Source organism: Mustela putorius, unplaced genomic scaffold, assembly GCF_011764305.1.
Source record: "Mustela putorius furo isolate JIRA1106 unplaced genomic scaffold, ASM1176430v1.1 tig00000129_pilon_pilon_pilon, whole genome shotgun sequence".
Lineage (NCBI taxonomy): Eukaryota > Metazoa > Chordata > Mammalia > Carnivora > Mustelidae > Mustela > Mustela putorius.
In genome coordinates, this window is record NW_025421290.1 from 38,594,967 (window position 1) to 38,878,918 (window position 283,952).

General features: G+C 48.4%; 5 protein-coding genes across 13 annotated transcripts; 3 read left to right on the top strand and 2 right to left on the bottom strand.

Moving 5' to 3' along the window:
* Positions 1-12,705: 12,705 nt before the first annotated feature.
* Positions 12,706-27,547, bottom strand: FCF1 (FCF1 rRNA-processing protein). Of its 3 annotated transcripts, XM_013058586.2 has the most exons (9): positions 27,475-27,531; positions 27,272-27,356; positions 27,097-27,164; positions 25,504-25,575; positions 24,760-24,908; positions 19,785-19,857; positions 14,990-15,077; positions 13,726-13,820; positions 12,706-12,975 (listed from the first exon to the last, which is right to left on the bottom strand). In XM_013058586.2, exons 2-9 carry the CDS (start codon positions 27,272-27,274, stop codon positions 12,927-12,929), a joined length of 597 nt encoding a protein of 198 aa, XP_012914040.1. In that variant the 5' UTR covers positions 27,275-27,356; positions 27,475-27,531; the 3' UTR covers positions 12,706-12,926. The 3 variants fall into 3 exon arrangements, with proteins under 3 accessions (XP_012914040.1, XP_004739318.1, XP_044928262.1); XM_004739261.3 differs by lacking the exon at positions 27,272-27,356 and having other exon boundaries at positions 27,475-27,547; XM_045072327.1 differs by having other exon boundaries at positions 27,272-27,488.
* A 10-nt stretch (positions 27,548-27,557) lies between these two features.
* AREL1 (apoptosis resistant E3 ubiquitin protein ligase 1) lies at positions 27,558-73,179 on the top strand. Of its 5 annotated transcripts, none has more exons than XM_004739262.3 (20): positions 27,558-27,729; positions 45,922-46,235; positions 51,761-51,821; positions 52,930-53,156; positions 54,092-54,329; positions 58,364-58,533; positions 58,774-58,954; positions 59,159-59,406; positions 61,491-61,568; positions 62,619-62,760; positions 62,891-63,012; positions 63,977-64,052; positions 64,835-64,944; positions 65,578-65,757; positions 65,943-66,068; positions 67,377-67,506; positions 67,593-67,651; positions 69,803-69,892; positions 70,266-70,441; positions 70,547-73,179. In XM_004739262.3, the coding sequence occupies exons 3-20, from the start codon at positions 51,806-51,808 to the stop codon at positions 70,647-70,649; spliced, it is 2,472 nt and encodes an 823-aa protein (XP_004739319.1). In that variant the 5' UTR covers positions 27,558-27,729; positions 45,922-46,235; positions 51,761-51,805; the 3' UTR covers positions 70,650-73,179. The 5 variants fall into 5 exon arrangements, with proteins under 5 accessions (XP_004739319.1, XP_012914062.1, XP_004739323.1 ...); XM_013058608.2 differs by having other exon boundaries at positions 58,774-58,927; XM_004739266.3 differs by having other exon boundaries at positions 52,930-53,126.
* A 43,715-nt stretch (positions 73,180-116,894) lies between these two features.
* LTBP2 (latent transforming growth factor beta binding protein 2) lies at positions 116,895-217,640 on the top strand. The gene is made up of 36 exons (XM_004739267.3): positions 116,895-117,775; positions 124,381-124,451; positions 138,404-138,653; positions 164,834-165,024; positions 167,061-167,231; positions 167,776-167,982; positions 168,797-169,074; positions 170,123-170,225; positions 181,387-181,461; positions 184,584-184,706; positions 187,983-188,147; positions 188,364-188,579; positions 189,685-189,704; positions 190,795-190,837; positions 191,581-191,694; positions 193,836-193,964; positions 194,622-194,750; positions 199,043-199,162; positions 203,860-203,979; positions 205,302-205,424; positions 205,656-205,781; positions 206,223-206,348; positions 207,075-207,197; positions 207,299-207,424; positions 207,783-207,905; positions 208,648-208,779; positions 209,057-209,182; positions 209,717-209,860; positions 210,698-210,889; positions 211,011-211,094; positions 211,795-211,923; positions 212,241-212,378; positions 212,465-212,632; positions 212,925-213,206; positions 214,160-214,309; positions 214,751-217,640. Exons 1-36 carry the CDS (start codon positions 117,282-117,284, stop codon positions 214,894-214,896), a joined length of 5,457 nt encoding a protein of 1,818 aa, XP_004739324.1. The 5' UTR covers positions 116,895-117,281; the 3' UTR covers positions 214,897-217,640.
* A 2,847-nt stretch (positions 217,641-220,487) lies between these two features.
* On the bottom strand, positions 220,488-222,070 carry ISCA2 (iron-sulfur cluster assembly 2). Of its 2 annotated transcripts, none has more exons than XM_004739270.3 (4): positions 221,944-222,070; positions 221,637-221,742; positions 221,399-221,514; positions 220,488-221,022 (listed from the first exon to the last, which is right to left on the bottom strand). In XM_004739270.3, exons 1-4 carry the CDS (start codon positions 222,012-222,014, stop codon positions 220,848-220,850), a joined length of 468 nt encoding a protein of 155 aa, XP_004739327.1. In that variant the 5' UTR covers positions 222,015-222,070; the 3' UTR covers positions 220,488-220,847. The 2 variants fall into 2 exon arrangements, with proteins under 2 accessions (XP_004739327.1, XP_004739328.1); XM_004739271.3 differs by having other exon boundaries at positions 221,637-221,739; positions 221,944-222,045.
* A 346-nt stretch (positions 222,071-222,416) lies between these two features.
* On the top strand, positions 222,417-230,479 carry NPC2 (NPC intracellular cholesterol transporter 2). 2 transcript variants are annotated; one of them, XM_013058634.2, is made up of 5 exons: positions 222,417-222,561; positions 226,020-226,127; positions 227,231-227,403; positions 229,741-229,841; positions 230,224-230,479. In XM_013058634.2, the coding sequence occupies exons 1-4, from the start codon at positions 222,480-222,482 to the stop codon at positions 229,825-229,827; spliced, it is 450 nt and encodes a 149-aa protein (XP_012914088.1). In that variant the 5' UTR covers positions 222,417-222,479; the 3' UTR covers positions 229,828-229,841; positions 230,224-230,479. The 2 variants fall into 2 exon arrangements, with proteins under 2 accessions (XP_012914088.1, XP_012914086.1); XM_013058632.2 differs by having other exon boundaries at positions 229,741-230,479.
* Positions 230,480-283,952: the final 53,473 nt, after the last annotated feature.

Here is a 283,952-nt window from a genome sequence, read left to right on the forward strand (position 1 = left end):
CCTTTGTCTCTCAACTATTTATGTATGTATATATCTATCTATCCCTCTTTCTTTCTATCTATCTATCCCTCTTCCCCCAAACCATCAGTTACTTGAAGACACTGTAACCCTTCACACATAAACATTCAGCATGTATTTCCTAAAACAAGGGTATTCTTTTTTTTTTTTTAAGATTTTATTTATTTATTTAACAGACAGAGATCACAAGTAGGCAGAGAGGCAGGCAGAGAGAGAGGAGGAAGCAGGCTCCCCACTGAGCAGAGAGCCCAATGCAGGGTTCAATCCCAGGACCCTGTGACCTTGACCTGAGCCGAAGGCAGAGGCTTAACCCACTGAACCACCCAGGCACCCCAAATAAGGGTATTCTTATATGTAATTACAATATAATGTTCATGCTAAGGATATTTAACATAAATACAATTATGCTATCTAGCAATCAGTCCGTATTTAAATTTCCCTAAGCATCCCAATATCCTTTATGACTTCTTGGTTTTTTGTTTGCTTTTGTTTAAAGATTTTATTTATTTGAGAGAATGTGGGGGAGCAAGTTGGGGGGAGGAACAGAGGGAGAAGAAGCAGCAGACTCACTGCTGAGCACAGAGACTGAGGCAGGTCTTGATCCCATGACCCTGAGATCATGACCTGAGCAAAAATCAAGAATTGGACACTCAACCGACTGAGCCACCCAGGCACCCCTGTTTTGTTTTGTTACAGGGCTTGAACTCATGAGCCTGAGATCAAGATCTGAGCTGAAATCAAGAGTCAGATGCTTAAATGACTGAGCCACCCAGCTGTCCCTTTCTTGTTCTTCCTCCTCCTCCCTCCTCCTCCTCCTCCTCCTCCTCCTCCTCCTCCTCTTCTTCTTCTTCTTCTTCTTCTTCTTCTTCTTCTTCTTCTTCTTCTTCTTCTTCTTCTTCGAGTCTTGTCTGAAGGATAATAAAGGATAACGCTTTGCATTTAGTTGTCATGCCTTGTTAGTGTCCTTCAGTTCGCCAGCCTTTTTTTTTTCCCCTCCTCTGTCTCATACTACTGACATTTTTAAAAATCCAAGCCAATTCAGGTCGTGATCTCAGATCATGATCTCAGGGATCAAGCCCTGCACTGGGCTCTGCACTCAACGGGAAGTCCACTTCAGGATTCTCTTTCTCTCTCTAAAATAAATAAATGAATCTTAAAAAATAAAAAGAATCTAAGACAATTTTTGCAGACTGTCCCTCAATTTGGGGTTTGATAGTTTCTTCATAATAAGATTCAGGTGAAAAAAATCTTAATTTGGGGGACAAAAATATTACATGGGTACTGTATTCTTCTATATATCACATACATTATGCCAGTTAAAACCCTTAATAGAAATATCCAGCTTGATCATTTGGTATAGGCAGTGACTGCCAAATTTCTCTATTGCAAAGGTGAATATAACTAATCTGTGTGGTGATACTTTCAGGTTCTGGAACTATCTTGTTCCCCACAGTCTTCCACCCATTGGTGGAAGCATCCACTGATGATTCCTGCCTGAAACAGTATTACAATGGTGATTATAAAACAATGATTTTATATTCCAATCATTCCTTCTACACTTAATAGTTGTCATATTCCTATATATGAAAGCTCTCCTATCCCATTTTATTTGCTTATTCTTAGTATCTTATGGACTCATGGATTCTTTATTTAAAATCAGTATTGGGGGGAGGGGTGCCTGGGTGGCTCAGTGGGTTAGAGCCTCTGCCTTTTTTGTTAAATTTATTTTTTATTTATTTTCAGCATAACAGTATTCATTATTTTTGTCCCACAGCCAGTGCTCCATGCAATCCGTGCCATCTATAATACCCACCACCTGGTTCCCCCAACCTCCCACCCCCCGCCCCTTCAGAACCCTCAGATTGTTTTTCAGAGTCCATAGTCTCTCATGGTTCACCTCCCCTTCCAATTTCCCCCAACTCCCTTCTCCTCTCTATCTCCCCATGTCCTCCATGCTATTTGTTATGCTCCACAAATAAGTGCAACCATATGATAATTGACTCTCTCTGCTTGACTTATTTCACTCAGCATAATCTTTTCCAGTCCCGTCCATGTTGCTACAAAAGTTGGGCATTCATCCTTTCTGATGGAAGCATAATACTCCATAGTGTATGCCTTTGGCTCAGGTCGTGATCCCAGGGTTCTGGGGTTGAGCCCCACATCGGGCTCTCTGCTCAGTGGGGAGCCTGCTCCCCCCCCCCCACCTACCTCTCCGTCTGCTTGTGATCTCTTGTCTGTCAAATAAATAAATAAGTAAAATCTTTTAAAAAATCAGTATGGGGACACCTGAGTGGCTCAGTTCATTAATTATCTGCCTTTGGCTCAGGTCATGATTCCGGGGTCCTGGGATTGAGTCCCACATTGGGCTTTCTGCTCAGCGGGGACCCTGCTTCTCCCTCTGCCTGCCACTCCCCCTGCTTGTGCTCTCATTCTCTCTCTTTCTGACAAATAAATAAATAAAATCTTTAAAAATAAATAGAAAATAAAAATCAGTAATGTATCAACATGTCATAGACCTTAAATTTACACATTGTATGTCAAATATAGTTTAAAAATCAATGTGATAATCCATTCCTGTCATTATTAATTTTGATGATTAAACGGTCTCAAATTTGGCCAGAAGGAGCCTTTCCAAGCTGGCTCATATTTCTTTTCACAAGTCCCCATCCGTTTTTGAGCACTTCTTTGCATTTCTCTATAATTAAAAAATGTCCTTTTATGGAGAAAGACCAACACACTGACATCTGAGGCTCCTGAACTTCACTCTTCCTTTGGACACACGGAATGTACATACAAATTTGCCTCCAAGAGAAATTCAGAAACTGGCTGAGAGACTAGCATACATCAGGCAAATGAGAAATACTCACCCCAAAAAAGGTAGGAAGGACTAAGCCATGCTGTCATCGCGAAGCTCATTCTCAGCATAGCATCAAATACTTGGGAGGGAGCCCCCAACTCCTAGCTTCTTCCTGAGGACTGAAGGGTTTGCACTACGCATCTAGTGCCCCAACTTTTAAGGGCTCCCACACCAGGGATGGGTCCCCAAAACACTGAGATCTGAAACCCAACAGGGCTTAAGTCCACAGGCCTATCACAAACAAAGCAGCAGTTCTTAAAGAGAATGGGACTTCCTTTGATAGTTAAACTTTCATTTCTCACTGTGTATTTCTTTGATCTTATATCTATTTAATTGTATTAAAAACCACATCACATTAAATTTACCATATTTTATCATTTTTAGGTGTACATCTCGTGTTAAGTATATTTACATTGTTGTGCAATAGATCTCTAACTTTTTCATTTTGCAGGACAAACTCTATCCCCTAAACACTAATGTCCCCTACCCACCTCTCTTCTGCACTTGGCAACCATGTTTCTACTCTCTGTCTTGATTTTAGCTTAATTTAGACACTTCATGAGTGGAATTGTATAGTATTTGTCCTTTTGTGACTGGCTTTTTTGCTTAGAATAATGTTTGATATTTATCCATGTTGCAGAATATAACAGGATTTCCACAGCGCCTGGGTGGCTCAATGGTTAAGCCTCTGCCTTCGGCTCAGGTCATGATCTCAGGGTTCTGAGATCAAGCCCTGCATCAGGCTCTCTGCTCAGAAGGGAGCCTGCTCCCCACTCTCTCTCTCTGCCTACTTGTAATCTCTCTCTCTGTCAAATAAATTAATTAAATTAAATAAAAAAGACAGCGCTTAAAAAAAAAGGAATGTAACAGGATTTCCTTCTTTTTAAAATCTGCGTAATAGTCCATTGTGTGTATATAACACATTTTCTTACTTTTTAAACATTTTTAAAATTTTTCATTTTTTATAAACATACATTTTTATCCTCAGGGGTACAGGTCTGTGAATCACCAGGTTTACACACTTCACAGTACTCACCATAGCACATACCCTCCCCAATGTCCATAACCCCACCCCCTTTCTCGCGACCCCCACCTCCCCCCAGCAACCTCAGTTTGTTTTGTGAGATTAAGAGTCACTTATGGTTTGTCTTATACCACATTTTCTTTATCCGTTCATCCATCAGTGGATATCTGGGTTGCTTCCACCTCTCGCTTATTGTGAATAATGCTGTAATGGACATAGGTGTGCAAGTATCTCTTTGAGATCTTGCTTTGAATTCTATTGGATATGTACACGGACGTGGGAGTGCCAGATCACATGACAATTCTATTTTTCAATTTTTTGAGTAACCACTATACTGTTTTCCATAGAGACTATCCCATTTTACATTCCCACCAATAGGGACAGTGTTCCATTTAATCGGATACCAATTGCACCCTTGCCAGCACTTATTGTCTGTTCTTTTGATAGTAGCCATCCTCATGGATGTGAGGTGGTAGCTCACCGCGGTTTTAATTTGCATCTCGCTTATCATTAGTGATGTTGAACATCCTTTCTCTTGCTTGTTCGTTCTTCAGATAATAGTCTATTCAGATCTTTTTGCTCATTTTTAAACTAGGTTATTTGGTTTTTTGTTGTTGAGTTGTACAACTTCCTTGCAATTCCAGATTTTAATCCCTTGTCAGATGTATGATTTCTAAACATTTTCTCCCATTCCAAGGTTTGCCTGTTTACTCTGTTGATCGTTTCCTTTGAAAGAAGGAATTGTTTAAATTTGATGTGGTTCCATTTGTCTCTTTTGGGTTTTGTTGCCTGCGCTTTTGATGTCATATCCAAGAAATCATTGCTGAATCCAATGTCCTCAACTCCCCCCCACCCCCATGTTCTTTTAGTTTTAGCTCTTATATTTCGGTCTTTGATCCACTTTGAGTTAATTTTTAAAAATTAATTATTTTATCATGTAGTAGTCATTTTTCCTTCTTTTGCATGTGGATATCCACTTTTTCCCAGTACCATCGGTTGAAGAGACTTTCCTTTCCCAATTGTGTAGTCTTAGCACCCTTGTCACAAATCGTTTGGCATTATATACCAAGTGTTTATTTTGGGGCCTTTTATTGTGTTCCATTGGCCTATATCTCTGTTTTTATGTCAGTAGGATACTGTCCTAATTGAGATTTGGTTATAGTTTGTTTTGAAACCAGGAATTGTGAAGTCTCCAACTTTGTTCCTCTCTCTCTCTCTCTCTTTTTTTGTGTGTTCTTCTTTTTCAAGATTGTTTTGGCTATTTGCGATCCCTTGGAATTCTATATGAGTTTTAGCATTTTTTCCCTATTTCTGCAAACAAATGTCATTGGGATTTTGATAAAAATTGCACTGAATCTGTAGATCGCTTTGGGTAATATGAACATTTTCATTATACTGATTCTTCCAATCCAAGAACACAGGATGTCTTTTCATTTCTTTGTATCTTTTCTGATTCTTTTAGTAACATTTTGTAATTTCAGTGTACAAATCTTTCCCCTCCTTAGTTACATTTATTCCTAAATATTTTATTCTTTTTGATGCTATAGTATATTGGATTTTCTTAATTTTTTAAATTGATCATTGTTAGTATACTGAGGTGCACCTAATTTTTCCATGTTGATTTTGTGTCCTCAAACTTTGCTGAAAGCATTTTAGTTCTAATAGTTTTAAAAGTGGTTTCTTTGGTACAACTGAAACTAGTATTACACTGCATGTTAGCCAGAATGAAAATAAAAACTTATAAAAAATGGTTTCTTGGAGCACCTGGGTGGTTCAGTGGGTTAAGCCTCTGCCTTCACCTCAGGTCATGGTCTGAGGGTCCTGGGTTCGAGCCCTGCATCAGGCTCTCTGCTCAGCAGGCAGCCTGCTTCCCTCTCTCTCTCTGCCTTACTCTGCCTACTTGTGATCTCTCTCCCTCTGTCAAATAAATAAATAAATAAATAAATAAATAAATCTTTTTTAAAAAAAATGGTTTCTTTAGGATTTTCTACATATAAGATCACATCATCTGTGAAGAGAGAGAACTTTACTTCATTTCCTATTTGGATGCCTTTTATTTTTCTCATCTAATTTTCTGACCCAGACTTTTTAACATGTGCTTTATTAGTTGATACAGGCTAAGTGATGCTACAGTAATAAAAACAAACAAAAAGCCAACCCAAATCTCATAGCTTAAAATAACAAATGCTTATTTATCATTCATTCTACTATTCCCATCATTAGGCTGGGATCCAGGCAAAGCAAGTTTCCACCTTCGTTTTTATGACTGTCAGGAAAAAAAAACAAAGGGGCCAAAGCTAATCATACAACAACTTTGAAAGCGTCCACCTAGGAATGAGTATGTCATCTTCACTCGCGCTGCCACATCTAACTTCAAAGGTGGTGGGGAAGAGGAGTCCTATCCTGGGTCCCTAAAACAGAGTTGGAAATGTTTGCTGAACAGCACAAACCAATGCTACACTCCACCCTTTAAGTTATCAAATGTTGAGCTCGCTTCCTTACTTTCCTTACCAGAGGCCAACCCCCTCCCTGGACAGAGACATCCTCAAAATCTTGTCCAGTCATGACATCATGCTCAAAGTCCAAGATATCCAGGTAAAGCACATGTATATGTAGTAGACCATTATGTATTCTATGTAGTAATATCATTATCAGCAGGTGTAGCTTTTTTTGATCTAAAGATCAATGCACCAAGAGGGCAAATTATCTGCCCTCATATACCAAACACACAATTGTTGGAACAGGAACAGGACAATTGCCATGAACACTCTCATTCAGAAAAAGAAAGAAAAAAAGAGCACATAGAAATACTGGTTTCTAGCAATTCTGTCTACAAGATAAGCCACGCAAGGTCATCTCAGTTTCGGGACAAGGAATTCATAAAAAAAAGCTAAAAATAAAAGGATTACCAAAGGAATATAAGACAAATGCACTACAAAAAAAGAAAGAGAAAGCAGAGATTCTATTCTCAGTATCAGAAAAAATAGAATTCAGGCCCAAATGCATTAAATGAGACAAAATGGATACATTATAATGCTAAAGGTTACAATCCACAAAAAATATATCAGCTATGAGAACCTATGCACAAAACAACATAGTAGCAAATTTCATCAAGTGGAAACTTTAAAAAGTACAAGGAGAAATAAACAAAACATACCAATATTAGGAAACTCTAATACATTCCTCTCAGCTTGAGACAGATAAAAGAGTCAAAATAAGAAGACAGAAGATCTAAACATCAAGTAGATCTTATGGATAAATAGCAAAACTTTTACCCTGATAATATCCTGATAATGGAGAATTATACCTCCTTTCCAAGTGTACATGGAATGTTCATGAAATTGACATTATGCCACTAAAAAGCCCTCTACATTTTCCATATTGCATATTCAAGCAGAGTATTTTTTGCATGTCTTTTTCCATCTTTTAATTTACTTAATTATAATCTATGCACAGCAAAACACACTCATTTTGTGTACATGTCAATGTATTTTGACAAATCAATATATCCAAGTAACCATCACAACAAGAGAAATATAGAACACTTCCATAGGGGTGCCTGGGTGGCATCTGCCTTTGGCTCAGGTCATGATCCTAGGGATCAAGCCCCGCATCAGGCTCCCTGCTTGGTGGGAAGCCTCCTTCTCCCTCTCCCACTCCCCCTGCCTTGTTCCCTCTCTCACTGTGTCTATGTCAAATAAATAAACAAAATTCTTTAAAGAAAAGGAGAGAGAACACTTCCATAACCCCCCAAATTCCTTTGTATCTGTATACAGCCAACCTGCCATCCCCACCTCAGGCAATTAATGATTTACCATCACTACAGATTAGTCTTTTCTAGAATCTCATATAAATGGAATCATATAGTATATATTCTTTTGTGTCTGGCCTCTTTTGCTCAACTTGATTATTTTAACATTCGCCTATGTTGCTGTATCAGCTCATTCCTTTTATGGCTAAATAGTACTCCTTTCTGTGAATGCACCACAGTTTCTCCATCTACATCACAGATACTTGGGTTGCTTCCAGTTTTTATCTTTATGAATAAAGATAACATAAACACTGGTGTACAAGTCTTTGTGTGAATATTGTTTTCATTTGGTTAGATTTCCGAGGAAGTAGAATTACTAGGTTGTGCAGTTAAGTGTAATTTCTTATCATTTCCAACTGTTCTGTGTCATTCTGTTTTAGGCATGTTTTATAATATCACACAGCCGTAAGATTTAAAAAATTTCCAACCTGTGCAGCTGTATTTTTTTTTTTAGGGTTTTATTTATTTATTTATTTTTTAGGGTTTTATTTATTTGAAAGAGGGAGAGAGGGAGAGAGAGAAAGAGAGGGAAAAAAAAAGAGAACACACAAGCAGGGGAAGGGGCAGAGGCAGAGGGAGAAGCCGACTCTCCACTTCACATCCCATCGGATGTGGGATTCGATCCCAGAACTCTGGGATCATGACCTGAGCCAAAGGCAGATGCTTAACCGACTAAACCACCCAGTTACCCTGTGCACTTGTCCTTAAGTAAGAAAACTTATATAGTCACATTCATCATAACTACTGTGCATTTGAAACTTTCTCTACCACCTTACTTTATGTTTTCTATTTACCATTATTTCTTCTTCCCTCCCCTCTTCTGTATTTTTTTCTTCTTCCTTTTTTCGATTTACAGATAGCAAAATATGCAAATCTCCAGTGATGCAGTTCATTGGGTTTTGACAAAATCTGTTTTGTTTTTTTTTTTGAGTTTTTTTTTTTTTTTTAATGATTGAGTTCCCTTTTCCATTTTTCCTCTGTTGGTTGAGGGGACATATATCCTACATTAGTTAAGGTTAAGTTTGACAATGCAATCAAAGTAAAATCTAGGTTGTTTTTTCCAATGTATTGGCAGATATGATCAAAGCTTACATTAGCTAACAGATCTCCAGTAAAAGCGCTGGTTAAGACTATTTGGCTTGAGTTTGATCTCCCAGGTTTGTAGTAATCGCAGTGGCAAAGGATATAAGAATATTCTGACTTGGGGCACCAAGTGGGCTAAAGCCTCTGCCTTTGGCACAGGTCATGATCCTAGAGTCCTGGGATCGGGCCCCGCAGGGAGCCTGCTTCCTCCTTTCTCTCTCTCTGCCTGCCTCTCTGCCTACTTGTGATCTCCGTCTATCAAATAAATAAATAAAATCTTAAAAAAAACCCAAAACCTAAAAAAAAAAAATAAGAATATTCTGACTGGTCTAACCAGGAAGATGAAACATCCATAATACGTGCTGGGATAGCAGTGAGCCACAATCCAATCCTATAACAATGGATTTCTCTAAGAGTAATACTGTTAGCAGAGAAGGGAGACTAGGAAAAGAATTATTTTCAGAACTTTTTCTATCCATGTATGTATATTACCATATTAACAGTTACATAATTTTGTGGTTTAAAAAAAATTGAAACAGGTATCACACCACACCTAATTGTTCTACGAGTTGCTTCTTTTTCTTAACATTAGGTCAAGTAAGCAATGTAGCTCTTATTAATTGTGATAAAATACACATAAAATTTACCATTTTAGCCATTTTTAAGTGTATATAGTTCAATATAGTTAAGTACATTTACAATGTTGTACAACCAGTCTCCACAATTCTTTTTGTCTTGGAAAACTGAAGCTCCATCCCCATTAAAATCCCCACTTCCCACTCCCTCCAGCTCTGGGACCCACCTTTCTACCTTGTCTCTATGAATTCAGTTACCCTAGGTACTTCATGTAAGTGGAATCAGTATTTATCTTTTTTTTTTAAGATTTTATTTATGCTCTTTTATTTATTTATGCTTTATTTATGCTCTGCTCCCTGCTGAGCAGAGAGCCTGATGTGGGGCTGATGTGAGCCTGATGTAGGACACCGGGATCACGACTTGAACCGAAGGCAGAGAGGTTTAACCCACTGAGCCACCGAGGCACCCCTATTGTGTGATGACTTTTTTCACTTAGCATAACGTCCTCAAGAGTCATCCATGTTGGAGGATGTGTCAGAATTTTCTTCCTTCTTAAGGTTGCATAATATTCCATTGTACGTATATACCACATTTTGGTTATTTATCTGTTAATGGACGTTATTCATTCCTCTGTAAATGGACACTTGGATTGCTTCCACCTCTTGGCTACTGTTAGAAGTGCTGCTGTGAACATAGATGCGCAAATATCTCTTTAAAATTCCGAGTTGATTCTTTTGTACATACTCAGGAGTGGAACTGCCGGATCATATGGTAATTCTATTTTTAATTCTTCCAGGAACCGCCATATTGTTTCCTCCAGTGACTGTACCATTTCATATTTCCTACAGTGTACAAAAGTTTCAATTTCTCCTCATCCATGTATATATACTTATTATTTATTTATTCTAAATAGTAGCCATCTGAATAGGTATGTAGTGATACCTCACTGTGATTCTGATTTGCACTTCCTTCCCTAATGATTAGGGCCGTTAAGCATCTTTTATGTGCTTACTGGCCATCTGTATATTTTGTTCTGGAGAACCGTCTATTCAAGTCTTTTGCCCATTTTTAAATCTAATTCATTCTTTTCAAATGCTCATGACATTCCACAGTGTAGCTGACCCTTGAACAAAATTGGTTTGAACTGCATGGGTCCACTTATACGTGGATTTTTTTTTTTTAAAGATTTTATTTATTTATTTGACAGAGATCACAAGTAGGCAGAGAGGCAGGCAGAGAGAGAGAGGAGGAAGCAGGCTCCCTGCAGAGCAGAGAGCCCGATGTGGGGCTGGATCCCAGGACCCTGGAATCATGACCTGAGCCGAAGGCAGAGGCTTTAACCCACTGAGCCACCCAGGTGCCCCTATACGTGGATTTTTTAAGAATACAGTATTAGAAACATATTTGCTCTTCCTTATGATTTTCTTAACCTTTTCTTTTCTCTCACTTTTGTCATTGTAAGAATACAGTGTATAATACATATAACATGCAAAATATGCAATAACTGTTAATGCTACCACTAAGGCTTCCAGTCATGAGTAGGCTATCAGTAGTTAAATTTTGGGGGAGTCAAAAGTTATACTCGGATTTTCAACTGTATGGGGACTCAGCCCCCCAACCCTTGCTTTGTTCAAGGGTTAACTGTAGAGATGTAACATAGTTAAGATTCTTTTGATGGAACTTTACATTCTTCTCAGTTTTTCTCTATTATAAACAGTGGTGCGGTAAGATGCTTCTAGATGCTTCTTTGTATCCACGTGTGAATGTTTCTTTATAATATGCATTTATATTGCATTTATGCACTTATTATCTTATACTTATACTACATAAATATACTATAAAATGCATTTATATTGCATTTATGCACTTATTATCACATTAACCATGTATATTAAAGAAAACCACCTGTATATCTATAAGTGACCCCAAAATATAACTGGGTTCCTTGGATATCTGTAATTTTTATTTTAAGGGTTCCTGCCAAACTGCTACCTAAAACAGTTATATCCATCTGTACTCTTCTCACCACTGTGTGACTACTCATTTCTTCACAACCTTGTTAAATATATTGGAAGATCTTTTGGTCAGCCACTTGTCTTAATTTGGAAGGGCTGCCTTCCACAGAAATATATAGTTTTAACATAGTCACACCTACTAATCCTTTTTTTTTTTTTTATGGCTTTTAAATTCTCCATCTTACTTGAGAATTCTATACAAAGATTATAGGCATTTTTTGTGCTTTTCCTAAGACTTCCACAGCTTAAAAAAAAAAGTTTAGACCTTTGACCCACTTGAAATGTATTCTCATGAAGGATATAAAGTAGGAATACAAGAACTTTTCTCAAATGGATAGCCCACTAGCCATTATGATACTATAATAATCACCGGCATTTACTGAGCAATACCTAAATTGTCATGTACTATTTGATTTCATTCCATCTTATCAGACTTGTTTTGAGGATTAGACAACACATTTTATTTTATTTTTTCTTAGACCACACATTTTAAAGAGGTAGCAAGGAAGGCACCAAATGGTTATACTGTGCCCAATTCATACAGATAGTAAGTGGTGGAATCAGAAGTCTAACCCCACTAAGAATTACTCCACACTATTTGGCATTTCAATAAAATGTCCTTGTTCCAGATTTGAAATACCACCTTGATAATATACCAACTTGTCATAAATATATCAGTTTATGGACTTTCAATTCTACTTCAATGTTTTATTTCTCTATTCTTACACTACCTTGTGATCATTTAAAATATCTAATCTGATCTTATTATTCACCTTACTTAAAATTTTAATAAGTTCCTGTTGACTTCACAATCAAGTCCAAACCCTTTACCATGTCATATAAGCTCCCCTCCCAGTTACCTCCCTCCCCTGGAGTCTCAGATGCAGGATCGATCTCTTTTCCCCATGTTCTAGTTAGAAAAACCGTATGATAGTGTCTGCACAGGCCAAGCAATCATTCCATGGAACATCCAAGTCTCCGTACTTTTGTTCATATGTTTCTTATGCCTCATTTCTTTGTTCATATGCTGGGTGAGCACTTATTCACTTTTAAAGATTAACTCAAATATAACTACCTCTAGCCTTACCTCCCTCCCCATTCCAACCAAGTAGAAAGAAATCATTCTTTTCTCATATACGGGTCTATCCGCTCATACCTTTAACTTGGTGCCATTATATGACTATATTTATTCACATACATGTTTCTCTTTCCTCTATTATAATACGAAAGTTTTCAGGGAAGGACCATATCTTATTAAGTACCAAAGATAACCGTAATAAATATATGTTGAGTAAATTGATATAAAACAACCACCACCAAATTATATGAGCAATCATCTGATTTATAAGAAAATGCAACAATATTTAAAATGATACAAAATATCAATTTCAAAACAATACCAAAAAGTGAGTGTATTTAATTATACTAAGCTCATAACAGGAAAAGGGTAAGAAGAATAATTCATGCTATAGCATGTTGCTAATATGAACCAGCAATAGAAAGAGTTGGTAAAGGAAGGCAGAGAACTCTAACTTTTAAGAATTAGAACCGAGGGGCTCCATAATCATCTGGCATCCGCTCAATGTTGTACCTAATCAGGACAAAAAATTAACACTGGTAAGAAAGATGGGTCCAGAACCCACCTAAAAACCCATCCTTTACTGACTGCAACACTTTCACCTCCCCACTGTGAATCCTTTCTGTCAGTGGGTACATTTTAAAGGGATAACGTAGTGAGTGATTTTTAGCAAAAAGCTGACTTAATTATATTATCTTTATTCTTCAAAATCGAAAGTTAACAAGTAAAGGAGCCAGGCGCTAAGTCCAGGTAAGCCCAGCTCCTCCCAGCCCATATTCTTCCCACAATACTGTGTTCTTCCCAGGTTGAAAAGCGAGACAGTAAGAGACTGAGCACTAATATGGAAACATCCAAGCAAGATAAAGACCAGTTTTTATTTTTTAATAAGCTTTTAATTTCCCAAATGAGGTGCTGATCACATATACTAGGCTTTCAAAAAAAAAAAAGGTATTTCTGGCCAAAAAGATTAGTGTAATTCAAATTACTGCTTTGTATTTAAAGCTACACATCTCCATTTCTTCTGGTAATCTTATTGTAGCAATAGGAATGTCTGCCTCATCCCCAAATCCTAGTTTTATCTTTTGCCCTTGTTCTTATTACTTTGTCTCACTTTTTCAAATGTAACTATGTATGCATTTGATACAACAATTGCTTTCAGATCTTCCTATAACCTGACCTCATTTTTAATTGATATCAGCTATCTATTAAATTGATATCAGCTGTCTATACTTTTAATCGCTTCCCCCAAGCGACAGTTCTCACCTATGGTTAGAAATGTACATGATGGGAACTCCAGGAATCTTCCGGATCCTTCGTTTAAGGTCTCGGTCAACTGTGGCCACAATGTAACACTTGTGCTGTAAAAGACGCCAATGAGTGTTCACACATTGAGTCTACTTGACACTGAATAATGGTATACTGGCTAATCTAGAGAATTACTCATTTTCACAGTAAATAGCAAAGGAAAGGTTACAACAATTTGTTCAGTACCTACTATGATCAAGGAGCTCATATTTACAAAACATTTAACAAGTTGCCCAGGGGAAATGTAGTTCTAAGACTCTTGAGGGGGAGAAGATAGAGAAACTATTTAAAGCAGCAAATTGTTTTTTGTCTCATAAGTGGAAGGTACTTTCATATTTAGGGCAGGCAATTTCTTGATTTGGAGTAATACCCCAAAAGACTCAATGCAAAGGCTGAGTAAATGTCTTAGATCGGAGGGCCCAGCTTTTGCCTTTCCTGCAATCTCTGAGCGTGGGCCTACTCTGAGACCTCCTAGTGGTGGAGGTAGGCCACTTCCTCAGCCAGGACATCATCAGAATGGAACTCTAGGACAAGTCTGAGCCTAGCAGTTGTGAAAGCATTTAGCTGCCAGCTGTATTAGATTTTACTTCCATCATACCCCAATCTCCCAATCAATTCTGAAAAGAGTTGTAGCCTGGTGACAGCTGTGCTGTGGGAAGTTAAGGTAAATGCTGTCTCCACCCATGGGATGGGGTGGCTAAAGGGATGGCAGTGTGGTCACCAGGTGAAGACGGTTATCCCCAGGGGAGGAGGGTCTAGGAAGGGCAACCAATAGCAGAAGTTCTTGTCCTGCTTGACAAGGAGGCCAGAGAAGAAGAATCAAAAACCTAGTTACTCCAGGGTACTTGTAAGACAGCATCCTGGGACACTCAGATGTAACTGAGAAACACTCTTGCTTAGGCATGGTGGAAAGAAACAAAATTCCTGCATGGGGAATAACAGAAATGGATGATTTCTGACTCAGGGAGGTGAAACCTGATATTATATGTACACTCACTCAAAGTATTTTATAGGGATGAGTTGTGGAATAAAGAATCAGTAAGGGCCCCAAATCACATACAAATAAATGCAGGTGCTGAGGCTTGAAACCTGTGTCTCCTCCCCAAGCCTGTGATTTTCCCATTACAGTTACAGTATACATTTCCAATCCACTTCCTCAAGTTAGTGAGGACACCTACGCTTCCTGTGAAGCACAAAGTGAACATTTAAAAACTGGTGATACCTGAGTTACTCTCTGCACTAAGCAGTCATCTGCATAGGTTCCTTTGTGCGTGCATGGTAATCGTTCAAATCTTGGATCCTTGGCAATCCTAAAGGGTTACAAAAGTGGATTAACAATGACAGCCAACCAGGTAACTTTCTGACTCTTGATCTGTAAAATAAGAGTGACTTGGTTTATGTGGGGACTCTAAGACACCCCTTGCCTCCCGCACCCTATCTTCTGATTGGAAAGACAACTGAGGGAGAGGCTGCTGTGCCTTAGGTCATGTAATCTTCAGAGAACTCTGAATTAATTATGTTTCCATTTTACAAATGAGGAAGCAGATGCAGAGAGATTAATTAATTTGTTCAAAGTACACAGGTGGAAAAAGCTGGGATTCAAAACCAAATAATTCTAACCTAGCCATTTCACTTTCAGAAGCTGTCTTACACAAATCTGCAAGAGTATAGGCACAAGGACCCACTACAGAATACTTTATAATAGTGGAAAACTGCAGATCATCTGATTATCCATCAGCAACATAAAAAAAGTTAAATACATTCTGATGCCCCACCCTGTTTAAGAAAAATGAGGTAGGGCTGTCTGTACCAACACAGAAGGCTTGTTGAATAAACTCAAAAAAATTCAAACCGTTGCATAAAGAAAGTCATTGAACAATATACATCTATGATTCAATTAAGAAAATACAAATTTCTGGGGCTCCTGGGTGGCTCAGTGGGTTGAGCCTCTGCCTTTGGCTCAGGTCATGACTTCAGGATCCTGGGATGGAGCCCTGCATCACACTGGGATGTCTGCTCAGCAGGGAGACTGCTCCCCCCGCCCCCGGCCCTGACCCCCTCCCCTCTCTGCCTACTTGTGATCGCTCTGTCAAATAAATAATTTTTTTAAAAAAAGAAAATACAAATTTCTTTCCTTGTCTTTATCTACACTTGCATTTGCTTAGAAAAAAGGTCTAAAAAAGAATACACTAACGCTTCTTAGTTGTCACCATTAGGGTGGAAGAATGGACAAAGTGTGAATATGCAGGGGGACTTTAACTTTTTATCATATGTACATGTTTAACAAATCAAACATGTTATTTTCATGCAATTTTGAAAAAATAAAAACCCCAAGTCTGTGATTCCCAGAACCATGTTCTTCCTACTATGTAATGATGAGTCACAAACTGAATAAAACTACAAGGCAGCACATAGGTACCAAGTGCAAGAAAAATGCTCCACATTGCAGTAGTTCAGAGCTAAGTCACTGTGAATTTGGTACACTTAAAAAAAAATTACATGGATGTTAAATAAAATAAAGATGGAAGAATATTCCATGGGCAGGCACATTCGAAACAGGGCACCAATCATCTATAAATTGGGTCATTGGTGTTCAGGGAAGAGCAAGCACCTCTTCCTGGTCGGGAGAGAGTGTCTGTGCAGAGGAGAGTGAAACAGGGCTGGAAAGACAAAACCTTCTGCAATGATACTGCCAAACTGCTCTCCAAAGTGACTGTCCACTTTACATCCGTATCTGTCAAATATGAGAATTCCCACCGGTCCCCAGTCTCAACTATCCACGGCATTGTTAAGTAGACTTTTCAATTCTTGCCAATCGGCTGCATATGAAATGATATCTCCTTGTGAATTTAAGGATTTTGTCTTTTTCTCATAGATTTGTAGTTTTTTATATATTTTGAAACTAAGCACTTTGTTGATTATATGCATTACTAGTATCTTCTCACTATCTGTGACTTAACTGTTTTGCTTTGTTTATGCTACCTTTTGTTATAAAGTAGTATTCAACTTCTCTTTTTTTTTAAAGATTTTATTTATTTATTTGACGGAGAGTGTGAGAGACCACAAGCAGAGGGAGGGGCAGAGAGAGAGGGAGAAGCAGCCTCCCTGCAAATAAGCAGAGAGCCCGAGGCAGGGCTCGATTCCAGGACCCTAAGACCTGAGCCCAAGGCAGACGCTTAACAGACTGAGCCACCCAGGTGCCCCAGTATTCAACAGCAATATAATCAGATCAGTTAGTTTTCTATTATGGCTTGGACTCCTTCAGAAAGCCCTGCCCACTCCAAAATCATGAAAATATTCTCTGTATTTTCTATAAAAGTCTAGATACTTAATCTACCTGGAAATGATTTTTGTGAAAGAGGGAAATCCAATTTTGTTTCTTTCCATAGTGACTATATATATATATATATATTTAAAGATTTTATTTATTTGACAGAGAGAGAGATCACAAGTAGGCAGAGAGGCAGGCAGACAGAGAGGGAGAAGCAGGTTCCCTGCTGAGCAGAGAGCCCGATGCAGGGCTCAATCCCAGGTCCCCGAGACCATGACATGAGCTGAAGGCAGAGGCCTAACCCACTGAGCCACCCAGGTGCCCCTATATATATATATACTTTTTTTCCATTTTATTTTATTTTATTTCTTTTCAGTGTTCTAGCATTCACTGTTTATGTACCACACTCAGTGCTCCATGCAATACGTGCCCTCCACAATATCCACACCAGGCTCACCCAACCCCCCACCCCTCTCCATTCCAAAAGATAATATTTTAATAATTTATCACTTTCCCTTTCAGCTAAACAGTGCTACCATTCTTATATACTGGGTTTCCATTTTTATTTTTTTCCATTTTTCTTTGCCTTAAAAAAAAAACTAGCTTTATTACATATAAATGAAATATAATAAAATTCACTAACACATGCAAAATTTGATGCGTTTTGACAAATTCAGATATCCATGTCACCTATCTCCACAATTGAGATATAAAACATCTCTGTCACTACAAAAGGTTCCCTGTGTCCCTTTGCAGTTAATCCACTTTTCCCACGCTCAGCTTCAGCTAACTACAGTATTCTATTAGCACAGTTTTGTCTTTTCTGGAATTTCATGTAAACGGAATCACACTTCTAGAAGGTTGGAAATGTTCTATTTCATGACTATGAGGGTGGTTCCATAACTGTACACATTTGCCCAACCCATCAAATTATATCATTAAACTTGGTGAATTTTATAGCATATAATGTACACCTTTAAAAGGTGACACACACAGAGACGCACAAATTCACTGGTACATCTTGGACCTTGATTGAATGTTTTACCCATGCATGATTTTGTAATATTATTCACTGATCATTTGGAAAATGCCAACTCATTGAATTATACAAATTTTCCAAAGTATTAACACATTTCATTACAAAATTACAAAAAAAAAAGAAATCATACTCAGTATCTTCACTGTCTCAACAGAAAGGTCTTTTAGTATTGGGAATGTGATAAGCTTGTGATTTTTCAAAACTCTAATTTTCACTTCAAAACTTGAATTTTATCATTGGCAGCTAATACAGTGAAGATTTTCCCTGAAGTAACAGATGTACTGCATTAATTTTTGAGAAACTATCTATCGGCAAATTTAGTCTGAAAAATCAGTGTTTGTCAGTTACTCTTCGCATAAAAATGACATTCCATGAAAAAGCAGCTGGTCTGGCTCATAACTCAAACAAGCACACAAATGCTTTTCACTGAGGCAACCTTCACTCTTGGGATGTGGCAGAAGTGTTTTAGGTGTATTTTACACTTCATCACAAGGAAAACCGATGTCTACTCTAAGGTTGAGATTTAACAAAGTCAACAAATTTTACTACTTCATCAAGGATATTCTTAAGGGACTCTGAGATTTTTTTGTTGTTTTTGTTTTAAATATTTTATTTTTTTAAGTAATCTCTGAACCCAATTTATGGCTCAAATTTATAATCCCGAGATCAAAAGTTGTATGCTCTACCGACTGAGCCAGCCAGGCACCCCTGTGTTGTTTTTGTTGTTTTTAACTGCTAGTGAGGGGCAGTGAAGAATACAAAGTCTACCAGCATTATTTGGGTCCACTATCTTGACTGGTACTAAGGCACCAGTACTTCTGCCCTCAGTACAAATGTCAGCACAGTGAAGAGACAACGTCTTCATATTATTATGAAAATAGTTTTGTTAGGCTCCCTGCGCAAAGGTGTCTGGGACTTCTAGGGGTCCATGGACCATACTTTGGGAACCCCTAGTTTTAATTCAAGTGAACTTTCTAGAGTAAGCTCAAAACTCAAAATGTGACTCCTTTATAAAAGTATGAGATTCTAAAAGATATCTAGATAGCTAATAAAAAGACACTTTCTAATTGAAAATCCAGAGGAACTTAAAAGGAGGCCTACAAGACCAATAGGACTAACTTCATTCAAAAAACTGCAGCTTAGGGACGCCTAGGTGGCTCAATCAGTTAAGTGTCTGACTTCGGCTCAGGTCCTGATTTGGGGCTCCTGGGATAGACCCCCACAGCGTGACCAGCTTCCTGCTCAAGGGGGAGCCTGTTTCTCTCTCTTCCTCTGCCCACGGCACCCCTGCACCCCAGCTCATGCTCTTTCTCTCTCTCAAATAAAATCTTTAAATTCTTTAACCTTCAAATGTTTGCTTTCTTTCTTTTTAAAAAATATTTTATTTATTTATTTGACACAGAGAGTGAGTGAGAGAGGGAATACAAGCTGGGGGAGTGGGAGAGAGAGAAACAGGCCTCCCACCGAGCAGGGAGTCTGATGTGGCTCGATCCCAGGACCCTGGTATCATGACCTGAGCCGAAGGCAGATGCTTATTGACTGAGGCACCTAGGCGCCCCAAATGTTTGCTTTCTTGATCATGAATAGTTAACTAGTTTTGTATGGTTTTTATTTGAAGTAATTATCCAAGAAATCTTCAGACAGCAAACAGATGAAGGAGGATCACAAGAATCTTGTGTACACCAATCTAGACCAGCTCCTTCCTACCTTAGAGCCACTCGATACTTCTGCCCCAGTTTCTCAATTTCAGCCATTACACAGTCAGTTATACAAGGGATACCTGCCAGGAAAAAAATACATATTGATAACAGAACCTGTAAAGAAACTGGTTTTACTCTCTCTGAATTATATCCCATTCAGAGTCTTTAAAAGACCCATGAGGCTTCTGGAATGACAGCAGAATAACACACTGAAATGAACAGTAAGAACAAGAGGTGAATAAAATCCCTATTGATGAGGAAAGTAGAGAACTGAACCATTCCAGTTCCACACTACAGATTCATAAAGTGTCATGAATGTGCCTGGGGGAAAAAATTAAGCTCGATCCCTGTCATCCTTTCTACATTAAAATAAATTCTAGATGGAAAAATATTTAAATATGAGCCCAAAGAAACAAAACAATTATTCAGAAAATGTAAATTCAATTCCATAAAAATAGAAAACTTCTGTTTGACAGCGATGGAAGTCATATTAAAATAAAAATAAACTAGGAAAAGTACTTCTACACCTTCATCAAAGGGCAAATTTCTTTCATATACAAAGAACTTGTTACGTTATGTGCTTGTTATGTTATGTGCTATTTGCCAGCCACTGGGCCAAGCACTTTAGGAGGATATCTCACTTCTTATTCCGAATAATTCCTATCAGGTAGCGTTGTTATTATTATCATCCCCATTTTACAGATCAGGAACGTAAGGCACAAAGAAGTTAAGTAGAAGCAAAGGGTGAAGCCAAGACTTGAATAGAGACTGTCAGGCTATAGACTGGATTCTTTTTTTTCTTAAGAGCAATACTTAATCCTAGCACATCGCTAGTTACCTCTTTCTCCCTATGTGTTGAGATTTATTTTTTTAATTTTAATTTTCTTAACATATAATGAACTATTTGCCCCAGGGGTCCAGGTCTGTGAATCATCAGTCTTACACAATTCATAGCACTCACCATAGCACTTAACCTCCCCAATGTCCATCACCCAGCCGCCCCATCCTTCCCATCCCCCCTCCCCTCCAGCAACCCTCAGTTTGTTTATAGACTGGATTTTGTTTATAGTTTGTTTATAGCATGGTTAACACCATGCTACATTTCAGTTAATATTCAGGTCATAGAGGAAGACATACAATGGTCAACAAACATAAGGGTGCTCAATCTCACTCCTAAAGAGCTATAAACTGAAACAAGATTTCATTTTCTACCTATTAGAGTGGCAAAGATTAAACAAGGAAAATACCCAATATTGAGGAAACAGGTATTCTCACTCTAAGTTAGTAAGTATAAAAATATGTATTACTATTTTAGGGCAATTTTGCAATATGTTAAAGTAAGAAAATATATGAACCCCTTGAAATTGCAATACAGTTTCCTAGAAATGTATCCTACAGAACTACTCCACCCTAACAGAGACATAATTACACTGATATCCACTACAGCCTTATTTATAGTAAGGTTAAAAACTGCAAGTAATCCAAGTATCAAATAGAATATTAATTTTTAAAAATTATATAAGTACTATGAAAACTTAAAAAAAAGAATAAAATCCACTACATATACTGACACAGCAAAATGTTCAAGATATATTTTGTTCAAGGGGCACCTGGCTGGTTCAGTAGGTTGAGTGTCTGCCTTCCACTCAGGTCATGATCTCAAGGTCCTGGGTCAAGCCCTGCACTGGGTTGGGGGCGGTCCCTGTTCAGCAGGAGCCTGCCTCTCCCTATTCCTCTGCCTTCTCCCCACCACTTGAGCGTGCGCATGCTCTCTCTTTAATAAATAAATACCCCTTAAAAAATTTATTTGTTATTTGCTCAATGTAAAAGTAAGAAAAAAATGGTTGAGTTATCTAGCCATATAATGGAATGTTATTTGGTACTCTAAAGAAATGATGTATTGATACAGGCTTTAACATTTAGTCTTGAAAGCATGCTAAATGTAAGAGGACAAAATATTTTATGATCTCATTTTAATGAAATGTCCAAAATAGGTAAATCTATAGAGACATATGGCAAGTTAGTGGTTGTCTAGGGAGGGAAAGAGGAAAGGCTTGGGGATGATGGTTAGAGGGTTCAGAGTTTCTTTCTGGGTAGTAAAATATTCTAAAATTGATTTTGAATATGCTAAAAGCCATGGAATCATACACTTTAAATGGTATGTGAATTTATGTCTCCAAGTTGCTTAAAAAGGCACAAAGACAAATTGTAATAATCTAGGATCCATTTTCATTAATAAAATAAACAAAATTAACTTATAATTCACAGAGATTTTATATTACGTTTTAGAGGGATATCTAGATGGCTCAGTTGGTAAAGCATCTGACCCTTGATTTCAGCTCAGGCCTTGATCTAAGGGCCATGAGCTCAGGTCCCACACTGGGCTCCACACTGGGTGTGGAGCCTATTAAGGAGAAAACAAAACAAAACAAAACAAAACAAAAAAAGCCTATAAAGTAAAAATAAAAACTGTCCCTCCCTGAGGAAAGGCGTTATAGGGGGCTTTAATGTTTTTATGCTAGATTTTTTTCCACAAGTACAGAAATATTTTTGAATGTGGACAAAGTTAAATTCTAAACTAAAGTACAATATCCAGAAGAAGAAACAGTTGTAAAATGGAGGTACGAAATCAGTAAGATCAAACAGTCATGGAGTCAGAGGGCAATATGCAACTTAAGAGGGTCAATTTCAGAACCACATAGCAGTAAACCAACCAAGGGCTTGCATGTGGAGCAGGAAGGTAGGCCCAGGAAGAGGACTATCAAGGAAGGGAAGGTAGCAGGGAAGAACCCTCATGGGTAGAAAAGAAAGATGATAGAAAGCTAACTATCCTCCCTTGTTGGAATATCAGGGAGGAATGGGACCAGGAGCTGTGAAAAGGCCAAAGGGGCATCTTCAAAGGAAGAGGAAGATAAAGGTCTTCCTTCAGGTATAAAGACAAGTGGGGAAAAAATTAAATAGCTACAGCTTAAAAACAGTCAAGGAATATCCTAGGTAACTGAATTTGTACCGTATTTGAATATTTCTTCAACCTTTCCTTTGAGGTATTATGTTATATAGAAGACTGCAGAAAGTGGTATTTTCCTTAAAAAGTTTTTATTTTATTATTACTGTTATTTTTTTTTAGAGAGGCAGAGACGGGTGGAGAGGCAGAGGAAAAGGGTGAATCTTAAGCAGGTTCCAAGTCCAGCACAGAGCCCAATACTGGGTTCGATCCCACAACCCTGAGATCATGACCTAACCCAAAATCAAGAGTCGGATGCTGAACTGACTGAGCCATCAGTCAGTTTGAGGTATCCCAATAAGTTTGTTTCTAAAAAAGGCACAGTGAGAGCATTCAGCTGTACACATTATAGCTATATTCCCAAGGTATCCATATCCAGAGAAAGCACTCCTCTCAGATGAGAGCTTTCCTAAATGGTCACCATTTAGATAACAGTGATGGACCTATAGAGTCAAGGAAACAATTTGCCTTCAAAGGGCCATGCCTGAACCTCCATCCATTTCATTTATAAGTAGGTCACGGCATTTCTAGATAAGCAGCTAGCACACTTTATTTATAGTTATAAAAAACACCATGGGAATACTAAAGTTTACCACATGTACTGTCTTCCCTCATCCAAGGCCACTCTAGTCCACTCTCACTGGAAGGTAGGGTCCCCATTTCAGGTTATTCTTTATTTTTTTTAATTAATTAATTTTTAAGAATATCTTTTCAGTGTAACAGTATAGTTTTTGCACCTCATCCAATGCTCCATGCAATACGTGCCCTCCTTAATACCCACCACCTGGCTCCCCAACCTCCCCCCCCCCCCACCCCTTCAAAACCCTCAGGTTGTTTTTCTTTATTATTCCAACAAACTTAAACCAATTAAAGTATTACACATCCACAGCTTAAAAAGAAATATGGCAAAGTCTGTGTGAAAAAAATCCTTTCCCACCCCACCAATTCAGATCCTCAGAGACCACTATTTTACTTCATTAGCTGTTTTTCTCATTTAGTGGTTACCTTCATATCTTGATATAATACATTTATGCACTTTTGTATTTATTAATTTTACGGCATTTAAAGAACCTAGATCTCTTACTCATCACATTTCTTACCACATCTTCCCAACTTGTTATTTTCAATCAATCAATAAACAACATTTACATTACTATCACTCTATAAATGTTCATTATATAGCATCCTTTAAAAATTAAAGCACATGCAAATTTTTTCCTTCAATTTATTCTTTATGGCAAAGTATAAGTCTAGTTTTCATTTGTACCTTTAAAAAAAGGTAAAAAAATACAAATGTAAATATATTAAAAAATATAAATGTAAATCCCTCACAAAATGCAAGAACAGATCTCACTATGAGGAAGTGATTTCCTTGTACATGGCCTAGATTTTCTTCTTTTTCTTACTCATGGTAGTGAAGGAAGATTAGTTGAGGGAGGGGACACCCAAACACAAGGGAAAGCTACTAATGGTAAACTCACATCTAGGTACAAATAACCTACTTCTGGTCCTTTGTGGTACAAATAAATACCATACTGAATAAACTTAGGAGTCATGAAACAGCATCACTTCTAGTTCTGTGACCACAAATGGCAAAATATCTTATTTAGCTTTTCCACAAAGGAGCAGAATGGAGAATGTTTCCTCCTTGATGTAAAAGAATTCTGAAAAACTAATAAATTTTCATTTACCCAGAATTTTAAAATCCGAAATTCTAAAACAAAAAATTCCCATTCCATGTTCCAAATTGATGTCCGTAACATCAAAGCAGTCTAAGTATGTTCTGATTGTGACGTTTAATTATTCCCAGTCAAGTTTGCATTATATTTCAACTCACTGTAAATGGTCATTGCTACAGTGAGCAAATTAAATGACCAGAAATCCAAATAACTAAGACCCCACTCCCCTCTTTTCATGTATTTGGATAATTATAATTATTCTTTATAAATGATATGAAATGTAAAATTATGATACTCACACTTGGCATAAAGACAGTCCATCATTGACTGTACTAAGTCAAGTTTGGCTTTAATGGAAAAGTTGATAAAGTTGGTATCAACCAGGATGTGGTAAGGTGGGCCCAGCTGTGTGTTATATTGGAAGAATAAGCAGGAAGGATGTTGGGGGCTGAAGGAAGAAGACACAAAACACAAAGTAATGTCTACATTGATACTTTGATATCAGCAATACAAATGGAGTCTCTGCTTTAAACTGTTTGCTATAAATTAAGCTCCTTTTCCTTATTTATTGGAAATAAATTCTAATAAATCCTGTGACGATATATAAATTACCAATTTAGGGCAAAATGAGATAACAAAGAAAATATGGTGATGTTTCATAAAATTAAGTGTATTTTTTAAAGAAGAATGACCTTGAAATTTTGTCCTTACTACTTTTGATGATACATTCTTTCATCAATGCTGGTGTGTTAAACAATGATAATATTTCTTTTGCAAGATCATGGCAAAGGGAAAAAAATTAGTAATTCTAGATCTAATCCCCAAGATTTTAGGGGAAATTTCACTGCTCCATTAAATCCAAAAACTTCCAACTACTAGAATGGATACACGTTCACCAATATCACTTTCATTTGCATAGTTGTGCCAGACTTTCAGATGGCTTACAGAACAGCTCAGGGAAAGCCTGGGTTTCTAAGATTTCATGGTTCTAAAATGTCAGGTTTCTAGGTTTAAAGGAAAACTTAAAATTTTTGATTACTCACACTTCTCTTTCCTTGAGTGCACTGGGATCTTTCTTTTCTTTTTTTTTAGGTTTTAATCTATCCTTTTCTTTACTAGGAAAAAAGAAAGTAAATTAAATGCAAGAGAGAAGGAAAAACTCACTGTAGTTATAATCTCATTCAACATTTAAAGTTTCTTTCTGTCTTTCTTCTTCTTCTTCTTTTTTGCTTACAAAGGAAATCCTATTTTGTCATTTCTTCATGTTAATACCTACACCCACTTTCTAAGCATACATAATTGTGTGGAACTGTGTGGGAAGTAGGCTGAAAGTAACTAATCAGTTAAACATAATGAAATTTAAAAATCTCTAACCAATAATCCATAAAACTTGTTAAACGGGGGACACCAGGGCTGCTCAGTCAGTTGAGCTTCTGTCTTCCGCTCAGGTCATGGTCTCAGGGTCCTGGGATCAAGTCCCACATCGAGGGCTCCCTGCTTAGGTGGGAGTCTGCTTCTCCCACTGCATGACACTCCCCTGCTTGTGCTCTGTCTCTCTCTGACAAATAAATAAATAAAATCTAAAAAAATTGTTAATGGGTAAATAAATGTTAGTTATACTATCATTTCTTTGTCAGAAGCTCTTCATATCAAAGATCAAAATCCATTTCAATGCAGTGGAGAAACAGGCTAACATTTATCTTCTGAAGACTCCAGTGTTCCAATAGTAGGGAGCAAAAAGGTTCCCCTATATGTCTCTTATAAAAGACAAAAACGTAAAAACACGTACACAAAATTTAACACTTTGCTGGAATAAAACATTATCAAAGAGGCAGATTCCCTAAAAATTACCTAACACATACATACTAAAGGCTGAGAATACAATTTAGGAACTGAAGAGCATTTCTTTGTTCTAAGGTTATTAAACACAATGAAGACCAGTCTTTCTCTTCTCTCTTTCCTTTCCTTCCTTTCTAAAGTAAGCTCTAGGCTCAAGGTGGGGCTTGCACTCACCACCCTAGATCAACAGTCCTGTGATCTACTGAGTCAGCCAGGTGCCCCAAGACCACTTCTTATTTCATAACTTTGTCTATTCTTCACTGAAGCAAGGAAGCTTACAATAGGGAGTATCATTTCACTCTCCCACAGTGGTTTGGATTCTTGTAAGATTTATAAAATAGAGACATCTAGGTGTTTTCCCATTCTTTCTTTTAGAAATATTTAAGTGACAGATGCTGGGAACACAAGGCAAACATGGTCTCTGACCTCACCGTTTTTCAACAGTCTTAACAAATTTTTTCCCCACTGGGGATTATAAGAAAGGTAATGGCAAGAACACAAAGATATTCCAACCTACCAACTTCAAGGGAGCTTAAATGTGATATGATTGATAAAATACATAAAAACGGTGGAAGAGAGCGAACACTTCAGAAATGTTCAATTCCCACCCCCTTCCCCAGTGTAATCGCTCAGCATCTAAGTGGCTGATACACACTTGCCGACTATCCTATGCTATACAAAACCAAGAAACAAAAACTTTAAACGTAAACGTAAACACAAAATAAAGACAAAACTCTTACTACTTCTGTCCTCCTAACTCTTTTATCTTCGGGAATAGATTTATTCCAGATACTCACAGCCTCTGATCTCGGAGACTAAGCATTCGCTTCATAGTCGCATACTTCCTTGCTTTCTTTTGCTTCCCCTTGAAACAGAAATCTTAGAGTTAAAAGAATTAGAAATACATAGTATCTTCTTGAGTTCTTTCTCTTGTTTTGTCCATTCCCTTCTCTTCTTCCCTCAGATACCCACCATCTCTTATTCTCTGTGCCCCAATCTGGTCCTCCGCTCCCCACTCGCTACAGCATAGCAGGCACCTTTAGGAGCCAGTTTAGAACTACAATCAGAATGAAAATAATTAAGAGCAATACAGAGGAAATTTGGCTAACGGCTGACTGGCTCGACTTCTCCCAAAACGTGGTCTAACAAAATAACTTCACCAACCCTCCCCTCACCATGTTCACGTCGTACTCTTGTTTCTTCCGGAATCACCATCGCGCGACACTTTTGCGTCATCCAAATGCTGCTTCCTGCAAAGCCTAGCCCGGAAGCGGAAGCCGCTTTGGAAAACGGAAAAGCTTGGAGCCGGTTCCCAGCCGGAGCCGAGATCCGTGCAGGGGTCTCTGCGGGGAGGATCTTGGGCCAGTCTTGCTGCGGTGCTGCAGCCGCCGCCCCCGACAGCAGAGCTGGGACTCTACCGCGCTGCTCGGGTAACGTTTCTTTCCTTTCCCACTGTAGCTCGGGGCACTGCCCCAGGACCTCCCTGCACCAGAGTTCCAGAGAGGCAGGACAGGGGGGGAACAGACTTTAGGTTTTCCACTAGTTTAGGGAAACACATTTTCCTCATCCCTCAGTGCTGGGGTTCAGGTCTCTAGGGTGCAGGTGGGAGGTTCTATTACCTACTCGGTTCTCCTAGCTGACATGGTGCTTCGTGCAGCTAGGTGGATGAGTCTCACGATTTTCTCAAGTAAATACTATGGTTTCATCTCGGTGCAGAGAGGGATGAATCATCGTTTGAGGGCCTTCTTTAGACCATCTCTAGGAAATTGGGACATAAGCTTTACATATGTTATTAGTTACCAAGCCAGGAAAATGGTGGGGAAATAATTGACATTTATTGGGAAGCCTTGTTGTGTCACCCTTAATGGAAAAGGGACAGTTTTTGAGAATAAGAAGGGAAAGAGAATTTCCATTTTTTTGAGTAACTGCTGTGTACTTTGGTGGTTCTTAACCTTTCAGAGATCCAGATATCCCTTGAAGGTTTGTGGACAGCCGGAGACGATTCTTAAAAGGGGGGGGGGCACATACAACATTTTTCATACAATTGGTAAGACAAAGAGACTCTGAAGCCCTTCTGTGGACACTTGATGTCTGTGAACGTAAGGTTAAGAACCCTTATCTTGTATACTATACATGGCACTTGCATTATCTACTTTGACCTTCACCATAACTTAAGTGCCTGCCTTTTACATACCAGAAGCTGAGGTTTGACTTTGTTCAAGGGTTTGTTCAGGTTTGATTTGATTCCAAGGCTTGTAATCTCTTATTGCACAAAACTATCCTAGTGTTTGAAATCCAAAAATGTTATTAGGTTTAAAAAAAAGAAAAAACTGACCATTTCATAAAACACGGTGCATCGATTAACGTAAACTTTGGAGCCTGACCAATGGAATTAAACTCCTGCTCTTCCTCTTACTAGCTGTATGGCATTGGGTGAATTGATCTATCTGTACTTCAGTTCCTTCATCCATAGAGTGGAGATAATCTTAATAGAACCTGTCTTATAGGAAGGTTATCAGGAGTAAATGAATAAGAATGTGAACTCCCTAGAACAGAGCCCACCACAGATAAAACGCTATTGAAGTGTTTTCTATTATTATTTATTGTGTGTCTTTCAACATGTGGTAGCATTAGAATTTTATGCCAATTGTATTTTAATATAGTTGCTCTATTTTGGAACTTGAATGTGTTAATAGCTCCAAGAACCTTATGAGGTTTACAGTTCTTGAAAAGCTCAATTACAGGGTGGTTTCTCATGTTGACTTGTATATAGACGCACTTTTCTTCCTTCTTCTTTTTGGCTTGTAGGCATTTTGTAGGCATTTTGAGTTTTTTATGTTGAAACAGTTTTATTAGTGAACCATCTACAGATAACGTATGTGCCTTCTGCTTTACCCCATTTGCCGTCACTGGAAGTTCCTAATCTTTCTGAGACAGCTTGTCTGCAAGCTGCATTCATGGCTAGAGCTGAGAGCTACCGCTTTTTGGATGCATTAGAACCTTTCAGTGATTCAGCAATAACCTTTTTAAGTAAATGTGACTAGTTGTTTATTTTAAACATTTGGTTGTTGGCCGGTATTATAGGTAGGGTCAGAGGGAAAATTGCATATAATTTAAATAGTAATTCACATTTAAATTCTGCCATTGACAGAAAGATACTGTCCTGCTAATGTTAGTACCATGAATTTTGGAATCCATGAACAATAGTAAATTTAAAAAAAAAACAATTTAGAATACCTGTTCGGAGAATTATCTTGTTTATTAATACTTGAGAGGGACCTAAATTAGCATAGGAATACCGCAGGGAATAAGAACATACTTAGAAAAATGTTTTCGCCAGATTGTAATTTTATTGCAATCTGACATTCTTATAGTCTAAGATTAAAGTACTGAGATGCTCCATAGCGTGTTTTGATGGTGATGGGAAGGAGGAGATGGCATCGCTTTGTGTTGGGTAGGAGCAGAAAGTAATTGCTTTTGATTACATACTTGTGAGAAAAAGAAATACTTTTAGTCCTTCTCAGCAGTCAAGAGGGTTGTTTTGTATTTTTCTGCAGTCTTGAAGAGAATTTTTTAAGGCATTCAACCCACAGTTTTGAACACATAATTGGGCTTGGACTTCATTCCATCCACTAATTGGTCTTCCTTACCAATTTAAGTTAATAACACATTTTTTATATAAAATTATGGCTAACGAAAGATTCTTTTGAAACTCTTGTATTTCCATATTAGGAAGTTAAAGGTAGATTGACTTTTGTGGTGATCCAGGGAAGAAAACGAATTCACAGGTACTTTCTTCATTTTCAAGTTACAGTTTTTACACTTCTTTTTATGTCTCATGTGATGAGTTTTTTCCCCAACATTAGTTGGTAGTAATTATTTTTCAGTGAGTTTGACTGCCTCCTAAATATGTAAGATGGTATACAGCATGTTCTGCTCCTAAGTGTTGATACCAAGTGGCTTGTAAGGATACCTCGGAGGTATATTACTGCTGCACATTCGCTCATTCGGAAGGTGTGTATTAAGGGCAGTGTGCTTGTTACTCTTTAAGATCTCAGGCCTGTATTGGAGATAGACTTGTGAGCAGATCAATGATGGTAAGGTTGTTCAACAGACGAACGCAAATTGAACTCTTTGATAGGAATTACTCTACCTGTTCATCTCTATGGAAGTGGTCCCGGTTAGAGTACTGTTGTGTAATATATATTTTATGTATATTCCAACATACTATATATCATATTAGACTTAATGAGTTCAAAGGATTCTAGTATATCATTTTACTTTTGAAATGACTTTAGTCATTAAATAGCTTAGTCTTAAATTTCAGTTTCTCCTTCTTTGGTTTCTTTTCCTTTGAAGTCTTCATGAATGTTTAGCCTTCACTAATAATATGCTTTTATATAATAATTTTCAAACTGTTGACGTTGCTTAATCTTGTTGTAGTTTGTGTGTATGTCCATGGGTACATGTGTGCGCGCACACACACACACACACACACACATGCTTGACACCTTAATAGGGTGTTCTATCACCACGATGTTTTCCTTAGGGACTCTTTTTTTTTTTTTTTTAAAGATTTTATTTATTTATTTGACAGAGAGAAATCACAAGTAGATGGAGAGGCAGGCAGAGAGAGAGAGGGAAGCAGGCTCCCTGCTGAGTAGAGAGCCCGACGCGGGCCTCGATCCCAGGACCCTGAGATCATGACCTGAGCCGAAGGCAGCGGCTTAACCCACTGAGCCACCCAGGCACCCTCCTTAGGGACTCTTGAAGCCTCTTCTACAAGTTATGGCTTAATAGAGATGAGTATTCATTTAGTTATCAGAAACCAGACAGTCTTGGTAAAAGTATGTTGCATCATTTAGCCTGTATTGAAGAGTACCATATATATTTTTTTTAACTGGGGGAGGGCAGAGATAGAGGGAGAGAGAATTCAAGAAGGCTCCACACCTCACGTGGACACAGGTCTTGATCTTACAACCCTGAGATCATGACCTGAGCTGAAATCAAAAGTCGGACACTTAACCGACTGAGCTACCAAAGCGCCACACCATGTGATTTTAATATGAATTTTTGTTCAATATGAATTTCTCTTACCCTGAATAGTTGAAGAATTTGCACCACATTTTTCGGAGCTTCTAGCTGCAGCATCATTTCAGTGCAGTTTGTCTTTTGGTGTTGAGATATGGGTAGTCAGCATCTGTTCCTTGTATTTTCTATTCATTATCCTTTTTGGCCAGAGATCAGGTAAAGGTAATCTAATGATATACAACATACATTTTCTGCAGGGTCCCCTTGCTCTTATCTAGAGATCCAGCTCAGATTATTTTAACCCCTCTTTTGTCCACTTGGAGAGGCTCCACTCCCAAGGATACCCCTGGTGTATGTGGTAAAACTATTAGGAAGAAAAAAACCAAAACCTCCTAGGTATAATCTCGTTTCTCATGTCTTGGTGAAGGCGGGAACTCAGCTGGGCAGTGTAAAGGATTTATAGAAAAGATTGAAAAGGAATGGAAAAAAATGTTTTAACCAAGCATTACCTCGGTTGGGTAGGGATTAGGGAGGCATGATCGGAGGAATCCTAGCGGGGGCAAAGAGAATGTAAAGAGAGGAACAAGTTGTAATTTTTAAAAAATCACATTTTATTTTGGATTTGGAGTAGCTTTAGATTTATAGAAAAGTTGCAAAGGTAGTACAGAGAGTTTCTGTATATCTTTTACCTAGTTCTTCCCCTAATGTTAACCATTAGGTTAATCGTGGTGTGTGTGTGTGTATGTGTGTGTATGTGTGTATATATGTATATGTATATAACCATGGTATGTTGTCACATCTAATAAGAAATTAACTTTGGTACAATACCATTAGCTGAACTACAACTTTATTTGGGTTTTACAAGTTTTTCCACTAAAAGCCTTTTTCTGTTCTAAGATCCAAACCAGGATACTGCCTTGTATTTAGACCATGTGCAATTTTGATAGATTGGAGTCTCCAATGAGCTTTCTCTCTGCTGTGTATAGAGTTCAGTAATCCCCTGTGACCGTTGCTGAAGAGAGGAAGTCATTGACCCTGAGAATAGACAATACTATGTAGGTAGTGTTTTGTACCTCCTTAATTCCCCAAACACTGGTAACTCAGTGAGGGAGTCGGCTTTGCTCCCAGGAAGGTGGGCTGAAGTTTCCTGAGATGCTAAGAGCTAATCCTGATTGTGGGGCCCTTCCTGGGATCCACTGACACCAGGTGCTCACTTCATAGACTTCTACTACATGGAACTGTCACCCAGTGGTTTACTTGTGTGTCTTCTATGCTAAACTGTATTCTTCTAAGGGGTCAGGATCATCTTACTCATTTTGGCTCCTCAGGGTCCAACATAAGTTGGGCATCTAATAGATTTTTAATACGCATTCAAAGAAAATCATAGACCTTGTTTGGTAACATTGATTATTAGGTCAAAAAAGGTTTTGTTTTAATACTACATAAGTGTTGAGTTTCTCCTTCAAATCGAGTCATCTCAGTTTGCCCTTTCTGTGGCTAATTGAATTTTTCTTCCTGGAATCTTAAACGAACAACTATAAAATACTCATTTAAGATTGCTGTTTTTTTTCCCCTGATGTGGATAAATGATTTTCTTTAAAAATAATGGTAGAATAGATGACCGTATAGGTAGAAGTTTTGTTAGCTTTTATGCGCATGTGTGATGATTCCAGTTTCATCCCACTGGGCTGTAGATCTGGCTGTTTGCCTGCCACTTCATGCACAGTTAATGAAATAACACCCTCCTAGACTTATTGAGGGAGACGGCTTGTCAGATTCAGGGAATTTGTTTTAAAATTTTCCTGTTATAGCCAAGATTTGGTGGCCCAGGGTCACCTAAGCATAAAAGCTGCCATGGGGTGGGAACACAGGGACCTGTCCTAATTCTGTGGATCAGGCACAACAGATTTCGTTTGGTAAATAGAAAGAAAAAAAAAAAAAAAACCACGTTAGGAGAGAGTTGTAAAGTGAAGCTGCTGTTTTCTTGACGAAGATGAAACACTGCGACTGGCATAGATGGGCCAGTTTTTTAATTTTGTTTTTCTCCAGACGTCCCAGGAAGTTACAAAATGAGCAATGATTAAGTTGACCCTTGTTTCTCTGTTCTGTGCACACTGGCTTTGAATCGCTTTTCCTCTTTACTCTGAACTGTGCGGAGAATGGCAAAGTCTATTCCAGGGGCCAGATGGACCTGAACTGCACTTTCATATGCACTCTTCATTTCAAGTCTGACAAACTCTGGTTTGTTTTATTATTTTTTAAAAAAAGATTTTATTTTTATTTATTTGTCGGAGAGAGAGAGAGAGAGAGCGCGCACAGGCAGGCAGAGTGGCAGGCAGAGTGGCAGGCAGAGGCAGAGGGAGAAGCAGGCTCCCTGCCGAGCAAGGAGTCTGATGTGGGACTCGATCCCAGGACACTGGGATCATGACCTGAACTGAAGGCAGCCGCTTAACTGACTGAGCCACCCAGGCGTCCCTCTTGTTTGTTTTAAAGAGAATGGTGCAACAGAGAGAATCCAGATTGAATTAAGAAATGGAGAATTACTTTTGTCACTGTCAGCTAAACCTTTATAAGCCTAACTTTTCTTTTAACTAGTGAATGATCAGATAATGGTTTCCTGCCTTCTCTTAGGTGAGACTGATCTTATAAAAGCTTCTTCTCAGGGCGCCTGGGTTGGTTGGGTGTCGGCCTCCTGCTTAGGTCATGATCCCAGAGTCCTGGGATGGAGCCCTACAATCAGGCTCCCCGCTCAGTGGGGAGCCCACTTTTTCCTCTTCCTCCTGCTCATGTTCTCTCTCGCTCTCTCTCAAATAAATAAAATCTTTAAAAAAAATAAAATAAAAGCTTTTCTTCAAAAGCAGAAGGGCAAGTAGTTTGTTGTCCTTGGCTTGACCTGCAGGTGCATGCTCTGGAACTTTGTTGTTGTTTTAAGACCCGGCATCATGGGTCCAGAGGGTTTATGTCAATTTGAGGAGAACCGAGGGACTAAAACATTGGCCCCATTTCGAAATGCCATTTATTAGGTTAAAGAGTAGGGGGAAATCTGTTAAAAGATAAAAATCTTTCCAAATTCTGTAACAGACTAACTGAAATACTTCTTAGTAATGTAGGGAGTTGAATTTGAAAGAAACAAAGCAATAGTAAAACTGAGTAATTAATGAGATAAAGGGCATGCAGGAGCCTCAAAAACTCTTGTTAAAAAATTTTGGGGGGAGAGGTGCCTGGGTGGCTCAGTGGGTTAAGCCTCTAACTTCGGCTCAAGTCAGATGCCGGGGTGCTAGGATCAAGCCCCGAATCAGGCTCTCTGCTCAGCAGGGAGCCCGCTTTCCCCTCTCTCTGCCTGCCTCTCTGCCTACTTGTGATCTCTCTCTCTCTCTGAAATAAATAAATAAAATTTTAAAAAGTTTTAATTCAAGTATAGTTGACATACAACATTATCTAGAACATTATCTACGTATTAGATAAAACATCGAGATTGGGCAGTTATACACGTTATGAAATGCCTACTACGATGAGTATAGTAACTATATTTTACCACACAAAATTATTACAGTATTATTGACTATATTCCCTTTGCATATTTTCCATCTCTGCGACGGAATGTATTTTGTAACTAGAAGTCTGTACCTCTTCGTTTCCTTCACCTATTTCATCCATCCTCACAGCCCTCCCCTCCAGCAGCCATCAGCTTTTCTCCGTATTTATGAGTCTATTTCTGTTCGTTTTGTTTTATGGGTTCTATATCAAATCAAATCAAATGGTATTTGTCTTTTTCTGTCTGACTTATTTCACTTAGCATAATACCTCTACAGGTCTGTTCATGTGGCCATGAATGACAAGATTTCATTCTTTTTTATGGCTGAGTGATATTTCATTACATATGTGTGTGTGTGTGTGTGTGTGTGTGTACACATACATACATATACATATATTTGTATGTACACACACACCATATCTTCTTTATCCACTCATCTACTGATAGACATTTGGGTTGCTTCCATGTCTTGGCTATTGTAAATAATGCCACAATAAACCTGAATGTGCATATATCTTTTAAAATTCATTTCCATTTTCTGCAGGTAAATACCCAGAAGAGAATTACTGGGTCACATGGTTTTATTTTTAATTTTTTTAAAATTTATTTTAGAAAGAGAGAGAACATGAGTGGGAGGGGCAGAGGGACAGGGAAAGAGAATCTGAAGCAGACTCCCTGCTGAGCACGGAGCCCTACATGGGACTCGATCTCATGAACCTGAACACAAGCCAAAACTGAGTCGGTTAATCAACTGTGCCACTGAGAGGCCCTTATTTTTAATTTTTTGAGGAACCTCCATACCATTTCCCCCAGTGGCTGCACCAGTTTGCATTCCCGCCAACAGTGCACAAGGATTCCCTTTTCTCCACATCCTCACCAACATTTGTTATTTCTTGTCTTTCTGATATTAGCCATTCTGACCAGTATGAGGTGCTACTGTGGTTTGGATTTGCATTTCTCTGATGATGAGTGATGTTGAGCATCTTTTCATGTTAAACTCTTGTTAAAATTTTTAACAAGAGATTTTCTTTTGTGAAACTTTTAAATGAAATTTCTAGAAGAAAATCTTTGTGTCCTTGAGTTACTCTGTAAAAAACACAAACTATAAAAGAAAAAAGTGATAGGTTGAATATCATCAAAGGAAAAACTTTTTTTAATTTTCATTTTTTAAAGATTTTGTTTATTTAATTGTCAGCGAGAGAGAGGGGGAGAACACAAGCAGGCAGAGCAGCAGGCAGAGGCTGAGAAAGAAGCAGGCTCCCTGCTGAGCAAAGAGCCCAATGTGGGACTTGATCCCAGAGGAACCTGGGATCATGACCTGAGCCGAAGGCAGCGGCTTAACCAGCTGAGCCTCCCAGGCGTCCACAAAGGAAAAACTTTTATTCTTTAAATAACACTGTTAAGTAAATGTTAAAAACAAACCAAAAATATTGGTCAAGCATATCTAGTAAAGGACTTGTTTGAAGAATATATAAAGAATTCTAACAACTAAGTAAGAGGACAAACAGCTTGATGTTTTTTAAAAAAAAGATATTATTTATTTATTTGACAGAGAAAGACACAGTGAGAGAGGGAACACAAGCGGGAGGAGTGTGAGAGGGAGAAGCAGGCTTCCCGCTAAGCAGGGAGCCCGATGTGGGGCTTGATCCCAGAACTGTGGGATCATGACCTGAGCCGAAGGCAGGAGCTTAATGACTAAGCCACCGAGGCGCCCCGCAAACAGCTTGATTTTAAAAATGCAAAAGATTTAGATACCAAAGATGCATCAGAAATAGCCAATAAGCACATGAAAACGTACTCTAAATTGTTAGTCCTTAGGGAAATGCAAATAAAACCACAGTGAGAGACCAGACCTTTTAGAATGGGTAAAATTTAGTAGTGCATTATTTAACTTCCATGTATTCATGCTCTTTCCAGATTTTTTCTTGTGGTCGACTTTTAGTTTTATAGCTCTCTAGTCAGAAAAGGTGCATGGTATGATCTTTTTGAATTTGTTGAGGGACTTGTTTGTTTTTTTTAAAGATTTTATTAATTTATTTTACAGAGAGCTAGCACAGGTAGTCAGAGTGGCAGGCAGAAGGAGAGGGAGAAGCATGTTCCCTGCTGAGCAGGGAGCCAGATGCGGGGTTCTGTCCCAGACTCTGGGATCATGAGCTGAAGGCAGCCACTTAGCCAACTGTGCCACCCAGGCGCCCCTGAGAGACTTGTTTTGTGATCTGTTTTGGAGAATGTTCCACGTGTTCCTTGAAAAGGATATGTGTCCTTGAAAGGACATGGATACTTGAAAGGATATGTATCCTTAAAAAGGATTATGTGTTCTACTGTTTTAGGATGGACTGTTCTAAATATATCTGTTGACTCCATCTGGTCCAGTGTGGCACTCAAAGCCACTGTTCCTTATTGATTTTCTTTTGGATGATCTGTCCACTGATGTTAAGTGGGGTGTTAAAGTCCCCTACTATTATACTGTTACTGATTACGTCCTCTATGTTTGTTATTAACTACTTTAAGTATTTGGGTGCTCCCATGTTGAGTGCATACATATTTACAATTGTTACATCTGGTTGTATTGTTCTAGAATGATAACATTTAAAAGATTGACAATACCCAGTGTTGGCAACTGGAGCTCTCATACACTGTTCACTGGAAAACAGTGTCGCAGTTTCTTACAAGTCAAATATGTGCTTATGATATGATCCAGCAATCTCTCTCTTAGCTTTTTATCCAACAGAAATAAAAACACGTGTCCATGCAAGACTTACGCTTGAATGTTCATGGCAGCTTTATCATAATAGCCCCAAACTGGATAGAACCAAGTGTCCATCAACTGGTGAATGGGTAAAGAAATTATATTATAATGGATTACTGCACAGCAGTAAAGAGGAATGAACTACCGCTACATGTAATGACATGTATGGGTCTAAAGTGTGTTGTGCTAAGTGGAGAAACGCAACACACAAAGGACGACGTTTTGTATATGATACCGTTTGGCATCTGTAACAGGCAAAACCAAAGTGCTAGGAAGCATATCAGTAGTTGCGCAAGGGGATCATGAGGAAACCTTGGGATGACGAAAGTTCTGTATCATGATTGTGTTTTATATCATAACCGTTTACTATTGTCAAAGCTCTAATTGTTTACTTTAAGTTAGTGACTTTTACTGTATCTAAGCTATATGTCAAAAAAGCTGATTTGGGGAAGATTTTATTTATTTATTTATTTATTTATTTATTTTTTGGACTGCGACTTATACGCAATTAGAAACTAGATTCAGATTAATTCAGATCTGAATTTGTTACAGGTACTAAAGTAATTTTGAAATAATCAGATCCCTGAATTGAGTTGCAGTGAGCTTACTAGTTACCAAGTTGGGTCAAGTTTAGGCTAAGACTTTTATTATTAATGAGAACAGGTGGAAATAAGATACACATTTATTTGAAGGTGCTTGATCAGAGAATGAGAGTTCTGAATAATCAAGGAAAAAAACCTGTAGGCTGATTTTGAGCTCCCCCTCTGGCCCGAGTCTTATAACCAATTTACTCATTATAATACTGTGACCACCACCAGTTTCGAGAAATACTACCTTTTGCCTCAAGTAAACAACTTACATGGTTTTTCCCCTCTTCTCTGTTCCTTTTCACTCTTTGCTAGCTCCTTTTTTTGGGGTAGGGGTTACATTTAAGGTTGATCCCTTCAGGGTTCTATAATTGGTCTTTTTCTTGGTCTGCTTGTTTTGCATGGCAGTCCTTTTTCATTTCCTGTCTTTTAACTGTCTTCAGTTACTGGTATCTCCATAGCTTCAGATGCTCATTTCCATTTGTCTTGTCAATATATTTACCTGGATATCTTATAGACACTTCAAACTTAGTTCTGTACTCAGATCTTTTCCCTAAACACTGGCTCTGCCTCCGTAATTCACCACCACCATTCACCCAGGCTCCCAAGCGTACAAAATCCCGATTTGTCCTTGGCTTTTGCTCTCTTTTATCTTTTTGACCTCACAGGTCACTAATCCTTCTAACTGGGAAAGGATGCATACTCTAGCTTCCCCTGCCCTCCCCCCAACGTTGTGGCCACTGCCTCCCTGCTCCTTTGGACCAGCATCCTCTTGTCTCGACTCAGCTGTTGATCTTTTGTCCTCTTCAGAGTCTCTTCTAAAATTTGTGGTCCTCTTGCTCCTTTTATTTTATTTTTTTTTTCTCAGAGATTTTATTTATTTATTTTTATTTATTTTTTTTATTTTTAAATTTTTTTAAATTTTTTTTATTTTTTATAAACATATATTTTTATCCCCAGGGGTACAGGTCTGTGAATCACCAGGTTTACACACTTCACAGCACTCACCAAAGCACATACCCTCCCCAATGTCCATAATCCCACCCCCTTCTCCCAAACCCCCTCCCCCCAGCAACCCTCAGTTTGTTTTGTGAGATTAAGAGTCACTTATGGTTTGTCTCCCTCCCAATCCCATCTTGTTTCATTTATTCTTCTCGTACCCACTTAAGCCCCCATGTTGCATCACAACTTCCTCATATCAGGGAGATCATATGATAGTTAAAATGTGTCATCCTCTTTCTTTCGTAGTTAAAAAAACCATCTCTTGGGTTTTTTGGTTGTGATTGCTTCAACTCTAAAATCCTTTTAAATTTCCAGGGTAAGTATTTGTTAAGCTCTCATTCTTCCTATCCCAAGGATCTTTTTTTCCTTTCTTGGGGTTCTTGACACGTCAGTGTTCCTGGTTCAGAGGGTAGGCTCTGGAATCACGCTGCCTGGCTCCTTCATTTGCTTCATTTGTCAGTTGGGTGATAGTGGATAAGTTATTTTAGCCCTCTGGGTTTCATGTGTCCCAATCCACAAAACATGGATAACAGTATAGGTTCTTATGTGGTTGCTGCGAGTTAAGTGAGATAATACAGGAAGCACTTCAAATGGTGCGGGTACCTAGCGAGCTCTCAGTAAAAGGTAGATTTGTGATATCATCATTCTCGAGAAAAAACCAGATAACTTGGTATTTTGGATTGTTGCTGTGGTTGTTTCCAAATAGGATTTCTTTGGAAAACCAGTTAGTCCCTCAGGTACACCCGGTGCTATCTTCCTGACTTCCTGCAGGTTGAGCTGCAGGTTTGCTGGACACAAACTACCATCATCAGCTGGCAACCGGCAGCCTGGTTTGCACATCCAAGCCGTATCTGCTGAGATGCTCCTGCCTGGTCACCTGGGGCCACTTCCAGCCTCACCCAGTCCTTTCCCTAACATGCCACGCCTTGCTCTCAAGAGCCGCTGAGTTCCTCCCTCTTTTTCCTACACCTCCATTTTATATTTGAACAACAGAAGAGAAGCAGCTTGTCCAAAATTACTCAGTAGTAAGATTCATGCTTCTGAATCCTCCACCGTAGCGTGCTGAGAATCAGTCACCCTGGTTTGGCCCCAGGTGGTCTTTCTAAATGCTTAGCTTTCATAATGCTGACCTTTTTCTTCCCTCTCCCCCGCTTTTTAAAAAAGATTTATTTATTTATTTATTTGACAGACAGATCACAAGTAGGCAGAGCAGAGGGGGGTGGGGAGGAAGCAGGCTCCCTGCTGAGCAGAGAGCCCTATTCGGGGCTCGATCTGAGGACCCTGGGGTCATGACCTGAGCCGAAGGCAGAGGCTTTAACCCACTGAGCCACCCAGGTGCCCCATCATCACTCCTTTTCTTGACTCAACTTTGGCTTGTGCTATTTTTCTCCTTCATGGGGTACTAGTCCTTTTCTTTCTGCCTTGCAAATGCTTGCTCAGTCTTAAGTAATAGCTCTGTTGTCTCTCCTGTCAGAACTTCCTCACTCTCAGGCAAAGCTACCTTTCTCCTTCCTTTGCCCTCCACATGCTGTTTATTCCTGTTCTTGTGCTACTTGCCACACTCCCACTTCGGACTGAGTTCATCAGAGTTAAGAAAAGACCCTGTCTCATTTATTCTTGCCACCTTAGCTTTTGTTCTATTTAGTACATAGTCTGGCAGACAGCAAATGCTCAAGAAATCTGACATGAATGAAGAATGAACCTTACAGAAGAACCTGAGGATGTTGGTGGATTACAGCCGGTGAATTACAGTGAATTTGCTAAAACACTGTTTCAGCAAATGATGTTAGGCAAAGAGAAAATACAGGTATCCAAGGGTTGGGGGAAGGGGACATAGCAGCAAAAAGAATTTTATTTAAAATGTGAGTATATGGGATGGGCGGCAGTGGGGTAATAGACCATAAGTTGAGTGGGGATTGTAGTGCTTTTTAAACTTCAGTTTAAGTGCCTCTGGTGGTAGAGGATGGTGGGCATGTAATCCCTTGGGGGCTGGGATTAGAGCAGAGCAGAGCAGAGCAGAGCCTGAGGGAGCAGAGCCCTGAGCCTCCAAGAATCCGCATATTTTAGGGGCTCCTGGGTGGCTCAGTGGATTAAAGCCTCTGCCTTCTGCTCAGGTCATGATCCCAGGGTCCTGGGATTGAGCCCCGCATCAGGCTCTCTGCTTAGCAGGGAGCCTGCTTCCCCCCCTCTCTCTGCCTGTCTCTCTGCCTACTTGTGATCTCTGTCTGTCAAATAAATAAATAAAATCTTTAAAAAAAAAGAATCTGCGTATTTTGGACATACCCGTATTTTGCCTTTAGAAATGCATGCAAATTTTGCATTCTGTTGTATTGCCTGTGAGAGCTTTAAGGTGAGAATACCTTGTTCTCCCCACCCGAGTCATCCTCTAGTAAAAGGTTGCTTCAGGAACTTGTGCCATTCATCCTCAGGCTTCCAGCACATCGGCCTGCCCCCAGGCCCAAATCTGGAACGGGGTTCCAGTCTAATATGGCAGTGTTCTAGCTTACTGTGATGGGGGGGGGGGGGGGCTTGTCTACGCAGGAGTATTATGTCATGGAACCGAGGAGGGTGAGCTCATCTTTGTTCTAACAAGGCTATTCCTGGAAGGCTGCAGTCAGTTGGAGGCACCTCATTACCAGATCGCTGGGGACCAGCTGGAGAGAGTTCACAGAAGACCCACAGGAATGATTAAGAGACTGGAGGGGCTGACTGATGAGGAAAGAATATAAATGAAAACCGTATAACTTGGCTGAACCGAGATAGCAGGAATACACAACTGCAGAAATATCTCAAGAGAATAAACTTGATGGGGGAGGGGCAGTCTCTTAGGGTGGGATTTGGGGGAGAATAAACCAAGGCTGAAATTAAGCAAAGGAAAACATAATCTAAAGTGTCTGATGGTACACTTTATTTCTGGAACCTCCTTCAATCCCTCTAAACCGTGGGCCTTATGTTAATGGAATGATTTGGTTCTTTTAACTTGATTTTCCTGGACTTGTGGTTGGTGCTTCTATATAGAGAGTCCTAAAGACTCCATCATTCAAAGGCAACATCTTTCTCTCATCTTGTCCTTCTTTGTGGGACTCTTTGGACTGTGGTTGGGTGACTGTGTGCTGCCACTGCCACTTTCTTTCTCCACCAGATTTCCACAGTGAACTTTCACATCCTTTTTTTTTTTTTGATGGCTTTTTATAATAGCATTTTAAAAGTAGATACTGAGTCACTAATAGGTATTGTAATAATTTTAGAAACCTGGATATGGGATTGGTCCCTGAGGTACTGGTTTTAGGAAATTACAGCTTTGATGAAATGCAAGCATAATTGTAGGAAACATGTACTTTGGGAAATGACTGTATAAAATTCCTACTTTGGGGTATGGGAGGCATAAAAATTTTAAACAACAGTTGAAATTAGCAAGGAGAAATATTTGCATAATGTTGCCAGTTTTATAGCTCGTTTCTTAAGAGGGGACAGAAAAACTGGAAGAAAATGATTTTATGCTTTTTTTTTAATTTATAAAAACGAGTTGATTTATATGAAACAGTTATACAAAGTAGCTCTAAGACTGAGACCTCTATGCTAGAGAGGAGTAACCTTTGTCAAGGGTCAGATAGGAAAGCTTTGTAGACCCTAAGTCCTTGTAGCTACTCGGCTTTGCTCTTGTGGTGCAAAAGCAGTCATAGACCATATGTAAACGAATGAACTTGGCTGTGTTCCTCCCTTTAAAAAAAAAAAAAAAAAGCAGGCGACTGTCTGGATTTGGCCTGCAGGCTATGGTTTGCCAACTCCTGCTCCAGACCTTTTCTCCCGAAAGCATGATCTACAGACCAGCAGCATCAACACTTCTGTGAGCCTGTTAGAGATACAGAATATCGGGTCGCTTCTCAGAGGGGCTGCCCTAGAGCCTAGACCAAGCTTCTCAGACTTTAATATGTATAGTAATCTCTTGGGGGCACTTGTCAAAGTATAGACTGAGATAAGCTGAACAACATACTAGCTGCAGGGAGACAAAGATGAGTAAGACCCAGTCAGTGTCCTCAGAGATCCCAGAATTCATTAGGAGAGACTTCTGTATAGATAAATAATTACAATACAGACTCATAAATGCTATAATAGAGGTATTTTCAGAACAGGGGTATCACAGAGGAGCAAGTGATTGGTTCTGCGTGGCATGGGGGCAATTGTCAGAGGGGCCTGAGAATTGGACCAGGAAGGGGAACGGTGCCTGAGTTGAATTTTCAGGCTTACTAGAGACACTGAATGAAGCATTGTCAGGGGCGGGCATGGTAGTTCATGGTGGGGTACGGTAAAAACGATATTAGAACTAGGAGTTATGGGCACCTGGGTGGCTCAGTTGGTTATAAGCATCTTCCGTTGGCTCAGGTCATGATTCCAGGGGCCCGGGATTGTGCCCCATACTGGGCTCTCTGCTCAGCAGGGAGTCTGCTTCTCCCTCTCTCTCTGCCCCGTGCATGCGCTCTCTCTTTCTCTAATAAATAAAATCTTTTTAATAAATCACTATTTTAAAAAAGAACTAGGAATTACTTTATTTAATAACCAAATGGCTGATTACGGGCCTGGAGACCCACTAAGATCATAATGAATAGAAGTAAAATTTCAGTACATTCTTTTATTTTTAGCTAGTTTTTTACACTCTTTCCTTGTTAGAAACAAGGATGACTTGCCTGTTCTGTCCCCAAAAGTTATTTGTTCTCCAGAAATAGAAACTTTGACTATGTTCTTACATCAGTAAGAATTTAGAAGACACGGAAAGGTACAGGTAGGGAACAAAAACTATGTATAATTGCAAACACTAGGAGATGATGACTATTAATATTTTTATGTTTTTGTGTGTATGTACTGTAACATTTTAAAAATTGGTCTCATGCTATGTAAATAATTCCGTGCTTGCCTTTGATTTAGCATTTTATTTGTGAGAAATTTCTTTCATTATTCCTTAAAAGGTGTCATTTTTTAAGGCTGAGATAGCATTCTAATGGAGCTCCTATAGTTTATATATAACTCTTATCTTGTTTATGGATCCTTTAGGCTGGTCCCAGTTGCTAGTCAACCCAGCTTTTGGCTCATGTACTTGGCAATTCTATCACCATATTTTAAAATAAATACATATACTTGTTTATTTTTAATTATAAAAGTTTGCCAACTTGTTTGATCTTCTGGCCTTCCCTCATTCCGTTCTGCCGTTCTTACTAGCATTGTGGCTTTTCTTTCTTGGTTTCCCAGGGTAGGGAGGCCGTAGGGTAGTCATTAAAAAGCATGGATTCTGTGGGCGCCTGGGTGGCTCAGTGGGTTAAAGCCTCTGCCTTCGGCTGGGATCATGGTCTCAGGGTCTTGGGATCGAGCCCCACATCGGGCTCTCTGCTCAGCAGGGAGCCTGCTTCCCCCTCTCTCTCTGCCTGCCTCTCTGCCTACTTGTGATCTCTGTCTGTTGAATAAATAAATAAAATCTTAAAAAGAAAAGTAAAAAGCATGGATTTTGGGTCCAGATTGTCTGGATTTGACTCACCTCTACTACTTACCTTGTATTCTCTTGAGAAAGTATCTCTATTTCCTCATCTGCAAAATAGGGATAATTTTATCTGTGTCCTGGGGTTGTGAGTTAATATATGTGAAGCACTGACCATAGTTCCCATCATGGGGAAAGAGATTCTGGTTTTTGTGTTTTTTTTTGTTTTTTTTTTGTTTGTTTGTTTGTTTTTAGCGATGAGTGGTCTCTCCTCATTTGTTTTATGGTGGCTGTTTGTGTATGCTTTGCCAATACGCCCTTCTGCTACATTTAGTTTATGAATGTCTTTGAGTTACACACTAACTTTACTAGACTCTACTTCGTGACTTTATCTCGAGAATTCAGACTTTTTTCCCCCACTCAGTAAATGTGACTTTAAAAAATGAAATCAATGTTGTTTCATCATGTCTTGGAAACGCAGACATGGGTGCAAAGGGAGCAGCGTACATGGGCAGATGGGTTAGGTTTTAAAGCTTTTTGGTGGTTTTCTCTTTCCAACGGAGCATTACCTTGATTGCTTCTGTGGCATAATAAGGCCCTTTGTAATGTGGCCTCACCTATCCTGTGGTCTCATTTCTCGTCACCCTATTCCCAGACCCTGTGCTCCAGCCCCATTAAACTGGAACTGGGCATGTGGTAGTGATGAGGCTCACCCTTTATTTATTCTTTTTTAAAGATTTTATTTATGTCTTTGAGTGGAAGAGAGCGCGTGCACGTGTGTGCACTCAAGCAGGGGGAGGGGCAGAAGGAGGGAGAATTAGACTCCCCAGGGAGCAGGGAGCTGGACATGGGGCTTGACACTGGGCTCAATGCGGTGCTGGATCCCTGGACCCTGGGAACATGACCTGAGCCAAAGGCAGACAGATGCTTAACCAACTGAGCCACCCAGGCATCCCAAGGCTCACTCTTTAAATCTGTGCCCTCGTTGCTTCTCTTAAAGGCTTAGAATCAGCCAAAGTGCTGGAGCTTCCTTTTGGGGAGTGACACAGTTAAGGCAGTGAGGTTGCCACTTGCCTTTTTTGGTGGCATTTTAGTTGGGAAAGCTCGGTCCAGGTTTACCAGGCCTTGTTTATTTTTCGGGCCCCAGAGTTTTCTCTTCCTGCCCTATCTATCTCCTCTTTGTTGTTTTCTGGGCATTCTCTTTCAGAAATAAACAGCTCTTCCACTGACCCTTTTTTTCTCTGTTGATAGGATCTGAGGACGAGAGAACAGATGCATCCTTTGGTAGTCGACCGTACCCTGCCCTAGAGAGAAGTCCAGGATAATAACTTTTGGGGCTCTATTTCTCCACCCTGGAATTCATCCAGTTCGTTCCAGAAATACTGACCCTCAGCTTCTGTGACACATCCTCAATGAATGTCTGATGGACAGACGCTTTCCGTTGACCTTGCAGCAATTTTCTTTCCCGTGGAGTTTGGAGGACAAGGTGAATGTGCCAAAAGTTGCCTGCTTCGGTGCATAGGAGTGTTCCACTTGGTTCTCAGAACATGGGCCCTCGTTTAAAGGTAAGACCATAGACTAGTTCAGATTCACTTGTTATTAGGATACAGAACATGAACTCAGTGACCAGTTCCTAAGCCTCTCCAACACAAGGGATAGCTGTTGAAGTCGCAGTTAGAATGGATCCCCCCTTCCTTCCACCTCTAGGGTCCCTCTGAGGATGAAGAAATCAATTCTCTGTTTCTGGGAAATGACTTTTTCACAACTGATCTTAATGTCTGGGTTATAATTTATTTAATTTACAAGTTAATTTAAATTATGAACTAATTACAAATCTTTAGACTCCTTAGAAAAGCAGAGAGTTTTAGAATATGTATGTTGGTCAACTTTCTAACATTCCCTTGAGACCGGCACTTTCAAGTGTTCTCCCTACCCCGCCTTTTGTAGGTAATGTGAGCCAAAGCACTGTAGTGTTAAGCAACTTGCCTGGGATCTTTTAGTAAGCAAGTGATATTTCTGCACTAGATAATTGGTACTGCATTCCATTTTCCTTTATCATGCTTTATTTTTATTTCAAAAGATTTCAAAAAGGGTCATAAGCATTTATCTTTCTAATTTTAACCTCCTGGTGGGACTCTTTGCAGTAAGATTAAGTAATGTTTTTCATACTTTTACCTGTTTTTTTCATCTTTCCTCTTCCCAAATACTTCACTATCACTATGACTCCATTCTTTGTCATGATTTAGTGTTGTATGAGAGTTAGAATGTTGGGTTTCAGAGTTAGGCACAGAGTTAGGCTTGAGTCTCAGCTCTGTCACTTAGCCAGCCAGGAGGTGTTCAGCAAGTTAACTTTCCAAGCCTAGCTTTTGTGTGTGTGTTTTTTAATCTGTAAAATGAGAATAGTGGTGTTTATTTTACCATGTTGTTAGGGAAACAATTACTTAGGTTAACATATATAAGCACTTAGCACTTCCCCTATGGTAAGTGGCTCAATAAGGGTAGGGAGTGAGTATTACTTTACTACTACTGCCATTCTGCTAGCTTAGCAAATCACAGTTTGCTCAATTGTATTAGAGCAAGTCACTAGGGGCACCTGGGTGGCTCAGTGGGTTAAGCCTCTGCCTTCAGCTCAGGTCAGGGTCTCAGGGTCCTGGGATCGAGCCCCACATTGGGCTCTCTGCTCGGTGGGGAGCCTGCTTACTTCTTCTCTCCCCACCCTCCCGCCTGCTGCTCTGCCTGCTTGTGATCTCTCTCTGTCAAATAAATAAATAAAATCTTTAAAAAAAAAAAAGAATGCGGGTTCCAGGGCGCCTAGGTGGCTCAGTGGGTTAAAGCCTCTACCTTCGACTTGGGTCATGATCTCAGGGTCCTGGGATGGAGCCGTACATGCCTCTCTGCTCAGCAGGGAGCCTGCTTCCCCCTCTCTCTCTGCCTGCCTCTCTGTCTACTTGTGATCCCTCTCTCTGTCAAATAAATGAATAAAATCTTAAAAAAAAAAAAAAAAAAGAGCAAGTCACTAAAGAGATGAACTTGAAAACAGAATACTCATATAGCTAAATGATGTGAATTAGTATGGCAGAGGCTTACCGTACTGCTTCTTTGTGCTTGAATGAGACTCGGGAAGAGTTCTAGAATAATTTTATGAAGAAGAAGTGAGCAGCAGAAAGTGGAGGGTGCTATAGAAACTGTTATAGAAAAATAAATGCTCAAGATAAGGAAGAGAGAACTATAAAATCAGATACCACACCATGCATGAGAACCAGTTTCTCTGGTTATAGGCATTTGGTACAGACTTACAGAACTGTAATAAACTGGTAACTTGTGGTCTGAAGAGTTCATGACCCCTGGCTCAAGTGAATGTACTGCCATTTAGAGAAGTATTTAAAAACTGTATCAGAAAACAGGTCCCATCTAGAAAATTCCCGATCCTTAGGCATTCTGGATGAAGGAAGGAACAGACATTGGACTCTTATCTGTTCAGATACTTCAGGTTTATTACAATGACTATATGCAGTTATGTTGGGTGCTGTGGGGAATTTTGAAGACTAGTCTTTGCCTAATGTTATTTACCCCTCTGAAATGGAAAATAAAACAAATGTGGAACTAATGAAAGAGAACAAGTTTTATAAGATAAATAATAAAGTTATGTGGGAATTCAGAAGGGGATGGAATTTCTAAATTGAGGCCCAGGGAAGAATTCAGGGAGAGGAGACGGGATTTTCCATAGACTTTCCGGATCGGAGATTTCCCATGGATGGAGATGTGAGTGGGGAGTGGGTAGTCTAGGCAGAGAAAGTGACTTTTTTTTTTTTTAAAGATTTTATTTATTTATTTGACAGAGAGAAATCACAAGTAGATGGAGAGGCAGGCAGAGAGAGAGAGAGGGAAGCAGGCTCCCTGCTGAGCAGAGAGCCCGATGTGGGGCTCGATCCCAGGACCCTGAGATCATGACCTGAGCCGAAGGCAGCGAAGGTGGCTTAACCCACTGAGCCACCCAGGCGCCCCGAGAAAGTGACTTTTTACAAAGCATAGAGATGGGACATTTCGGAGCTTAGATGTGAAGGTGGAAAGGACTTGAATTGGGTAGATCGTAGGATGAACACAGGGTACTGTGGGAGACGAGGTGAAGAAAACCACTGTGGGTGGGGATGGGAGCAGAGACAACAGAGAGAGCCATGCCGGGGTCGGGAAGAGGACGCAAAATGCTAACAGAATGGAAGTGAAATCTGGCATAAAAGTGATCTGAGTGACAAAGATCAGAAGGTTTGTGACAACATTCAAGAGGAACAAGACAGGAGGAAAACAAAAAAGGAAGACAAGTTCAAAATGTGACCAGTGTAGAGATGGTTAGATACTGTTGGGGAGGTTTTTGAGAGCTACTCTAGAGAACTGGGATACTTTGTAAAGGTCCGGTCAGGGGTTAGTAATCGACAGAGCTAACTCCCTGGCCACAAGGACGTTTCCAGGAGAAGAGATGAGAGTTGTTCAGGAAAAAGTAGCAATAGGTATGCTGAGTTTTAATAATAAAGGGAATTGGAGTAGAAATGTAAACTTGACCTACTGGAAGAAGTCTGGGTGTTCTAGATCAGTGGTGACAGTTTGGCTGAGAAGTAAGTGAATGGGGAGCAAATGGACAAAGACTCAGCAAGGTCAAGCTCGTTACTCCACCTTCAGGAGGATTAGGACTGTCCCCCCGGCACCTGGCACGTTAGGTAGGTCCCCAGTATTTGTCGGGCAAATTATTTTAGGATGAATTTGAACTCTCCATCATAAAAATTTTTAGTCATAAAATTAGAATAGTATGAAGAACTCCCATGTAGGCAGAAACTTAAAATGCAGTAAGGGAAGCCATGCCTTTTGTAATTCTGATACATTTCCCATTGAAGAAAGTGTGGGCCAGTAGAGAGGTTCCCAGAGTCTCCTACTGGCTCCGACACAAAGGGGTAGTGGTGCTGCTACCTTTACTGATAATAAGTGTCATAATAACTCACACTGACAGTTCATTGAGTGCCAGGCACTATTCTAGGCTGTTGACATGTGTTAACTCATTTCATCCTCACAGACACCCCTGCGAGGTACCTGCACATGGGCCCCATTTGACAGACAAGTAAACTGGCTGTCCCCAGAGAGATGAAATAACCTATCCATGGTCACACTGAGCGGCAGAGAATGGGTTTGAACCCAGGGAGTCCATGCCCTCATGCTCTGTATTGTCCTCTTTGCTATAACTGATTTTAGAGTCCCGGTGGTTGTGGGGCATTAGATTAAAGGAGACGGCGCCACAGAAACGACTAAACCTCAACTCTTTTTATAGCAAGGAGAATTCTGAAGCTGGACAGGTCACGTACTTGCAGCGTCGGAACTGGTCTGCAGGCCTTTGACTTACAGCTTGTCCACTGCCTCTCCCAGAAAAGGTCATAGTTGTCAGAGATAGGGCATTGGAATTTTCCCGGCCCTCATGAAATGTGCCATAAATCTGGCACCGCCTCCTGTTCTTCCAGGGAGTAAGAGACTTGTGACCCCAAGACCTGTAACATCAGCCACATGCACCTTATTTTCTGCCGAGTGTTAGAACTTTGCTAAGGACCAGATTGCCATGTCCAGAATGGGATTGGATAATGTTCAACTGAGGGAGTACTTCAGGCAGTTAAACTGCCAGCGTGGGTTCTACCAAGTCATCTAGGAAGTCATCTGCATCCTGGAAAGTGCAGACAGATGCTTTTTTAGAAATGAGAGCAGCTTTCAGCATAAGGTCCCAGCAGGCGAGATACTTGTTTGGGAAGGAGACTCAGTATTTGTGATCCCAAATTTGGGGTCTCTATATTGTCCCTTTATAATAGATCTGGGAGCGGCTTATATTGAGTGTGCTAATGTTTCCTCTGTGAATTTCTTTTCTAGAAGGACTTAGATGCCAGTCTAAATAGGGATGTCTATGAAACGTGTCATGGCCATTGTCAAATTAACCAACTGTCTGGATTCCATTAGGTATATTGTTGCTATCAGAGGAATTAAAGGCCATTTTCTGTCTCCCTCTTAAATTTTTCCAGTACAGTTAGATATAAAAGTATATCTTATTTAAGAAAACAAAACAAAACCCCAAAACTTGTTTTGGTCCCTCCCAGCCCTGAGCCTAGAAATTTTCAGCTGTCTTGTCTCTAAGTAATATTCTAGTGCTGATAAAAGGTGCTGGGTTGAGCTAATGTTGATAACCTTTATATACATTGACTTGAAAAACATGAATTCACTGCACTGTAGAATGGAGGGCTTTTATGGCCAACGCTAAGGTCAGAACTCAGTGATAAAATACTATTGTCATTGTACGTTGCATTTTTCCTCGGTAATTCCTTGGTGGTTCAAACAAGTAATGATGATTGAAGTCTTATTCTGGACACAAGGTTAATAACAGTGAAAATTTCCCCTCAAACTCTGGCCCCTGTTTGAGTTGTTCTGACCTTGCCAGGTATCGCTTAGGAAAAATACAGTCTCATCCTTTTATTTCTGTCCTTGGCCTTTCTGCTGCTTCCACAGGATCTGTTAATCTGAGTGGTAACAGCAGAAATGCCTTCTCTTACATTCCCAATGCTTATAATTGGGATGACCTGTGGTTCACTTTAATTATGTAATGCCAACATGATGATGATAATACTTGCTTTTAAAAAATCTACATTTGATATAACTATTTCCACTCAGATGAATTACTTCCAGAAGGCAAATAGAAGGGGAAAGTGATTCCATTACCCTCTTTGCTTGTGTTAATTAGCACTACTTTGCATGGAGGAGGGAAACTGTCTTGGGGCCCTGGATTTAAGAAGATGAAAGTCATGTTATTGCATTTTGTAATTAGCACTAAAGCAAGTGGCTGTTTGTGGTATTCCTAGGGTGGTCATAGATTGGAAGTCTTTAGAAGGAGGGACGCAGTCACTGTTTTGCTGCAATTAGTCATAGGGCACCTGTCAGGCTAGAGAGAGGGAGAGGACTGGGAGAGTAAGGCTCGAGCGAGTCAACTCAAGCCATATGTTCTTTGTCTCTCGCTGAGAGATGGCTGTAAGGAGGAGCTGGAGAAAAAAACTAAACAGGTTTTCTTTTGCAGCTGCAGCTGTGATCCTCGGCTGTCTGTCGGCATTGAAGGGACCTGATGTTTTACGTTATTGGTATGTTATGGAAAGAGCTCTCTCTTATCTTTTTGTTAGGGTTGCTACATCCGTTTTGCCTCCCTGTCTATCCCCTTTCCTCTTGAAAATAGAAATAATTCTCCTCGTGCCAGAATGTACCTTCCTAGAGCTGGCAGTGGAATTCATTCATTTGGGAAATATTTATTGAGTAATTCTGGCCCGTGCCAGATGCTGTTTCCGGTCGAGTCAAAGTCGAATAAGGCAAAAATCTGCCTTCAAGAAGTTCGTAACATGAATGGGGAGATGGTCAAGGGGGAGAAGAGCTATAATAAGTAAATGTGCAGGAGTTTGAGGGAGCCCAGAAGAGGGAACCCCTAATGCAGATGAGGATCGGGGAGGGGTTTTGTCAAGTGGACTAGAGAGGGGGAGACTTTGAAATGGAGGGAATAGAATTCACACCCTTTCTAGGACTCTTGTGAGGGCCTAGCCCATGCACGAAGGTGGGGGGTGGGCATTGTATGTATCCCACAGTATAGAGCCAGGGTTGGCAGACTTCTTCCGTAAAAGGCCAAGGAGTAAGTATTTTGGCTTCCCAGGCCAGACAGACTCTATCTCAACTACTGAATTCTGTCAGTTTAAGGCAAAAGCAGCCTAGACAAAATGTAAGTCAGTAGATGGACCAGTGTTCTAATAGAACTTTATTTACAAAAATAGGCAGTGGATGGGATTTGGCCCATAATTTCCAACCCCTGGTATAGAAGTTCCTCTCTTTGGGGCACCAGGGTGCCTCCGTCACTTAAGCATCTGACTCTTGGTTTCGACTCAGGGTCAGAGGATCAAGCCCTGGGTTGGGCTCTGCGCTCAGTACGGGGTCTGCTTGAGATTCTCTCTCCCTTTCCCTCGCCCCTCCCCCTGCTTGCACACACTCTCTAAATAGATAGATAGACAGATCGATAGATGATAGAGAGATATCCTAGAAGTTCTTGTCTTCACCCTCAGAGGTAGTGACCCAGTACAGTGTTTCTTTGGAAGTCTTGTTCTCTCAGCCTGACTTCTTCTAATTTTTGAGAGGTGACTGGCCTTTTCTACAGTGAGGAGCTATAATGTGTAACTGACAGGTGGTATGTGTGTTCTCTCTTTCACACAGGTGGAATCACAGTGTCTGTGGTTGCATTCTTCTTCACAATTAAGTTCCTCTTTGAGCTTGCCGCACGCGTAGTCAGCTTCCTCCAGAATGAGGACCGTGAGCGCAGAGGGGACCGGACTATTTATGACTACGTGCGGGGAAATTACCTGGATCCCCGGTCTTGCAAAGTCTCCTGGGATTGGAAGGACCCCTATGAGGTGGGCCACAGCATGGCCTTCCGAGTGCATGTAAGGGAATGTTTCTGTCTCCATACCCATCGGGTTTTCTGAATCACTTGCTTTCCAGAGCCCCATTCAGTCTGTTGGTAGTGCTGGCCTGGAATGTTAACATGTTTCCTTGTTTTTCAGCCATTCCCAGGGACTTAGTAGTTGTTTCTATCTGGAAGGGTCATGAATTTCTCAATCATTTTGGTTTAGTAGGTACCAACTTTGAAGATGTATAAAGTTTAATGTTACTTTTTCAAAAGAAGAAAAATGTCACCAGAAAGAATAGGTGTTACAGATTGGGGGTTGGCAGACTATGGCCTGAGGGGCCAAATCAGGCCCACCTCTTGTGTCTGTAAATATGGTTTTATTAGAACATAGCCACACCCATCTCTCTTCCTGTATTGCCTGTGGCTGCTTTTATACTTGAGTAGTTAACCACAGCTGAGTTGAGTGGCTGTGTGTGACCCACAAAGCCAAAATATCTACCCTCTGGCCCTTTATAGAAAAGTTTGCCTGCCTGCTCCACCCCCCCACCAGCCCTGCCTGGTGCTTTAGTCACTCAGTGCCCGTGGTACCCACTGACTTACCTTCACTTCTGGGTGGTCCACAGTGATTAATATAATATAGTATAATATAATATAATATAATATAATATAATATAATATAAGGGGCCGGGTGTAAGAGGGGGCAGCATTTGTGGTTCAGAAATGTCAAGCTAAAATGGATTCAGCAGTGTATTTTATCCCTGTCTCCTGAACAAGTTAAGAATTTGTTCCTGATTTAATGTTTTCTCTGAGGTGTGCTGTTTCTCTCTGCGTCTGTGAGCAGGACTGTAGGAACAGTGGGTGCTGGGATTTGCCAGCTGCCTCCTCCCTGCCCACACTCTCTCAAATCAGGTGGGGAACAGTTGTCTCCACCTGCTCACTAATCGGCGCCCCCTCGTCTCCCCACCACAGTTATTCTACAAGAACGGACAGCCTTTCCCGGCACATCGGCCTGTGGGACTGAGAGTTCACATCTCTCATGTCGAGCTGGCCGTGGAAATTCCAGTCACCCAGGAAGTCCTGCAGGAGCCCAGTTCCAACGTGGTCAAGGTGGCCTTCACTGTGCGCAGGGCGGGGCGTTACGAGATCTCGGTGAAGCTTGGTGGATTAAACGTGGCCTACAGTCCCTACTATAAGATTTTTCAGCCTGGTATGTTCTCTCTTTCCTCCCTTTCTCCATCCCTTCCTTCCTGTATTTTTCTTTCTCGCTTTTTAAAAATACACCTTTATTAAGATTTAGTTCACAGGCCATATCACCCTTCCAATTGAAATATACAGTTAAATGGTTTTTAAAGTTCTGAGTTGGGCGCCTGGGTGGCTCAGTGGATTAAAGCCTCTGCCTTCGTCTCAGGTCATGATCCCAGGGTGCTGGGATCGAGCCCCGCATCGGGCTCTCTGCTCGGCAAGGAACCTGCTTCCTCCTCTCTCTCTGCCTGCCTCTCTGCCTACTTGTGATCTCTGTCTGTCAAATAAATAAATAAAATCTTTAAAAATAATAATAAAATAAAATTCTGAGTTGTGCCACTGGCACTTGGGTCACTTTTAGAGCATTTTCATCAGCCCCAAAAGAAATCTGGTACCCGTTAACAGTCACTCCCCGTTTCCCCCAAACTTCGCCATCTCTAAGTGACCATTTATCCATTCTAGATGTGCCTACTCCAGACATTTTGTATAAGTGTAGTCATAAAATATATGACCTTCTGTGACTGCCACTTTGACTTAGCATAATGCTTTGAAGGTTTATTCAGTGCTATAGCATGAATCAGCATTTCCTTCCTTTTTATTGCTAAAAGACATTTTGTTGTGTGGATAGACCACCTTTTATTTATCCATTCACCAGCTGACGGACATTTGGGTTGTTTTCACTTCTGGCTGCTGTGACTACTTCTGCTGTGAGCATTTGTGCCCAAGTTCTCGTGTGGACATATGGTTTTCTTTCTCTAGGAGTAGAATTGCTGGATCATCAGTCTAGTAAATTCTTAAGGGGTAAGAGTGCCAGAATAGACAAAAGGTAAATTCTTCTGATTTTTGAAATCTTTTCAAGTAAAAAGCCCTTGACCGGAACTCTGCCCTTACTGCCCATATGTGTTTTCCTTCTCATGGCAGAGTGCCTGAGCTGCTGATATATAAGAATTGAGACCTCTATCTTTTTTCCCCCACTCGTATCCTTTATGCCAGATCATAGATGCTCACCAACTTTGAAGCCTAAAGGTGCAATCTCTGACTTCTGACCCCGTCATAGATCGTAGATGCTCACTGACTTTGAAGCCTAAAGGTACAGTCTCTGACTTCTGACCCTGTAGCTGATGTGGTCAGGGTGTTGACCATCCTGTGTGCTCTGTGTGCCCTACCTTGGCTTCATTTAGGGGGTGTCATTAAGTACTGGCCAGCTTGGTATCCACAGAAACGAGAGGCCTTTGGGAGCATTTTGGAGTGAAATGACAAGAAGAGGAACCTTAAGAAGATTTGTGGGTCTTTGCTTGACTGGTCCTTAGTTTTCTTTCTCTTATAACAGTGGAAGGCTGTGGACAAGGTGGCTCCCAAGCCACGCCCCTCCATGCAGCCCCTCCTTTCCCTCAGTGACTCGCCCACAGACTTCTTTCCGCAGGAATTAGCCTCACCCCACCTCCTTGCCACCAGTGGAGAACAGTTCATATCCTCACAGTATGTCTCAGGCTTTTATTTTTAAATTAAATTTAAATTCTTCACTTTGAGATAATTGTAGATTCTCCAGCAGTTTAAAAAAATAACACAGAGGGAGCTGGTATACCCTTGACCCAGTTTCCCCCAGTGGTTGTGAGATCTTGCAAAACTAAAGTACAGTGTCACAGGCAGGCTATTGACATTGAGGCAATCACGGTAGGAAGCATTTCCATCACCACAAGGATCCTTATGCTGCCCCTTTATACACATTTTCCCTCCCCCACCTACCTACTTCTTAACCCGTGGCAGCCCACGATTCTCTTCTCCCTTTCTATAATTTTGTCATTTTAAAAATGTTACATAAATGGAATTATATTGGGTGCCTGGGTGGGTCAGTTTTTTAGGTGTCTGCCTTTGGCTTGGTTTGTGATCCCAGGGTCCCGAGACCTGTGTCGGGCTCCCTGCTCAGCAGGGAGCCTGCTTCTCCCTCTTTTTCTGCAGCCCCCCACCCTGCTTGTGTGTTCTCGCTCTCTCTCAAATAAATAAAATCTTTAATAAATGGAATTATATTTCACTTGGCCTAATTCCCTGGAGATTCAGCCAAGTTGTTGAGTGTACCAGTAGTTGGTTCCTTTTTATTTTTGAGTAGTATTCCATAATGTGAATGTACCCTGGCTTGTTTAACCATCACAGTTGAAGGACATCTGGGTTGTTTTCAGATTGGAGCTGTTGTGAATAAATCTATGAGAATTCATGCACAGGTTTCTGTGTGAATATATGTTGTCAGTCATTTCTTTGGTGTAAATGCCCAGCAGCATAATGGCTGGGTCATATGGTAGTTAAACACTTAGTATTTTTTTTTAAGGGTTTTCTTTATTTATTTGTCAGAGAGGGAGCACAAGCAGGGGCAGCTTCAGGCAGAGGAAGAAGCAGGCTCCCTGCTGAGCAAGGAGCCAGGTGTGGACCCAGGACCCTGGTTTCAAGATCTGAGCCAGAGGCAGATGCTTAACTGACAGAGTCACCCAGCGCCCCGTTCTTTCAATCTTTAGCTTAAATTTTTTTTTTTTTTTTTTTTTTTTTTTTAATTTGACAGAGATCACAGGTAGGCAGAGAGGCAGGCAGAGAGAGAGGAAGGAAAGCAGGCTCCTTGCTGAGCAGAGAGCCCGATGCGAGGTTCGATCCTGGGATCATGACCTGAGCCGAAAGCAGAGGCTTTAACCCACTGAGCCACCCAGGCGCCCCGCAAAAGTTAATTCTGATGAAGACAGTTTATTAATTTTTTCTTCTAAGGATCATGCTTAGGTATCTGAGAACTCTTTGACTAGTTCTAAATCTCAAAGATTTCCTCCTGTTGGTTTTTTTTTTTTTCCTTGAAGTTTTACGTTTCCTATTTAAGGCTTTGATCCATTTTTAGTTCATTTTTGTATAGTGTCAAGGTTTTTTTCTTCTTTTTTTTCTTACAGATGTCTAGTTATTCCAGCACCATTTGTTGAAAAGATCATCTTTCCCCTATTACATTGTCCTTTTTTTGTGCTTTTGTTAAAGATTGGTTAGGCAGGGGCCCCTGGGTGGTTCAGTCATTAAGCATCTACCTTCAGCTCAGGTCATGATCCCAGGGTCCTGGGATTAAGCCCCGCATCGGGCTCCCTGCTCAGCGGGAAGTGTGCTTCAACCTTTCCCACTCCCCCTGCCTGTGTTCCCTCTCTCTCTATCTCTCTGTGTGTCAAATAAATAAAATCTTAAAAAAAAAAAAAAAAAAAAAAGATTGGTTAGGCATATTTGCAGGGGTCTATTTCTGGGTCCTCTGTTCTATTCCATTGATCTCTGGGTCCCTCCATCAATACTACAGAATCTGGATTACTATGGCTATACAGTAAATCCTGAAATTGGGTAAACTTTTTCAGGATTGTTTTTGGCTACTGCAGAATCTTTCTCTTTCCATACAAAAGAGAACACTATTTTCTATATCTACCAACACTCTCCCTGAGATTTCCACAAGAATGGTGTTAAACCTGCATATTATTTGGGGAGGATTGACATCATTACAATGCTGAATCTTCCAGTTCAAAAACATGGTAACCTCTGACTTTATTCAGACCTCTTCATTTCTTTCATTCACATTTTGTAGTTTTCAACATAGGAGTCTTGTACTTTTGTCCTTGGATTTGCACCCAAGTATTTCAGGGGTTTTTGTTTGTTTGTTTGTTTCTTTGTTTTGTGGTTTTTTTAAGCACTTATTTCTGAGGCCTGCCTCACTTGTAGGTTCCCAGTGGGACTGTGGGTACTATGGAACTCTCAGTTTTATTTCCTCTGAGTCCTTTTCTCATTTTGTGTAGCACCGCAGTGGTTGGAAATTTGTGAAAATGAGTCCCCCAGTTCATTTGAGTGTGTTTCTTTTTCTGTCTTTTTCTTGACCTCTTAATGGTGGTGTTTATCCCTAGGAATTAGGTGGGGCCCAGCTCTCTGGGACTCACTGATTGAAAAGATCTTTGTGGTCAGAAAAGTCCCCCTCTAAGGATTAGATTCCGTTGTCTGTTCCAGGAATGGTGGTTCCTTCCAAGACCAAAATAGTGTGCCATTTTTCTACTCTGGTGTTGACCTGCGGACAGCCACACACCCTTCAAATAGTGCCCCGAGATGAGTACGACAACCCTACCAACAATTCCGCATCCTTGAGGGACGAGCACAATTACAGTGTGTCCATTCATGAGGTAAGCAGCTTCCCTTCCTCCTCTTTCTCCTTCCCTGCCATTCTCACTCTTTCTCATTCACTTGCTCTCGTCTCCGCCCTGACTTCTGTGCTCTCCTTCCGTCATCTGACAATGCCCATCTCATGATAATTAAGAGACCTTAGATCGGCTCGCAGACAGGAAAGTTCTTTGTCAAGAGTAAATTGCCGTGCAGTAGGGAAAATTCTCAATGTTCAGTGATGCTCTGTTTCCCTCCTCCAGCTCGGTCCTCAAGAAGAAGAGAGCACTGGTGTCTCCTTTGAGAAGTCAGTGACCTCCAACAGGCAGACCTGCCAGGTGTTCTTGCGACTTACCCTGCATTCTCGTGGCTGCTTCCATGCCTGCATTTCATACCAAAATCAGCCAATCAACAATGGTGAATTTGACATTATTGTCCTGAGTGGTGAGTTGAAAGAAAAGCTGTGATTTAGCCCCGTTCCCAGACCACTTGTTCTTTGTGCGTCTGCATTCTCCTGCCCAGCCTCACACACATTTGCTATTTGAGCCGAACTTGGCTCAGAGTCCTATGGACTAAAGGTCTAGTGATAGGTCATTTCTTTTCTCCCCCGTGTCCTACTTTAAAACCTTATTCCTTGTTATACTTCAGAGAATGAGAAGAATATTGTTGAACGCAATGTGTCCACCTCCGGAGTGAGCATTTACTTTGAGGCTTATCTTTATAATGCTACCAACTGTACCGGCACACCCTGGCACCTTCCGCCCATGCACACGAGCTCCTCCCAGCGCCGGCCTTCCACAGCCGTGGAGGAGGAGGAGGAGGACTCACCCTCTGAGTGCCAGACCCCCGAGAAGGTGAAGAAACCGAAGAAGGTGTACTGCTATGTGTCACCAAAGGTTGGCCCTCCCGTTCTTTTTTTTTTTTTAGTTTATTTATTTGAGAGAGAGCATGAGAGAGAAGGCACAAGAGGGAGGCAGAAGGAGAAGGAGAGGCAGGCTCCCCACTGAACAGGGAGCCTGACGCAGGGCTGGATCCCAGGACCCTGGGATCATGACCCCAGCCGAAGGCAGATACCTAACTGACTGAGCCACCCAGGCAGCCCTGGACCTCCTGTTCTTGTCTCAAAACCCTCCTCCCTGAACCTGCATGTAACTGGCCATTGATTAAAAAAAAAAAAAAAAACAAAAAACCACGAAGCGTTAGTGTGAGAATTAGGGTGAGATCCTTGACTTGTAGGGTTTCTGGGACACTAAGAGAGGCTACTTAAGGTTGAGCAGAAGATTGTGCCCCCCCCCCTTTTTTTTTAAGATTTTATTTATTTATTTTAGAGAGGGAGCGAGAGACGTGAGAGGCAGAAGGAGAAGCAGCTCCCCACTGAGCAGAGAGCCCGATGTGGGGCTTGATCCCAGGACGCTGGGATCATGACCTGAGCTGACTGAGCCCCCCCCCCCCCAGCACCCCTGTGCCCCCTCTTTTGTTGCACCTGTTTGGCTTGGACTAGGTAGAAACTCTGTCCAGAGATTCTGTGTACCTTGGTGCTTTAGAGCACCAGGCGCATTCTTCCCTTTGCTTGCTCCTGGGAAGATTTTTCAAGGCATGGCTCTTAGAATTTTAAAGAAAGCAGCTTTTGACCATTAAAAATTTTTCACTGGTAAAAAAAGTTACTGTTGGCCCCTTATGCTGTTTTGAAACAGCTTGATCTTTCATTCTGTGCTTTGTGAAACCACAGTAAATGCATGTTACTATCAGGCAACAAGATCAGAATAGAGAAATTTTGGCAGAGGCACGGAGGTGAGCTTCCCAAGGCCCCTGAGCTAAGAGGCACTTTGTGTTAGGAATTTTCTTTTTAACATTTGTATTTTGCTTAGTCATTCAGATCTCAGAAAAAAGAGCTCTTGAAACATCCTGTGACAGCTCTTTCCTCTCATAACCAAAACAAGAGTTCTGATTTTGTTCTACTTCAAGTTTTTCTATATGTCCTTTATCATTTAAAAATCTAGCCCTACTCTGGACTAGGGGAATGGGAATGAGGGCCAGGGTGAGGTACAGATGAAGCGAGATTGACCATTGACCGTGAAGCGACATCTGTTAAGGCTGATGATGGGTTCGTTGTACCATTTTCTCTCCTTCAGTATGTGTTGGAAATTTTCTTCATGAAGAGTTGGGTTTTTTTTAAATCAAGAAAAAGTCTGATCTGTACATTTAGAGAACAGTTTTTTTTTTTTAGATTAAAGTTAAAGCTCTCTTTTTCTTTTTTTATAACAGTATAAAGAGACCCTTTATGAAGTTTTTTGTTTTAAAATCACACCACCACCTTCACACGCACCCCTGTTCCCCACCTGCTCCCCATCCCCGGCAGATCCTTGGTTCCATTCTAGTAGGGTGAAGCAGTGGGTATAGGCCACTGGTATCCCCCGTCCATTGAGGAGATCTGAGTAGCACCCAGCTGAACACAGGGAGATTTTGATCATTTCTAGGTGAAAATGATCAAAGGGAAACCCTGATCTCAGACATTTGGACATGGTAGTAAAACTTGAGTATTGAGATTAAGAAGTGTATCTGTATGAAATTGCCTTGTCAGAGTAACATATTTGATTTGCCTATTTTTTTTGAAGATTTTATTTATTTATTTGACAGAGATCACAAGTAGGCAGAGAGGCAGGCAGAGAGAGAGGGAGAAGCAGGCTCCCCACTGAGCAGAGAGCCCGATGTGGGGCTCGATCTGGGGACCCTGGGATCATGACCTGAGCTGAGGGCAGAGGCTTAACCCACTGAGCCACCCAGGCGCCCCTGATTTGCCTATTTTAAGATAGAATTGATGTTACTGATTTGGTGTTAGTACTAAAAAATTATCCTCTTCGTCCGTAGAGGGAAAAGATTATGAGGAATGGAGGTAGGGACTCTGATTTTTTAATTACAATACCCAAATAGACCATTTCTAGTTCTCTTTCACTTCCTTTTCTGTATTTTTGTCCTCCAGCAATTTTCAGTGAAGGAGTTCTACCTGAAAATCATTCCCTGGCGCCTTTATACCTTCCGAGTGTGCCCAGGAACAAAAGTAAGTTGAACCTTACATCTGCTTCATGCTGCGTAGACTTCAACCCTGGAATGTTTCTGCCTTTTCTTTTTTCCTAGAAGGGCTTTTGGTGTTTCTTGAAGTTCTTATCATGCACACAGGATTCATTGCTAAATAAAGAAAGGGTTGTTTTCTCCTCACAACCTGGCATGAAGAATATAGAAGTTCTAGAAGGGCACATGCCTACAGAAATAGGAATTAGTAGCAAGTCAGAATTCTTCAACAGTTATCTTTTGCCACTGAGACTAAGTTAATGGAGATGGTGCTGGCAGTTCTGGCCCAGGCTTGGTTTCCCAGTGTGCTGAAGTTAACTCTTTCAGAATGAGCATTCTCATATATTAAAAAAATTTGTTTTAACTTCTCTGAGCTTTTGGAATCTGAAGGTGAGTTGCTTTTCCTCCAGCCAGTCTGTCCAACCTCATCAGGTAGTCATTTGTATCTTATATATATCTTTTTTTAAAAGATTTTATTTATTTGTAAGAGAGAGCATGGGAGAGAGAAAGAGAAAGAAAGAGAGTACGAGCAAGGGGAGGGGCAGAAGGAGAAGCAGGCTCCCCACTGAGGAGGGAACCCAACATGGGGCTCGATCCCAGGATCCTGGGATCATGACCTGAGCCAAGACAGACATTTAACTGACTGAGCCACTCAGGTGCCCCTTTATCTTACATATCTTTACTACCTTCATCCTCCTTCGGTTTTACGTTAGGAGAGCTGTCCTGTTGCCTATGATTCTCACTAACTCCACTAACTGGAGTTAGTGACTCTACTAGTAGTAACTGTAGTAACGAGTAACTAACTAGTAGTAACTAGTAGTAACCAGTAACTCTGTAACCGAAATAATTTTAAGTATTTCGGATCATAGAGTACTTGACATGAAAAACAAGGTGATATACTCCTAGGAAATACTGGCTTAGAGGAGACATACTTAATTTGTTTATGGGTTGGTACCGAAGGTTAGGGATATGGAAAGTTTTTGCTGGATTTGAGGGTTTTATAGGTTAATGCCTTCTTTTTTTTTTTTTCCTTCATTAGTTTTCGTACCTTGGCCCCGACCCTGTTCATAAGCTGCTCACACTGGTGGTAGATGATGGCATTCAACCACCTGTGGAGCTCAGCTGTAAGGAGAGGAACATTCTAGCAGCCACTTTCATCCGCTCCCTCCATAAGAATATAGGTAAGATTGGACAGGGGTTCTGACAGGAAAGGCAGGAGCCCCAGCCACCTGGGTGTCTGAAGATGTGGGGCGGACTGCACAGATGTCTTGTAATGAGGCTGTCATCATGATGGATCTTTTCGCTCCTCAGGAGGCTCTGAGACCTTTCAGGACAAGGTGAACTTCTTCCAGCGAGAGCTTCGGCAGGTACATATGAAAAGACCACATTCCAAAGTCACCCTGAAGGTCAGCAGACACACCTTGCTGGAATCGGTGGGTAAAGTTTCATTTCCACTGTCAGTGGTCAGGGTTTTGCAACTAGAAATCTCTCCGGTGTTGGGTTATATCCCCCAGGTCATCTTTTATGAACCCCAAATTTCTCTTTAAACGTATCTATTAAAGACTGCTCTTCTCTGTGTCTGATTATACTAAGTTTGGGGTGGGTTTGTTCAAGACATATTACCGAGGAGAGAGACTAGTTGACACATTGGCTTTACAGTCTGTACTAAACTAGTTCCTGCACCGTCTCTTGGAACCTCTCTGTGGGGAAGGGAGAAGCAGTTGTCACAGAGGAGCATTCTTGTTCTTGCATCCCTGGAAGAGAAGAGCTCTTGCTGGGTTAATAGGAAATGATTTCTGTTGTCACCCTGGTCTGATGGAAAAGGAACACCTGATGTCTGTCTGTCTCCACTGCACAGACACTGGCTTGGTTCTTGCATTCCTCAAGAATGAGAAGGCTTGGTCCCTGTCCAGAAAGTGTTTGTGATGTTTGGCTCTGGTAGGTGTGACTGGAAACCCCTTTTCTCAGCCACATTCTCTGTGTGGCATGGCTCCCTGTCTGAACGCAGCCCTGTGAATAGAGAGTTCCAGTGGACGCTGCACTTGACTGAAAACCAGGGCTCCTTGGTTCTCTTGCTGACAGCTTACTTTGACTCCTTTTATTTCTTTATGTAAGAGTTTTTTCATTAATAAAATGAACATTAAAAAAAAAAACCCACTTCAACAACAAAGCAATGGTGTATAGATGAATTAAATTGTTTTTTGAAATCTTAAATTTCTTCTGGAGATATGTGTATTTAAAATATGAATTGATATGATTAAAGTTTATGAATACTGCGTCTCCTCCAAGTACTAATGGTTTAAAGGGACAGTGGCAATGTTCTGGTGTTTTTGTCTTTCACATCCAAGAGATGCCTGCCAGTCTTTTGACACTTCCCTTCCCTTCCCTGCTTTTCAGTCTCTGAAAGCGACTCGGAATTTCTCCATCTCAGATTGGAGCAAGAACTTTGAAGTGGTTTTTCAAGATGAAGAAGGTCAGTTTTAAAAGTTCATGTTGATTTTCTTTAACTCTCTTCCCCACCTCTCCCCTCCTCCTCACCCATTCTCCACAAATCACAAAAATACCCTCCCCTACCCGCACCCCTGCCCCTGCCCCAGCTTATTTTTCCCAAGGAAAAAGAAGTCATGAATTGAAACAGAAAAGTTGGTGTTTTTAGGTATTTGGAGCTTGTAGAGCACAGACACATGGACTGGGACGGCAAGCTCTAAGAGTCTGTACTGGAAGGGAAAGTAACCTTTGTAGAAGAGAAATGTCCATTTTCTGGGACCTGTGTTCTCCTGTGTTTCCATACTGGGGGGGGCATTAACCTAGTGAGTAGAATATCTTGAATCCTGTAATCCTACAGAAAGGGGTGGGATTTTTTTTTAAAAGATTAAAAAAAGGCTCCTTAGTTTAGGTGGCTTGGACTGGGGAGACACGATGTAGTGGAACAGAAGGAAAGTGGAGAGTGTCAAGCGATGAATGAATGAACACAAGCATTAAGAATTGGTAGGTCAGAGTCGCCTTTTTTTTTTTCTTTCTTTAAGATTGATTTATTTAGAGAGAGAGCATGCGTGTGCCAGCCGGGGAAAGGACAGAAAGGAGGGAGAGAAAGAGAGAACGTCCCAAGCAGACTCCCTGCTGAGCTCAGAGCCCAGTTCAAAGCTCGATCTCATGACCCTGAGATCATGACCTGAACTGAAATGAAGAGTTGGACGCTTAACCAACTGAGGCCACCCAAGTACCCCCATGTTTTATTTTTATTATACTTTTCAGCTCTGGACTGGGGAGGGCCTCGCCGGGAATGGTTTGAACTAATCTGCAAAGCACTGTTCGATACCACCAATCAGCTCTTCACCAGATTCAGTGACAACAACCAAGCATTAGTGAGTCCGTGACTTCCCCTGTGGGTGGGCGGAAGATGTTAGTTGTATTGTACTGGAAACTCTCAGAAGGATTTGAGGTCATGAAACTGTCCTGGGAATTTGGAAACCTGTGTCTTGTTCTAAGTGAATCCAAATTAGATCGGCTCCCTCCTTTTTACCTTTTATTATTTCTTCTGTAAAATAAGAGAAAATGCGGATAGGTGAGTATTTGGCTAAAACATAGTGCGATGCCTATCTTCTTAGAATGATTAGGCCACTTTCTCAGACCATACCTCAAGCCATTGAATTCTGTACTAGATCTTTGACTAGGTAGAGGTAGCCGGAGTGGAGAAATAGACTTCGTTTGAAATAAGTTCTGGTTTAGGGGGAAGGCATCACATCATTCGCTGGCTAACTTCCATACTCAGCCAGGGACCGCAAGCTTAATGTAAGATTTTACCCCTTACTCGAAGTCCCTCTGTGCCCTCCATCTTCTAGGCACTCTAAATTACTCATGGTAGCTACCAACTAGCTAATGCCATTTAGATGATTCTTTGATTCTAACACTGAAATTCCTGCTCCCTTGTGAAAAGAGTTGGTGAACTAAGCTTGAAGAAAAATGGCCCAGAGCCTTTTAATCTCTTCCTTTGACAGGTCCACCCCAACCCTAATCGCCCTGCTCATCTACGCTTGAAGATGTATGAGTTTGCAGGGCGGCTGGTAGGCAAGTGTCTCTATGAGTCCTCTCTAGGCGGAGCCTATAAGCAACTGGTCCGAGCTCGCTTCACCCGCTCTTTTTTGGCCCAAATCATAGGACTACGTATGCATTATAAGGTAAAGTCTTAGTATGCATGTTTTGTTTTGTTTTTTTAACCAAGGCCTCTGGCTGTTAATTCTGGAATCCCTCCACTCTGAGCTCATTATTCTTAAGGTTGAAGGGGTAAGTGTTTCTAAACAGTTGCAGATTTCATTTCTGGGAAAGAGTAGTTATGTTCTGTTCTGTCTTTCTGTCTTCTCAGTATTTTGAAACAGATGACCCAGAATTCTACAAATCTAAGGTTTGCTTCATCCTCAACAATGACATGAGTGAGATGGAGCTGGTCTTTGCAGAAGAGAAATATAACAAATCAGGCCAATTGGAGAAGGTGAGAAAGAGAACCAGAGCCCGTGGGTCCCATGGTTCCCAGTCTCCTCTAGAGCAGGCTACCTACTGGAGCTTTCTACAGTGATGGAAATGTTGTCCCTCTGTGTTGCCTTTGAACACCCAAAATGTGCCTGGTTATTTACCAAGTAACTGAAGTTTTCACGTGAGGCTAGTGACAACCATATCAGGACATTGCATCCCACACGTGATGATCTTGGCCTGTATGATGGCACAAAAGACACACCATTTCTACTTTCCAGTATAAAAAGAACTGAGTGAAAATCAGGTGTCACTGCACAAGCAGCTTTGGAGGGGACGGAACTTTGTTTTTCTCAACTTCAATGGTCGTGATATAGTTAACTCCTATTTTAACACTGTGCTTATATATTTTTTGGCTTTTTTACTAGAAAATTACTGGCTGAAAACATTTCTATTTTAATTTAATTTAAACATTTTTTTAAATTAAAAAAATTTGGGGAGGCCCAAAACATGTCTGATGCAAATTTGGTTCTGTTTCTGTTTTGGGGTTATATAGTATCAGATGATTATGATGACTGTAAAGTTGCAGTATTATTACCACTGAAAGTAAAGTAGCAACGACTAAAAAATTGTGAGCACTGATACTATTGGTACTGATAATCACATGGCCTCTGGGAACACATTGGGAAGATGAAAGGAACAGTGATTCCCATCTTAGAATTTCTGAAATCTTTTTTTATAAAGATTTTATTTATTTATTTGAGAGAGAAAGAATGAGAGAGAGTGAGCATGAGAGGGGGAAGGTCAGGGGAGAAGCAGACTCCCTGCTGAGCAGGCAGCCCAGTGCAGGACTCGATCCCAGGACTCCAGAATCAAGACCCGAGCTGAAGGAGATGCTTAACCAACTGAGCCACCCAGGCGCCCAGAGTTCCTGAAATCTAAAAAGACTTCTTCACTACTTACCTGGCCTTATTTATTCTCAGATAAGTTGGTGCAGGGGTCTAAGAGACAAGGTCACAAGGGGCTTAATTCTGGATCATTAGAGCTGTTAGAATGTTGCTGACAAGGAACCATGACATCTTCTGTTGCATCACCACAATTTGACCTGGTCAGAGAAGACTCATTCCAATACCCTGGTAGCCAGTGGACTAGGCCACAGTGGTAAGATGCTGAAGCTTAGTGTCTGTATAAAACCAGATGTGTTGAGAGGGGGAATGTGCTTCAGAAACTCATGAGTGAGGCTGGGTTCACAGGACGTACCGGGCGGGTGTCATCGGATCGTCTCCCATCCACAGCTCCCCCCTCCCTCTGTCCTTTCCTTTTCTTTCAGGTTGTAGAACTCATGACAGGTGGAGCTCAAACCCCAGTCACAAATGCAAATAAAATCTTCTATTTAAATTTATTGGCCCAATATCGACTGGCCAGTCAAGTGAAAGAGGAGGTAGAACACTTCCTAAAAGGTGAGAGCCCGTCTACTCTTGGCCTTGAGAAAAAAACCCTGTATCCGTGGTATGGGTATGGCTTTAACTCAGCCACTTTGTTTCAGGCCTGAATGAGTTGGTCCCTGAAAACCTTTTGGCTATATTTGATGAAAATGAGCTTGAGGTAAGTGGTTCCAATTACAGGACCTCCCCCACCCCCAACCCATTCTTGACAAGGTATGTGAGTGTGCCCGAAGGAACCAGCTCGTTACACCTCCTGTTGTGAGATGCGGTGGGAAGTCCTTCGTGCAGGAGTTGGTTTCTCTTTTGTCACTCTTCCATGCATTGCTCCTTTCTCCAGCTTCCAGAACATTAGAATGTGAGCATTAGAAACCAAATAACTAATTATTTTTGAAGAGTAATAATTAATAGTCATTTATTCATCCAGTATTACTGATACTCATTGAAGAGTAAAGAACATTGGTATTGTGTACAGTCCATGTAAATCCTGTGACATTTAAAGTTGATTTAGGGGAATAATAGAATTTATTTTTTCGGGGTCTATTTATCAAGTATCTCTTATAAGACAGGGACGTTTGAAGCACCAGGGAGCCAGTAATGAATAGGTCAGAGTCCCTGCCCTCATAGAGCTTTGTTCCAGGGAAGGAGACAAACCAAAAGATGTGATATATTTCAAAGTTTCAGGCTACGACACTATACTGTCAATATATTCTTATCGCAGATCCTGTAACAACTACAAAATGGACCTAGGATGGTGAATACCATTCTATGATTATCAAAATAGAAGTTGTGGGCAAAAAATAAAATCAGGAAGTCATTGATCTGTTGCGCACAAATGGTACGAGGCAAGTTATTGGTTCCGACTTGCCACAGCCTTTATGAGAAGTGTGCTTTGCAGACTGGTTCCTCTAAGGAGATTCTTCCTCAAAGAAAATAAAACAGAACAGTCATTTCAGATGGTCTTATACAGTGTTTATTCTTATTAACGGAACAAGCCTCAAGAACAAGAATCAAAGTCCTGTGTGATTTTCTTCACATGTGTACCTTCAGACATGAAATTCAAGCAAAATGAATGTTCCATCTCTTACTCAGCCTCACGTTTCCACTAGACCTGTCACCTAGTGCTGGTGTTTTCCGGGCTGAGGAACAGCTACTGGTGTATTTTGGTTTATTATGAAGCATAACCTTCGTGACGATTTGTTAAAGTGAGGAAGAAGGATGGACACGGTCTCTTAGAATTGTTCCATACCCCACACCCCACTCTTACTCATTAGCTTATGGTTCTTTTTGAAGGAGCCAAAGCTCCTCAGGCTTAAATTTGGACTTTTCTTGTCTCTTGGTGAGGACATATCATTCTTTAGAGCTGTTGAACGAGCATTCGCAGTTGGCTATGTCACATTCTGGATCCAGAACCAAATTAGGACATCAGCAAGAGGTTCAGGCCTCTGATAGCATTCATTTCTCATTTTTTGGTGTACTTTTTAATTCATCTGATCAAGTAGAGGCAGGGCTGAAGGGAAGTTGGTGAAAGTTCAAGCCACAAAAGAAGGATGGATGCTGGGAAACAGGAAGGGCCATCTGACAAATTCAGAAATGGAGCTGGGGATTTTCATCAAAGGGGAGGGGCCTGCCTTTTTTTCCTGGTATTCCCAGGCCGTGTATAGAGCAGACTCAGTAAATACTTGGTTCTCTTTCTGTCTTTTGTTTCAGTTCAAAATAATCTACAGCAGTAGTTCTTTTGTTTGGTTTTTTTTTTTTTTTTTGAAGAATTATTTATTTTAGAGAAAAAGTGTGCATGGGCAAGGGGACGGGGCGGTGGGGGAGAGAGAGAGAGAAGCAGACTTCCCACTGAGCACAGAGCCTGACACGGGGTCTGATCCTAAGACCCTGGGGTCATGACCTGAGCCGAAATCAAGAATTGGACGCTTAACCGACTGAGCCACCCAGGCACCCAATCAAAGCAGTAGCTCTTAGTTAGAGGTACGCACTGGTAACAGGAAACTTTCTCAAAGTACACAAGTTTCTAACCCATTCCTAGAGATTTTGATTCAGTGGGTATGAGGTAAGGGCACGGGCATCTGCATGTTGTTTTTTTTTTTTTGAAGCTGGGCGATTTTTACCACATTGGTTGGAACCATTGGCCTGTTACAATTGATTTTCCTAAAGCAGAGTACTGGCATTATGATCTCGCTTTATGGTGCTTTTCCTGGTGTTTCCTTTATTCCATGTTTTGCATGTTAACATAAGTAGTTTTGACCTTATATTGGGTGTTTGTCCCCCGACTGTCCTAGTAACACCCAACTGTCCTCTCCAGCTGCTGATGTGTGGGACTGGGGACATCAGTGTGTCTGACTTCAAAGCCCATGCAGTGGTTGTTGGCGGCTCATGGCATTTCCGAGAAAAGGTAAGTGGGCTAAACTTCTTTTCCCTGGATTTGTGCCACTTTGCCAGGAAAAACTTTCAGAAGAAAATTGCCAAGGAGTCAGATAGGCAGACACATCATTTGGGGAGAAAATGGTCCACAAGGAAAAGACAGGTGGTTGTCCAAACAGAAGGGAGCCCTGGTCCCTAAGGGCTGCTCCAGCTGCCACAGGAGCGGTACATTAGAAAGGTGAAGAAACAGAACCAACCAGTCAGAGGCCGCCCTGCATTCCTGGAGTTGTCGACTCTCCCCGTGGCTATTTGTGTCCCCCACTTCCGGCTCTCCTCCTCGTCCCCCAGAGTCCAGTGCTAGGCTGCACACTGAGCGTGACCCCACCTTGTGCTCTCCCTGCCAGGTCATGAGGTGGTTCTGGACCGTGGTGTCCAGTCTGACCCAGGAGGAGTTGGCTCGGCTGCTACAGTTCACCACGGGCTCCTCTCAGCTGCCACCCGGAGGTTTTGCCGCCCTCTGTCCCTCGTTCCAGATTATTGCCGCTCCCACCCACAGCACGCTCCCGACTGCACACACGTGGTAGGTCCCACGCCGCCCAGGGCACCCTCTGGAGGGGGAGGCTCAGCCAGCCCTGGCCAGTGTTTCTGGCGCGTGAGTTCATCGCTTCTCCCCTTGCTCTTCCAGTTTCAACCAGCTGTGCCTCCCCACGTATGACTCGTATGAAGAGGTTCACAGGATGCTGCAGCTGGCCATCAGTGAGGGCTGCGAGGGCTTTGGCATGCTCTGACCACTCCCCGGCCACGTGCCCCCGGCCCCCGTGCTTCCTGGAGCACCTGGGTGCGCGTAACACCGTGAGAACCACCGACCCCAACACCTCTCCATCGGCCAGAAGCTGCTGCATGCTACCCGGTGTCTGGAGGACTTGCTCACCTCCCCCCAGCCCCGGGTCGCTCCCTCGCCACCCCCTCTGCATCCCCGCCCCCTCCACTTCGCCACGCCCCGGCCCCCAAGCCACTTCGGCAGGGGCCCATGGAGTCTATGCTGCTCTCTCCTGAGGAGAGGACCATGCTGCTGTCACTTCAGTTGGTTCTCAGAAGATCTCCGGACCGGGAGCTGCTTCAGGAGCCGCGGGAGATTAAACAAAGGGCTCAGCTTTCTTAGAAGGCTGGGGTCCACCTTCCTCAGGCTCCTGTGCCCATGGCCCATACCAGTCCCTCTGCGGCCCTCACTGCTTGCCCTGCGGGGACGTGAGTCCCTCCTGGGCACGGGGCGATCGCCTCTCTCACCAGAAGCCGGGAGGAGTGCAGATGGCAAGTGGCCCACGTGCACAGTCTTCACATTTTTGTCCCTCTGCACCATAGCAGGCTCAGGCCGTGGCACTGGACTACCTCTGAGGGGCGACTGATGGCACAAAAGGATCTTTTTCTGTGATGTCAAAACTGGAAAAGGAACTTTTTCCCTGAAGGCATTTCTGGAAATGATCATTAATCCATAAAGAACTCTCTAAGCTTTTTCTTGAGTTTGAGCCAGTGAGAAAAACAGACCCAAGAATGTGAAAGATAGCTGGGGCATAGCTTCCAGTGCTGAAAATGATTTTCCTTTAGGGCATGTCTAGGCCTATGGCCGGCTTGAAGACTACTGATGTTTGTCCCTGAGTTTGTTCTGTACACAGAGGTGTGGCTGGGCCTGGCCGCTTACCTCGAACTTCTGCAGCCTGCTAAGAGCTAGGGATTCTTTAGCTTTCTATGGAAGAAAATTTTTGTAACAAGGGTTTGGGAGCAGTAAGAATAGCATGCTAACAATCCCTGGCTCTCTTTGCTTGGTATTCTCTGGCAGCACTGAAGCAAGGAAAAAGGAACCAATGGTCAAGTGCTCGGTCACAGGTCCGTGGGGTCAGGGACTGGGAACATGCAGAGAGCAGCTGTGTCCGACGACAAACACCCAGCTTCCCACTAACTTCCTTCTGTGTCTAGTTGCCAGCAGGAGCCCTGGTGGAGGGAGGACGATCTCGTAGATTCACTGTGACATGGTGATTGACGAGAACCCGCAGCAGGCCCTTGCGAAGTCACACCGCCCTTTTTCATGACCATTTGAATGCAGACATTTTCAAGACTCAAAATCTCATCAACTTCCCAAATATCTGTTTTTAAGAAGGCTTTGCTACAAGCTACCGTTCTCAACGGGGCATTCAACTCTGAGAATACTACAAGCCATCTTTACTGCCAAAACCAGCAAGCCTGCAGAGTCCAGAGGTGAGGCGGGACCTATGGCCATGCCTCGGCCTCCTGGAAGCCTGTCTGAGCCCTCCTGTTCCCAGGGATCATGAGGAACCAGCCCTCCTGAGCTGCTCCCATCACGGCCTGACCTCACTCCTTCGCAGTTGTCATTTGTCCTTCTTGGCGTGGGTGCTGACGTCACTCATTCTTCGGGTCCAGGATCCAGCATCAGGGCCTCGACATCCCAGCCAGGGCCCTCCATGCCACACAGTCACTGCTGTCCTCAGGGACCAGGACAAGGTGCTGCTGCTTGCCCCAGTGTTTTCCCATCGGATGAATACAGGCAGGTTTTGTCATCACCCTGGAAACACGATGCTGCCCCTCGAGCCTTGAGAGGGGTTTCCATCTGGGGGCACAGGGGCTGGTTCTGCTGTTTTTGGCAGTTGCCCCTCTTCTGGATTCTGCATTCTCCCCTCCAACAGCCCTCTAGAGACCGATGCTGGAGCTCGAATTGATTTTCTTGTCGAGATCTGTCATTTTCAGCTCTAGTCGTAGCACTTTTCGGAGCATCCTTGGGGCCACTGTGGCCCAGCTGCGGCAGCTCGCAGCCCCGTGGGGGTCCCCAGCCCCAGGGGCTTCACTGAACAAAAACCCTTCGGTACTGTTGTGGTTTTCTATTCTTCCAGTGTACTCTGTCTCCTAAGTCTGTTCGAAAGCATCTTTGCTCAGTTTGGCCTTTTCCTTTACCTTTTCTTCTAAGCCTGCTTCGGTCCCAGCCAGTTTGCGGAAAAGGTACTTGTCAGAGAGAAGGAGGAACACCTGTTACTTCTCGAGCAATTGTGAATCTCACGTTTCTTATTTTGGCCAGTTCTTTTCTTTATGCCCCGGGGGCCCAGGTACTTGGGGGGCCAGGTAAACGCCTGGCCTTGTAGCATCTTGGAAGGAGACCAAGCAAGCACCGAGGGAACACCAAGGAGAGCATCAGCATGTTTTCTAGAGATCACGCGCTGCTACAAATCCGTCAGGCCAGGCAAAGGGGCCAGACTGCTGCATTGACAGTGTAAATATTTTGTACAATAAATAAATCAATATTGGAAAGGACTGAGGAGCAAGTGACTTCTTTAAGTGGTGGTTTAGGGCCCAGACTGGAGGCCGGGAAGGAAAAGAAAGATTTAGAAATGTTTTTGCATTTCCCCAGGTGATGCCTTCAAAAGCCACGAGCTCAGGGTAGAATCTACCTGCAGAGCCCTGGCCCACGCCGGGCTTCTCACACTTTCATCCTTCCTCATTGCTGTCCCTGATGCCAGGCGGGGCCACAGTGCGATGCCAGGCTTATGCTCAGCTCCGGAAGAAGAAAGCAGTTTGGTAAGAGCAGAGGATGTCTGCTCTCCTGAGTCTTTTCAATCTTCTTTTGTTGTTTGACGTAAGAAGCTCAGCATAGAAAATTTGGAAATTAAAAAGAGGCCAAGAGAAATCATTGACCTGCTATCCAGATGTCACCACTGCTAACTGATACATGTAGGCCTCTGGTTTGCATACGATCACATTTATTTCCATACCTCTTCCTCCCAAGCAAGCTAGGCGTGGCAGACAAAATCACTGCTCCTCAGACATTTGTGGGTGACGGGTGGTACCATTTGGTACCCAAAGAATTGGTACCAATTCTCTTCCAGCTGAAGGTAAGCTTGGCAGAGAGAGAAAACCAGACCTCTGATTTGGGGCCTGGAAGGAAGAGTAGCAGGGACCCTGGCTTTGTTGGGAAAGTAGTCAATGGTGTCAGGACACATTAGTTCCCAATCTGGAAAATTAAAAAAAAAAAAAATACCCTTTGGAATTGTTTTTAAAATACTGATTTTTGCCCCATATCCCAGACCTGGTGAATTGGAATCTTTGAACACCACTCTTTTAAAGAGTCCATTCATTCTACTCCCACCTCCTCAAGCTCCTTGGTGATATGAGATGCCCTTAAAAAACCAAAATTCTGTCCTCCTAACTTCATATTTTTAGATTAACAGTCTTACATCTCTTATACTTGCTGCTGTTGTGACCTTGAGTGGCTGTGAACATTCATCATTGATTTCAGCCTATCATAAAGTTATTCCTTTTTTTAAAATGTTATTTGTTTATTTATTTAGAAGAGAGAGCAGAGGCAGGAGCAGAGGGAGAGGGACGGGCAGACTCCATGATGAGCATCGAGCCCGATGCAGGGCTCAGTCCCAGGACCCTGAGATCGTGACCTGAGCCGGAATCAAAAATCGGATGATGCTTTAACAGCCTGAGCCACCCCAGCACCCTCTGTCATAAAGTTATTCTTAAGACTCAAGATGGTGGTAGGATTATTCTTGAATGGACACTGTAGATACTAGAGTCAGACTGGCATGAGTCGTTACCTCTGACCCACGGCAGATAGAGCCATCAGACTCCACCCTGCCACACTTCTCTTGTAGGGGCACAACCAAGATTCTCTTGCAGGGGGCGTGAAGCAGAGGCTTTACTTGTGCTTCACAAAGACCCTCAAGTATAACAGAAGAGCTCCAGGTTTTGCGATACTTACACTTAAAAATGAATGTCCCTTTTCTTTTTATTTTGAGATGTAATGCAGATTTTTTTAAAAAAAGGTCTACAGGCATGTACAACTTAATAATTATAAAGGAAACACATGTATGTGATGGTGGCATTCAAACCAAAAAATAAAACACTACAGCATTGCAAAGCAAGTCTCCCACCCCGCCAGAAGTAATTGTTATCCTGATTTCTATGGTCCTTGTTGCGTCAATTCCCTTTTGGAACAATCTGTCTTAAAACTCACAGTGGGGAAGGGAAAAATAAGAGGCCGTGTGATCTCTTGATAAGATACTTACCAAGGTTAATTTCTCTGTAGTAATTACTACACATCACAATTAGACTAAAGAGAACTTGGAGGTCATTGTTGTGCCAGGAGGCTCTAGTTCTGATTTTTTTTTTTTTAAGATTTTATTTATTTGACAGAGATCACAAGTAGGCAGAGAGGCAGGCAGAGAGAGAGGGAAGTAGGCTCCCTGCTGAGCAGAGAGCCTGATGCGGGATCGTGACCTGAGCCAAAGGCAGAGGCTTAACCCACTGAGCCACCCAGGTGCCCCTCTAGTTCTGATTCTTGATGCTGAAACTGATGAGTCATATTCAAAGACAACAAAGTATTCCCCCAGCTATTCTAACTTGAATACTTTTCTTTTATACCCTGAACAGGTTTTGGGGACTGGTCTAATGTGATTGTGATTCTCTTTGGTGCCCAGCAGCAGATTCTCAAGTATCGTATTAAGTGTCCTATGGAAAAGGAGCCTGTGCGAAATTGTCTCAGAAGTTTGTGAAATGGGCTAGTATTTCTGACTTAGGGTACTGAGTCTGTGCAGCCTCTAATAGAATGCCATTCCAAAGTTACCTGAGAGCTTAGTTGTTTGGATTTGGAGTGCGCAGGGGGTGGATTTTGAAACCCACGGGGAGCTGTGATGATGTGGCTTGTGAGCGACAGAGTGGTGCCACCTAGAGCTAGCTGTACCTTGCTGTGAGTCCTCCGCCCCCCACCCCGAGTTCAGTTAGCCTGAATTCTGCTCCTATAAGAACTCATTGTGGTAGCCAGAGCAGGAACCTGGCTCAGGTGTGATCTTTATAAGATGGTCCCTGAATTCCTGACGATATGTGGAGGACACAGCCTCTCCAGATGGCAGAGGAACGATAGCTGTAGGTTTTGGATACGGCATCGTAAGTAACTTTGGCAAACTTGTCCGAGTTATCAGAGCCTGCCAGCTGCAGCAGCTTCTCCAACACAAGGTAGTACATCTAGGAGCAGGGATCAAACACATCACAGAACCGTGATAGCCATCACCTTCCAAGAACATTATGGGGATCCCCTTCTAGTTTCCTTTATAGCCTTTCTTCAGGGAAACGACGGATGGTTAATGCCTCCAGGATGAAGCCTCTGGGTGCTGCCCGATTAGCAGACCAACATGGTCTGTATAATCTTAAGCGACCATGAATGCCTTTAGAGTAGGGTTAGCTGGCGAACCAGGCAGCTTTCTGAGCAAGCAAGATCTTAGGGCTTCATCTCTTAGGAATGACTCTAGGAAGAAGTAAGTCTGGGACTAGTCAAGGAGCTAGGTGAGGAGATAACATCATTGCGTTTTTGACCAGGTAGCCTGTCCTAACTTGTCTGCTATGTCTCGGACTCCAGAGCCTCTGGGCCTATGGCCTCCCCTGAAGCAGAGGCATCTGTCATTCAGCCCATTCTCAAAAGAAGATGTTGCTTGCATCAAGTGGGCAGAATGGGGCCCTCAAAGGATAAAGAGCCATGGATTGATGAGTCTGAACGTTTCTGTTTTGTTTTTAACTCCGTGGTTCAACTTTGCGCAGGATAGTCTTCTTTCGGTATTAGTTTTGTGACCTGTGAAATGATGTAATTAACTAAATAAGAAAATTGACTAATAGCTTCAAGCTCTTGGAAGGTTTTCCTCTATATAGTATGTGTGTTATCATACTGGCCACAGCTTAGGGCCCTGGCAATATCCATGCCAGGAGGCAACATGGATCTAGGGGCATTGGAGGATGCTAGAGTGGGTCGCGGGTATGGAATGGTGGCTCCTGTCCCTGCTTGCCGTGTTCAAGCAGGCCAGAGAGAATGGGTATTCAAGACATCCAGCCCTTACCTCTGCGAAAAAGGCCCCAGGTCAGAAGAGACCTCCTCTCCTTCCTTCATATGACCTTCTAAAAGCCAAAAGAGGTCTTTGAGGGGACTGTATTTCAAACCTATTTTATGTGGCGTAGGCAACCCTATGATAAACAACCTAATACCCTTGACTTCCTTAGCTCATCTGGTTACCAAATCATGATAGTAGCTGCCATTTTTTTTAGTTCCACCCTTATGCTAGGAGTTTAATAAATACTATCTTTCGGGGCGCCTGGGTGGCTCAGTGGGTTAAAGCCTCTGCCTTCAGCTCGGGTCATGGTCCCAGGGTCCTGGGATCGAGCCCCGAGTCGGGCTCTCTGCTCGGCGGGGAGCCTGCTTCCTCCTCGCTCTCTCTGCCTGCCTCTCTGCCTACTTGTGATTTCTGTCTGTCAAGTGAATGAATAAAATCTTAAAAAAAAAAAAAAATAAATAAATAAATACTATCTTTCTTACACTGACAATGACCCTGCAAGGAAGGTCTTGCTTTCTCCATTCCACAAAATCACAATAAACTCAGAGAGGATACATAACTGCGGAGTTTCCTTAGCAAGTGGCAGAGCTGTACTTGAACATGGGTCTGTTTCATGTCAAGACCCAAACTCTTTTCACATTGCTGGTTTGTCTCGGGCAGATTAGCCTAGACAAAGGAACAGGTGTGTTGGGGCACCAGAGCTCACTGACTCTGCCTTACAATTGTTTGGTGACCCTGTGTGGCCGATGAACACTTTATACCTCTGTCTTATACCTGTCAGTCACTTGAGGATATGAGATTTACAGGGGGAGAAGGTCCTACCCCAAGAAATACAGCTATTGTGGGGGGCACCTGGCTGGCTCAGTTGGTAGAGCATGGGGGACCCCAGTTTAAAAAAGAAATAAAGGAAGAAAAGGAATAAAGGAAAGAGAGAAAAATGAAGGAAGGAAGAAAAAATTAAAAAAAGGAAGGAAGGAAGAGAAAGAAAGGTAACTATTTGGTGTGACTTTAAAATCTTTTGCATCTAGAAAGTTCCACAGAATACCAACTAAGAGTTTGCGTGAAGTGACTTCCAAGTTTAAATGAACCTGCATAAAGAATACAAGAAACTCTTAAGGATATAACCGAGGGGGAGTGGAAATCCTGGAATTTTAATATCCCCACTTTGGTAGAAAAACCATAGGTCTCACGCAAATGAAATCATTAGAATGAGGTCAGACACGCCACACAATACCCTGATGCTTATCTCTGGTAACTAAGTCTGCAGGAAAAAGCTTCATTTAAATAAATCTTTTCTCTCTAAACTTTCCTTACATGAAACACAGCACCGTTTGGTAAAGGCCAAATTCCTGGTGGTTATCTCACTGAGGAAACAGACATTTTCAAGAATGCCAGTTAAAGGGAGACCTACCCCTCACACAAGACTGATTCTGTTGGAATTATCAACACAGCATCTTCCCCAGGGTGGGGGTCCTGTACCTCTCTGGGACGAGGTCACCATTTCTACAACTGCACTTCACCTGCATTATGGATCTTGCACATGAAGGAATCTTTTGGAATCCTCACACCCTCCTACAGACCAGCAATGTTCCCTCTCTCCTCAGAACTCCCACTCAAAGAAATTGCCAGGACATTCCTCTGTTTGCCTATTAGCAGAGTCAGGGATATCAGAGTATTTGCAAGCCAACTAGAAAGCCTTTGATGGCTTTTATGTTCTGTTGAAAACAAAATGTTGTGTTATTGTGTAAGAGGAAGACTGTGTGCGTGTCATCATTTTGTGCTAGATCTCATAAGTTCTGGGTCTCATCCTGCTCCAAACTGTCATTTCATTTCCTATAAATGTATACCCCCTGACACACCACCCCCCAAAAACCAAATGCCAACATCTGACGTTTCTGTTCCATCACTGGGTTTGTGGCCTCCCTTTTCCCTTTTGTTCTTTGCACGTCCACACGTTAGCAGACTTTTCCTGTGAATCAGGCAGGCACTGTGCTATGAGCCAAGGACACGAGACAGAACGAGATCCCTGTCCCTGAGCAGCTCACCATCTTGTCTGGGGAGACAGACCTATAAAAAATCCAGTTTCCTTCATTTCCTTCCCCCAAGACTTGAACACCCAAACCCATCACCACCCATCCCCATAGTTTCTCTCATTCTTGTTTAATTGGGGTGGGGGGAGCATTTCTGTTTATGCATTTGGAGACTTTCCATACTACAGGAATAACAGCTACAGTGAAATTCATCTAGCTCCTAACACATATACAAAGGGAGGGAATTTATGTTCCTTGTTGATTTGCAGAGAAGCAAGGGCCTTTGGAAAGATGGATTCCAAACCAGGAGACCCCCATTGTCCCATAAATAGGCCATCACCTGAGCAGGTCCTAGGAAAATCTGGGAAAAGGAACTTTGCGATCTCAGGATCCAATCTCCCCTTAATCTCCTCTTCCAGACGAAGCAGACCTGAAGTGTTGACTTTGGCAGTGGGAAGACTGGCCAGTAGCCTGCAGCTCAGTGAATGAAATTAATATCTTGAGTGGATGGGGAGAGGGAGGAATCTCCAACACTAGCAGCCATCAGAAGGGTTCATACTGAGGTGGCAGAGGAAAGAAAGTAATTCCATTTCCAATGAATCCAGAGGCATGAAGAGGCAAATCAATTTCATGAACAGCCCTGAAATTGGTTGACTGAGACCATTAGGGGTGGAAACACGGAGCTTCATTCCAATTTCCCTTGATGTTAATTACACCCAGGAAATTGAAGTGCTTCCTCATCTCTTTGTGGTGTGCTGTAGCTGATGCCTAGTACCCTCTGGGGTTTGAATAAGTCCTAGCATTGATCCCCTCAAGCTTCTGAGCTGGATCACAGCTGGATGGCCCTTGGGGTCAGGCCATGGCCTTTAGGAAAACCTTCAGTCTTCTTTTCCCAGAGGGATTTCTCCTCTGATATTTTGTTCATGTCTCCTCAAATACTCAAAGCACCAGAACTAAACTTGGGTGTTCTCCTATAGATCTGGCACTTGCTCTCCTAGTCAGGGGAGACATGTTGTTGGATCCCGACAGACTCCGGAGGTGGGTGGGGAGGTCTGGCGGTGGGTGTGGGTACAGCAGGCGTGCGTGCATTCGTCTCCTTCGCAGCGGTTCTGGTTTCAACTGTTCTGACTTGGGATCCCTTGAGATCATACACCTTGAGAACTGTATTGTTTTGGCATCCAACTCATGGCTTCCAGACAGCCTCTCATACCTGGAAGCAGCGCTTTAAAACTCTTTTTCTCAGGCCATATCTGAAGTTTTGGCTCCAAAAATGCCATTGTGCTTTAGCTATACGGGGATTAAAAAAAGCACAGCTCCAGTCCTGCTTTTAGGGCGCAGGCTGGGCTCAGGGGCTTGGCGCGGTGGGAAAAAGGGGCCAAGATAGTGGTTGGCACAAGGATATGGAGAACTCTGGAAGCAGAGCCAAAGACTCTGAGGACTGAGGCCCAGGAAAGTTTGGCACGAATAAAAGCTGGGTATTTAACCAGGAACAGTCCCTCTATTTTTCTCAGCCTTGGCAGCGGGTCAGAGCAACAAGCAGTTCTAGCAAGGTCCACATCCTTCCTATTGTCTCCACCCCAACCTCACTCATCGTCCCAAACATCTGCTTCAGATTTGGGCCCTTGCCTTCTCCCCAATTCCTGTACCAAACAGTGGTGGCGAGGGTGAGGGCAAGGGGCAGGTGTGGGATGGGGCAGAAGTAGAGGTGGAAGGCTCTGGGAAAAGTCTTTTAAAGGTTTTATTTCAGGTGCCGCTGAAGGATGAAGAGTCTGATCTATTTTTTATTTTTTAAAAGATTTTATTTATTTATTTGGCAGACAGAGATCACAAGGAGGCAAAGAGGTAGACAGAGAGAGAGGAAAGGAAGCAGGCTCCCAGCCGAGCAGAGAGCCCAACGTGGGGCTCGATCCCAGGACTCTGGGATCATGACCTGAGCCGAAGGCAAAGGCTTAACCCACTGAGCCACCCAGACACCCCTATTTTTTTTTTAATGTACATATATGTCACCAAAATCTAACCAGTAAGTTGTTTCACTTTTTGGATAAAGGGATAGGGGAGGGAGGGAACTGGGACCAGCTGGGACGTCTTCAGGCCATCACATGCCTGCTTTTCAAAAGGCAGCTCAGAGTCACCCCGGAGGGAGTAACCAAAGTGATTAATACCTGCAATGAATAGTCGGGAAGTACTAATGAGGTAGTAAACATTCTTCTCCAGCTGAGGCTAGCCATGGCACTGAAGGTAACAGGCAAGGAAACAAGCCAGAGACAGCAGTCATAGCATCCTCAAACTTCTCACCTTGACAATGCTTGCCCCGAAATGCCAGTCCATTTGACTTTTTTAAAAAGATTTATTTATTTGAGAGAGAGAGAGAGAGAGAACGTGAGCAAGCATGGGGGAGGGGCAGAGGGAGAGAGAATCCTAAGCAGACTCTGTGCTGAGTGGGGAGCCTGACCAGGGGCTCAGCCTCAAGGACCCTGAGATCCTGACCTAAGCCAAAACCAAGAGTCAGACCCTTAACCAACTGTACCACCCAGGCACCCCTGTCGGTCCATTTTCAAGTGATAGAAACTCCCCAAGGGAAAATACTGGGGAGCCTTAGGGAGTAACCTCAGAACTGTTAGAATAATAACAGCCAGCGTCTAAACCTGTTGTGCCCTCCCTGTTCAAAGAACTGCCTGTGATGACTCATTTAATCTTCACACAGATCTACAAGATAAAAACAGGTACTACTCCCACGTTCCAGATGAGGAAACTGAGGCAGAGAAGTAACTTGCCCAAGGTTGCCCACCCAGGGACGCACCTAGGTGTCAAGCTGGCCCTCACTTTATCTCCCACAAGCTTGAAGGCGGTGGAGTTTGGGGGCAGGAGAGTCAAATCCAGAGAACACTGGGAAGACAGCGGCTAGTGTGCTGCTTGTCTTCCAACCCCGAGATGGACTGTGTGGTCCTCAGACTCCGGAGCCAGGGGGAGCCATCTGGTCCCACTTCTCCATCCGGTCCCACTGTTCTGTGCCTCTTGACTTCTGCTGCCCTCCCTGGGCAGAGCTCACACTTTCCACCTGCCTCTCGGACCAGCTGGGGGAGGCTCTCTAGAGACTTGCTGGGGGCTCCAGGCCCTGGGGTGGGGGTGGGGGGGTGGTGAGAAGAGGCGTTGAAGGGCAGCTCCTGCTGGCCAAGGCCCTGTGGGCTGTCAGGAGCACCGTTAAACTTCAAAGCTGCGGGGTGGGAACCAAACCCATCGCTTGGCTGGGGATTTGGGAGCCCCAGTGACAGATCTCACCCTGGCAGGCCTCTGTCTGCAGAGAGGCCACCATATGGGGAACGACAGGCTGAAGGCCACCTGAGCTTCCCAGCACCCCCTTCATGTCCTCTTTCCATAGGACAGAAGAGTGTTCTGGTGAGAGGTGACAGGGCCCTCACCTGACTGGGCCAGAACCCTGCGGACAGTGGGTCACAGGCATGAAATGAACAAACCCAGGTCAGCCCACCTTTGAGCTTTTGCTTATGGTGGGCACTCCAGGAGGACGGCTGCCCAGCTCGGTCCCTCCCACCGCCTTGCCCGTCAGGCCCAGCTCAGATCAGAGCAGGTGAGGATTAAATAGAATTTATGAAAAAGTGAAACCTTAAAAAAATGGCTATCATATATTTTTTTAAGATTTGTATTTTTTAAAGATTGTATTTCTTTTTTTGACACAGAGATAGACAGCAAGAGAGGGAACACAAACACGGTAAGTGGGAGAGGGAGAAGTAGGCCTCCCATCAAGCAGGGAGCCTGATGTGGGGCTCGATCCCAGGACCCCAGGATCATGACCTGAGCCGAAGGCAGACACTTAACGACTGAGCCACCCAGGAGCCCTCATATTCTTATTAACGATGGCAAATCCATAGGCACAGCTATCTTTGGCTTTATTGTAGATTTGAATTTGGAAGATCTCAGTTCCAATCCTGACCTTGGCCCTTCTTAGTTGAATACTCTTGAATAAATTACTTAATGTCTCCTAACTAGAAAATACTGAGTCAAACACCCACAGCATACCCCACAGAGAGAGTGTGAAGTTCAAATATAATAGCGGTAAAAGATGTTTGCAAAATCACAGAACCTCCTATGAAATGTGGCATGGCCTTCCCACTTCCTCTGGCTCACGCGGGGCTCTGGCATTGGCAAAGCTCCTATCCCCATTGTGTCTCCCCTTTGGGCGATCTGACCCCTGCCACTGGCCTGGTTGTTGTTAAATGCCTTTGCATTCAGCAAAGGCAAGCCTGGAATTTTTTTCAAAAGAAACTTTGGTTTAAAAATGAAAAGGGGTAAACTAAGCCAAGCAAACTCAAAAGGAGAGTAATTGGGCTTACGAATATGATGTCTCCTGCTGTGAAGTCCAAGCTTGAGGAGCCTGAGCCATGACCATAAGCATCACCTGCGGTCCCTCCTTGGCTTTGCCTGCGTGGTCTTGGGGTTGAAAGGTACCAAAGAAAAGGAGAATCCAGAACAATAGTGAGCCACTCTCTCTCTCTCTCTCTCTCTCTCTCACACACACACACAGAGGATGTGGCTAAAACCCACAGGTCTTCAAACAGGATGTGTCTGAGCCTCACAGTGAGTCCAGCCACCAGAGGTAGGCATCCTGAGAAGCTAGGAAAGTATCCACTTGGGGCTCTTCGCTTGCATGAGGACTGCTTCCAAGGTCATATATATCTATTTGTCAAGATTATATCTCTCATTATGTCTGCTAAGGTAAGAACTTTTAAACGGTAATAGTTTTACTCTCTCTGCCATGATTTCTCCTGTCACATCCTTCATGTCAGGAAGGGGGAGGTAGCTGTGGCATTAGGGGAAGTGACTAAAGGAATTTGAGTTGGGAATGCATTCAGTTGAGTCTACTGTCAGATAGTCATTTAGTTATGTCAGGAAAACATTCAGTTGGGTTAAGTGTAGTACACTTAACGCCATGTAATAGCAGCTGACATAGTTAGAAGTGGCTTTCTGGAATGTTCCCGTGGCCCACTGTGGGGATTCAGCTGATGCAGTGACAGGTACAGGGCCTGATGGTTACGACATCCAGGACGAGAAGGACTCAGGTAAGAGAAGAGAAACAAGGCTGAAATATACAGATTCAGAAGCCCATCTGAGAAAATTCTTTTACTCATCAAATGGTCAAAGTATATTGAGGTTTTCTGTCATCTGAAGCTACTAGGGGTCCCTTGTTAAGAAAAATAATACAAAATTAGGTAGAAGGAGGGTATTTATTTGAAATAAGAAAAAAGAAATCATAACAAAAATTTTAAGCTCGCAAATAGCACAAACATCACAAAGTCTAGAGAAGTCACCTGGACCAGCGTCAGGATGTTCTCCTGTCAGTGCTGTGTCTCTGCCCTGTGTGGGTCTGCCATCTCTCCTCTGATGAGATGTGGAAAGAGGAACAATAAAGGGTTAACTTCAGGATAACCATCCGGAGTTCCCAGAGAAACACAACAATGATTAAATATGAATTTTACGCCATCTTTTGGCACCCTGTATGGGACTGTGGATGGAGGACACAGACAGTCCCCAAACCACTGTCTCAGTTTCTTGGGTTGAGGACTGAGAGCTACAGGGCAGGGACTCTCCTGCCAGCTTCCAACGGCCCTGACCTTTGTGTGTTCAAATACAGGGAGCACAGATCTTCTCAGAGTTAGGATGTTCTCAGAGTTAGGAGCCTACTGTCACTGATTCCTTAGGAACTTTCGAGAACCAAGCTTGACCAGAGAGTAGCTGTGCAGGAAGTAGGGGAGGTGGGGCTAGAAAAAGAGAAGGAAACCAAACAAGGATGTGCTGTCAAGCAAAAGGCACAGGGGCACGGGACTCCACATGCAGGGAGCTTGGGAGATGGAGCTGTTCATGCCCCAACCCTGAGCTGTCCGTTAGGGGCTGCCCTTGGGGGCCGAGGGCCTAATTTCACAGGCACTTCCCTGACCTCTGTGCAGGTGGCCAAAGCAGGTTCTAACAGTAGGAGACAGCCGCTGGCACATGTCCTGAAGTGGTAGGAGACCAGAAGATTCGTGGGCGGAGTCCCGATGGCACCTGCTGTACCCGCTCCCATCTGCTTTAGCTGCACAGGCCATATTGTCTCTAGTTCCCAGGCATCGATGACGTCATTGAATCCTGGACAGCTCTGGCGTCACTCCCAACGTCACGGGTGAAGCAATCGGAGCTCAGAGACAGGTGCTGTGACCGGCTCTCCCCGCCACGTGCTCTCCCGGGAGCTCCCTGACCATCACCCCCGGTCTCACCACCCTTCGCTTCCTTCATGCGCGGCGTCACCCCACGTGGCTTGCTCACGGCTTGCACGCACTGCCTCGCACAGCGTCTGCACGTAACAGGTGCTCAATGCGTAGGTTCCCAACGGAGACGTCAGCCACCGCAGGCCTGTGGAGTCCACACCTGGTGATGGAGGGCTGGGGTGATGCCCATTCAGTGCCAGCCCAGTGCGGGGGCCCACGGGGCGCCCCTGGGTGCTGGGAGGAGAAGGCAGCCGGGAGCGGAGGCTTGGAGAGTGCCCGGGAGACAGGCCCCAGCTGTATAATGACAGCATCTTCTTTCATAGCCGCGGAAGCATTTGTGAACATGCCCTCTAAACCATTCCAGTTTTCTGGGAAGGACCGAAGGCTGCTTGGGGATGGCTTTCCCGGCGTCCCTCAAGAGCCCCCCCAACCCCAGAAGTCGTGGAGCGTTCACAGTCTGTCCATGAACTTAAAGATCCCTAGTGGCCCTGTGCATGTGCCACAAATGGTCCTTAGGCCCTGCCTGGGAGCTCAGAGGGCCATGGACAGATTCATAAGCGAAAAGCAGACAACTGAATGTGGAGCCGATATCAATTGGATGAAGTATTTAGATTGTACACAAGCCAAAGAAAAAGCACATTTGCCTTTGGAGACTGAGGCCCCACAGGGGTTGAAAGGGAAGGGCTGCTCCCAGCTCTCGGGAGAGCCATGGGGGATAAAAATCACAGCCCCATGGTCCTGCCTGCCCTTCACCTGGGCCCGTGTCCTCGGGGGAGATGGTGCCCGTGGTGCTTATTGGTCTGCCTCCCCTGGGGCGTGGAAGCAGACAGAGCCGGCACACTGAAGGGGACCTCACGCCGTTGAGGGGCTGCAATGGGGCTGCTCTTGCAGGCTCTGGAGCTCCAGGCTGGTTGCCACCTGCCCTCCCCAACTCGGACTAAATACCCAGCCCTACGGGTAAGTGAGAAATTCTTGGCCTTGGCCTGCCCAGGCCTCTCTGGCTTAAAATCGCCTTCTTTCATGGAACTGGGGTGTCTGCCCTGAGCCTGTTCTTCCTGTCCCTCACCCCAGGGGCTCAAGCTGATTGAAAGATTTATCCAAGCATGGAGGGTAGGGCCAGTGGCCTTGGGAAGCAGCCAGGAAGACGGAGGGAGTGAGAGACAGAGAAAGAGGACAGACATGGAGTCAGAGACCATCTGAGAGCAAGAGACAGTGGTGACATGAAGATGGAGACAGAGTGAGAAAAACAGAGAGAGACTGGGAGACAGAGAGAGAGAGAGAAGCTCAGGGAGACAGGGGAGAGGCAGGCAAACAGGCATATCCTATAGGAAGGCAAGAAGGGAATGCAGTTGGAGACAGAGACGGCCCACAGCTGAGCAGACTGTTGGGAGCTGGGGCTCCCACTGTCGGGGTTGGTCCCAGTGCGGGGAAAGGGATAAGTTCTCCAAGGTGGGCCTTAGACTCCGGAGCAGGGACTTTCCACATCCCACATCTGCTTCCCATCTGCATCCCACTCATGGCAGATTTGCATCCCCAGGCTTTCTCTCCAGAGCCACAATCCATTCAAAACAAACCTGGCTTTTCATTCGTAGATGCGCAGACATCTGCAGCTCTTCTGGGTCCTGTGGGGCCGCACAGGCACAGGCAATGCCAGTGTGGAACCAGGGATGGGGAGTGGGTGACAGAGGGCAGAGAAGGGGAGTCTTTGGGGGACTGACAGCAGCCCTTTGGCTCTAACCCAGAGAGGACTTGGAGTCCTCAGCGAAGGGGATCTCAGGAGGATCCTCGAGTCCATCGGACCTCCCAGGCCCTTCCCCAGAGGCTGCACCTGGTGTGCTGGCCATATGACCAGCTTGTCCTTCCCACATCTGGGAGAGGAATACGCCTGAACAGAGCGCTCAGCCATCAAGACTGGCCATGTCAAAGCAAGATGCACAATGTCCTTGTTTGAGTGCCGGCAGAGTCACCAGAAAAAAACCAAAAAACAAAAAACAAACAAAAAAAAAAAACCACACAAAACAAAACAACAACAACAAAAAAACCCCCCACAATGTCCTTGACAAATGGCACTTACGTTAAAAAAAAAAAAAAAAGTTTTAAAATGCTAGCAAATGAGCTCTGTAAAAGGCCCAAGCTCCAGATTTTTATGTAAACAATGGGAGATCAGGTGGCATCTGTCTCTCTCCTGTCATTCTTCTGTGGCATATCTGCTCCATCCACCTGCCTGTGTCCTTTCTCTGCTCCTCTCCTCCCTGGGCCCAAGCCCCACCCCTCCAGGGCTTTTGGATTCTTCCGCCACTCCATTTCAGTTGTGTTACTTTCTCTCCTTGTTAGTCTATTGATTTATTCATTCATTCACTCATTTCACCATCCATTCAATAATTCTTTCATTCATAGAGCACCCTGTTCATAGAGCACCGTGCTAGGCTTACAGTCGAGCTGTGGACTGAATGTTGGTGTCCCCCTCAAATCCACATGTAGAAGCCCTAAACCCCAGTGTGATGGTACTTGGAGGTAGAGTTTGAGAGCAAGTTAGATTTAGAGAAGATCATGAAGGTTGGGGCCCAGGATGAGATTAGCGTCCTTATAAGAAGAGGAAGAGACAAGCACTCCCTCCAGCTCTGCCGTGTGAGAACACAGCAAAGCCGGAAGCCTCTCACCAGACACTAAATCTGCTGGCCCCCTTGATCTTGAACTTCCCAGCCTCTAGACTGTGAGACGTAAATTTCCGTTGTTTAAGCCACCCAGTCTAGGACATTTTGTTATGGTAGCCTGAGCTGAGATAGCAATCCGTCAAAGAGGCAAATCGTATACTGAGGAAAAGCTAAGACACCAGGGGTTAGAGGACAGGACAAGAAATGTTAGTGTAGTGGTGGAGTCAGTAAATTCCCTAGACTCTGGAAATGGAAATCTTCTCAAAGGAAGTAGCAGTTTGGGTTCTTTTGGTCTGCCCTTAGGACATGGCTTCTACCAGGACACGGAAGTGGGAGAACTCAGACATCCTTGAGCCAGCTGCCCAGGCCCAGATTTGAGAAAGGCCCTGGCGGGGGCGCCTGGGTGGCTCCGTCATTAAGCGTCTGCCTTCCCGTCAGGTTATGATCCCAGGGTCCTGGGATGGAGCCCCACATGGGGCTCAGCGGGAAGCCTGCTTCGCCCTCTCCCACTCCCCCTGCTTGTGTTCCTACTCTCGCGTTCTCTCTCTCTCTGTCAAATAAATAAAATCTTAAAGAGAGAGAGAGAAAAAAATAAGACCCTGGAGACAAATTAGTTAATGAAAAGAGGGTCTTCTAGGCTGCGAGCTGCAGTGTGACTCCTGAGGTAGCATGGTGGTCTTTCTCTGGCCATCGGGGACTGGGCAGCGCCCCTCAGTCCCGCTGGAGAGGAGGAGGCGGGACCACAACAAGCAAGACTGAGGCCTGGGGATTCAGCCAGACTTGCCTCCGAAAGAGGTGCTTGGACATGAGGGTTGAGAGGCGTGTGTGTTGGGGGTGGGGGGTGAGCCGGAGGGAGAGACTCCAGCTCTGGAGAATGGGGGAGCATGGGCTGATGGCTGTCCTTCGGAAGCAGGGGGAGTGCACCAGAGGTAGGAAGTGGGATGGGGTGCTGACGTGTGGGGGTGTGAGTGCCTGCGTGATGGTTTACCCTTGGGGTGGCGACAGGAAGCTCAATGCTCCCAGGGAGAGCAGGGGCTCCCAACAGGGTCCAGCTTCCTGCTGAGGGGTCAGCTTTCTGAGGGATTGAAGTAAGCTCGAGGCTCTCAGTGATGAGTGGTTAAGAGGGAACTTACTGGGTTGTGTAACTGAAAAGTGCAGAATAGGGCTGACTTCAGGCCCATTCTTGATTCAGGCCGCCATCAGGACTCAGTTTCCTCCACTCCCTGCTCCGCCCTGAGTGGTGATGGCTTATTCTCAGGCCATCCCCGCCCCTCCTCAGCTACTAGTTCAGAGGTTCTGACCAATAGGAGCCCCAACACAAAACGCTCCCTGGTTCTGATTGGGTCGTGTGTCTTTGTCTGAACCAATCACTGGCGCTGGGACAGTGCAGTATCCTGATTGGCTAGGACTTAGCTCTCAGAGGAAATGAATACTTTTTCCCTGGAGGGGTGAAGGGTTGAGGTGGATGGTGAAAACAGCTGCTCCCAACCCCCACCCCACTACCGTCTTAAATAGTACAGCAGTCTTTTCAGCCTTAGGCTCTTTTTACTTCTGGAGACCGTAAGCTCCAGGAGAACAGTGACTCTGTCTTTGGTTCCCTTTTGGAACCCGTTCACCGCAATGCATGCTACAACACTCAGTTAAGCAGAATTGCAGAATGAATTCTGCAGGTTGCGTTAATGCTGCACGTGTGAGACCCCTGGCTAATGATTGTTGAGTGTTTACGTGTATCACGGGTTGTTCTAAGCAATTTAAACATTTACACTCGTTCAGTCATTGCGCAACATCGTGGCAAGTGCTGTTACTATTACCTGTATTTCCTGATAGGGAAACTAAGGTATGGGACGTTTTAGCACTAAGGAGCAGAACTAGCGCCAGGCATCTGGCTCCAGCAAGTGTGCTCCTAGGCACCGCCTCGAGCTTCTAGATGTGGAGTCCAGGCACTGGATGTTCAGGCAGACCAATTACCCAGCTTCTAATCTCTTCTGCCTTCAGGTTAGAAGTTTCTCCAGCTCTCCTTGACCCTCATAGGGCAGTGGAACTGAGTAATTCTGGGAGTCATCGGAACATCTCCCCCTTCTTCCTTCCCGCTGGAAATGGAATTGGATCGAGCTCCTAGTTGGGGAGTCACAGAGGGGCTGAGTTTCTATGCAGGCCCCTTCCTTTTCATTCTACCATTCAGTCATTCGAAAAAATGTACTGGACCAAATGGGTCTGGAACATTTGGTGACAAATGTGGTGACAAAAAATAGGAAAGTGATTGGAAAAGGATGGGGCATGGCACAAGGACAAGACGCCAACTTGTGGGAGCTCCCAGTGGATGGAACATTTGAAAAACAAAACAATAATAGTAATACTGCATTATAACCCATAGAATAAAATAACCATGGGTCCCTACTGAGGTAGATAGATTTTTTTCAGAAGAATGGGGAAGAAGCTCTAAAGAAGTGGCAGCTCTTCTTTATAGAAGAATTCCAGTTAATAAATACTGAATGAGGGAAATACAAAACTACCATCAAGCAAACACAACAGCAATAATTTTTTTAATTTTTTATTTTTTATTAACATATAATGTATTATTAGCCCCAGGGGTACAGGTCTGTGAATCATCAGGCTTGCACACTTCACAGCACTCACCATAGCACATACCTTCCCCAGTGTCCATAACCCAACCACCCTCTCCTTTCCCCCCCTTTCCCCAGGCAACCCTCAGTTTGTTTTGTGAGATTAAGAGTCTCTTATGGTTTCTCTCATTCCTGAGCCCATCTTGTTTCTTTTTTTTTTTTTCCTTTCCTATCCCCAAGCCCCCCCGCCCAACTTTGCCTCTCAACTTCCTCATATCAGGAAGATCATATGATAATTGTCTTTCTCTGATTGACTTATTTCAACAGCAATAATTTTTGAAGGCAAGATTCGTCAATGATGGATGCTAAAATTAGCCGGGAAGAAGTCTCTGAGGAGAATCAGAATATTTGCAGAGTCTCAAAAAAAGAAAAATCCCTCTTCCACCCTGCCCCGGGTACTTACTAATTACAAAGAAAAGGATAGTAGGAAATTGACAGAAGAGAAACAGTGGTGAAATCTGGCAAATATGAGCTTAACCAAGTGATCAAGGTTAACATCACCAGGAATAAGACATGTCCACAGGAGATAACAGTACAGCATCACTTCTGTGGTATTCTTGCCAAAAATGCCTAACTTCGGTCTAGCCACAAGGCGTACTCAAGTTGACAGACTAAAACATAACCGAGGGGTACTCTTTACTAGAGTAGTCATTAGCAAGAAAGAGACAGAATGAACTGTCCTGAATCAAAAGGGACTAAGGAGACTCCATGACTAAATGCCACAGGGGGCCCCAGGACTGGAAGAAGACATTAGGGGAGAAATGATGAAATGTGAAAAGGTTTAGTAACTTTACACGTGTTGAGTTGGTAATGCACTTTGGTGCTATGAGCTGTTAACATGAGAGGAAGCTGGGGAAGGATATTTGGGACCCCAGTACTCTTTCTGTGACTTTTCTTTTCTTTTCTTTTTTTTAAGATTTTATTTATTTATTTGACAGAGGTCACAAGTAGGCAGAGGCAGGCAGAGAGAGAGGAGGAGGCAGGCTTTCTGCTGAGCCGAGAACCAGATGCAGAGCTCGATCCCAGGACCCTGGGATCACGACCTGAGCCGAAAGCAGAGTCTTAACCCACTGAGCCACCCAAGCGTCCCAATTTTTGTGACTTTTTCTGTAAGCCTAAAATTATTTCAAAATAAAAAGTTAAAAAACATATACTTACTGAGCACCTACTTATTGCCAAGCAGCTGGGATACAAAACCTTACTTGTGCAAAGCTAACTTTGGCACAGATAACTCTTGCCTCCAAGTAGTGGTGCTTTTCAAACTGTAATGTGCTTTCAAAATAACTGGGGATCTTATAATACCCCCTTAGTCACAGTTTTGCTTTCTGTGGTGTCGGTTATCGAAGGCCAACCACGATCAGGTCCGAGAAGAGATGAGCTTCCTTTGTCCGTGTCGTTAGATGGTTACTAGTTGCCTAACACTGTGTGACAATTCCTGCATCATTGCCCTTACTTCACCTCATCACTAAGGCATTCTATCCTCTCCCCTCATCGCACGAAGAAGCGTGAGTACGGGACAATTAGTTTGAGAGACCAGAAATCACACAACTTTTATTACAGTCTATTGTTCTATTTTATAATTAGTTACTGTTTTTCATCCTTACCGTGCCTAATTTGTAAGTTAAACTTTATCATAGGTATGTATGTATAGGGAAAAAATTGTGTTTATATAGGTTTGGTACTATCTGCCGTTTAGGTATTCACTGGGGGTCTTGGAATGTCTCTCTCGCAGATAAGGGGAGAATTACTGTATTTAGCCTCCGATCCAGTATTCAGCTATGAGAGTCAACATTTGCAATGAGCTCCCAAGTGATGCTGATGCTGCTGGCCTATGGGCCACACCTGGAGCGACAGCAACTTGAAGTGTCATAGGAGAATAAGACAGGCACACCCATGGCCACAACAGGAGTCAGCAAGGGCACTCTGCGAGCAGTGAGGTCTACACACACAGGTGATGGGAGCCAGGGGCCTCTCACACAGGTGCCTGCTCCAAGAAGAATTCTCCAGGCTTTTCACTTCTCTGGACTCAGCCTGGTTCTCAAAAGAGTTGGCCATTTCTTTCCAGGCTGCTTCTGGCTGCAGGCTTGCCAGGCCAGGCCAGGCTGGAGCTAAGTGAAATTCCATCAGTGCATGTGAGAGCCAGGAATGGGTTTGCACACATGTTCCCATCCAGACCTCCATGGGCCAGCAGTGGCCCTTCTCTCCCTGGAGCTAACTTTCTGACCAGCTCCTGGGCAGTGAAGTACTTGTGTGACCCACTGGATGAAATCCCCCCTCACTCCAGCCCCAGCATTTTTATGGCTTAAGTGAAACTCAAGCTCCTCCCTAAGATTTCTGTGAATTTCTATGGATTTGTTGGCCCATGTCCATACTCGCTGGGGCAAGCCTATCACAGTCACAGCAAAATGAAACATCTTCCTAAAAGCAAACCTGTGGTCCATGTGGAGATGGAGGGGCAGGTGTGGGGTCCATCTGACTCTGGCCAACCTTATGCCCAGGGCCTCCCAGGAGAACTTCTGCCATTTTCTCTCTCCATTCTGTTGCCAGAGACCCCGTAGGTTCCTGCTCAAGCCCTAAGTCTTTGGTTGGACAGCCAAATGACACTGCCTTAGAGGGGTAGCAATTCTTGCATTCCAAGGATGGAGGACCTCCTGATGTCCCACGTGTGGGTCCCCTGAGTCTTCAGGGATCACCTTCCAGTCTAAAACCTACCTCTTGTTCGCTTTACCCATCCTGTCCTTCCTTCAAGTCAGGCCCACCCCCTCTCAGATGCTTTCCCTTCCCCTACCATACCCCAGCACACAACCCCGTAATCTTCTTGTCACACCCATCCTCAGAGACTGTGCAGTATGGAGTTTAGCTGCGCACGTTCTGGACGTGGGTCTCTAGGTTCCAACCCAAGACATGCCATTTGGGAATTGTGCGACCTTGGGCAAGTGATTGAATATTTCCAGGCCTCAGTTTCATTGTCCATAAAAGGGAAGTAATAAAAATAATTTCTACCTTCCTGAGTTGTTATGAAGATGTAAAGGGACCATGTACGCAAGCTACATAGTCTAAAACCTGGGATGTAGCAACTGCTCAGTAAATATTACTTATCAATAACTATTGGTATCAACTATGCAATTAGTAATCAATTTCATATTGTCTTATACCAAGGGAGTCAGGGCTAACTTGCTGACGTGGTCCCAGAAAGAGGTCTCTCAATGGTGGTCATTGCAACAAAAACCGGCCCAATACTGGTTATGCACCTGGCCCTGGGTTAGGGGCTCACTCACATTAGCTCTGTGCTTTAGGAACCTTCTGCCCAACGATTTAACTAATGAGATATTGTGGAAATCATATCATGTCATGAGGGTAATGTGAAATGAAGGACAAGTCCAAATTCAAGGGTTTTGACTTATCAGTTTGTTTTGATTGTTTTGGTCTGCCTCAGTGAGAGAAGATGGAAAACTGGAAGGTACAGTTCACCAAGGTTTTCCCCCCACTTTGTCCAGGAGGAAGAGCGTTCTGGTTCCTTCCCGAGCAATAGCTGAACATTTGTGAGCTGGAGCAGTAGGGCCAAGCCGAAGCCCCTCAGGTTAGGATCTGGGTGGCTCAGGCCGGCAGCTGAGAGAGGGGCACCCACCATGCTCTTCTCTTTTATGTAGGTGGTTAACAGCAAAGGTTGATTTGACCCCCTGCTCCATTCCTTACCAACAGTGTGACCTGGATAATTGCTTAACCTCTCTGAGCACCTGCTTCCTGATTTGTGAAATGAAAATAAAATGCCTGTCTTTGTGGTACCCTTGAGGATTAGACAAAACAACATATATCAAAAGCATAGTATAGTGTCTGATCCTTGGCACAACCAGTAGCTCCTCTTACTTTCCTTATCTTAGGACACAAAAACTGCTTTATAAATTCATCTCTTCCCAGATTCTTGGCTTTTTATATTTTCATTTTGTTTTATTTTCTTCTAAGTTTTCTAGATAAGCTCCTTTTGAAAAAAATCTCACCATGCCTTAGCTAAACTTGGGAACATAAGCATGACCTTCCCTAGACAGAGAGTGACGGCTACCCTCTGAGTCCAGCCACCAAGGTGGCAGCTGGAAATCAAGGGAAACTGAGGTAGGTGGTGAAGGGAACCTGAGAAGTAGGCTACCTGGGATAGTGGGGAGGAGTTCATATTTTTTTCCCTTCTCAGACGGGGGTGATTAACCTTTAGTGTTCCCCAACGAATATAAGCCCCTTTGTTGCGGTACTTAATTACTCTGTGACTCGGTTTCTCTAGCTCTGCCATAGAAATAATGATGGTATCAATTTCATAGGGTCGTTAAGGGGATTAAATGAGATATTATGCTTTAGTGCTGAGAACAAAGCCAATAGTGTGTGTTCAACACATAGTAGCTTTTTATATTTTATGATGATCATGATGCTTAGCATTGCTGGGCACACAGCGAGGGCTCTGGACCCTGGATTCCCTCCCAGGAGTCAGGGCGCTCTGTCCTGACCCCTTGCAGCCTGCCCTAAGTTTGGCCCCACCTTGTTGATCCACCCAGGAGATGATGTTGAAAGTAGCTGACGCTGTCGGACTGGGGACTGAGGTTTTCTGGACCTTGTATCAGCAGTGTAAAGGGGACCAGATTACCACTATCCTTAATGAGCAAAACAGGAGCTACTTGGCTGCCAGGGGCCAACGGAGCCGAGAACACCAGCCCTTCCTCTGGAGGAGACACTGTCTGCCCAGGCTCTTGGCTGACATGTGTCGTGAGACCTGACTTCCCTCTTCCCATTTTCTTTAACACAGAGAATACCCACCCATCATCCAGATCAGCCTCTAGCTTGGAAATGCCGTATGAAACCTTGGGAAGCTCCCCAACTTGTCCAGGACCCCCATCTTGAAAATTCAAATGTCCACCCTCCTCTCTCCCTGTCTTGTTAGGGGTTACCCGTGGCTCACTAAATAAAAGCTAACGACAATCTTTACTTTCATTTTCTCATCCGGTCGTTTCTGCAGTCCTACTGTAGGTTTTATTCATCCTAGTTTTTACAGAAGGGGAAGTGGATTCTCAGAGAAGTTGCGATCTTTGCTGAAGGTCACACAGTTACAGTGGGAAGCAGCTAGGATTTGAATTCAGACCCTCTGACACCTGTTCCCTTGTTCCTCTATATTTGCTTTCCTCTGGGGAGAGGGCAGCACGGCAGGTGCCGATGCTCCCAGAGCAGCATGTCCAGATAAGGGGGAGAGGGAGAAGCGGGCAGGAAGAAGGATGTTGTGGTACAGGTTAGCCTCAGGCCAGCCTTGGCTGACAAAACCACCTTCTGGACCCCAAGAGATTTCTTTCTCCAGGGCTGCTCCTGATCTGGCCGGAGGGGACTGCCTCTGCCTCCTCCTTCATCATCAGAACCTTTCCAGCTTCCCAACCCTTTGACCTTTGCCTCTTTACAGGGCTGCAAAGGGGTCTGCAGTGCGTGTCCTGCCTGGCCCTTGCTGGGGGGGTCTTGGTCCTGCTGCTGTCTTCAGGTTTCTGCCCAGGAGCTGCAGACAGGCCAGTGAGGGTCTCAAGAGAGGCCAGACCCTAAGGTTTAGTTCAATGAGGGCCAGCTGGGTTGGGGCAGGAAAATTCCAGCCTCGGCTCAGATTCCTGCCATGCACCCCCCACCCCCTTTCCAATCACCAGCTTCATATTTCTGCTTTCTGGGCCTAAAGTTGGTGATATGTTTCAGGCTCCTCCTCCCCTGCCCCCTGCCCCTGGTAGCTCTGCTTTGAGAGTGGGCTGACTGTTCTCCTTTCCAGACTGACTTCTCGGTAGCTGCCCTTTTAGCTGGGGGCAGTCACTGTAGATGTCAGGAGGCGCCTCCATTCCCCAGGGCTTGGGAAAATACCCCACACTTGACCCTGACCTCCGGGTGGAGAGGAATGTTGAGACCGGAGCTCGAGTGGGATCCGCTATCCTGGCAGGCGGCCTTCCTGTGCCTCTTGACGAACGATGAGGAGGGGCCCTGGCTGTGCGGGGCTCTCTCAGCATAGAGGGAGACAGGGTCCCAGGGCAGGCAAGGGGCAAAATCCCAATCTCGGGGCCCATCCCCCATCCCAAACCCTGGCTGGCCCCTGAGACGGTCCCCTCCTTCTTGCAACATTGAGTTGGGCAGTGTTCTCAGAGTTTGTCCCCAGATCCTATCCGGCCAGCCTCTCCCCAGGGAGTCTGGGTGAGGTGCCCAGAGTTGACAGAGAGGGCACTGGGGGTGGGTGACTGCCAAGTCTCACTCTTCTCATCTGAAAATGGCAACTAGGGCCGGATTAGTAGTTTCCAAGCTGTGCTCTGATAAACCCTGTGGTTCCCCTGAGAAGCCTCAGTGGCCACAAGGCAAGGGAATGTGTGTGTGTGCATTTGGCAGGGAGTAAGACGTTGGTCCCTCCTCAGCTAGAGCAGCCCTTCAGTTTCCTGCTTTTGTCCTGGAGCTTTGCAAGGGTCCCAGCATTCCGGTCCCTGCATCCCATGGCCATCTTGCTCCCCTACCCGACTTGCCCCGCTTCACTATGGCAACTCTCGGCAATTTCCTCCAACATAAGTGCTTTCCTACCTCTGGGATTTTTCTCATAGTATCTTTGGCCTGGACCCCTCTTCTCTCCATCTCTTTGCTTCTTTCCTACGTATCCACCAGATCTCAGCTCACATGTCACTATTTTGGGTTTGCCTTCCCCAACACTGGCCCCCAAGTCCGTATTAGACGACCTAGTGGCATGTGAGTCTTATACCGTTCTCATGCAATTGTGACCCATCACCAATCCTTGGACCTCGTTTTTTGTTCCATGTCTGCCTGCTCTGCTAGACTGGGAGCTCCCTGGGGCAGGAACCGTGTCCATATGTCCAAGGCTGTATCCCCCCGCACAGCTCCTGGCATACAGTAGGGATCCAATAAATATTTGTTGAGTGTTGAAATACTGCACGAAGATTTTTGTGATTTTTTTAAGAGAGTTTGAAAACCATGGGCCTCAAGGATTGGGCCTATTCAATTCTGTACTCACATCTTTAAAATGTGGACGCAGTTACTTTCACCACCAAAATATTTCTGATTCGCCTGTTGGAATCTTACCTGGAATTCTCCTAACTTCTGGGTGCTCAGAAGGGAGTAGTGTGGACAGAATGGGAGGAAAAATAAAGGAACCCTAACAAAGACAGGGTAACGGTCTCCTCTACCACTGGAGAAGCAGGCGGGGGTGGGGATGACAGGACCTCGTATTGAATCCCAGGGGTTTTGCTCATCCCAGGTCACACCTGACACACATCCATCAAGCTGTCTGTGTTGGGGGAGGGATGGGCAGCCTCTCGGGACACAGTGAGCATGACTCTCAGGCCAGCTGTTTCCTTGCCTTTGAATTAGTGGCTGACCCTGTGCTGTCCCCAGCCTGTTCCGAGCAGCCTGGGAGACTCCCAAGCATGTCTTTTGCAGGCCAGATGTGTGTCCACTGGCTGTGAATTCTTGCATGGAGAACAGGTGGGTGGTAATTACTCTAGCAGGAGCCGAGCGTGACTGGAAGCTAAGGAGACAATTCTATCGAGCTGTCAAGAACAGAAACAGGGTTCTTTCCTTGAGCTTGCTTTTATAGGGGGAGAGGGAGATGAAATTCAGGGCTGGAGTCAGAAGCTTGGCTCCCGTGGCAGATTCTGGAGTGTCCTGGCGATTCCCATACCCCACCCCACTCATCTCCCTCTGCTCTAAATTGACATGCCATGTGTAGTGAACATCTGTTGTGTGCATATGTCCACCACTCATTTCCCTTCCTCAGATAAAGGAAACTCAGTTTTCCTTTGGGGAAATCCATTGTACCCATTCCAGTGGGGCTGTCAGCCATGGACACACTCCCACCTCTCCACGCCCAAAGGGTAGGCACAGGACCCCAGGTACGCTCGTCAGACTCTCTCCTGGGGGAATCTGACTGCACTGTTGGCCGCAGAAAACAATCAGCTTGGAATCACCCAAGCCAGCCAGCCTCTGGGTTCCTGTGCCCCAGACTTCTGGAGCTGCCCTGGCTCCTGGCTTCCCAGATCTGCCTGTTGAACACCTCCTCCAACTCCCTTCACCTCCTTTATGCAAAAGATACAGGGTACTTTCTTTCTCCCCACTTAAGTTTGCTTGAGTCAGCTTCCAGAACTTGCCATGAAAGCCGGTGTGTGTCCCATAACTTTACTGGCCCTTCTTTCCCGGCCCTTGCTCCTGCTCTGGTTCCACCTGGAGACTCGTTTGTACTCTCCACGCCCTGGAAACTTTTATGTTCCCAACCCTCTTTCTCCCATCCAGGTCTACTCTCGGGGGAATGCTCTATACCCATCCTTCACACTTCAGAGTGAATGAAACATTGTTTTCACTTTCCCAAGGGTAGATGTGCTTCCAGCCCTATATCTAAGTGTTAACTGAGTGCCTATGCCTCTTGTCCCAGAAATGAGAAGTATTCATGAAGAGGTAGAAGGGATATTTGGGGGGACAGCCAGGCCTTCCCCCAAACCCTGCAATGAGCTCTGAGCCCTTCTCCCCAGCACTCATCAGCACTCATCACTTGCATGCACTGGGAATCGCCTTGTCCCAGCCTCTGTTCAGCGGCTGATTATATCTGCCCTCCACGTATTACCCCCTGATACTTGTAAAGTCTTGTCCCTACTGGAGTCACCTGCTTTGAGCTGTAAGGTCTTGAAGTGATGAAACTGAGCACCGATAGCATGCGAGACGGTGAACCAGGTGTATCTAGAATACAGATGTCATTAGTGGTTGATGTTCCCAATCCTGTCGAGCAAACAGATGCTAACTCCCAGGTCTCCTACACGAACCGGGTGCTACTGCAGAGCTGAGCCAGCTGCCCTGGGACCACAGAGAAATGAGGTCTGCAGAGAGGAGGGGCCCACCACCTAATGCACCTGGCCTCTCTTTCTTGCTTTGGGTGTAAATTAGGGTTCTTTGGTTGCAAGCAACAACAAGAACTCTAATTTGTACATAAGAAAAAAATAAAAATAAAAAAAGAGAGTGGAGTTCCCAGGGCGATTTCAGGAGCAAACAAAATAGAAATAAGAATTGAATAGGTAGGTACCCAGAAGGTATCTAGGCAGCGACAGGGCTCAGCCCCAGGAGCTCCTCAGATTATGTCTTTTTTGGAAACTGCCATTGGATGATCCAGTTCTAATTGTGTGTCTCTGCTTCAGGGTCAGGCTTGACCCTGAGAATCTGACTGGCCAGTTTGGGTCATGTGCCCCGTGGCAGGTGTTGCAACTGGCTGCCCCATTAGAATGATCTAGAAGAGAGAAGGGCAAATCCGTAAAGGAAGAGGGATGCTGTTATCAGAATAAGCAAGAGGAGGGATGCTTGGCTGACAAATGAACAAAGTTTTCCTTAGTCAGAGGCTAGCGGGGGACCTCCTGCCTGCTGGGTCCACCTTTGACTTGGGCTGTTCCCATGACAACCACAGGCCGAGGGAAAGGCTGTACCAATGAAAATCATCGTATACAGAGCTGACTTGGTCTCGTGTTTCAGGTGGATAAACTGGGGCCCCAAGACAAGAGGTGACTTGTCCCTGGTCACTGCCTCAATTCTGGGCAGCCAGCGCTGAACAAGGAGCCCACAGGTCAGACCGGACCCACAGGCTTCTGCTTCTGGTACAACTTTTGCATACCAGAAACAGAGTAGGGCTAAGGGCCCCATGGAAACCACTGGGAGGGACCATACGAAAGGTTCATGTGGATGCTCCATAAGTATTTGTCCCACTGCCCGGGCCCCACCGATACTAGGAGGCAGAGTGGGCTCCCCCACACTCTAGCGCCACGCCTAGGGTCCAAACAGAAATGCCAAGATTGGGTTCGTGGATGCTGGATCCCTGCAGGAGCGAGCCATCTGGGGCTGTGGCCAGCTCCTGGCTCAAGTGGGACTTTGTGACTGGTTGTGGAGCTCCCACAGTGACCCTTCCTCCTGGGCCTCTGGACAGTTCACTGCAGAGAACTCCAGGCTCAGGCCGCTATTTCGGCCCTGCCCTTCCCCTGCCAGGCCTAGCCAGGTCCCTGCAGACCCAGACGGACGAACCCTGTCCCTCTTGGTGTTTACAGTCTGTGAATACTTGCGTCCATTTCTGCTGCCCCGGCAGGGTTGGGGGTAGGGAGCGGGACTCACCCATTCTGCCCGCGCTGATTAAGTCAGTCGACCTTGCAGGCTTTGCCTCTGTTCAGTCTCTCTCCTCGGGGCTGTGGCTACAGCTCATGACCCCCCTGGGGCTTTTACCCTCCACAGGGTTGGCAGAGTGCCTCTGTGGTCCCTTGGCCCTCTCTCCCCCTATGCCACCGACCCTTGGCATCTTGCTAATCCCCTTTCCCCCAGGAGGCCTCATTCCCCCAGGAGGCTGATTTGCCCTGACCTCCCAAGTCCCTTCTGGAAGTCTCAGCCTCCAGCTTGAGAATTCGGGGTGTGGAGAGGGGGATGGGTTTTGTCCCGCCCCCCCCTCTGGCCCCGCTCAATCCTCTCCTGTCCAGCTGGCAGGGGGAGGGCCTTCCCTTTGCTGGCATTCCCATGCTGGGCTGTTTCCGGCCACTTCCAGCTCATTAGTGCAGGTACAACAGGAACCAGACCAGTCTCCCACCCACCACTGAGCTCATGGCCTGCTAGGGGCCTCTTCCCGGGCCGCAGCCCCAGCGCCCTGGCTTTCTCACCCAGTCTGGAGCGCTTGGCACGAAGTGTGCCCCCTTCTCCCCTCTCCCACCCCCAAGCGTCCTCCCTCTCCGACTTGCCCTGGCCCTGGCTCTCTTTCTGGGTCTGGAAACTGGGAGGCCTTGTTGCTCGGGGCTCCTACAAACCGAGCCCCGCCTTCCTCGGCTAGCACCGAGCCAGCGTGAAAGGCCACGGATGGGTTTGTTGGGGCGAACTGAGAGGTCATGACAGCTAAGGGCTGGAGGAGACCACCTCAAGCTAGTAGCCCCTGCCCGTCTTCTGGAAAAAACATTAAAACCATTCCAGATTGACAAGAATTTAACCAGCCTTTAAGGATCTCTGTTTTTCCCTTGCCTTTAACGGGAGCAATGTCACACAACCTTTTTTCGGGTATAAATCTCTTGCTGCCCTTTCTCCCCACGTGTACTCACCTACAAATCCTGTGTTGAACTAACATCTGAACTTCCCTTCACAGAGTCCTCAGCAAGCACGAAGAATAAATCCTCACCTCGTCTCTGCATTAAATAAATAAACATCTTAATACATATGAAGACCAGATACAATTTTCCTTTGACTCCTTTTGTCCAGGCTGAGGGGCTGAAGACCTTGGCATAATCCAAGGACCATCCCAGTCGCTTCTAAACAACCTGCCACCTTGATTGGCCGAGTTATCTGACTTATTCAGGGCCACAATGGTTGAGCCCATATAGACCTCTAGCCTAGGTGAGTGTTAAAGCACATTTGTGGGTTGTGAAAGCAATGTGGATGTGGTGAGTCTCTCCTGGCATTCCAGGAGAGAAAAAATGAGAGTGCATTGGTCGTAGCAAGGGGAACCGTGCTGTAGGGTGCTCCTCTTCTTCTTCTTCTTTTTTTTTTTTAGATTTTATTTCTTTATTTGACAGAGAGAGAAACATCTGTCTCCCTGCAGAGAGGCAAGCAGAGAGAGAGGGGGGGAAGCAGGCTCCCCTCTGAGCAGAGAGCCCGACGTGGGCCTCGATCCCAGGACCCTGGGATCATGACTTGAGCAGAAGGCAGAGGCTTTAACCCACTGAGCCACCCACGTGCCCCTGTAGGGTATCCTTCTTACTGTGAGCTGTGCTCACCAAGTTTGGAAGCCACTACCTCTAGCTGACCCGTGCTTCTGGTGCTGTCCCCTCCTTCCTCCTCACTTCTGCAGCTGTGTGGTTCTTGTCCAGAGACGAGAAGGACGTCTAAGTTTGATTCCGAGAGGCAGACTCAGAAGCACACACTTCGCTTGCCTTTCTCCAGCTGTTACCCACATGGATCAATATATTCCCCAGAGCTGTGGGCCAGGCCTCCTTGTACCTCAAAGTGAACAGACTCCAAGCTCTGTGAGGGGGCTGGACACATAGAAGATGCCCGACAAGCATTTTCTGGATGAATGAATTGCCTCTTGAGTGTCTGTTTGGGTGATCAGGTGGCTCCGTAGCTTGTCAGGTGCATCTAGGAGCGAAGAAGGATTCCTTCTGGAATCCTGAATGGAATCAGAGTTTAGGTTGGAGCAATGCCAAGAGCTTCTGCCATGACCATGGCAAGTCAGCCATCCAGAAGCTTCACACAGCTTTCCAAGCCCTTGAAGGAAAAATTCGTCCAACTTCTAGATGTTGGCTTTTATATCTACACCATGGAGGCCATTTTGACAGGTAACAAAGATGGGGCATCACACAAACAATGCTCCAGTTAAGAAAGCGACATTAAATTCTTCCCATCCTCTCACATGGTGGGTCCCCAGCTCCCTTTTGCCCCTCAGAAGATGTGCGTTCACATTTGTGTTTCATTTCCTCCTCCTCTTCTTCCTACCTTGGAGACCCCCCACATGGCTACCATGAACTTCATCTTTCAATCTCTCCCTCCCATGTCTGAATTCTGGGGGGTGGTGGACAAATGTGATTTAAAAATGACCACTAATGGGGCGCCTGGGTGGCTCAGTGGCCTAAAGCCTCTGCCTTCGGCTCAGGTCATGATCCCAGGGTCCTGGGATCGAGCCCCACGTCGGGCTCTCTGCACAGCGGGGAGCCTGCTTCCCCCTCTCTCTCTGCCTGTCTCTTTGCCTACTTGTGATCTCTGTCTGTCAAATAAATAAGTAAAATCTTTAAAAACAAACAAATAAATAAATAAAAATGAGCACTAATCCTCTGGTGTCATCTCTTGCTCTTCAGCCTGTTTTCCCCTGGTCTCCCAGGATTACTCAGTTCCCTGCATTGATGTTGGTGAAACCCATTTTTGTACAGATGACTGTCCTCAGTGGCTCTGGGATGCCTAGGGTTTCAGGAGGCAGAATCGCTCTTGCTTTCTCAGTGGGCCACTCTCAGTGTCTGAGTTGAGGACCCCAAGGATGAGAGTGGAGAGGAGGCCTTGGGCAAAAGGAGGTAATCAAATCTTTAATAAACCCTGGGCCCTTCCCAAACTTGGGCCTTCCTTAGAGGTCTTCTTCCCATGCGGAAATCCTTTCTACGATGTCCATCCAGCCCGTCTTTCATTACTTAGTGATGGGATCTGTCTTGCTGTTAGCCCACTCCAAAAGTTGGATCTATTGTCAGTGGAAATCTGTGTTTTTTCTGGTACCTGATCCAGGACCGGGAACAACACTGTGAACTCTGCTGTGGCAGAGAAAACACTATTGACTTTGATGTGATGTGACATTTCAGTAACTTTGATTAGAGCCGCCAGGCATCCCTTTTTTAAATCTTCTCCTTCCCTGGATTCTGTGCCACTTCCTTCTTCCACTTTGGATCTTCTTATTATCTTTGCAGGATTATTTTCCTTCCCTCAACCTCAAAGCACTAAACCTTTAACTCAAAAAAAAAATTATTGAGGGATACTAATATGTACTGTAATTCACTGTTTTCAAATGAAGAATTCAATTATTTTTTAGTAAATTCTACCCAGTTGTACAACCACCACCACCACTCAGTTTTAGAACCCTTTTATCGCCCCAATAAGATCTCTTGTGCCCACTTACTGTGAACTTCCCTCCTGCTTCTCCCATCTGGGTCCCTGGGATCTGCTTTGTCTCTATAGCTTTGCCTTTTTCGGATATTTACACAAATGGAAGCATACAGCGTATGGTGATGTGGCTGATTTTTGTCACGGAGCATAACGTTGTTGAGGTCCATCCCCATAGCGACATGTGTTGGCAGCCCACTCCTTGTCACCAATGAGTAGCCTTTCACGGTGTAGATATACCAGATTTCACCAGTTGATGGGCATTTAGTCGTTGGTAACCCTTGGTTTTTATGAATGATGCTGCGAAGTCTACGTTACTTATGTGCAAGTCTTCGTGTGGATACATTAAACTCTGAACTCTTGTCACTCCTAAGGCAGTCTCCTCCAAGTCCACGACTCTAAAGCCCACACCCACTGCCTTTTTCTCCCAGCCACACGTTTTCCAGCCTCCTTTGTTGTCAGGTGTGATCGTGTGATGGGGTTCTCATCACTGGAATGTGGACGGAATGGTACTTGCCTCTTCCAGACATTGCCTGAAAAGCCCTGTGTAATCCTCCACATTTTTTTTTTTTCTCTTCTATCTATTGGCTGAATGGGAGGGAGGATTGGAATCTCTGTACCGGAGCTCCATGATGGAAGGATCCTAGGAACCTGCATGACCTTGGGAATTTGAGTCTTATCTTGACATGCACAAAAATTCACATACCAGGGTGCCTGGGTGGCTCAGTGGGTTAAGCCTCTGCTTTCGGCTCAGGTCATGATCTCAGGATCCTGGGATCGAGTCCTGCATCGGGCTCTCTGCTTGGCAGGGAGCCTGCTTCCTCCTCTCTCTCTGCCTACCTCTCTGCCTACTTGTGATCTCTTTCAAATAAATAAATAAAATCTTTAAAAAAAATTCACATACCGTTTTGAGGTTGTTACTGTAGTTAACCCTCTATGCCTAATGCAAACGCAGAACAACTATATCCCTCTCTTACCCAGTAATCTTGCAAACAGATGAACGTTGCCAGACTTTTCTCCAGCATCTCAAGTACTCCTCCTCAGTTGTATTTATCTCCGTTCAGGTGACCTTCTCCTAGACATACTGCTGAGTTGTAACAAGTCATATAAAATGTGGCAGCAGCATTAAACAATCTGCCTAGCCTGGAGTACACTGTTACCCTTCCTACTCTAAGCCCTGGATTTTGTCCAAGATGGCACCAGGCCTTTTAGAAGTTTGTACTGTTAGTTTATTTCAAACCAGTAGTTAACCAGGATCTCCCTTTTCAACAGCCTCTGCCCCTCCCCACAACACTCTGCCCAAATAAAGTTATTTCACATGAACTGCTATCAAAGCAACTATCCCTCATCCTTTAATTATTACTTATTTTGGACCAAGATGCAAGACTTCTTCGCTTATCTCTATTAAATCTCAATTTATCTAGATCAGTTTATATCTTGCTTCTATCATCCAGTTTTTATCATTTATTCCTCCAGTCCTGTGTCATGTGAAAATTTGATAAAAATGCTTTTTCTGACTTCATCCAGATTGTGAGCAGTCTTGGGAAGGTGCCAGGCCTGGCTCACAGGCTACTGTAGATCTCAACAATCTTCACCTATCCCTCAATGCAGGAATGATGGTTTCAACATCTACACACATATTTATCTGCATTACTGTAGTCTCTGCATTTCTCCAGCCTATCCACATTGAATCTCATGTGAATTTCACTTGACTCCACATTGAAATTCATGTGAATTTCACTTGACTCCCATTCAAAACTCTGGCAAAAATCTCTCTTTCAACTCCGTTGAAAAAGGAAATGCGGTAGACTCTACTGTGGTTTTATTTTTGTAAGCGTGGCTCTGGTATTCCCTATTGTGCCTACTCCTCACTACGCTTTCCTCCTTCTCCAGGCTGAAACCTGGCCTGTCTTCCAGACCCTGCTCAGACAGCACCGTAGGTAGGACCTTCCCTGACCAACTGTCCCATACTTCCAGCCTGGAAGGCTCTGTCCTTATATTCACGTTGCATTTTGAACTCATCTCAGTCATGGCACTCACTGTGATAGGTGGTGCTGCCTTTCCTCCTATGCTGGATGCTCCTTGAGGATAGAGGCTAAGCCTTCTTCTTCTTGGCAACCCCGATGCCTGACAAAGGGATGATTAATGAATGGTGGCTGAAATACACAAGGCCCTCCCCAGCTCTCTATTTGACGTCAAGCACATATGGCTTATCTATCCATAGGGCAAAGCCAAGCTGGAGGCTGCAGAGTGGGGCTTGGAGATGTATATTATGATATTTAGGCATGACCTAACCTCAACAACATGAATTTCTGGGACTGGAGAGGAATCTGAGAGCCAGCAAGAACGAGACTGGAGGACAGAAGACTGACTTGGGCGGTGGGGGGGGGGGGGCTGAGTCTCTGGGAAAATCTGGGTCCAGAGAGAGTGGGCAATTTGGGGAACTACTTAGGGAAAGGATTGGAAAGGGTTGATGGGCCATGGCAGTAGGAGCCCGGAGACAGGGCAAACCTGCTGAGTTGGTAGCTCCATAATTTCTATGAAAGTGGAGCCATGTGGGGAACAGACTGGTTGGAAGCAGGGCTGGAGCATGGCAGGCTCATGGGCTTTATGTCCGTTGGTGTTTACTTGGGGTGGCTTTGGGGGTATTGACAGAGATTGCAAGTACGCTGCTTCCTCCCCACACAAATGACCCCCTGCTATTGACCAGAGGACATCCGTTTCAGAATTCCAGATAGTCTGTGCCCTCCAGGGTGATGGCTTTGGATGTGGGGAACAGGTTCATCTTTCTGCTCAATGTCTAGAGCGGACTAGAGCTAAGCCCCCTATGAATTGATGCCAGCCTACCCCTCCAGCCTCATTTCCCCTTCTGTAACTTCTGTTCCTATTGAAACCCTAGCCACAAGAGCTACTTGAAATTTCCCCCAGTAACCCAGGCTTCATCTCACACCCTGCCTTTGCATATGCAGCGCCTGTCCTCGGCACATTCCCCTCCCCTATGTGGTGAGCTCTCCTTTAGTCTTCAAGATTTGAGGCAAAGTCAAGACTCTGAGAAACTCTTCCTAGCCAACTGCCACCCTGCTTGGTAAGAAGTTCTTCTTCAGTGAGCCCGAGAAACTGTTAATTCCCCTACTGAAGCATTCACCATGACCTTGGCAGTGAGGATGTCCTACCCAGCCCTAGTGCCTAGCGCAGCACCTAGACACATACTAGATGCTCAAAAATGTTTGTAGAATGGGAGGGATCATGACAGGGTGAGCATTAGAAGGTAGGCAGATGCTTGGAGACATCTCTGGCAGTGAAAGAAATTCCAGGCCCCACCAAGTAGTGCCCCTAAGAATATCAGTACACATCTTGAGACCAAGGATGTGGAGTGGCAATTTTCAGCAGCTAGGCAGGGGAGGACAGTGTGTGTGTGTGTGTGTGTGTGTGTGTGTGTGTGTGTGTAGGAAAGAAAGAGAGAGACACCAGCCCCTCCATGGAGCAATGGCCCAATCAGAAGGGGGGCTGTTTTCCTTCAATCATCATGGACCCTTCTCAGTTTCTTCTTGCCAACTGGAAGAGAAGAGATGCTGACAGCTTATCTCCAATACGCCCTCCCTGGCCCCCAGCTTTGGCACTTGCTCTCACCCTATCAGAGATGTTCCCAGGCTCTGAGGCCCAGCTGCTGACATGCACAGCCACTCTGTGCTTTCCTGGCTGAGACAGCCAGATAGCTCCCAGCTTCTTGAGGGAGTTGAAAGAAAGAGTTGAGAGGTCTGGGAGGCAGGAGACCGTGGTTCAAGAGCCAAGGCTGCCAATCACCACTCATGTGACCTTGACAAGCATCTCTCCTCCTTTGGGCCTCAGTTTCCTCAACTGTATATTGAAGGAGTGGGCTGGCTGAGTTCTCCGGGAAGTCCCCTCTGGCGTTCACACTCTGGGTCCTACACTTCTTGGACCCACACCCACCGCTTGTCTGTCTGCGCCTCAAATCAAAATCTTAGTGTTGACATTGAATTTGAGTTCATCCAGTAAAAGCCCCTCCTTTTAGAGATGAGGAAACTGACATCTGAAAGAGCAAAAGGGCAGGCCCAGGGGGACACGGGGACTACATGGGGGAAGAGAACCAGCGTCTGCTCTCCCTGCCTTGATCTGACCTTATCTTTTAAGCGCTGCCTTGAAGGGTGGAGCCCTTTGTGCAAAAGCTGGGCCAGAACAGGTTGATGTGGGGCAAGCGGCTCTTTGGTCTTCTTCAGGCAATCTGCTCAGGGCCACGTGCCTCTGAGACTAGAGCAGGGGCCAGGCACCCTGGACTAAACCTGGGTCCAGAGACCTGAGCCCTAGCCCTCTCTGCGTTTCTGACTAGCCGTGTGACCTCACACAAGTCATGCTACCTGTCTGGCTCTATGTCTTTGGTTATATGAACCCACTTGGACTACAAGCTTTTAAGAACTGGGACTCGCTTGTTCTGTTTTAATCCCAGGGCCTGGTTGTAAAAGAAAAATCTGTTTGTTCAAATGTCTAACACAGAATCTGGTTTTCCCAGTAACCAATGATGCCTGCATTCAAGTCCGACCACAGAGGTCTTAGGTCCCTGACCACTCATGAAAGGGCTCCCTTGGGTCAGGTGCTTATCTCTGGTCCAATCCGTTCTGCCTAAAGTTTGTGTGGTTGGTAAATAGAGTTGCCCTATCTAGATGCGATGCTTAGAAAGACAACTCTTTTTTTTTTTCTTTTTTAACATTTTGTTTATTTATTTATTTGACAGAGAGAGAGAGAGAGATCACAAGTAGACAGAGAGACAGGCGAGAGGGTGGTGGGGGAGGGAAGCAGGCTCCCTGCTGAGCAAAGAGCCCAATGCGGGACTCGATCCCAGGACCCTGAGATCATGACCTGAGCCAAAGGCAGAGGCTTAACCCACTGAGCCACCCAGGCGCCCTACAAAGACAGCTCTTACAATTTCTATTTTATTGGTAAGGAAATCGTGTTTCCAAAAGGCTCAGTCACTTTAACCAGGACACAAAGCTGGTAAATGACAGCATAGAGCAGAGCTCCAAAGCCCCAGGTATTTCCCACGGCTGACGACTGGCAGCTGTGGCCTACTCATGCAGGGTGGAGTGGGGTACACTGAGAGTTACAGGCCTCCAGGGGAGGGAGCTGGCTTTCTAGACTCGGGGTGGAGTGGGGCTTCTGGGAAGTCTTCTTGGAAGCAGTGGCCTCTGGGATAGGAGTTGAAGGACAGGTAGGCGGGGCGGGAAGAATATTCTAGGTGAAGGAAATGGCGTGGCCCAAAGTATTTGGGTGAGGAGACATGGGAGAGTCAACTGGGGGCGGACTTCTGAGCAAGTAGGACTGTGCTGAATACCCGCAGACACGAGGGGACATAGAAGAGACAAGCTCGTGTGCCAGGCCTAGTGAGAAGTTTGGGACTTGATTGGTGGGGCCCTGGGGAATCATTGAGGGCTGTTGAGCAGGCGAGAGGCCTGATTAGAATTCTGCTGTCAGAAAATGCCCGGGGAGTTGTTTCCAAGTCTGTGTCTTCCCCGTTTCCTCAGGCAGGGTGGGGAGGAGAGTGGCAGAGCTGAGGAGGGCGGGGGACACCACCGTCTTCAGGGGATGACCTGAGGAATGAGAAGACAGTGGGCAGTGGCCAGACCTTCATGCCTGGATGTGAGGGGCAGAGAGGAGGAGGAGGAGCCGGAGACGCCTTTCCTTCCTCCCTTGGCCATCAGCCTCCTCCGGCCTGAGGTCTGGTCTGGTGAGGCAGAGCCCAGAGCATGCCTTTGCTGTCTGTGTGAGTTCCTGAGCAGTGAGATCTTTAATTTCTGTCTGCTGAGCCCCGATGGGCGAGGGGCCAGCCTGTGTTACAACCTCCTGGAGGCCCCTGGGCCAAGGCACTCAGACCAGAGTGGACGGAAACAAGGAGTGAGTCATGCAGGCAGGCTGGGGCCCCTTGGGATCTGGCTGCCCCTCCTCTCCCACTCCCCAGCCGGGTGTCTGGGCCTTGTCTTGAAAAGCTTTAAGATCCAGGCCTGTCCCCAAGGGCTTGGGGTCCTAGAGACTAGAGTATTGGGGCCACCAGGGAAAACCTCATGGGGTGTCTCCATTCTCAGCATATGATCCAGGGGACAACGGAGTCAAGAGGTGATGGCAGAAGATGTTACCCCCTTGCTTTGTCCTGATGAAGAAAGCAAGGAAGGCTGCTTACTGGCCTCCGGGGAAAGAGCGGATTCTGGAAATCACCCTGTAGCAGCTTCTGTTCTCTGTCTCCACAACTCCTCTCCTTTGGGGTATGAGGGCTGCCACTGCATCCCAGTGGGGAACCAACATGGGAACAGGCCGGGAGACCCCGGTGATAGCCTTGTCCTCAAAGTCCAGCACAGCCATTCCAGAATCCTGGAGAGGTTGGCACAGTCCTTTGGCCCACAGGACTTTTCTCCCTGGAGATTTTGAACAGGTAATATAAGATGAGATTCCTCCCCATCCAATTCCCACCCCCCACCCCTGCCCGGTGGAGCACTCGAAGCCCCTGTGATCTTATCAGACCGAATTAAAAAGGAGGAGGCTTTCCAGGCTGCTCTCATTGTTTTCCTGCTCAGGTCTTCAGAGAGTCTGCTAGGTCTCATCCCCCAGGAATTCTAGAAGATTCCACTCAAGGCAGAGGCTGAAGGAATTTATGCAGGTAAGGAGGAAATATCCGAGCTTTAGCTAAATGCACAGAGCTTGCAGATAGATCAGCCCACTCTTGTATCAGAGACTAGAAATGAAGAGAAACAGAGTACAGCCTACTATTTTGAAGAACTGCATTTTCACATCATTGCAGGGCATCCTGGAGCAAGAGCAGTGTGCTGCAGCAGAAGCAGCAGGGGGCTGGGGGCCCTTCAGACTTTCTGGCTGACTTCTGGCTCGACTCCTAGCTGTCTGACCTTGAGCAAGAATCTTCCCCTCTGGGTTTGTGAAATGGGAATTACAACGTCTATACCACGCAGGGGCACACAGGTGTTCTATTTAGGGCACTTTCTTTTCCAAAGAGAAAAGCTGAGGGTCGAGATGAGCCTTCCTTTAGCAGTTGAAACCGATTTGATGTAGGGGAAGCTTGATTTCCTAGCTTGATTTCCTTCCTTCTCCTCCATGGGAGGGAATCAGATTCACTGAGACTCCCCGTGATGACTTTGATCTGCCCTTGTCCTGCCCTTGACCCATAATGCATACCTGGCTGGAAACAGACCTGAGGAGTGGGGATGTGCTTGGTGGGGTCTCTCTTGTGACAGGGGTCCAAGTGGCCTTCAGCAACCCCCCACCACCACCACACACACCACACACAGCCAGGAATGTTTCCAGTTCCCAGGGAACTGCACCCTGTGGTACGTTTCCAGAGCGATGCTCCTCTGGAGGCTGGAGCCTGACAAACAAGGAATGAAACCTAGCGTGGCCACTTACCAACTCTGTGACGGCGGGTAAGCTGTTTTGCCTCTCTGAGCCTTCATTTCATCATGTGCTAATGAAATAGGAAGGCTTCCTTCCTAAGATCACTGCGAGAAGTAAATGAGAAAATGTCTGGGAAGAGTACCACGCCTGGTGCATTTTAAGCACTCGGGAAATACCCGCTGGCAGATAGAGTAGCAGTAATTGCCGCCACCCCACCGCCCCCCGCGACACACACACACAGGTTAGCCGGGCTGGTTATCTCATTCTCCCTGAAGGTGGAGGTGGCCAGAAGAGCATCTTTGTTTCCATTTTCAGATGACAAAATAGCTGAGAGCTGAGCCCGGTGCACAGAAGGCAGAAGCATTCGCGCCCACCTGGAGAAGATGGCACCGGCCGACCAAGGCGGGGTGGGTGGCCGTGAGCTCTGAGGGAGGCCAGGCCACCACGGTGTCTGAGGTAGAAGGGTCTTGGCAGCCCCCGTGGGCCCTGAAGGCCTCATGCAGGAGCAAGCTGGAGCCTCTCGGTACGGCCCCCACCTTCTGAACTGGAGGCTGCGGTGGTGCAGCGCCGAGGTCCCAGCTCTGCCCAGGGTCTGCGTGGGGACATCTGAGCCCGAGCTGCTCCAGCCTGGAAGGCCAGGGGCCCAGTCAGCCTTCCTTCGGCTGTTCTGCCCACTGATTAACAAGGAAATGTGTTATTTGTTCTGAACAGGGGAATAAGCTCTCCTGGGGAGAGGAATTCGGGGCTGGAGGTCCAGTCACTTCCAAGGAAGAAAAATGCCTGGAATTCTGTTGGAAGTCTGGGTCTCAGCAAAGGGAACAGAAATTCATCCCTTGTGGTTGGTCCTTATTTACCAACTTAGTTTAAGTTCTGGTAGCCACGTGGCTGCGAGTATTATGCCAACAAGACATGGGAGAGTGAACAGGCTGCGCTGGGTGTCCAGCAGCTCTCCAGCCCCTTGTGTGGTGCATGTGTCCCAGCAAACCTTTCCTGCAGGAATCCTTTTTTTTTTTTTTTAAGATTTTATTTATTTATTTGAGAGACAGAGATCACAAATAGGCAGAAAGAGGGGGAAGCAGGCTCCCTGCTAAGCAGAGAGCCCCATGTGGGACTCGATCCCAGGACCCCGGGATCATGACTTGAACTGAAGGCAGAGAGGCTTAACCCACTGAGCCACCCAGCCCATCTCCCCCACCCCCCCACCCCCCCCAGGAATCCTTTATCAGTTCCTTCCGTCTCTCTCTGCAGGGCTTTCCAGAGATGATTTCCTTCCCTGGACCCCAAGAGATGGGTGAGTTGGCTGGGCAGCATTCTCTGCCTCACTGGGGAGGAAGCTGGGATCAGGGGTGAGGACGTGACACATGGTGAGTCAGGGGTCAGGCTGGACACAGTTCGCCCCCCTTCTAGTACCAGGCAAGAAGGGTAAAGGAGGAGAGAAGGTTCTGGTAACTCCATATCACCAGGGAGTTTGACTGTGGGCTTGCAGGCAGGGAAGAGGGCATTGGGAATGTACAGTGGAGGGTCTCAGGTGGTGCCAGGAGCAGAGGGGCCGGGAAAGATACCCCTTCAGCTGTGAGGAGGGCTGCTGGGGCACAGGCCTGGGGCGAAAACAACATGTCGGATGCTGACAAGCTTGGGCTTGGGTGGCAAATGGTCTAAGCTTGCATCCTGCATCCGTTATTTACCAACAAGCCAGGAGCCATTCCCAGCCTCAGTTTCCTCCTTTGTCCGTGTAGAAATCATAATGCCTCCTTTATTTCGTTAAATGAGCCAATTTATGTAACATGCTTAGCACCGTGCTTGGACCATCGGAGGCTGCATAAGTTTTGGCAGCTATAGAAAAGAAAAACAAACAAAAAGCTCAAGTGTTTATGGGATTGGAGATTCAAAATTGCTGCAGCAACAGGTCCCAACAGTTACAAGGGAGGGAGTGATGGGCGGTAAGTGGGAGCCGGGGCGGGAGGATGGCACCAGGGTGGGGCAGAAGGAGAGTCCTCAGAGGAGATCAGCCGGGCTGCAGCCCCTGGAGAGCAGGGTGGGAATTTCCAAGGACCACTTGTACTCACGGAGGAGTGGGCGGGGCGCCTAGTGGTGAGGGAAGTGTGTCTGCATGAGGGTTTTGGCCCAGGCCAGCGGTGAGAGGCTGAATGGGCGGCAGCCTTCCAGAAGTGCAGACGGAGGAGACGGAGCAGTAATAATGACTTGGACACATGGGAGGAAAAAATAGCTCAGGGACGAAGATGACGCCAAGGTTTCTGGCCTTGGGAGGCTCCTGGGGCTCAGAGGTGAGCATTGAGGGATGAAGACAGCAGCTCCTGAAGGGATGGGGCAGGTAGTGGGAAGAGGAAGGGGGCACCCATGCTGAAGGGTAGGGTGGGTAACAGGGCAAGGGGGTGAGTGTGGAGCTGAGGTTTTCCCAAAGCCAGGAAGGTGCAGTGTCGCAGGGAGAGAACTGAACATTCTGGAAACTCACATGGCATTCATCTCAAAATACAAGGCACAAGATTCAAGGAGATCCTTCAGACCAGCCTTGGAGGCAGCAAGCACATGAACTTGGACCAGTAACTACCACCAGAAACTCAGTATTTCTTTCTTAAAGTGGGTCTAATGATACCAGCCCTTTTTACGTGATGGAGTCATGCTGCCATCCATTTACTTAGTCAACCGTGGCACACATATTTTTTGGTTGTCTGTTAGAGTCAAGCACTGTCCTAGGTTCTGGGGAAACTCTGGTGAGCCAGGCAGACAAGACATCTATTCCTTTGGAGCTATTGTCATGGCTGGGGAAGTCAGACATGATTTTATAGGTTGTTGAACAGGATTCTTCTGTGATCTTTGAATTTCTGCTGAGGCTGCAGAGAGTAGAACAATAAGGACTGAATATTCTCACATTCCAAAGAGAAGTACTAGACACCTTCCTAAAGGCAGAACTGGTTCAACCACACTTGCGCCACATCCCTGGATTCCAGTCTATACATGAAAGGGATCGAAGGAAGTTGTTGAGGTAGGGAACTGTTACATGAGTAGGCAAGGCTGAGATTCCCCCCGAGGCCACTCCTCAGCGCAAACCAAGCCCCAAAAGAACCAGTCATTGCACTTGGGGGCTTCCAAGAAGAGGAGACTAGCATGACTCCCCGTAACTCTCCCTCCCTGGATGCTGTCTGAGTTGCTGGAAGTTGCAAGCATCCCCCGTGCCCCCAAGGCACAGCAAGAAACTTCTAAGGAGAACCCAACACGAGTCTTTAGGAATTGAGGGTTCGCACAACTGAAGAGGCTTGTGTGCACTCCCTGTCTGGAGAACTCGGACTGTGGATCCTGGCTGGAGTGGCTTCTACGGCAGAGTGAGGAGCAGCTAAGTCACCAGGGGTTTGCCATGGGGGGTGGGGGGCGGCAGTCCCATGAGAAGCGGGAAATATAGGAGTCTGTAAGAGGCTGGCCATCGCAGGGTGGAGGTCCCACAGGGAGACTCCCAAGAGCCCACAGATGTGCCCGTGAAAGAACAAGCACTTGGCACCTGCCAGCCAAGGGCACCTGTCACGTAGGGTTTTGCCACTGGTCCTCTAACACGTCTCCCCTGACCCTGACATGGGGGAGCCACAGCAGAGAAGGGAGGTTAGAAAAACAGACCATGCGAGGGGCGCCTAGGTGGCTCAGTCAGTTGAGTGTCCGCCTCTTGATTTTTGGCTCAGGTCACGATCTCAGGATCATGAGATCCAGCCCGGTGCCAGGCTCTGTGCTCAGCGGGAAGTCTGCTGGAGATTCTCTCCCTCCCCCTCTGCTCTCTCTTTCTCTCTCTCTCAAATAAACAAGTAAATCTTAAAAAACAAAACCAGACCGTGTCTACTCCCCACCATAGGATCTTGGGCCAGGGGCTAGGCCCAGGGAGGGTGGGGGGTAAGGAGTATTAAATTGGATGGAAGCTTGATTAAACTGGCTGAGGTTTTGATTTGGACAGGACCAAACTTTTTAGTGCCTGAAAGTCGGTCTTAATTATGGAAGAGACTGTTCTTGTGGTGGTAGGGATGGGCAAGCCAAGGACTCCACTTGAGATGTCATTAAAGGTGGAGTAGGGAAATTCACCATACCATGGTTGAAGGCACGGAGGGGAAAGAAACATAGCTCTGTCCTCACAGCCCCTCTCCAAGTTCAGCCCATTCCCTAAGTCAGTTATACAGGTAAATAAATAAAGAAGATACTTTCAACTGGCATTAGAGCAAGGAGGGTGAAATGGTGTGATGTGGTACACAGGGGTGGGCTGCTTTAGATGGGAGGCTCGGGGATGGCCACTCCAGGAGGTGGGTGATATTTGAGTTGAGAGAGGAAACCATGAAGAGCCAATTCTGTAACACATCTTGGAGAGAAGTGTTCTGATGAGAGGACAGTGGGCATAAGTGTGGCTTGTTCAAGGGGCAGAGAGGAGGCTGCAAGAGGCGAAACAGATGAGAGAGAAGGCCACTCTGTTGGCTCGTTGAAATCAGAGGTCACAGGTCAACACCAGGTATTAGCGGTGCCCATCCTTTGGCAGCGTAGGAGGTCACTCTTCCTTTCTAGGAAACAGTAGGCAGTGGAAATGCACTGGGGACATCATGCTGGCCAGGCCCTCAGGCTTGAGGGCAGGGGGTCATGGTGTGAATGATGAGCTCATTGTTGGAGGCAGTCAGATGGGTAGCAGTCAGCCATCTTGTCTTGCACCCCAGCCCCCTCGCTGACGGTATAAGGTGTGAGCACGCACCGGGTCAATCAGAGCCTCATCGAACCCCTGCCCCCTCCTGTGGGACATTTCCGAGGGAGCCCCGGGGAACAGGCTTCTGAGCCCGAAGCAGGAGGCCATCATTTCATTCCCTTTTTGGACACACGCCGTTTCCTGGTGTGACCTTACTCAAGATCCTCGTGTCTACACGACACGTGATCCTCTGTTACAAAGATGGTATCTCTTCCAGGATCCGCCATCGCCGCCCCAGGCCTCTCTCGGACCCTGACGCAGCCGGAAAAGGAGTAAGATCTAGGAGCGCAGGCGGCGGGCGGCGGCTGCAAGGTGGCGGAGGACGCAGCATGCTCCACTAGAGGGCGCGCGCCCCCCGGCGACCTTCCAAGCTCACGCACCCTGGGGCGGCGAGGGGGAGGCGAGCTCCCCGCGCTGCCCCCGCCCCACGGCCCCGCGCTCCCCAGCGCGCGCCGACCCCAGAGCGGGCGCCCCTAGTGGCCGGGGCGGGAAGCGAAGGAGTCGGGCGCGGTCCTTGGGGCCCGGCTCTGTCTTCCCAATCTTAGTACCTCTCCTGGCCTCCTTGAGACCTTCGAGGCTGCAGCCTTGGTCACGCAACCGGGAATTTGTCCCAGAGGCTAAGGGCAGGAGATAAGCCCGGGGCAGGTCAGCAGTTCGAGCTTAACCAGGATGAGAGACAGGTGACCAGGTGCCCCCGTCCAGCGGGCACCGTCTCCCCTGCCAGCCGTCGGGTCCGCCCTGAGCTGCCCCCAGCTCCTCACGGGTTAACCCCCCTTCGCCGCCCGCTCGCTTCCCGGTGCCAAAGTGGGTGTTGCTGGAATTTCTCTCTCCCTCTCCCGTAATGAGGGGGCTGAGCTGTCCCTCCGAGGAGGGGGCATGGTGTAGATAAAAGAGACGAAAAAACAGGGGGAGGTTTCCAAAAATAAAAGCGTCCGGCTCCCCTTCAGAAGGCTGCAGAGACGGGAGAAGGCGCGAAGGTGCAGCGGCGGTGCGCGCCCGGCTGGAGACCAGCGGACGCCAGACTCGGGGCGCGCAGCCCGGCGACCGCTCACACCGCCCAGCCCTCGCCCCGGGAAGGCTGACTGGGAGCCCCTAGACTGGGAGAAGCGGGCCGCCGGCCGGGGAGCAGAGCGCGACCGCCGCAAGCTCCAGGGGTCGTTCTCCCACCCCGCTCGCGGCTCTCCAATCGCCCCCGGCGCCATGAGGCCCCCGACCACCCACCGCTGCCCCGGGCGCGCCCTACTGAACCCCTGCGCGGGCTTCCTGGCCCTCACCCTGGCTCTCTTCGTGGGCATGGGCCTTGCTCAGAGGGACCCGGTGGGAAGATACGAGTTGGCTGGCAGGGACGCGAACCGGCTGCGGCGCCCCGGGGGCAGTCACCCTGCAGCGACTGCAGCCAAGGTGTACAGTCTGTTCCGAGAGCAGGACGCGCCAGTCCCGGGCTTGCCGCCCACGGAGCGGGCCCAACCCGGCTGGGGGAGCCCCCGGAGGCCCGCGGACGCTCTGACTAGGAGGCCGCCCCGCGCGCAGCAGCCGCGGCGAGCCCAGCCACCTGCGCAGACCTGGAGAAGCAGTCCCTCGGGCCAGCAGCAGCCCGCAGCCCGCGCCCGGGCCGCCCCGGCTCTCCCGCGCCTGGGAACCCTCCAGCGGCCCGGGGCTGCGCCCCCAACCCCTCCTCGAGGGCGGCTTACGGGGTGAGCACTGCAGAGAAAAGCCTGGGGGTCGGGGCGGGGTGGGGAGTGCGGAGGGAGCGAGGGCGGGTCTCCATGTGTTCATTAGTGGAAGGATGTGCAGGCGAGAGGAGAGGGCCCCGGGCTCGTGCCTTTGGTTCCTCCGGGACCAAGGCGGCCTCAGGACTGCAAGGAAAAGCACCGGGGTCCCCAAGCTGAGGCTCCGAGATCTGACCCACTTTTCAAAGAGTTGAGGGCAAAGAGAAACACCATCCTCACCCTTTCGTACCAGCTCGCCGAGACCTGACGTTAGATCTTTTCCCAAGGCGCCGTGCTTTGGGCTGCCCTCCGCTAACCCGCGCCCGCAGACTCCCGCCCGCAGCGCTGCGGGGATCGGAGAGGGAGCCCCGAGGGGGCAGCGGGGTGGGCTTTCCTGTCGCCTGAGGCCCCCAAAGTGTTGAACGGGCTCAGAGCGCAGGTAGGTGGACGTCGAGGCTCCAGAGTGCCAAGGCAGATGCATCTCCGGGAAGGGGGCTGGCCGCGAATCCTGAACTTGGCTACAAGTACACGAGCTGGGACTCAGGTCGGGCTGGGCCCGCGCGAGGCTGCTCCTGGGAGGGGGCATGGGCCGGAAGCCCGCTCGCGCTGTAGCTGTGGCACAGTGGGTCCGTAGGAGAGTGGGTCTGTGTGTGCGCCTGTGCAGCTAGGTGTCAGCGCGACTCGCGCAATCTGCAGGGGGACTGTCCCCCAGCCCGGCGATTTGCTTCCCCCCACCCAGCACCCCTGCTGCCCGCTGGGGGCGCCCTTGCAGCGTCGGGAAGCTCAGATACAACCCCGTACCCAGTCCGGGATCCCCATGGCTGAAGGGCACTTGGCCTTGTCTGGGTATGCCATGTGTCTCCAGAATGGCGGGCAAAGGGAGCCCGGCGCAGTGCGCGGCTGGAGGAGGGCAGGATGGGAAAGGCTGGGAAGGGCTCTGGCAGCCCTTTATGGCCTGGGCTCAATTTACCAGTTGATTTTAGTCCCAGTGCACATCAAGGACCCCAGTACCCTCAGCTCTACCCTGGAGGACGGTGCACCTGGTGGCCTTCTGCTCCAGGTTTTCCGTGGGTGCCGAACTCTTCCTGTTTCCTCAGGAGTGCCTCCCTTCATTCAGATCTCTGCTCAGACAGGTCTGCTGGGACTACTTCTGCCCCATCCTCTCTCCCTTCACACGCTCTACCTGTCTGCATTTCTGGTCTGGTCTCCCAGCCCACACCAATGTCAATTCTACAAAAACAGAGGCTTTGTTTTGTGTATTGTTGTGTCACTAGTGCCTAGAACAGTGCCTGCATACAGTCGATACTCCTTAAGTATCCTTTAAGCAAGTGAATGAACTCCCTGCTGCCCCAGGAAGACCCCGCTTAAAGCAGGCAGAGAGCAGACCCAGGCGCTGCCAAGCTGCTTACACACAGGATCAGTCAACAGGTGTTAATGGACCACGGGCTGTGTTTCAGTTTTTTCCTTTCCTGACATGTGCAAGTGAATGCGTGCTTCCTAAGAGCAAGTGTGCAGAACCTGGGACAGGGAATGGGGGTTCAGAGACAGAGGCATTGTTCCTGCCAAGAGAGCAGCTCCATAACTTAAAATGGAGTTGGGGAGATGAACAGATGTGTACCGGCGAACGTGCTTACTAGTAATGGCAGCTTCCTATTAAGCATAAGGAAATGGGACAGTTATGGCTGAGGAGCTGGAGCCCCTTGGGCTCGATGGGCAGTATGTGGGGAAGCAAGAGGAAGCAAGTGGAGGGACTTGGGTCCCAGGCGCAGCACTGCCCAAGGATGAGGGCTTCTCGTTGTTGACACTGGCCTAGGGGCAGGACGGCAGCCTGGTGTAGCGAAGCCATTGGCGTGAGGCTGGAGGCATAGGTTGGGCAGATTGTGGAGGAGCTTACAGCATAGGCATTTAGGTGTAAGCTGGGGGAAGGTAGAATAGTGGAGGCTGGGAGTGGAAGGGTGCACTATTAGAAGTTGTAAAATGAGGCGGGGATGTGCAAAGCAGATTGTTACCACAATAAAGCTGGTATGTGTGCACAGGGGTATAAGGACAAAGGCTGGGTGCCACCCCTAGGCACCTGTCATACACAGGTACACACATCGAAATCACATGTTTGGCTCCTCCCGCAGATTCTTTTCTGCAGCTTTGGTTAAGGGTGGGTTCCTCTGGCAGTCCACGCAACCACTCCAAGTGAGCCGAGTAGAGTCTTGTCCATCTGCTTTCTCTACGCAGGCCCATTCTGGCTAATGGCTTCTGGCCAGGCGGACCTCTCTGGCAATTGCCTAGTGGGCTGCTCAGGGCCAAGGGCCAAGTGCCACCTGCTGGTGAAGCTTGGAACTGCAGCACTACTATAAGCGATTGTTCATTCATTCAACAAATATTTGAAAAGCCTCCTGTATGCCAGGGACTTTGCTGGACCATGGAGATACAGCAGAGGCGAACACAGCCAGTGTCCTCACAGAACTTGCATGTAGTGCGGATTTACTGCACACAACGAATATTTATTAAGCATGGGTCAGGCACAGTGCTGGTGTGTGGGATACGTAGTAACCACAGCCGACACAGATCCGGCACTAATGGAATTTATGGTCCACAGGGGAGTTTTAAAGCCATTGTTTCACAGTATTCAGTCTTTCTTGAACTAACCTCACAGCCTAATACTTTCATATTTTCCTTGATCTTTTCCCTCTTGTTCTATTATTTTTTAAAAAATTTATACACTTGGGGCACCTGGGTGGCTCAGTGGGTTAAGCCTCTGCCTTCGGCTCAGGTCATGATCCCAGGGTCCTGGGATCGAGCCCCACATCGGGCTTTCTGCTCTGCAGGTAGCCTGCTTCCTCCTCTCTCTCTGCCTCTCTGCCTACTTGTGATCTCTGTCAGATAAATAAAGAAAAAATCTTAAAAAAAAAAATTTATACACTTGTAAAAATAGCAGGATTTCGTATTTTATCTATTTTAAAGTATTTTATATTATGAGGTTTTGTACAAACATATAAAAAAGTATTGGAAATAATATAACTAACAATCCAGAATTCTTCAAACCTTAATATTTTGGCATATTTTGCTTTTGATTTTTTTAGTTGAAAATCCCTCCATAAAGTTGCCTCTCTCTTCCCAGAGTTAACCGCTACCCTGAATTTACTCATCATTCCAAAGCATGTTTTTACACTATGACTACAGATGCATGCCTCCATAAAATACACAATATTGCTTTGCATATTTTAAACTCAGATAAGTGATACCATACTCTGTCATCCTCCTACAATTTGCTCTCTCCCTCCTCATTAGATTTTTGAGTTTAGCCACGTTAATATAATCAGCCCACATTTATTCATTTTAACTGTGGTATAGTATGCCACTGTCTGAATATACTACAGTTTATCTACCCTCCTGTTTTTGAACATTTAGATGATTTACTTTTTTTGTTGTTTGCTATTGCAAACAGTGCTTGACTCCTTTTTATACAGAAATAAATTCATTTTTCAAGGATACTTTGTATCACTATCATAGTTGAAAATAATACCACTTGTCATAAAAAAGAAGGTAATTGTAGGAAAATTGAAATAAAAAGAAAATGTTGTCAAATTCTAGTCAGACACCCCTATCTTAGGAAGCTCAACGGTGTGGTGTATTCTTCCTCTGGAAAAGGGAGACTGGCATGTGTTGGGAGAAGGTCCTGGCATGGCGACCCAACCTCAGACAGATTTTTTTTTTTTGACTGATCTAATCAGGCTAGAAAGATCACTGAAAAGGGGATTGCTTTCTCACCATGTGACTCACAGTGCTGAATGCTGTGGTTGTGGAAACCTAAAACCCCATTTCCTAGCCTGGGTGTGGCTCATCCATTATTTGGGAAACAGTGGATTAAGTGAAACAAAGTAGTATTAAATGTATACCACGTGTCAGGCATTGTGTTAGACACAAAGAGGGGTAAAAAAGAATTCTTAAGATAGTCAGGATGGGGACACATAGGACCAGTAACCTGGGACTGTTGGGACTAATGATTGCAGTGGATGGGGGATGGGGAAGGCAGAGGATAGATCAGGGGAGGTTTTCACAAAGGAGGTCACATTGGCTCTGGAAGTCTTGGAGTACACAAAGAATTTCAATCTGCAAAGAGAGGAAAGGCATTCTAGGCAGAGAGCAGTTTAAGCAAAGGCATCAAAATGTGTCCCTATGGGGTGCCTTTGCAGGACAACACATTCTGTAGCCTTGGAGGGTCATAGCCTTGGTTGTGGAAGGTTATAGAGACAGGGACAGGGGAATGGGGCAGTTGGACAGCACAGGCAGGTGGGGGCCTGGCCAGCTTCATAGAGGCCAATGGAGGACAGTTAGGAGCAGCCATTAACAAAGGGCCAGTATGATCATATCCGAGGTGGGCCAGCAGCTCTTCCAGGCTGTCCAACCCAAGGGCTGGACAGTGATGCTGGCTCCCGAGCAGATGTTTGCTGAGAGGAGTCACCTGGAAGGTTGGGCTCGTATGGTCTCATGGTGGTATGTTCCACGGAGTCAGAACCATCGAGTCGGATATGTCCCAGCTAGTCAGTTTCACTTGCTCTCTCTAGCTAGCCAGAGCCCGCTGAATGGTCATCGCCCAGCTGAATGGTCATCTTCCACTTCCTGGTCCTCTGCAAAAGATTCTAATATTGGCCTTGAAAGAACTCTCCTGAATCCCTCTCGAGGGCTCTTCCAGCCCCAGCCTGGCCGCCTTTGATTACAACCAGGTTCCCAAGACCCCTGAGGGCTCTACCACTGGCAGGCAGGAGGCCAGCTGCCACCTCCTCTAGTCAGCTACAAAGCTGTCCCGAGGGCATCTGGGGTGACAGCTGGCTCAGGGGGCCTCTTTGGGCTGGGCTCCACGCCATGACCTTCCAGCCAATTGGGCCCCTCTGTCTGTGCTTTCTGGGAGCTAACGGACCCTAGTTCTTAGAAAACTCCCAGGTATGAAGTCTGTTTCCTTTTGAAGACCTCCTAAGTCTCTAAGAGGACTTGTCACCACCACAAGGGGTAGTGACTTACAGAGGTGTGGGTAGTATACACACACCTTCCTCTAGTGTGCATACACAGAAAGCCTAGCTATGAGGACCAGCCCCTTCCTCAGAACCTGGTGACTTGGGCCCTGATCGTGAGGATGCTGTCACAGAGCCAGGAAGCCTCGGAAGGCAGCAGGCCAGAGAGGCTTTGAGGTGGCTGGTGGTGGCCCAGCTTTTGGCTGGGAGGACATTCCGGGAGCTCCCTGGGAGGCAGCTCCCCACAACTTTGGGCCACAGGGCTAGAAATGGGCTTCAGCTTTTCCAAGCTACAGGAATTTATTTTGAATGTTTTGTAAGGCTTCAAAAACCACACAAGTTTTGGGGTCCACTTAAATGTCAAATAAACTCGTAAACAAGACCAGATGCTCACTCTTCGGTCTACAGGGGTCAGAGGAGTGGCCCCTTCTCTGCACGCTGATCTTCCAGCTCATTCTCTGCTGCCCACTCAGCCTGATTCAGTGAGTGCTCCGTAGACAATTTCTGGTGGTAATAGTGGGGTCCACACAGCCAGAGCCAGGCCCGGGCCCTCAGAAGCCTTCCCTGGGGCAGACTCTTTTAGAGAAGTCACCCAGGTCCAGGCATGTGGGTCTCTAGTTGGAAAGCTGGGGCTGGCAAAAGCTGCTGGTGTTACAGGGGCCTCACCACACACCTGAAAACAAAGTCTGGGTGAGTTGGGCGAGTACCCCAGCAGTTCCTACCAACCAGTGTCTCCTGTGGGGCCCATAGTGCCAGCACCAGGGAGCAAGCTGGAGAAGGGCTGTCCCCATAAAGTAAATTCCATTCGCCTGCCCAGAGTGTGCTCCCTGTGCACAGCTTAACCCAAGTCCCCAGTTTCATCCTCCTGCCGGCCCATCACCTGAAGCCCCTCTTAAATAGAAATTCTCCAACCCCAGCTCCCTCTGTCTCCCCTGCCCCACGCACCAGCCTGCCCAAGTGCAAGGCTCCTCCCGTGGACATCTGTGGGCAGGTGACACACATGCGCGTTTTCCAGCTTCCCTTCGAGAGTCAGTGTTTGTGGGGCAAAGGCCCACCGTGTGTATTTTTTGGGTGAGGGGCAGAGTAGGGATGGAGCATGACTTAGAGATGAGACAACTCAGGTTCGGACCCGGCTTTGGCACTACTCATTGTCGAGCCTCGGCCGGTCACTGAACCTCTCTGAACTTGCTTTTTTCATCACCTGCGTCATCACTGTCATTAATCGGCCCAGGGAGTGCCTTCTTTGTGTTATGTATTCTCTCTCTCTCTCTCTCTCCCTCTCTCTCTCTCATTTAATCATGACAGCAGCCCAGCCAGGCAGGTGTTAATTCCCCGCATCATACTGATGGAGGGAGTGAGGTTGCGCTAGATCACGCAGAAAATGGCCATCAGGACTCAGTGTGAGATCTGCGGGATTGCAAAGTTCTTGCCCCGGGGGCCACACGGACGCCCTAGAGCAGGTCTGGCCAGCATGGCAGTGTTCCCCGTGGCCCCGCCCATAGAGGGTGGCACCGTCCCAAGGGGCTCTCGGAATAGGACCTCTCTGAGCAACCTTGTGCTGACCCACTTTTGCTGACCCCACAGGAGGAATGTCTGCGGGGGACAGTGCTGCCCGGGTTGGACGACAGCGAACAGCACCAACCACTGTATCAAACGTGAGTGCCTCTGCCCCATCCACCCTTTTCTGCCCCGCTCCCTCGAGAATGGCCAGTTCCAGGGACTTCGGAACCTGGAGCAAAGGTGTCTTCCCCGTCTGCCTCTCCAGAATGGAGGCAATGGGTGGTGGAAGAGAGAAATTTAAAAGGCCTCCAGATGAAAACGACTTTCAGACAAAATTCCCCACTCGTGTTTTCAAAGCTTCCTGCATTCTCGTGCTGCTGCCCCACTGTGTTGCTGCCCCGCTCGCCCTGGCCATGGGGGCCCTTGGGCGCACACGCACCCTTGTGATCTGCAGCACAGACCTGACCCCGGAACCTCGATTCTAGGGGCAGCATTCACGTCGCGTGCTGTGGGAATGCCCCCCCTGCCCTGGCTCCCGGCCCTGCCAGTCCTGGCCTCCATCAGGCCTCCTGCCGGCACGAGGCTCTCAGAGGAGGCTCCAGTCCCATGTCTGGAGCAGTCTTCCTCCCTCCTGGCTGGCCCCGATGAGAGCAAAGGGAGAGTCGTTATCGTAGCTCTGTAGAAGGCAAGGAGTGAGGCAGGAAGAGCCTAGACCTCCAAGCTCAAGCCTCTGTTCAGCGTACAGAGGCTGTGCCGGCAAGAGCCAAGGCCTCCAAAGCCTCACTTGTGCCAGGTACACTTTACAGGGCCTGAGGGGCAGCGACGACCACTATCCATTGGGCAAAGAAGGAAACTGAGGCACAGGCGGGTCACTTGTTCAAGGTCATGTGGACTGGAAATGGCAGGTTTTGAACTCAGGTAACCTGACTCCAGGGTCCCTCTTCTTAATCATTAGCCCCTGCGACCAGATAGCTCATCTGACCTGCTCTTCCCAGCTCTCACTTTCCACACCTGGGAGCCGGGACGGCAGCCCCGGCTAGCTCACAGCTGACGTCGCCTCTGTGCCCACCGCTGTGTTGAGCTCCTCACATACGTTACCCTCATCGAGGCTCTCAATAACCCTGTGGAGTGGGCATTTAGTGACCATTCCCACGTACAGATGAGGAAGCAGAGTCTTGGGTTGACTGGGACCCGCGGCCAAGGAAACGCTCTTCCGAGGCCTGGAGCCTGGGCTCGTTCCAGGCAGTTTGACTTCGGAGCCTCACATTCTTCTCTGTGGGGGTTTGTTCCCTCCCAACCCCAGCTGAGAGTGGGGCTTTCTAGACTTTGGAGTCCTTACAGGTGAAATCAGGTATTGGATCTCTCTCCACACCCCAGGCTCCTCTGGAGGCCTTGTCAGCTGCCCAGGCCCTTATGGCTAGCCCAGGAGCCGCACCTGACTGCCCCCTGCCACTACCTTCTGCAAGGCCCTAAGCCTGGCTGAAAGGACTCAGTCTCACCAGAGCCCCTTCCTGCCCAGCGACAAGCCCCAGGCCCTATTCAGTGTGTGGGCTTCGCGGCTAATGGCCTGGGTCTACGACAAGGCCGGCAGTGTTCGCAGCCCTGAGACAGGCCCTCGGCTCTGATTCTGAGGCCTCCCGAGAGGGGGTGGGATGGGGATGCTTCTGTTTCTGTGGAGATGGAGAAGCTCGCTCACCCAGCTCTTGGTTCTGCTTCAAACCCGGGGCCCTGACCCTCTTCCCGCCTGATGGTGAGGCTCAGGCATGAATCCTGGGTCTCTTGAAGGGTCCCCAGGTAGAGAAACCAAAACCCCCAACTCAAAAACCAACAGCAAAGCAGATCTTTCCCCTGAAAATTCCTTCCTTTCCAGGGAGCCTGGATGAGTGAGGCTCTCTGAGGACAGGCCCTCTGTGGCTGGTGGCAGAGACGGGGAAGACACCCGTCCTTCAAACTTAAAAAGATGAAGACAGTGTGGCTCGGGTGTCTGGCTTAAGGTCACAGACTTGTCAGAGGAGGATCAGAGACTCAAAATCAGCAGCAATCCTGGGCAGAGAAGTCAGGGGTGTGGGTAGCCAGGGGTTCGTGCTCAGCGGAAGCTCTGAGATTGGGTGCTGGAGCCTGGGCACGGGTGTATTTTTAAAGCACCGCAGGCAATTCGAGCAGGGCCTGAAGGCCCACTGAGCAGAGTTGGGTCAGTCATAAGAAGATCTGCCTTGGGGGCCCTACCTCAAATCTGGATGTTCCCCATGAATCCTCTAGGATCTTATTTAAAGTGCAGAGTCTGGGGCACCTGGGTGGCTCCGTCAGTGAAGCGTCTGCCTTCAGCTCAGGTCATGATCCCAGGGTCCTGGGATTGAGTCCCGCATCAGGCTCTTTGCTGGGGTGGGGAGGGGAGGCTGCTTCTCCCTCTGTCTGCCGCTCCCCCTGCTTGTGCGCTCGAGCTCGTGCTCTCTCTCTCTCTCTCTCTGACAAGTAAACAAATCAAATCTTTAACAAATTAGAAAAAAAAAATAAAGTGCAGATTCTGCTTCAGCAGGTCTGGGGCTCGCTGGAGAGTCTGAGTTTCTAACAAGTTCCCGGGGGCTGCTGCCGCTGCCGCTGGTGGGTCCGGGATGACACTTTGAGAAGCATAGCCTTGGGGCACTCTGGAGGACCTGGCAGGGGTTTGGGGTGCGAGATGGGGAGCCGGGTTGGTAGGTTCTAGTGAGCTTGGCTGAGAGGGCAGCTGAGATTGAAGCTGAAGCCAGAGCTTTGGAGGGGGCGGTCCCTCCCCAGCTGCCTGAGGGCTCTGGGCCTGGGCCCTGCTCCTGCCCGCCAGTGCAGGAGGTTCTCGGTTTCCTAACTTGTTCATGATTTTCCTGTGGTAGCGTCTGCCAGACTGGAGCTTTGACACTGGAAATTCAAGGTTGGGTGAGTCTGCACATTGTCAGAAGCAACGTGTGTGTGTGTACCCTTGTGCCCCAGCTGGGGGCTGCTCGAGCATGCTGCCAAATCCTGCTCCGGTCTGGGGGTGCTCAGCCCCCCTATTTCTCTCCTGGTCCTCTCGCCCTGCTAATCCCCCAGTCATCCCCCCTGACCCTGGCATGCAGCCTGGCAGCCCTCCTGGAGGAGTTGCCAGTGGGCATCACTTTCCCACTTGAAGTTGGCTTGCCCGGGCGAGGGCTGTGTGCACATTAGCTGGGCCCTCTGCTGTTTGCTTGTTGCTATTTTGCTGCTAAAGAGCCTAACGAGAACCACGTGGGCGGTGGGGTGTTGGCTCTGTAGAATGTGGGGCTTTTGGCTCCACACCCCGTCAGCTGGCTTTCCTGCTTCCCCCCGTGGTTAGTATCTTCCTCTCCCCTCCCCACAGCTGCCCTCCCAGCTGGAGCCAAGAGTGCCAAGGCTGGGGAAGGCTCGGGGCTCTTTCCCAGCACTTTTACACGTGTGGGGCGCCTCGTTGGCCAGCAGGAGAGGGGGGCTGTGTGACCTACCCCCACTGCCAAGAATGAAGTCTCGTCCCAGAATTGTGAGGAGACTCAGTCTGTCCCCAGGTCTCTGCCAGAAATCTGTGGATCTGACCCACTACTCATCTAGTGTGTCCCCTGGGACCCGCGGCCCCCTCTTACCTCCCCTCACAGACTTCTTGGTTGCTGTGACCTATCGGTCCATCTGCCTGGCAGGCCCCTTGCTTTGTCCCTGTCTGGTCCCTGGACCTCGGGGAACCACTGCCTCTGTGGACCGCCACTGTTGGAACCCCAACTCCTCACTCTACCTCGGCAAGGTCAGAAGTGGGGCTGTCATCTTTTCCTGTGGTCATGGCATCTGCCTTCCCTTCTGTGGCCTTGCCAGCTCTGCCACGGGGTTTATGTGTTTATGGATTTGTGGAGGCCGCAGCCGGGGGCCTGCCTGAAGCCCTTCCTGAGGGGGAGCTCTGGAGAGTGTGGGCTGACTGGATCCTGTTTATAGTTAGGGCTTTTGGGAGCCTGTCCAGCCTTCCCAGACTGGCTCACCCCCGTGGCCACCCCAACACACACACACACACACCACGCTTCGGGGGCTTCTGAAGGCTCACACTGGGGAAGAAGATTTGAAGAATTCTTTGATTGCTCATCTTTTCTGGGCCTAGATGCGCAGAGGCTATTGTGGGCAGGGCAGAGGGAATCCCGCAGCTGCTGTGGTGGGGGAAGGAAGTAGGGGGTGGGGCAGGAGGAGGGGAGTTAGCCCACCATCACCACCACCAAGTGGGAAGGCTCGAGGTTAAGAGTATGTGCTTTGGATTCTGGTGCCAAGTCCAAGGAGTTGTGGATCTGAATCCCAGCTCCGTGTCTTCAAGCAAGTGACTGGCTTTCTTCTAGAGCCTCATCCAGAAAATGAGTATAATCATCAATACAGTGTTGTTTTTGAGGATTAATAATAACACTGTAGCTATTACCATGGGTTGGGTCCTATTCAAAGGACTTGTTATTGCTAATTTTTAATCCTCACAATCCTCTAAACTACATTTGATCTTTCTCTCCCATTTACGAATGAGGTTTGTCCAAGTCACGCCTCCAGGAAGTCAGCAGAGCCTGGATGTGAGTCCAGGGAGCCTGGCTCTGGAGTCCCAGCCTCACGCTCCCGATTAATGGGCAAGTCTGTGTAGAGAGCCTGGCCCTTGGTAAGTTTAGCTGTCATCTTCATCCACGTCCAGGAGACGGTCCTGACTACCTGGGTTTACATGCAAGCCCCACCACTTAGCTATGTGGCCCCGGGCAAGATGCTCACGCTCTCTGTGCCTCAGTTTCCTCACCTGTAAAGTGTGCCTGGTGTTAGTCTCTATCTCACAGAGTTGTAAGAGACAAATGAGATAACTTGGGTTAGAGGTTTAGTTCAAGGTCTGGTATGATGTCTGTGCTCCATATGGGTTTGGTCTTGATGCTGCGGGAAGGGGCTGTGTCACATGGCCCTGGGCACGCCGCAATGGCAGGTGCTCATTGGACACAAGGGAAACAGTAAGCACGTACTCAATAATGCAGGGCCTATCCCAGGACTATGCCGAGAGGTCCCATTTTGCTGCCTCACTTCTATCAGCCCTTCCAGAAAACTCAGGAGATCCTGGAGTGGGCCTTGTCATCTGTCCCTGCCTTCTTGGTTCAGAGCCTCTGTGGGCATGGTGGCTCTTGTTCTGGTCCACATCTCAGTGCAATGAGGACCCCTTCCCCCTAATGTGGCCCCACCCATCCCGTCTCTGTAATGACTCCAGCTCACTGGGCAAAACTATGGCCGGGGGCATAAGAGCCCCAACTTTGGAGCCAGACCCATTGGGTTCAAGCCCTTTCTCTATCACTTAATAGTGTGGTGACCTCAGGCAAGCCGCTTGGCTGCGCTCAGCCTCAGTTCCTCTACATGCGGAATGGGGATAGGAATGGCACCCATCATTGTTATAAGAAAAAAGAGAAGCCAGACATGTAAAGAAGTTAGCCCAAGGCCTCACAGTGGTAAATGCTGAGCAAATGTTAGGGATCCCGCGGCAGGGGTGGGATCTTCACCGACTGGTCAGGAATGGCCAGGAGCCAGAGTCTGGAGCCTCCGGGCTTCTGGTCTCCGGAAGAACCATCCCCTGAGACTCCGTAGTCGGCAGGCAGTGGAGGAGAGCAAGGTGAGGGGCAGCAAAGGGGGATAATCACGTGACCCCTGTGGGGACCCACCCCCAACACAACGGCTGTCGTCCTACAAGAGACCTTCATCTCTATCCCCACCATGGCAGCTCTCTCCCCACCAGGGCAGCTAGCTGCGACTCTCCTGGCCAGCAGGCGCATGCCCCCAAGGCTCTTTGCTCAAAGAAGCATTTAGGAGGTGTCCTTATCCAGGGATCCTGAAGCCAGGTGCTGTGTCCTGTGGACACCAGGGGAGTGCCTACTTGGCAAATGTTCAGTAAAGGACTGAGAAGGTACAAGCTCACGTGGGTGGCCTGGTAGTTTCCTTCCTCCATCCCCAGCCTCCTCTTCTTGCCTCCTTCGCTGACATCTCCCTTTCAACCCAACATCTTCATGTTGGGCTTCTCCAAGACCCTGCAGATCTCCCAAATTTCCCATGCGAAGAGAGGGGCCATGGGAGCCAAGCCAAGCGTTAATTGTCCCTTATTATCGAGCAGTCGTAGGCACCATCCACAACAGCAATTATAGCCACACTCTGTGACAGGGACCGCACGAAGCATTTCAACCCCCTTCACCCCATGAGGGGTCATTGTGTGATTCTCTGCTGTGCCCCGCTTCCATGTCCCTGGCTGCTGCTGGTCCTCTACCCAACGACTAAACATTAGGTTTCCCACGACTGCATCCTGGGTCCTCTTCTTTCTCACCGCACTGCTTCTGAGATGATCTGATGTCTTCCCATGGATGGAAGCCTTCTCTCTGAGCTGACGACTCCCAGATTTATATATATCTTCAGCCAGACCTCTCTTCTGACCTCCAGCCTCCTTCATCGGGTGCCTACTCGGCATCAGTCTGCTCTCAATGCTCCCCAGACATCCCTAGCCTTAACTCGTCCAAAACAAGCTCATGGTTTCCTTCTCTCTGTGCCAGGTACCCTGCCTGTTATCCGACCTGTTAAAAGGCATCCCCATCTATGAGAAGGCTCTGCTGGCCTCAGACGCCTAGGGGCCATCCAGGACACCTTCCTCGCCAGGCTCTTCCTCTTCGTTTTACTTCCTACGTCTCCTAGGAGCATGTTTGCTGCTCTCTGCTTCCCCGGCTGCCTCTCCCGTTGAAGGCACCAGCGTGGGCACCTGGGTGATGGCCACAACCAGCTGCCTGCTCTCCCCACTCTCTGGTTCTCTCTCTCTCTACGCATCATATCGTGACCCATCTCTGTTCCCTCCTTCGCGCTGCCAGGCACCCAGCCTCATCTCCCAGAACCTCCTCGCCCACCCAATGCAGCCTGGGTTCCTTGAATACACTTCCCCTGGGTGCTGGGGCAGACTGCTGTTTGCTTTCCTTCCTCTCTTTATGGGGCTGGCTCCCTGTCCTGTTTCCCATTCTGTTTCAAGTTCCCCTCCTCAGAGGAGCTCCCCTGACCACTTTTTCGGGGCTTCCCCACATCAGCCTTGTGATTCTGGATCCTGACCCCCGAATCTTTCTTCCTTTGTAACCCATACCTCCATTTCGGTTCTTCTTACTTGTTTGCTTGTTCTGTGACCATCTCTCTAAGTTGGAAGCTCTATGAAGAAAAGGACAATGTCTGTCTTGCCTTCCATCCTGGGTCAAGCGTAAATGTTGAATGCGTGAGCATGTTCTAGATGACACTGTGGCTCACGGAGGTGAAAGGACTTGCCCACAGTCACACAGAATTTAAACAGAGGTCTCTTGGATCACAAGGTTGTTCTCTCCTCTGTGCTTTTGCCCCGGCCTTGGTTGAGTAGTGAGCGAGAGTGATGTCTTCCCTACCTCCTGATCTTCCCGGGGATCTGGTACTGCCACAGAAGGGCTTGGGGCTCCAAGTGAGCCACAGAACTGTCTTTCTTGCCCTAGAACTGCCTGCCTAGAAAAGGCTGGTTCCTGGGCTCCTCCCTGACAGAGGCGGCCCTGGGACCCCATCCCATCTTTCTCTAGTCTCCAGAGGCCCCCTCTGCCTCTGACACCTCCAAAGCCCTACCTCTGTCCAGACAAGCGCTCCCCCCACCCCCCGCCCTTGGGGCTATGGGGATAGCCAGGTTAACTCTTCTGCTTTCAGGCAGGAGCTGGAGACAAATCTGGGCCTCAGCCCTGGGCCAGGAGCCCTGCCCAGTGGTCTCCCCGCCCCATGCCTGCCAGAGCCGGTGGGAATTGGGACTGTTCTCTGCCCTTGGCCTCCTGCCCCCGACTGGCCCAGCATTGTGGCATTTGTTAATGCAATTAGCAGGGCGGTCCATGCTGAGGGGCTGGGGGCCAAGGGCTGACTCACACCCCCCCTTCCTCCCCTCTGGCCGCCAAACGGTAGAGGCCCGCTTGGCCTGCCAGACGGCGTCTGCAGAGAGCACACGAGGGGCCAAGAAACGGCATCTTTCTCTCATTAGAGGCTTTTATGTGAACACAACTGCTATTTTGGAGCCGGGTGCTTGGCTGGCCCCTGAGCCCCGGTGCCGTTTCCAGCCATCCCAAGCTATAGTCCCAGCACAGCTGTGGCGGGAGCAGGGCGAGTGCTTGAGGACCTGGCTTCTCCCCCAGCCTGGGGCTCAGGGCCCATCTCGGGGCCTGGAGACACGGCCCCTGGGCAAAGCCCATGTGTGGAGGACGGGTCCGGGTGGATTCTGAAGACACGTGTGTGGGGACCAGACAGGGATCCCTCTGGGATCTCTGACATCAGGTCCCTTTCTGCAGAAACCAAAGGTCAAGGCAAAACTGCTGAAGGCCTAAGTGGACGCCCCACCCCTGTGAGAGGGTTCCAGGGCTAACCAAAACCTCTGGGAGGGGGCTAAGGTGGGGTGCCGAAGGCAGGGCTGAGAGAAATACTGAGGGTGAATAGGAGACTGTCTTGTCTGCAAAGGCCTCTGGGTGTGGGAGAGGACAGTCCTCAACCCGAGGGAGGGATCGTTGACTCAGTGGGTAGGGTCTTTGTGTCCCACGGACACAGATTATAGGAAAGATGGAGATTTCGTCTAGGGAGCAGCTGAGCTTCCAGTGTGGGGGTGCTGGGCCCAGAGCCTGATCTGGAGCTAAGGTTCATCTCCCAGACAAGAGGGGAAGGTGCTGGAGGTCTTAGAGGAGGCAGAGGGTTAAGAGACCCGTCTTGAAGTCAGTGCCTCATCTAATTGGTCACAGGTGAGGGAGACGGTGCCTCTGGGCAATGGGGTGGAGAGGGAACTGGCCATATCCAGAGCCTGAAAAGCAGCCCTGCCCCTGCACAACAGGGCTGGGTCCATCCCTTTAACCAGGACCTATACTGACATTGCCTTGCCCTGGGAAAAGTGTGGCGAAAGGGATGTCCAGAGGCCAACTCGCCTCTGCCGCTGGGAGATGGGAGATAGGTGGTGGTTTTTCTTAAGGCTTTGCAGGGCTGCCCAATAGAACTTTCTGTGCTGATGGAAACATTCCTTAGCTTGCTGTTCAACATGGTAGCCATGAGCCCCATGTGGCTAATGTGGCTGAGGAACTGAATTTTACATTTTATTTGATTTTAATCAGTTACGTTTTATTTTTTAAGATTTTTTAATTTATTGGACAGAGAGAGACACAGCGAGAGAGGGAACACAAGCAGGGGGAGTGGGAGAGGGAGAAGCAGGCCTCCTACCAAGCAGGGAACCCGACATGGGGCTCGATCCCAGGACCCTAGGATCATGACCTGAGCCGAAGTCCAATGCCTAATGACTGAGCCACCCAGGAGCCCCCAGTTTCATTTTGAATAGCCTCCTACAGCTTGTGGCAACAGCATAAGACTGGAGTGTATCACTAGCATTCTCTTTTATAACGTTTACAGACATGACTTCTGCAAAATGTCCTAAAATAAGACAATTAAGCACAAAGCATTTGTCCCTATTATGGACAAAAGGCAGTTAAGATCTAAACCCCCAGATGTCAGCAAAAAGAAAGCATCAGCATGTTGACATTAACCTAATAGGTAGACAGATACGTGACCAAAGCCCAAAGCCCAGATCGGCATGACTCGGCACATCCTGAGGAAGTTCCACAGAAGAGCTTATAAAAACCCCTAAACTTAGAAACTCTGGGGGCAACCCTCTCAGGCCCCCTCCCTCTCTGGCAGATTTCTACTCTTGCTCAATAAATGTTGCTTTGCTCCCCACCAAAAAAACCCCAAAAACCAAAAAAACAAAACTATAGTGCATCAAAGAGTCTTGGAGAACACAATGTCCTTCCATAGCCACAATCTCTCTTGCGTCTCACATAACTCTTTAAGGCAGGAATTTTCAACCCCATTTTATAGATGAGATCATGGAGGCAGCAGTTCAAGGTCACATGGTAGGGATGTGCCTGAGCTGGGGTCAAACCAGATCCTTCTGACTCCCAGTGTCATGTTCTTTCTGCTACCAAGTAGCTGATCGAAGAAGCTCTGAGCTGGTGGAGGGAGCAGGCCACACGGTGAGAGCTATTTCCAGAATCCCTCCGGGGCCTGCCCCTTCTGAGTTTGGTCTCCTCCCAGAGGCAGGGGTTTGTGTGGAAAATCTGAGTAAATCTCTGCTGGACTGTTTTGGAGCTGAGTGAAGGTAGCAGGGGCACAGCCAGAAGGTGGGGTGGGGTAGGGGTTGGAGGGAACGATGCCTTCTATTTCTTACTTTCAAAGCAATTTCGGGAGTTTTCTTTTTATTCCTCTCTCTTTTGGCATCCCGCTAACTGCCCAGAGCTGAACTCCCAAGGCTGAAACTTTCCACATGTCCAATCCTCAGTGAGGAGGAGAGTGCCAGGAGAGTGTGGAAAAGCCAGGGTTCAGGAGGAGCCCAGCTTATGAATGGCTAAGGGCTGGCATGGGCGAGTGAGCCCAGGGAGGCCAGTACAGACTTGCTTGCTGGTTGTCTGAGGATGGCGGCCTCTAGTTGGCAGGGGGCAGTGGGGGGCGGTGGGGGGGTGTGTGTGCCCTCGATGGCTAAGCATGGGCGTCAGGCATCCTCCTCCATAACCCCTTACCAATACTCAGTCAATGAATACTCACTAAAGCTACATACCCCATCCTGGGTTTGATTTCTCAAGTATATGGCATGATCTCTGCTCTCACGGGAAAATGGGAGAGATGGCGTTCGGAGAGCAAAAGATGAAGACTTCCCTGCTGGCTGTGGCTGGGAGTTTTCTCTCTTAAAATTCTCATCGCTGCCTCTTCTGGGGGCCTCAGCATTTCCCCCTTTTGTTTTATGCAGCGGCCCCTGCCATCGGCCATTCTGACATGGATGGTTTCCTTTCTGATACTTCAGCTCTGAAATTTGCACTCATTTGACAGGAAGGTTTTGCTTCAGTCCCCTTTCAACAAGAGACCACATGACCACTAGGGCCGAAGGGTCCCAAACTTTTGGGTTGCCGGCTCCTGTAAAGTACCCCCAGACACCACAGCTACCAAACTACGGTCGGCAGCTTTTCATTCTGCCAAGCGAGGATGTTAGAAACACACACTACCATTTGCCATCTCTTTTAATTTAAAAAGCGAATACCAAAAAAGGTTAGAAAAGACACACGATGTCAAAGCAAAGGATGCTTTTTAAATGGGAAAAAAAGAGCATTACACAAAAAGTCAGGAAACGTTTTATACTCTTTATAGCAGACCAGTAAGAACTGTTGTAAGAATGGACCCTTGGACAGATGGACACCAGGAACCGCCACTTTGAGCCACCTGGGGGTGATAAATGGTTGACCCAGAAAGGTTATCTTCCCTAAGTAGGTTTTGTCCATCAACGTATTGGACTGGCTTGGAAGCCTTTTAGAGCTTTTCTTGACCATGGTATTACCTATGTATATAAATTCTATTTTTAGTAGTGTGTAATTCTATTTTGGTAGTGTGTAATTCTATTTTTATGATTTCGCCTGCTTGGGGGCATGAGCTGCTCATTGCACCCACCGGTTTGCCAAGCCTGGTCAGAGAGATGAGCAGTCATGCTGGGTCCATGGGAAACCACTCAGGCCTTCCCTTTTTACTTCCTCCCAAAACTAAAGCAGGACCAAGAACTGCCCTGGGCAAACCTGCTTCCCCAGTGTTCACTGGCCTTGGCCTGGCTATCGGGCTGGTCTCTGGTGGTGGTGGGGCCTGGTGAGTGGTCGGGGGGGCCAAGTCCGCTTGGGCAGAAGGAGCGGCAGCTGGGCCATAGGCCCAAATCCTGCCACGGTGACACTTGGTGTTTGGGGAAGCGCTCGAGTTTATAATTCTCTGACCTGCTCTGTTTGTCTGGAGACCTGAAGCCTGCCGGGAAGTCATGCCAAGACACTGAGGAAAGTGCTCTGGCATGAGGATCTAGCTCATGTTTAGGAATCCTGAAGTGAGACCTGGTATTTCCCCTGCTTTCCCCTGAGTAGGCAGATTGCCCTTGATTGACATGATGCCCAATCAACTCATGCTTTGTGTCTCTGATCAGCATCACCTCCTCTAGGAAGCCTTCCATGACTGTCCCTTCTTCCATGTGAGACAGTATACTTCTTTTTTTTTTTTTTTTTTAAGATTTTATTTATTAGAGAGAGAAAAAGTGAAAGAGCATGAGTAGGGAGAGGAGCAGAGGAAAAATCAGACCCCCCCACTGAGCAGGGAGCCCAACTCCAGGCTTGTACCCAGGACCCTGGGACCATGACCTGAGTGGAAGGTAGGCCCTTAATTGGCTGAGACACCCAGGCACCCAGGCACCCTGGTCTTTTTTTTTTTTTTTTAAAGATTTCGTTTATTCATTTGAGAGAGAGAGCATGAGCAGGGGAGAGAGGCAGAGGGGAAAGCAGACCTTCTGGTGAGCAGGGAGCCTGATGTAGGGCTCAATCCCAGGACCCTGAGATCACGACCTGAACTGCAGGCAGACGCTTAACCATCTTGAGCCACCCAGGGACCCCGACAGTACACTTTTTTCATTTTTTAAAGATTTTATTTATCCATTTGACAGACAGAGATCACAAGTAGGCAGAGAGGCAGGCAGAGAGAGAGGAGGAAGTAGGCTCCCTGCTGAGCAGAGAGCCCGAGGCAGGGCTCAATCCCAGGACCCTGGAATCATAACCTAAGCCGAAGGCAGAGGCTTTAACCCACTGAGCCACCCAGGCGCCCCGAGACAGTACACTTCTTAAGAGAGGGGCCCTCTCGGGGCACCTGGATGATTCAGTTGGTTTGGCGACCTGCTCTTGATTTGGGGCTTAAGTCATGATCTAAAAATTATGATGTCTAGCCCTAAGGTGGGCTCCGTGCTCAGCATGGAATTTGCTTGGGGATCTCCCTCCCCTCTTACTCTGCCCCCACTCACATCTGCTCTCACTCTCTTTCTCGAAAATAAATAACATCTTTAAAAAAAAAAAAGAGAGAGAGGGGGACCCTCTCTCCCACAGGCCTCACACCTAGTGAGTGTTCTATGAATGTCCACTGAAGGGGTGCACGAGCTGGAACACATGTTCCATCACCATCTAAGATTTTCAGTGTAGGCTTCGGAGAGGGATGGGGTGCTGAAGTCTATCCCACCTGCAAAGGGCCAGGCGTTTGGTGGCCAACTGGAAGCCAACAGACCCCTTTGCTTCATCATTGGCTCTGGGTCAAGGTTCAGAAATTGTAGGGAGGAAGGACCACACCAGCCCTGCTGGGAGGCTGTGGGAGGAAAGAACTTGGCTTTTGCAGTCAAACACACCTCAGGCAAGCTTTTAACCTCTCCAAGCTTGAGGCGTTATTTATAGAATGAGCATCCCAACACGAGCCACAAAAGATTGTCGTTAGGTTTAAATGAGATGGTACCTGTGAAGTACACTGCCTGCAAAGCGCAAGCACTCCGTAGAGAGTGGCTACCCTGATGAACATAAGGACAAGGCCCTGCCCCTGGTGTCATGGTCACGTGTCCTCTGGGAGCTAAGGATGCACAGAGGTGTAAGGGGCAGTCACCAGGCTTGATCACAGTAGCTGGGGAATTGAGCCATGTACGTGCAGAACCCATCACACTGACTGCGGCCCTCGGGGTGTGCCTGATGTGGGGTGTGCAGAGGGAGCGCAGGTCCTCATTGCTCAGAGGAGGGCGCACTGGCTGGAGGCGGTCATCAGGGATGGGGAGGAGGCCTTGAAGGAACAGTAGGACTTAGGTAAATGGTCGGGAATGGGAAAAAGTCCCAGGGAAGGGAAACAGTGCCCACAAAGGCAGAGAGAAGAGAGACTGTACCCACAGGCCAGTCTGGCTAGAGGGTTTATTGTTAGAGGGAGATCAGACCAAGGAAGGTGTTCAGTGCTATTCTAAAACTAAAAGCGAGCACAAGCATGCCAAGTCAGGTGTCCTGCCGGGAGTGCTCCGCACCTTTGGTCCCTCAATCCTTGATGGGCTGTTTGAGATGACAGGGTAGCCCCACCCTGGGGACCTGCGCAGGGAGGGGCAGCAGATTGACCCAGGGAGCTTTCTGAGGCCAGAGTGGGTTTTCCTGTCGGAGTAAGGGAGGAAGTGGCCCTCCTGACAGGACAGCATCAGGCCCCCCCACCGCGGCCCCAACCCTCATCCCTCTCCCTGTCTCCCCAGCTGTGTGCCAGCCGCCTTGCCAGAACCGGGGATCCTGCAGCCGGCCCCAGCTCTGCGTGTGCCGCTCTGGCTTCCGCGGAGCCCGCTGCGAGGAGGTAATTCCTGAGGAGGAATTCGACCCCCAGAACTCAAGGCCAGCACCCCGACGCTCAGCCGAGGGGTCCCCCAACCTGCGCAGGAGCAGCGTGGCCAGAGAAAGCACCACGACCCCCAGAGCACGGTCACTGGCATCCCAGCTGCCGCTGGCCAGGTAAGTCCCCTCCTCAGTGGGACCTCGGGTCCAGGGGCACAGTCCCTCCAGAGCAGGGCTTCTTCCTTAGGACTCTTTGGGTGAAGACCTTGGTGGCAAAGACCAGAATTATCCTTCCTCCTCTCTGCTCTCCTTCCCTTTCCCTGCCCCAACAGAGGTGCAGTGAGCAGAGAGGTGAGTGGTGGGGTTGGCACAGGCTTTGCCAGGCTGGGATGGAGTCTCTACCCTCCAGGTCCTGGGAGAAAGCTGATGGCATAAAGCCCGCACGCTCTTGTTTCGAATCCTGTCGTGGCCACTTCCTGGCTGGGTGGCCTTGGGCAAGTTATTGCCCTCTCTGATTCCTCACAGCAAGGTGGGGACAACGATGATCCCCACAAGCGTGGAACTGTTGTAAGGATAAAGTCAATTCATATAAAGAAAGTGCTTAGAACAGGGACGGCACATGGTAAATGCCTTCTAAATGTTTTCCTCGTCCCCCTCTTCCTCAGCCTGTGGTCCATGCAGGAAGGCCCCCTCTGCCCAAAGAAGCCCTTCGGTTCACTCACTGCCCAGCAGTAACTTCTCTCCTTGAAGGGAACAGCAGGAGTGTGTGTGGGGGGGAGGGTGTAGAATAAAATGTGGGCAAGGGAAACATTCGTGGGCCGGAATTCCCTGGCCTGCTTGCCAGCCAACCTGGCTAGACTTTTTCTCTCTCTGGACAGGAAATCTGAACTTTGTAAACTGGTCCATTTCTAGAGGCTGTGTTTTCCTTTTGGTTTTTCAGGCGAGTTTTTCCATTCGCTTCCTACTTAAGATGTTCTTTCTGAAATGTTGCAACCTTGTCTTGCTGAGCTAAGGGGAAAAAGGACTTGTTCTCTGGGAGGCCAGGAGAACCAGGGAGAGGAGGCTAGCCTCAAGGTGAGGGCCCCAGTGGGAATGCTCAGGAGAGAAGGGAAAGGAGCTTGAGATTATCCTGCAGCTCCAAAGCAGGGAGCAACTTGGGTCCCAGTAAGGTAGAGTCCCAGAGCCTCAAGCACCCAAGCAGCTAGTTTGCAAGGGTAGCCAGAAGCACAAAGAACAGAAGGATGAACACTGATTGAGGTCTAAGGAGATCCAGATCAAAACCAGAAGAGCCAAATACTTCGGCCAAGACCTTGGAATGCTGGGGCAGAGCGGGGGGGCGGAGCCAAGGGCCAGATAGACAACACAGGGCCGGGGTGGATGATCTGGGATTGGCTGTGAGCAGGTGGGCAGGGCCTGAGCCCTGTGATGATTGGTCCCAGCTGCTGGTCCAAGGTGGGTAGGCGTGGTGTGAAGGCACCTGGAAGAACACCAGAGGTACCAACTCCAGGATCAGCCCCGGGCAGGATGGGAGCACAGTCCTTCCAGCCTGGCATTCCCGTACAAGCTTCTGTCTTGTAGGATTCATTCCTTTTATAATGCATGGAACTCCTGTGTGTGCACACAAGTGAATACGGGGGATGGTTGCCTGGCAGGTCATTCTGCCCCTTGCACCCCTGAGTCAGAACTGTTTAGTATCCCCTAGCCCACCTGCCCAGCCCATCCCACTCCTACTCTTCAAGGCCCAGTGCCATTTTCTCCAAAAAGCCCCGCTGATCACTTGCGCCCAGCTCTCTGACCCCCTGCAGCGCATACCCTGTGCATCTGTGCCCTGCGTCTGTAACCAGACTGTGTGGCCCCGGCCTTGGAAGGCGGAGACCCTGCTTCTCGCTCTTTGGATCTCCCTAAAGCTCCTCCAACAGGCTTAGCTTATGCAGACGGCTCCATCTGCATTTGCCTCACTGGGTCCAAACTGAAGAGTAACCGAAGAGAGGGCCTGCCCACCACGGAACCCTCGGTGAGCCCTCACCCTGTACCTGGAACCAAGGGCACCAGCCCCTGGCTTTTCTGAGTGCAGGAAGAGGGGGGCTCTGTGCTTCCTCTGGCAGAGCACCCCCCACTCTCCCTCCAGGCGGTCTGCTTGTGGCCACGGTGTAGCACGAGTTCCTGGAGAGTAGGGACTGTGCAGGCGGCCTTGGTACCTGACGCCAGGCTTGGCTCACTGCCGGCGCTCAGTTTACGGAAGCCAAGTGAATGAATGGATGAGGCCCCATGCTGGGGCGAGGAGGAGGCCTAGGGCAAGAGGAGCCACGTGAGCCCTCCAATCCCGGGCAAAGGATTCACATGCCTGCAGGAGGCAGTGGAGGGCGAGGGCCCACAGGGAGGTCTGTGGCCCCCAGCAGGGACATCCTCTTCCATCCTCACAGGCTCCCTGGCCAGGCGCTACTGTGATGTCGGGAATGCACCGCTGCCTCCAGGCCAGTCCAGTCTGTCTCTGCCCTGGGACCTCAGTGCCATGAAATCTGGGAAAGTCCGAGTGGCCCACTGTCGGCCCAGCTGTGTTTTGCTTTGAGAGGCCAAATCCCGCTTGCCTGGTGGTGTCAGACATTTCCTGTGAGCTTGGCTGGGTTCCCCAAGCAGCCGTTGGCCTCTTTCCCGATGGCAGCTCGTACGGGCCTTTGGTGTCCAGATAGAGGGAGTGACATGAAGCTGGGGGCATTCTAGAAGCTGGAGGGCAGGGGGGACATCAAAATATTTAGGGAAGGGAGACACTGTAAGGATTGGTGATGGCCAGAGACCCCCTTCAGGAGAGCACAGAACAGAGGCCAAGAGACTTTCGTTCCAGAAGGAAGTCGAAAGGGAGGGGCCAGGAGAGTCTTAGTTAGCCACAGCAGCACACCCTGAGGAGAGGCAGACAAGGGTTGACATTGTCCAGCTGTGGCCTGGGCTGTCAGCAGGAGGGGCCTGGACACTCCTTCTGAGACCCCGGTCTAGGCTTCTTCCCCAAGCCTGGCCAGAGGGCCTGTCCCACCTGGGGAGCCAGAGCCAGGCAGCTGGGGACAGGTCTTAAGAGGTTGAGGGTGGGGTGGTTACAACAAGCTGGGGGTGGCCAGCGGTGGAAACCTGCTTTACCTCAGGGCTTCTCAAACTGCCCCGGGCATAAGCATTGCCCGGGAACTTGCTGCTGATTCTGCAGGGGGGCGGGGGGACAGCAGCTCTATCGTGGTCTCGGGGTTGAGGCCGCAGGTTCCCGGACCACACCTTGAGGAGTGAGGGTCTGGCCTGGGCTTTGGATTCAGATCATCCTGGGGGTCCGATTCTGGATTTACTGCTCACCAACTGTGTGACACGAGGCATGTTTCCAAACCTCTCTGAGTCAATCGTCCCCACCTGGTAGGAGCGCAGAAGGGATGACATGAGACCATGTGAGTAGAGCACACAATACAGTGCCTGACAGGGGTTAGTCCTCAATATATTTTGACCATCAGCAGGCTGGTGCTTTTTGCTAGAGGGTCTTGGGTGGCAAAGAGCAGACAAAACCCCGGGTGGCTGTGTGTGTGTGTGTGTGTAAACCCGCTCTGGGGAGCCGTCAGAGCCCGCCCAGCCTCAGGGGAGCCATAACTAGCAGATGCCCCCTGCGGCCCCCGTAGTGGGCTTGGCTGGCGGGCTCCTTCCACCAGGACCATTTCTACCATCCCTATGGGAAAGGGGACCAAGGGGATGTGTCATAGCAGTTCTCCGCTTCTTGCTATCTGTCACTGGAAGGCTGTTCCTAGTGTCTAGAAGCCACCTCTACTCTTTGGCTTGTGGCCCTTCCTGTCTTCCAGGCCAGCAATGGCACGTGAACTCTTCATGTGTTCAACCGCTCTCTGCTTCCTTCTTTGGCTAAATCTCTCACTGATTCTTCTGCCTTCTTCTTCCACTTTTAAGGGCCTACGTAATGACCCTGGGCTCCCCTTGGTACTCCAGGACACTCTCCCTCTCTTGCCAGCTCATTGGCAACCTTAATTCCACCTGCCCCTCCATTGCTCTTTACCATTTTTTAAAAATTTTAATCCCAGTGTAGTTAACATACAGTGTTATGTCATTCCTTTTGCCATTTAATGCAACATATTCAAAGATGTAACTCCAGGAAACAAAGATCATGGGGGGGCCACCCAAACCCACCACTGCAACCCCTTCCCACTGGGACCCCCCCTCCATCTGAAGTGTAACAGCTCCCCTTGTCAGGGGCTTGCCACAGGGCAGCCCTCCACAATCTGGCCCCCAAACCTTTCTGACATCTCTGAGGTCAACTTTCACCAGTCATTCCCCCCATTCACTCTGCTTCTACCACACTGACCAGCTGGTTTTTCCTCAAACATACCAGAGATGCTCCTGCCTCAGGGCCTTTGCCCTTGCCACTCCCTTCCTTGGCATACTGTGTTAGTAATTCCTAAGATGGCTGTAACAGACGACCCCAAACTGAGTGGCTTGAAACAACGGAAGTGTATCCTCTCACAGTTGGGTGGAAGTCCAAAATCAAGGTGTCGATCGGGTTGTTCCTTCTGCGAGAGAATCTGTTTCATGCTTCTCTCCTAGCATCTGATGGCTCCCATCAATCCTTGGTTTCCTTTGTGTTGTAGCTGCATCACACGAGTCTTTACCTCCACTGTCGCATGGCCTGCTGTTTGTGTATGTGTGCACACATGCGTGTGTGAATTTAGGGTCCACCTTAATCCAGTATAATCTCATCTAAACCTAACTGATTACATCTGCACAGACACCATATCCAAATAAGACCCCAAATTACAGGTCAAGAGTTAGGACTTCAACACATTTTGGGGGGAGATACAATATAACCCGCATTAAACACTGTTTCTAGATACTCACATCCCCCTTCAGGTCTTTTCTTCCTGGGCAGGTGGTGGTGGGGGAGGGGCACGATGACTGTTCATTTGATTTAAAACTGCACAGTCCTAAACACTCCCTACCCCACCCCAGTAATTTTTCTCTATGGCACTAGCATCTTCTGTGTTTTATTTATTTATTTATTTGATTTATTGTTTTTCTTACCCCAGTGAAAGGTCAGGTCCAGGAGGACGGGGGTTTTTTGTTTTTGTTTTTTTCAAAGATTTTATTTGTTTATTTGAGAGAGAGAGAGCCCACACAGAGGAAGAAGAAGGCTCCCCTGAGCAGAGAGCCCGCTGCCTGGCTTGATCCCAGGATCCTGGGACCATGACCTGAGCTGAAGGCAGATGCTCAACTGACTGACCCTCCCAGACGCCCCAGGACAGGGGTTTTTCTCTGCTTTCTTGTTGCTGCATTTCCTGCACTTGAACACAACAGGCCCCAGATGGAGTTGGGTGAATGTGTGCTCAGTGACAGGCCTGGCTCTTCACCCCTTTATCTCACGGACCTCTCACAGTTCTGGGCCACAGTTCCCAGCGTTCCCCTTCTGTGGACGAAGCTCAGAGAGGTGAGGGGGCTTGTCCCCAGTCCCCCAGCCTGGCCTGAGATGCGGGCCTGTATCAAACCTCCCCTGGCTTCTGTCTGCTGGGGGTGGGGGGCCGGTCCTGGCCCAGCTGCTGCTGAAGGTCCAGCCTCAGTGGTGTGCACGAGGCCACACTGGCTATGTGTGGTGGTCATGGGACTCGCGCCTCAGGGCAGGACCCCAGACTTGTTCAGCCCCGACCTTTCTACCTCAGCCATCTATGCCCTTCTAGCATACATATAACTAACTTATTTGTCATGTTTAGTGTTTATTGTTAAGGACCCTTAACCTGCGGTTGCTGCAAGTGAGCGCACAGGTTGCCTGGGCCTCCTCTAGGTGGGAAAAGGTCTCAGCTCCCAAGGGGTGGTCTCTGCCAGGCTTGAGGAGTGGGGCGACTTCCCAAGCAGATCACTGCACCAGGAGCCACAGTGGGGGGAGACCCGGGCTCCCCTCCTGGGGGCCAGGGCAGCACCTGCTGCCTAGCAGAATGGCAAAGAGGAGATGGATGACCCAGAGCCAGAAAGGAGCAGCCATTGTGCGTCTCAGGGCAGAGCGCTGGGTCTGCGAGCCAGGCAGAACTGAAACCCTGGTGCCTCACAACCTAGTCAGGCCACCCACTTTGCCCCACTGCAGTTCAGTTTCTTGGGTTCTGAAATGGGAAAACGGATGCCCCTCTCACAGGGTGGTTGAGAGAATTCACTGAAATAACGTATGTTGGGGGGGATCAGAGGGGCGTCTGGAGGTCCAATAAATGCAAAATCTCTGACCCTACCTTTCTATCCCCCATGCCTATGACAAATCAGAGCGAGGTACCCCATTTGCCAGGATGGGTTTTTTTCCACCCCACCGCCTGGAATTACAGGTAGGGAAACTGAGGCAGGACAAAGGTTGGCAGTGGGATTTTGAGTGTATTCTGGGAACATGGGAGATCCTGACTGACGGCTGGCCCGGGTCCTCAGCACCAGGCTCCTGCTTCAGCTCCCTCCCCTTCCCACTTCCCTCCTCAGCTCTGCTGGTCTGCTGCACGCCCGCCCTCTGCTGGCTCCCTTGGGTGACGTGGCCCTCTGTTTGTCCTCCCTCCTCCGCCTTCAAGGCCCCTTGGACCCAAGACCTTTCTCCAGTTCCCCTGGGACCTGCTGAGGGCCCGACTCACGCATGCTAGAAGGCCTTGGAAAACTCCTTGGCCTCCCAGGGCCTCCATCTCCGTATTTGTAAATCAGAGACCTGATTTGCTCTGAGCTCGAGTTAATGGTCTCAGAATCAGGCCATTTTCCATCCAGAGGACGATGTGTGCTTACTCCCCTTTCACCCCCTGTAACCCATTTCCGAGGTTGTGACAAGGACACACGTTGACCTCATGGGGACAGATCTTTGCCATCCCTGACAATCTGGCCTCGCATCGTCCTTGCAAGGTCGCAGTGGGGTTAGCAGCCTGCAGTCTTTCACACCGGGTCCCCCTTCCACGGGGGCCATGCAGTGGCGCCTCCCTGCCAGGGCGACTAAAATCCAGGCTGAGTCAAGATTTTGAGATCTCTGGGAATAGAGTGCCTTCCTCCCTTCCCTTCCCTTTTCTTTTAAGCCTTCTTTTTTTCTGATTTGTTTTTGTAACTCTGAGGCCCATGCTTGCCCCCTGGGGTTTATTTTGGAGTTCCCCAACACTTAAGACCTTGAATACACTATTTTGAAAGAATCAGGAAACCCAATTTTGCTTCCAAGCTGGGACACTAAGTTGCTTTGTGGCTTTGGGCTAGCCACTGAACTTCACCGAGACTTCATGTCTCTATCTATAAAATAGGAAAGAGTTTTTTCCTCACTGGCATGTTGTGAGGATTAAGAAAAACATTGTGGGCAAAAGATGGCTTTGTGAACTGTAATGTTTATTGCATGTGCTGGTTCGTATTGTTAGTTAACAGTCTTGACAGTGATCTGGGGTATTTGCTTATGCCTCCTATTTGTACGTGGGTTACTTTCAGGAGAAGCTCCCTACTGAGGCCCTCTCTGACCACCTTTTAAAGGTTTTAGACTTAGGGTTGAACTTAACCATTGGACACAAACCAGGGGATGTACTTCACAGTGCAGATCATAACATCTACAATGAACACCCCAACAGTTGTGCAGTGCACAGCCTGTGCAGCTGTATATGGTGATCTTAGACCTGGTTCCTTCCCAGGAGGGAGATGTCTCCTATCTCTTTATTACTTAATATTGCAACCCCCCCAACTTGAGAATCCCTCTCATCTTGTTCACTTTTTATTTTCACAGTACTTTTTACTTTATATTTTCTAGCATACATATAGCTAACTTATTTGTCATGTTTAGTGTTTATTGTCTTTTCCCCCAGCTACAATGTGAGCTTCTTAAGGACAGGGATCTTGCTTTGTTCACTGACATATCCCAATACCTTAGAACAGTGCCTCATATACAGTAAGCACTCAATAAATAAATATCTACTGAATAACAATCTCTGTCGCAGTGCATCCCCTGTGGCTGCCTGCCGCAAAGAAAGATGGTCTTGGGTCATTTCCTTCTGAGCTGACACTCAGCCCATCCCCCAGCAAGACATTGATCAGGAAGGGGGAACTTCCAGTCCTCCCAGCAGGTGGGTATCTGCCTACTCTGTACTCCTGGGCCTGGGGGCTCTGGAGACAGGGTGGGCCTAGGGCAATGCTTGTCCTCTAACAGTGGCTGAAATGGGGCAGAGCCAGACTTAGCAGACCCTGAGGGTGCCAGGAGTCTGGTACAGGACTGTGGCAGCTATGAAGGGGGGGAGGGTTCCCGTCCAGGTTCTTCAGTCTCTTGGGCCTGAAAAGAGCCCCATGAGCCCCTCTCCATGGTTTGTGGGTCTGGAAGAGGGAGAGCTTGGTGGGGAGCAGTCAGAGGGAGATGCTAACTTGTGGGCCTCCAGCCAGAACAAATGGAGAGGTTTTATTTTCCCAAATCTGAAATCCCAGAAGCCCTGCTGCTGCTTTTTGAGGAGAGTAGAAAAAAATCCGCGTCTCAGCCAAACACTTCCTTTACTGCCCACGCCCCTCTCCCTGCTGCTCTTGGGGGGTTCTGCCAGTGTAGATGGGCCCCGTGAAGGCTTGTGGAGGGTCCCTCAGCAGTGCCCAGAAGACTGCTTGGAGGAAGTGGCTAGATCCGAAGCTCTCCATTCCCACCAGGGAGTGGAGGGAGATGGGTAATTCTGTGCTGGACTTCTCAGTCACTGGATACAATAGGAGATAGTCATTACATCACAGTCTCTCTGATAGGTACCCCAAGAATTGTGCAGTGCACAGCCTGTGCAGCTGTATATAGTGACCCTGGACCTGGCTTCTTCTCAGGAGGGAGAGGTTTCCAATGTGCCCCACAAAGCATGTTGCTTCAAAGTTGTCCTTTGTAGCTGTGTGTGGCTGCTGAGGTCCCTTCTAGAGTTCTCTGAAATGGTAATGGTGTTGGGTGGAGGGTGGGGTTCTAGGCTTTGTAGAGCGTTAATATGCACCTCCTCCGCCCACATATGTACCTGAGACCCACAGAGCTCAGGGCCTGGGCAGGGCCTTGGCTAGCTGTGTATGAATAACAAAAAGACACAGGCTCTGGGCTGTGAGTGTGACCTGAGGCGTGTGTTCTGGCTATGCTTTACCTCTAGGCCTAGTGGTCCTGCCAGGGATCAAGAAGAAAAGGCATTCAGCCCAGCGCGGACACCACTGGATTGGTGGAGTTGCCAAGCTCAGGCCTCTGAGTGCTCAGGGAAGAAGGGAGCCCAGCACCCTCTAACAGCCCTTCTACTCCCCATGGAGGACCAGTGGGCAGGGTTCAGGGAAATGGTGTCTGCTTCTTGCACACTTTCTCTTGACTCCCTTCTCTCCTAGTTAAGCTTGAAGGTGACCATCTGGCCTGAGGCAACCCCAACATCTCTGATGAGGGCTGTTTGACCCTTTTCCAGGATTCTCCCAGAGCTGAACATTCTCAGAACTTCCCTGGGCACAATTACAGAGGAGGCTCCCACCCAGCCTCCCTCCCAGCCGGCCCTGGGCCTGGCCCTTGACAGGTCTCTGATATGTAAGCTGTTCCCCTCCCCACAGCCTGCAGCACAATGACAGAGAAAGCTACAGAGCTTCCTGCCCTCCCTCTTCCTCACCACCATCAACGCTGCGCCCTAGAATTCCTAGCCTCCCCCTTCCTCCCCTGGCCCTCCCCACACCGAAGTCACCGGCGCAGTGACATGACACAAATGTCTTCTGGCCAATCACGTTGAGTCTGATTGGAGTGAGGTGGCAGGGCTGTACCTGCAGACAGGATGGGGACAATCACCCAGGAGCAGAGGGGTCCAGGAGACCTCCCAGGGCTCACCGCTGCCCGGACCCTAGTCCCGCCCTGAGGGGACAGCCTGGAATTGTGGCTATGGTGGTGAATGTTGGGTTAGGAGTGGGTGGGATTGGGGTTGTGGTTGGGGTAATACTCTGTTTCACAAGAGGGCTGTGGTGAGGGAAAGAAGAGAGGAAACTTTGGTGTGGTATGGCAGTGAGATTTTAACCCTAGGATTGTGGCTAGGGTTGGGATAAAGTTATGCTGGAGTAGAATTTGGGACTGGGTTTTATTATTTTTAAAAATTTTTTAAATTTTTTTTGTGTGTGGTATGGTTGTTATTTTAACCTACCATTGATGGAACTTTACTGAGTCAACTGGGCCCCCCCAGGAGAGCACTCAACAGGCACCACCTAAGTATGGGACCATGTGATGTGGCGGTGACGAGCTTGGCCTCTGTTATGTCTGGTTCTGTGGCTCACAGCCGCGTGATGCTGTGTGTTTCTTCTCCTCCCCGAGGCTCGGTATAAAAGGGTGATGCGAACCCTGGCTGCACAGGGTTGTGTTGAGAATAAAATAAAAGAAGTTTAAAAGTGCTGAGTCACATGGCTGAGGGCTCAGTCCTCGAGAGAGGAGACTCTTTCTTATCTGGATTAATCAGAGTTCCGGGAGGAAACAGATGGCACACGCCGCAGGAAGAGTTTGAGAAAGGGTCTATTTGCAAAGGCTCGGATGGGGTCAGAGGGGGCAGGGTGCCAGTGGTTACTGGAACCAGAGCAGCTACAGGCACAGGAGAGAGCCATGACAGGGAGGTGGCCTCTGTTGGAGGGTCGTGACACTGACACCCCCCACACCCGCACTGTGCTTGTCAGGAGAGAGTTGGGAGGATCGATACCCCCACTCCCTCTCCTGCCCTCTTGCTGGGCTCCCACATGGGCCGAACAGGACAGGAAGGCAGAGGGCCAAGGAGCCCCCAGGGCCCAGAGTGGGGTGGAGAAAGGTCTGAGGAGCAAGTGGAAGATCTCTAGCCCACCAACGAGCCCTCACAGTGGCACTGCGGGGAAGGGCCATTCCAGCCCAGCTCTCCTCAAGACTCCAGAACCCTTGCCAGCAGCTCTTTTGCTAACCAGCCTGTAGAGCAGGTGATCTCAGGCCAGTGCAGAGCAGCAAACCTAGTGAGGGAGCCACAGGCAAGGCATCTAGGATCTTTGCAGAAAACTACAGAACCCCCGGCAAGAGCCTGGAGTAGCTTCTCCACCTCCCTGTGTGGGGAACAAAGGCAGCTTGTTGGGGTCGTTAAAATATAATGTATGCAGTTCCCAGTATCCAGCTTAAAAAATAGGAACAACAAACATTTCAGGCTTGTGACTGGACTCATTGCATTGAACTGACCAAAGTCCTCTAGGATTTTTGTTTGAAAGGAAAAGGTTAGGGAGGGATGAAGCAAGAAGGGACTGGAAAGACTCAGTGCTCTTTCTCAGATGCCCCGAGGGACGGTTTGTCCCATCTGGTTGCTTTGTACAGAACTGCGGCTACTCAGTGAATGTCACCCTCCGGGTAGTGTGTGTGTGTGTGTGTGTGTGTGCGTGCGTACACGGCATGGGTGGGCAATCTGTATGAAAGAACATCGCTAAGAAATTATAATGGAGATTTTTTTCAGGCTTTGTGAGTTCTCCTTTTGAGCTCAGGGTTTTAAAATATATATGCATATCAGGTTTCACCCCTTGTCCGGGACACAGAGGAAGTTTCTGATTTATGGGTCCGGTAGTTTCTCCAGTTACACGACCTTTAAATCTGCCATCAGGTAATGAATTTGCTGCTGTCAGAAAAGGCGCTGTAAGCTTCCAGGTGAAAATTGCTTTACCAAAGTGAAGGGGCACTGTGATAACACTAGTAAAAAGCGGCTCAAATGTATACTCATTTCCACTCGTGGAGTTGACTCAGTGTCTCAGCACTCCTCTCCTGATCACTGGGGTGTACATGCGTGAGTGTGGGTGCGCACACGTGCCCATGCACACACAAGAGAGTATGCATACACACACACACACACACACACACACACACACACACCCCACTCTGGGGAGGGATAAGAAGGAAGGTTTGAGCCTTGCCGGATAATTTCCCAGAAAAAGATTAGAAAGGAAAGATGAATTAAATGCAAAGTCATCTGATAGCCATGTGAGACAGGCTGCTTAGGGCCCAGCCGGATGTGCGCGCCCGTCCCTCGGCCTGCAGATGACATCGTGAAGATCGCTAGATGATTTCCACTGACAAAATGTGAAAACACATAGTTGCTTTGTTAGCCGCATAGCTGTGGTTTTGTGTCCATGATTCATTGTGGAAGTGAGTAGCTGCAACAGGCATTTTGTGGGGGGTTTTTGTTCTTTTTTTTTCTCCTAAAAAAATATTTGTGAAAGTTCTAAAATTCAAGGAAGTCCAGTGCTTTTTGAAAAGAAAAATCCCCATTCCTTGCAAAATGAAGATTTCAGATCAAACTCTCCAGAGCTACCGCATGTCTGTTTCAAGGTTTGCTGAGCCTCAGCCCCGGGCTACTGCCTGACATGTCCACCCGTGTGTGCACCCGGAGCACGGTGGGGCTTGCCTCTCAAGGGAATCCAGTCCCGCAGAGGGACCTCAGACAGCCCGTGCTTTTGGAGATCCATTCATCCTACATTTCTTTCTTTTTGGGGGTCAAGGTCAGAGGCCCTGGGACAGGCAGTGCTATGTGAGGGAGGGATTGTGGAACTAGTGATGTCTTACGGTTAGATAAGTCAGGGTCTGAATCTCAGCCCTACCACTTAACAGCTATGCCTGCCATGAGCAAGTGATTGAACTCGACAGGCCTCAGTGTTCTCATCTGTAAGATGGGGATGTCCATCACTTCCTTATAGAATTGTCAGGAGAATTTACTAATATTTCCAAATGCATCTGGCAACATTCTATGAATGGCAGCCACTCTCATTTGTCCCTGGACTCTGGGTTACCTGGGCCTTTTGTTTACATCAGAAAAGCAGCAGCAATACCTAGAAACTCTGAGAGGTTGCCCAGACCACATGAAGGTGCTTCTGGTCCTAGTGAGGTTTCTTGTTCTGGGCAAGGGTGAGCAGCACCATGTGTCAAAGGCAGGGGGAGCTCCGGCCTGGAGAGTCCCCATGCTGGTGCTGATCCTGGCCAGAGTGATAACCTCTCTGTGCTTCAGTTTTCTCTTCTCTAAAATGGGAGGCTTGTCATCCCTACGTCTTAAGGTTGTTGTGCTAATCGTGTTAGGTATCAAACATAAAGAGTCTAGCAAAAAATTTTTTTAAATGTATGATAGTAGATGTCTGATGAAGACTCGTCAGGTTGGGCTCTTCCTTCTCATAGAAACCTTTTGTTTATGGTCCCGGGGTCAATTTCAGCCTCTGGAAGAGCTGGCTGGCTGCAGGCTGCTGGAACTTTGGCCTGCCCCTGAGAAGTATATCCTTGACCTAGCTCTCCCTCCACACACAGAGTGGGTCTCTCTTTGCAGGTCCAAAAGTGGGATAAACTCATCTGACATCACAGGCCTGTGTCTGCTGTCTGATGAGGCAAGCCTGCTAAGCTCTGTGCATGGGGGTGTGTTATGGAGCAGAAAGCGGCCCTGCAGGCCTTGAGCTAGGAACTCAGGGGTTCCGGAGGTGGGAGTATCATGCCAATTTGATGGTGGTGAAATGCCCATTCCCCAGGCTCTTCATGGCTGTCGGAGATGGTCCTAGCTCAATCCCCTTAGCCTAAAGCTCTTTCCTTTCCCTGCGTCACCTCCAGGCCCTCCTCCTCCTCTAATCTCCCGGAGCAGTTGCTTACGACCCTCTGTTGCTTATGACCTCTGTTGCTCTCCAGGGAGAGCAGAAAGTGTGGGATGGGCTTTGTACATGAGATACGCAGGGTAACGCAGGGACCCTTGGCTCCGTGGCTCAGTCCCAAGACATAGTTCTCAAGCTGCCATGATAATGTAGAGGTTTAGAGCACAGGCTCTGGAACCAGAATATCTATATAGGCTGTGTTTGATTCCCAGCTCGTTAGTCATTGCTGTGTGATCTTAGACTAGTTACCTAGCTTCTCTGTGCCTCATCAGTAAAATGGGAATAATAATGATAATATCGACTTCCTAATTTTAAAAATGGTTAAATTGGTTAATGTACAGAAAGTGCTGAGAACCAGGCCTGGATGTTACAAGCACTCTAGAGCTATTTGCTTTTATTTTCTGTCATCTTTGGCCCCTTCTGTTTTATCTTTAACCAGACAAGGCTTCTCCTTGAACAACAGCAGCACATGCCGGAATGTTTCCCCATAAGCTCAGGGTTCTCTCTGCCTTGGGTGCACTCTGCCGTCCTGACCCCTTTCTCTAGCTCATATCACACAACCACTAGAAAGCCTTCCCTGTGCCTCCAGCTATGAGACTCCTGGTACCTACTGCCTTTCTGCTCTTGGATGGTCATGAACCACCCACGTTCAGGGTCTCATCCCAGGGTTGCTGGATATGGGTGTATGTGTTGTATCCTGTACAAAGATGTTGATCAGGTTACAAATGCAGCTAAATTCTAGCCTATGTTCTCAGCCAGCTTTGGCACCATGAAAGAAATGGGACTGCTTGTGCAAACTGGACACCTAGAGGGGCCCCTTTTTTAGTTCACATGAAGGCACCAAGGGTAGGCCCTTCCCCACCCCACCCTCTGCCTCTGCACTTGGGGGGGGCATGATGTCTTCCCTACAGTGCCCATGTGGAATTATGCACCTTATAAAATGTTCATACATGTACCTTGGAAGTAGGTGAATGATGAATTCATGACATCGAGGTTCCCCAGGAACTGACAAGTCTTCGTAGGGGAGGTTGGAGTCAAAGGTTTCTGACTGCCTGCTGGCCCTAGGTGCTGTGGGGCGGGGCCCAGCCAGGCCTGGAGAGAGAGCTCCAGTGAGGAGAGAGGGCTGGAAGAGGCCGCGGAGCAGTTGAAGGTTCACGGTGATAACTATCTGGGGACAGTAGCTGTGTGCCCAGCACTGTGATGACTCTATAAAGAATATAAAGATAATACAAGACTCGGTCCCTTGCCTTCCACTCTGGGGGGAATCTGTGGTCCTGGCCGAGCTGTAGCCTGTGGGTGGTCTGCTGGGCCAAAGGGAGACAGAGAAGTTCTTGGAGGGGCCCTTTCCTCTGCTGGGAGGGGAAGGGTGATGACCCCAGCAGTTTGACACTTGGGCAAGCTAGGTAGAAAAGAGGGGGCATTTCCAGGGCCCTGGGTAGCCCACTCTAGCTCCCCTGCCCAGCTCTGGTGCCCAGCCAGGAGAGAAAAAAAGGCACTGCAGAGTCTCAAGGGGCAGGGTTTGGCAGCCTGACAGCCTACAAGGCAGGCTGCTCAGTGGAAAATGGTTTGTCAACATGAGGTCATGAGGGATCCAGAGGGTGGAGGAAAGTGAGGAGGCCTAGCAGGCTGTCTGGGCCCTTGGGAGACTGAGGCAGCAACTGCTACTTCTCTAGAGGTGGGGGTCTAGAGGCGGGAGTTGGAGGCGGGGGTCTAGAGGCGGGAGTCTGGAGGCGGGGGTCTAGAGGCAGGGGTCTAGAGGCGGCGGTCTAGAGGCGGCGGTCTGGAGGTAGGGGTCTGGCCCCAGGCCAGGCTTGTGCCTCACAGACATTCCCTCAGACATGCACAACTCCCGCCAACCTGCAAGGAAACAGGAGGCTGTGTTTCCTCCTGAGCCAGCTGAGACAGCAGAGCGGGCAGAGACTGGAGAGGACAGACCCCTCCCCACCAGGATTCTGCCCCCTTCTCACCCCCTGCCCCTGCCTGGAAGAGGCATCCCCTGGGGTCTGTGTCCCAGATCTCCAGCTCTCTCAGACCAGGGTGTGGGCACAGAAAGAGCTAGAAGCAGACCTCGGAGCAAGAGGACGGGACTCACAGGTAGCTGAGGTGGGGCTGGGTAGGGGGCGCCGCTGACCACTGGGGTCCCAGGGGTTGGGCACAGCAGGGTGGGCACAGCACGGTGAACGACAAAAGAGGTCTCAGGACAGCCAGCTCTCAGACATGTCATCCACACTAGTGCTGATGACGCCGAATCAGTGTGCCAAGCAGTGAGGGTGAGGGCTGGGTCCCCCCAGAACCTCCCTGCTGAGCTTGCTGTGAACCCAGAAGCCCCCGGCTTCCTCTCTGGCACTCAGGAGCACAGCTCCACTATCCAGGCACACGGAGCACCTGCCTCTTCAGGGGTCACCCTGTCGCTGGTCAACTCTGGCTCTCTAAATGCCTCTCCTCACACGGTGCAGAAAGCAGCTCCCCTGTGGCATGGTCCTCGGTCTGTCCTCTGCAAACCCAGTCTCTTTCCGGCCACACCTCTCCTCACATCTGAAGACAGATGCTGCGGTCTGGGGCCGGAGAGCAGGGTTTAGGATGGCTCTGATCCCGGTGAGGACTGTCGGGGGACCCTCCTGCCCGGGGTAGGAGCGAAGCCTTCAAGGGACAGAGAGCACAGTGAGGCTAGCCGGGGGAGCTCTATCCACATAGTCACAGGCCAAGATAGACTTTTGGGGCTCCAGTGCTGACCCCTCCACTTTTTTATACTGCACGGTCCGATATGGTAATCACCAGCCATATGGGGCTATTTAAATTTGATTTAATGTAAAACTCAGCCTCACTAGACACATTTCCACGTGTTCAGAAGCCACCAGTGGCTGGTAGTTATGTACAGAATAGTGCAGACCATACAGCATTTCCATCCCCATGGAAAGTTCTGTTGGACAGAGTGACTCTAGATGAATGATCTGGGACAAGTTCCTTAACTTCTCTGTGCCTCTTTTCTGAAACACGAGGCTAAAAATAATACCTAGCCCCTAACGTGATTATGAAAATTAGATAACGTAAGGCAAACATAACAATGAATTCACAGCACAGAGCGCTTGGGTGGCTCAGTCAGTTAAGCATCTGCCTTCAGCTCAGGTCACAATTCCAGGGTCCTGGGATCAAGTTCCCCATCGGGTTCCTTGCTCAGCGGGGAGTCTGCTTCTCCCTCTCCCTCAAAAATCTATAAAAAAATTTTAAAAATACACAGTGAGGAATGAGCACTCAATACATATCCATCTTTATTGCTCAAGCCCCCCCCCCTCACAGTATCATCAGAGAGCCCACCAGCCTGGCACATCTGGTACCCAGATACTGGAGAGTGATAGCTGCTAAGTCTTAGCCAGCTTGCACCTCATCTGCTCAGCCCGTGAGCTGTGCATCGCCTAAATCCGTGGGCTCCTGGCTCCTACCGATGGCCACAGGGTCCCCTCCTCCTGATCCACCCTGGCCCGGTGTCCCCTTTCCCTTGGCTGAGGCCAGGCAGGTTTGTGGCAGGGCCCAGAGCAGGAGGTCTGGTGACACTACATTGGGTCCCTGAGGGTTTGGCACAAAGGCTGGCTGACCTTGACCTGGGCCTGAGGAAAGAAGGAGCAGAAAGAGAGCTCTGCAAGGGCTTCCCTTGCCTTGCCAGCATCCAGATCCTCAGGGGAGCCTGGGCCACCTGGGGGTGCTAGAGCCTGGGCACCTGCCATTAGGGGGGCCTGCAGTCACAGGAGGGCCAGAAGCAGAGACGGCATTCTGGGAAGGCCCTCCTGGCCGTCCGTGTTCTCTCCCTGTCCCCCTCCCATCTGTCTGGCTGCTCCCTCTCTGATGCCTTCACAGCCTCTTCCTCTGTCTGCCCTCAGGCGTCGGTGGTCCGTCCCCAGGACCCCCTCCCTTGCTTACTCTCTCCTCACTCCTCTGTTTCTCCAAGTGTGTAGCATTCAGGGTGCCTACAAGTCATAAGCAATGCCATCAATGTAATTAATCCCATGATTAGAGCTGAGAACGGCTTAATTAGCAGAAACTATGACGATCATCTGTGTGTTCAAAATAAAAGCCAGCTATAGGCACACACACATAGCCGTGAGAAGAACACACTGTCAAGGGAAGTGAGAGGGGCCACTGCCACATTTTCTGTTCATATGCCTTGACTGCTTGTTCATTTGTTTTACCCTGTGCTAGCAGACAAGGAGGAGCAGGTGCCAAAGGCTGGGACGAATTTATGGGAACAAAACTTAGAACGGAGACCAGTCCATTCATTAACACATTTGCGCTCCTGAAATTGGGAAGTGTTAGCAGAGTCAGTGCCTCAGTCCAGCAAGGAGCTCTGAAGCCTGGTTTGTTCTGCCTGTTTGCCCTGAGTGCTGTCATTCCCTCCCTCCTAGCTCGGTGACCTCTGTCCTTACAGCACTCCCGAATGTGCCCTGTGTCTCCCCTGAGTGCTGCCTCCTGGCTGCTTCCATGTGGAGATCCATCTTGAGGCACTCCACCCTCGTTGTGTCCAAAACTGAGCCACTTCTTGGGTCTCCCACTTGAGATCTTGGCTCCTGGAGCTCCCTCCACCCACTGGTCTAGTCACAACTGGGAATATCCCATGATCTAACCATCCCCTGAATCCAGACTTTCTTCTTGGTCCCATCCGTGGTCCCTGCTAGCCTAGATCACAGCCAAAGCCTTCCAGCTGGCCTCCAGCCTGCCCCTCTCTGGTCTGTCTCCTCCTGGGTCATCATTCACTCGAGTAATAACCATTTGAAAAGGCCTAGTTCATCATGTCCTACATCTGCTTGAAGACCATGAACAACTCAAGGCTGATATGCAGTTCCTCCTGTACCCCCACATCTTTGCTGGGAGGCTGGACCCTTTGCTCAGACCCCCACCAGAGCAGAGAGAGGCAGAGGGTCTTTGTCATCCTTGGACCATGGTGCCTGGAAAGTGGCAGGCACTGAGAAAGTTCTTCTTGGATGAGTGCAAGAAGGTGGGCTTCTCAGAGACTCTTCTCACCCATTCAGTACAGCCCAGACACCTCTCTGATAGTCATGCTGTCTACCCTCTGGCCTGGAGCCTGTTCTTCTTCAGTCCCCCCAAATATCTCAGTGTTCTCATCTGTAAAACGGTGACACAGCAATAACAAATGGTGGGGTAGCTCTAAGATGAACTTAACCTGGTTTGGTAACCTAGCTTCTGCCCTTGGGAGTCATATAACCTTCAGGAAGGGATGGAAACTTGCTACTCTTGATTTCTTGGCTAGGAAATGGAATAATGAGTAAGTCTTAGAGCTATGAGAGACCTACATGAGAGGTTGTGGGCAGTGCGTATTACTGGCATGGAGGCTGGTGCAGAGCGAGCATTCATTAAATTGTGGCATGAATTTATTCCCCATCTGCCCTCTTCCCGCTCCCTGGCACCCCACATAGATAGGTAACCGCTGTTATTAGTTTCCAAGGTGGCCTTCCTAGGTTGCTTTATAAAGATGCAAATAAATGCAACACATGTGCTTATTTTCTCTACGTTTACACAAAAGTTCATGTACTCCACACCAGGAGTCATCAAACTTCTCCATAAAAAGCCAGATAGTAAATATTTCAGGCTTTGAATGACATATCGTTCTACAACCTCTCAGCTCTGCCCTTTAGAGCAAAAGCGACCACAGTCAATGAGCATGGCTCTGTCCCAACTCAACTTTATTTGTGGAAACTTAAACTTGAATTTCCTATCACTTTACCATGTCATGAAATATATTTTTCTTTTGACTTTTTTCAACCCTTCCAATATATTTAAAAAAAAAAAAAACCTGTTAGTTCACCATCCGTATAAAAACGGTTGGTGGAGCAGATCTGGGCTGTTTTTCCACTTTTCAGTATGTCTTGGAGAGCTTTTCTGTAGATGTAAAGAAGCCACTTCTCTCGGTTTCGAGGGCGTATGACTCCATCCTGTGGATATATCCTAGTTTGTTTAACCAATCTCCTACTGGAGGACATTTATCTTGTTTCTATTCCTTACAAAATATTTTGCTACTACAGAATAGTGTTGCTATGAATAATCTTGTTCATCCATCATTTTGGACATTCCCAAGTGTTTTAGGTCAGACTCCCCTAGAGGTGGAGCTGGGATGAGGCTTCCAGTGTGTGATTTATTGGGGGATGGACAAGGAAGGGAAGCAGAATGGGAAAGTGGAAAGAGCAAGGATTGATCCCAAAGAAATCAAGGCAAGGCGTGACTGAAGATGGAGCTTGCAGAATTGTACCCCCTGGAGGCAAGGGGCCAGGCTTGGGAAGGTCTTGTCTTGGCAGACATTGGTGATGGGCAGGGCTTGTCAGGTGGTTGCCCTCAATCCCCTAGAGAAAGACTCCCATGCAGCCTGTGGGAAGCACACCAGCTACAAAGGGGACCGGGGCAGGGTGGCTACAGTTGCCTACATGGCAGCTCTGTCTGCAGCAACATCTTGGAGCTAGAACTGTCAGAGCAAAGCATCGATGCACTCAGTGGGGCGAGACATTGCCAAATTGCTCTCCTAAGGGCTGTATCAGTTCAGGTACCTGCAGCAACATTTGAGAGTGCCTGTTTCAGTACAATCTCGCCAGATTAGTCTGTTATTAAACTTTTGAATTTTTGCTCATCTAATGGATTAAAAATACTATCTCAGAGTAGTTTTCATGAGCACATCCCAGAATGAGCATATCTTCAGGGCGCCTGGGTGGCTCAGTCAGGTGGGCACCTCATTCTTGGTTTCCGCTCAGGTCATGATCTCAGCGTCCTGGCTTCAGGCTCGGTGACCAGTAGGGAGCCCACTTCAGATTCTTTCTCCCTCCCTCCCCTTCCTCTTTGCTCCTCCCCCTGCTCACACTCTCTTTTGCTCTCTCTCGCTCTCTAAAATAAGTAAATAAATAAAGTCTTTAAAAAAAAAAAAAAGAATAAGCATGTTTTCATGTGCTTAGGAAACATTTGTATTTTTTTTCCTGTGAAAAAGGCCCATGCTTCCCCCTTCCAGGGGTTGTCTTATAATATTTTCCTTTTTTTTTTTTTTAAGATTTTCTTTATTTATTTGACAGACGGAGATCACAAGTAGGCAGAGAGGCAGGCAGAGAGAGAGGAGGAAGCAGGCTCCCCGCTGAGCAGAGAGCCCGATGGGGGGCTCAATCCCAGGACCCTGGGATCATGACCTGAGCCAAAGGTAGAGGCTTTAACCCATTGAGTCACCCAGGCACCCCAATCTTATAATATTTTTCTTAGCTGGAATGTCTTCCTCTTCATTTTGGACTATGGAAACCCTACCCCTCTCTTAAGCCCCAGCTCAGATGCTGTGGTCTTTCTGACATATGAATTCCTGTAGCTCTGTTAGCCATCATGTCCACTTTGGGTTCAACTTATTTGTACACATTTACCATGCTTTTCCTGAACCTCACTCTCCTCATCTATAAAATGGAGCTGCTGTGGAAAAGAGATTTATTTTTATTATGAAATGACACGTGTTTACTGTAAAAATGTTTTACTGAAAAAAATTCCAAAAATGTAGAAACAGGGGCAGCCACTGTTTACAGATCCTTCCAGATCTTTCCTGTGCCTGTATAAATATCTATAGGGGGAAAGAGAAGTTTCTCTTAAGACACAAACCTGGAAGCATACTGTCCATGTTATTCTGCAACTTACTTGCACTATGCAATAAAATAATGTGGTTAAGATGATGCATTTAAAGCATCTGGCTTGGGGCACCTGGGTGGCTCAGTCTGTTAGGCATCTGCCTTTGACTTATGTCACGATCCCAGGGTCCTGGGATCAAGCCCGCATGGGGTTCCCTGCTCAGCGAGGAGTCTGCTAGTCTTTCTCTCCCTCTGGTCCTCCCCCCTGCCTGCTCACATGCTCTCCCACTCATTCACTCTCCCTTTCTCTCAAATAAATAAAATCTATACAAATAAAAGATAAAAAAAAAGTATCTGGCTCTGTCCTCAATAGACGTAGCTCTAATTATTCTATGCACCGTGCAGTGAGGCTTTTAAACTTTCTTTTAGCAGCAAAAGCCTCTACAAACAAAACAGTATTTGGAAGACCAATTTGTAAAGTAGATAGCATGGACCCTCCAGGCCCAGGGGGCACTTGGACAGGGTGGAGGGCAGGGTGCCTCTCACCCATTTATCTCCGCAGTTGCTTTTGAAAACCGGGGTTTAAATATATTTTCAGGATGGCAGAATGTGGGCACAGCACAAGGAACTGAGTGACATCCTTGTGGGTCTGCACTGTTTGGGCAGTTTTCACTTAGACCCAAAGATCCCAGCCAGCAGGGACAGGAAGTTTGTTGTTTGTTTGTTTTTCTCTTCTCCCAAATTGGTCAAAAGAGCCCCCAAAGCCCTCAGACGAGAGCAGATTGTAGATCAGTGGTTTTCCTTTTGGTTTGGTGCCAGCCTGTCATGATTTTTTTTCACTGGTCCATGAAGATATGAAGAAAATAGTCAATGTGGTGAGGTTTCCATGAAGTTAGGATTGTTCAAATGTTTCTTTTGGGCATTGAAACATCTTTTCTTCCATGGAATTATGGGGGTAATAAATGGTAGGGGTGTGTGTGTGTGTGTGTGTGTGTGTGTGTGAATTTCTTACTTACCTAAACAAAAGTTTGGCAACTTTATGTTGTTCCCCTACATTTGTTTCAAAATTTTCCTGATCCACACGATCCTAATGTCTAGAGACAGCTGTTCTGGTCCGTTGTGGCTGCTTCGCCAGGACTTGCCTGGAACAATCCCAGAGAGATAGCAAATTCTCTTCTTGTGCCAGGAACGTCCAAGAACCACTTTCGTTGATGAAACCAAAGCAGCTCTTCCAAGGCTGAGTAGATGGAGCCTCTGCTATGGGGGGCTGTGGTCCAAGAAAGTCTCCTCCATGAAGGTCTTGATTGCTTCTGTTGTTACCACTCTTGTCCTTAAGGGGGCACTGCTTCTTTAGACCACCCTGGGCCCAACTTGGCGCCACACCCTTTCCTTGATGTCCCCCACCCCCAGCCGACCTGAGACTAGGATGTGCAGGCAACTGGGCTCTTGCTAAAGGCTTGTGAATCACTTAAGGGAAATGAGTGCAAAGATAGCACAAAGCCAGACTACGGGGCTTACAAACTCCACAGTGCAATGTGCACCCCATCCCAGCTGCCTATGGCCTTCTAGGTGCTGATGGCACAGGCAACCAGCTAGAGATCCCCTCCTCGCATTGGGGGCCTCCCCACCCAACTCTAAGGACTGAGCTGGAGCTTTGAAGGGAGATGGGGGTTGCCTTACAGGGTAATTTTGGTAGAAGAGGTAGAAACTCTCAAAGAACTGGAGCTTCCTCCTTTACTCGGCTGTGAGCCCCTCGGACAAGGCAGAACTTTTGATTTCTGTCATTTAACCTCAAATCCCCATCCCAGCTGTAGATGACAGTGGATTGGATTCAGGAGGCTCCGGTTGTTAAAAATGTGTGGACACCAGATTGAGCACTGGGCCTTTTACATACAAGGATGCTTGGACAGTATAACAAAGTGTTTTGGGGAATCTTTCATTCCCCTTAGATGAAGAAGAATTTTCAGTGGCTTGTCTGAACTGCATCTAGCACTTCTTTTGTTGTCATTCATGCGGTTTTAAAATTCTGGCATATTTTTCAACTTACGACTATTTACTTACATTTGCAAAGTAATCACATGGCCTCGCTCTTGCTCTTAGTCCTCTCTCCGGCCCCATGACGTGGCTTCGCTCTTCCCACTTTTACTAACAGGATTCTGAAGCTCAGAGGAGCTTCATGACTTGCTCAGGCCATCCAGCTAGAAGAGGACGAACTGACATTTGCCTAGCCGAATCCTGTTCCCTTGGGTCGGTACAGCCAGGTCCTATCTACAACTAGGGTTCGAACATAGGAGTTTCTTTGTTGGCGGTGGCTTTTTTCTTCCCTGCAACATTAACCACTGGCCTTAGGATTTAAACTTGGGAATCTTGGGGCCATCAGCACTGAGTTCTGTTAGAGAAACAAGTGACAGCAGTGACCACAAAGACAACAAACTACCAAGAAAGAAGCCTTTGAGTTTCCATCTTGACCCAACTGGGGAGATCTTCGTTGGCCAAGTTCAAAAAGTGCAGAACTGGGCAGAACATGAGCTACTCCCTTCATCTTTCTAGGGTGGTTTGCGATGCTGGCACTAAGCTGAGCCATGGCCCCAGCCTGGTGCCAGCAGGAGGGGTCTCCCACCACCCACCAGTTCCCCCCAAACCCCCTCTCTCGGGCACACTCTGGGAAGCTCTGGAAAGGACTTTGTTCTCTGCTCCAGCTGGTTGTGCTGATCTATTCCTGGAAATGAGCAGGTGCCTGAGGTTTGGGCTCTCAATTCTGGCCCATTACAGGTCCCAGAACTTCTCAAGTGGCTGATCGGTCCTCTCTCCCACTCCAGACCCCAAACTCAGGAAGCAGGGTGAGGCGTGGTTGGGGCCTATCAGGGTAAGGATTTGCTGCTGGTGACCCTGGAAGGAAGAGCAGCATTAAAGCCTATGGGAGGTGCCGCTGGGTGGCTCAGGTCATGATCCCAGGGTCCTGGGACTAAGTCCCATGTCAGGCTTCTTGCTCAGCGGGGAGCCTGCTTCTCCCTCTCCCTCTGCCTGCTACTTCCCCTGCTAGTGCTCTCTCCATCTCTGTCAAATAAATAAATAAAATCTTAAAAAAAAAAAAAAAGCCTATGGGAGCCAAGCTCTGAGTAAAGGGGCCTCAGGGAGGGCTAAACACTGCCTAGGGAAGTACTGGGGTACCCATGACTGACATCTCTCCTGATTTGGCTTCTGCCAGGAAAGGATAAGAGGAAGCTTGCTCCTGGCCTAGGCACCAGGGTCAACAGAGCTGGAGTAGAGACAGCAGAAGGAGAGGGGCCCACACCTATCCCACTTGGGCAAGAATACAGTGGAAAGGCTGGGGTTGGGACCTACTGGGAGAAGGAGGGACCTACTGGGGGAAGGAGCGCCCTCCAGACCTGAGCGGATACTCCTAGGCTGAGCTTCTGTCGCAGGCTCTGTTAGGGGGCACAGGAGTCAGGATGCTCTGGGTTGGAATCGCAGGGCCCTGATTTACTGGTTGTCTAACTTTGAGCCAGGAACTGCTCCCTCAGCTTCACTGTCCACAATGCGCTCCCACTCGCTGCAGTGCAGACACCGTCATATACAGTGGTCCGTGGTACACTGTGAAGTGACAGGATATTGACCATGGAGGCGACCTCGTAGAGTGGCCTGATTATAAGCCCACGAATAACACCTTCAAATTCATGAGACAGTTCAAATAGTTAAGATATCAAAGGATGGGGGCGCCTGGGTGACTCAGTAGGTTAAGCCTCTACCTTCGGCTCAGGTCATGATCTCAGGGTCTTGGGATCGAGCCCCGCTTCCGGCTCTCTGCTCAGCAGGAAGCTGGCTTCCCCTCCCCCACCACCCGCCTCTCTGCCTACGTGTGATCTCTGTCAAACAAGTAAATAAAAACTTAAAAAAAAAAAGATAACAAAGGATGTGAGAAAGAAAGTTTCCAAAGTGGTAAATAGATACATGAAGACCATTTCAGCTCAGAAATAATAAAGAAAGGAGAGAAAAGGCAACAGTGAACTATCATTTTATACTTATTCAACTAGAGATGTATAAAAAATTTGTTAATACATTAGGATGTCGAGGTTGCGCTCTGAGTGGTACATTTATACATTTTGATACAACCTTTCAAAAAACAGTGCACCATTGTGTACCTAGAGCCATAAATGTTTATAACCTTTTCCTTATACCCTTCAATATGGTCATTCTAGTCTGTAGAATTCATTCTAAAAGAATAATCCTCCTTAAATGTGTATTTTAAGTATTTTTCAAAAATACAAAATAATATAATGAATCCCCCATTTACTAAAGGAATATTTTCACAGAAGGAAAAAAAGCTGTACTTAGGTGGACGTAAGTATGTTTGCTGTTAAAAATTAAAAACAATCTATGTAACAGGCAAATGTCTGAATAAATTGTGATTTGTCTTCAGCTAGACTCTCATCTGAATTGAGATGATAAATGTGAAAACTGGGGTTAAATGAAGTATGATCTAATGTTAAGTGAAAAATCAGGGTTTAAGCTGTGTCTACACGGGATGACAATAGGGTACGAACATGTATGTGAGCAAAGGTTGAATGGAAACGTGCAGAGTGTTCGCTCCGTGGGGCAGGGGGATGACGAAGGAGGTTTTTTTCCTTGAAAATTGTTATATTATTTTTACAATGAAAAGAAATGAGTGGGAGAGTCCAGGCCCTGCCCCCAGACCAATCTGTGAATGAGTATTAGTTGGGCACCATTTCCACAGGTAATTTGTGTTAAGGGTTGAATTAAGAAGTGGCAGGGGATCAGCTTGGGGGCAGGACTCAGTTTGGGGGCAGAGGTTGGTCCCTCAGAGTCTCAAAGACACTCAGAATGTCAGAGTCACACGGGATGGGTCTCACACCTTCCTTTTATGGTCACGGGCCCCAGAGGCCCAGAGAAGCTGTGACTTGCCCAGGATAACCCAGCAAATGGCTGGCTATTCCACACAGGCGATAGTCATTCTCACAGAACCAAATGGTGGGCCTTACCTCGCTCCCCCTACCTCAGGGCACCTCCGCACCCCTGAGCCACTGTGCAGGGGTAGAGAGAAGGCAGCCACACAGAGGGCAGTCTCCTAGTACGGAGGCGGGGGGGGGGGGTAGGCGGCCCGAGGGGGACAGAGGACCCAGCAACGCTGCTTCTAGGCAGTCAACCCCTGTTCTACGATTATCTCCACAGGACCCTGAGTGGGCTCAGCCAGACCCAGGCCTCCCAGCGGCACGTGGGCTTGTCCCGGACTGTCCGGCTTTACCCAACCACCGCAGCCAGCGGTCAGCTCACCTCCAACGCCCTGCCCGCAGGGCCAGGCCTTGAGCGGAGGGATGGCGCCCAGCAGGCAGCGTATCTGGACCACCCGTCATCCCCCTGGGGTAAGGTGACCCTGTCTCAGGGTCCTAGAGGAGCAGGGCATCTCAATCTCTGGCCGTCTTGTCCCCACGTTTGCTTCCCCTCCACTCTCACGGATGGGCGGAGTTCGCCTGTCCCTCATCCTCTCGGCCCATCAACCCGCAGTCGCCAAGTGCCTGTCTTGTGCCAGGCTGCAAGGGTCCCAAATCAGCTGAGGGGGGACCTTGCCTCTGTCACACATCCTGCCTTTGCTTCCTTCACAACCAGCCACGAACCTCACCTCCCTGACCCTGCTCCTTTCACGGCTTCCTTCCTGCAACCCGAGGCCCTCGGGTTGAACCTGCCTGGGCAGTTTCTTCCTTAGCACCCACAGCGGGGCCTCGGCTCTCCAGAGGAGACAACGGAGCATCCCTGTGGGTTCATGCATTGGCACATTCTGGTCATTGCCCAGCAGTCCTTTCTTTGTGCCTGCTCCCTCTCTGTCTCTGTCTGTCTGTCTGTCTCTCTCCCTTCCTCTCGTCCCTCAGAGCAGCGACTCCAAGCTGCCCCCACGTCCCCTCCCCCCAGAACATGGACACGCCTGCCACACCTTGGAGAGATCCTCACCTTGCTATACATCTGCCCATGGTGCACACCACTCCCTCACCTAAACCCTTGCCTGAGCCCACCTTCTTTCTTTTCTTTCCATGTTAAACGCTGAGGTGAATTTCACCTAAAATTAACCATTTTTAAAGTGTACACATCAGTGATTTTTAGTGTATTCATGATTTTGTGCAACTGCTATCACTATCTGATTCTAGAACATTGTCATCACTCCCCAGAGAAACCCTGTACCCATAAAGCCTCCTTCCCCCTCCCCCAAACTCCGGGCCCCATTAACCTGCTTTGTCTCTAGAGATTTGCTTACTGTAGACGTGTCCTAGCAGAACCTGCACAATAAGTGGCCTTTTGTGTCTGCTGTAACTTAGTATCATGTTTTCGAGGTTTATCCCTGTCAGTACTCATTCCTTTCTGTAGTCCATGACCTCCTCTCTTGCCATCTTGAAAAGGGAGTGTCCCGCGTCTTGATTCCTCTAGAACACTAGACCATCCCTTGTCCAACCCCCACAGCTCTGTCCTCCCTCTTCAGCCTGACCCATCCCCCCAGAACATCAGCAGATACACTTGGTTCTGGCTACCATTCTCACACACACTTGCACGCGCACACACACACACACACACACACACACTTCCCTCCTCAAGCCCTCTCCCTCTGGCTTCCCGCCCGGGGCTCCCCACACTGAATGAATACCCCTCCTTTGTATTTCCACTGCCGCCACCTGGTTACAGAAGCAGCTTGCGTGGCTGCGGTGCCCTCCCAGCTGGTGTCCCCGCCTCCCCGTGCCCCTGCCCACTGCAGCAGGGAGGGCACCGGTCCCCCCACGCGTCCTCTTTGATCTCTCACTGAAAGCTTTCAAAGGCTTCCCACTACCTACCCACTAGAGTGCCCGTCCTTGTTCCGGCAACGGGGGGGGGCTCCACAGTCGGACTCTAGTCGTTCTCGTAGGCTCTGTCTTCCTCCCTTTCTCTTCGAAATCTCCTCTCTGGCAAGTCACAGCCATGGTCAGTTTTCTGCCCTCTGGTTCTAAGCCCAGCTGCGGCACTTGCTAGCTGTGTGATGTGGGGCAACCCAACCTTCTCTGGGCCTCAGTTTCCTTAACTGTAAAATAGATATCAGATTGGATATGGGAACATAGTCAACAGTTAGCCATTGTAACCTACAAAAAGAGCAATATCTAAAGAGTCAGCCTACAAGAGTACTCCCCCAAGAAGGGTAAGAGTGAAGGTGCACAAAGACAAGCTTAGTGGTTGCACGTTGGCACCCCTCGATACATGCTGGACCATGACCTTTGCGAGCTGGTACCCTGTCCCCCACCATAAGACCTTGCTTCCAGTAGGTACTTAGCAAATGCCCTTGGGATGGATTCACCCCTGACCCCACGGGCCTTCTAACCAGCCTCTGGAGGTCACAGCTGTGCCTCTCAGCCCTGCCCCCTGGACCCAAGCCCTCTCTCTGCAGGGCTGAACCTCACTGAGAAAATCAAGAAGATCAAGATCGTCTTCACTCCCACCATCTGCAAGCAGACCTGTGCCCATGGACACTGTTCCAACAGCTGTGAGCGTGGTGACACCACCACCCTGTATAGCCAGGGAGGTCACGGGCATGACCCCAAGTCTGGCTTCCGCATCTGTGAGTCCCTCCCCCACTCAGGGGGTTCCCAGTCCCTGGGGAGGGAGTGGGTAGACAGGGTGGCCAGAGGGACAGGCCCAGTCTTGGGCAGGAGCCCAGAACTTCTGCAGAAAGGAAGCCTGCTACTCTCACACTGTGGCTTCCGTGAGTTGTCCCCAGTCACACAGAATGTTGAGGCCTCTCCCAGCTCTGTGATGGCCTAGCTGTGTGACTCTAGGCAAGTCCCCTAACCCACCTGAATCCATGGTTCCTCCATGGAGAAGTGAGGGATTTAGCAGTGCCCCAACCCTCCTGTCCCCCAGGTTATTGTGGGGTCCCAGGACTGCATGAAAAGGCCCTTTAGGAAGGCAAGGGCTGGCTATTATCTACCCTTCCTCACTCCCAGCCTCCTGGAAAGTCCCTACATTTCAGGGTGTGCTGGGCTCCCCAGGCCATCCAGATGGGAGTTCCTGCTCCCCCTGCTTCCTCGTGGTCACTCGCTGGCCCTGTGCAGGGCACTGCTATGTTCTTCTACCCACCAGTCACCTTGAGATCGCTGTTGTAGATTTCTGCCAGATCCCCTGCCTGAACGGAGGCCGCTGCATCGGCCGGGACGAGTGCTGGTGTCCCACCAATGCCACCGGGAAGTTCTGCCACCTGCCCTCTCCAAAGTTGGACACGGGGTCTCTGCAGAGGGGGTCCCGCAATGGGGTCCTGCAAGAAGGCCCCTTGAGGCAGTCCACCTTCACTTTGCCTCTCTCCAACCAGCTGGGTGAGTGTGGGGCTGGGGGCTGCCCTGGGTCACAGGGGGTGCCGGCTTCGTTGGGAAGTAGCCACCATTCAGACCTCCCTCCTTCGCTGGCCCCCGGCGGCAATTTCATCTCCTAAACTTCCCTTCGCCCTTCCTCCCAATTCTTCAATATATATATATATATATTTTTTTTTTTGTCCTTGCCTCCTACTGGGTGCTACGGATGAGATTTTTTTTTTAAAGTATAAAGGCAGTTTCCTGCCTTCAGGGAAGCCTCAGCCCTGGACGAGAGAGCGGGGCTGGGTAGGAAGGAGAACACGATCATAGAAAACATGTCATTTCCCAGGTGCCAAGTAAAGAAAGGGCACCAAGAATACAGACTTCCCTAGGAGGTCAGGGGCTGGAGGGCCCCCCAGCTGTCCTCCGGAAGGCTGAGAGGAGGAGGTGGGCTTCAGTTGGCCTTAATGGGTGGCTAGCCTTTGACTAAGCAGAGAGCGTGGGAAGGGGATCCTGCACACAGGGACCAGGGTGAGCCACGGGGTGAATGTGGGGCCCTGCTGTGTCCATCGGGCCAGAGTTCAAGGATGGTACAGGATCGTGGCAGGAGGTAGAATCGATAACTAGTTTGGAGGTTGAGCATGAAGGCCCTTCTTTGGAAGGTGCAGTGGGAGGGAGTCTGAGTTCCATCCTGTCCTCACGAGGGAGCTGTTCTGGGATTGAATAGAGTGGAGAGATGGAGGGACAACCTGGGGGAGACATAGAGAACCAGGGGTGCTGGGCCCTCTTCAGAAGGTGGGGCCCTGTTGCCCGGCTCTGACCCAGCCCCTGTGCCCAGCCTCCGTGAACCCCTCCTTGGTGAAGGTGCATATCCACCACCCGCCGGAGGCCTCCGTGCAGGTCCATCAGGTGGCTCGGGTGCGGGGCGAGGCCCCAGAGGAGAACAGCGTGGAGACCAGATCCTCGCCCTGGCTCCCCGCCAGCCCCCGCCACAGCCACTGGGACAGCAACAGCATCCCCGCACGGTCTGGAGAGGTCCCCCAGCCACGGCCCCCAGCAGCACCCAGGCCTCCGGGACGGCTGGGCCGCTGCTATCTGAGCTCTGTGAATGGACAGGTGAGAATGCATCCTCTACCTCAGCCCTCTGGGCTTCCAGAATAGTCAGTGACTGCCCCTCACTCTGCCCCTTCTCTCTGCTCCTCATCCTTACGGAATGAATGTCTGCCGAGTCTTCTATTCCCCGTGTGGAAAATGCAGAGCATAAAATTGTGTGACCGAGGGGATGCCTCCTTACCACCTGGGATCCACTGGACACCTGTCAGTTCCAGACCCCAAAAGGGTCCCCCTCTAGAAGGGCACCAGCATCGCTGCCCCCAGTAAACCCTGGCCTATCCTGAAGCAGAGCCTTGGCCTTCCGGCACACGGACAGTAGGGCTATTAGAACAGACGAGAGAGAGTATGGTATTCAGTTGAGACTGGGGGTCACAGAGATGTGAAATTAGAAAAAGCAGATTAAACCCTAAAGCCTTGGGGGTAAAAGATGAGATACTCCACCCCCCCTGGAGCCATCCATAGTCAGTGATGGGAAATCAGGGGAGTTTTTCTGAGTCTAGGCACCTAAAAATAAGGGCTAAGCCAGACCTCGGATGGCTTTTGTTGGAGTTGCATATTGGTGTTTCCAGAAACCCCTCCTGAGGTTAAGGAACTGGAGGAGGTAGCGAGTGGCCAAGGGATAAGGACTCTGAGTCCCCAGATCCTCCCCGGCTCTCAGTTTGCAGTGTCCCTGAGCCTACATCCTGTTCATGGGGAAGACTTGCATCGTGGGTGACCCCATAGTTCTGTGGAGTTTGATGGAGGAAAGCCCATCCTTTGGGACCCTCTGTGGGCTGGGGACATGGAGGGGGACAGCTTGTAGACCTGCATGGAGCAGATCTTTCCTTATCTGGGTGTGCCTGCCCCCCACATTTAGGGTTTGATGGAATGGACTACAGGTTTTCGGCTTCCTTCCGGGGTACCCCCTGACTCTCTCCTCTCCTCCCTTGGATGAGGCATCCCTGTAGCAGGACATTGGGATTGAGCTCTCACCTTGGGTTTTCCTGGGATGGCTCTGTGCATAGCAGGGAAGGGAACAGGGTGTGATAGGTGTCCATGGCCTCTTTTCCAGTGTGCCAACCCCTTGCTGGAGCTGACTGCCCAAGAGGACTGCTGTGGCAGTGTGGGAGCTTTCTGGGGGGTGACCTCATGTGCCCCATGTCCACCCAGACCAGGTGAGTGCTAGGTGCCAGAGTGCAGGGTTTGGGGTGAAGTTTTCCTAAGGCCTGGGCTCTGCTTCATCTCCCACCAGGGTCTCAGAGGCCAGGCAGGGAGAACAGGCTGGCAAACTGGGCAGGCTTTCCAGATGTGCTCTGAGGGTGCTTCAGGCTGGTGGCTACCGCCCCTGACAGCTCAGATGGCTCGGGCCCAGGTGCAGCCTGGGCTCTCTGTTCTCTCTGATTGCCTGGGAGGGGTTCTTCTCTCATGCCAGTTGTTCCTGCTCAAATTAGGGATCTCATCCCATGATGGGCCCCTTCTACATATCCCCCTGCCCAGGCTTCAGGGTCCCAGTGGTCTGGATTTAGTGACTCAGTGCTTCCCCGGTCCTCTCCCTGGAGGGGCCTCCAGGCTACCTCCTCACCTCCTCACCTCCTGTTTCCTCACCCAGTCAGGGCTGGAGGTCTGTCCCAGAGGGTCCTCTGCCTTGGGATATGGGAAACCCAGTGTCCCGCCCTCTTCTGAATGGTGGGAAAAGCCTACGTTTATCCATTCATTCATTCGCTCCTTCATTCATTTATTCGGCAAATATTAACCAGGTGCCTTGTGTGTGCCAAGCACTGAGGATTTATTTGGGAGTCAGCAAAATGCCCGTTCATGCTGTTCTCCTAGGTCTTGATCTTACGGTTGGGAGGTGGGTATGAGGGTCTGCGCCTGAGTACGACTTCTGTCCGCTCAGCGTGTCTTCTCCCTCCTGGCCCCACTCCTGGGGCCTGGGCCCGGGGCCTGGCTTGGATTACTTTTTCCTGTCAACAGTCGACTTGGTGAGTTGGCTCTTTGTAGGGGGCCTGGCCTGGCGCCCAAAGGTGGGAGGGACAGGGCTATTCCTAACTTCAGACTTGGTTGTGGTTAAAAATAAGCGCGGACGGTTTTACAGCGTGCTGGGGCTTTGGGTGAAGCCTTGGAAGCTAGCAGTAAGCTTCCAGACTTGAGCACCCAACGTGGAGCAGGTCCCGGGCCCAGTTCTGCCGGCTGACCTCGGCTCTGTGCCGTCTCCAGTCTGTAGGGTGGAGATGGTCATAGAAAGGGTTGTGGAGACCGCGGGGCTGCTGTGGCCAATAGATGAGGCATGTGCTTAACATTCGGGCAGTAAACAGAAGCTGTGATTGGTATTGCTTCAAAGTAGCCCTCCTTGAAGGAAAATGGCGGGGTGGTTGGGGGGGGCTAGGGGGGTGCAGGAGGGGGCCTTGAACTGCTCAGCATCTCCCCCTGCAGGCCAGAGTTGTCCCGCCACTTTCCTTTCCCCGCTCTTTTCCTTCTTCCTCCTGGTTAGGCACACCCTTGAGACTTTCACATCCCACATTCCATTCAGTCCACGGATATTTACATTAACGAATTACCCATTTGAAGTGCTCCTGGTGTGCAGGCCCAGGAAGGACAGTGGAGACTGGGGTAGAAGTAGTGCCTCCTTTCTCCAAGCTTGGGGGCTTGGGGTGGGGAGGGCCTCAAGGGGGGCGTATACAGATAGCACTAAGTAGACAAATGCCAAATGCTGTGTAAACACAGCAGAACCAGGAACACAGAGAGGTCCTATAGCACCTTTTTACAAATTAGAGGAAGGTGCCACTTCCTTTGTTCAAAACAGTCTTTACAAATAAATATCTGAGATGCCAGCGATTCTCTGAGATATGGTGCTTTTGTGCAGTGGAAAACCTGCACATCTATTCGCTGTGGGGTAGTGGATCCTAGCTCAAATTTGTGGATCAGGGAAAGCTTCTTATTGGGGGGGGGGCATCCGGGATGAGATCTAAAGGATTATTAGAGGAGGCCAAAGAGAAGGGGAAGAGCTTAACCACCCAAGGAAATCACAGATGCAGGTAAGACCAGGAGGGTGAGGGACTCTTCCTGGAGTACAGCACATCCAAGGCTGTGCCCTCACCTCCACCCCATCCCAGTTAGTGACTCCCCAACCCCCTCCCCTACTGTGTTCAGGACATCTCAGCAAGCCAGGCACCAGGGTGCAAACCCTGGAATGTCAAACATTCCAGCACACTGAGCAAGAAATCACAAAGACCAGGGAATGTAAACACTTACAACACGTTACAGTGCAGCTGGGCATTGTATAGAGAAAGGTCAAGACACCATGAACCTTGTTTGTGTTGATAACGTGCCAGATACCTAGCTCTGTGCCTGAGCCTAGGGCCGGGGGTTGGGGATGTATCTCTAAGTAGGCACGACAAGCAAGCTACCGTGCAAGAGTCAGAGGAAGAAAAGGTGAGCTGCTGGGGTGGCTTTGGGAATGGTTGGCAAGGCAGGCAGGACTTCTGGGTTCTAGAACATTCCCAGGCTTGGTGGCTTTGCCCCTCTGAGCCTCTAAGTCTCCTCTGATGAAATAAGGCTGTGTCCTTCAGGAAAGGGCTTTGTCATCCCCAACAAGGTCATCTGGCAGAATTGGGAAGGAAGAGAGTCATAAAGCCAGCAGCTAGGGAACTATGTGACTTCATGGCTTCCCCTAAGTCACTTTTTTGACCCTAAGTCAGTCTGCTTTTGAGGGTCCAGACCCAACTATCAAAGAAGGCCCCTGCAGAACGATGCTATTTCTGATGAAGAAAGGGACTGCCTTGAAGTCTCATTTACATGGCACAGACATATCTCTTTTCTTCTGGAAAAAAATTGTCCAGTGCTCTCTTTCTTATGGAGATGGCTCAAGAAGTCAAGTCAGGTCCGCCTCTGATTCCCTCCCTTCTTTCTCCATTCACTCTGGGTCACGGATGCCGCTGACCTTCCAGGACTCGCCTGAGCCCCATCTTCCTGATCCTCAGGAGTTTTCAGGGCCTCTGTCAGGGTCCAAAGAGTGCACAGCAATCAAAGCCACTTTGATTGAGGCCACATTTTAGAGTTTTTGTCTGAGAAAGACAGACATCTGGGTTGACTGGAAAGTTGGCTGCTGCCCCATCTGGCTTGGCACAGGCTGTGTCAACCCCCGGGCCCCTTCGCGGGGGCAGGCGGGGCTGGCACCCTGCTCTCAGCCTGCAGTGGTGGCCTCCAGCTGTTCCCCACGAGATCTTCTGTCCGTCTGCCTGGCATGGGATGAGGTCACCTCCAAACCCAGCCCCTTCCTCTCCCTCCAGGGACTGCTGCTTCTCTTGCTCCGCCCTTTCAAGGAGCTCTGCATCTTTCCCTCTTAAAAACAACAATGGCCACCTCTTGCTGAACTTCCGCACTATGACGGCTCCCCACCAGCCCGATCCCATGAAATTATCACAACCATGTGCAAGCTAAGCGTCTTTATCCCCACTTGACAAATGAAGAAGATGAACCTCAGAGAGGACTGAGCAACTTGTCCAAGGTCACACAGCAGGGCAGGGGAGCAAAGCTTCAAATCAGTGTGTCTCACTTTCAGCTGACTGGGGAGACTTGAGCCTACCCAAAGACAACAAACACCAGGACCTCAGACACACAGTTCACAGCCAGGAGGGGGCCGCCCGGGGTCGTGTTTCATGAACTACATGTGCATGAAGGACAACATCCCTCAAGAAGATGGGGCTTGGCTACAGGCAGGCAGCAACCTGCAGCTCAGACCTGAGAGTTCACAGATGTGCTGGACGAATTGTACCAGGGCGGAGCCAGTAGGCTTGTTCCGTGTGGTTCTGGAAGACTAAAGCTAATGTGAGGGTGTTTCTGGTGAGCAGAACTCAACTCGAAACTGAGCACAAGGAGCTTACTTAAAGACCGCAGCTTATCAAAACCCCAGAAGGACTTTGCTCCCCACCAGGGCGAGGATGCCTGCTGAGAATGGTTTGTAGAAGGAGCTGGAAAGGATATTGATTTTTGAGGGAATGGAGGTTCATATGTATGTGTCTGAAAATGTGCTGGAAACCCTCAGTAGAAAGCAAGCTTTGGTTTGCCTTGGTTTTGCCAGTGCCCTTGCCCACAGGACCGTTTCCTGTGAGGCCAGCCCCTGCCCAGGGGGTGCGTGTGAGGAGATGCAGGCAGCCGACAAGATTTGGAGCGGGGAGCATGGGGCAAGTCCCAGCAGCGACACTGTTTTCTTCACCATCGCTGTTAGCAGCCGTGTGCCAGGCACCATGCTAAGTGCTTCCTCGTTCCACTGCGTCCTCACCACGTCTCTGGGGGGTTGGGTGTGACCGTCTTCATCTTGGGGTGAAGAAGTTGTGTCTACGTGATCTGAGACCCCGGCCTCTAACTGGCCTGAGCTCTGTCTCCGAAGCTGTTGCTTGCCCACTTGGCTTGGGGAATCTTCTCCGCTAGAGGACCCCGGCTTAGGGAACAGCTGTGCTGGGGTGGGGCTCCTGTTCTCCAGGACTCTGGCTAAGACGCCAGTCTCCTGCCCTCAAGAGATGGGATTTTTCAGATTTACAATTGTTGGGCTGAAGAAAAGTAGTGTCTCTTTGGCTCAGGGATGTTCTGAGAGCTTCTTCCAAGGGACTTGAGGCCTCCAGGGAATTGTGCCTCAGCTCAAGTCAGTGCCCTCCTTACCCAGGACGGGGGTCACCAACACGTGGCATGTTTGGCCCGGAGAGGTCCATGGAGGGCTGCGGAGGGGTTGTCTGGAGTGACACCTGTCTGAGCCAAGGGTCTGACCAGACCCCTCTCCACCTGACTGCTTGTGGTGACCAAGACACTCACTTTGGCTCTCATGCTGCCCCCAGGGAAGCAGTCAACTTTGGGTGGGATTTCCACAATCCTGGGTTGGCAAGGGATTAGGGGCAGGGGGTGGGGGGATCCATTAGGACTTTACCAAGCAGGAAAATCTGGAATCATGAACCTTATAATAATCACCAATATGCGACAAGGATCGTGCTCAGAGTTTTGCAGGCTTTTTTACTGTTCACGGTAGCCCCCAGGAAGGAATTGTCACCTACCTTTTACTGATAAGGAAACAGAGAGGTTAAGTAACTTGCCCAAGTGTCTCTAGCCAGTGAGGGGCAGCAGCCTGCCTGCTAGCCTTGAAACTGTGTTGCTGGAAGGAAGGAGTGAGGAGTGTGAGAGGAAGGAAGGAAGGAAGGAACGGGAAATGAAGGGAAGGGAAGCAAGAAGCAGGAAGTAAGTCTTAGGGAGCATCTACAGGGACCCCCAGGCATGGGGCTAGCTTCAGTCTGACCTTGATTATTTCTCAGTGAAGTTGACCTTCACAACCCGTGAAACTGAGTTTCTGTCCCCACTTCCACCGAGGAAAAAGTTAAGACTGACAGAGGTTAAGAAACGCGCTTTGGGTCACACAAGTAGAGCGGAGCCAGGAATGCGATGGGGTCTGGCTGCCCCAGAACCCACACTCCTTCCACTGCTCTGTGGGGGGGGGGGGGGAGGGGGGCTAGAAGGTTTTTTGTTGCTTACTGGCCCCCTCCCCAGAGGTTTACACATCTAGGTTCAGCTCCAGTCCGCTCACGTGCCCCGGTGCATTGAGCTTAGTCTCATCCGGGTTGTGTGTGTTTCTGTCTGTCTGTCTGTCTGTCTTCTGGCAGAGAGATGTGTGGCAGGGTACCCTCCAGAGCTCCCTGCTGGGGCCATCTGTCATCACAGGCTGAGATCAGCATGGCTTGTAAACAGCCCCGTGGCCAGACATATGTCTCCACCATTTCTTCCCCGAACTCTCTTGTAGAGTCAGGGCCAAAACTGTCTCCAGGAATTAGTTTGTCCTGGATGAGGCCTCCTTGGGAGTCCCGGCAGACAACGGGGAGAGTCCACAGGGCAGGCTCAGGCCACAGCCAGGGGCCCCTCCACTTCCTTCCCCGGTGTGTGAGCTAGTCTGGGTGCAGCAGTAAGGGGACAGGGCTGGGGTCAGGGACCAGAGAACCTGAGGTTCTGGCCCACGTGGCCATGTTTCTGTACCAGGAAAGGTGCACACGTCTGCCCCACAGGCTTCGCGGGCATTCTGTGATGCTCAGACTCCTTGGAGTTGGGGGTGATCCCAGCTGACCCCTCGGCCACTGCTCGGCCTTTCTCAGGCCTGAGAGGCCCAACTGCAAGGTCGCTGGCAGCTCTCCACGTGTCTCTTCGAAGCACCCATGGGAAACATAGCTTCAGCCACTCCTAGATCCACTTCTGTCTTCTTCCCAACCCCCATGTCCTCCTTGTGTCAGCGCAGGGGCCGTGAGGGGTGGTGCGGGTTCTGCCCCATTGTCTTCATTCTTTCTGCTTGGCACTCCAGTGGTAGACCTTGTGGGGCATTTTCGCAGCTTCTAATAGTCCTCTGGCCATCTCTGACCATCAGTCCTCCTGCCCATCTCCTGACCTCCTCCTGGGTATCCCTGCTTTTGCTTTTCCCATTTGCTCTCCTGATCTCATGTTTAAGCAATGATATCAGTTGCTTGAGCAGCTGCCTCGGCTCAGGTCATGATCCCGGTGTCCTGGGATCGAGTCCCACATCAGGCTCCTTGCTCCGCAGGGAGCCTGCTTCTCCCTCTGAATCTGCCTGCCATTCTGCCTGCCTGTGCTCATTCTCTCTCTCTCTGACAAATAAATAAAATCTTAAAAAAAAAAACAAGGGAAGAGAAGTTCCCCAAAAGGGTAATCTACTCCCTGATGGGCACAGGTATCCTGTAGCCTGCAGACCCTCGGATTCTTGCCTGGACAACTCCTGAGGCTTGGCATGAGTTCTTTCATTTATGTATTTGGAGACGAGAGAAAGGAGTGGTTCAGAATCTATCCTCTGGGGGCAGACTGCCCAGGTTCATAATCCCAGCTCCACCCACCAGCTGGGAGACCTTGGGCATGTTTCCTAACCCCTCTGTGCCTCTCTCTCCAGGAGAGAGGGATCTGAGGAAGTCCTGGGGTGGCAAGGCTGTCTGCCTGGGGGATGCCAGGCCCAAAGGGGATTTCTGGCCCATGGATAAAGTGCTTGGAGCAGGCAAAAGGGCAGCCTTCTGACCCAGCCCAAGGTCAGACTCCCCTGGGGGCAAAGAGGCCTAGTAGACAGGATGGTGGGTGTGGAGAGGTCTTTAGTTTTGCCCTTGGAGGGTACAGTGGGCCATTCATATCTAAATTGTCCCTAGGGCCCTCTCCTCCTGGCAGGTTTCCCAGTGCACAGGGTTAAAGTTATTCTGTTTGCTCCTCCATAAAGTGGGGGAAATATTAGTAAGTCCCTTCGAGGACTATTATAAGGATTAAATAAGCTGATACGTGAAAGGACTTTAGAGTAGAGTCTAGCACATAGTAAGTGCTATTTTAACGTTTACTCTTATTATTCATTCCGGTTTAATTGTGGGCCGCAAGGGGCACCTGAGTGGCTCAGTCCATTGAGCATCTGACTTTCCATCTCAGCTCAGGTCTTGAGCTCAGGTCTTGATCTCAGGGTCATGAGTTCAAGTCTCACACTGGGCTTACCAAAAAAATATGATTGAGTGCTTATAGTGCGCCACATGCTGTGCTGGGCTCTAGAGATGTAGCAATGATGAAGACAAGGTTCCTGTCTTCATGGAGCTGACCCTTTCCCAGGGGAGATGGACCAGCATTTTAAGTGCCATGGCGAGGAAAGGCCTGAGCGTGTTGGGAGGGCTTGGGAGGTGACCTAGTGAGCGTGGGTGGCAAAGGCTGTGGCATCGGTCCCCCCAGCTACCTGCTGTGAATCACACAGCTCGAGGCTGCCAGGAGCATGCCTGGGATGGAGGGTGGGTGCTGAGTTCTACGCGAGCCAAGGTTCTCCTTCCACATGGCTGTCTGGACTTCAGCCTGCTGTCCCCGGATGAGCCTGAAGCTGACTTTTCCAGATTGGATACTGCACTTGGTCTCCCAGAAGCTGGCAGGTGGCCTCTGGGAGGTGCAGAGCAGGGTCCGAGGGCCTTCTTTGGGATCCAGTAGGGGTTGCTGGCAAAATGGGAATTTCATCCAGGACAGTGGCTTTGAAATTTATTCCTGTTTCCCTCCTGCCATCATGGTGCTGCCCTGGCCTCCGGCCCCTTCTCTCTCACCTGCCTTCAGCAGAGCGACAGGCAAGGGATGTGGCCTCTGCTGCCAGAGGCTGGGGTTCCACCCCCTACTGGGCCCCCTCTGAGCTTCACTTTCCTAGTCTGGACAATGCGGATAATGATCCCGGCCTTGCAGGATGGTTGTGTGGGAAGCAAACAGGATAATGTGAACCAAGGGCCTCATGACTCCATCCAGATGTTCCCTTGTCACTGCTTGTCGGCCCCTTGGCATCAGCCTCCCATTATTCTTTCCCACCTTCTGCTCCTCATGTTTGCAGGCTGCATCGAATCAGCTTGCTTTCTGAGTTTCCCCAGTGTCCCTGCACTCTTGCCTCCTTCCCGCCCTCACCTGATGCCCCCAGGCTCCACGCCAGGGGCTCTCCCTTTTCCCAGCCTCACTCCCCTCCTTCCATCTCGACGTCAGGATGTTCAGAATTCTCATTTACCCCCGCCAGGCTGGAGCCTAGTCTCCCCATGGGGGGACGACAGGCAAAGCTGGAGTGAGACTGTCGTCCATAGAGAGAAAAGGTATTACAAATTCAACTGACATTTTTTTAATGTAAAAAAAAAAAAAAAATGAAGGGGCTCCTGGGTGTCTCAGTTGGTTGAGCAATTGCCTTAGGCTTGGGTCATGATTCCGGGGATCCCGGGATCAAGTCCCACATCAAGCTCCCAGCTCCATGGGGAGTCTGCTTCTCCCTCTGACCTTCTCCCCTCTCATGCTCTCTCTCTTTCTCTCTCTCTGTCAAATAAATAAATAAAATCTTTTAAAAAAAATACTTAAAAATCTTAAGTGAAGCTTTAAAAAAAAATGAAGAAGCCTCACTAACTTACAATCTCACTTGGTCTGTATGTCACACTCAAATGCCACGTCTGACATGTGGCATGTCCTCAGGGAAGAGCAGGGCTCCAAGAAAACATGGCACCTCCTCGTGTTTGTCTCTGGAATGAATGCATCCCCTACGACAGTGCCCGGCTTATGGGGTTTTTCAATCATGTTGTCAAGTTTGAAGGAAAACAACCCTCTCCAAGTGGAAAAGTGACTCTAAAAAAATTCCTGCAGAGAAACAGAATTCGAAATAATACTAATTACATCACTGCAAGTGATCACTTTTAAAATGTGACGCTGCCCCTTCTTCCCTGACCTGTAATCAATTCTCGGATAAAAATAATGAGGGCCTCTCAGGTGTGACCCACAACGGAGGCCAGGACCTAAACGACCAAGAAGGCTGTATGGAATATGGTGTCTACATAACACACTTTGCCCCAAGTCTATAACGTGCTGGGAACTAGCAGCTTACGATAGAGCGAAGCCGTCTGGATCAGAAAAACATTTAGACAACACCAAGATGTTCAACCTTTTCCGTACAATTGGATGAAAGCATAGGTCTCTCTAACATATGCCTCGGTATTTGCAAGAGTCCATTTCAACAATGAAATAGATGAAGAACTATCCTCTTGTAAAGATACTGCTAAGGGAAGGATGAACCACAAGTCGTATATTTGTAACAATAAATGACTTCTTCAATAACAATGAGTTATTGGAGTGAAAGGGAATCCAGATGAGGACTGAGAGGTGGGGGGCGCTGCACAGGAAGTCCCGTCACCACAGCCCATGATCAGAGGCGGGCCACCGCCACGAGGAAGGCAAAGTCAGAAGACAGATTTCTAGAGAATTCATCACGCGGTTCACTTTATGAAACAAGACCTTTCAAGTAGAATGGGCTCTTAATGGAACATTGTGTCAGAAGAGTGTCTGTGCAAATCCCTGTACTCCTTTAGAATTGCTGGCTATTAGCCAAGAAATGGTCAGACTTGTAGATGAACTGTTCTTTTTTTTTTTTTTTTTAAGATTTTATTTATTTGTCAGAGAGAGAGAGGGAGCACAAGCAGTGGAAGTGGCAGGTGGAGAAGGCAGAGGGAGAAGCAGGCTCCCTGCTGAGCAAGAAGCCTGCCCGTGGAGCTAGATCCCAGGACCCTGGGATAATGACCTGAGCTGAAGGTAGCCGCTTAACCCACTGAGGTGTCCTGAGGAGCTATTCTTTAAAAACTCACACACACACACACACACACAGATGGCTGTCCACATCTGCTGCTCTTTCCTGTGATGACAGATGGCTGTCAGGACTCTGCTACCTGCTAGAGCTTTTCAAGGAAAGAAAAGAAAAAGAAAAAACCCTTCAAAGCATTCCTCAGGAGGCTGATGTGCTAGTCCTCTCTCCAAAGTAATAGAGACGTTTCCCTGTTTTTAAGTCAATAGGTTTTTCTTTTTCAAACAATTTTTTCCCCCTCTTTAAAGTACGGTGGAATGTTGTGAAATCAAGGTAGGATGCGAAAGTGGCCCCAGAATCTGAGCCTTATTTCCTTGTTGGTCAATCTGGAGTCAAACATCTGGTGGGTTTGGTCTGCCCTTAACAGTGGGCAGGCGGCTGGGCGCGGCTGGGCGACAGGAAGAGCCTTTTGAAAGTGGCTGTTTGGAAACAGTTCCCGGTTTCATCGTGTTGGGATTTGTTGCTGTAAACCAAGTCCATTTGCACATTTAAAAAACTTGACAACTGGCATTTTCCAATGTGTTTTACATTTTTAAGAACAACTAGCCAGCCTCGGGGGAGATGGAAAGTTACCCGCCACACAGTTGGTGAGAGGGAGTGAAAACCTAAGAGCCTGGTTTTCTACGACGGGCCATGGACTGCGAGTTTCTTCCATCTTGAGCTGAGATAACTTGTCAGCTATGGCAGCAGTAAAACCGAGGAGCAAAATGAACTGAACTTAGGACTAGACTGTGAATTGTTGCATCTGTTTGTTTAAAAACTAAGAAAACAACTATAGTTACGGAAAATGGAACCATGAGCAGAAACTGGGTGTCGGGCACGAGGGACCTCTCTGTCACTATTTTTTGTAACTTCCTACAGAGGTGTAATTACTTCAAAACCAAAATACTAAATAAATAAATATATTTAGTTTCATTCCACTGGAATGTACAACATTTACTTGCTCTGTATGTCATGTTATAACCATATATGAGACCTATAGTCGCTGAGTGACGTTTCTTGGAGGAACGAAGTGGGTTAAGAGTAACCTGGTAAGAGCCGGGGAAGGGATTGTAGCCAAGGGGGCACAGCTCCCCACAGGAATGACTTGGGGGTTCAGGGCCTCACAGCCATGCAGTCGGTGGCACCCCACGTTCAGCATGGGTGACGGGGAGCCCAAGGGCCTTGCAGTGAGATCTGTCTTTATCTTTACTCCTCAGCCTCCCCAGTGATCGAAAATGGCCAGCTGGAGTGTCCCCAAGGGTACAAGAGACTGAATCTCACTCACTGCCAAGGTAAGGGTGACCCGGGGCCAGAGCTGGGCTTGGGGCGGGGGGAGGGAGGGGGTTGGATAATGAAGGCCTGAGGATGCCAGGACACTCCCCCACCCCCCACCCAGACAGAAGGAGTGGTGGCACTGAGTGGTCTTCACTGGGCACCTCTAAGCCCCGGCTTCTGGGAGTTGGGGCTACTGGTTCCAGGGGCCTCAGGAAGTTGTGGGGATTATGAGAGAGCAAACCAAAAAGGGCCTGGGAGCTGAGCCCACCCCTCTTCCGGTCTCCACCTGCCCCCACTGGACCTGAGGCAGGTGCGTCTCTGGAACTGTGGGGTCTGCATGTGCGTGTGCAGGTGCCGTCCCAGTCCCCACATCCCCTCACCTCCTCGGCCAGTCTCCTTGGCATGGGAGGACTTGGAATCAGGATCTAGTCGGCCTGAGTTGATGGGGACCTCTGGGGACTCCCCCCAACAAATCACCTCCCACAGCCAGGAGCGGGGGGAGGGAAGGTACAGGTGGAGGAAAAAGGGGACCATAAAGCACGGACCCTGGCCAAGATGGCCTGGCTGACAGGCTGTTAACCAACTGAGGTCTTGGACACTCTGCATTTCAGAGGGGCAAGGCTCAGAGGCACCTTGGGACAGAGGGATGGAAGCCAGGCTCAGCTACGGCTTTGTCACTATGGGGAATTCCAGTGAGGATAGTGCGTAGGCCCAGGATGACTGGGGCGTCCAGAAACCCTCACTGAGGGGCAGCTGCTGCCACTGAGCAGCTCAGGCTCAGAGCAGGCAGCCCCTGTAGGCTGCGGGCCTGGCAGTAGGAGAGATGAGTAGAGCCTCTCCCGGAGAGGCTCCTGGGGCTGGCAGAGGTCAGTGGGGAGCTGAGGTGGCTTCCCCATTGGACAACTGGATACGGTGCTGTCTATATGGCTTACTTGAAATGAAGCTGGGTTAGAGACAGGACATTGACCCAGATGGCCTCCTAAGCACCCTTCCCCCCGGAGGCTTCTCCAGGAGAGAGGGATCTGAGGAAGTCCTGGGGTAGCTAGGCTGTCTGCCTGCGGGGTGCCAGGCCCAAAGGGGATTTCTGGCCCATGGATAAAGCTTGGACCAGGCAAAAGGGCAGCCTCTGACCCAGCCCAAGGTCAGACTCCCCTGGGGGCAAAGAGGCCCAATAGATAGGATGGTGGGTGTGGAGAGGTCTTTAGTTTTGCTCTTGGATGGGACAGTAGGGCCATTCATATCTAAACTGTCCCTAGGGCCCTCTCCTCCTGGCAGGTTTCCCAGTGCACAGGGTTAAAGTTATTCCCAGGATCTCAAAGGAGCTCTCGGTCCTCCCTCCATTGAGCCCCAAGGGATACAGGAAGCCAAAGGGCCCACCCCCAGGAGCACCCCCCCGGCCCTTTAAACCTCCCCCCTTCCCATGTCTCCATATCTGGGAGGGGACCTGCCCACCTCTACACCCACATGCGTCACCTCCTCTCTGTCTCCATCATTCTCTCCTGCCACCGGCCGAGCTGGGGCTGTTGTCAGGAACTGCGTGTGTTGGGCTGGGTGTTAGCACCCAGCGACAGACAAACATGGCTGCCCCCGGTGAATATAGGCGCTTAAGCAATTACACACCATGGGAGAAGTGCTCTTGCTAGGAAGAGGCCCTGGGTGCCGTGGCATGGCATGGTGGGTGCCCCTTCCCAGACCGGGAGGGTAGGAGAAGAGCTTCAGGTGACAGCTGACCGGGGCGTGAAGAGTGACTCGAGGTGACCAGCTGAAGGAGATTCAGGCATTCCCCCGGCTGAGGGAGGAGCACACGCAAAGGAAGGGTTGGGCGAGCGGGAGGACGGCCTGTGTGGCCACAGGAGACAACACAGGCATCCCAGGGCCTCATCAGAGCCGCCTGCGCCCCCACAGGCTCTGCGGAAATGGGGGGAAGGGCACTGGATACCGCGCGAGGGCTTAGGAGCCCCTCCAGGAGGCAAGTCAGATTTAGAGCCAGCGCTCTGGCCACAGTCCGGAGGCAAATGGGCCTGTTCCCCTGCCCAGAGCTCGGTGGCATTTCCCCAGGCACCTCCCTCCCAACAGGGTGTCCTGCCAGAGAACAGTTGGGCCATCTTCTAGCCCCTTCATTCCGTGCTCAGGGCCACTTTCCCTGAAGCCTATGGGTGAGCGGGTGACTCTGGTGACGGGGTCGCTGTGTCTAGTGTCCTGGCCCTGGAGGTGGGGGGCTCCTCCCAAATCCCAAATCTTCCCCCCTCACCATCATCCGCAAAGGCACCATCACCAAGACTTTCAGGAGCTTAGAATGTGAGGGTTGAGATTTCCCCTTGGCAGGAAGAAGGAAATGCTTTTGAGATCACAAAGGATGCCAATGTCACTCCCTTGTTTGAAGAACAGCACAAGCATCCATTGGTCTCGGAGGCTGTGTGTGGCCTGCCCAAGGCTTCTCGGCCTCCTGGAAACATGCCCTCCAGACCCTCTGGCCCTCCGCGCTTGCCTCCACCCTCCTGCCTCCCGTCCTTGCCGGGCTCCCTCGAGCCCACTGCTCACAGTGGACATGGTCCCGAGATCTGGGGTCCAGGGGAGAGGCTGCAGAGGCCCTCCAGGAAGTCTGAGGAGGAAGGACGGAGCACATGGTTCTCCCCACTCCAACCCAAAGTGTCTCCTTATCTGCTCCCCCCGTTTGCACCCCCGCACGCCCCTCACTAGCTGAGCGACTTTGGGCAAGTTACTCCTGGACCCTGTTTCCTCATCTATAAAATGAAGCCACGGGGACCTGCTTGATAAAGTTGTCGGTAAGAACCCAACGAGGTACCACGTGCCCGGCATGTGGTATGGTGCCTGGCCGGTGATAGGCACTCAAGAAACAGTAGCTCTTGACATTACCATCATTATTACCAGTGAGCGGAATTACGTGATTTGCAATTATCGTCTTGTCTTCTTCTCCTAACAAGACCATCTGGTAGTTACAAATAAAAAGTCCCCATTTTATGAATGAGGAAACTGAGGCACGGAGAGTGGGACCACACTTAATAGATGGCAGCTCTCTTATTGTTGTCCCTTTGGGAAGTTCTATACCTTGGGCCCTCCCCTCCCCAAGGCCTGGGTGGGGGGAGCAGGCTCTCCCTCACCTCCTCCAACCCCGCAGATATCAACGAGTGCCTGAGCCTGAGTGTGTGCAAGGACTCGGAGTGCGTGAACACCAGAGGCAGCTACCTGTGCACCTGCGGGCCTGGCCTCATGCTGGACCCATCCAGGAGCCGCTGTGTATGTAAGTGTCGGCGGGGACCGGAGGTGGGGGACACTGGGAGGCGAGATGGGATCCTCAGGGTCCGCCGGCCAGGCCCAGAGCAGTCATTTCCCCCAGGCCTCATCCCCAGACCAGGGTCTGTGTCTCAACCCAGTACAAAGTGTAGAGTATACAGTGTACCCAGTGTATAAAAACCAAACCCCCCTGTTGGAGAGGAGACAGCTAGCACTTCGGTTTGGGTTTTTGGCCTGTCTTTGGGGGCTTTGCAGTTTGGGATTTTCTACTTCTGTTTTTTCCCTAATCCGTTCTGTTCCCTCTGCGGCCTCATTACCTTGGGGAGATTGTTGTACTTGCTGCAATGTCAGGCCAAGCCGTGGCTGCCTCTTCCGGGCCTGAGTCTGGCAGCCTGATCACGGAACTGCGGACAGGCCTTCCTGAAAGGGCCTGTCTGTGGCACGTCCGACGCTGCCCCCTGGCCCCCAGGCCTTTCCACAAACCCGGGGTCCCTCGTGGCTCTGAATGTGTCCGCATCCGTGAATACACACGTGTCTCTGGTCATATGAGCACCGTGTCTGTGTGTGTGTGCACACACACTGTGTGCCTGTGTGTGTGCATGTGTGTACCCCCAGGAAGCTGTTTCCAGCAGCCTCTGTGGTTTCCCTCTGGAAGAGGCCCCGGCTGGGAGCGCCCCCAAAGAGCAGAGCTGACGCCACAGCCCAGACGGCTCTCCTTGGGCAAGGAGGCCTGACCAGAACTGAATAAAACCAGTCCTGACTGGCATCTGTGACGGGGCAGCCCAGGTCAGGTTGCTCCCCAGCTCTGCAGAGCTCCCCGAGGCTAGCCAGGCCCTCAGTCCACAAACCACCAGGTAACTAGGTCTGGGGAGGCCACAGGACGAGCAAGACTCCAGCGCCACCCAGAAGGAGCGTCCCGTGTGACAGGAAGGATGAGATGGGACCCAGTCCATGTGTCCAGGGAGAGGAGACAGTAAGAGGCCAGAGTGGGGAGAGTGCATCCGAGGGCTCTCGGGGAGACTTCATGGAGACAGGGACATGTGACCGATGCCTTCAGGGACGTACAGCCCTCCCTCTCCTCATCCCACCCCCACTTTATTTTTTTTATTTTTTTTTAAAGATTTTATTTATTTATTTGACAGAGAGAGATCACAAGTAGGCACAGAGGCAGGCAGAGAGAGAGAGAGAGGGAGAAGCAGGCTCCCTGCTGAGCAGAGAGCCTGATGCGGGACTCGATCCCAGGACCCTGAGATCATGACCTGAGCCAAAGGCAGCGGCTTAACCCACTGAGCCACCCAGGCACCCCCATCCCCACTTTAGATTGCTTTCTCGGACAGACAATTTTAACTCCTGAAGTGACTTTTACTTATTAGCGCCAGAAAGAGATGCTAACTTAATACAGGAGGCAGAAGCGGCCCTCGGGTGTTCTTTATTTTGTCTCCCTCCTTGCTGTTCCCCACTGAGCTTCCTTTCTGAGCTCTGCCCTCTTCCCTACCAGCTGACCAGAGCTGGTCTGCAAGGGCCACCCCCCTCTGGGCTGGGGCAGCCTCCTGATACTCTCAGCCAGGTCACCTCCACCCTGGGGCTCAAGGGGACCGAGCCATTTCCTACAGTGTCCCAAGGGAAGTGGCTGCTGAGAGCAGAGATTATACCTGGAGACCTAGGCTCATGGACTGACCAATAACTGATCACGATCTTTGACAAGGCACTTTTACCTCCATCATCGTGAAGAAAGTATATTAGTCAGGGGGGACCTGGCTGGCTCCGTTGGTGGAGCATATAACTCTTGATCTCAGGGTCATTAGTTTGAGCCCCACTTTGGGTGTAGAGATTACTTAAACAAACAAACAAACTTTTTTTTTTTAAGTATATTAGTCAGGGGCCTTTGGGCTACAGATGACAGAACCCCAACTCAAACCACTGTAAGCAAAAATAATTCCTTGGTCCACACAACTAGGAAGTCGAGGGGTGGGTATGCCTCAGGCTTGGTTGGATCCAGGCACACACAGTGTCTTTGGGATGCCCCGTGCTCTGCTTCCTTTGTATTGATCTCATAATTCCGTCAAAGGTGGCCACCAGACAGTAGGCCTACATCTCCCAGTCCTGCAAACTCCAATTTAAAAATAGAGAAATAAAAAGTATCTTTTTTGTAATAATCCAGGGAAAGTCCCAAAGCTGATTATTAGCATTGGGTCCACTTGGTCAAGTGCCCATCCCTGACCCACTCGCTATGACCAGGGGTATAGACTCTTTCAGCTAGGAAATAGGGTCAGCCTCCACTCCACATGGACAGAATGGTAGACAGGGTAGATGCCATAGGAAAACCAGGGTGCTTTCACCAGAACACAGGGGTGTGGATGCCGAGCAGAAAGAAACACGTGTCTCCTCCCCATGGCATTATCATCATTCTTATTTGATGCATGAAGACGGTAAATCCCAGGGAGGTCATGTGGCTGATCTTGGAGCAGGGATTTGAACTTGGCCTGCTGAGTCCTGGGTCCTGACCTGAACTTCCCCAGGGTCATCGACTGCTTAGCTTTGAGTGTTGTCCTCTCCACACATCCCTCAGCCCCTCGTCTGGCCCAACAAGGAATCTGGTCTATTTCCATGTGGCGTGAGCTCTTCACCCTCCACTGAGATAATATACAAGAGGACAGTCTTCACTACTCACTTTCAAAGGACAAGAAGGGGGACAATGGTGGTAGTATTGTTACCACCTAAACCCAGCATAGCTCTCACTCTCGGTGGCCCACAGCATTTTGATTCATGCATGTGGGTCCAGCGAGCATTACTGAGCGTCCCAAGCCCCAGACACTGCCCAGGTTGCTGCGCTACAGAGATGGCCACAATAAGGTCCCTGTCCTCAAAGCTTCCCATCAGGCCTTCAGCTCTCACCTTGTCTCATCGTCCCAGGGAGACTGTGGCCCTAGAGCACACAGCACGGCTGCCAGGCCAGTGGCAGGCTTTTGTAAATGCTTGTAAACCCAGCACCTGGAGACAAGCCGGCATGTTCCCATTTCCTGCCCTTGGGCTTTCCACGGGAGGTGGAGAGTCAAGGGGCCCATCCAGTAGGTTAGCACAAGGAGATCCCGAAGCCTTCTACCTGTGGCCATTCCTCCCCACATTCTTTTGAGCATTTCCACGGCCCAGAGCTGCAGACTGAGACTCGGGCCAGGCCAGCCGGGTGTGCACTGCCAGCAGCTGCTCCCACCCACTGCCCCTCTCCTCCCTGCGCTTCCTCGAGGCCGGCCCCCTGCCCACCCCCCTGCCGTGTCTGTTGCAGCCGACAAGGCCATCTCCATGCAGCAGGGGCTGTGCTACCGGTCGGTGGGGCCTGGCACCTGCGCCCTGCCTTTGGCCCAGAGCATCACCAAGCAGATCTGCTGCTGCAGCCGGGTGGGCAAAGCTTGGGGCAGCCAGTGTGAGAGATGCCCCCTGCCCGGCACAGGTAAGCCTCCGTCCCAGCACAGCTCTGGCCCCCAAGGGCTTCCTCCAAGCCAGACCCTTAGTCTTCCCTCCCTCTTGCTCAACTCCTCACCCCAACCTGGGTCCCTCCTCCCTCACTGCAACAATTGTTTGTCCCCCTGAACGGAGGAAAGGGAGGGCCCTGGGTTCCCTCGGGAACTGTGCCCCTCAGCTTGTCCTTTGACCCTTGACCTTGCAGAGGCCTTTGGGGAGATCTGCCCTGCTGGCCAGGGCTACACCTACTCGAGCTCACATGTCCGCCTGGCCATGAGGAAGGCGGAGGAGGAGGAGCTGGCCAGGCCCTCCAGGGAGCACCCGCTGAAGAGCTTCAGGACCGCGCCTGGGTCCGAAGGGAGGCAGCAGCTTCGGGCCGTCACTGACACCTGGCTGGAGGCCAAGACTGTCCCTGACAAGGGTATCTGGGCTGCGGGAGGGGCCTGAGGTGTTCCCCTGCCCCCCCCCCCCCCCGTCCCAACCCCCCAAGAGCTTCTGGGTATTTATCCTGGTGGGCACCCGGCTTCCCAGCTCTGGAGCATTCAGAGAGGGAGTTTAGAGCAGTAGCTCCCGGTCCCAGGAACCTCCTCGCCTGGCGTGCTGGGAAGGCCTCCCCTGTATCCCCTGATGTGTGGGATCAAAGAGGCCCACACCCCAGGCGTTGCCAATGGAAGTGGGAGATGTCAGCGGCAGCCCCAGCTCCAGCTGATCAGGCCTTTCCGTCCCCAGCCCTGCTGCTTCTGGGCTAGCGCTGGCTGCAAGGCCTGAGAGCTGGCAGGGAGATCCTGGGGAGTCCAAGGCTGTAGATCCCCTCCTGGCCTTAGAGTCGGGGCACCAACTCCAGCTCAATGACCAGAGGCCCAGGAGGCTTGGGCCAGAAAGACAAGGCCAAGGTGCCCCTGGCGGGGCCCCCCAAAAAACCATACTGAAATCACACCCAGGTTCCGGTAGCCCACAGTGCAGGAGGCCAAGGATATACTAAGACCAGGAGAGCTATGTGATGGCCAAAATTGCCCTGCGAATCTGGAACAAACAGACAGGGAAGTCAGGACAGAGCCCCAGTGGTCATGGGAACTGGAGCCCCTCCAGACCAGGAGCAGCTCCTCTCTTTCTAGAATGGTTCCCTGGGGCTATAGCCCAGGGCAAGGGGCGGAGGCTTTACTGGGAGGCTTGAGAGGGAGGAGGTGGCAGAGCAAAGAGGAGGGTTACAGCTAGGACTGATGGGCGGACTGGCCCTGGAAGGGGCGGGACTTCTCCCTGAGGCCTTAGAGAAAGGCTGGAGATTTCCTCTCACCGGTGAAGGCACCTTGTAGGCCCTCCAGACCTGGCATTTGGGGATCTTTGGTGGCCAGTCCCGGCAGGGCGGGAGGGGCAGAAGCAGGTTAAAAGATTCTGCACTCTCTCCACGGCTGACCTCTGGGGACAGAGTTCAGGACATCAGAGACTGAACAAACCCTGGCCATGGGTGGAGGGGAGAAGGCAGCCAGGCTCCTCCCTGAGCTCATGCTCTCACCTTTCCTTCCCAGGAGACTCTCAGGCTGGCCAGGTGAGTGTATCCTCCCAGCAGGGGCTGGGCAAGCATGGCAGGGAGTGGGAGAGGGTCCCCACTGACACGGCAGGGTGCTGTCTCCTGAAAGAGGAAAGGGAGACAGATGGATTATGTATGGGGATGCTGGAGTGGGCGGGTCCATCCAGAGACCTGGTTTTACCCTAAGGGAAGTAAGAACAGCTCTTGTACAAGTATTCTCTCGGGGGTCCCCTTCAGAAAGGAGGTAAGAACACGTCCCGTTAGTCCCAGCTCTGCAGATAAGATCTAGATAGAACTGGTTCCAGATTAATTCTGGATTCCGTACTTCAGGAGCATGACTTGCTTACACCTCAAGATCTCCTGTGCGGGTGGCTTGCGGGGAAGTGGAAACGGCTGTGGATGGTCTCAAAGCACTCCACGCCCTTCCCTGTGCCCAGGATTCCCCTGTAAAGAACCGAATGTCCTCTTAGAAAAACATTCTGGAAGAGTGAACCTGCTTCTTCCCTCACCCGTCTGCCAATCCCTACCCTGTCCCCTGCCACTCCTACCTGCAGACCTGACTGTCCCCAAACATGGTTTCTCCAGGGAGCTGCTTCTCTCCCTGGGGAATCATGTGTTGTCCTCCCAAACCAGATCCTCTGTCCATGTCCTCACCGCCCCCAGCGTGACCCTGACCCTCTGTCATCCTCTGCCCCTTCTCTCCTCTTGGTCACCACCATTGGCTGCGGGCTGTGGTGAGGGACACGAGGTATGGCCTAGGGTCTCAGCCTCACCACCCTTGTCCTGTGACCCTGGGGAAGCTAGTGAACCTCAAGTTTCTGTTGCTTTATCTGGGCTTATGGCATTGGGACGATCGTCAAGCATTGCTGATGTGACACTGCGCAGACATCGGCTCCCTTAATCGTTACAACCTACTGTCCTAGGCTAGTTGAGCAGATTAGTTAAGACCAGGGACATAAAGTGCTGGCAACGTGCCCAGCACAGAGGAAGAACTCATTGAGAGCTAGAAGGAACGAGAAAGTGAGCAAGCAGGGGTGAGTGTGGTGGGAGAAAGCATGTCACGGTGGGGGCACCAAGGAACCAACAGTGACCTTGTCTGTCTGCACAGGTCACAACCAGCACTACTACCCAAGTACCTGCCTGGGTCCCAGGTGAGTCCCTGCCCCTAGTGGCTCCCCGAAAACAGAAGGGAGGGAAAGACACACCACAGAGTTTGTGTCGTGGGCTGATACACGGGGCTCGGATCTGATGAGGTTGTGGATGGGTGACATGTGAGTGCTTTTTTGGGGGGGCACTCTATCCACCCAAGGGGCAGCAAGATCCGTGAAAGACAATGAGCTGTTTTGCAAATATTTCCCCAGCCACAGCACCCTTTCTGCATTTCATGGTGCCACTTGTATAAAGGAGACCAAAGCAGAATTGCAGGCTAAACAGGGGCCCAGCAGGTCCCCAGAGCCCTTCCCCCATGTCCCGACATCCTCTGGGAAATGGCTCGAGCTCTGCAGACCCCAGCTTGCTGAGGGTCACTGGAGTTGGGGACAGGGCACTGCCCAGGGGCTCTGTGTCCACCGAGCTGTTTGGCTCTGAATCACTGGCCATTTCTGTCACAAACCTGTCTCGTGGCCCGCAAAACGGAAGCTGAGACTAGATGTGCTCGGGGTCCCATTAGAGCTCTCCGATTCTCTGACTGCATCTGGAACCGGGCTAAGTTTCAGCAGCCCAGGAGGCCGCAGGGCTGAGCTGCCCTAGACTCCACGCCTGGTTCTGCCATCGGAAGGCCAGGAGGAGGGAAGGGACCCTGCCAGTGTCTCTGGAGGGAATGCTGTCGGGGGATGGGAAGGCAGGTGGGGCCGTGGCCCAGCTGCTCTCCCCTCCCCACCCCCTCCCCCTGCAGGAGATGCTGTAGAAAGACCAACGCCACCCCTTCCTGGCCAGGGGGTTCCAGACCACCAGGAAGAAGAGCACGTGACCACCACCGCCGAGGGGCTGGCGGCCCTGGGCCCCTCAGGTACCTGCAGTTGCCTGGTGGGGGGCGGCCGGGCAGAGCCAGCTCCAGGGCCTCGCCCACAGAGACACGGCCTCTGGTGAACTCCCGCTCAGGCTCAATGGCCCTGGCTTCATCTCACGGGGTGCCCTCGGGAACCCAGGAGTCCTGTCAGGAGCACCAGTCAAGCAGGGGAGGAGAAAGAGAAGGGAGGGCTTGGGGGCACCTCTTCCTCCTGGGCTTTCTAGGAGCTTCTGCCCGCCCCCCAGGAGGAAGGGCAGTGCAAGGAGCCTCCGGGAGCCTGGCTCCCCTGGGGCATTGACCTTGAGTCGGCGGAGAGCCCTGGCAGCGGGCAGCCTCCTGCTTTCCTCCTCGGCTTTCAGGAAGGAAAGCGGTTCTGTTGTCAAGGTTGTTTAACTGTCTGGGGCCCGGGTTCCCCTCTCCGCCGGCCACGATGGTGAGGGCGTGCGGCGTGGGGGCAATGCCTGGCAAATCCACCTTGCTCTGGAATGTGCCCTCCTCAAAGGCTCATTGTTTGGGGACTTGGTTCGAGAGGAGCCAAGAGGGTGATGCCACAGCGGCTCCCTGTGCACGTGTGTGCTCACGTGTGTGTGCCCTCACGTGTGCGTGCCCTCATGTGTGCCCTCGCTGGGGGCTGGCTGACTTCGCAGACTCAGCTCACCTCAGGGGAGAGGGGTACCTCTGGATTTCTTCCGGCAAAGAGAGAGTCCCTGCAGCCTGGTGGAACAGTCTAGAGAGTGCGGGGTGGAGAAAGGGGCTGGCCCTCCCAGGGCTGAACCAGGGTGTCCTGCTGTCCTTTCCCAGGCCCCCTTTCTCTCTCTGTGCTTAGTGCACTGCTCCAGGGATGGTCCTTGTCCCCCTCTGCTGCGCAGGCAAGAGGTGCTGGGTTCAGGAGCTCCCTTGAGGATTCTCTGACAAGGAAAATGGGTCTGGAGGCAGGGACCGGGCTGAGGAGCAGGAAGAAAAGCCCACAGCAGCTCTCAGCATCATGGGTGGGGGACAGACCCCTCCCTCACAGTCACCATCCACAGCTTAATCCTCCTTCTCCCCTGCTTTCCCCCAATCTTACCCTTCTGGGAAGATATTTAGAACCAGGCAGGGGGTCCCCACAAGGCCCCTGCACTGATGCAAACTTGGAGCCAGGCCAGGGACAGGGTAACCTTGCAAACAGGCCCATTTAGCAAAGGCTGTGAGGCCCTGCTGTGGACCAACACAGGCCTCGTCCCCTCCCTTGGGTCTCCGGAGGTACCTCGTGCTGTGGGGCAGGGTGGGGGGCCCTGGGCGGGTGGGCTTACGTCAGAGACCTCAGGGCAGACACAAGGCTGCCAGTGCCTCTCATGCATTTGGTCACATGTCCAGTCAGCACACTCTACGCGCCAGGCACTTTTCTAGTATTGAGTCCACAGTTCAAAAAAGCTAGCCTTTATGCTGTCTCAGTGCTGAGTCTGGGCAAGTCGACAAACTATTCCTGAACTCAGCATGTCTCCCCACTTTTTACCCCATAACCACCACCCAGGGCAGCCCCTGTTTGAATTATTTCAGTGGGTTTCGAAGAGCCCCCTGTGCCTCCCCGCCCAGTCCATCGGCCTTTTGCTGCCTTTCTGAGCATGGCAAGATGCATGGTCTTTCTGAGATAGCTCCGATCGTACCCCACCTTGCAGGACCCCCTGTCTCAACATGGCATTCAAGGCCCTGCTCAGTTGGCCCCAGCACCCCCTCTCCTTTCTCCCTCTGGCAGGTGTCCCTCAACACCCTACTTACCAGCTCTATCTGTCTGGGGGAAGGGAAGCTCTGGGGATTGTGGGCGAGAGCCATGCTCTTATTCAGGGAGAGGGCAGGCTGGGGGCCTCAGCAGGGGAGACCCTTTGCTGGGACATGGGCCAGGGGAGCCCACTGGGTCTCAGTCAAAGGGATACACTACTGTGAGATCCATCCTGGGACTCGGGGTCCTGGGAGGAGTGCTATGGGGTTTTACACAAGGCCATGCTAACAAGGATATGGGAGGGTCCAGCCAGGAATGGAGCAAGGCTTCTGGGAGTCCTCGGAGGCCCCTGTGCCCTGCCCTCACAGTCTCCCCATCCTACTCCGCAGCCTTTGTCTGTCCTCACCCCCACCATAACTCTGCTTTGCTCTGCCTCCCACAGGCATCGACAGATGTGCTGCTGGAGCCACCAACATCTGTGGGCCCGGCACCTGCGTGAACCTCCCAGATGGATACAGATGCATTTGCAGCCCCGGCTACCAGCTGCACCCCAGCCAGGCCTACTGCACGGGTATGCCCTGGGTCACCCTGGGCCCACTCAGGGGTGGGGGACAGAGTCGAGCCTCTAGCAGAAGGTCCAAGCGGTGCTGTGTGGTCAAAGAGTTGAAGAAGAGTACTAGCCCTGCAGACAAAAACTATCTTAATTGTGGGGGAACAAGTCTCTGGGAGCACTATCTGATGAGTCTCCAGGACTCCAAGAGAGTAGGAAGCCCCCATTGACCAGGGCCTGGAGCCATCACCTCTGAGATCAGCAACCACCCCCCGCCCCCACCACAAGCCATCTTGTTGCCTACACAGCAGACCAAGGCCTACCCTAGTTGGAAATGTCTCCACCAATCCCCACCCCTCAAGAATTTGACACAAGAAAGAAACATCCACTGTGCCTTGAAGGACAGGAAGTGATCAGGGGGTCACTGGGGGAGGGCGGCATGGGGCAGGAAGGAAGTGCTGGGCCACTGCCCCAGGCCCTTGGTGCCTGAGTGGGCCCTATGGGCAGACTTGGTGACCCCAGCCTTAGAGATTTTTCATCTCCACGGCCTCTTGTCCTCCCTCATCCCCTCCCTGACCCACAGTACCATCCCCAGTCCAGCTCCTAGCATGGGCAGGTTGATGACAGGTGCCCAAAGAAAGGTCCCCCTGACCTCCCTCCCCACCTTCCTCTGCTCAGATGACAATGAGTGTCTGAGGGACCCCTGCGCGGGAAGAGGGCGCTGCGTCAACCGAGTGGGTTCCTACTCCTGCTTCTGCTACCCTGGCTACACGCTGGCCACTTCAGGGACCACGCAGGAGTGCCAAGGTAAGCGAGCCTGCCTGCGTCCCTGGGATGGGCCAAGGACCCCATGCAGAGTGTTGAGGGGGAAGAGGGTCTGGGCATTCACAGCACCCAGCTACTGCACTGCAGTGTGTGGAGCTCAGGGGCTGTGAGAACGGAGAGTCAGGGCTCTGACCTGGACCCGAGTGGAAGCCGACCCCTATGCTGAGACCAGACCGGAAGGAGAGGTTCAAACCTGAAAGACAGCAACACTCACCAAGGCCCCAAGGAGGTGTGGCTGGAGCTTAGAGTGTGAGAGGGTCAGGGAACATGGCTGGAGATGAAAACTAAAAGTCTAGTCCCCGAATTCTGAGTGACTAGGAGCTGCTTCCATTTTGGGTCAGGAGGGTTAAGTGTGAGGACATCAGCTGGGACTCCTGGCAGACGGGGGAGCGGGAGTGCCTTTGCAAGAGGGTTTCCCGCAGCTCAGAGAGCCTGGAAGTCTTCATGCTTCCCTGGGGAGGCGCAGCCCCCTGCTCAGGGCCCTTGGCAAAGTGGCTTCCAGCCCAAACCCTTGAATATCCAGCACTTGTGCTGAGATACACAGCCTCCGCGTACATTTTTATGACTGAGCTCACAGAGGTATGAAGCGGCGCTTTTCAAGCAGTGCCCAGAGGTTATGCACAGAGGGAAGCCTCACCCAGAGGATGGCACTGCTGTCCTTGAGGCTCGAGTGGCTGGTTCCAACCGGGGCAGCCCAGCACTCCCTCACAGCTCCCTCCTGGAGATCTGGAAGCTGGGCGTCCTCTCATGACCATAGCCCCCAGGTCCTAATCCCCTGAAGATCCGGTCTGCAGAGACCAAGGCCGTGCAGGTGCCCTGATGGAGAAAAGGGGAATAGAGGCGAAAACCAGCTAACTTAATCAGAGTGGGAGAATTTCACATGACCTTCACTGGCACCAAGTGTTAAGCACGTGCGAGCCAGGCTCCATGTGAGCTCTGGGCTCCTGCAGTGAGTTGGGTGTGAGCGCGTGGTGCGTGGGATCCAGGTGAGGAAGCCACTGGTTCTCTGTGGAAGGTGCAGTCGGGTTCGCTGAGGGATCATTGGGGCTGGGGCGGGGAGGGTCCCAGGCAGCATTTCGTGAGCGCTTCAGAATGCAGACACTGTCCTAAACCCTTCCTCCCATCAAGCTCATCAGCTCACCCCTGGGCGGTAGACAGCCTTACCCCATTTTATAGGTCAGTAAACCAAGGCTCAGAGTGCTGAAGTCCAAATCCCCGGGACCTCATAGCTAGCTGGAGCAGAGCTAGAAACAGAATCAAAGTCATTCTGGCCCCAAAGCGTGGTAGGCTTCCAACGCGCTCCCTTCCACGCGCTGGGAAGGAAAGGAGGAAGCAGGGTATCCCCGGAAAGGAAACCGTTTCACCAGAGCGCAGAGTGGGAATAATGATCAATCCAGTGTGACTAGAGCGTGGGGTCTGAGGAGGAAAGGACAGGGGCCGAGCCTCTAGGTGAAGCCGGGGGTACCTGGCTAAAGTGTTCGGACACCGTCCTGCAGGCAGTGAGCGGAAGGAGAGGTCTGTAAGCAGAGGGTGGCCAGAGCACGAGCAGGCTTTCTGGGACGTGACTCAGCAGCGCAGCTCAGAACAGCGTGGGGGTTGTGAAGGGAGAGGCTGGGGACAAGGGGGCTTCTCTGGGCTTTGTTGCATGGCAGGTGTTGGAGGCCAGAGGCCCCGCCTGGGGCACCAGGCTGGGGACAAGCAGTGGCTGCTTCAGGGAGTGGGGTCACCGGGGCAGGTTGTCTCTGCTGGCCCCAGCAGCTAGGGAGGGAGCCCCAGGTAGCTGCTCTTGCCTCTCCCAGGGGGGCTCGGTTGCTACTTACTGGGCCCCTACTCAGGATAACACCCACTTGCTAAATTCTGCCAATCTTATAAAGCAGTAGCTCATTATTTAATTATGTGTGAATAATTTCATTAACTTATATAATTAATTAATAAAAATTATAACCATTTCTGGAATTAAAATTAATATAAGTAATGGACCAATATAAATTATTTGAACATTAGATATTTTTAAAAACATTTACTTTACCAGTAAGTGTGAGCATATCTTAATACATTAGGCATTGAGTTTCTTGATCTTCCCTATTTTTTGCTCAGTTTTTCAGCAGTTGCTGGTTTTACTTGTGACACCTTGGGAGTCCCTTACACATCACAGACACTTGCCTGGATGTAGATATTCCGAGTCTCTCATTTCGCCCCCTTCCACAACCTTACCCACAGGTCCTTTTTAAAGAGAAATCCTTAATTTTCATGTGTTGAAATTAACCTTTTTGCCTTATTTCTTATACTTTTGGGGCTTGAGTTAAGAAGTCCTTTCCAAACTGTAAGCTACAAAGATCTCCTTCTACACTTTTTTTTCTTTTACATTTTATTTATTTATTTGACAGAGGAAGATCACATGTAAGCAGAGAGGCAGGCAGAGAGAGAGAGGGAAGCAGACTCACTGCTGAGCAGAGAGCCCGATGCGGGGCTCGATCCCAGGACTCTGAGATCATGACCTGAGCTGAAGGCAGAGATTTAACCCACTGAGCCACCCAAGCGTCTTCTTTCTGCACATTCTTCCACTGAAGTTAGAGTTTCACCTTTTATAGTCTGTTTGAATCCATCTGAAGTCCATCTTCCTATGGGCCCTAAGCTCTGTTTTCTTCTGTTCCCCTGACCATATTTCTCCAGAAAGCAAGTCTGTTTTCTCAGCCTCATCCCCCGTCCAAGTTCTTCATCAAGGGCCCACATGTGGCTCTGGCTCTGAGTTCCCTTTCCTCGCCCACTGGGACCACAGCTTCTCAGAGAGAGGACTAGTTCTTTCAGAAATGCCTAGAGAGTGATTCAGATGCAGGTTCCGGTGCTGCTGGGGCAGAGTCTCCAGTCTCGGGCCTGGGGCAGGGGGGTTACACCTTCTGCCGGGGAGTCTGCTGGGCACTGCAGTGTTACAAAGTACTGCTCAGATAAAAAACACTGTCCATAACCACATGGTTAGTTTTCCATTCACGCAACTAGCACTTTGGGGGGTTCTGAACTGGAGACATTAGGATAATGAGGGACAGTCTCAGCACTTGGGGAGAAAAAATCAAGTAAATGAACAGTTACTATAATAGCTGGGTCCTAAGGGAACCCTGGGAAAAGGCATATGGGGTTGGCGGGGAGAGGTCAACCTCTCCTAAGAGAAGAGCTGGAGAGAGCCAACCCCAGGGGCAGGAAGCCACTCAGGGCAAAAGAGTATCACACGCCCAAGCTCAGAAGCGGGTCCTGTGTGGCTGAGGCTGGGACATGGGGCCAAAGTGGGTGGAGCAGACAGGGGCCAGATCATGAAAGATCTCACATGCTAGGCCTAGGAGATCAGATTTATAGGGTGGGTTTAATGCCAGAGTAGTAATAGCTAACATTTCTTCAGTGCTTACCTCGTGCCACTCAGCTAGGCCCCCCACTAGGATTATCTCATTTAATCTGCACAGGGGCCCGGAGGAGAGTTTGAACCAGTGCCTGGGGAGGTGGGAGGCTAAGGTAGATTCTCCATTGATATGATGTGGGGGCAAGGAATGGGGAGTGGCCAAAGCCACCTGGAGGTGATCAGTTGAACCAGTGCTTGAAATGGGAGTAGGACTGCTGACCACTGAGGCGAAGAAAAGTACCCCACATGGGGTCGTCTGTGTGAACGAGGGCTCGGTGGCTGGACTGGTGGGGATCAGCAAAGGCAGCGAACCTGGGGCCAGGTGGCAGATGCCTTGGGAGCCAGGCAGAAACAGCAGGAAACCCCGGTAGGGCATAGGCAGGGAGGTGCCATGACCCAGGTTGGGCTTTTGAGCCGCTGTGGGGCACAAGGACACTGCGGGATGATGGCGTAAACAGCTTCACAGGATCCGCAGCTGCCTGAGATGCTCCTCTCTGGCTCATAAAGCCCTAACTTCCAGAAGGCCCCTAGGAACCCCAGGAGCAGGCCTCTGGAGGATGAACGGGGGTCAGGAAGAGGATTTTATTGGCCTCAGATCATGCCATCTGACCTCAAAAGTAGCCCCTGTCTCAGGGTGAGGATACAGCTTTGAGGGTCCCCAAGGCTCCCCAAAGTAGCGTCCGCGGGGAGAAAGGCCCTCAGGGGTTTACAGAGGCCTGAGCCAGATCAGTCTCAGACTTGCCACCCACCCCCACCCCCACCCCCGTCATCCTGGGATGGGGTGCATTTCCCAGGGGCCTCAGCATGGTGTCCTTGTGTTCCCGAGCGATGCCCCAGGACTCCCTGCAGGGCTGGCCCAACTCACGACTTCCCTGTGTGTTCACAGACATAGACGAGTGTGAGCAGCCTGGGGTGTGCCACGGGGGACGGTGCACCAACACGGAGGGCTCGTACCACTGCCAGTGTGACCAGGGCTACATCATGGTCAGGAAGGGACACTGTCAAGGTAAGAAATGAGATCAGGGAGCACAGCCAGCGGCCCCACCACCTCTCGGTCCTTCCCAGGTGCTAGCTGCCCCCACCCCGCCTTCCAGCTTGTCTCTGCCTCGGACCTCGCGAGGCCTTCCATCCCCTCCGTGATGGTGTCCCATCTGCCTCCCAAAGCAGGGGAGCTCAAGCAACATTACATACGTGAGACCCCGGGAACAGCCCTCGCCTGAGCCACACCGCTCTCCTGTATGATGGAGGAGACGCTGGTCTCTCTGGGAGGAGCTTGGGGACTTGACCAGGGCCCACTTGCTAAAGCTGGTTAGGCTGTGAGCTCCTCGGGCTTGGACCCCATCCTTAGAAGACTCACGTGCAGACACCGGAGGAATGTCCTGCATTGGATAAATGTTAGCAAATGCCAGCTGAACGAGTGAGTGAGTGAAGAATGAATGCATGAGCCCTGATCTTTGTGTTGTTTCCCGGGCCCTGCTGAAAGGCGGCTGCGACATTGCTGTGTGGGCTCCTCCCAGGCTGGCTGGAAGCTGCTACTATCCCGCCAGCTCCTGGCAGCACCACCCCCTCCTTGCCAGGCTGGGGTGTGCGAGGCTTGCAGGAGGCCTGCGCTAGATGCTAAGACTGGCTGAGACAGGAAGGAAGCAGGGTAAGGCAAGGTTCCCTCTGGAAAGAAATCCTGCCCTTGACCCAAGTTTAGGACTAGCCACCTACCAGCCTCCAGGTTTTACCTGGCCAGCACTTGGCCTGGTTTCACAGGGTCCTGGAGCTGAATACCTTGTGAAGGGAGGTGTCCCCCTTTCCAGTGACATTACCAGGAAGCCAAGTCCAGAGTCCTAGAAGGTTTTAGCAAAGGGGAGAGCCAGCTGGGAGTGGAGGACAGATGGCTCTCTTTCTGCAGCACCCCGGGGGTCACCTTCTCCTCTCAATGTCTCCCTCTTGGTGCTCTCCCGTTAACACCCTGGCCTGCCCCCAATCAAAGCCAAAATGTACTCTTTGTTCTCATGAGCATGATGGAGTCAGAAAGCCTGGCATTTTCCAGGAGAATGGAGAGTGAGGGAATTTGCTTTTTGGTGGGTGTCTTCTGTGTGCCAGGAGCTAGCTGTGTGAGGACTTACAGATTACCTATAATAGATAGATTACCTCGTTTAAGCACGACAACAGGACAAACTTGACATTAGACTTCATTTTTTTTTCATTTAAAAAAAAAAAAGTAAAACTAAAGGAGATGAACCAAGAAAATTCCAGGACACTAAAAAGACCAGATTTATACTAAGCAGTCCACGTTATAGGCATAGGCTCTGGTGGAGACGGGCCTGGATTGGCTCATCTTGACGCCTAAAAATGCAAACCATAAACCATCTCACAGGCCCTGGTGAGGACCAAGTAAGACAGTACGTACAAGACCTGCGGTGCCTAGGGGGTAGCATTTCTATATGAAGGCCCCATTCCTTTTCACCTCTAGACTCCCCCCATGCTCCAGTCCATGCCTCTGGTGGTCCCCTTCTCACCAGGAGGAAAAGTTCCGAGACGCACACAGCAGCTGGGAGGTCAGGATGGGTTGCCGGCCCCGGGCGACACTCAGGCTGCTCAAAGACAGCCTGATGTAGCCTGCAGACTTCTCCAGGTTTTCATCAGGAACCACAGACCCAGCCATCACCCCGGGAGCCTGGTCAATTTCCTCTCTCTCTCTTTCTTCTCTCTCCAGCTGAGAAACCACTCTGCTGTCCACTTCAACTCAGGTCTCTGGTGGAAGGCCCGGATGTTCTGGACAGTGGCCCATCCAAAGTCTCAGTGGCATTTCTGTCGTTCCCACGAAAAGGGGTAGACCCCATGCAGACTACCAGGCCTTTCCTGCACCCCAACCGCATCCAAATTTCTCCAAGCTTCTGGCCCTGGAGCACCCTGTGCTCTCACAGGAGCAGGGACCGGCCCGCTTACATTTCCCCCATGCAAAGCCTAAAGCCCTGGTTACAGAAGAGCCAGGGTCTTCCCAGGGTACAGACAAGTTGGCAAGCTGGTCCCTGGGGCACCTCTTTCCCTGGGTCTCCTGGGGTCTCTTCAGCAGCCTCATAACAAGAGGGTGTGAAACTTTAGTCATGTGGTCTCATTCTTTGGTGAGCAAACATTCCAGCTGTGCCCCAGCCATGGGCTAGTGATAAGTAAGACAGATAGCTCCTGCCCCCGATGACCAAGCCATGAGAACCTACCAATATATACAGTAATTATAGACTAAAATTCAAACCCTAGTCTAATCAGAATGATCTGGCTCCCGTCCACATACAAGCAGGACTGGTAGAACAGCCCCAGGTTATCTGGTGACATTAGAATCTGTGCCCTTAACACCGGACTGTTCAGAAGTCAGAAGAATCTGCTTCATCTGGAATCTTTATCCAGCGCCTTCCAATGGGCTCGGCAGATGGCTCTGTGACGTCCGCTCCCATTGGGGAGAGCCTTCCCTTTCCCACGCGCTCACAGACCTCTCCCATACAGTGATCACCAGTGGGGGTTCTGGTCTGAGGGAGGAGGCCAGCAGTGGGGAGCGCGGGGACAGACTAGGTTACGCTGCATTAACAACCCCAGCCTTCACGGCTTAGAACACAGCCAGGTTTATATCCGACCAACGCTGCATGTCCATCATGGGTCAGCTGGGGGTTATGCCCTACATTTCCAGACTCTAGAACTTGCCAGAAGGAAGAGCCAGTATCTTGAATGTGGCCAGTCTCCATGGGAAAAAGAAACCGCACTCTTCAGAGGGCTCACAATTATGCTTTGGTCTGTAAATGACCTACTTCTTGGCTCCTGAGTGGCACTAAGGCCCTGGTCCCACCCAACCACAAAGAGCCAGAGGGCACGAGCCCACCCTGGCCCAGCAGGGGGAGAGCTGGGATCCTGAGTGAACAGCATCAGTACCACGACTCCCCTCATGCCCAGCCTAAGAAATTGGGTGCACCACCTCCATGAATGTGCCCAGAACAGACATGAGGGCTCTTTGCTCCCGCTAAATCTAACCCCCTTCATGCACTGCCTGATGCCTGCAGGAGAGATCCAAATACCTCATTTTTCTCAGTGTGGCCTTAGAAAAGGGTCCTCACCTCTGCCTCTTTATCTCCCTAAGCAGGGATTGCTTATCATTCCCAATGGCTTTGTCCATCTTCCTCCTGTACCTCGGCCAAGGCCCTGAGGCCATGATGCTGGCTGCTGTCTCCTGGACGGCCAAAGTCAGTGGTCCTAGATCCTTTCTTCCCCCTCCTCTATCTAATTCTCTCCATCCCTGTCTTTCCAGAAACTCTTAGAATAGGTTAGTTACCCCAGGGTCACCACAGCCCAACCAAGGGCTCTTGGCTACCCTCTTTGTAGAGATGGGCCTTATCTCAGTGTCCCTGAGATTGCTTCGGGGTTCTGGCTCTCTCCTCGCAGATACCCACCTGAATAACCACCTGCCCTGTGTATCTCTTCCTCTTCTAGACCCTCAGGGTCAGATTTTGGCCTTGAGAGGGTCCCAGTTTCCTGGGACAGAGGGCTTTGGTGTGGCCTGACTTCTGAAGATCAAACAGCCTCAAGGGAGACTCATTTTCGTTCTTCACATCAGGGCCCATGTCCTGTTCGGTAACAACAGCTGCTGGCTTTCGCCCTCTGCAGAAGGCCTGTGTTCCGACCCTTGGCCCTGCATCCTGGCTTGCTTCCATGGGTGTTGAGTAGGTCTTCCTCCTGGGCAGGAGGGCTTCCGAAGCTGCCTAAACCAGAAACTTCCTCCCAGAGAAAGACAATTACCATTTAGGAAGAGTAAATCCTCTCAACTCCTCTGGAGGTCAATCATCTGTCACAGACAGGGCCTGGGAGCCTCAACACGGAGCCAGAGGCCCATCACATCCTCCCACAGTCCCAACCCCGAGTTCAAGCCCTGTGTTAGACCTCCCTAACTCAGCGCGCATCCCGTGCGCCCTGAGTGATAGACTTCTGGGTAGGCCAGGTTGCGTCAGGAAGAACGTTGCCTACAGTCTCCGTCTTTCTCTCTCTGTCCTCTGTCCTCTTCCTCGCTGTCATTCTCCCCAGACTGGCTGCTCCTCTCCCTCCTCGAGTCCCCTCTTCCCCTGCTTGTCTGATGGGTGCCCAGGCTCGCCCTTTCTGACTCTCTCCTGGACCTCACCAGACTGGGTGCTGGGTGGTTCGGAGCAGGAACAAAAGTCTCCAGCCAAGAAGCCTTGCCAGCCTCCACCCGGGACTCCGCATCAGCCGCGGAATCTGGGGTTCCTCTGAGACTGGGGGTTATCCTCGGTCCTCTCCTGGTGCAGGAAAGTCCATTCTGCCTCTGTGGCCCAGCCGGCTCTCTGTCCTGGGGCCTGTGGGACCTGCAGCATAATGCATACACAATCTCAGCTCTGCAGAGGGTAGGAGGCACCCAGGCAGACACGAAGGCTCTTCCCAGGAGCCCAGCTCACAAAGCAGAGCTCTCCCCCCCGTCCCAGAGCTAGTGGTGACCCCGGCCTCTTGCCCCACCCAGGGAGTCTCCTTTCTAAAGTTCTTCTCTCTCTCTCTTCCCTGCAGGACAGTGGGTGGGAGGTGGAGCTGGGAACACTGGACGGCCCTCACTTTCTCCTAGTTTCCATCTGTCGGAGCCCGGCAACCCTCTCCCCACCTCACAGAGCCACCCACGTGCTGTGGCTCCCAGGGATGACCGAGGGAGGGGATGTTATTTTGCAGATATCGACGAATGCCGTCACCCTGGCACCTGCCCTGAAGGGAGATGCGTCAACTCCCCCGGCTCCTACACGTGCCTCGCCTGTGAGGAGGGCTACCGGGGCCAGAGCGGGAGCTGTGTAGGTGAGGGCTGCTCGCCGAGGCAGTGAGAGGGCTGTCTGGCCTTGGGACCCCTGGTGGAGCCCACACACGGGGAGGGAAAGAGACGGGCCGGGGGAAGTGGCTTGGAGGCTGTTGTCCTCCCTGACCTGGCTGGGCTCCCGGGTGACGCTGGCTGTGACATGGGTGTGCTTCAGTGACTGCTGCTCTGCCCTCTGAATCAGCTCGGGTGGGGGCCCCTTTGGCTCCTTGGCATGTCCATCCGGGAGCTATGGCCCAAGGTCCCAGGAGCTTCTGTGGCCGGATCCTGCCGGGAAGAATGAGTTGCCCAGAGTCTCAGGAAGAGGCTGAGATGATGGTGTGAGCTGGCAGCCAAGCCCTGCCGTGGCTTATGGGCAGGAGGGGCGTTCCGCTCTTCGGCAGCCCCACAGCAATGTCTGAACAGCAACACCTACCTGAACGGGGCCGGGGAGGGGGAGTCTTCTCCCCCCAGGGGGCTGCTTGTCAGCTGTAGAAGGGATGTTCTTTCCCATCAGTCCCTGCTGGAAGAAGGGCCCAGGGTTCAGAATGCCAGGAGGGACTGAATTGTGAATAGATGCTTTGAGGCTCTGGGGAGGGCAGGCAGTTCCCAGGCCCTTGAGCCTGCCGCTCAGCCACCCGGGCGCTGGTCAGCCTCTCTGCATTGCCATTGCCCGCTCGCCTACTGAAGCTGCTTGTTGGGCTGGGAACATGGAATCATACCTGTTTGGTTGGCAAGCAGGAGGCCAGAAAGGTTTAGATCCACTGTAAGGTGAGTCAGGGGTCTTGGACACGTCATCCTGGGTGTCCTCAGATGGGCCAAACCAGCCTCAGGGCTGGAGGCCTGGCTCCCTTTTCTAGGACATACGCAGAGTGCTCTGTGTGTTTTGTTTTTGTTTTAAGATTTTATTTATTTATTTGTCAGAGAGAGAGAGAGAGAGCGAGCTCAGGCAGAGAGGCAGGCAGAGGCAGAGGGAGAAGCAGGCTCCCCGCTGAGCAAGGAGCCCGATGCGGGACTCCATCCCAGGACTCTGGGATCATGACCTGAGCCAAAGGCAGCCGCTTAACCAACTGAGCCACCCAGACTTCCCACAGAGTGCTCTGTGTGACCAGACAGAGCCACAGTGGGCTCAGGCGGGAAGGGCACGCTGGCCTGCCTAGGTGGGTGGGGCCGGGAGCAGGACCCACCTCACTGCCTTCCCAGGGTGGCCTGTGCCCCCTCTGAATGCTGATTCCCTGGCCTCATCTTTAAGATGCCCTAAGCATGACCATGGGGACTGCATGAAGGGCAGGAGGCCGGCCCGCCATCTTGGACTTCTCTTCCACAGACGTAAATGAGTGTCTGACCCCCGGGCTCTGTGCCCATGGAAAGTGCATCAACCTGGAGGGCTCCTTTAGATGCTCTTGTGAGCAGGGCTACGAGGTCACCTCAGATGAGAAGGGCTGCCAAGGTACAGAGATGCTAAAGCACCTTCCTCTACAGGCAAACCGGCCGGCAGCTCCTTCCCTCTGCACACTCCCTCCTAACCCAGCCCTGCGCCCACATCCCTAGCCTTGCCGACGCAGCCACCCATCCTGCCAAGACCCGTCCTCCGCCCTACCCCTGCCCGCCTGTCAGTCTCCGGCTGTCCCGCCACGTCTATCCTGCACAGCCCCACACAGAACTCGCTGGCCTGTTTCAGATGTCAATGAGTGTGCCAGCCGGGCCTCGTGCCCCACAGGCCTCTGCCTCAACACTGAGGGCTCCTTCACCTGCTCGGCCTGTGAGAGTGGCTACTGGGTGAACGAGGACGGCACAGCCTGTGAAGGTAACCCTGGGCAGGGGCAGGCAGAGGGGGACGAAGAACATAGCCTTCTTACCTCCCAAAGAACATTCTGTTCGTCGCCCAGTTTTGGGCTGATGCTGAGGGTCTCCAGGCTAGACCGGAGGACCTTAGAGATGGACTTGGCCCCAAGGAGAGCATCTATTGTTATCATCCCCAAGTTTGGAGGTGATGACTGGAGAAAAAAAAAGGGAGTCACAGAGACAAGAGGGAAGCTGATGGGAGAGCCGCCCCCAGAGCATTCTGGGGAGAGCAGGTCGAGGGTTGCCCCACAGAAGGCCCACAGCCAGGGCCTGCCCCTCCCCAGGGGCCCGGAGAGAGGCCCACAAGCTCACAGAGGGAGGCCAGAGGTGGGGGGAATCTCCCTGTCAGGTGAGGGGAGCCCTCCCAGGCCCCCAGGGTGACTGGCTTGGCCATCTGCCGCAGACCTGGATGAGTGCGCCTTCCCGGGAGTGTGCCCCTCAGGCGTCTGCACCAACACGGCTGGCTCCTTCTCCTGCAGGGACTGTGAGGCGGGCTACCAGCCCAGCGCCCTGGGCCACACCTGTGAAGGTGAGAGCTCCCTTCGCCCATCACGATGAGGGAGGGGAGCACGGGGCGGGGTGGGGGGGTGCATGTTCTAGAGACTAACCCACTACTCTTAGAGAAGGGAGTGACCAGACACAGCAGGGGCTGCTTCCGGGCCAGGGGCCCCTCTGTCCACCTCGGTCGGGTGAGCTGGGGACAGCCATCCTCGCCCCTCCCTCAGCAGTAACTGGAAAGACAACTGCCAGTCGGGGTCTGGGGGCTGATGAGCCACTAAATTTGTTCCATGTCCGGCCTTCGTGGGTTCTCTGTAAGGGTGGGAGCTGGGGGTGGATTTTGGAAAACATCCGCCTGGACCAGGCAATCTGTAGGCCACCTTCAAGCGCCTAGTTTCTGTGACCTCAGGTTCTCGGCATCGGTTTCCTTCACTGAGTTCTCATTAGTCTTCCCGTTGCTTCTCAGTAAAATCTGAGCTCTCAGCCATGACGAGGGCAGCGGGTTGGGCTGCCCTAGGCTGGGGTTGCGGGCAGAGGCTGAGCGTCCCCGGGGACACCGTGTGGTTAGCCGGAGAAGCCCAGCAGAAGGCACTGCAGTCATGCTGCTCCCCAGAGGCTGTGCTGCTGCACAAGGGGCCGATGCCTGTCTGGGTCCAGACTCCCCCAGCAGGGGACAGGCCCTCTGGAGAGCTCCCCATCGGTTCCTGTCCTTGGGAGGTGCTGCCATAGGCCGCCTTGCTCCCTTGTGACCCTGCAGATGTGGATGAGTGTAAAGACTCCCAGGGCAGCTGCCAGGGAGGCGAGTGCAAGAACACGGCTGGCTCCTACCAGTGCCTCTGCCCCCCGGGCTTTCAGCTGGCCAACGGCACCACGTGTGAGGGTGAGCGGCTGTGTGTGCCCGTCGGACCCTGTGAGCGGTGGGTGTGGGAGGGGAGGTGGCAGCACGCCTGGGAGACGCCACTGCCTGCCTTCTCCTTGCAGATGTGGACGAGTGTGTGGGAGAGGAGTACTGTGCACCCCGTGGCGAGTGCCTCAACAGCCACGGGTCCTTCTTCTGTCTCTGCGCACCAGGCTTTGCCAGCACAGAGGGGGGCACCAGCTGCCAGGGTGAGAAGCCAGCTTGGCCATGTCCACTCGCCAGCAGCAGGGACATACAGCGCTCCCGGGGGTGGGAGGCTGAGCGATGACAGGGAGCCAGGCGTCAGGAAGGCGCTCAGAGTCTTCCAGCAGGGCCTCTCCGCAATGTCTACGACAGACAGGTGCCCTCTGAACCCTTTGAGTGGCACCCATCTGCCCTTCATAGGGCCCCCATTCCAGGGCTCCTGCCTGCAATCTGGCCTCTGGTTTCCAGCTCAGAACTCTTCCTCAGATCTCTGAGCCCCGAGCTGCCCTCTGGCTCTCCTCCAGGCTGCTTTGGGCCGCTGGGCCATGTGGCTGGGTCTGCTGACGGAGGTCTCTGTTCTAGATGTGGACGAATGTGCAGTCACAGACCGGTGTCTAGGAGGACACTGTGTCAACACCGACGGCTCCTTCAGCTGTCTGTGTGAGGCCGGCTTCCAGCCCTCCCCAGAGAGTGGAGAGTGTGTGGGTAAGAGCTCCAGGGGGAACAGACGGGGCGCTGCCCCATGTCCGCCCACCTCCACCCCTGCCTGATCCTCAGCTTCCCGGGACCAGGAACTGCAGCTTCCAGGAAGCAGAGCACTTTCCACAGATTAATCATCTGATGGATAATGCATTTATTGAGTCTCTGCTGACTCAGGACCTATCCAAAGATGAATGAGGATAATCATAATCCTTGTGCCAGCAGAGCACACAATCTACTTTTTAAAGCCAAACTGATTCAACAGACATTTATTAAACCCCTGCTAGGTTCAATGTCTTTTGCTAGGACAAATAGACAGTTATGGACGATGTTGAAATTGAGCAAGGGAGACAGATAGGAAGACAATTTTCTGCAATACACTTCGGTGAAGGTTTTATATAAAGAGTATCATAAAGTACTCTGCCATAGGGAGAAGGGGGTGGGGTGGGGCAGCAGTGTCACAGGCAGCTAGGAGCTCAGTGCTTTCCTCCCATCCAAGTACTAACCAGGCCCGACCCTGCTTAGCGCTCAGTGCTTTCCTAAATAGCATACGGTCCTCTACCTAGACAATCATCCCTGCTGGGTCAGGAGAAATGATCCTGAACTTGATGCTTTGGAGTTGAGATGAGCACAGTAATCTGTAACAGACCAAGAACCCCAAAGGTTGTGGGACATGACCTTATAATGCCAAGGAGGTGGGGCCGGAGCAGTGACCTATTTCTGTCCCCTCTCTTGGCGCTGGGGCCAGATATTGACGAGTGTGAGGACTATGGAGACTCGGTATGTGGGGCCTGGAGGTGTGAGAACAGCCCTGGCTCCTACCGCTGTGTCCTGGGCTGCCAGCCTGGCTTCCACATGGCCCCAACTGGAGACTGCATTGGTGAGTAGGAACCGGGAGGGCTGAGGAAACCAATTTTTCATGTATCCAGGTAGAAACGACTTTGTCCTGAGGACCCCGTTTTTGTAGCTGTTTGAAGTGTGCGTGTTTTCCACACAGCAGGGCTTGTAGAGAGATTGAAGAGGAATGACGATGTTCTTGAGTGTTCTTGTCCTGTGTTTACAAGTCACTTTTCACAGACCTTGGTGTGAACAGACCAAGTAATCCCAGCAAACAGAGCAAGAGTGTGCCCTATACTCTCGTCCCTACTGTCCCACAGACATAGATGAGTGTGCCAACGACACCATGTGTGGGAACCACGGCTTCTGCGACAACACCGACGGCTCCTTCCGCTGCCTCTGTGACCAGGGCTTCGAGACTTCGTCCTCAGGCTGGGACTGTGTTGGTGAGAAGCTGGCAGGCCAGCCAGGCTCTGGGCCCGGGAAGGGAAGGCCCATGGGTCCTTGGGCCCATCTCCACAGATCTTGGCTGTCCTGGATAGAGGCCCTAGGGTCCTGAAATGTTCAAGGTCACACGGCTCCATAATGGGTCCTCAGAGAGTGGGCAAGGAAGTCCACAGCGGATGCCCTGACCTGCTCCGTAGGAGAAGCGTGGCCATGTCCTACCAGCAGGGGGAGCCAGCACAGTAGTGAAGGCCACGGCCCATGTCCAGAGGCACGTCTGGAGAATGTGCACAGAGGGAGGAACCCTTCCTCTTGGTCCCTTAGTGACCCTTTTCTGCCACCCTTCTCCTCTCTCCCTTCTCTTGCTCTCTCATTTTTTTCCTGCTAACTCCCTCATGCTCGCCCCCTGAGACCTAGCCCTAGCCCGTTTCTTCTGAGAGGATGAGGGGAGGATCTGCCCACTGGGTAGGAGGCAGAGGGCCGGGGGGCACCAGCTGCGGCTTCTCCACCCACAAGCCTGTCCTCGTGCCTGGCAGACGTGAACGAGTGCGAGCTCATGCTGGCGGTGTGCGGGGCGGCTCTCTGTGAGAACGTGGAGGGCTCCTTCCTGTGCCTCTGTGCCAGTGACCTGGAGGAGTACGACGCTCAGGAGGGCCACTGTCGCCTGCGGGTGGCTGGAGGTGAGCGCGCCCCATAGTTACCGCGTCATTACACATGAGCGTTCTGTGGCTTACAAAGTGGTTCCGCTGCTCTGGCTCCCAAGAGGGAGCCTGGGCCAGGCCCCGAGCCGTGTGGGTGAGGGTGCCACGTAGGACTGGAGGAGAACAGGGGAGGAGTCAGAGTATGGCAAATGTCAAGACAAGTGGATGTCTGTCCCAGGCCAGGGAATGTCCAGGAGGCTCGGGGCTGTGACAGCCCTACAGGGGCTCGGAAGAACTGATGCCAACTTAAGGTGCCAAGGACTGCAGACTGAGCCCCCGGGGGACCCCAGGGAGCCCTTGAGGCTGAGCTGAACCTCACTCTCCCCTGTGCACCCCACCCCAGAGCTATTGGGTGCAGCTTCTCTCCCCAGGCCGGATGAGGACTGAGCTGGCCTCCTCTGACTTGGGGAAAAGCAAGCGAGACCCGGAACAAGGTGAGGTGGGGGGGGCTGGGGTCCAGTGCGAGCTGAGGAATGGAGAGGCTGCCCGTATGGTATGACCGGGGGAACCTCCCTGGTGGCAGGATGCTATACCAGAAAGAACACGGCTTTGGGCACCAGAGAACTGGGGTCAGGGCCACTTACAGCTGGAGGCCGTGGCAAGTCCCGTGGCTTCTCACAGTCTTAGCTGCTTCCCGTGTAAAGGCGGCTGATGATAAAATGCCGTCCAGAGCATCAAGTGAGACCATACAGGTGAAAGCATGGTGTACGCTTCCTGGTGCTATATAAATGTAAAGCCTTGAAAATAAATTCAAAAGCTAGGGTGCCCCAGGGGGCCAAAGACAGACAGTAATAAAGGGCGTCTAATCTCACACAGGTCAGAGTATTCCTGAGGCCCCACCCGGAGACCACCCCGCAGGCCCCGTCCGCATGGAATGCTACTCCGGGCAGAACGGCCAGCTGCCCTGCTCCAGCCTTCTGGGCCGGAACACCACACAGGCCGAGTGCTGCTGCACCCAGGGTGCCAGCTGGGGAGATGCCTGTGCCCTCTGCCCAGCTGAGGACTCGGGTAAGGCCCCCGACGGTTCCGAATCCTTAGTGTCAGCTCTGTAGGGTGACGCTGAAAAAAGGGGAGAGGGGAAGGGGGGCAGAGCCCTTCTGTTTCTAAGCTTGGATGCCTCCCTGCACAGCTGAATTCAGTGAGATCTGCCCCAGTGGTAAAGGCTACATCCCCGTGGACGGAGCCTGGATGTTTGGACAGACCACGTACACAGGTAACCTCCCTAGAGACCCTCCTCCCCCAACCCCACTCACCTGAAGGGGCCCACCCTGGTCCTCCAGGAGGCCCCGGAGGAAGTTCTGCATGTCGCCCCAGCCTCCCGCTCACTTCCCTCGTTCCTGTCCCAAGGCTGACTGCCTGCAGATGTGCAGCTGGAAGGTCTGACCTGAGCCCCTCCTGGAGGTGTCTGTACAACCCGACCTTGGTTCCTCGGCTCCCCTGAGGCTGAACCCTCCAGAACGATGCCAGGACTAAAGCAGTCACGGGGCACAGGGTTGGGGTGGGGAGTACGGAGACAGCTGCTTATCCTCCTGGCCCCACTTACAAAGCCAGAAACTTCGGGGAACCCACACTCAAAGTGGGTAGTTCAGGTCTGAGCCCTTCAGTGCCCTAATCCTGAAGCTGGAGACAGAAAGAGAACAGAAACAGAAGTGTGCTTGCTATGTGCCAAGCACTATGTAAGCACCTAACTATATTAACCGTTTAATCTTCCTAACGGCAGTAGGAGGTTAAGTCATAGCAGCCGCATTTTTTCTGGCAGGAGACTGAGGCAAGGAGAACTCAAGCCAGTTGCCCAAAGACACCTGACTAGCAGGTGGCAGCGCCAGGATTCCCACCAGCAAGTCTGGCTTTGGAGCCCCTAGTCTTACGTTCTGCTTCATCCGGCTTCTCCCCTCATCTCTGCCCTCCCACAGATGCAGATGAGTGTGTGATGTTCGGCCCCAGTCTCTGCCAGAATGGCCGGTGCCTCAACACGGTGCCTGGCTACATCTGCCTGTGCCACCCCGGCTACCACTACAATGCCCAACACAGGCGGTGCGAGGGTGAGGACGCGCTGCCCCCCACCCCCACCCCGGGCCACTCACCCAGCCCCCCCCCCCGCCGGCCAGCCCCATCCTTGCTGGGAGTCCCCACTGCAGCAGGGGAGCTGGAGGGGTTGTCCGGGCTCGAATGTGAGCCCCTGCTGGAAAGGGATCCCCAGGGAGGGGCCTCCCAGGCGGGGCTGGAGCCGGGGAGGAGGGGGAAGCAGGGAGCTACTCTTCATTGTCAGTTACAAGAAAACCTCCTTCCATGAAGCCGGTCTGTGGGCAAGCTGCCTTCCTACCGCCCCACGCATCCCCTGACCTCTCTGCCACCACAGATCACGACGAGTGCCAGGACATGGCCTGTGAGGACGGGGAGTGTGTGAACACTGAAGGCTCTTTCCACTGCTTCTGCAGCCCCCCCCTCACCCTGGACCTCAGCCAGCAGCGCTGCGTGAACAGCACCAGTAGCACGGGTCAGTAGGCTGGAGTGGGGGGGGGCGGCAGGGAGACTGGCCCTGGGCCGGGAAGGCTCACGTGCCTCTGGGCCCTGTGCCACCAGAGGACCTGCCTGACCATGACATCCACACGGACATCTGCTGGAAAAGAGTCACCAATTATGTGTGCAGCCAGCCCCTGCACGGGCACCGCACCACCTACACAGAATGCTGCTGCCAGGACGGCGAGGCCTGGAGCCAGCAGTGTGCCCTCTGCCCCCCCAGGAGCTCTGGTGAGAAGGGTGACCCGTGCCCACTCGGAGGGAGGGGCCCCAGGGAAGGGCCCTCACCTTGGAGGGAAGGATTTAGAAGGAGGAGAGCAATTAGTGTGGCCCGGTCTCCCGTCCCTATTGCTTAGGGACAGAGCGGGGCAGGGAGTGGGGTGGGGAGAAGAGCAGAGCCAGGAACTCCCGGAGGGGACCAGTCCCAGCCCGTTCCCTCTCCCCAGGCAGTGAGCTGGGGAACAGCACACCAGGCCTTAGCTACCAGGAACTTGGCAGCTTCCTCTCTCCCTCCTCCCTGCAGAGGTCTATGCTCAGCTGTGCAATGTGGCCCGGATTGAAGCCGAGCGGGAGGCGGGGGTCCACTTCCGACCAGGCTATGAGTACGGCCCTGGGCCGGAGGACCTGCACTACAGCCTCTACGGCCCTGAGGGGGCCCCCTTCTACAACTACCTGGGCCCTGAGGACACCATCCCAGAGCCAGCCTTCCCCAACACAGCCAGCCGCGCCGGGGACCACCTGCCCGTTCTTGAGTCACCCCTGCAGCCCTCGGAACTCCAGCCCCACTACGTGGCCAGCCAGCCAGGTCTGTGTTGCTGCCCACGTGGGGAAGTGGTGGGCCCCACAGCTGTTTCACTTCCACCTCCTCTGGCTACTAATCACTCCAGTGGGGGGAGGCCACAGAGGAAGAAAGACCCACCAAGCCCTCTCACAGGTCCCTCAAGGGCCAACTCCAAATGCCCGGTCAGACCCTACTGACGAACTGGGACAGGGGACACCAAAGAGGTACAGGACACCACCTCCTCCTCAAAAGCTTCCCTGAGGGCGTTGATAGAGCGAGAGAAAGCAGGCACACTGCAGCCTCTGTTTCCCCCTCCACGCCACTCACAGTGTGCAGAATGACCGGCTCTACGAGCTCACGCTGGTGGCCTGAAATGTGCATTAAGGCTTTCTAATCACTTTAAAGTCCTGCTGTGGTGACCCGCTTTGTAAGTGGCAATGACCCCAGCACACGGGATTGGGATTCTAAGAAGTCGGGCCTGGCACCTGTGCGATGGCTGAAGCTGCCACAGGCACAGCCGCCGTATCAGACTAAGACCGCACGGGGACTAGGGTTGGGTCTTTCTCAGGGGTTGGGAGCTGCTTAGAGAGGTTCAAGCAGATGCCTAAGTTTTGCTTTTGCGTTGAATGAGGCTAATCCCCTCTTGCTGCCAGTCTCCCCCCTCCCCCCAACAAAAAAACTACGCAAAGATTTTAACTACCACCAACCACAACAAAACCAAAACTGTAGACGCCCCCTTGCCGGGGCCGTGGCACTGTGAACGTAGCTTATCTCGGCCCTCCTGGAGCTGACCCGTAGAGCATGGCACGTCTCTGCCACCCCAAGCGGAGACACATACTTATTTCTTAAGGGTACTTCCCATGAGGCTCCCAACCCTGACCTTAGGAGTTCAACAGCAGCAATCCTTCATGAGGAGCGGGAGGGCCCCAGGGTCAGGTGCAAGGCCTCAGCTTCCTTCTCTGACTCCCTCCTACCAGAGCACCAGGCCGGCTTTGAAGGGCTTCAGGCAGAGGAATGCGGCGTCCTGAATGGCTGTGAGAATGGCCGCTGTGTGCGCGTGAGGGAGGGCTACACCTGTGACTGCTTTGAGGGCTTCCAGCTGGACATGGCCCACATGGCCTGCGTGGGTAAGTGGCAATCTGAGTGGCAATGAATACCCAGGGAGCAGGAGGACCCTGCAGGAGGAGAGACTGGGCCTGCCCTACTGCTCTGTTAGAAATAGAGACTGAACTTAGGGTAGTTGGAAAATCCACTGCTGCCCCCTAGTGGGCCGTCCTGGAGCCAGGCCAGGTGGGAAACGTGCCAAGGGAAGGTCTCCTGCTGGGTTTAGAAAATCCTTTCCATGGAAATTCCTAGGCAGAAGAAAGGTGCAGGAGACATGGTCACTCTGAGGCACAGGACGGGTTCACTACCACCAGCTGTGTGTCTCTGAGAAGCTTCGTCTTGAGCAGTGACTTCAGCTTCTGGTTGCCACATGTAGGATTCCACCGCAGGGCAGAGGCTCAGTGACCACAGCAGCAGAGGCACCTGGGCTCCCTACAGTGCTCTCTTCCCTCCCTTCCTCTTAGATGTGAATGAATGTGATGACCTGAACGGGCCTGCTGCACTCTGTGCCCACGGTCACTGCGAGAACACCGAGGGCTCCTACCGCTGCCACTGTGCTCCAGGTTACGTGGCCGAGGCAGGCCCCCCACACTGCACTGCCAAGGAGTAGCAGTGAGGGGTCAGTGTGGACAGCTACCTGGAAATGGGCCCCAGCCACGGGCAGGGGCCTGGAGGAGGCTTTCCTAGCTGGGAAGACATCATGAAGAAGCAGGCAGAAGGCCCTGCACGCCAGCTCCCAGCCAGACCTGCCTGCTTTTCAACTCTCCCAGCTTAGGCCCTGGCTGTGAGCTTCCATCACTGCCTTCATGCCACCATGCCCTTGCTTGGCTCAAACACCACCAAATGCTTTAATGCTTCAGCCACTGGCCATGAGGATCAGCGTATCATCTGTTCTGGCCTTGCTGTGGGATGCTTACCAAAGGATGGCCCTCATCCCCCCCCTCAAGCTCTGAAAACATGCAAGGTCGTTTGGACTCCTACTGCAGACACCCTTTCCCAGTCACGATCCACATAACATCCTGATGATTCCACAGCTGGGTCAGAGGTCACATCTGCCCGGGTATGGTCCTTCAGGATCTCTTGAGCAAAAAAGGATTGGCGGAAGTTTGGGCATGACTCCAAGTCCTCCTCCCAAGAACCGTTCACCTCAGTCAAGCTCGTCTGGGCTAGACTGTGCCACATCTCCATCCTGTTAGCAGTGCTGTGGCCCCGGGCAGGGGCAGAAGATCCCCTCATCTAAGAGGAGCAAGACTGAAACCAGCTTGCTGAGTGGAAGAGACACAGATGAAGGGGAGCACGGAGACTGAGAAAGCAGCAAGAGGGCAATACGGAAAATATGGGGAGGTGATAAGAAAGGGGGAGCCAAGGCTTTCCACAAGGCTAAAGAAAATGTTCGGCTGCTTTGGGTAAGCACTCCCAGTCTACCCAGGACAGCTGCTGTGCACCACAGCAAGGCTGCCACAGGACGGGGCCCATCTCCGATGACCTGTATTAAATACACACTGCTTCTTACATGACACAAATCTCTCCTGGGCTCTCCTTTTGTGGGTACCTGTTTGAGGTACTAAAAATAAAGGGGTCTATTCTCTGGCTTGTGAAATACAGTGCAGTCTTGTTTAGGGGAAGCCAGATTCCCTATGTCGTTTCTTCTCTCTACTCAGAAGCCCTTGCTGTCTTTCTCTCAACAATGGGAAGGCAGGTTGGCATTCCTCTCAGTGGACAAGTAGAGACCCACTCCATCCTTGGCCAGCTAGAAGTTGAGAACCACAGTGGAATAAAGAAAGGTACATTTGGGCTCCTGTTTTTGTTTTTATTTCATATGAAACTAAATTTCTTTACTATGCTGACTAAGTCTAAATGTTAGACACAAGGATGGGCCTATGCTTTTGCCGGCTCTGCCAAGAGCCTCTGATTGGGATCCAATGGGAAAAGGTTCTTTATTCTTCTAAGACAAGGAAAGCTCTGCCTTTGCATTTGTCTGATGAAAGGCAATGTAAGTCAACAAGACCCCATGTGCCTGAAGACACGGAGATGAATGCTATTTTCTTAATTTAATCTGTACTGTCCTACTGCTGCTCTCATTGTCGGCCATCCCATAGTAACTTATTGAATGCTTGTTATGTGCCAGGCACTCTACTGAGTGCTGACCACAAATTTCATTTAATCATCCAGCAATTCCACTTACTATTTTTATTCCCAATGTATAGATGAGTAAATTGAGACACACAGGGTTTAAACAATTTGCTCTATGTTGCTGTACTAGTTGAGATGTTTTCAGCAGACAAAAATACATCGTTACACATTCCTAACAAAAGAAATGTGAGTTAAAACCACACCTGAGACACTTTTTAAAGGCTGTCTGATTGGCAAACATCAGAAGTTTGCTAAGACTCCTAGTTGGCAAGCTTCTGGTGAAAGAGAGACTCACATACGCAGCTGATAGGGCCTTAAAAGGACGCAACTTCTGAAGAGGGTAATATGGCAATGTCTTTCAAAATTATAGAAGCACTTACTCTGACCCTTCTAGGAATTTAACCTTCAGATATAGTCTCACCAAATGTGAAATGACACATATAAGAGGTTATTTATTATAGCATTACTTGTAACAGCAAAAGATCAGAAACAATCAGTTGCTACAGGGGCCTAAAAATGAAAGAAAAAAAAATTGCCCTAAATGTCCTGATAAGAAATCCAAACAGACTAAGCGGGGAAAGGCTGTAGAGCAGAATAGACCGTGTGCTGCTATTTGTCTAAAGAAAGGGGAAAGACACCTGGGTATCTGCTGACCTCCTCCTCGCCACTCCGCCTCACACCCCACGGTTCAGAGAACTTCTCAGCACCCTTCCATATATGCGCTGGCACTGCGCCGTCCCCCAGCCCTCACCTTCCTGCTCACCCTTCCGGAAAATCTTCATGCACATACACGTATTTCTTTGTATCAAAAACGTAAGTCGCATCCTATGCATGCCGTTCTGCACTTTGTTTTCACTTAATCCAGACTTGCACATAAAGAACTGTCTCATTCTATGTTATAATTGTATATTATTCCATTGAACAGATAAATCATAATTTATTTAATCGATCCCCTACTGATGGACATTTCCATTTTTTCCCCTCTCTTGCTATTATAAGTAATGCCATAATGAATATTCTTGTGTATATGTTATTTCACATTATATCTATGGGATTATACCTATAGGGTAAATTCTTAGAAACAACAGTGGTTTGTGGGGAGGGTGGCAGGGTGGATGGGTACAGGATTGGGAGACTTTTCACTGTATCCCCTTTTGCGTCTTTTTGAATTTTGTACCATGTGTATTACCTTTCCAAAAAAATAAAATATTTTTAAATACAGCTTTGGCCATAGACTGCTTAAATGCTCCCTTCTTCATGTATTTATCTGACAATTAAAGCCACATAATTATTTCCGAACTTCTTAAAGCAAACTTTCTTTAAATAGCCCTGTAGCATTTCTGTGGAGAAAGGACAAAGGGATTTTTTTAAAAGAGCAATCAGAAACACCACTGCGAGAGACCTAGAAAAGCAGAGGAGTTTCCCGCCTTTGAGACAAACATTCAAAACCATAACTATGTTGCAGGGGACAATGCTGGGTCCCAGGCACTACCAGCGGCACCTATCTGCTCTCAGCCAGCACTGAAGGCGGACTACACCACACAATCAGTGCTGCCTGCTTCTCTGTAATACACTCAATGTTGTATAAAAGGAGACTGAATTAACAGGTTTCAACTCTTAGAAGTTAAAAAAGTTAGAAAGTTCTTGGACACCTACTTTAGTAGCCCTTCCTAATCTCTCCTAAGCCTGTTTTGTCCTAATCCCTTGTAATCTGTGGCCATTCCCACACAAAGAAACTAAGGATGGGTGGGCCACCTACAGCTCCCACACCGCTAGTCACTAGCAACCACACAACTGAAGAGTTTGATTCCACCACAAGGTAAGACCTGACCTGAATGTTGACTGAGAGGCCCACGCCTTTTGAGCCACCAACATAAAGGAGATAGACAATAGGGGCACTTGGGTGGCTTAAGCGGTTAAGCATCTGCCCTCCGCTTGGGTCATGATCTCCAGGTCCTGGAATGGAGCCCTGACTCAGGCTCTCTACTCAGTGGGGAGTCTGGTTCTCCCTTTCCTTCTGCCCTGCCCCCTACTAGTGCTCTCCCTCTCTCTCTCAAATAAAGAAATAAAATCCTAAAAAAAAAAGAGGGGGGGGGGTCACATCTGGGTGGCTCAGTGGGTTAAAGCCTCTGCCCTGGGCTCAGGTCATGATCCCAGGGTCCTGGGATTGCCCCAGGGAGCCTGCTTCCCTCCTCTCTCTCTCTGCCTGCCTCTCTGCCAACTTGTGATCTCTGTCTGTCAAAGGGATAAGTAATATCTTAAAAAAAAACAAAAACAAAAACGCTGGAGCACCTGGGAGGCTCAATCGGTCAAGTATCTGCCTTCAGCTCAGGTGGTGATCCTGGAGTCCCAGGATCCAGCTCAGCCCAACACTGGGCTCCATGCTCAGTGCGGGGTCTGCTTCTACCCCTTCCCCTGCTCCTTCTCTCTCTCAAATTAAAAAAAAAAAAAAAAGGGCATATTCACATCATAAAGCAGATGCAGGGCTCCCTTACTTCTACTTCTTGCATCGTATCTTAGTAGGGCAAAGGCAGGGTATGCTACCCCCAAACACTCTCTAACTTGCATAAATAAAACCAATTCTGCAACAATAAGGCCTTTCTCCTTGAAAGTAATGGGGAAGCAAAATAATCTTCCAATGGATACCAGAAGAGTATCAAGTTTTCCTAAATGAATTTGCACAGTAGGCAAAATTTGTGAAAATATCTGCTGGTCTAGACCAGAAAGAGGGCACCTGATCATAAAGGGCCTGCAAAAGACCCTAAACCTATTTTACTAAGCTTACTACTTACTCCAAGCAAATTGCCCACTATCCCCTTGATGCTATTATTTCTCTATGCTCTCTGCTGTTAAAATTTCTACATCATCCTACTCCAATAGAAGCTTTTTATTACTACTTCGGATTTTCTCATGATGCTTTCTAGTGTGATAGAGTAAGGTGATTTCTCCCAAACCCACCCTTTCTAAAACACAGAATCCCAATTCTCCCCCATTAATAGCAGGTACTTAGATATAGGCATTCAAAGGGACTCTGTTCCTATCTAAGTGACCATTGCAATTTAATGGTTTATTTAGCAACTAAAGCATTTAAGCTCCTGCTCTGCATGAGTTTTAAAATCACAAAATCATGGGGCACCTGGCTGGCTCAGTCAGTAAAGCATGTAACTTTTGATCTCAGGGTCATGAGTTCAAGCCCCACGCTGAGTATTGAGCTTATTTAAAAAAATAAATAAAAATAAAGTGCACTCTTTAAAACGATATGTTCCAACATTGAAAAGGTAGCAAAATCTCTTTTTAAAGAGGATGAAAAGACTTAGTCTGAGCTGAAAATCTAATTAGGCCCAGGTATGGGCAGCAACTTTAAATGTCTTAGTTGCCAGGTTTAACAAAAAAAAATGCACAATGCCCAGTTAAATTTGAATTTCAACAAGTAATTTTTAGTGTATGTCTCATAAAATAATTGGGACACACTTACAATAAAAATCATTTATTTGAAATTCAAATTTAACTGGGCATCCTGCATTTTATCTGGTAATCTAACCTGAAAGAAAATCCCTAACCATCCATTATCTTTACCAACATGGGGACCCCTTCCTGCTATGCATGAGACCAAAGACATTTTACACCATAAGTAGAGCAACATGTCCTAAAAAGACTCAGTCACTGAATAATCACAGAATCTTGAAATGTCTGTGTGAGTACAGAGTATGAGGCCTATTTTTTAAATGATTCAGGTTATCAGTGGGGCTTAGATCCAAGTTTCCTGGGTGATGGACTACTGGTTTTGTGAATCCAGAAGACCTGCGAGTAAGAGAGGAAAATGTATCTACCCTAACAGATGGGAAGCAGGAATGGGCAGCACAGAAAATAAGGATGTAGGAGGAAAAGGGGAAAAAAAAAAAGAAAGAAAGAAAGAAAAAGAAGGTGTCACTAGCACATTCCAGAAGAGTGAGATGAAAAAGAGAAATTTCCGTTTGCCTTTCTCATCCTTTCTAGCCTAGTAACCAGTGTTCAAGCTACCCAATCGGTGACCCTGATCCAGAACACAAGGACTAAGTAAGTAAGGACTTTCTTCAGAATGGAGCTTTTATACATAGCTACACACCTGTGTACAAGCACCTGAGAAGTGACTCCAAATTTTGGAACCTTGGAGGCTCTACAGATTATAGCAGGCAGATTTCAACCAGTTAGTATATCTTAGATCACAGCACCTAGAGGCTTGGCCTTAGAAATGTGTGAGTGAAAAACAGATCGAGAGTAAAAGCTTCATATTCTGAACATAACAGTGGCAAAACACAACACTCCTGGACTGAGGAAAATAAAACTGAGAGGAGGACATGATTGGAAGGAAACCTCTAGAATTCTACTAATCCTAGGTTCCTCAAGTTGGTACAAGTGGCAGCAATCTCTGGGTCACCTGTCATCACATCAAAGTTTGATAGAGAAGGATGAGCCACAGGAGCAGCCTTGCTGAGCTTGAGGATTGTTCAACACTTGAAATGAGCTTCGGATCAGTTCTTGGATGAAGTCCACCTGGGCCCCTTTCACGAAGGCCAAGCTATCAGAGTCAACCACCACTCTCGCCCCGCCCTGTTCAAACACCCTGAAAAAGACAGAAGGAAGACATTAAGGTCTATCATAAACACCAAAACCATAATACCCTCTGAGCCCTGGGGTGCATATCCCGTTTTTCCAAAACAGGAGAAACATTCCTTATGACCTCTAACAAGTGCTGCTTTTCTCTGAGGCAGAAAGGGTCAAAGGAATGAATACTGGTAAAGGTTTAGGGATTTAGGCCTGGAATCCAGTCCAGCCTGAATCCTTAGCGTATTCTGAATCATGACAACAAGTCCTCACTGTATTCCCACTGCGTGAGAAGGATGGTGTTGGGCGTTCTTAGCAAACCTTTTAAATTCGAAACAAACGTGCACTTTTATCCCTCCCACACATTCTCTGAGGACCCACCCCTTCCTTCTTGCCTGTCGTCGGGGTTGATAACTGTATCCAGGGAAAATTTGTATTGGAATCCAGAGCATCCACCTCCCTCCACCTCCAGCCTTAGGAATTCCGACCCTTCGGTGATTTCCAGAAGTCTCTGAAATGCAAAAACGGGGATCAAGAATGCCCGGCAAGAGGTGGCAGAAGAGTGGGCCAAGGGGAAGTCCGCACACTCCTGGCCCTCGCCGGGGCACCGCCGCCCCGCGTCCGACCTCCTACCTGGACGCAGCTGGCGGTGAGGTGGATCTGCCCTTCGCCGGCCTCGGCGCTGGAGGACGACGCTTCCCGACGAGCCTGAGGTCCTCGAGAGGCCGCGAGGAGCCTGCTGCACATGGGAGGAGGATGAGCCCGGGAGCAGAGGGGCACCTGGTCACTTCTACCTGGACAGCCTCCCGGCAACCCTGACGACCTCCACCTGGACAGCCTTACGCCAAGCCCTCGCCTCCCCCGCAGGTCTTCGTTCCCCCCTTAGTCCTGGAGGCGCAGAACCTAACACCCTTCCCAGGTGCCTTTGTAGGCTTGGTACCTGCCCCTTGCCCAGGGAGTGACCGCTCTCAGCGCCGCGGCCGTTAGGGACAGCCCGCGGACGGCAGCCATCTTCCTCCACAAACCCCGCCCCCCGCGTCGCCCCAATCCTTTTCTCCACCTGGGCCTTCGGAGGCGGGACCCACAGAGACCCTGCCCCCGAGCGCACCTATTGGGTGGTGCTGGAAGAGAAGAGATTTGATTGGCTAGAAATGCTACCATTTACGGAAGCGAAGGCGCACCAACAAAATCCAGAGGCGCGTCTGTACGAGGCGGCGGCGGGGCGGAGATGGATCCAAGCCTGCGGAGCCACGGAGCCGCGGAGCGGACCAGATGGGCGGAGATAGCCGGCGTCTGGGCGGGACCGAGGCAAGCTCGGCTCTCCGGGCCGGGGGGCGGGGCGCGGGCAGGGCCCGCCCTGGATGCTGGTGATGAGTGGCCTGACCAGGCTCCTCCCCCGGCCCGCCCCGGCAGGTTTATCTTGTGACTGGGACGATCCCCTCTTCCTTCCTCGCGCTTGGAACCTGTTTAGCTGCGATGCGTTTCTTGGTCGCCGCGTTCCTGCTCCTGGCGCTCGGCGCCTCCGCCCTGGCGGAGCCGGTGCATTTCAAGGACTGCGGTGAGCCCCAACCTGCCCGAGATTCCCGCGCCCTCTCGGGAACCCCGCGCCGAGACCCCCCCCGGCTAGGTTGGGCGGGTCCCGCCGACCGCCAGGCTCAGCTGCTGGAGTGGGCCGGGGTCGGGGAGAAGCTGCGGGCGGCGAAACCCAACGGCAGACAACTTTGTCTCTTTCCTGAGACGCGTGGTTGGGGTCCCTGAACACCACCTGGAGCTGGGCCTTTTGCTGAAGTTTCCTAAAGTTTGTAGGGCAAACCACTGGAGATCCCAGTGCTGCGCGGGGCGTGAGCGGTGGGGCGCAGAACTTTGTGTACGCCTCGTATCTTGGATGACCTCTCCCTCCCCACGCCGCTTGCTTTTATATTTTTAATTTCCCTTTTGCTGACAAGTCAAAAGCCAATTCTCCTTTTCATAATTTGCTCCATTGCCGCTTCCCTTGGGCTATATAATTTTGTGATTCTTAATCACTGTTTCCTCCTGTACGTAAAACTCGTGTTGCTGGTCACAGCTTGTGACACATAACCCACTCTTTTCTCTGTGATAGGGATCTTTTTTGGGAAATACAAGTGGGGAGGGGCGGGTACTAAATAGTCAAGTCTATGGAATTATTTGTTCGAGCAGAACTTTCCAGAAGTGAAAAGGTGGGATGGTAAGTGAAAGAAGACATTTTATAGAATCTGTGAGCTGGAAGGAAGCTTGGAGATCCTGGAGTCAATTCTTGAACTCCAGAGATGTCGGGTAACTTACCCAAAGTCACCCAGCAGAGTGGGAATGAGACTAAGTTTGATCCTTTGTATCTAGTGCCCAGGTAATAGTAACTGCTCAGTAAATATGTGTTGAAAAAGTAAATGAGGGAATAGATAGTCTCCACTGTATCATCGAAGTTTATGTTGAGGCAAAAACAAAGTTGGGCTAGGGGACAGGATTGATTAAAGAGTAAAGACTCCAGGCCTCTTAATACTTAACAAATGCTGTTCCACTGAACTACAGGCACTTGAAAGATGCTATTATCGCCTCAAATTACTGCCTTTCCCTCCATTAAACTTAGTGGCCAAATTTGGATGAAGATGTTATATTAACTTTATTAACTCATTCAGCCCTCAGGATCTGTTTTACAGATGAGGAATCAGGCACATGGAGTAACTTACCAAGTTCTTACAGCTAGTAAGCTGTAGGAAATTAGTGGGTGTTTGTGAACCACTTTGGGTTTCAGTGGTAACATTAAATTAACATTAAAAACAACAACTATGGAAACCAAATCCAGATACTGTTCTGCTCATTTGAAAAAAGCAGCTGTACACCTATGGCAAGAACTTCTTAAGGGAAGGATGGTTTCAGTTACAGATTTTCAATTGACTTCTGAATTGGGAAATAGTGTAAAAACGTCAGTGCCCACATCAAAGGGTTTTCAAGTGCTGCTTTACCACTGACCCTTCCCCCTGGAGTGGTGTTTCCTCAAGTAAGCAATGTGGCCAAGCAAATTGGTTTTGCTATTTTTGCCGATTAGGACTGAGGAGTTTGTTCTGTGGACATTGAAAATCCAAGCACCTCTTGCCAGTAAAAGTGGATGAAGGAGCTCCAAGTACTGCGCTTTCCTCGGGTCCTCCTAGAACATGTGACCCACTCTGGAAAGAAGCAGGTAGAAGTGGACATTGAAAGCTCTAGCATAAGCACTGATCTTCAGGGGGTTGTTGATTCAAGTTCCGGGTATCTGTTTTCCTGTCTGTAGAAGATAGGAGGACACAGTGAGTGGAAGACAGTGCTTGCAGAAGAGAGTTCTTGCAGGTGTATTTTGAGAACTTTGCTTATGATGGAGAAGCAAGCTGGGGATGAGGGACTGCAAGTTATTATTTACAGACCTCCCTGGAGCAGTGTTGGTCAGTTTGATGAAACTGTCCCAGCCAAGAGCAGGCACAGGCTGAGAAGACCAAGACTTTTGACATGAGCTTCTCTTTTCATGTCCGATGGGCTGAGCAAACCTGGTGACTGCAAAGGAGAGGCCCACTTTTTGTGTCAAAAAGGAACTTGCTAACCCACCCAGGAGCAGCTATTCTAGATTAAATTCGAGGACCAAATCCCGATGAGATGGTAATAAAATGAACACCTACATAGCGCTCCTACGTTGCAAACACTTACCTAAGAGCTCTAAGTGTGTTAGCTCACTTACCCTATGAGGCAGTCATTGTTAACTTTCCCCAGAGGGGTGAAGTATCTTGTTTTGAGGTTTTGTAGTAAGTCCTGGAGCCTGTGAGCTTGCAAACCCAGGTGTCAGTCCCAGAACCTATCTCTCAGCCTTGATGGCTGAATGGCAGAGCTTAAACTTTCCTGGCGGGGTGGGGGGGGGGTGGGGGGGGTGGGACGGGTAGGGTGTTTCGGTGGTGCCTGGCTGGCTCAGTTGGTTGGGCGTCTGCCTTCAGCTTGGGTCTTGATCCCAGGGTCCTGGGAATGGAGCCTCAGCAGGAAGCCTGCTTCCCCCTCTCCCTCTGCCTGCCTTTCCCCATGGTTGTGTGTGCTCGCTCGCTCACTCTCTCTCTGGCAAACAAAATCTCTTTAGAAAAAACAAAAAAGCTTTCCTTGGTGTAGATGGTGTTAACAGGCAGTTTGCTTGCTTTCTCTCCATTCAGCTGTCCAGTTTCAGGGGCCTGGATCAGACAGTGGGATTTTGAAAGATTTTACTGAACCCATTTAGGGCAAGGATTTATTGGGAACAAATAGCACTTTTGTCTTTGCTGAGACTGCAGAGATACACGGTGTGTCCCAGAGACGCTTATTTTGAAGAATGCGTGTTTCCGAAGTATACGCTTGTATACTGCAGATGCATTCTTAAGATTGCTTTCACTGGTAGGGGTATACAAAGCTTCGTGACCACCAGTTTGGAGCGAAACCAGGACAGGATCAGAAGAACATGGGTGGGGGGCTAGTTCAGGAGCAGCCAGTCTCCATGGCAGCCCTGAGCCCTGAGCCATCACTTGTGCCATAAGTATGCTGCTTTAAATCCTGGCTGGTTCAGTCCTTAAGCATCTGCCTTGGGCTCAGGTTCCTGCGACCCCCTCCCCTCGCCCCACATTGCGCTGCTCAGTGGGAAGCCTGCCTCTCCCTGTCTCCCTCCCCCTGCTTGTGTTCCCTTTCTCGCCGTGTGTCTCTCTCTCTCTCTCTCTCTCTCTCTCTCTCTCTGTGTCAAATAAATAAATAAAATCTTTTATAAAAAATTTTAAAAAATAAATCCTGCATGGGAATGGAAGGAGGGGTGGGGATGACTTTCCCTGGTGTAGCCCTCCCAAGAAGATGGAGAGCAGGGCGGCTGCCTTTTTATACTTACCCGATTTTCTTCATTTCCCCTTCAGCCATCAAATATGAAGAGTTTCCCAGAGAGCAGGGCACATTTCCATTAAGTAGAGGACAGCATAGGTGGTTTATTTTCCCTCCTATTCCAATTCATTTTTTCTTTTTGTTTAACAGGTTCTGGGGTTGGCGTTATAAAGGAACTGAATGTGAACCCATGCCCCACCCAGCCCTGCAAACTGCACAAAGGCCAGTCTTACAGTGTCAATGTCACCTTCACCAGTAGTGAGTAAAAGTGGCTGTTGCCTTCAAGTTTATCTTAAAGCCTAACAAGTCTCAAGTATTGGAATGAATGCGGGGTGTGGGGCAGAAGCATTGCAGTCAGGACGTCCGGGACCTCCCTTCCTGCCTGTGCAAAGCTCAGACTTACCTTCTTCTGGGAATTCGCTGGGGACCCAAGAAAAAAAAAATCTAAGCTTCATTTCTAGAAAGGGCATCTACTTTGAATCCTTTCCTCACTTTCTATCCTGTGGAACTAGATGGGACAGTCTAATAAGAAATCTCAATGTTCCTGTCATCTTCTGTTCTTCAGCCTAAAGACAGCTCTAAATCCTAGAGTTGTTACCCTGCCCCCTCTATTGTCCCAAACCAAAAATGTGCTTTGTAAACAAGAGTAATGCCCAATCCAGAAAGGAAGAAAGAGAGAGAAACAGAGCCAGTACTCTGGATCTCCAGGATAACCTAACAGCTAGTTAGTTGCCCTAATTTTATTGTATTTATTCCTTCTACCTGCCCATCTTATGATATAGAGGTTAGAGGGAGAGCAAGAAATATACCTCTTCTTTCTAATCTTAGCCAGTTTCTAAAGGGTTCTCTCTTCCTCTTACCGCCCATGGCATTTCTGTGGAGCTCCCTTTCCATTTTGTTCTTAATTTTCTAATGGAATCCCGCGGGCAGGGCATTTGAGAATCCAGAGACCAGTCTTCTAAAACTCCATAAGATACCCTGTACACTTGACAGAAGCTGATATAATTAACAAAGTTTACTGCCAAAAACCTCCGTGACTTTGTTGGATAAGGTTATTCACGTAGCTCTGATTCCCCCAAGAAACCAGAAGACCGTTAAGAGCAAGGTGGGAGTGAGAGCAAAGAAAACAACTGTCTTGGTTGCTTTTTTTGTTTTGTTTTTAGCGTGAACACTTAGTCTGTAGCATTCACAGAGGTATTAGGCATAACTACAAAGAGAAATAGACCCTAGGAATGAAGAAATACAGACTTGATGATTTGTTCTCCTCACAGTGCCGTTGCTTGGGACCATATCTTAATTTTTTCCTTAGGGTTTTGAAATAGGCCGTTCCTTTTACTATCTAATTCTCTTGTTCCTCTTAGATATTCTGTCTCAAAGTAGCAAAGCTGTGGTGCATGGCATCGTGTTGGGCGTCCCAGTTCCCTTTCCCATTCCTGAGCCTGATGGTTGTAAGAGTGGAATCAACTGCCCCATCCAAAAAGACAAGACCTACAGCTACCTGAATAAACTGCCCGTGAAGAATGAGTACCCCTCCGTAAGTGACCTTGTCGTTCGGGATGCCGAAGGCCTGTGACTAGATGAGAGCTCTGAGGGGAGAGGAAGAGAAGCTTGGGGTCGGGGTCCTTCATCTGTCTGTGATGCAGTACAGAAGCTCGGGGGGTGAGGAGATGAGTGGGAGTGTTAGGAATCCTGAGGTAAGGCAGATCCTCTTCACCACGGCCCTCTGTTCTTTGTCGCCTCCTGACGCCATTTTGATACACAATGTCTGCCTCCATCCCCCTGACCACACTTCGCTGAGCAATATTACATCAGCTTTATGAGTGAAGAAATTTGAGCCTCCAGTGTTAAGCAGTAGGAACAGAGTCCACTCTGCTCAGAAACATTACATCTCGATCTAGAGCCAGGCCTTGTGACCCCCAAAACCTAGGCACTGTTAAAAGATTGTAGGCAGGGGTGCCTGGGTGGCTCAGTGGGTTAAAGCTTCTGCCTTCGGCTCAGGTCACGATCTTAGGGTCCTGGGATCGAGCCCTGCATTGGGCTCTCTGCTCAGCAGGGAGCCTGCTTCCCCCTCCCTCTCTGCCTGCTTATGATCTCTGTCTGTCAGATAAATAAATAAATAAAATCTTTTAAAAAAAAAAGATTGTAGGCAGATACCAAATAGTTCAAGATGCCAAGTTATCAGAAAGTCCTGGTTTCTCCACTAATCTCTTAAGAGAACAGTAGTCTCCCAGCTCCATAATAGAAAGGTCACTTTCTCCACACACTTCTTTCTCCCCTGCATCGGTCTCCAGCCCCTACCTTGCCCTCTGACTCACCCTGCTATACCTGCTTCTTTTCCTTCCAGACACTTGTGAGGCAGAACCTGTTGGAATGGGCGTGTGTTTAAGATAGGAATCCTGATGGGCAGCCCTGTCAGGACCCCTCTCACTCCTGAGAGCTTTTCCTGTATCTTCCCTTACTTTTTGGCTTTACTCACCAAAAAAAGGGAATCCTGATAAGAATGGAGGAAGTAAAGGGATTCCTGTTTTCCGTAAAGGAAAACAAGCTGCATTTTTTTTGGAAAGGAAATCAAGGAGAACCCAGCAGCAGCCTAGCCATTTAGTTTTTAGGAGTGGCAAGTCATTGAAGAACATTGCAAAGAGATTCTAATAGTGGGTATCTGTGTTTGAGGAATCTCAGAGACCCTACAGGTCAAGGACAGGTCTGTAGATTCATTTGCAGAGTATCTGTTAAATCACTGGCATTTCTGAGTCTCTGGTCCCTTACATGGAGTGTCTGATTAGGGCCTGCCACCTCATAGGCATTTTGTATATGGTAGTTATTGTTAAGTAAATAACATTTCATTTGAAAAAAGGCTTAAACTATGTTAATTTAGGCATTAAGTGAAACAGTAGTTAATGTGTTCTAGTCTTAAAAAACAAGTTTCCAGAAGCCAGGTTTCCTGGTCACTCATGTGTTGTAAAGAAACGTACAAATTAGAGGTAATAACTAATAACAGATAAGCAATTATCTACATAAGAAGGGACTGGAAAATTATCAGAGATTTATTAAGAATTAGAAGGGACAGGGGCACCTGGGTGGCTCAGTGGGTTAAAGCCTCTCCCTTCGGCCTAGGTCATGATCCCAAGGTCCTGGGATCAAGCTCCACATCAGGCTCTCTGCTCAGTGGGGAGCCTGCTTCCCTTCTTCTCTCTCTCTGCCTACTTTTGATCTCTGTCAAATAAATAAATTAAATCTTCAAAAAACAATTAGAAGGGGCAGTCCATACTATACAAATCAAAGCAGAGATTTCTAATGAGGTGTGTTATTATAAAAAAAGAAAAGTTCAAGTTACAACTGAAGCTATTTTGCTACAAAGCGTTACTGTTCCAGAAATTATTCATATTGTTCTAAACTTCTTCTGACATCCTTTGTGTGTTGACATCTTCAGTACCAGTAACAAGGTATTTTGTTATGCCTACGAATCGGACATTCTGCTCTCTGCTCCTAATTGGTTATGCTTGGAAAGAGCTGACTGGGACTGCCAAATCTATAAGAAATTGTTTAAATGTAAAATTACCTCCCTCGCAAGGCTTCGTCATGTACCGTTCATCTCAGAGGGACAAGAACGCTTTAGGAATTAAATCCCACCAGTCAGGGGGGTGAGTGTGTGGCACCACTAACACCGAATCACACGTGGGACTTGGTTTGCTCGTGTGAGCTCAAGTGCACCGGCCGCGCCCACATCCCAGGCAGCTCTCCTGAGGGCGTGATTCAAGAAGAGAGAGCTGAGGAATTAGGCAGTTTGTTACTAGGAGTCATAGTTAAACCTGTTCTGGATTGAGGCGACGTCCTGCTTTCATTTTTCCCAATTCTTTTTCTCTTTCTCCAGATCAAACTGGTGGTGCAGTGGGAACTCCTGGGCGACAAAGGCCAGCACCTCTTCTGCTGGGAAATCCCAGTGCAGATCGAAGGCTAGACCTGCTGCTGCCAGTATGTCTGTCGGGGGGTGAGAGAGCACAGGAGAAATCCTGTCTAACCTAGATCAGTGCCATAAGATGAAAGGAATTTCCACACCACTGTGTTATGCCTCTCAGCCTCCAAAGGGTTCCAGACCCCCTTTCCTGAGAGCTCTGAACTATTGCCCTTGTAGTATCTTTTGTGAAGGGGTAGGGGAGAGATGAGAGAAGGAGGGGGATAGGCATGGCTTAAATTGTCTTCGATGTTTCTTGCTGCTAGGAGAAGGAGGGTCCAGCAGTGAGGACCCGAGTGAGGCTGTGTAGGGCTGTGGGATAACTTGCCCTCGGGTTATGGGCCCTGGCAGCAGAGGATGGGTTCCAGACCTCTCCCACCTCCTGGGATATCACATCTTCAGGTTCCTCGACTCCAAGTGCCTCCTTGAGTTCAGCGCATTGGGCCAGCGCCTCAGCTCCGAGGCGCCGCTGGACGACAGTGACTTGCTGTCCAGCGGTGCCCAGCCTCTCGGTGGAAGGGAGATGCTCTGCCACACAAACTCCCCTCTGAGCAGCCAGTCCACTACGGTGATCTCCTGTCTCCTTTTCTGTCTTAGGTGGTTTTCATTAAACGCAGCACTTGATAGCAGATGTTTGATTTTTTTTTTTTTTTTTTTTAACAACACTAACTTGTGGCTTCCTGATGTCCCTGGAAATGTCCTTTTGAAGTAAATAAAACTTGGCAGTCTTGTCTTCTGCATGTTGGTGGTGGTCACCTGCTTCTTTCAGAGTGTTTTCCCCCAGATCTGCGGAAGGCAGACACCCGGTCCCATGGTCCCACGGTGCCGCAGAGACAGGACACATTCAGTCACTGCCCTTTCTTCCCTCTTCTCCCAGTTAGACTTGGCCTGTTTTAGACAAAACAACATGATAGTTTTGCTTTATTTTGTACACTCTTGACACCAACAGATGTGCTTGAGAGAAGCGGTGAAAGCAAACACCACCTAGTTCAGTGATAACATGTGAAAGGTCAAGGGAACTCAGCGGGGGGCGGGGAGCGGAGAGCAAGAGGTTGCAGGTTGGCACGAAGCGTAGTAGTCTTTTGGGAGCCATAACCATGAGGAAAGCCTAGAAGCTTAAAAATGAAAGGGGCAGTTGTGGCAGATAACGGCCAAGTTAATGAAATCTTGGTGTTTATTGCTTTTGAAGTGCAAGTATAATCATGGGGCGTGTATTTCACTGCCTGTTTTAATCAGTGTACTGTCCATCACCTTTTAGCAGTCACAGGTGCGACAGCCCTATTCACGAATGAGTTGGGGAATGTGGACCTTGAAAGGCCATCCCTTTTAGATTGGGGTGCCTAGGCAGCAAGTAAGTCATGTGGTCCAGTTCAATTCATCCCACTAACTTCGCTAGAACCTTGGATTTCCTTGGCTTGTGAGTTTCCCAGGAAAACCACCAGGGGACAGGCACAGATCAGGAATAAAAATAGCAGCAGCCAAGACTTACTAGTTAATTCCCAGAACCATTCAACCACTGTCTTCTTTACTGAGACACTTTGCGTATCCTCTCAAGTTGTGTCCAGGGAGTCAGCCCACTTGTGGGTGTTGCCAGGATGGGCCCTAGGTCTGTCAGACCCGGACGACGCCGGAGGTAGGTAACTGCTTTGGGTTCTGGCTTCAGACAGCTGGTAGTTGGATCCTGTCTTCACCAATTCATAGGACTACCAGGGCAGTCTGCAAATCCCTTAACCTCTCTGTGCTTCTGTTGCCTCATCTGTTAAAGAGGTATAATGAACACCAGGGCTACAGCGCCTAAACGGGTTGATTCATGGAAAACGCTTAGAATGTCCCCCCGGCCCATGGTGCATACTTGGTAGATGTTAGCAATGATTCTAGGAGGTAAATCTTGTTTCTCACCTAGAAACAGCAGGAAAAATCCAAAGGTTCAATCTGATGTGCGCTGATAGATCACCTCCAAAAAAATGAGCCCTTCCTCTGCATGGAACTTACTGAGATGCCTGGAAAAAGCTCAGTTCTCATGTGTGCCTGCTCTCTCCCTGCTCCCAGAACACTGCTTCTGTCACCGAGCGCACTCGAAGCTCACAGTGGCCCACCCTGTGTTCCATCTCGTGCCCTCACATGTTAAAAGAAGACAGAAGAAAAATAGCGCAGCTAGCGCCCATCCTTCAGACAGAGCAGGAAGGTGATGCAACAGCTTATGAACTGTTTACCAGCCACTGTGAGGCTACACGGAGCCTGCCCTGTGAGCTGGGGAGCGCTCCCGTGGGGGGATTAGTTTGAAAGGTCGTCTTCTGTACAGACGGTTCATAAGCGCCCCCTGAGTCATTAAAGCATTGAGAAGCACTGAACCTTGGGCCACCTAAAAAAGGTCACGCTCTTTCCAATGACGGTCTCCTACTTTTCCAGTCCACTGAGCAAGCTGTGGAGGCTCAGACACAGCTCCTCTCTTGCATGAATTCCAGGCCAGAACAATCCCAGACTCCGGTCATTTAAAAAGCCTTCTCACAAGGAACAGGAACCCGGTATCTAGTATCTCCAGTTTGGGAGAGGGTTAGGTGGGAGGGCTGGCATTCGGTCAGATCTTGAAGTAATGAAAAGCAATAAGCATGGAGTAATTTCCAAGCTTGTATGTTTGGTTTTAAAATCTTAGTTGATTTTTAAAAAAGAAACAAGATTGATCTTAATCATGCCTTGCAAAGGCTGATGTAAATCCGTTCTCTGAGAAAACCCACGGATGTAGGAAAAGTGGCTTGACCTAGGTGAGGTCCAGGCCAAGGGAAGATGATCTAGGATTAGCCATTCGTGTCTGAGAATCCAAAAAGCAAATATTGCTGAAATGACTGGGTTGCTTACTGAGGATAATTATTTAATAACACAGTTGGAAGTCTGGGGGTGAAATGGTTGGTATGAGGTCAAGGTCTGGGTACATGGGAAGAGCACTGACACAGGAAAGGGTTATGTGCGAGATACGTCACTGAGGTGACCGTCATTTTGAACAAGTGTTTCTCCCAAGGGCCCTTTGGAAGGAGACAACTGGAAACGGAGCTTGGAAGATTTAAAAGCCTGGGGTATTCCATTGAGAGAGAGTGTGTGTGTGTGTGTGTGTGTGTTGGGAATGGTAGGGGCACTGTTGTGTGACCTGAGATAGAAGGTGGCACTGGCTCTCCACAGGTACTGCCTAACAGCGTTCTTAGAAGAGTTGAGTCATTTTGGGTGATTGTGTCTTTTTCTGTGAAGAGAATCCCCTGGCCCATCCCTCAGATTCCAAACTGAAGCCTATTCACTTACAGCTGTCAGTTGACTAGCAACTAAACGGTCTGGGTGTTGGTTGCCATGGAAACAGCTAAAAGGCCCATTGCTATGGGAATCTACCATGCTCTCCAAACCAGGGGTTTGGTTTCTAAAAAGGAACGGCAGGCACGGGAGAGGGTGGAGCCTAGGAGACGGGGCTGCAGAGGGTTAGAAGGTGCCGGAAGAAGAGGAGGAAAGTGAGTGAGGCTGGCCAGCTCCTCACCATCAGGACAGAAAAGCAATGACTTCGAGCACTTTCTGCAGGCCTCCCCACCTGTTCTCTGTGTGTCTCCCCCTGGTAGCCACAGAGCACATGTGGTCGCTACCCCAAGAGGTGAGGAAGGGCATGAGACCTTGGGGCGGACCTAGCATGACCCTCATCTGCAGGGGCTCTGGCAGGGAAGGTCTTGGCTCCTCGCCGCATGGCAGGCCTTTCTTCACGCCTCCCATGTCCCAGATGAGCAGCCGGCAGGTGAAAGGAGCTTAGCTCTGGCTGCCGGTGGGCCAGGCCGGTAAGGAGCCTGGCAGACAAAATGCACGGCTGCTGGCCTTGACTGTGACGGGGGTGCCGGGGGTTCCAGCGAGGAAGCAGCTGGTCGGCCAGCAAGAGCAGCGTCTGATGTCAACACCTGAGAAACGCACCGCTCTGCCCTCTGCCCCCTACCCATGCCCACAGGCCTCTACCACAGAAGGTACCGCAGACGGAACAGAAACGAGGCTTGACAGTCTCAGAGGATGTACACAACAGTCGTTAAGATTTTTTGAGTTTTGCAATCGAGGGAAATTACTGACGGTGTTGGCACTAAGATGACCCATTCAGAGACAAAGAGAGAAGAGCCTAGGGGCTCTGCCAGTAAGTACTGGCAACATGTGGTATATAAACTGAAAGGATTGGGCTAGTCTCTAATCATACCCGTGAGAGTGAGGAACCTCCCTAGAGTCCAGAGAAGCTCAGGACTGAGACTAGGACCACGACATTTGACTTAGAAGACATCTCAGACATGTTTGGCCCAGGGGACTTTCCTCTGCTTCTCCAGGACTCCGAGATGCCTGGTCTTGATTATTTTTTTCCCTTAATCTTACCTTCTGCCTGGAGTTGTGGGTCTCTGTCCCTCCCAGGGAGCTTTCGAGTCTAGGAGGCTGGCACCCGAGAGGGGGAGAGACGGGGGGGCACCCAGCACATGCACTGCTCCAAGGAACAATCGAGCATTTCCCCCAGGATCTGTGAGGAGATTTTCACTTTGGGAACATGGCTGTCTACAGATTTCTGTAACATTTAAAATTGTACATCCAAGCTGAGTTTATACCCCACCTCCAACTCTTCCCCGTTGACTGACTTTGGTTAAGTTATTTAACCTCTGAAGGCCTCCCTTTCCACAGCTGTAAAGTAGGCTAAGAATACCCGTCTCGGAGCCGTTCTGTCGATGACCTGAGGTGGTGTCTGCAAAGGGCTCGTGCAGTGCCCATCCCTAATAAGTACCTGATTATTATTATACTCCCAGATCAGAAAAGAAGGTTGCAGCCATGGAAACTGCTCAATGGCCTAGAATCCTAGGCATTTGCCATGGATTTGTCCTCCAAATTTAATTCCAGGTGCCATTCAAGACGAATGTCCCCTCTGCTGGTCCTCCCTGTGGTTTGGCTTCATTAAGGCAGACTCTAATCCTCTCTCTTTAGGACGCTTAACCACATTCTTTTTCAAGTATAATTTTCGTCTGTCAGCTTACCTTCCTAACTAGACTGTCAACATCTTGAGAACAGAGACTGCCCTTTCACTTTTCAGTAAATGCCCCAAACTCAGCACTCAGCAGTCTTTTAGTGAATTTTTAAAATACAGGAAAACGTCATGATTCTTTCGTTTTGCATCTGACCATTTAGTTCTATCATAGCTTTGGTCTACAAATGGGGAAGAATGGAGAAGAGGAACGGTTGATTTGATGGCCTTCTCCTGAAGAAGGCACAACAGGGCCCCATCCTGGGTGGGTCGCTCCAGACTCCAGGACTCTGGCTCACATCTTGTAGAAGCCTCTGTCACACTGACAGCACTAGCCTGTCTCCAAGCTGCAGGCTCCCTGGCCCTGGGTTCAGGAGGAAGTGGCTTTCCCTCCCTGTCTGGCTTCTGTCTGTCTTCAGTTCAGTTCAGCAAACCTCCTGACTGCTCCTGGCTCCTGTCTGGGTCATGGCTCTGTAGATGCACGTTGTATCAGCTTGCTTCTGGAAGGGCAAGAAAAAGCTGATCTGGCTTATCCAGCTCTTCTCCCTTCTCTGATAGAGGCTAAATCCTGGCAGCCTCTGGCAGGATCCCACCCCCTCCCCTTGGCTTCCCACCAGAGCTTGCCCTTGCTTTCTCAGAGGAACAAGGCCCAAACATCTAAGGGAGCATCTCCCAGACCATGGCTGCTTGAAAACCATCTTCTCGCAAGGTGGGTCAAGCAAAGTGCTGGGGTAGGGAATAAGGCAGCGGGAATGAATACAGGAGGAAAGCCTCTTTGCCACGTGACCTTGGATGAATCATTTAGCCTTTTGTAGTTGAATATCTCACCGAGGTGGTACAGGAACAAATGGAAATGATGGGTGTGCACACGGTCGCTTGGAAATACAAAAGTTACTCATACTCAGAATAATATCATAGGCTCGTGGGGAGGACCAGCGATTCATCCTTTGGATTTTCCTGCTGAAGGATGAGCTCAACACACCCACAGAAAAACTCACAAGAAACACAAGGACCTGAATTTGATCACTATAAGAACAAGTTTAAGATTTGGCCACCAAACAGATGTTTAATGCAGTTGGCTCTCCCACAATGTTTGCTTAGTCCTGAGGGCATAGGAGGCTTAGGCAACCTCTCACTCCATCACCCTGATCACCACGTAGTCTGGTTGAGTTTATAGGGACAGGACAGCATGCTGTCCCTCAGCCAACACTTCCCGAGCCCCAGTTTTATGCCTGGCACGGTGATTGGCCCTGGGGACAAAAGAAAGAGTAAGGCAAGGTCCCTGCCTTCAAGAAGCTCAGAGTCTGTGGGAGAGGCAAGCAGCCAACCATCACAGATACAATGGCACAGTGCCAGTCACAGGGCGGAATGCCATGGCAACCAGAAGGAAGAGCCATGGGGGCAATTTGGTTGGGAGCCAGGCCGGAAGCACTTGGACCCTCGGTCATCGCTCAGCCATCCTTCTCTCATTCATTCAACAAACATGGCCTCACCCCTCGTCTTCTGAGATTGGGGGGAATATTTATTGTAGTGAATTGACCTCCTTGTGAACTGCTGGTTAATTTGCTTTTACTTAAATTTCCTCCTACTTCATTGACCTTGGAACTAAGTAACACATTTGGTTATATTCTGACCACGCACCCAGGATTTTAGAACTCTGGTCACCACTCCCCAACCTACCTGACCCCACTTCTCCTTTCTCTACCCACTAGGGCCACACTGGTCTCCTTTCTGTTCCTCACACCAGCTGTGCTGCCTTCCCTCAGTCACAGGATTCTTACACAGGCCGGTCCCCCTGCCCCGAATGCTCCTCCCACTTGGTTAGCATTCAGATAGGAACCCCTGCTCATCCTCTGCATTTCCGGAAGGGAAGCCTTCCCAGACCACCTCCCCCAGATCAGATCAAGGGCTTTGCTCTCCATCCCTAGAGCCCTGGGCTCTCTCCCCTCGTGGCACAATTCAGAATTACATACTGCAATTCTTCGCTTCTTTAATTAAATATCTGTCCCTCTGGGGCAGAGAATATTTCTAGTTTCCTCATCACCATAATCCCAGTGTCTGAAAGAGCTCTCAGTCCAAGGAGCAGGTGGCCAATAAATATTTTTTGAATGAGTTCATAGAATGATAAATGGCTTTTTAGCCACTTTCTGCCTCGGGCATAAATTTGGTTGAGTGTCCCAAAACCTAAACCAAATAGCAAATATACAAACACAAAAGCCTAGGGACCAGAACCCAATAGGGAGCCTCCCATGAAAGAGGCACAAAAAGAAAGCAAGTTCAGGATGGAATGGCCCAGAACTAAGAGGCTCCAAGCTTGTAGAAATGGGGGGCCACAGGAGGAAAAATGGAGACTGGAGCCACCTAACAAGGTCAGACCCGGGAGGTGACCTAGAATGGAGGGAGAATTAATAAACTGGTACTGAGTGTCCACCACCTTGATTCTCAGGGGGTGCTTGTGTACCCTGGGTGTAATAGAACACGCCGAGGTACAAAAGACAGATTTACTGCCCCATTTTCCTACTGCTTCCGTTATAACTAGACTTTGATAAGTGTGGGATTGGGGAGGAGGAGGAACATTTTATATTGAAACCAATCCTGAATATAAATTTCTTACAATTATAAAAACACATGAGATTTTGAAGACATTCGTGACATTAGCAATAGTTCAGTGACGGCATCTGAGAAGCATTAATACCTCAAAGGTATTAATACCTTTAATACCTTCAAAGAAGCATTAATACCTCAATACCTTTGGTACTATATTCCAAAGGATTCTGTATGATTGGGGTTTTATAAATCAAGGATCAGAAATGCATGGAGGATATGCTCTTCGGAGGCAAGATTTTTCTTGTGTGTTTTTGTAGCACCCACCGCTCCCATGAAGGTCACGCACTGTCTCCTGGGGTTGCCCGTTAAGCATGGAACTGAAGCCAAAGCAAACAACTCACTCTGGGTCCAGTCTATAAATTGTTAATTGGATTTTGTTATCAATATTGCTCTGCCTTCCCACTCTTCCAGAGAGAGCTGGGGCCATTTCTGTATCTCTCTGGAGAAGATCTAAGTAAAGAGGCTCCACGGGGTGCTGTGTCCTAGCTCTTCCAGGATGGAATCCTGCAGGATACAATAGGGAGGTAGCAAGACTGAGTTGAAAGCAGAAAGCACAAAGAAGAGATTTTAACTTCCTGCATTGCCTATAAGGAAATTAAGCTCAAGTTTCCCTAGGTTTTTCCATTGTCATCTGTGTTGCTTCCACTCCAGGAGAAACTGGGAGCACCTTGTAGGCAGGGCTGTGTCTGTTTTTAACACTAGGCACCCTGAAACCATACACAGCCAATACTTGACCACTGTCCAGCCCAGGGATTCCCCAGGATCCAAACAGATAGAATCTTGGCCAAGATAACCATCCAAACTGCAAAGCCTAGAAGAGAAAAACTCTCAGAGGTAGGCAGTGGTAGGAAGCAGGAAGTTAGTTGGAAGAGTAGGTATCAGAAGAAGGCTGTGAGGTCCTTCCTCTTGCCTCCTCATCTGCCTAACAAAGGAGTGAGCTGAACCTGGGAGCAGCCCTTGTGATCCAAGTGGTGATTATGGAATTGATTCTCAGCAGGGGCTGAGATGAAGGAGACAATGTTCTCAGGCTTAATCGCTGCTTTTTAACTCCCCGGATGTCATCTCTAATGGTCCCTGGCTGGTGCCACTCAGAGCTTCCACCCCCAGACCCTCAACTCTGCCTACCTGAAAAAATTCCTCCCAGCTGCTCAGCATCTCTGAAGCTCAGATCCGTGCCCCCGCCCTTTCCAATGCATCTGAGCCTATTCCTTGGGTGTTCAGGGAAGGGGAAGGAGCGAGGTTGCATCTCACACTTTGGATACCGTGTCTAGAACGTATCACATCAACCACACCCAAAGTAGCAACCCGATGAAGGGACCAGACCCACTGGAAAAGGTAGTGAGACACGAGTCCTGAAGGACAAATGCTGGGGGGGTGCCAGTGGGCGGTGATGGAGCCTGGAAGCAGCGGGCCACACTGCAACCTTGTCAGGAAAGGGCTGGAAATAAGCCAAACCAAACAGAATGGAAAAACAAGAATCATCTACAGTTTAAAAAAAAAAAAAAGAAAGAAAGAAAGGTGAAGTGGGGGAGGGGGAGTCAGGGCATGAGACTTGTTGCCAGAGAAGTTAGAGATGAGGACAAGAACTGGGCAACACTCCTCCACTCCTTCCTGACTGCATTTTCTCCTTTTCTCATAACCTCTGTTATAAATCACTGCAGACCGGAACGGCGTTGGCTGCACCCACCGGAAATTGCAATCTGCCAGCCCGAAGACTGGCATTCAGGGAACATCTTGGTCACGAAAAGCAGAATTCTTGTTTATTTTGGTAAATTAATTGCTGGCAGGGAGGGCTTTTCATTTTCTAACCAGAACAATTGCAGGCTTGGAAAGAAATTACGGGGTTGGGAAGCACCTAAGGGTGACTCTGGGTGAAACTCCAGACCTAGCAGCCAAAATGCACTGTGCTTGGCATATCGGAACGGAAGACCACGGGATAGGCGGGGACTGTGTGCTGAGCTGAATCTGTGCACACCTGTGGCCCCTGAGCCTTCCTCCCTTAGCCACTTGCGGGTGGTGCCCACCAGCCAGCCAGCGTGCGGGAAACGAGCGGCAACGTCTGAGTCCCATCTACTGTCCCAGCCAGGGCTGCAGGTGACCAATGCCATAGAGTAGCTTTAGAGGATGATGCCCTGAGACCACATTTCAGTGAAAAGGTTCTGGAACGTCTCACGCTCATACAAGTCACTGCAGCCTCAGCACCCGGAGCTGCCCTGCTACCTTCTGCCACATCAAGGCTGACCTGGTCATGTTCCTACTGAAGGAAGTCTGCCAGCCAGTCAGTGACCTGCGCCCGTCCCACCAGGGAGCCGGTGGCTGTGGTCCCTTTGGGAAGGACACCCCTCATGGGACTTACCAGAACCCATGTACATGCACCTCATATATACATGCACTATAGAGAGATTCCAGTCCTGTTCTGTTCTAGAAAGTGTTCAAAGTGAAGGGAGGTCAAGATTTCAGTGAAGTTATTTGGGGAAAGTTCGCTGGAGAGGAAATGTTTGACCAATTATTCAAAAGGTGTTTTCTTAAAAAAAAAAAAAAGGTATTTTCTTGATTTAGCAGAGAGAAAGGAGAGCACATCTCAGGTGGGGGGAGCCGGGAAGAGGGGTTTGGAGGCAGGAGGAAATAGAAAGCTGATTGCTTACAGAGGTGGCTGGGGTAGTGGCTGGATGGTGGGTGACTGGGGTGGTCGGGTCAGTGAGATGCCAGTGGGCCTTTGCGTATCCTCGACGAGTAACTCAGGGGCCTCCAGGCAGGGACGAGGATGATTCCAGCCCAAGTGTGTGGGTTGAGCTGGAGCTGGGAGGTTGGAGCAGGGGTCTGGTCGGGAACTTGACCTTACTGGGAACTCAGCACCAGAGGCGGGACCAGGGTGAAGGCTGGGAAAGATTGGGGGGGTGGTGTGGGAAGAGGATGCCTCTGGGAAGGAAGGCAGAAGAGAGCTCAAGGGAGGCTTCATTGGAGTAAGTTTGCAAGAGCAGGAGGAAGAAGGACCCGGACGAAGCAGGGATCTGTTAGCTAGACCCCAGCCCTCTGGCCATTGCAGAATACCTCTACAGCAGTTTTTCTAACTGAAAGGGAAATCTTTCCCATCTATATAATCCGGCTTGATCAGAACATCTCTGTGATACAAGCAGGGTCCAAGGTTATCTCCACAGAAGGAAGGGAATCGAGGCACATAATGGTGAAAGTAACGTGTCTGACGTTCCTCTCATAAAGCAGGACAAGATGAAGAATGAGAAGTCGAGAGGGCCAGGCTTCCCTCTCCACAGAGGGCCTTCCTGCCTCGCCCATAGCCTTGTTCTCTGGGCTCCACTGGGTGAGCACACCAAGCTGGGTAGGTCCCGGGACACTAGGCTACTAGAGCTCCCTTAGGACCTCACACAGAGGCCTGCCATCCCCTCCGACCTCAGGACAGACAAAGGGGGATGGATCCTGACTCCACCTCCCTGTCCTGGTATTTTCCTCCGAGCTCCCCGTCTCAAGGTTCCTTGCCAGCTGCACGTCCGCTTGCTTCCTCCCCTAGGTCCGGCTGTGGGTCTGGATCGTCTTCTGGTCAGCCCCTTCCAGTCTACTCTCCTCCTACCTTGCAAAGGCTTCCCTGCAGCCCTTCCTCGTCCTTTGCTGGGCACTTCGCTTCCTCTTATTGCAAAAGACAATTGGCTGGCCAGCCTGCTCGCTGGCGTTTTATTGCTCAGATAAGGGATTTTCATATCAGTTGATGAGAGGCATTTGAGGGGCCATTCTTGGCACCTGCTGCAAGAAGCAATTTCGTTCTGGCTTCTCGAGTCTGAATGCGCTGGGGAAACGGAGCTGCCCTTTGTCTAACAGACTCTTTCCAGGAAGCTCAATATCCAGAATTGATAAAAAACAACTCAACCCTGATGGAAGGGGTAGGAGAGTCCCGTCAACCCATCGCTTCTCTTCCTTCCAAATCAAGCCCAGTGGCAACACCCTGTTGGTGGGGCTGGGGTGGAGGGATGCCAAGTGGTGGTGGAGGTCATAGTGGGGATCCCTGGAGGTGGCTGAAAACTGCTTATCCAGTCCCCTTTTGCAAACGAAGAAACTTGAGGCCAGAAGGGGCAGGGCCTTGCCCACGATCGTGCAGAATTCCATCAGGGTCCCTAACTTGATCCATGGACCAACTGGGCCTGCTCGCATCCTCTCCCGTGGGGGCATCTGCTGCAGCCATGTTTGGACGCCTCCTCCCTCCCCGTCCATTCAGTCAGCACCAGGGTAGAGCGCTGTGTCCCCCCCCCCCCGAGGCACTGTGAGTGTGACCCAGGCCCTACTCCTTGCCACGGTGCCACGTTCTCAACAGACCCGGTACCTGCACACTTTTCCCACCCCAGCACAAGCCCCCACCCTGCCTGTCACTCAGGCTCCCAGCAGCCAGAGCTAAAGATAGAATTGAGGGCAGCGTTTTAAGTGAGCAGTGAGCAGACCTGGCTGGCCCAGTGTGGAGGGGGAGCGAAGGCGCATTAGGAGACCTCCACAGGGCAGCCGGGCTGCATTTCTCTGACGGTGGCCCCTGCCCACGAGACTGGCAAGAACTGTTGCTGGTCTCCTTCCTCCTGTGGACTGAAAAGCCTGGACAGGGCTGGTGAGCCTGAGTCTGTCCAACACCTCACTCTGGACGCCAGCCTTCCTGGGCCCTCAGCTAGATGCCACTGGCTTTCCCTCCTCTGAACTCGCTGCCTTGCTGGGCCCCAGGACTTTGGTTATTGCCAAGGCCAGTGAAGACCCCGCTTCCACAGCTCTGCTTTGCCCTCCTGCTAATGTTCACACATTAGCATTAGGGCCACGGGAAACTGAAAGATGAGGCCCAGGATGGGGCTGAAAGCCCCCAGGCCTTATATCCTGAAGGATGCTGCTTGCTGGCAGAACCTGGATATCGCCTCCAGAACTTCGTGGAGGATGACGTCACTCGAAGATTCCCACCCATCCGGATTTCCTCTTCCTGTCTTCAGGCCACCTGCTTCTCTGCCGCCCTAGTCATAGGCCAGCTGAGGCGCACAAGCCTCACACTTGCGTGACAGGGAAGTGAGTGGTGTAGGGTGGACGGAAACCTGGACTTATTCCCGCTCCCAGCCAAAGCTCTCCATTCTCCAGGCACAGTGAGTTGTAGGCAGTGGAGGCCCATGGGGTGAGAAGCAGGAAGAGAGAGAGGACAAGCCACCTAGAGCTGCTGACCCTTCCCCAGAAATGCAAAGGGGAATGAAAGCTGCCTCCCCTCGAACCGGAGTCTGTTAGGGAGTCACCTCAGCCCCTCACTGGCACCGCCACAGCACCAAATGAAGGGACAGAGACAAGACACCACGGGCAGCCCTGCAGATGGCTGGTGTGCCGATGTCGGCCATGCTTTCTAAATCAAAGGATTTGGTGACAGCCCCTGAGGAGGGGCAGGCTGGAGAGCTGGGGGACAGCTCTGCCCAACGTTTACCCCCTTCTCCCCACAGTAACAAAGCGGGGACTACCACTCCAAGAACCTGCTTTCCAGGGACAGAAATAGTATGGGAGGGTGGGGTGCGGGGGCTGGGACTGCCACATGCTGCTTTTCCATGGGCATTCTGGGTAAGAATAATAAGGAGGCTATTAATAACTTTTTACCTCTGTATAAGTCTTAAAGACCTTTCTCTAGATGTTTTTACTGCCTGCACACCCATGATCTCATTTGATTTTCAAGTCAGCTCTGTGCATCTGTGGGGTCGTCACCCCCATCTGACAGGTGAGGGAACTGAGGCATGGGGAGGGGACTGTCATGTGGTAATCAGGGGCTGGGCAGACACTAGAACCCAGATCTCCTTGGGTCATCTCTTCAATTCCAATGTCTCATTGCAATGAGGTTCCAAAAAAGGCAGATTTTCTCCTGGTCTATATTGAAGTCACTTTTGAGGTACATGTGGCTGTAGTATGAAGTTCTCTGAGGGCTTTGACCCCCAGGTCAATGAGTCCAGACTGACTTACCTAGCACTTCTCTGTCTCTGCTCTGTGCTAGGCCCCAGAGACAGCCATCAGCAAAACAGTCTGACCATCAAGGAGCTCCCAGTTTGGCGAAAAGAGAGACAAACCCTTAGGACATCTCAGTACCACAGGGTTCATTTAAGGACCAAGGCAGCACAGGACATTTTGGGAGCACAGAAGAGGAGCCCTAAGCCAGCCTGGGGGTAGCAGAGAGGGCTTCCTGAAGGAGGTGATGATCTAATCAGCTCCCTAGCCAAGGGTACTCTGATTGTGCCTCTCTTCTAAACACCAACCCACACCCATCCTCACTCTACTCCATCCTGCCTATAACATCAGCCTCTGGCCTCTTTGAAAGACCGGCACAACCAAGCAGCAGTAGCTAAATCGCCCTAAGTCTGCAGGCCAGAACAAACCCATCCTGCAGCCCAGGGGTTGCCGCAGTCACGCTCCACTGCTGGAAACAGACAGGATTTGGGTTCTGGGCTCAGCTCCACCTTGGACATGCCCCTCATACAGCCATAGAACGGGCAGATCCTGGGATGGAGCCAGGTTACCCAATCCACCGCCTGCTCACCCTCAGCTCCGTCTATGCAGGAATCATCTCAGATGTGCAAAATCCTAACCTACTTTTAAAAACCTGCTGATGAGACTCCAAGTTGCTTTAGCTAATTCCTGGCATTTAACGCCTCTCTATCGCTAACCTGGATCTGTCATTTCTGTTATTACTAAAACTTAACCTGTTCTTATTTGGTCTTTGGAGAAGACAAGGCAGTGGGTCATGTTTCCCAAAGCAAGGGGCCTCTGTACACTTAAAAGCAGTAATGAAATCACCCCTCAGGCCTCTCCATCTGGGGTCGATGAATTTCACTTACCGCCCGTGTTAATTTATGGCCTGATTCTTACTTCCTGTAGACCTCTCCCCGCCTCCTTTGGTGGAAGAATCCAAGACTGAGCACGGAGTAGCCCAGAGGGGCTGCTGTAAAGGCATGGCAGTAGGAAGAGGGCAGAGACCACATTCTGGGGAGTGCAAGGGTGCAGGGAGTATGGGAGATGAGGTTAAATGCTATTCAAAGCAGGGAACCCCAACAGAGCCCTGAGGAGCAGTAACCCTATGGGATGGACAAACAGGTGAAGGGAAGCATGTGAACGCAACCACGGAGGGGCCCAAAGGTAAAAGGAATCAGGAGCTCGCAATATCTCAGGAGCCAAGAAAGTATGAAGGAGGGAGGGAGGGCTCGATGTGATGCAACATTGCAAGGCTGAGAAGAAGCCATTAGATTTCAAAATAAGAAAGACGGTGAGAACAGTCTGAGTGAAGAGGTGAGAGCACAATGGGGAGAGAGCCAGCGTGCACAACTCCTTGAATGGGTCTGGCTGTGAAATGGGATGTGGTAACCAACCTTCAAGATGGCACCCAAAGATCCCACCTCCTGGTAGTTTCACCCTTGTCCATCCCCTCCCACATTTTACCAGGGTGGTCCTTGGAACCCATAGAATATAGCAGAAGTGATAGACTATCACTTCCAAGAGTCAACTAAAAAAGACATTGTGGGGATACCTGGGTGGCTCAGTGGGTTAAAGCCTCTTTGGCTCAGGTCATGATCCCCTCCCACATCAGGCTCTCTGCTCAGTGGGGAGCCTGATTCCTCTTCTCTCTCTCTCTCTCTCTCTCTCTGCCTGCCTCTCTGCCTACGTGTGATCTCTATCTGTCAAATAAATAAATAAATAATCTTAAAAAAAAAAAAAAGACATTGCGTGCAGCAATGTACTTCTTCTCAGAGCACTCCCTTTGGGGAAGCTAGCTGCCATGTCCTGAGGCTGCCAGAGGAAGAGTAGAAGTCTCCTGCCAACAGCCAGATGACTGAACCATGATGGAAGCAAGTCCTCTAGCCCAGATCAGACCTTCAGATACTTCCTGCCTGCTCTGGACTACAGTCTCAGGAGAGACGGGAGCCATCTTGTTTAGCTGATCCCCTTCCTGACCCTCGGAAACCATGTGGGGAAAATAAATGTTTATGACTTTATGTTTGTGGTTTTAAGCTTCAAAATGTTAGAGAAAATGTGTTGCATGAGCAATAGATACTGAATACAAGGGTTGAATTAAGGGTGTGGGATTAGGGGAGAGGATATTTTGGTCTGTTTTCTTTTTAAAGAGTGAATCTCCAACATGGTCACATGCTAATGAGAGGCCAGGAGAGAGGAGGAAATGTCAACTAAGGGAGAAATGCATGGAAAAATCAGTCAGATGAGGTTTTTTCAAGGAAGTGGAAAGGGAGAGGGTCCAAAACACTTGAAGGGATTAGTCTAAATTCTGAGGAGAGATGTCTAGGCCCCTATCTCTTCAATTGTGCCAGAGAGCAAAAACAAAAACGGAAAGGATAAAATCTGTTTGACGGTAGGATGTTGAGAGGATTTCTGCCAACTGAGTATCTCTCCTCAGATCATCTGTGGAGAGTGTGGACAGAGATGTTGGGGAAGATGGTATCCTGAGGAGAATGGGGGTCTGAAATAGTGGATGCCTTGAGCCCTAGGGAAAGAGCTGACAATGGCAGGGAAGAAAATTCTGGGCCACTCTGAAGGCGTGTTTGTGATGGAGGCTATGATGGTGGAGACCCCTGAGTCTGCAGCTGTGTGATTTTTTTTCTCCGACTGCACCTAGTATCTTAGAGAGAAGGACAGAGAAGAGGAATAATTGAATTAACTTCGGGCTGGGGCTCTGCCAAAAGGGTGTTGGAAAAGATAAGGGGGCAATGGAGGTGAGGACATTAGAAGAAATAGAAGAGGGACTCCAGGCTGGAGGGATAAGCAGAAGCGACCGATACAGGGAGAAAATAAATGGTCAGAAAACCTGGACGTGGACGCCTGGGTAGCTCAGTGGGTTAAGCCGCTGCCTTCGGCTCAGGTCATGATCTCGGGGTCCTGGGATCGAGTCCCGCATCGGGCTCTCTGCTCAGCAGGGAGCCTGCTTCCCTCTCTCTCTCTCTGCCTGCCTCTCCGTCTACTTGTGATTTCTCTCTGTCAAATAAATAAATAAATAAACTTAAAAAAAAAAAAAAGAAAAGAAAAGAAAACCTGGACGCCTGGGTGGCTCAGTGGATTAAGCCGCTGCCTTCGGCTCAGGTCATGATTTCAGGGTCCTGGGATCAAGCCCCGCGTTGGGCTCTCTGCTCAGTGGGGAGCTTGCTTCCTCCTCTCTCTGCCTGCCTCTCTGCCTGCTTGTGATTTCTCTCTGTCAAATAAATAAATAAAATCTTTAAAAAAAAAAAAAAAGCCAGAAAATCAGAGGAGCCATGGTATCACACAACAGTGGCAGGAGAGACTGTGGATTGTGGCCAGCCCACAGGACATTGGGATTTAACATTACAGAGCTAGGAGCGGTTCTAAGATGACTGGGGTGTGGGGGGGCCTCGGGAGTGGGGCTCAGGAGTGGGGGCTACAGTGGAGAGACCAAGCTGTTGAGGAAGTTGTCCATGGAAATGTGATATCATCCCAGATGACGATGACAATCAGACTTGTCCCCAAAAGAGGGAGAGTGATATCTTCTATGAATGAGGTAGAAGCATGATGACATCAAAGAAAAGCCAAGCAGGTGGCAGGAGTCCCCTGGGGTTGGTTTTCACGAGGGAGGGTGATTGATGGTTTGTTCAGCTCAGTCCCCCATCCCAGCCCCTGAGCCCAAGGGCTGAGAGAGAGGGTTCAAAGGGAAGCCATGCCCCTGAGGGGAGAGCCACATGCTGTTGGGTCATCAGGGAGGGTTGGGGAAGGGGAACACAGCAGCCCAGGGGAAATTTTGGAGGGAGGGGGGCCATGGGAGGTCAGAGCTAAAACTCAGTGTGATGGGGATTAAGAGTGATCAAAAGTCTAGCAGGCAGAAGGGGCTATATGCTGGGGCCGGATGGTTTTCCTGGCTGTAGTTTTTAAAGGAATCTGCCCATGCAGTGAGTTATTGGGGCTGGGGGGACAGGGGCCTCTTGGAAAGGGTCATCAACAGCCCCGATTGTTCTTCCTACTTCTGAGGGAGCCCCGCTCCCTGCGCACAGTCTGGCATCATGACTCAGCCCCTGTAGGGATGAGCAGTGACCTTTGGTGGCTGGATAATTACACTAGCTGCCGGAAGGGGCGGCAGGGTCCCACACAGCCTCCCCGACAGAGTCTGGCTCTGTGGCCAGAGCTTAGATACCAGGCACAGTTGGGTTTGGGAGGTAATCTGTTTGGCCTGAGGTTAGCAGAGAGTAAGAACAAGTCCCTGCTAGGCTCTCGGACTTAGAGCCCATTTTCAGAAGCTCAGTCACGGGTCACACACACGACACACCATGTCTCTTCTTAGGTGGTCCCATCTCCTGCTGGTTTCCAGTAGGCCGTCAGCCTACTTGTCTATACTGTGACCCCGAGAGCTGTCCCCACCAAGTCCGCTTCCCTGTGGAGACACCCTGGCCAGCTGGGAAAACTCTGTTGCTCTCTGAGGTCCACCCTGACTGGTCCAGATAACTTCTCCACCTGGCATTCCATTCCAGCTTTCCAGATGCTGCCAAAGCCACATGCACGCTCCCACACTGCCCTCGCCCCTGCCGCCACCAGGTAAGATGGAACAGGTATACCACCCAGTGCAGGAGCAAGTGGAGAAAACAGGCAGAGCTCTCCAGGCTCCGAGTTCCAGTCTTGGGTTCCTCTTCCATAGAATGGGGCTAATTGTATCTGTTTACCTACTTCAGAGCAGTCATGGGAAGATCAATGAGATGATGTATTTATAAATCTTTCTCTTACTAGAGCTGTTCACAAGTGGCCAGTTAAGCGTTTTCTGGGAACAAAGGAGAGCCACCACTGTGGTTTTCTGGCTTCCCTATCATAACTGGCATCCACACAGCACTTTCTAATGTACAAAGCACTTTTGCAAACACGATGAAAGGCAATCCTATTCAAAAGTGCCTAGCATGGGGGTGCCTGGGTGGCTCAGTGGGTTGAGCCTCTGCTTTCAGCTCAGGTCATGATCTCAGGGTCCTGGGATCGAGCCCCTCATCGGGCTCTCTGCTCAACAGGGAGCCCGCTTCTTCCTCTCTCTCTCTACCTGCCTCTCTGCCTACTTGTGATCTCTGCCTGTAAAATAAATAAATAAAATCTTTTTTTTTTTAAGTGCCTAGCACGGGGCCGGACACACAGAGCATATTGGTGAATGATAGCTATTGCTTTCTTGTTTGGCCATCACAGCTCCAGGTTATAAAGGAGAGGACCAAGCCATAGAGAGGGTAATGAACCTTCCACACTCTCCTGGAACTAGTTCTGACACTGAGGATTCTGGTTTCCAATCGGGGGCCCTTTAAATAGCATCTCTGTAGCCCTCTTTCCTCAATGATCCTAAACTTCAGAGAGGGCTAGGAGTCACTGGAAAGGGAAGATGAGTACATTGCTTTGGGCCTCTTTTCTGCCCCATTCTGCGGGGACAGCCCTGATAAGGGGCCCACAGAGAACCCAAATCCAGGAATGAGGAGCGAAAGAGGGAGTAGGAAAGTGGGAAAGGAAGAAAATAAACAAGGCAGCTGAAGACAGCCAGAGAAGAAACTGTGACCCATGAGGCAGACAGCTGCTGGATGACAATGTCTCTGGAGGAGGAAAAGCAGGGCCCAGAGGATGGAGAGAGCACGCCAGAGGCCCAGGGAGGAGCTGGAAAGCAGTTCTTGGTGAATCAGGCGTGCAAAGAGCTGTGTGTTCCTTCTCGGTGCAGGCTATTGATGCTTTATTGACCCACGCATGGGAGAGGTAGCTAGGGAGGAGTCCGCTCAGGGCTGGCTGGGGGACAGTGAGGGAGGCAGGGGCTATGGACAGGGGTGGGAAAGGAAGCCCCAGGGAGGGAGAGCCCATGGGAAAGGGGGTTGGGGAAGAGGCAGACGACATCGGGATGACTCCTTGTGTGGCAGCAGAGGGCACTGACCCAACACCTGGCTTGGTGACCCGAGGTCACTTGGCATGTTCTGGGCAACTAGCCACTTTGCACTACCCTCCCTGTGCAACATGTCTCTGAAGGCCTGGGACACCTCGGCCCTACTCACCAGCCTACGCTGGCCCTAGATACTTAGCATGCATCAGGCCACATCCAGATGATTGCAACAAAATTAGCCAATTTCCAAAACCCATTAAATACGCCTCCCGATAGCATCTCTCTCCAGGCCATTTTCAAAAGCGTGAGACGCCTGGGGAGGCTTTACAGTGACTCGTCCTGAGCCGTCCTCTCCTTCCCTGAGCCTGATTTCATGGACTGAGCGGTCACTGCTGGCGGCTCACGCAGGGGCCGAGCCCGGGCTCCGACGATCCTGTGGCCAGGACTCTCAGTGCCTCCCGGAGAAGTCTAATTGCACTCACCCAGCCCTGACTGATGAGCACTGCAGTGTACCAGGCTGCTGGACTGTGGGCTCCAGCTCCAGCTTGGCAGGAAGTTGATAGCATGTTCCCCAGCCCCCAAGCCCTCATCTCCAGTGACCCTTCTTATAAGATGGGAACAAAAGGAATACAGAACTCCCGGGGGAAAGGAAATGGATTCACGAAAACCATAGCGTTGGAAAGCATCCTCTGAATTATCTAGCGTTCCTCCTTCACTTTATACCTAAGAAACCCAAGGCCCAGAGAGGGGACGAAACTGCCCAGTGTCACACAGCTAGTTAGCAGCAGAGTGAGGACAAGAAGCCAGGCCTCCATCCCTGGGGTTCCTGCTGTTCCCACGGGTCAGTCTGGTGAAGACTGCTGGGCCCGATAGGGCATAACCATCAGACTTCCAGAAGGCACCGGAACTAAAGTCTGAAAATGTGGGTCCAAATCCTGATCTTGTCCCTTAAAAGATGTATAACCTTAGCAAGTTATTTAACCTTGTTTGCTGCCATTTCCTCATCTATATAATCCTCTGCATGGAATCTTGTGATCATATAAAAAGACAGCATCTGCAGAGTGCCTACTGGCTCATGGGACTGACTCTTGATCTCAGGGTTGTGAGTTCAAGCCTCACATTGGGCACAGAGCTTACTTAAAGAAAATGACATTTGCCCAGCACATAATAGATACTGAAATTTTCTTTTCCTATACCACACTCTCACCCTCCTTTCTCCTATAAAACATTCTACTTTTTACTTGATTATAAATCCCTTGAGGGAAAGGACTGCTTTATCCTTCTTTGTAATCCTAGTACCTGGCACATAGTAGGGCCTCCAGAGAGGATGCTGAAATACGGTCAAAACACTGCAGCAGCCCTTGGTCTCTGGGGCTCTTCCTGCAGTTTTCTCTTTAGGAATTTTCTCAGGCAGGACAGTGAAGGACGAGGAAAGAGGACACGGGCCGTAGGGTAGGGCAAGAGGTGGTCACGCCTCCCGCCTGCCATGTGAAGTCAGTGACACTGAGAGAGCCGGACATCTGGGGAGCTTCTCCCTGCTGGGGTGGGCCAGGGCAGTCGGGTCATCTGCTGAAAGGAATCGCGTCCCCTCCTAAAGAGAAGGCAGCATAGAGAGACAGTTCAGCCACTGATGCAAAAGGGAAGATGGCCCGCAGGGAAGGGAACCAAGAAAAGAGCTCAGAGCTTCGGATAAAGACCGACAAAGGAAGGAGGCTGGGGGCTGGAGGAGTAGAGAAGGGACGAGAGGCTGAAGAGGCAGGAAGTCTTAGAGGCCAGGTCATCCTAAGGAAAGGGAAGGTACTAGCATTTTCTGCTTCCGTGGGGCAGCAGCTCTAGAAGGGAAGGCGTGGAGCAGGGTGAGGTGTGCCAGACTCCAGGGCAAATGTGGGCACAGAGCAGGTGTTTTTGGCCAGGCTAGCCTCCCCTCACCCCCCAGTTCTTTTATCCTAGTCAAAGTACAGAGAAGCGGAGGGAGGGATGGGGCGGGGGGAATGTGAACTGACAATGTGACATGAAGCTACAATCGGGCAGTTCCTGAGCTCAGTCCAGCCCTCAGTCCAGCTGCGCCCTGGAATCCGCTGGGGGAGCTTCCACGGATGTTCATGTCCCGTCCCCCAGAGATCCTGACAAAACTGGTCTGGGGTAGGCCTCAGATACTGGAATTTTGTAAAAGCTCCCCCAGGGGATTCTAATGTACAGCCAGGCCTAAGAGAGGATGTGGGGGACAGATGGATTCTTCATGTCTCTCACTCCCTGGGTAGGGCCATCCCTAGGGACCACAAGGTTGGGTGAGAGCTCCAATATTCCTACCTGGACAGCAGGGGAAATGGATTCACAGCTAGCCTGGGGTTCATGTGGCTTTGCCCCTCACTCGCTCTGTGGGTCCTTAGGCAGGGGACATCGTCGTTCAGGCTTCATCTATTTATTTTTATTTTTACTGAAAAAATAATTGGCATACAATATTGTATTAGTTTCAGATATACAACACAGGGATTTGATATCTATGTATACTATAAAACTGTCACCATGATCAGTCTAGTTACTATCTGTAACCATTAGTTGTTGTGAGAGTATGGACTGTATTTCCTGTTCTGTACATTATATCCCGATGTCTTGATTATTTTATAACTGGAAGATTGTACCTCTTCATCCCCTTCACCTATTTCATCCATCCCCCCCATCCCCCTCCCCACTGGCAACCACCACTCTGTTAGGCTTCATCCATTTAAAGAGGGAGTGAGTGGCGCCTGGGTGGCTCAGTGGGTTAAAGCCTCTGCCTTTGGCTCAGGTCATGATCCCAGAGTCCTGGGATCGAGCCCCACATTGCATTGGGCTCTCTGCTCAACAGGGAGCCTGCTTCCCTTCCTCTCTCTCTGCCTGCCTCTCTGCCTACTTGTGATCTCTGTCTGGCAAATAAATAAATAAAGTCTTTAAAAATAATATTAATAAAGAGGGAGTGAACGGCGGGGTGGGGTGTGATCTCCAATGACCAAGGACCACTCGCGGGCTCTGATTCTAGGAATGATCTCCCTCATGGGGATCGCTTTGCTTCTCTTTCTCGCACCCGCCCCTCCAAGTAGATAGCAAGTTTCGAGAGATGGAGAGTCTTGCCTTCTCTGCTTCCGGCATTTCCATTCCTCGTATCACCGAGGTTCTTCATTTCACCCCACTTGACCCACCAACTCTCCTTCCCCTCCTCCCCAAACATGTGTTTCATTCTCACCTTACTTTATGAAGAAGAGGGGAAGAAACAGCTAATACGTGGGCATAGTGGTCAGGATCCTCTAGAGAAACAGAACAGGAGGATACATAGATACTAACACTTATTTTTAAAAATTGGCTCACGCAGTTATGGGAGCTGGCTAGTCCAAAAGACTAGCAAGCTGGAAAGCCTCAGGCAGGAGCTGATGCTACAGTCTTGAGACAGAATTTCTTCTTCTTCAGGGGTACCTCAGTTTTGCTTTTAAGGCCTTTCTACTGATTGAATGAGGCCCACCCACATTACTGAGGTTAATATCCTTTATTTATGGTCAGCTGACTATAGATTATAGATGTTAACCATACCTATGAAATACCTTCACAGCTACACCTAGGTTAGAATTTGATTGAGTAAATGAGTACTAGGGCCAGCCATGTTGACACATAAAACTATCGTGATAGATGAGTTTTTCCCCCCTTTGAATTCATATGTATTTATTTTAATGTCTACTTGGAAAATTCTAAATTCTTATCAATGCCTTAATTTCCGAGATATTATTGCCTAGGACAAGTTTAAGTTTTAAAAGTGAATCGATATTGGGGCGCCTGGGTGGCTCAGTGGGTTGAAGCCTCTGCCTTCGGCTCCAGTCATGATCTCAGGGTCCTGGGATCGAGCCCCGCATCGGGCTCTCTGCTCAGCAGGGAGCTTGCCTCCCCCTCTCTCTCTGCCTGCCTCTCTGCCTACTTGTGATTTCTGTCTGTCAAATAAATAAATTAAAAAAAAAAAACCTTTAAAAGTAAATCGATATATAAAACTACAGTGAAATATCACCTCACACCTGTCAGAATGACTAAAATCAACAACACAAGAAACAGGTGTTGGAGAGGATGTGGAGAAAGGGGAACCATCTTGCACTATTGGTGGGAATGCAAACTGGTGCAGCCACTCTGGAAAACAGCGTGGAGTTTCCTCAAAAAGTTAAAAAAAAAAAAAAAAAAAAAGAACTACTCTGCTATCCAGCAACTGCACTATTAGGTATTTATCCAAAGAATACAAAAATATTAATTCAGAGGGATACATGCTCCCACTGTTTATAGCAGCAATATCAACAATAGCCAAGTTATATTGGGACACGTGGGTGGTTCAATCATTAAGTGTCTGCCTTCGGCTCAGGTCATGATCCTGGGGTCCTGGGATCGAGTCCTGCATCAGGCTCTCTGCTTGGCAGGGAGCCTGCTTCTCCCTCTCCCACTCCCCCTGCTTGTGTTCCCTCTCCCTCTGTGTCTTTCTCTGCCAAATAAATAAATAAAATCTTTTTTAAAATAGCCAGATTATAGAAACAGACCAAGTGTCTGTTGACAGATGGATAAAGAAGATATGAGATATATAGATAGATATGATATGTATATATCATAAGTGTGTATACACACACAATGGAATATTACTCAGCCATAAAAAGGAATGAAATCTTGTCATTTGCAACAACATAGGTAGGGCTAGATAGTATTATGTTAAGCAAAATAAGTCAGAGAAAGACAAATAATGCAAGATTTCATTCATATGTGGAATTTAAGAAACAAAACAAATGAGCAAAGGGGAAAAGAGAGGTAAACTAAGAAACAGACTCTGAACTATAGAGACCAAACTGAAGGTTACCAGAGGAGAGGGGGGTGGGTTGGGAGACGGGTGATGGGGATCAAGGAGCACACTTGTGATGAGCACCAGGTGATGTATGGAAGCGTTAAATCATTATATTGTACACCTGAAACTGGTATTACCCTGCATGTTAACTGAAAGAAAATAATAAAATAAAATGGTATAACTATGCTTTGGAATATTATGTAACTATTAAAAAGAATGAGTGAGATTTCTATGTACCAACAGGGAAGGGCAGAACCTTACTTTTACTTTTAAAATCTGTATGCACATGACTTTTACCTTATATTCCACATACCTTCAAATCATTTCAATTCTTGAGTCTTCTAGGTGGCTCAGTTGGTTGGGCATCTGCATTTGGCTCAGGTCATGACCTCAGGGTCCTGGGGTTGAGCCCCACATCTGGCTCTCTGCTCAGCAGGAGAGTCTGCTTCTCCCCTTCCCTCTGCAACTTCCCCTGCTTGTGCTCTCTTGTGCTCTCTCTCTGTCAAATAAATAAATAAAATCTAAAAACAAAAAAATCATTTCAATTCTTAGCAAGCAGTTTAAAAATACATTAAAATAAAAAAAGTGGTACATGCTTGTGAAAATACAAATTGGTACAATACAGAACTATAGAGGAAGATGTAGACATCCTCCCCATGTTTATTGTTTAATGAAGCACACCAAGTGCTAATTATGCCGAGATGAATAAAATATCGCTCCTGTCCTCATGGAGCTTACTTTCCACCAAAGAAGGAAGAGCAAGTAAAACAGGATACCAACTTTTAACTGGAGAGGGGAACAAAGGCCCCTTTGGGAAGTAAGAGTTAGGGGAAGCCCGAAGGATAAATAAGGGTTATGGCGGGGATGGACAGGGAGAAGAGTGACCAGGAAAAGGCTCAGAGATGGGGGATGTGATGTGTGTAGTGCGCAGGTGCACCAGAAACCGGAAACCGGAAACAGCCCAGGAAGGGCTTGGCCACTGATTGTACCATAGGGGGCTTGTGCGAGGAAGAGGAGTCTCCATTTTCAAGGTGTTAGTCTGAGGCCTGCGGGATTTGTGTTCAGGTAAATCCACCCGTTTTAGGTACACAATTGGGTAGGTTTTGACAAATATGTTCAGTCGCATAACTACCACCACAACCAAGTCCTAGAACACCTCCATCGACCCCCAGAGTTCCTCTGTGCTCTTTTGGATGTGACCCTCCCACGCCGGCCGCTGGCAGTCACTGCTCTACTTTTGTCACTACAGTTTTGCCTTTTCCACATTGTCGCGATGGAATCATACAGTATATAGTCTTTTACACAACGGACTGCTATTAAAACTCACCTGTGAGGTTGTGTATATCAATAGTTCATTCTGTTTGATTACTGATTACATGGATGTGCTACCATTGGTTTACTCAGTCATAACTGAGCATTTGGGTTTTGGAGGAGGGCTCTTTTTTTTTTTTTTTTTTTTTTTTTTAAGATTTTATTTATTTGACAGACGGAGATGAGAAGTAGGCAGAGAGGCAGGCAGACGGAGAGAAGGAGGAGGCAGGCTCCCCGCTGAGCAGAGAGCCTGATGTGGGACTCGATCCCAGGACCCTAAGATCATGACCTAAGCCGAAGGCAGAGGCTTTAACCCACTGAACTACCCAGGCGCCCCAAAGGAGTTACTTTAAAGAAAAATATTAAGTAAACAACAGTAAGTGTATCCTCATGATTGAAATTTGGAAAACAGTGATGATGTTTAACTTACGTTTAGAACACTGGTTTTGAGGTCAGACAAATCTGAATTTGAACCAGTTCTGCCATTTTCTAACTGTGTGAACTTGGATAAGTTACTTACTTTATTTACTTTTTTGCTATTTCTTTCTTTCTTTGTGTTTTTATTCAATTGTCCTACTTTTTTTTTTTTTTTTGAAAGGGAGAGAGAGAATCTTAAGCAGGCACCACACCCAGTGTGAGCCTATAGGGGTCTGGATCTCAGAACCCTGAGATCATGACTTTCGCCAAGGTTAAGAGTCGGAGGCTTAACCGACTGAGCCACCCAGAGGCCCTTCTAACTTCTTTTTAAAACAGCTTTATCAAGGTGTAATTGACATACAACAAGCTGCATGTATTTAAAGTATACAATTTGATTTTATATGTATTATAAATATATTTAATATACGCCCTTGAAACTAGCACCATATTCAAAATAGTGGACATACCACTCCTGAAAGTTTCTTCCTATCCCTTTGTAAACCTTCCTTTCTGTTCTTCTTTTTTTCTTCTACCCCCTCAGGCAACAACTGACCTGTTTTCTGTCACAATAGATTAGTTTGCATTCTCTAGAGTTTTATATAAAGGGAGTAATACAGTATACACTTTTCTTTGAAGAGGGTGGGGCTGGCTCTTCTACCTAGCATAATTACTTTGAAATTCACCCAGGTTATGTGTATCAACACTTCATTCCACATTTTATTGCTGGCAGATATTCCATGGTATGGCTATGCCACATTTTATTCATCTATTCGTCTGTTGATAGGTTTGGGGTTGTTTCTGGTTGGGGGCTATTACAAATAAAGCTGATTCGAACATTAATGTACGAGTCTTTGCCTGGACTTGTGCTTTCTTTTCTCGTGGGCAAAGACCTAGGAGTGAAATAGCTAGAATTACATGATAGGTATATATTTAACTTTCGAGAAACTGCCGAACTGTTTTCCAAAGTGCTTGTGCCATTTTATAAGCCACCAACAGTGTATGAAGTTCCATTCACCCATGTCATCAACATTTACTATGATCATTCTTACCCATTCTAATGGGAGTATATTGGTAACTCATTGTGGTATTAATTTGTATTTCCCTAATGTCGAATGATGTTGAGTATCTTTTTATGTACTTACTTGCCATCTCTAGATCTTCTTTGGTAATATATCTATTAAGTATCCTGGGATCGAGACCTGAATCCGGCTCTCGGCTCAACAGGGAGCCTGCTTCCTCCTCTCTCTCTGCTTGCTTCTCTGCCTACTTGTGATCTCTGTCTGTCAAATAAATAAATAAAACCTCTAAAAAAAAATATTTTGCCCCTTTTTTGAGTTCTTCGCTCTCTCATTATTGAGTACTTTTCTTTATATTCCATGTATTATACTTTCTTAGATATAGGATTTGAAAATATTTTCTCCTAGTCCATGACTTAAATTTTCATTCTTTGCAAAGTGCGTTTTAAAGAGCCCAAATTTTCATTCTGATGAAGTAAATTTATCATTTTTTTCTTCTATAGATCATGTTTTGGTGTTGTGTTTGGGAAATGTTTGGCACAATATCACAAAGTTTTTTCCTCTTTCATCTAGAAGTTTTATAGTTTTAGGTTTTATAAATTAGGCCTGTGATCACTTTCCATAAATTTGTGTATAATATACAGGTATGTGTTGAAATTTTATTTATTTTATATATAGATAGTCCATTGTCCCAGCACTATTTGTTTAAAAAAGACTATTCTTTCTCCACTTAATTGCTCTTACATTTTTGTTAAAAGTCAGCTGTCCATATATTTTGGAACTCTGTATTCTATTGCTCTGTTCTTCTTGATGTCAACATGACACTATTTTGATTCCTGTAGCATTATAAGTCTTGAAATCAGATAGTTAGCTCTCCAACTTTGTTCTTTTTCAAAGTTGTTTTGGCTATTTTAGGCCTTTTGTATTTCTATATGAATTTTATTTATTTTTTTAAGATTTTATTTATTTATTTGACAGAGATCACAAGTAGGCAGAGAGGCAGGCAGAGAGAGAGGAGGAAGCAGGCTCCCTGACAAGCAGAGAGCCCAGTGCGGGACTCGATCCCAGGACCCTGGGACCATGACTTGAGCTGAAGGCAGAGGCCTCAGTGGGTTACACTGAGCCACCCAGGCGCCCCCTATATGAATTTTAGAATCAGCTTGCCAGGTTTTACCGAAAGAGCAGGCTGGATTTTCATTAGAATCCCAGTAAACCTATAGACCTATTTGGGGAAGAATTAACATCCAAACAGTGAGTCTTCTGACCAATAAAGAAATCATAACTTTTCCATTTATTTAGGCCTTCTTTAGTTTCCCTCAGTAACATCCTGTATTTTACAGTGTACAGGTCTTTCACATTTTCTGTCAGATTTAACCATCAGAATTTCACATTTATGATGCTATTGTAAAGTGCCTTTTTTTCAGTTTCTGATTATTCATTGGTGGTATATAGAAATACAATTGATCTTTGTATACTGATCTTGTACCAGTATCTTGCTGAGATGACTTGAATTTACCTTTTTGTAGCTTCCATCAGATTTTCTTCAGTCATGTTGCCTGTAAATAAAGACATTTTTATGTCTTCTTTTCCAAAATAAACATCTTTTATTTATTTTTCTTGCCTTATTGGACAGACTGGAACCTTAATACAATGTTGAATAGGGGTGATGACAGCAGAAACTTTTTCTTATTTCTGATCTTTGGGGAACACATTCAGTCTTTTTAGTATCCAATGGGGTATTTCTATAGATTTTTCATAGATTTTTTTTCCCCCAGATTGAGGGCATTCCCTTCTATTCCTGCTTTGTTGAGAGTTTTCCTTAAGAATGGGTATTAGATTTTGTTCAGTGTTTTTTCTACATCTGTTAAGAAAATCTTATGGGTTTTCTTTATTAGCTTATTAATATGATTAATATGAATTGCACTGATTGATTCTTGAAAGTTAAATCAACTTTGCATTCCTAGGATAAACTCTACTTAGTCATCATGTATCATCCTGTTATGTACCATTGGTTTTGACTTGTTCAATAACGTATTTTATTTAGAATGTTTTTATCTATTTTCATGTGGGGTATTGGTCTTTGGTTTTCTTTTCTTATAATGTCTTTGTCTGGTTTTGTTATCAGGGTAAGACTGGCTTTATAAAATGAATAGGTAAGTGTTTCCTTCTTGTCCATGTTCTAGAATAGTCTGTGTAGAATAAGTATTGTTTCTTCAGTAAATGTTTGATAAAATTCACCAGTGAAGCCTTCTGGGGGCTGGAGTTTTCTTTGTGGGAAGATTTTTAACTACAAATTCAATTCCTCTAATAGATAGATAATAGATAGAAGGATATTCATGTCAGACTTTTTTTTCTCAGCTTTGGTCGTTGAGTCTTTTAAGGACACTACATTTCATCAAAGTTGTCAAATTTAATGTCATAACATTATTCATAATATTTCCTAGCTGTTCTTCTGATATCTGTAGAATTTGTAGTGATATTACCTTTTACATTTCTTATGTTGGTGATTTGTGTCTTCCCTCTTTTTTTTCCCAGTCTAGCCAGAGGTTTATCAATTTTGTGATGTTCTCAAAAAACCAGCATTTGGTTTCATTGATTTTTCTCTTTTGTTTTTCTGTTTTCTATTTCAGTGATTTTTTTTAAGATATCATTTATTTATTTGACAGAGATCACAAGTAGGTGGAGAGGCAGGCAGAGAGAGAGCAGGAAGCAGGCTCCCCGCCAAGCAGAGAGCCCGATGCAGGGCTCAATCCCAGGATCCCGGTATCACGACCCGAGCCAAAAGCAGAGACTTTAACCCTCTGAGCCACTCACTCAGGTGCCCCTATTTCGGTGATTTTTGCTCTAATCTTTATTATTTCCTTTCTTCTGTTAATTTTGGATTTTTTAAAAAAGATTTTATTTATTTATTTGACAGACAGAAATCATAAGTAGGCAGAGAGGCAGGCAGAGAGAGAGAGGAGGAAGCAGGCTCCCCGTTGAGCAGAGAGCCCGATGCGGGGCTCGATCCCAGGACCCTGGGATCACGACCCAAGCCGAAGGCAGCAGCTTAACCACTGAGCCACCCAGGCGCCCCTAATTTTGGATTTAATATGTCTTCTTTTCTAAGGGGAAGCTGAGGTCACCATTTTGAGGACTTTGTTAATTTCTAACATAGGTGTTTATTTCTATAAATTTTTTTCTAAGTATTGGTTTAGCAGAATTCCACAAGTTTTGTTATGTTGTGTTGTCATTTTTATTCAATTCAAAATAATTTTTAATCTTGGATTATTTTGAAGTGTATTATTGTTAATCCATAGATTATTTAGAAGCATATTGATTAGTTTTCAAATATTTGATGACTTTCCAGAGATATTTCTGTTCATTTCCAATATTGTACTCCATAATAATACTTCTACTATAGCTAGAAAACATATTTTATATGATTTGAATCCTTTTGCCTTTATTAAAGTCATTTATGGCCCATAATTTGTTCTTTCATAGTAAATGGTCTGTGTGCACTTAAAAAGAATGGATATAGGGTGCCTGGGTGCTTCAATCAGTTGAGCATCTAACTCTTGATTTTAGCTCAGGTCATGATCTCAGGGTTGTGAGATCAAGCCCCACATCAGGCTCCACATTTAGCAAGGAGTCTGCCTCCCACCACTCTATCTGTTTTTTTTTCTCTCTCTCTCTCTCAAATAAATAAATAAATCTTTAAAAGAAAGAATGGATATAGAAAAGGTTATTATAATTTCCAGCTATGATTATGAGTTTGTCTATTTCTCCTTGCAATTCTATCAGTTTTTGCTTTATGTGTTTTGAAGGTCTGTTCTTTCAGTATATAAATGTCTAAGATTTTTATGTCCTCCTGATGAATTAACTCCTTTATTATTACAAAATAACCTTCATCTCTGTTAATATTCTTTGTTGTGAAATCTGTTTAATATAGTCACTCCAGTTTTCTCTTGACTAATGGTATATCTTTTTCCATCCTTTTGCTTTTATTCTCTTTAAGATTTTATTTATTTATTTGATAGAGAGATAGTTAGAGGGGGAGTACAAGCAGGGGGAGCAGCAGGCAGAGGAAGAGGGAAAAGCATTCTCCCCATTGAGCAAGGAGACCAACTCAAGACTTGATCCCAGGACCCTGAGACCATGATCTGAGCCAAAGGCAGCCGCTTAACTCACCAAGCCATCCAAGTGCCCCCATTTCTTTTGCTTTTAATTCATGTGTGCATTTACCTGTTAATTGTGTTTTTTATTTTGTTCAGTCTTGTTTTTTTTTTTTTAGATTATTTATTTATTTATTTGACACAGAGAGAGATCACAAGTAGGCAGAGAGGCAGGCAGAGAGAGAGGAACGGAAGCAGGCCCCCTGCTGAGCAGAGAGCCCCATGTGGGACTCGATCCCAGGACCCTGAGATTGTGACCGGAGCCGAAGGCAGTGGCCTAACCCACTGAGCCACACAGGCGCCCCGAGTCTTGTTTTTTATTTAGTTGAGTCTTGTTTTTTTAAATCCAATATGACAGCCTCTGCCTTTTAATTGGAGTGTTTAGATCATTCATATTTAATATGATTATCAATATAATTAGGCTTAAGCTTTTATCTTAGCGTTTATTTCTATTTGCCCCATCTCTTCTGTGTTTTCTTTATCCTTATTCCTCTCTTGTTTTGGATTAATTGAATATTTTTATGATTCTGTTTTGTCTCTGTTGGCTTATTAGCCATAACTCTTTGCTTTGTTACTTTAGTGCCTGTTTTAGGGTTTATAGTTTACATTTTTAACTTAAAATAATCTATTTCCAAGTGATATTATACTGCTTCACATAGAGTATAAGAATTACAGGGACGCCTGGGTGGCTCAGTGGGTTAAAGCCTCTGCCTTCGGCTCAGGTCATGATCCCGGGGTCCTGGGATTGAGCCCCACATTGGGCTCTCTGCTTGTCAGGGAGCCTGCTTCCTCCTCTCTCTCTCTCTGCCTGCCTCTCTGCCTACTTGTGATCTCTGTCTGTCAAATAAATAAATAAAATCTTAAATTAAAAAAAAGAATTACAATAGTATACTTGTATTTTCCAACTCTTGGCTTTTATATTATTCATGTCATACATTTTACTTATGCATGTTATAAATCATGCTATATATTTATATATGTGTATATATATACATATATATGTATATATGTATACACACACACACACACATATATATAAAGATTTTATTTATTTATTTGTCAGAGAGAAAGCATAAGCAGAGGGAGCAGCAAGCAAAGGGAGAAGCAGGCTTTCCACGGAGCAAGGAGCCCAACATGGACTCAAGCTTACGATCCCGGGGTCATGACATGAGCCGAAGGCAGATGCTTATAACAAATTGAGCTACCCAGGTGCCCCTCACACAATATATTTTTATTACGATTGTATTCTCTATTTTGGGGTGCAACCTATATTTTACCATTAAAACAAGCTTGTTACTTGTGTTTTTCCAGTTTCCTATACTCTCCTGACCTTTTCATCTCCTTAATTTAGCAATTCTTGTAAGTATTAAGACCTCCCACTATAATAGTGTGTTTGTCTAATTTTTCCTTGTAACCTTGCAATTTTTTAAGGCTATATTTGTTATTAGGAACACATAAATTTAGAATTTTTGCTGTTGTTGTTTGATTAATGAATTAAAGTTTTAATGCAGTGGCTCCCTTTATAAATGATCATGCTGGGTTTTTTTTTTCTTTTTGCCTTAAATTTTGTTTTGACTGTTATTAATACAGCTACAACAGTCTTCTAGTTAGTGCTTGTCTAGCATATTATTTTCCATTCGTTTTTGTATTTTTATGTTTTGGGTGTGTCTTTTTTAAATAACACATAGCTGCAGGGTGCCTGGCTGGCTCAGTCAGAGGAGCAGGTGACTTGTGATCTCAGAGTTGTGACTTAGAGTTCTGTGTTGCGTATAGTCATTACTTAAAAATAAAATATTTATAAATAAGTAACATATAGTGGGTTTTTTTTAATCTAGTTTGAGAACCCTTTACTGTAGCGTTTATTCCGTTTATATTTATTGTAATTGCAATAAGCAATATTTGGATTAATTTCTGCATTGTATTTTGTACATTCCATTTGTCTTATTCTTCCTATTTGCTCCCCATTCACTTCACTTCTTTTGCATTATCTGAATTTTTTTTTTTCACTCCATTTGTTTCTGGTACTAGTTTGGAAGATATGTTCTCTAGGCTTATTCTTTTAATGATAGCTTAGAAAAATTCTAAATGCTAAAATGGTTGAGATTCAAATTAAATTACTATTTTTACCCTTTTCTCAAACCATACAAGAAGCTTGGAACACTGGAGCTTTGTCTCCTGAGTCCTGGAAGTCTGTAAAATCTCAAATTCAAGTTTGCTAAGAAGAGAAGACATCCTCAGGGTGATAGCCAGCTTCAGTAGTACACTTAATTATTTGAATTCCTTCTTTTAATCTATATATTTCTTACTTTCTTGCCAGATCATTGTTGCCTTAAAATCATTTTACCCAAAAATTTTAGTTGTTTTCAGTGAAGGGGTTTATTTTAGTGTATCTAGACTTCTCATGTTTCCAGAAATGAAATCTTTCTTTGCCTTAATTTTCTTGTACATTAAGTGGGGATAATAATAATAATCACTTTGTAAGATTGTTTTAAGGAATAAATGAAGAAATATATTAAAACAGATAATATGGTATTCATAAAATAGTTGATGTCAGTATATATTTGCACACACACACACACACACACACACACATATGCTGGAAGCCAACATGTTCTCTGAACTAGCTCATTTTTGTGCAGACCTTAGAATAAGCATTCTCCTTTTCTCTCTTTTTTTTTTTTTTTCTTTTTAAGCAGGCTCCATGCCCAGTGTGGAGCTCAACAAGGGCTTGAACTCACTACCCTGAGATCAAGACCTGAGCCGAGATCAAGAGTGAAACACCCAACCAACTGGGCTACCCAGGCACCCCTTCTTTCCTCTTTGGTTAATTAAAGAATATCCTGGCATTGCAAAGTAAAACTGTTGTTATTTGCAACTACTGAATGAATTGGGATTTTTGGAGTTCTTTTATAGTCAAAATAAAGAGACAAGTTGGTTTCTGAGGCCAATATAACTCCTGACTTCCTTCCTTCCTCCCTCCCTTTCTCCCCTTCTCCCCTCCCTTCCTTCCTCCTTATTCTTCCTTTCTCATTCTTTCTTCCTTTTCCTTTTCATTATTTTATTATTTATTTTTATTTATTATTTATTTTATATTTTAATATTTATATTGTGTACTATTTGTATATTATTATTTTATTATTAAAACAGCCTCATGTTTCTCATTTACTCATCTTAAAATAAGTAAAAATTGAATTTATAAAATAAATTCATTTTAATTCTATTTTACCTGACTTATGAGAGCCTTAATAAGCAATTCATAAATGATATAGGACCCTAACTAAGTGCTATAGGAGTTCAGAGAAGTCAGTGAATTGAAGTAGTTGATGAAAGTTTCATGGATTTTGACTGAGATATATTGAAGGAGAAATGCCTGAAGGTTTGAACCTTCATAGGGAAATCATCCCTCCCCACCCCTCACACCTAACCACAGTCAGGGGTTCTGCCTGCCTCTGACCCTGGGACCATGTGACTCCTAAAGAAAGTAGCTTTAATCTCTTCCCTTTACAGCTGTCCTCCAAGTCTCCCTTTTAAGAAAACTGAGTCTAGTTTGTAGTTCTAGAACGTAAGCTTCACTAATGTCATGTGTGAAGCATTAAAGTCAAATATCTGGGTCTTTCAAAGAAGTCACATATTTTTCTCCAAGGCAAACACCCTCAGTCCCAGTTTACTCTGGATGAAGCACTACCCTAAGCATTGTATACCTATCATATAATTTACAGCTTCCAAGAATCAGGTTAATCACTACCCAATCTCTCTATTCCCCTCCAGTTGTGAAACACTATTCTATATTCACTATGATCATTTCCTCACTTTCCAATCTCTTCTCAACCTTGGTTTTTACCTCATCACTCTGTATCTACAGCTCTGACTAAGGTCACCAGTGATTTGTGTTATTAAATGCAATGAGTATCTTTCAGTCTTCATTTTACTTAGCCTTTCATTGTCTTTCCACATAGCTGAGCACTCTTTTCATGAATCATTCTTCCCTTCACTTCTATGACCAACAATTTCTAGGCCTTATTTCACTTCCCCCGCCCCCTTGTTACCTTTTCAGGTTCATTCTTCTTAACCAACAATTAAATGTTGGGTTTCCTTTGGTTTGAGACCCAGGACCTCTGCTCTTCTAATACTATACATGATTCCTTGGACATCTCATTCACGTGCTCAGCTTTAATTGTAGTCTCTGCTAATTTTCCCCAAATTTTTATTTCCAATTTATACCACACAACCAGCTACCTACATGACAACTCAACTTGAATGTCTCAAGGGCACCGTAAGCCAACAGGCCCAAAGTCACTTGGGCTCTTCCCCTATAGCTGTTTCATTCTCCTGGAGAATGGTACCATTAGCTGTCCAATTGCTCAAACCAGAAACCGGGCATCATTCATGACTAAGTAAGTCCTCTCCCTCTCTAGCCCCCACTCCACCCCATCTAATTTATTACCAAATCTTATTTATTTTCTTTCCTAAATAGCTCTCTAATTAGTTTACTTCTCTCTAACTCCCTCTATTCCCACCCATTTTAAGCTACCATCTTACTTCACCTAGAGCACTGTAGTGGCCTCGTAGCTTGTGTGCCTAAACTTATTTTACCACCTTCTCCCAAATCTATTCTCAGCTAGAGATCTCTTTTAAAAGCAAACATGATAATAGGAGCACTCTGCTTAAACCCTTGATGGCCTCCCACTAATCTTAGGATTAAAAACAAAGCTTTGTGAGACACTTATCTTTCCATCCTCGATTAGTCCCTGGTTCCCTTTTATTCTCTTCCCTCCAGCCTCCCTGGCCTTCTTCCTTATTATCTGCCACTACGTTTGCACACCCTGTTTCCTCTCTTACCTAGTTATCTATCTTCACTCTTCAATGGTCAATGCAAACATCACCTTCCTAAGAAAACCTTACCTGAAATTCATTATTGCAACCGATCCCTCTGTTACAGGTTCTTACGACACCATTTTGCAAATTTAGCCACACTGTCACAACTGTGATTTTATATTTTTCGGTATAGTTCTTGTGTCACTGTCTGTGTTCCATGCTAGACTGTAAGTTCCATCTGTTATTTCTCCTAATTGTATTCTTGTGCCTAGCACAGCATCTGGCTCACAGTGAACACTCAAGAAATATTTACAGAATAAAGGATCAAAAAGTGTAAGTATTACTTTTGAGATAGGTATTATTATTAACCCCATGTTTACATAATAAGTGCTATTAGGGGAGTCTGGGTGGCTCAGTGGGTTAAGGCTCTGCCTTCGGCTCAGGTCATGATCTCAGGGTCCTGGGATTGAGCCCCGCATCAGGCTCTCTGCTCAGCAGAGGGCCTGCTCCCCCAACCCCTGCCTGCCTCTCTGTCTACTTGTGAGCTCTCTCTGTCAAGTAAATAAATAAAATCTTTTTAAAAATTAGGTGCTATTGGGCGCCTGGGTGGCTCAGTTGGTTGGACGACTGCCTTCAGCTCAGGTCATGATCCTGGAGTCCCGGGATCGAGTCCCACATCGGGCTCCCAGCTCCATGGGGAGTCTGCTTCTCCCTCTGACCTCCTCGCTCATGTTCTCTCTCACTGTCTCTCTCTCAAATAAATAAATAAAATCTTTTTTAAAAATTAGGTGCTATCAATTAGAGGCTATCCTACAAGCATTATAAGGAGGTCTGTGTACATCTACTCTAGCAGTAGGATGTGGCTGTTTCAGATTTGGACTAATACATAACTTGTTCTTCCCCAGGGGCTGTACTAAAACACTAAACCCATTAACTGTATTTCTCTTCTAGCACCTACAACTCCTCAAGAGAGGTATCATGACTAAGACCACTCTACAGATAAAGAAATTGAGGTTTGGAGATGCTTAGATGGCTCAGTCAGTTAAGTGATTTTGGCTCAGTTCATGATCTCAGGATCCTGGGATGGAGTCCCGCCTCCAGCTCCCTGCTCAGTTGGGAGCCTGCTTCTCCCTCTGCCTCTGCCTCTTCTGCTGGCATGATGCTCTCTCTCTATCTCTATCTCTTGTGTTCATTCTCCATTTCTCTTTCAAGTAAGTAAATCTTTAAAAAAAAAACACAAAGAAAGAAAGAAATTCATTCCTTTCACTACTGTTTGCCTAGTACATTTGTCATTTCATTTGAAGAACTAGTTTCATAAGGGGCACCTGGCTGGCTCAGTCAGTAAAGCATGCAGCTCTTGATCTTGGGGTCGTAAGTTCAAGCCCCATGTTGAGTAGAGATTACTTTAAAAAAATGAAATAAAATATTTTTTGAAAAGAAAGAAACAGCAGGCATGAGGAGAACACTCTGGGGGGAAAAGTAGTTTAATAATAATAAATATCAGGTATTCCATATGTTCAGGTATAGAAAGGTGTATTATTAAGGCAAAAAAAAAATGCCTTGGTAGATTATGTATGACCTCCTATATGTACAAAAAAGTACAAATATACTTCTGGAAGAATACACAGTAAACCATAATTTGTTGGGAGTGGGCCTGGGGAGACCATAGAAGAAATCAGTCTTTTATATTTCACTGCTCCACTTCATGAGCAATTATTACTTTTTTAATTATTTTGAGAGGGCGAGGGGAGGGGCAGAGGGAGAGGGAGAGAACCTTCAGCAGGTGCCACACTCAACACATGAGTGTGACACAGGGGCTCAAATCCACAACCCCAAGATTATGACTCAAGCTGAAATCAAGAGTTGGATGCTCAACCAACGAAGCCATCCAGGTGCCCCAAGCAATTATTATTTGTACAATTTTTTTTTTTTTACCATACAACAGTCGTTTTAATTGCAAAGCGGGGAAGGCCTTTCTAAGTGTGCCACAAAACCTAGAAGCCATAGGGCTAACACATTTAATTACACAAATCAAAAACCTCCAAGTGGCAAAGCGACCACGAGCACATTCTAAAAGTAAAAAACTAGGGGAAAACATGCACAATTCACGTTACAGGCAAAAGACCAATTTCCCTAATATGTAAAAAGTGCCCAAAAATCAACTTAAGAAAAAGCCCAGGGGCACCTGCGGGGTCAGGCAGTCAAGCGTTCAATTCTTCTTGGTCTCAGCTCAGGTATTTGTACAATTTTTTTAACTTGAAACGTTATACTATAAATGTAAATATGTGCCATTTCACAACACAGTTAACTAAAACCCTACCACAAGCTAAACTGATTCAATACTAGCAGCAATTTAAGCCCCTCATTCACACTCAAGCCAATGCCCATGACAATGAAGGCAAAGGAAGAGAGGTAAAGCATTCAGGCACATGAGAATCTGCTCAGGGTTTAAATCCTCGATTCCACCATTCTAGCTTAACGATTTCAGATGGGTTATTTAACCTTTATGAATCTTGGTTTCCTCCTCTGGGAAATGGGGACAATCCTACCTCACAGGATAGTGATAAGGATAAGAGAGATGATGCATGTCAAGCAGTTGGCACCAAGTCTAGCAGGTAGTAGGCAGTCCATAGAGCTAGTAATCATTATTACGTACTGATAACAAAACCTTCTTCCCGCATCACAGGCATGCGGACTATACTCATGCGTATGTGATAGGAGATGTAAGCTTGCCCAGAATCAACAGGTAGTCAGTCTTGTGGGTCTCCCCCTGACCCCAGTCTGTGTGCCATCTGTGGGGTTTCCAGGATCTCCAGCTACATACTTTTAAGAGTTTTGAGCTATTTCTCCTGAGCGGAAAATTACACTTGTGATTCTCTGAGGGTGGGGAGGTTTAAGGACTAGATGGTTCACGCTCCTTTTCCTTCATTTACTCTTCATCCTTCTCGTTATCCTCCTCTTCACTCTTCATCCATCCCTACCTGCAACCCGCAATCCAGAAATTTACAGGCTTAGCAAGTTTGATCAGCCATAGGAATTTTTGCAGGTCAGTTTGACTCAAGGTGGAATCCAAGGGCTGGTATCACCGTGGGAGCACAATTCTGAATCCAAAACAGTCTAGGACCCAAAACTTTTTCGCAAGTCTAATGCTAATGAACTCAAGTGGAGGAAGACCCGGAATTGCCCTGAGGATTTTTAATGTCTTTATTGATCACATTTGGGATAACTAAGTCACACATTTTTCTGAGGAAATATCGATATGCTCAAGTATATGGTGCTGCCCCGGACCTAACCAAGGATTTTATATAATCTGCAGTTGACATATCCTATCACCTTGTTAAAAATCTGAAAAATTCAGAATTCTAAAAAACGTCTGACCCCAGGGATTTCAGATAATACATTGTGGACCTGAACATCTGGACAAGCTTTAAAGTCCTTTTTGTCCACACCCCAACCTCTCCCTGTCATTCTTCAGCTAGGTCATCTGTCAGGGCAGAAGAACCCGCCTGAGACTCAGATGCCTCAGGGCCCCAATGGGAACTCAGAACCATGGACAGCAGCACATCCCAAGGTTGCTGCCCAACAAATTTGCTAAAATCTTAAGACTCAGTTTTCCTATGAGTAGAGAGAGATTGGCACAATGCAGCTTGCCTGAGAAATGCAACCATTGTTTTCTAACAGTAAAACACAAGATATGGGGGCGGGGGTGGCATTTGATGTGGTCTGGGCACAGAAAATAAATGTGTTTCTTATCTTTTTCCTCCAGCCGGTTCCCGGCTCTTCTCCTCTGACATTATTAAAAGCCTGGCAGGTACTTTGAATGTTTGTTTCCATCAAGTTTTCCTGGCCTTTCTAATCTGCAAATATTTCTGGCTGGTTTCCTTTCCTGAGTGTTCTGTGTTGCCTAGCCACTGGATTTTCCCAGCCTCACCTGCCCAGCAACCAGGTAACTAGGCAGAGACTGCTAGGAGTGGACAGAAAGTTCCCAGTGGATTTTGCTAGGCCCCATCATTCTAATAAAAGGGAAGTAAATAAGTCACAGGTTCCCCCTGTTGCTCAGGCACCGATTATCATTGGGTCCTTTAGAAGAAGGGGACAGTGAGGTTGTTCCCTTCACTACTAAGTGAAGTCATATCCAACCTCAATGAAACTGAGACCACCGTAACTAAAAACAATGTTTCAAGTGCCAAGCATAAGGGACTTAGAGCTTATATGCTGGAGACAACGAAGCAGAATGGCTGCCTTTTTTTTTTTTTTAAGATTTTATTTTTTTATTTGAGAGAGAGCGAGAGCATGAACAGGGGTGGTGGGACAGACAGAGGGAGGAGCAGACTCTGCTGAGCAGGGAGCCTGGGGCTTGGAGCTCCATTCCAGGACCCTGAGAGCATGACCTCAGCTGAAGGCAGCTGCTTAACAAACTGAGCCACCCAGGTGCCTCCACTTTTCTTTATTCAACAAATAAATATCTATTAAGTATCTGCTTGTGTCAGGCACAAACTAGGTACAGGGATGGAAAATAAAGTCCCATCCTCTTCCCCAAAGCTTTGAGTCAGATGGAAGAGAGACAAGAAAGACCTAAAAGTACAATCAGTGTGCTGAGTGCTGTGGTAGAGGGAAATAGAGGCTAGTACAGGAAGCCAGCAGAGGGAAATCCAATCCAGGCTGAGGAGTCTAGGCAAACACCTGAGCTGTGCAGGTGGGTGCAGTAGAGAATTTCAAAGAATCAGAACAGTAAACGCCAAGGCAGACCACTATGGGAGACTTTAGACTTGTCATCTTGTTGTCTTTGTATGTATCTGGCCTTTTTCCAAAACTAAAATAATCTTGTCTCTGATGACCAGGGCCATGCCTTATATTTCTGTGTATCCCCAGAACCTACTCTGTCCCCTGTACACAATTAGTGCCAGATCCATGGTTATCAGTGATAATGTAATCAAAACTGTAAATGCAGATGATTTCACGGTGGAAACCAGAATGCTTCAGCAGAAACTGGGACACACTCGCTCCTCCTCTAACACTTCCTGAGCTACCTCAAAGAGGAATGTTGGCTCAAGGACTCCAGCAAACTGGAGAAATGGAAGTTGCTCCTGACTTCCCGTGACAGAAAGTTCCTGGGGAAAGTGTATGGCTTAGCACTCATGCCTTGAGAAGATGTGGTTTGAGCCCCGGGTGTCTTCATCAATCAGTCCCCTCCCCCCGCCCTTCCTGGGAACATTCCATGGCCTCTCTGAGCTGCAGATTTTCTACCCACAAAACAAGAGCTGATTCCCCTTACCTACCTCAGGGGCATATTATGGGGTAAAAAAAGGGTAGAGTCACAGCAAGCCCTTTGAAAGTAGAGAGGCAATATCACTCACGAGTGTTTGGTCTGCTGGGTAAGAAATCAGAAAGCCCAGACTGCCCTGCCAACTAGGCCTTGGCCTTGGCCAACTCTAGTTCTCTCTCTCAGCCTCATTTCTTTCCCTGTGGCAGATTCTACAGAGAACCATCACAGATCTCACATTGTTCCATGGGTTTGGAGTTTTGTTTTTTGGGTCTTTTTTTTTTTTTTAAGTACCTCAGTTTATAAACTAAAAGCCTTGCATAGCCCTCTGGGTGTTAAGCCCATGTTTATGTCATGATTCATGTCCATTGGGTACCAAGGCCAAGGCCCAGCATTGGTTGGATGGTTGCAACAGGGAGAGGTCTAGTTGTCCCTAGCAAATTACAGTGGCTATGGTGCATAGAGAACTTTCTTGGCTAGAGCCTTGAGGACTGGGGAGTAGCCAGGCAGCGGGAAGAGATTCAAGCTGCAAGCCCAGGGAAATGATCCCTTAGATGGAAGCATCATTTAACTGCAGAAAATGGTTTCTGTAACACTGGAGCAGTCAACTGCAGTTTCGCGGGAACATTGGCAGGTGGAAAGAATTGAAGTCTCTTACCCGGTTGCTATGTTGCATGTGTATCCACACCTGTATATGTGTGCAGGCATGTCTCTCTCTGTCCACCCCCCCAACCAAGGCTCTTTCACCACTCCCAGCTCCCCAACCCTTCTCTAGACTCCAGCTTTCTTTTATCTCTTCCCTTTGGCCCCCAAGCTGTCTCCCCCACCTCCTCCTTCTCTCCTGCCATTATGTCTCCCGCTCTCTGCATCTTCCCCGCTGTTCTCTTCTTTGCTTTCTCTTTTTCTATGAGGATCACTAGAGCTTCAGTCCACCCAGCTGCAAGGGGAACATAACCCTTTAGAAATGTGACCTCATTTACTATAATTCTCCCCTGCACAAGCCAGGGGTAGAGGTCACCCCCCCAAACCCCACCGTTATTCCTGCTGTGAGCAATGAGATTAAAAGAAGAGATGAGTCTTCGAAAAGCACCCAACAGACCAATCATTTATTCAGTAAATACTTATTTTTATGTAAGTCTTAAAATAATTTTAAGGTAATGCATGTACATTGCAGATAATTTAGAAAGGAAAAAAAGAAATATTTAAATGAACCATAGTTGCCTCTATCCAGATAACCCTTAATAGTATTTTACTTAACTCACCCTAAGATATTTTTCTGAGTTTTTCTGCATACTTATGGTTTTATTGCATGTACAATTTTTAACCTGCTTTTTTTCTACTCCATATTATAATTAAATTTGCTTGCTCTTTGCCCTGTTTTTTTGGACATTTAAGGTGTTCCAAATTTCCTGTAATGGTAATTATACTGTGATGGGCAGTTTTATGTGCAAAGTTTATACAGTCTTTATTATGGTGGAGGGTTGATGAGGGAGGCTTTGGAGCCTAGCTACCTTGATTGGAATCTGGGCCCCACCTTTACAAATGGTGGGTACGTTGGATCTTGGTTTTCACATCTGTACAATAGCGATGACAATAGTGCCTTCCTCCTGGGGTTGCTGTTAGATAAAATAAGATGATTCGTGTAAAGCAGTTAGTTAGAACAGTTCGCATGTAGTAGTTACTCAATAAATATTAACTGTCAGTATTACCTTAAAATAGATCACCAATAATGGATTTACTTTGGCCCTTGATATATGGTGCCAAATTGCTTTCCAAAACAACAACAAAAACAAAACACCACAAACCTGTATTGACAAACCTGTCATGATTTGAACTCTGGTCTGACTGACGCCAAGGCTCCTGCTCTTCCTACTAGACTCTCCACAGTACCTCTTCGGGCAAGTGCTAGAAATCCCTGCAGTAGTTGTTCTCTTACTGCCTAAGAAAAGGATTATCATTAAGACCATAGAAAGCATCTGGGGTGCCTGGGTGTCTCAGTAGGGTAAAGCCTCTGCCTTCGGCTCAGGTCATGATCTCAGGGTCCTGGGATCGAGCCCTGCATCGGGCTCTCTGCTCAGCAGGGAGCCTGCTTCCCCCTCTCTCTCTGCCTGCCTCTCTGACTACTTGTGATCTCTCTCTGTCAAATAAATAAATAAAAATCTTTAAGGGAAAAAAAAAAAGACCATAGAAAGCATCTAGCACAATGCCTGGCACCTGTTAATTTATTTGAGAATAAATACAAATTATATGGTGAAATGAATGCCTCTTTAATATATTTAATAGATAACCATTGAGATAATGCATATAAAGCTCTTAGCCCAGTTGCTGGCACATGGCAGGCACTCAGATAGTCTATTATCTGTGTATCTATCCATCCATCTGTCCAGCTCTCTGTCATCTACTGTATTTCTCTCTCACTAGCTCTCCAGTGCCCAAGCTGGCACAGGGTGCCTTCACCACCTCCATTGTTAACATTCTTGTTGACACAGCAGAACCCTGCCATATTGATGGAACCGGAACCCAAGGTTTGTGCTTGAAATAACAGGCTTGGGAGCTGAAGGGAGAGGACTGAATCCTGGGATGTGGATGACAGCTGGGACATAGACTACAGTGGAACCAAATGTGTGCTCACCATGGGGCAGAGCTTTTTGTGGGTGCCCCAAGTGCTACCGGACCATGGGGGCCAGGCATTGAGGAGCTGGTAACTGCAAGTAACCTGGGGTCTGAGGACTTCTCTCTTGTCCCTTTCTCACACGCACACACGTGCACACACACACACAAGCACATGTCCCTTCCAAGGCAGAAGAAAAGAAGGGCTCTTGGGAGGGGTGTTCCATAAGAGACAATCAGCAGACTGAGTGTTTCATCTCCCCCTGGAATTTTGTCATTCTCCGCTCTGCTGGCCTCCCTGCCCGGCCCCAGGGCTGCATTACCACTGGTCCTTCTTCCTCCACACCCACTCACCCTTGGGTCCCCTTAGCCCAGCTGAGTCAGTCCAGGACCTTCAAAAGGAACAACAGAAAAATTAAGGAAGAACAAAAGGGAAATAAAGAAATGAGCACATGAAAATCCTCAGCCATAGAGCTTAGCAAGTATCGGTTCTTGACCTACCGGAGAACTGGGGACCTTATGCCATTCCAATTCCACCTGGGGGGAAATGGACACCCAGAAGGGCTCTTTCTTACATTTGGAGGTTGTTTCCCCAGGTTCCTTTTTCTCCTTCCTCATGAAATGTCCCAGTTGCATGGACAATGATGGAGATGAGCAGAGTTGCTGGGGAAGAGAGTGAAGAAGACTCAGCTTTGGCATCAGACAGACCTGGCTTCAAATCTGTATTTGCTGGGCGTAGGCATCTGGCGCATTAACTTAACCTTCATGAGCCTTGATTAAAAACAACCTAACTGAATTGTTTTGAGGATTACAATGCAAGTGTTTGACACAGAGTAGGCATCCAGGATGGGTCTCTCCTGCTTATCCTGAGCTGAAGATTAAAAAAAGGACTCCAGCTTCTCTGGGAACATTTTCGCCTTCCAGCTCCCTGCCTCCCTAAACCCTGATCAGGGAAGGAGTGAAGGGTCATCTCTCTCATCCATACATTGAACACACAGACCCATGAGACAGGGAGGCATGAGGAAAAGTGTCTTCCTACACACAAAGGCAGGAAAGTTGACCCCTGGGGTCAGGGCACTGGCCTGGCTCAGTGGGAGAAGCATGCAGCTCTGGATCTTGGGTCGTGATTCTGAGCCCTACATTGGATAGCCATTACTTAAAGAAATAAACAAACCTTAAAAAAGAAAAGAAAAGAAAATTACCTGGGCAGACACACACCAGCCTACACACACACCACATCCCCCACACTTGCTCCCAGATGGGAGCCGTCCTGGGTCTGGGACTATAGCTATTCACAGGGCTCCCCAGCAGGGCCTTGCAAGAGTTTGGGACCCACTCTGCGCAGTCTGAGTTTGGGGTCAAGGCAAAGAAAGCCTCCCTATGCAGACCTCACCTCACTGGCTATAGCTTCAAGAGCAGGGAAAAGGCAGAATCACGTATCAGTTTCATTTCTTTTTCCTTCACCTTAGGACTAATCTCTGCCTTTTCCTTCCAAGTTGGAAGTTACTTAACTTCTCTGGGACTCACATTCCTCATCTGTCACCTGGGAATGACCCACATTTATGAGAGTCAAATGAGATCATGGCTGAGCAGACGCTTCCAAAACCGTAAAGGAAGGGCAGACATAAAGCTTTCTTACTCTTCCATTCATTTCCATTTTCATTCCTGCGTCAGAAGACCTGGTGGGTCTGATAAACCTCACCCCCCACGCCCCTCCCCCACCCCCCTTACACAGACACAGTCACACATCCTGCCTGGCAGAGTGGGAAAGTGCCAACAGTGCGGGTTCCTCTGCCAGCAAGCAAATGCTCACATGCCCCTGAGGCAGCCTGTGGATGCCAGCGTTGGTGCTGATGATGTTCTGAGCTGGGCAAGCTGAGGTTGCTGCTTTCCTCCACCTTATGCTCTGGCTTTGCCTCTCAAAGCTGCAGGAACACCCATTCTCCTTCCCAGGCTTGAGTGAGCCTGTGCCAGGTGGGAGAGCAAGAGGTTGGGCAGGACTGGGGCTGGAAACTCTCCTGTCTTCTTTCCCTGAATGAATGCTGCTAAAGACATTGCCTCATCTTAAGTTTTACAGTCTCCCATGGAGAGAGGTGGGTAGTTGTGGTATTTCCAAAGCCCCCAAAGAAGTTTAAGAGAGAGACTATGGGGGCGCCTGGATGGCTCATTCAGTTAAGGGTCTTCCTTTGGCTCAGGTCATGATCCCGAGGTCCTGGGATGGAGCCCAGCATCGGGCTCCCTGCTCAGCAGGGAGCCTGCTTCTCCCTCTCCCACTGCCTGCTACTCCTTCTACTTGTGTTCTCTCTGTCAAATAAATAAAATCTTTTAAAGAGAGAGAGATACTACAGACATCATTGTTGGAGGGGTGGAGGTATGCTTCTAACCAAAGGGCCTGACTCAGAAGCAGTGAGGATCTCTAGGGTTCTCTCTTGAGTATGGAGTTAAGAATTCACTCCCACCACCTGCTTATGCCCAGAAATGAACTCCTTCTTGGAACCATGTCATCCTGGAACCATGTCCATGGGAACAGGTTTTGGTTGATGGACCCAAAGACTCACTTGTCCCTGTACTCTGCCAGTCTGTCTCCCCACCCACCCCATTACCCAGGGTTTTGTGTGTCTAGCTATGTGGCTTTGACAATGAGTTTGACTCAGAGGTACTGAACCCACTGTGCTGGGAGTGAGATTTGCCTTCCCCTCTATGGGGAGAGTCTCTGCCCCCATGTGGCCTACTGATAGAGCGAATGAAGGTGCTCTCCCCACTCTTGGTGCTGATTTACATTCCCTAGGGAATGCTGTGAGCAGATCAACTCCTTGTATAAGAACGAAGAGTTTGTTCATAAACGAGCTTATGAAAAGAAATCCCCAAGTGGAAAGAAATTAGCAACCAGAGCTGATACCAACATAAATCCACTGTGTCGGATTCTGCTTAGGGAATGTCAGAGAGGTGGAAGCAGAACAGGACATGAAGGCATTTCCTCCCAAGCTTTCACCCAATGCCTACTTCTTTCCTTTTCTATGAACCTCACTTTAGTTCCCACTAGGATAACTGCTCCCTCCTCCAAGAAGACTTCCTGAGTTGCTCTGTCTCACTGAGCTCTCCTGCCTAAGTCTGGGCCATTCCCTTTCCTACTAAAACAATCAGATGGAAGACTTTTTGGCTTAAGAACATTTCCTAGGAACTAAAGGGAGAATAAAATTGAAAGTGTAAAAGCCTAGAAACTGGGGCACCTGGGTGGGTGCCTAGAAACTGGGGCACCCAGTTGGTCCTGGGTGGCTCAGTCTGTTAAGCATCTGCCTTTGGCTCAGGTCATGATCCCAGGGTCCATGAATGGAATCTGGCTTTGGGCTTTCTGCTCAATGGGGCGACTGCTTCTCCCTCTTCCTCTGCCTGCCACTCCACCTGCTTCTGCTCTCTCTCTGACAAATAAATAATCTTTTTTAAAAATTCTTAAATTAGGGGTGCCTGGGTGGCTCAGTGGGTTAAAGCTTCTGCCTTCGGCTCAGGTCATGATTCCAGGGTCCTGGGATCGAGCCCAGTATCTGGCTCTCTGCTCAGTGGGGAGTATGTTTCCCCCCTTTCTCTCTCTCTGTCTGCCTCTCGGCCTGCTTGTGATCTCTGTCTGTCAAATAAATAAATAAAGTGTTTTTTAAAAATTCTTAAATTAAAAAAATTTTTCAATAAAAAATAGAAATAAAAGCCTAGAAAGCAAGGACTTCATGGCACCCCACAGCACTACCCAGGATAAGCAGAGTTTGTTCCCTTCCCAATGCCCAATTCTAGGTAGTAGCATCAGATACCCAGAAGAAGGAGGCCCCAGTATTGCCCCTGATGCCTCACCCTCACAACCAATCCCTCTTCTCTATTCTACCCCAAAAGTGTCTCACACCCATTCCCTGTTCCCCAATGCACTGACTCTGTCTTGTTCAAGTTCTCACCATCTCTTTCTAGGACTTCGCTGTAGCTTCCTCGCCAGTCCTCCAGCCTCATCTCTTCTCTTCAGACTTTCTCTCCAGAATTTCTTCCTCTCTTGGCCCTCCTGATGAATATTTCATTGTTTAATAAAACTCAGCGCAAATGTCACCTCCTCCAGGAAGACTACTGGGACTTCCCCCAGGCAGAGTTAATGGTTTCTTTCTCTGTATACTTTTCACTCACCCTATGATGGCATTTATTTCACTGGGCTGGCATTGCTGGTTAACATGTTTATCTACCTCACCACCCTTCATGGCAGCTCCTTTAAAGACCCAGACTATGGTTTATATTTTATATTATCAGGGTCTAGCTAGGGAGCAGACCTTCGTTACATAGCAGGACATGCCTGATGGAGAAAAGGAGGGAGTGGAACATGGAATGGAAACTTTGCATAATTGTAGATTCTTCAGTTCCTGAACCACTCCCTATATTTTGCAAGGGTAATCTCCCTAAAAGAAGCACTTAACCGCTGCATGAGCCAGTGTTCTGTCACAAATTTCACATGGTGCTGATTGCCCCTCAGCGTCTTCCAAGCTGCTGAGGAGGCTTAGAATCCTGAGGAAGCAAAAAGTCCATGGAGATTGGGCTGTGCCAGTTCATGACAAGAATCAGCCTAGAACCTAGGTCTTTTAGTGCCCAAGCCCAAGGTCCTTGACATGACACCAATGGCCCCTCTGAGAGTTTTTCCCTTTGGGCAACAGCATATAATTATCAACATTAGTATTTAGAATTTATATGCAGCTTTTGCTTCACTGGCTTTTTTATTATCCTGTTGATTAGTAATTCGGTATGCAGCCCAGGCATGGAGCAAAGCCAGGGTAGGGAGGGAAGGAGCAAAGAGAAGCCAAGGCCAAGTAGGAGGCCATGAGACCCTGTGAGAGGAAGGCCAGCGGGGAGGCAAAGGTGCAAGAGGGTGCATAGACTCAAGGGACAATGTCTTGGGTGGGGGGAAGAGGGGCTGTGCAGATGCTTTGTGGGCCCAAGATACATGGCCCAAGAGCCTTCCTAGCCTCAGGTTCTCCACACTAATGTGGCAGGGGCAAGAAGAGCAAGAATACATTTTGATACCCAACAGGTTAAAACAACAATATCAGCCCAGCCCTGAGACCCAGCACAAGGCTTAGGGAGTTCTCTGTCCAGTGGAGAGAAGAAGACCCCAGCTCCATGATAAAGGCTCCTGGCTCCTGCAGTACATGCTGGGCACTGAAGGGAACTGCTCCAGGTGCCCCATGTCAGGTAGGAGTGGAGGGTCCTGGAGCTTACCATTCAGTGTGCTATGACATCCTTGTATTGGGGAAGAGACAACTCTCACTGCAAGATCCTGGTCCCCAGTACCTCCTTCCACCACCAGCCCCAGCTTCAGGCCGCTCTGAGGTTTACTTTGCCCCTATTTGCCTTCAGAAAATGAAGATACTCTCCCCCCCTCCCAAGGTCCTGGTACTACGGTGAGACTCAAGACCTGATAGGGGGCTTGGAAAACAGCCTCATCCATTTATAACACGCAAGATGAGAGTATCCTTATGATTAAAGAAGAAGAAGAAGAAAAGAAAGGAAACCAGGATGGAGGGCGGGGGGGTGGGGCAGAGAAAAAGCGGCACAGTGGGAAGACAAAGCTGACAGAAGCCCCGGGCTCAGATCTCAGTTCTCCCAGAGGGGAATGCACACCAACCGAGGGTGTATTTGGGACCAGTGTGTCACATATGTCATCTCACTTTGTCCTCATATGACCCCTCTGTGGATACAGCTCCCCCATTTTGCAGATGAGAAAAACCCAAGGTTTCCAGAGGTTCACTTGTTCAGGGTTATACAGTTAGTAAGTGGGACACTAGGACCAAATCTTGGGCCCATGGTCTTTAAAGCCTGTGCACTTGCCAGCAGAGCACGGTTGTCTCCAAATCAGGAGATTTAAATCTCTGTGAACCCAGCGTCTTCATGTGTAAAATGGAGGGGGTTGGTGAGGGAGTGAGGGGGCGGATTATATTGCCTCATAGAACTGTTAAGAAAATTAAACGAGATCGTATTGCTTGAAAACATAAAAACCTGGCAGGGGGTCTGGTATATAGTAGGCGCTCAATACGTGCTTTTTGTTTGCTTGGTTTTTTTTTTTTTTTTTCTTTTTAGCTTAATATTAAAACTCAGGGCTTGGGCACCTAGGGGCTTCAAAATACTTCAAGAAGCCCGAGGGCCGCCCATTGCTTCTGGGAGATGGGGGAAGTCGGGTAAGAAGAAGGGCTGGGAAAGGGAGCTCGGCTCCTGGAGCCAGAGAGCCCTTCCAACTGCGCGCCCCTCGCTCCACCGCCTCCTCTGGGCTCCCCTGACTTCCAGCCCCGCCCCGCCCCGCCCCGGAGCTGGGTCCGGAGTGCCTGGTGGGCTGATTCCGGAGCGTGGAAGGGAGCACGGAGGGGAGAAAGAGGCGGCGGCGGCGGGAGGCAGGGAGGAGGGAGATCCTCCTCGCTGCTCTCCCAAGTCGGAGCGGAGCCGCCTCGGGCCGGGCTGAGGGTTGCGTGGCGGCTGCGGGGCCGGGCCAGGATGCGGGGCTCCCGGGACCGCGCCGGGCGGGGCAGGCGGCGGCGGCGGGCGGCGGGCGGGAGCTGTCCGCGGTGCTGAAGCGGCGGCGGCTGCGGCGGCGGCAGGGACCCGGGGCCGGGAGCAGAGGTACCCTCCTGGGATTTCCATCGCGGCCGCAAGGCGGGGGCGCCGTCGTTCACCGGCCCATGCTGGGCCCCCCGAGCCCCGCGGAGGAGGCGGGACCGTCCTCGGCGGGACAGGTAAGGGGCCGTCTGGGGGCGCAGCGGGAACCCAGAGCTAGGCGCTGAGGCTGGATAGAGCTGGGGATGGTAGTGGGACCTCTCCCAGGGAAGGGGGTTCAGCCTCGCTGCTGACTGCACCTTGCGCTCCTGCAGAGATCGCGCCAAGTCTGTCCCTACCCCTCACCCTACACGCTGGGGATGCTGGGAGTGACCTGAGGGACTGGGGCCCAGGTAGGCACCTGGGCACCCTGACCCCACACCACCAGGCCTTGACCCCAACCTGAGGGAGCTCTTAGACACTCTGCCCACAAAGAAGAGTATGCAGGACTCCCGTGCCCCTGTCCCTACCATGGTTTTGCTCACTAGGGAAATCTGAGCCAGCTGCGCTAAGCATCCCTCTCTTCCCCAACCTGCTCATTTAGGGTGACTGGAGTGGCTGTGGTCCTCCTCCCACCCCTGATCCACCCTCAAGATTTCTTCACCCTGGAAATGGCCCTTGGGCCAAGGATGATCCAGGCCCCTAGGACCGATGAACCCATTTCTCCAGGGAAGGAAGGAGATACCAGAAAATACCTTCATTTTTTTCCATGGCCCTCTTGACTCTAATGGAAGGAGGCTGGTTTTGCATTATACTGCTTGGTGCATGAGGGCAAAGAGTGGGGGAATCTGAGCTTTGTTTTCTATTCTGTGCCTAAATGCTGGTCACCCTAGACAGAGCCTCCATTTGAAGTCCTCCCTCTTTCTGGCAAGAGTGTGCTGAATGAGCTCATTCAGGCCTGCAAAGTGCTTCCAATTCTTCAGAGCAGAGTTCTCTGAGTGGCAGAACGTAGTGATCAAAATAAAACTGCGTAGAGGAAGATTGGCCTATCAGTGTGCTGACCACTGCTTTCTCCCCATCTTTTCAACCCAGCACAACTTCCCCACCACCCCACCACCCCTGGTGATAGAAAGAGCATTAGACTAGGAGTCCTTGGCTGGGCGCTGTCATGTATCAGCTTGAGGCCTGTTACCTGAATGAACTCTCTGAGCCTCTGAGTCTTAGTTTCCTCATCCGTAAAATGGGGTTAATGTAGCTGCTGTGCTCCTCTCCGGGTATTATCTCGGCACTCAATGAAAGAATGTACCTATCGAAGACTTGTCATCTGTATGTCGCCATGCCAGTGTGAGCTGTTGTCACTGTTCCCATCACCAGCCAGACCTGCTGGCAGTGACCTGATCATTGTAACCCCTACCCCCTTTTCTCCCAGGCAAGCAGTGTCTTCCTTTGTCCTTGGCCTCCCTAGGGTCGCAGCCAGTTAAACCCAACTTATAAATCTTGGAGCCAAAAGGTTTCCCTCCCCGCTTCTCTTTCATCATCACCTATAGAAGATAATATAGGGTGAGAGTCTGACTCACAGTTCTGGTGTTTTGTTGTTGGTTTGGTTTTATTTTTTTTTTTCCCCAAGAATCACAGATCTAGGGGAACAGATCCTTGAAGGCAAGGATTGTGTTGTTTTCATCTCTTTGCCTCCTTGCACACCTCCCCTCCCCCATAGCACCTGGAAGATAGTAAGAACCCAGTTATTGGGTGTAAAATAAGAGAATAGAGTGTTAAAATATCTCCAAATAAAAGCATTTGACTGGAAGTCGGGAGCCCCATATTCCAACCCCAGATCCGCTACTGACTCAGACAGACCCCTTCCCCTCTATAGGCTTCCATTTTCTCATCTGTAAAAGAGGGTTGGACTAGACAAGTTCTAATATTCCTGATGTTCCATGAGGCTCTCTGAGGGCCATTCTGAGACCACAGATCCCTCGGTTCTTGAACACAGCATACCAGCTTCATTAACCTGTTTTCAGAGTAAGTTAATGTCCTTTCAGCAAAGAACTGGATTTTATGAATGGAGTGGAAGGGTGCGATAGGAATCTGAAAAAGCCTTCTCTATTTCTGATGTTTCCTTAAGATCCTCCCCCTCTTATTTCCCTGGGAAAGCTATGAATGTGTATAGAGTTGCTGGGCCAGAGGGCCGATGCATCCAGGCCAAGAGGCCAGGAAAGCACACCCCCCTCCCAACATCCCTTATGAGTAGCCAAAGACCAGACACCCAAATCATGGCCATCTCCTCCCAGGGACCCTGCCTGGCTAGATCCCCTCTCCTAAGAAGACTGGAGGAGGGGACAGTCAGGAAAGATCCATCTCTGGGGAGAGCTTTTTTTATAGAAAAACAAAATGAGCTTCCCTGACAATAATTTTCCTCAACTGTGGCAGGCCCAGCCAATATTCAGGAAAACCTTAGCTAATTGGCACTTGGTTAGAGCTGAGTAAGCCATGCTGCTGACCTCCCTGACTTACCCTGCAAGTGCCCAACCAGGGTGGGGGGATCGACTGCCACGTCCCCCCTTCCCCATGTCAGCACTTTCCGGCTCCCAGCTGTTGGTGCAGCACTGGCAAAAATCAGCCCTCCAGAGTTAATGGACAATCACTAACCCTTATAACAAAGTGAGAGCAGCCACATCGCAGCAAGCATAGAAAGGGGCTTTATTTTCTGCAAGATTGGTCTGTGGGGGTGCTGGCCTCCTGCTGGGGCTAGAACAAAGCACCACCCCACCTTCCGAAGCTATTTGGGTAGATACCCCACCCCCTGAGCTGTCAGAATACAGAAGGTCTCTGGTAAGCCAGGCACACACATCTGGCTCCTCTCTCAACCAGGGAGAACTACCCACTGACTCCTTGTGTTCCCCTACTGTTGACTCCCTGCTGAGTCTCCTACTCTGACCCCCTCTGCAATGCCTTGAAGGGAAGAAGAGATTCAACCCTGGCATGTGATTAGGTGATCTTGGTTATCTGGGGCTAGGGGTAAGGGGGAATCTAAGGAAGAGGAAGAGATACCTGTCACATGGTCATTAAGAAATGACATCTCTGTGTGCGTGTGTGTGCGCACGCGCATGAGCCTGAAACATTGAAAAACACACGTGAAAGTCCCTTCCCCTTCACACAGAAAATGACACAGGCAGAGAATAAGATAATATCTAGAGACATCTGCACAGTATTAATTACCTCAAGTTCAAAGGCCAATTCATCTTTGTGTCCTAGAGGGACATGCAGTCCCGAAGTAACACCATTCCCGGGAGCAAGTAGAAGAAACATCCCAGTTCCCTAAACCGGTGGCATTTTCTAACCCCCTTTTCTTCTCAGGGGCTTGGAGGGCATCTTGCCTGCAGCAGGGTCCCCTCTGCTACAAGGTGGGGACTGATCTCATCCCCATTCTTTGTACTCGGGTTCTCTCTTCTCTTTACTCCTCCCTTATTCTCTCCTCTCCCTCCTGCCTGCCGCTGCCACCAGCACCCACCACCCCCTCCCCCAAGCAAACGGAGCAGGGAGCATGGATCTGAGGCTCTACCTCTCCATTAGGTGTGTTATCTTCTGCCATTAGATACACTGTTTGCTTCTAAGTGGTTGGGAACAAGCTGCTTCGGTGAAGAGACAGGTTGTTTCAGCAAGAATAAAGATTCAATTTCTGTCTGAAAATGGACTAATTTGAGGAGTGGT

Excerpts from the sequence above, each read along its gene's own strand:
- FCF1 (XM_004739261.3), bottom strand. Across the intron at positions 24,909-25,503 it reads GCACTCAAGGAAAGAGAAGT|CCCCCAACATCCTTCCTGCT; the intron begins GTGAGTAATCAA and ends TTCTTCCTTCAG. Across the intron at positions 12,976-13,725 it reads ATGTACATTTCTAACCATAG|GTACAACATTGAGCGGATGC; the intron begins GTGAGAACTGTC and ends TGTCCTGATTAG.
- AREL1 (XM_004739262.3), top strand. Across the intron at positions 65,758-65,942 it reads GACTACGTATGCATTATAAG|TATTTTGAAACAGATGACCC; the intron begins GTAAAGTCTTAG and ends CTGTCTTCTCAG. Across the intron at positions 69,893-70,265 it reads CATGGCATTTCCGAGAAAAG|GTCATGAGGTGGTTCTGGAC; the intron begins GTAAGTGGGCTA and ends TCTCCCTGCCAG.
- LTBP2 (XM_004739267.3), top strand. The coding sequence starts at position 117,282 with ATGAGGCCCCCGACCACCCACCGCTGCCCCGGGCGCGCCCTACTGAAC. Across the intron at positions 117,776-124,380 it reads CCTCGAGGGCGGCTTACGGG|GAGGAATGTCTGCGGGGGAC; the intron begins GTGAGCACTGCA and ends CTGACCCCACAG. Across the intron at positions 209,183-209,716 it reads CTCAGGCTGGGACTGTGTTG|ACGTGAACGAGTGCGAGCTC; the intron begins GTGAGAAGCTGG and ends CGTGCCTGGCAG.
- ISCA2 (XM_004739270.3), bottom strand. The coding sequence starts at position 222,014 with ATGGCTGCCGTCCGCGGGCTGTCCCTAACGGCCGCGGCGCTGAGAGCG. Across the intron at positions 221,515-221,636 it reads TCACCGCCAGCTGCGTCCAG|AGACTTCTGGAAATCACCGA; the intron begins GTAGGAGGTCGG and ends TTTGCATTTCAG. Across the intron at positions 221,023-221,398 it reads GTTATCAACCCCGACGACAG|GGTGTTTGAACAGGGCGGGG; the intron begins GCAAGAAGGAAG and ends TGTCTTTTTCAG.
- NPC2 (XM_013058632.2), top strand. The coding sequence starts at position 222,480 with ATGCGTTTCTTGGTCGCCGCGTTCCTGCTCCTGGCGCTCGGCGCCTCC. Across the intron at positions 226,128-227,230 it reads CAATGTCACCTTCACCAGTA|ATATTCTGTCTCAAAGTAGC; the intron begins GTGAGTAAAAGT and ends TGTTCCTCTTAG. Across the intron at positions 227,404-229,740 it reads TGAAGAATGAGTACCCCTCC|ATCAAACTGGTGGTGCAGTG; the intron begins GTAAGTGACCTT and ends CTCTTTCTCCAG.